At 42.3% G+C, this 251,679-nt stretch overlaps 5 protein-coding genes across 9 annotated transcripts; 2 read left to right on the forward strand and 3 right to left on the reverse strand.

Moving 5' to 3' along the window:
- Nucleotides 1-32,968: 32,968 nt before the first annotated feature.
- LOC139338747 (A-type potassium channel modulatory protein DPP6-like) lies at nt 32,969-94,202 on the forward strand. Of its 2 annotated transcripts, none has more exons than XM_070974000.1 (26): nt 32,969-33,280; nt 70,616-70,730; nt 73,031-73,129; nt 76,728-76,822; nt 76,935-77,009; nt 77,096-77,148; nt 77,575-77,656; nt 81,952-82,072; nt 86,344-86,498; nt 86,782-86,879; nt 87,189-87,315; nt 87,928-87,966; nt 88,117-88,224; nt 88,306-88,397; nt 88,490-88,537; nt 88,631-88,743; nt 89,456-89,503; nt 89,619-89,717; nt 89,799-89,868; nt 90,830-91,024; nt 91,105-91,159; nt 91,281-91,383; nt 91,476-91,531; nt 91,624-91,696; nt 91,806-91,879; nt 92,803-94,202. In XM_070974000.1, the coding sequence occupies exons 1-26, from the start codon at nt 33,089-33,091 to the stop codon at nt 92,947-92,949; spliced, it is 2,532 nt and encodes an 843-aa protein (XP_070830101.1). In that variant the 5' UTR covers nt 32,969-33,088; the 3' UTR covers nt 92,950-94,202. The 2 variants fall into 2 exon arrangements, with proteins under 2 accessions (XP_070830101.1, XP_070830103.1); XM_070974002.1 differs by lacking the exon at nt 32,969-33,280 and adding an exon at nt 59,136-59,259.
- A 1,209-nt stretch (nt 94,203-95,411) lies between these two features.
- arhgap21b (Rho GTPase activating protein 21b) lies at nt 95,412-129,895 on the reverse strand. 3 transcript variants are annotated; one of them, XM_070973997.1, is made up of 24 exons: nt 129,694-129,895; nt 128,504-128,697; nt 121,337-121,516; nt 121,137-121,158; nt 116,185-116,277; nt 115,641-115,719; nt 115,491-115,545; nt 109,735-111,295; nt 106,576-106,722; nt 106,123-106,225; nt 105,971-106,016; nt 105,249-105,374; nt 104,845-105,144; nt 103,878-103,939; nt 103,590-103,735; nt 103,355-103,497; nt 102,918-103,076; nt 102,710-102,788; nt 102,531-102,604; nt 102,339-102,428; nt 102,044-102,211; nt 101,308-101,413; nt 98,433-98,464; nt 95,412-98,308 (listed from the first exon to the last, which is right to left on the reverse strand). In XM_070973997.1, the coding sequence occupies exons 2-24, from the start codon at nt 128,567-128,569 to the stop codon at nt 96,740-96,742; spliced, it is 5,406 nt and encodes a 1,801-aa protein (XP_070830098.1). In that variant the 5' UTR covers nt 128,570-128,697; nt 129,694-129,895; the 3' UTR covers nt 95,412-96,739. The 3 variants fall into 3 exon arrangements, with proteins under 3 accessions (XP_070830098.1, XP_070830099.1, XP_070830100.1); XM_070973998.1 differs by lacking the exons at nt 121,337-121,516; nt 129,694-129,895 and having other exon boundaries at nt 128,504-128,673; XM_070973999.1 differs by lacking the exons at nt 115,491-115,545; nt 115,641-115,719; nt 116,185-116,277; ... (2 more) ...; nt 128,504-128,697; nt 129,694-129,895 and adding an exon at nt 112,678-112,824.
- A 1,594-nt stretch (nt 129,896-131,489) lies between these two features.
- On the reverse strand, nt 131,490-139,355 carry prtfdc1b (phosphoribosyl transferase domain containing 1b). The gene is made up of 9 exons (XM_070973933.1): nt 139,166-139,355; nt 138,798-138,904; nt 137,799-137,982; nt 137,223-137,288; nt 134,813-134,830; nt 133,035-133,117; nt 132,782-132,828; nt 132,561-132,637; nt 131,490-132,445 (listed from the first exon to the last, which is right to left on the reverse strand). Exons 1-9 carry the CDS (start codon nt 139,307-139,309, stop codon nt 132,398-132,400), a joined length of 774 nt encoding a protein of 257 aa, XP_070830034.1. The 5' UTR covers nt 139,310-139,355; the 3' UTR covers nt 131,490-132,397.
- Nucleotides 139,356-142,447: 3,092 nt separating this feature from the next.
- On the reverse strand, nt 142,448-189,226 carry pbx1a (pre-B-cell leukemia homeobox 1a). Of its 2 annotated transcripts, XM_070974003.1 has the most exons (9): nt 188,880-189,226; nt 188,041-188,114; nt 152,841-153,085; nt 151,275-151,465; nt 150,984-151,119; nt 150,510-150,669; nt 149,460-149,572; nt 148,149-148,238; nt 142,448-145,051 (listed from the first exon to the last, which is right to left on the reverse strand). In XM_070974003.1, the coding sequence occupies exons 1-9, from the start codon at nt 189,062-189,064 to the stop codon at nt 144,959-144,961; spliced, it is 1,287 nt and encodes a 428-aa protein (XP_070830104.1). In that variant the 5' UTR covers nt 189,065-189,226; the 3' UTR covers nt 142,448-144,958. The 2 variants fall into 2 exon arrangements, with proteins under 2 accessions (XP_070830104.1, XP_070830105.1); XM_070974004.1 differs by lacking the exon at nt 149,460-149,572 and having other exon boundaries at nt 143,712-145,051; nt 188,880-189,203.
- Nucleotides 189,227-218,869: 29,643 nt separating this feature from the next.
- Nucleotides 218,870-222,886, forward strand: LOC139338499 (glutamine synthetase). Its single transcript, XM_070973546.1, has 7 exons — nt 218,870-219,165; nt 219,824-220,012; nt 220,103-220,264; nt 221,097-221,243; nt 221,335-221,462; nt 221,555-221,754; nt 221,858-222,886. Exons 2-7 carry the CDS (start codon nt 219,847-219,849, stop codon nt 222,168-222,170), a joined length of 1,116 nt encoding a protein of 371 aa, XP_070829647.1. The 5' UTR covers nt 218,870-219,165; nt 219,824-219,846; the 3' UTR covers nt 222,171-222,886.
- Nucleotides 222,887-251,679: the final 28,793 nt, after the last annotated feature.

A 251,679-nucleotide genomic window follows, 5' to 3' on the forward strand; every position in this document is an offset into this window, starting at 1 on the left:
GTTAAGTGTTAAGTGGATTGTTATTCATCACAGATGTCTACAGTAACTCTTCAGACTTCATAGATGTGTCTAAGTCAGCTGTGTTACCTGATGTCAGCAAAGTGTGAGGCACAGTACGTACAGGTGTCACTTTCTAAATTATGACCTTTGAGCTGGTGTACGCTTACACCACTAACCACCATTGACCTAATTACCCTGAACCAAGGCAATGCTGCTGTTTAGTGTTGTGTGTGTGTGTGTGTGTGTGATACTCTTGCGGGTCAAATTCCTTTATGTGCAAAGGTGATACAGACCTAGTGGCCTTGACTCAAGGCTGCAATGACTGTCAAAGACTCTGTTCTGAATATTGAGTTAAATGGACTTAATATTTACTGTGTGCAATAAATTCATTTCATATTGCTATATTCTGGGACTTAATTGAGATCTATTCATATAGATTTTGTTCAATTTGACATATTTGTTTCACTTTCTGTTGAAAATTGTCGTGGAACATGGAAAGGAAGGGTAAACCAGAAGTTTCTTCTGGAATAATAATATAAATGTTCATTTGTGTCAGGTAGAGGTGCGAGGGCACAGCAACAGTTTCTTTTCACAGACCATCACCGTAATGAGCAGTGAAATCAATTGTATAGTGTCAGTAACCCTGAAACACTAAAACATCCACTTAGCTTCTCGTAAATCGTACACACTTTCTAACATGCTGTATATACTGAATGTAGACCAGTACACATACATACACTGTATAAAACCACCCAATCCATGTACATCCATCATTTCATCTGTATAGTTTACAAAAACTTAGCTTTTATATAGACTTGTATGTTGTTGGTCATTGTTGATTGTTATATATGTTTACATATGTACCTATTTCCCACCTACTTGTATGTATATAATACTTTTATGTGTATGTTTACCTATTGTTCAGCTTTGCTTTCCTTGTTTTTAGCTGTATGTCTGTTTCTGTCTTACCTGACAGTGACTTTAAACTGGAGTCAAATCCCTTGTCTGTGTCCACATACTTTACCACTGAAGCTGATTCTGATTGTGGAGAAGAACAATGTTGGTATATTACAGACAGAGGGCAGCATGGCTCTATTTTACACAACACTGGGAATAGTCAGATCAAATTGGCCATTACGATTCAACATTAAAAATGCAGTCTGGCTCTTTCCTTGCTTCCAGCACCCCTCCTCTCTATCTGTTTTGCCATCGTTCATCAAAGTGTTCAAGGGCTAAACAGCCTGTGGTGTTTTTTCACGCTTTAGAGACATCCTGTCCATGAGTAAAATATTCTCTACTGTGGGAGACTTCATTAGTAGACCTGAGATGAGCCGACATGTGAAGACAACTCAGGGTTGTGATGGGTTAAAAATGCAAAACGCTTTATGATCTGTCTCTGCTGAGCTGCGTGATTACTCACCACTTTTCACACAGTGTTGCATTTGTTGACTGTTGTTCAGGCATCTAGTGGACGGTAAAGCTGTCTCGTAAAATGTACGAGACTCACCCCACGTTTTCATGCTCATCTACATCTTTGTATGATGTAAATTTATGATGTGGGTTTCTCTAATTATTAGCAGACAAATGTGTTTTAATACAATAAGTCATTTCTGCAAAATAAAACACAATTACATGCTGAGTGGATAAATGCTCAAGGAGCTCTTTTCTGGTTGTTGAGTTTAATTGATGCCCTTTGGCTATCAGCATTAAGGACTAGTTTTCAAGAGAATACTGAAGCACTGTGACTGGGAGATAAAATAGGCTTTTTCAAGGCTAATGACCTACACTGAGCTAGCCATGCAGGCCATCATGTGGGCGTTAAGTCTTGAAATGCAGTGGATTCCTACAAAATAATTGCCCTCTGTTTGTGTTGATGCTTGTTTTCCTTATGGTAATTTGAATACACGCCACACATGCAGTTAACTGATCATTATATGCAAACTCTAACAGTGTTATGTGATGCATTCACAGACAGTCAGGATTTGTGAAAAATGTACTGTATAAAAGTCACTCTTACTGAAATGGGATTTAAATCACATAGTCAGACTCAAAGTTGTCTGAAGAAACATCACATCATTATGTTGTTCCTGCAACAAGAATAAAACTGCTGATAACAGAGTTCCAGGCTGACAGTGACCTTACCTTTCAGTTTCCTTTTCAATCTGTGATACAGTAGGAGGCTTTTACAGACAAAGCACTGCTGCTGCTCAGGGTAGGGCAAAAGGCAGCTGCAAAGACAGTTGCAGAATAACAGGACAGACAACTGCCAGGTGAGCAGACCTTATTAATATAATAGAGGAGACAAGAAACACGAAACCAGATGCTGGCTGGACTCTTTGTCTGCAGAAGAACAGGTATTATAGAATTCAGCTCTTATTAATTCACTGCGCAGCCAGATAATTCTCCGTAGTTTCATGCAGAATGCGTTTCAGAATTTGAGTATGTTGTAAAAATTAGGCTCAGTGTGAGCACTGAAAACCACAGAGAGTACACAAACTTCAAAAGGCTCCAGGATAGGGAATCTGTTTTAATCTTTAATTTCAAAGAGATAAAATGTTTAAATATTTCAGGGACAAATTTGCATCATAATTTCTTCTGACAACTGGGAGTTTAAAGTCAGTGTGGGATGACTGTTACCTTTAAATAGAGAGGGGGGTTTTCATCACAGTCTAATTAAAGAACAAAAATGCGAACTTTTAAGAACAAAACTTCCAGAAGGACTTTGTTTGATTGGGGCACATTAAACAGGCACAAATGGAAAAGTGAATATGAGACAGAGAGAGAGAGAGAGAGAGAGAGAGAGAGAGAGAGAGAATGGGTCTGTCTCTTATTCATATCTCAGAAATCAAGTCTTTGGTCTTGACAAGCTTTCAGTAAAGTGGAAAGTTTTGGCTTTTTAAGGTTTTAGGTCTCAGTGAAATTAGAAAGTGTACCAAATGTGCTTAGATGTTATCAAACTGTACAGACGTTGGTAAGATATATATATATATATATATATATATATATATATATATATATATATATATATATATATATATATATATATATATATATATATATATATATATATATATATATATATATATATATATATATATATATATATATATAAAGGAGTCTCTTGATTAAAAATCTATGAATTATCAGCTGACTGATGAAGAGGCACAGGGCGGTCTGGGGGTGTAAGTGTTGACCATTTCGGTTGGGTAAGACAACTCTAAAATCTTAATACTGTATATGTTTTAATAGTTGGCTGCCTATATTTTAAAAGCTGTGTTTCATTAATGTCCTCTAATTTCGTGTGACTTTCAGTCAAGGTTAGATTCACCTTTCTCAGTCCTTTCGACCCATGACGGAAATTGATTGCACTGCAGAATCGTTATTGAACTGATATAGGAAAATGAATCCCTGCTTTACAGAAAAAAAAATTTAAATTGAGGCAGAGGAGGGATTTGCTCACTTCTTCTGACTTTTGCACAAGCTTTAATGTATAAAGGCCTCCGAGTGCAGTCCCCACTTGATGAACAATTCTATTGCCCATGGCTGGAGGAGCTAATTAGAATCTATTTATAATCATGGGGGAATATATCCAAAGAGCTAAGAGAGTGAGGAGGATAGAGAAAGAGAGAGGGGGCTAAAGGAGAGGGGGTGTCATAAAATCAGTCGGCATGCTGTGATAGCTGAAGCCAAGACGTTCACATCCAAGGAGCCAGACAAAACCAAATTAACAGGTTCGCACAGACAAGACAGAGTTTCCTTCTTTTCTTCAGGGTGAAGAGGGAAAGGAGTGGAGCAGCAGTTTACGCCATGCTCTTGAGTGACACGAGGGCATACGCTGTTTTGAAGAGGAATCACTTGATCTTAAAGTTACAAGTTTCAGAAACTTCTCGTAAGAGCTTTCAAGTTATAAGAGCTAGTCAAGTCTTATGTAAAGCTCTCAGGGGCCAGTACTGAGAGACCCTCCCCACCGGATGAGGAGAAGAAGAGAAGGCAAAGAAGTGGAATGTGTTAACCCCATAATCAAACTGTCACACCTCTTTTGTCAGAATAATGTGAGGATGCTTCCACATATTAAACGGGACAGATTGTAATTCTGCTCTCTGGCTAACCTTCAGCAGTCGTATCATCACAGATTCCAACCAGGAGCAGCCTGTGCTTCACTACTCTGTGCAAAAAACATGACCATGCTGTCAGCTCTCTGCAGCCAGCCACTTATGTTTATGCAATGATACGACCCACAGCAGACACAAAGCAGTGAGTTCAATGTGGACCACCCATCATCCACTTACATGGAGGTATTAATAGTGTGTCTGACTGGACTTGTGAATCGCTAAAGCACCCAGTCGAATACACGTTGACAAAATGGGACACAAGCATGAGCGACAGGTCGATACGCTCTGCTTTAGTTGCTATCATACGAGCGTTTTATGTCACATTAGCGGAGATGAAAAAAACATTGGCCCTTTTATCAGCCAGTGTTTATTTAAAGGCAAGGATACAGAAATAGTACAAACTGAACCAGCCTCTGATCCACTTATAATAACCTGATCTGCTCCACACTGATGGATGTGACAGGATGAAAACATCTGACCAGCTTATAAAATGTGACATTTTTATTTAATACACATTGGCCCCTCATTGTGCCTCCTTGTCACATCATCTCCATGTTGTCATCTTTCCCTTCCCTTACTTGAGCTGTCCCTTTCTCGCCTGTTATGTTCCACTGAGGCGAGACTCTCCACCTTCTCTTTTGGAAAAGCAAAGAGCTGCTAGACAGTGGGCTCCCTTACAGGCACACCCAAGAGGCCTTATTAAAGCCAAGGTTAAATCCCACTCTGCTCTGTCTTACACTTCATACTAGTATCCACTCTGAGAGTTCTCTAATATCCAGGATTCTCTGCTGCACTTAAACTCCTCAGAGACACCCAGAGCACTATACAGGAAGGCATGGTGATCCTGGTGGCGTTACAGTGAGCCAAGGAGAGATGTTTTTGCTCTGAATACCCAGAGGAAAGAAGAACAAAAGACCATCTAAGGCTTGTCTGGCTTGGGTTAGAGATTATTTCACCTCATTATGTGTTATTAGAAGCTGTTTTTTCTTTCCATTTCACGCGGCTGTTTTCGATAGGAGGAGGCAAACAATGTTTCAGTCCCATGTGAGCCTTCAAGCATTGCCAGCTTTTCCTGCAGTGATGTGCGCACTTGTGAAAAACTGCAACAGAAAACCTTCCATGTGAGATGCTTTTGTTGTAGTATTAACTCCTGTATCTCTTTGCTGCATAAATCAGTTGTCTGACTCAGATAATGCCTTGTGGAATTTCTCAAGCTTGCTGCAGCAATAGAGGAGATGAATTCATTGGGCTCAAGTTCCCATATAAACCCGGGTGAAAGGGTAGTGGGCCATAACAGAGACACCAGGACTGATGCTCTGTCCTCAAGCCACATCGGGGAGTGAAGTGAATGTGACAGAGAAGATTGAGATGGGTTTTGTCTCACAGATTCCAGGCCTGTTGACACACAGGGATCTCAGTCTTTCCTCGAAGGGGGGGGGGGGGGGGTGGGCCACCACATCCTCTTATTCACCAAGAATTCCCTTTGAAGCTGGGGATTTTTATGCTTTGGCATATTGTCATCATTTTCTGTGTAACAAAATCATTACAATGAACGGTTTTCTGAATGAATTCCATTCCATGAGCATAAAGACGTGAAACGAGCTCGACTGGCTCTTTCCAAAAGTGTCTTATTTTAATCCAGCTCATAACTTGATGGTTTTACATTTATGTTTGTGTAATTACATCTCGTTAAAGAAATGAGATGAAATGTGTTAATGAGCGAGCTTCAGAGGCGCTGGTAGTTTCCTCCTGCCTCCATTCTTAATGCTAAGCTAGGCTAATAGCTTCCTGGTTTTCATGCTGTATTGAATGCATAGGTGTGACAGTGGTATCAATCTTCTCATTTCTCTCGGCAAGAGAGTGAATGAGCATGTTTCCTAAACTGTTGAACTACTCCTTCAAGGGTGAAGAGAGGAACATAGCAGACTAATAAATCAGGAGGCGATCAGTGTAGATCAATAACAACTTATCTGATCATTAGAATGATCAATTAGGACTTGAAGTGTAATTTTGCCATTCTTGGAGTCATTTCTTGATGGGTGAATTTACTTATTGTGCTTAAGAAGAAGAGATATTGATCCCCACTCTGGTAAACATATGTTACAAAAAAAAAAAAAAAAAAATCAGACAAACATAAAGGGGGTCCCTGTACATTTTATTAATCTTCTCATTTGACAAGTGGCAATGTTTACAGACTCTTGAACGATGAACCCCAATATTGTAGATTGTTGATGTATATGAATCCTAACAATGTCCTCTGCTGAAGCGTTGCTGTTGTGTGAGTCACTGCAGGTTTATCTGGCAAAGTAATAAAAACTCAAAGCTCTGTGTACGACTACTTCATACTCACTGCTTTCTTTTTGTCCTATTATTCTTTTAACCGTTGAATGCTGTTTATTTTATTTTGCACTTTCCCCAAGGTTAAGAATGAACTACCAGCCAAAACTGCAGGTTTATGAGATAAAGTTTATTTAAAGTTGACAAAAAAAAACATCCCTGCCTGCAGGAATTTGAAATAATTTCACTCGGTTTAGCATATTACTGTATGACAGCTGCCTGACAAATTTTATTAATGGATCCGACAAGGCATCAAAGGAAAATGGGTCATATTTGTGTTTACAGTGTCTGTTTTCCTGTTTTCCATGACAATGAGAATCCTAATGCATTGCAAATTCACTGCATGGATGCTTGTCAGTGCTGTTGGAACAAGGCTACAACATTACAGCACTTTTCCAGTGTCGTCCCCCCCCCCCCCCCCCCCCCCCCCCCCCCAAAAAAAAAAAAAGAAATATGAATCCTGGTAATAAGCTCATGCTTGAATCTATGACAGTTTGTTGCAAGTGTGATACTGAATGACAAGACATACAGCTACTCCTGCTTTGTGTTACCAAGCTGTCATGTTGTTTGTTTTTGGTGTTTTGCAAGTGATTTACAGGCATCATATTTCTCCTCATTGCTGTCCTGCACTGGACATCAGAAGCCATAGAAAAGATTCACAACTGGTAATAAATTAGGGAAAGAGGGAGAAAAATTAAGGTGTTTAAAAGTGACCCTGCTGTGAGCTCATACCTAATTCAGCAGTCAATAGTACGCATGCTGCTTGGATATAACTGTCAGGACTTTTATCTAATACATTTTCTCGACAAGTGCAGGATAAAAATGTCCTGTAAGGCCATCCTTATGTTGAAACTTTAAATTCTTTAGGTTTCACTTTTCAATTTAATGTTGTGACAACACTGTGGTTAAGGTCCGGTTAGGTTAAGGCACAAAAACCAGTTGGCCAGATTTAGGGAAAGACCGTGTTTTGGCTTAAAATATCCAGTTCTGTTGCCACAAACACAGCTTGGACAGTGGTCTACTGTTTGCCAGTCATTTCCCTCACACAACCACTATCCCCTCCTCCTCCCAGTGAGAAACTCAGTGCATATTGTACATGTACAGCAAATGTGAACTATGTTTTATTGATTTAACATTTCTGTGGTTTCCAGAAAAGTACGATGCCAACATTTGATTGTGACTGGCTGCACTTTCCATGTTCTGATTTAGGTAATGTGTAGAGAACATGGAAATGCTGTTGGTCAGTATTTTGTGGGAAGGACAAGCTGTCAAGCAGGAAGATCTGAGTATCCATCCACCCATCTTTTGGAATCACTCCCAGCACACGTTGGGTGAGAGATGGGGTACATTCTGGGCAGACTGCCAGTCTACCACAGGGATAACACAGACCTCAGTAGAGCCAATTAAATTCTGTGTGTTTCAGTGGTTCACCAAGCCTCTGCTGAGAGCTGTAGCCACATTTGTAAAGATGGCCTTTTACATTTGAATAATCTGCAATTGTCCACACAGCTTTGGTTTCCTTCTGTTATTTGATTAAGTGTTTTTTCTTTTGTGCCTTTGAAAGAACATTCAGATATAAGATTGTAATGAACTATGTGAATGTTCCAAGTAATAAAAAATAAGACCCCAACTGATTAACTAAATGCATTCAGCCAAATTGCAGTCTGTAGCCAGTGAAACTGTTAATATTGCAGTCAGATTAACGAAAGCAGTAATAAAATGGCTTGAAAGCAATGCAAAGTCTTGTATGTTAGCATAGATGCTCACTATGTAGCAACACCTTTGGAGGTCAGGGATGGCAAACAACATGGCATGGCAAGCAGAGGAAATCCAGGTTTGTATTCATTCAGGGATGGTAGTGTCTGTCTGTCTGTCTGTCTGTCTGTCTGTCTGTCTGTCTGTCTGTCTGTCTGTCACCACTTTGATCTAAACTGAAATATCTCAAAAACTATTGGACAGATTCCTGATTTTGTTCAGACATTCCTGATACCCAAAGGAGGAATCCTGCTGACTTTGGTGACCCCTGACTTTTCATCCATGCAGCCATGGAAATTTAGTACAGACATTCATGTGCCTCTCTTTAATGTGTTGAATACTTTGGTTTCTGACCAAGTACCTGCAAACTAAAGACATTCTAGTCAGTGCTAATTAGGAAAAGATAGCATGCTTTCGTGCTAAACTAAGGCAATCAATAGTGTAAACATACCAACTGAGTATCAGCATGCTAGCATTGTTTTTGTGAGCATGTTAGCATGCTGAAATTAGCATTTAGTTAACACCACTGTGCCCTTGATTATAGCCTTGCAGATTTATTAATTGTATTTTGAAACACTGCAGCAAGTTTAATGATCATCTTATTATTGACGGTGTGCCAATCAGGAAACACACACAGACCCTCAGCCATCCTTGATGTTACTCCCTGTCCTTCCTGCAGGTTGTTGAAATGTTTCTGTTTGTGAGGTAGGAAAATGAAGTAAGGCAGACATTTTGAGGGTATTTGGTTAAGTTTTGATATGATTGCTGTTGGTCAGAGCACTAGAGATGCCCTGGTAGCTCACCTAGATAAGGCTGAGTCTGTACTGCATTGCTGGGTTTGAATCTGACCCAGGCCCTTTGCAGCATGTCATCATCTCACTTTCCTCTGCCTTTCCTGTCGCTCTCAAAATCACATAAGGCAACACGCCCACATCACTGACAGTTGTATGACCATCACAAGTATTAGATTCCATCAGTCTACATCGTGTTAACTTAGCCCCTCCTTAACAGTCTGGTGTAAGGGTCCAGATGGATTATTTCCAGGGGGAACAAGGCCACGTTTCAAAATAGGCCAGTTTCTTGATACACCCAATGGATGCATCTGTCCTGAATCTCTCAGCTGGGCAAGAGAGTGAGGCATCCATATGTCAAAAATTAAGTTTGTACTCACAGTAAATCAAATTTGCGGGTAGTATTTAGATTACTCAAGCACTGAAAAAGTCTGTTTTATATCACAACATTCCTCAAAATCACATGCCATTAAATTCATGCAAAAGTGTCAAAAATAAACTTGGCCAGTTTAGTGAATTCCCAGCCAACTATTCTGCAACAGGACTATATGTCACTGTTGTTTTAGTGTTGTTTGTGCTACACAAAGCTACTTTTCAAGGTTTGTCAGGAGGAAAGTGCTGAGGTCAGCAGACCAACTCAGAAATCCTTATGAAAAGGAATAGATGCTGTTTTACCATTCCTGCAGGCTATACCAAATATAAATCATAAATCAGCATCCGTCTTACATTGAAAGATTAAAAGCTCTACGCATCTGTGAAAGTAACTGGAATTATGAAACACTAATTAGGATAATACATAAGCTGCCTAAATGAAATCACTTTTGGCATTTGCAAAACTCTTCCAAAAATTCAGCCAGAGGACCACAAAGCAGACCTTCATGTTATCATGAATTTTAGAACAGGGTCTTTGACAGTCCAGGGAAAGATGCAGTGAACCAACATAAAATAAGTGAAAACTATCCCAAATTCAGATGCTGGGCTGAATGTGAGGCTGCTGAATAAGTCATGGCGTCCAAGTCCATTAGGGAATTGACAGAATTCTCTTCGCAGGCTACCAAGGGATCACTTCAAAGTTTGATGAGGTAGACGATGAGACCACAGGCGTCACACACCTGACGAAGGTTTTTCCAGCTGTTGTGAACTTATTTATCTGAGAACACAATTAAAAAAGTATATTAACTATTTTATGCTCTGTTTTGTTAACTTCTTTACCCCTTTGTGTTGAATGACATAGCTAAAACTAGATGTAATAAACAAAGCTGGTTTGGTACCTGTGTGGACAGCTGTACATCACAGGCAGAGAGGCAGGAAGAAACACAGATTCTCAAATTCTCCTGCTAAGGTTCTGAATTTTGTCTGGAAGCAAAAGGGGGAAAAAAGCCCTGTAGTTTGGCAGATATGGGCTCTTTGAAATGTTAAATATAGGCTCAGACAAAAAACAATAAAGGTCCTCTCTAATCCTCAGTCAAACAGAGCAGTTATCAGGCCAAAAATAGTGCATGAGGAGTGTCAGGGGTAAACAGTGTGTGATTCAGGCAGATGCAAAACATCCTCCAGCTGCTTCAGGTGAAACATCTTTGTTCAGCCAGCGATGATTTTACATTTGAATAATATACATCAGAGCAGCGACTCCAAACTTTTTGACTCATGAACCCTAGCCCTTTGTCACATCAGTCTACCAGTTGAGACGAGCTCAATGAGTGATTATTTTCATTGTTTTATTTCTAATTAGAAGAAATTAGATTTGTACAGTTTGTTCAATTTGTTCAATTATACTTGTTCTCAAAAAACACATATTTTGTGAGAGTAACTGTGAACAAAGTTACGGTCAGCTGTAGACTGACTTGTTGACTGACTGATATTGTTGAAGAATATCCATTAATATTGAGATATCTTTTTTTTTTTTTTTTTTTTTAATTTTAATCAATGGATTAAAATGACAGATTGTAAATCTGTTAGAGAATATTCTGAAAAGACGGTGGTAATATTACATTTTGTACTTGTGGTCATTTATGTTTCTCATGTAATTTTTTGTATCCACAAAGAGGGTGGCGATAATCTTTGGTGTATGCGTTATCTGTGGTGAAATATAGGTCACATGACTGATCAATGGACAGTATATAGGGAAAGCGGAAACTGCCTAAGCGCCTCCCCCAGTGAAGATCAGATGGTGAAAAACCTTCAGTGAAAAATGCATAGTGTACTGGAGAGGACTTGTGTGAAACTTTGATGGACTTGCACTGCTCACAGTGGTCTGCCACTCACTGTGTGTGTGTTTGTGGCCATGTATTATCTTAAAATGTAGGTCCCCATAATGTAAATCATTGAATTTCAGGATGAAGAATTAAGGGTTAGGGTTAGACAAGTAATGGTTATGGTTATGGTTTGGGTAAGTTTCCAGGAAATGAATGTAAGTCTATGTAATGTCCCCAAAAGTGATGAAAACCTAACGCGGGCGTGTGTGTGTGTGTGTGTGTGTGTGTGTGTGTGTGTGTGTGTGTGTGTGTGTGTGTGTGTGTGTTTGATTCAAACACTGTGGACTCCTGAAGAGTGAAAAATTTCAGATTTATCTTGCAACTCCTTGTGGGAGGTCCAGACCACCAGGTTGAGAACCACAGCATTCATGCACCCCCTCAGACTTCTTCACTGACACAAAATGACTGACTTATGAGTCTGTTTTATGTATTCTAAAAGGAGTAAAATGTGGTGCACGGCTTCTTAAGTATCTAACAAACTCAGTGAACAGTGTTACAGAGCAACAACTTTTTTTCCACTGAGAAATATTTACACATGCAGGATAAGTTTGTTTTCCAAGACCAGAGAATCATAAATCATAAACCACAAATCACCTCCGTCTCAACGCCAAAGATCCAGCAGCCCTGACTGTGGCTGAATATGCTGAGGCACCGTACAGTGAAAATTCTCGGTGTCTCCCTCCATTCATAGTGATGAATGGTCCCCCTCTCTTTGTCAAAACAACAAAGCATGCACAGACAAAAGGTTTTGATGATGAGTAATTGTTTTTGAGCTGGAATATGTAGACCTTTGTGTGCGCACAGTATTTCTGTCAATGTGAGATATTTGGCTCACTTTTCCCTTTGTAATCCCTCTTCATAAAGCACATAAAGCTTAATGTGCTGCCAAGGTGATGCATTAAGGTGGGTGTCCCCAGAATAATGTGACGGAGCAACTGTGTCTGAGTGGCCGTTTCCTTTCTGCTTGGATTTGATTGGAGTGTGGATAGAACAACTTGACCTCTTCACGTCTATAATTGAGAGCATTTCAGAGGCATCGTAGTAATGGAAAAGTGCTGGGAATACAGCTTGGATGAGAAAATTGAGATTTATCCGTGTTGCATGTACCTCTCATGACAGCCACTTACTCAGAGTGCATGCAGGTAATGCTGTTTGCTTAGCTCTTCAGAACAAAACACAATGTTGTGAGCCCACTCAAATCTGTCCAAATTGAATCTCTTGCAGGCTTACTTTGTCTACTGTCTGCCTCCTCTCATCCTTGTGTTGACAAATTCTATAATAAAATATGACAGTTTGCACACAGTCTGTGGAGGTTATTGAATTGTTGGCTCATTTTGAAGATTAATCTGGGTCAACATATTCCTTGTGGCGTTGTGAAAGAGCATAGCCACTAATGGCATGATTTATCCCTGTAATACAGCCACAACATTGACTCCGAGTTAAGAATTATTCGCAAAGATGTATGATTGTCATATTGCATACCCTGTGATGAATGTTCACCATGTAGGACACCCGTGAAAGCTCTGACAAAATCACATGAACAAATCCAATCATTCCTCACAACCATCACTAAATCAGTTTTTGTAGTCAGTAGCCTCCTACTCTATATTAGCTTAAATACAGTATATTGATTTAGAGATTTTCATGTCAATTATTCATGCTATTGTGGGCATTGAAGATGACATTTATTCACTCCTGCACTGCTGACACATTTCTTGAAAAAGAGCTAAATCTTGTCCACTTCATCCAAAATTTTCATTATCATTTTTAACATGTTGTTGTGAGAATTATTATAAAGGGTATTCAATTATCTTAACCTACATCATACAGATCAGCAACTTTAACTGCCAGATCATCATCATCATCATCATCATCATCATCATCATCATCATCCATAGATTGGTCTGATATGGTCAGATGAAAAATAAACAAATCTTATTAATTATGTCTACATGCATTTCCACAAAGGAAAAACAGCCTATCATGACAAACCTGGACATATCAAATTGTATTCAGTGTTTTGCTAACTCTAACCTTATCGCTCACTGCTGTACAATTCTCACAGCTCTCCTTTACCAATATTAAAAAGGATGCTATGCTGTCAAAATCCATAACTAGCTAGCTAAGCAACTAGATTCAGGGATAGCTACTAACTTTAGCTGGTACTAGCCAACCTTGCAATGCAAAGTATCCCTTTATTTCTCAGTTGATGCTGTTGTAGCCTTCATTTCCCCCTGGATAGATCTGGCAACTTTTGGAAGAAACCAATATCATAAAGAAAGGGGCGTAAATAATAGTAATAAAAACAATGTATGAAATAAAATTAAAATCTAAACAATCCAGAATATCTGGTCAGTTATGTGCCCCCCCACAACAGCTTGCATGCAGTCTGTACTCACTCTTTCTATGTAAATTCTGAGGATGTAGACCAGTTGGGGTCAGATGTAATTACTGCATGGATGTCAGTGGATTTGTAAATAGGAGCCGTGTAGACCTACATGACTGAAAGGCAATCCGACAGGAAGTCGCTCTTCACCACAACCTGAGATGAAGTGGCTGGAAGTCCGAGACCTGGCCCTGAAAGCTGATGCAGCGCTGTGGGTCTTTGTAAGTGTATGTGTGCTCTTGTATATCTATCTTTGTGAGGACCAAGTTTTCTGACCTTGTGAGTGAGGACCATGTTGCAAAGTGGGGACATTTCGCCTGGTGCATTTAGTACTTCTATGGGCTGTTTCAGGGTTAAGACTTCAAAGGTTAAGGTCAGAATCAGGTTTAGGGTATGGGTCGGGGCTATGGAATGCATTGTATCAATGATTCATTTTTGTTGTGATTAAAGGAATAGTCCAACATTTTGGAAAACATACCCATGTGCTTTCTTGACACTTGTCAACACAGTGCCACAGTTTGGCACATAATCACCAGTAAAACTTAAGCTTGTTTTGTACAAACAAGCTGTAATGTTTTATTGGCATATTTTTCAACCTTTCCATTTTTTTCTGGGATTCTCACATATTTTACCCTTCTTTCCTCTTGTCCTCATGTTTAAATATTTCCCCATGAATCTCACTTACTTTGTGCAATTGTCTCACCAAATGGGAGGAGGCTTATGCACACTTACTGAAGATCAATGTCTGTCAAAGTCAGGCTTTTTGTAAACTATGCCACACGTATTTTAATGTATCAAATGGAGGGAAAAGCAACAAATCAGTGAAGCATAAATTCACCCAAGAGGCACAGAAACGCACTCCACCAATGACTGTATTCATATTATCTCTCCCATCTATCTTCATAATCTTACACTACTATCAATTGTCTCTCTTGCCGGTAACCTCTCTCAAAATTACAAGTGAAGCATAATGTGTAAGTGATGTGTAGATAACCTTCAAGTAATACATAAATACTGTAATAGCTGAATTTATATGGCTTAATGTAGGAACTAGCTAACCCAGTCCTTGTTGCTCTGATATTATAAAGCAAGTGGTTGCCTAGTGGTGATTTTAGGATTCACTGTGCACAGCCTTGTCTATATACAGTATACAGGGTACAGTATAAGCACTATGTGGACAGTGGTAAGGGTTGTGGGACAACCCAGGGTGGGGTGCTGGAAAATTTCCACTTTTTCAAATCCCAATGTTGAAAGGCATATTAATTAGGAAGCTTTAGAGGTGCTGGTAGGGGGATTTTCTTCATTGTTCAGATCATAGACAGATCCACTGAACAGACATGAGAGTCAGATCAATCATCTCAGTCAGTAAGAAAGTAAATAAGCATAGTTGTACAAAATGTGGAACTATTCCTTGAAACCAACAAGGAACTGGTTTTACTAACAAGTATTGTCTTTGTATCGTTTCACAGCTGCACTGGGTGGCATGTTCCTTCATCAGTTTGATCATATTGAGTCAGTCCCTCATACACAGTCCTGTTGCTGCTGTAAATACTCACTTGCTCCAAATCTGCAGACTTAAATAATCCCCAACAAATGCACAGTTTACTCCTGTTTGGGTAGAGTTTGCAGAAAAGTACAATGCCTTGCTGTTTAAGGTATTTTTCGTTGCCCTTTTTGTAAAATAAAACTAATATTCATGAACAATTTTTCTAGATTTGTGTCTTAAACAGAAAAATGGCCTGGTGGCTGAGATGACAGGAGAGATTTGGTGACTTTAACAAAAATATAGAATATCCTCAGCGTCATCTTTTGATGTACTTAATGTTTGTTCTTGTGGTCGGTTTTTTGGGTTTTTTCTCTCTCAAGTAACGCAGATTCAAACTTGAACTGTTCGAACTACAGCTTTTACAGCAATACAGCTCTTTTGGCTTTTGTAACTTTTCTCTGTTACAAATAGGCTTTTGGAAAGTGGCTCGCCCTCTAAAGTGCTCCTCACCAAGTCAGGCACTACAAATGTATTTTAGAGGCATCATATGACCCATGTTCCTGCAGGCGACTGTGTTAAGTAATTCCAAGCAAAGTGGAGGAGTGGAAATGAATGTCAAAGGCTGGGATATTGCCGCTGCTGTCTGTGTTCAGTCTTATGTCACTCCAACCTCATGTCAGCCCCTCAGCAGCCCACACGTCATTAAGTGAAGGAGTTTTTAAGCTGATGGTGCTGCTTCCCCTGGTCATTCAGGTCATTATCACTACAGGCCTTGGCTTTCCACATGCTGCCAGTATTGCCCAAAACGAACACTTCCAACCCCTGAGATCCTCAGGTCCATTAAATCAGTGGTGCTCAGAACAGAGATTTATTTATCGCTCCACAGCCCATGTGGTCAACTTTGTGAAATCCTAATGTGGAAAGGGGAAGGCCAACTGGGAGAAAAATTGGATTTCCAGCAAGAAGTCTATGATTTATTCTGCATCTAGATTGCTGTTTGAGAGGTGGTGATGGAATAAATAAGTCATATGCAAATCTATGAAGCCCATTTTGAAATAAACTCGCTTTTGGTTTCATGCCATGTCAGTATTAAAACTGTAGCAACATTAGAAGCTTCCTCCAACAGCCCAAATCCCAAAAATCAACTTAAAGATTTTGAACTTATTTTTTGAGCAGACATAAAAAGCAATTGCCGCCACACATTTGACTAAAAAGTTAAGCCTGACCTATATCCTGCCATGCTCTATGCCTATTTTTGAATGCCCCAAGCATATTTAGTGTCATCTAAATAAAGTGCTTATGGACCTGAGGGACTGAAACAAAATCTGAAAATGCAGCTCAAGATTCGCACTCTCAAACCATCTGACAGGAAATGCTGTATCGATAACATGATCATGGGAACGCTGATGCTTTGTAATGCTCAACAGAGTTCTTGCTATGAAGATGTAATTCAGTACAGATGATAATTCATCAGACATTGCAGCACAGAGAGCACACAGCACAGCATTTATAACCTAAGTTTTCTTTTCACCATTATTGTCACGACAGTTCTGCCCTGTATTTGTTGCTCTTTTCCAGACACAGTATGTAAATTAAGCAATACCGGAAGACTGATTGAATTTCATCTTGTCAAGCAGAGTGAGAGAGAAAAAACTCGCTTCAAACTTGGATCATAAGTCTGGTTTTTGAACATTTTATTTACCACAAGCGCAGATTACTGAGGTGATACCTAGCTTTGGTGAAGGTCCATTGAAAGCTGCCTTTTGTGTTTCACAGGTTGCCTGTCTGTTGTGACGAAACTACAAAGCTGGGTCATAAACACAGACAGAGAAAGACAAAAAGAGAGGAGCATCACAAAGCGTATTTGGTATGCAGATTTCCCTCATCCATCCTTCCCTACTCTAATTTCAACTAGACGATTTCCAGTCTGTCCTGGTCTAAAACCTCCACTCCACTTGAGCATTCCCACAACAGTATAACAACTGTAATTGGTCTCCTGTGGCTTAAGGGCCCCTTGCCTGTTCTTCCATTAACACCACCACAGAGCTGCCTGGCTGCTGTCCATGGTGCTGATCTGTAAATGATGGCTTTGTGATGGAGGATGCCTCCATGCTGCTCAGCCCTCTGTCACACACACACACACACACACACACACACACACACACACACACACACACACACACACACAATACTTCATACTTTCTCCTGTCGCATGCATGATTGCCTTTCTGGAGTGTACAAAAACATGTTACAAAACCATCACGAAATGTCCGTTTTGAAGTTAGAAAATGGGAGAAAGCAAGCTTCGCCTGAAGGTGAAGCACCACCAATAAGAATGGCTGTGGCACAGTTTTCACATTGGAAAAAAAACAAACAAACCCAAACACTGATATACAGGACATTTTGAATTCATGTAAAATGTGCATTTTAATGAATTTTGCAGGTAGGATTTGAACTTGTCCTCTGTCTCTGCACTATAAATGCCCAACAAAGAACACACATTTTACCTGGCTTTGTTGTTTCTTCATTATCCGTCTTAAAGGAGTGCAGATATGAGTATGTTTTGTGTTGCCTTGTTACTGTTTCGCCAACGCAGCTCACTGGGGAATTGTCATAGCTAAACTGCGTGTCTTTGGTTATTATATACTACATTTCTACCTCTCAATTATTTATGGTCTCGCCCCAGTGCAATGCGGCAAAAAAACAACAGCAGGAAGAAGTTGGGGGTTACAGCACAGACTTTATTTTCCCCCCCTCAACACCTCCAGGAATTCTCCACAGAGAGCAGTATCAGGGTTGTCTTTACTGGCCCCCGACCGTCATCAGTCATGTACCTCGATGTTATTTCTTATTTGTGATCGCAACATCACAGAAGTCAACAGAAGAAAAGAGGGCAGAAGTTATATATATATAAAAAAGTTCTTTGCCGCGTAGCATTTGCACGGATATCCTTAACTAAATATCAATCATATTGTTAGTGTTAGCAGAAGAAAAGCCTGTCCTTTGTTCCGTCTAATTAGCTGCAGTTGAAGTTAAGAAAACGCCCCAGCCTGGGATCATTAGTATTTGCCAAGTGCGCCGCCACTTTGCTCCCTGTGGTTTCACTAAATTCACACTTTACTCTCTGTAATGAACTATTTTGCATCCCTACCTCATTAGGACTATGGAAAAATATTAACCGCTAAGGGGCCATAGGGTGACATAGCTTCGCCTTTGATCACTACCCACTGCTAAAAGCGTCTAATTGCTGGCTCGCTGTGAAAGTTTCTGGCCTGAAACAGCGGCGCAGGGCAAAAGACGCACAGGGTTATGCGCACTTGTCCAGCTTGCAACGGAATCAAAGAATCAAACGATTCATAAACAAGCAGAGTCAGATGTCTAAACCTCTCCAGACAGCAGAAGCTATGTACCCGAGGTCTGAACTGCTTCTGTTTGCCCCTGCCAACCACAAAGGCGCCCGTAACTTGTTACAACCCATCCTAAATATGTACTGACACACTGGATGGGGCGTGAACAATTCAAAAAGGCGCAGATGAGGCGGCCGGTACAGACTCCTATTCAAGTAAGTGGATTCCAACTGCACAGTTAAACGGGGACACTTATAGGATTGCAGTGGCTGCTCACTCCCAGGAACGGAGTCGCATATGCAATTTGCTGATAAAGCGGCAGCTTCGCTTCTCCTTTTTCACTTTTTCTTTGTAAGTGCATATTCTAATTAGCAACACCAAACTGGCCGTGGATCAGCTCATTTTAAGCAACACCTCTGCACAAAACCATAAAAGAAACTTCACTTGCTGACTGGAAATCGTATTGACTGGAAACTTTCTGCACATCATCTGTCGGCGCGCGAGCACAAAGCGCACACTGTACAGCCCGTATACGGAGAGGCTGCGCCTATAGCGCTTTGATTGACCGGACTACACGTTTAAATAGCATTAAAACAGGTGGGTGTCGTTTCATCTCGCTCGTTGCTGGAATAGTTGGAGCTCAGCCGCGTGCAATTATCAGTGCGAAGAACCCTATGAGGCTTTTCACCTTGAAGGTTTCGAGAAAAAAAGCGCATATACTCTCGTTTTTATTGGATGTGTTCGTGCGTGTATGAGAGAGAGAGAGAGAGAGAGAGAGAGAGAGAGAGAGAGAGAGAGAGAGAGAGAGAGAGAGAGAGAGAGAGAGAGAGAGAGATAGATCAAAGTTGATTATTCACTCTGCTTCAGGTGAATATTTTTGTATTGCAGACTCTTGCTATATGGGACCATGAACTCATCAGCAGGTGCAGGAAACTACCGCAAGGGATCCACCAAGGGAGATAAGGTAATTTATATTTAAAGCCTCCTCTTTCCATTGCTTGCTCACATGCATGTTTTTCCTAACCATTAGTCTTCCACCTTCGCGGATTGGCACAGCCTTGTTGAAGTACTTCTGAAGGCGCACTGATGCGCGAGGAGGCGATTTTATTTGTTTTGCCGTGGACTGAAAAAGAAGACGATCAGAGTCGTGTTACGTGCTGTTGAGCTGTCGCTGTCTTCTGGGTCCTCTGTCACGATTTTAAACTTTGGGTACTTTTTCTGAGTTTTCTTCTGCGCAAAATGTTTCAAATGTTTTAAATGTCACTTTAGTATCATGTTCAGTTTTTCAGTGCAGGTCACTCATATCAGGGATTTTATGGATGCAGTAAGTGCCACTGTTTTCCAGCAAATCCCTCTCCTGGTATCAAGGAAAAGTCTAACCGTATAATATCTTCCCAGTGCTTGCGTTTAGAGGACAGAGCAGCAATAGACCAGCTAGTTGGATAAGATGTTTGTTTGCAAAGTTCATGCCCTAAATTGAATGTCTGTCTTCAGCTTGTGCAGTCAAGCCAATTAGGGTCTCCTGATAAGAGCCTGGTTATCATTTTCTATTCCCTTACAGCTCCTGTCTGATGTTTTTACCAACTTTTACTCTGTATGTCTGCCAGACTGTGTGTTATCTTCTCAGGTTAGCTGAATGGATTACTCCTTTTCTATGTTCTCACAAGCAAAACATCACAAATCATCCCATAGGGTTAAAAAAAAAAAAAAAAAAAGCAACCAAACATCTCGTCTGCCAAGCAATGCCCCCACAATAGCACTCCCATAATGCCATTTCCGAGCAGCCCTCACATAAAGGATCCAAAGTTAACTTGAATTACACAGGCAGCCGCATTGATTGCGGTTTCAATAAAGGACAAAAATAAGTTGACGCATGAATCAGTTTTTCCTGCATGTGTTGCTCTGAGGAGGAGCTGTGAAATATTTAAATTGTGACAAGTCTGCCTCTAGGGGGCATGTCATCCCTAAAAATGCTTCCAGATCACAGGCTAATGGCTATTTATAGGTGTTTCTGTAGTTCACTGAGGCCCTTAGTGCCACATGCAGAGTTCACCCTCCTTTTTAGATGTGCTCTTTTTTTGTTCTGAATTGAAGAAAAATGCCTCGCTTGTCACTAATGTACTGAGAACAAGAAGATAGGATGTGGAAAACTCAGTGTTTTGCCCCATCAATTCACTGAATCCATTTAATCGCATTTAGATCTCACAGTTCAGCATGTGTCATTAGATACAGCGGTGTGTAATTCAGTCTTGTCAAATGCGGATGTGGGGCTGCTTTCTGCCAGGATGCATTCATTTGTCAGTGCGACTGGACTGTCAGATAAGACCTTGACTCACTCTTGATATCATCCCACGCTGGAGCTAGTTTGCCCTCTGCTGGAGGCACAAAGTCACACACTGACTTGAGATCAAGCTTCCTTGACAATCTTTTCCTATTTGTCAGCAACTTGACAGATTTTTCTCTTTATACTTTGACTTTACAAGCTTCCAGTCAGTTTCTTATACCTCTGTACTCTTCACATTTCTGCTGACACCACTTTCAGCTCGATGCTATGAAAGGCAAAAATCTTGAACACTCAAGTTTCTATGACCAAAGTTTGACTCCTAAAGGACTTGCAGGCACAGCCTATTAAATTCTACCATAATCTGTGGTCAATTTGCATAGAAAAGAAATCATTAAGTCTGGCTGTGGATATCCGAGCTGCCCTCCTTTCTTAGTGGATAGGGCAAATTTGGAGAAAATGCAGACATGTCTTCACTAAAACCCATTATGCCTGATTTGGTTATTATGATCCTTCCCTGAAAATGAGAGAGCTCTGACTTACTGAGACTGACAAGCTGAATCTTCATAGACACATTCATGATCACCAATTCCTTTTTTGTTCTTTTCTTCTGGCCTTTTTCCTCCTCTTTTCTTTGATAAATGTATCTAGTGATCGCACCAATCGTCAGCGTTACACTTAATTAAGATACTGACTTTGAACGAGGCACAGCTGAGAATAAACAATTCAAATTCAAAGTATCACAAATCAAAACTCCCCAAGAAATCCTTGGAAAAAGAGACATAGAAAAAGAACAAATAGACTATTAAAAAGGATACAAAATCAAATGAGCTATATATGTTCAAAGAGTCAAATCTTTAGTCAAGACACCACATATCACTTATAATCACACTGTTTCTGTCTTTCTTTGGGAGCTGATACAAAGTTTTGGCAGTATTTAAAAGGGAAAGAAAATGTAGCTTTTGATGTGAAATGTACTTTGCATGTACAACTAGAACTTACCATGAAAGGGTTGAGGCCTTTGAAAGCTCATAGACCGTCACCACATTACGGTGTTGACCACCGTTAGGCTGCATTAAGCTTGTTGTCAGATGCTGAAGCGGCTTTTGATGTTTTCTGTGAAAGATTATGTTCACGACTGCTTTCATTATGAAATGTCACCCAAGAGGATTCACATCTAAATGTGTGCTGTAGAAACTAGGCTGTTACACAGACCTATGTGTTTCCTGTTTCTAGTATCCAGTGGTGGAATGTAACTAAGTACATGTATTCAAATACTCTTCCTAAGTACAAATTCAAGGTATTTGAGTATTTCCATTTGTGCAATTTTATACTTCTACTGCGCTACATCTCAGAGGCAAATATTGTGGTTTTTACTCCACTATATTTGTCTGACAGCTTTAGTTACTAGTTACTTTTCAGATTACATTTTGCTGATAAACTGAAGGATTAAGTGTTCCTTTATTGGTTGAAAAAATAAATCAGTCTTCTTAAGCTAAATAAACTATTTTAAACCCTCTTCGATTAGCTGGAAAATGCATCGTCACAAAGCTGAAGACAGACTGAGTTCATGAACAGTTTACTTAAGTTGAGATAAGTGGTTCTCACAGGTTCTCACAAATGATGGTCTTATAGAATATGATGCGTTGCTGCAGATTAAAGTACCCAGCAGTACGCAAAGTTGTTAAAATGAGCTAAACCTTAAACTTCCACAGCAGTAAAATGCAACACCCACATGAATGCAGCAGTAATATTAATCCAAAAACATCAAATATAATAGTAAAACACTGACAGAGAGCATTTTACTGCACAGTGAACTTTATTTGTTACTTGAATTACATTTTGCTAATAATGCTCACAGCTTTTGCTTAATTAAGGTTTTGAATGCAGGACTTTTACTGGCGTATTTTCATTGTGGGCTCTTACTTCTTTTACTTTACTAAAGGATCTGAGTACTTCTTCCACCACAGCTAGTGTCTTGCAGTGTTTTAGGACATATTGTATTCATTCAGAATTCGTCTTACATGCAAAATATTTTAACTGCATTTGAATCAGATGGAAATGTTAGCATCAGAGTCATGGCCCATATGGAGTCAGTGGCATCCATTTGTACCTCCTACACCACGGAGCAGAAAATACACATCATATTTTGCCTTCCAGTGACTTGTCTCATCTGTTGTGGTGGTTGCCTCTGGTGTTGCCCGGTGTCTGACGTTTTCGAGGCCAGTGCATTTCTCCTGAGTCTAGACTTCCATCATTTGCATTTACTGAGCTTGCTGACAGCACTCTCTGTTTCCAAGATACGAATGGTATTGTTTCTCTCACTGCAGAAATATCCACGCTGCAGTTACTGTTTCAAATGTTCAGACACACAGTTTTTCATAAATGTGTCTATGGGGTCATGTTGGTTGTTATTGTGCAGTTATGATTTGTGTGTTGTCAGGGAAGACGATCATAACCTTAATCTGTTTGATCAGGTTAGCTTTGAGTGAACCTGTATCAGAGCTATTTGAAAGTATGTGTCAAAGACTCATACTGGTGCCCTGAGCTGAATGATAAGGTTCCCTTGAGAAGAACTGTACAGACAAACTCTCACAGAAACGATTTGTATGCAGCAGGAATATGTACGGATGAAATGCCTTTCAAAAGCCTCTGTATTCATCTAGTGAGCCTCTGTGTTTCTGCATTGAACCATTGCACTTTGAATCGCCTGCTTAAAATGTTTGTATTGCTGCCCACAGCCACTATTAGCCGTTAGAAAATGACTTTCATTCTCTTGATGTGCACATACACGCACATACTGTGCGAACATCTCGATACCATCTGTTTATTTTATCCAATGACCGTATTGAGAGTGATAATGCAGTGGCAAACAATAGCACTTTGTTCAATGAAATGAAATTTGGAGACAGAGAAACAACCGGGAACGCACAGCAGCAAGAGACAACACCATTCAACAGCAGTCATTTGTCACCACTAACTGCTGTGCCAGGGGTTCAGCTCTCCAGGGAAGGTTTGCTGTAGATGAGAACCATGTTTATGAAAGCTGCCCGGGTGTTTGTGGCCACCCTGGAGCACCTAAAGTTCTTCATCCTGGACACAATCATGCTCTTGCGTTTCTCCCTGGGGGTGCAGGTTTCATCTGTACCTGTCACCTGTAACAGATGACCTGATAGAGCTCTGTCTGGAGTGAAGCCGCTTGCATCTTGCTGATAAAGACACATCATAGCCCAATATGCATGCATTCCTGGACTCATTCCTATTCTGACAAACAGCGTTGTGTTCTCTATTCATATCTTTGCACCACTGCCCTTCCCTGAGCTCAAAGAGGGGCTGTTCTGAGAAGCATACCAAGTACAGGGAGGAGCGCTGGTGGAGGATGCTTGGGGCCTTTGAGTCGATTAGCCCAGGGATAGGTGCTGTGGTCTGGCTGAAGGTCAAGATCAGAGCTGGGCTGAGGACATAAAGGTTTGACAGCGTCATGGGACATAAAGTTGTGAATTGAGTTCAGATTATGATTTCATGCTGCACAGTAGCACTCAGAGAGAAAGGCACATTTCTACCCATAAATCATTTGAATGTCCATCTGGGTTTGAGCCTTAGTCCTCTTAAATTTACCTAATCTTTGTGGCAGTGTAGAAAACGTTGCTGCTTGCAGAAAAAAAAAGCAATAGGAACATGCCATTATGGAGGATTCGCTTCCTGCAGCCCTTATAGAGCTGTTTGATATCTACCAGCCTTATTTATTGATCAGTTTATGATTTAGCAATTTAATTTAGCAGCTGTATACACGAGTTAGGCATACTCTTAGATAAGCCAAAACCTAAACTGATGATTTCATTATCCCCATGGTATCTGGCAATAAATCCAGCTTTCTCTCTGGATCTCGAGAAGCATATGCGCTTTTCCCTTGACCATACTTGATTTAAGAAGACCAAAATGCACACTGTCACTGGGATATAAACTAATATATCTCCTTCACTTCTGTCCGTGCAATTGATCATATACTTTATTAATGACGCTGTTTTGACATAAGCTCTTAAAGCGCTTTAATGGCAGCTCACGTTCTGCAAAATCAGCAGGAGGTGACAGATGGAAGAAATTAGTAAATGAGTGTAAGCGGTGCAGCGTGGCAAAAGTAAACAAGTAAAGAAATTCAAGCCGTGCATTGTTAATCTTCTGTCAGCAAGATGAAACACCACATCACCTCCATGCTTTACAGCAATAACGGCGCTGACCTTTTGCGCTAATTGCAATTACACTGACTTACTGTGAGCCAGCAATGTTGATAATCATAGGAGTGTATGTCATGGCTGTAAAAGTGACAAAAATGAAGGCAGAAGATGACCAATCAGGGTCATGTTTAAAGGATGTTGGCAAAATGTCATGGCACAAAATCAGCTTGTTAACAGCGTTGGCTGTAACTACAGCCGCCATGTCTTATATTAACTCAAAGGACTTTATTATTCCCCGGTAACATCACCAGAGCAATTATTCTCCCAGATGAAACCTCATCTCCTGTGGTGTGCATGCAAATATGAACTTTAGCTTATCTCTGTCCTCTATGTAGAATACAGCTTCACATATTGGCCTGATTAACATTAAAAAAGCTCCAAATGTGCAGCTCTTTGCTTTTGTTCTTGCGTTTTTAATTTGAACTTACAGCTTCTCGTGTCATGTGATTATGCTGCCTACCTTTAACTAAGTGCAGCTCTTTATCAACTGCTGCTGCCATCTCGGGTTTGTCGTCAGTGTGCAAATCAAACATGCAAAATATGAGCACGGGGCTCATGCTGGTGATAAACCGCTGCAGCTGCAGGGGAAGACTTGCTTTAAATGGGTCCATGAGTCACGGTCAAAAAGAAATTCAGCTGACTTTAAATATAAGTATTTATGAAGCACCGTGAAACCTCAAACCAGTTCTTGCCACAGGGTATAAAACATACGGCTGTCTGTGAAATAAGAACTTAGACATTTCAACTTTATTTTATTCACACTTCCAATGAATAATTGGCAAGGTCATATTAAGATGCACATTTTGCTCATGAATGTGAAATTAGTACCAGCTTCCATGGCTGTGAAGTGTAAAACTTGAGGCACAGTTCTGCAATGTGATGGCGCTTTAATGACCTTGCACCACAATGTTCACACTGCCTCAGCATCTTGATTTCACACACAAGCAAAACACTGGACAGCAGCATCAATACAAGCTGTGATTCAGCACGAGTCCATACCTGACCCGGGACTGAGTGTGGGTAGCCTTGAGATTCGCTGCTCTTGGAACCCTTCGTGCACCATTTTAGTGAGCGAGTCATGAATGTTCTGCTGTGCAAGCTGTGAGTGCTGGTCTTCTCAGGGTTCTTTTGTCATATTTACTGCATTAGATGAAGAAAGGAGAGGATGTTTGGATTTTCATTGAGAAATAAGGATTACTTCTAGTTTTATAAAGGCCATTTCATTCCCTCTTTCACTTGGCTCCCATGCTGTGGGTTGGTTGTATAAACTGGTTACTCAAGCTCAGCCCTGCGATTCAGTACACAAGGCACAAACGCGACATAAATAAAGCAGCAGTGTGGCTTGTGCCAGGCTTCTGTCCTGTTAGCATGGCTTGATGGGTGTGTGTGTGTGTGTGTGTGTGTGTGTGTGTGTGTGTGTGTGCGTGTGTGTGTGTGTGTGTGAGTGTGCATAGAGTTGTACTTTATGATGTGGAAGACAGGTGGCATAAATATTACTTGTGCTTAATCACAACCCAGCAGCAAATTGATCCATTTCTTGGTAATATGTGCACATGTTCAGATTGGAAAAATACACGCCTACTCCACACAACACACACACACACACACACACACACACACACACACACACACACACACACACACACACACACACACACACACACAGAGGAAAATGCCTATCAGGCAATATTGGCACTGATGTGCTGAGAAACAAGTTGTGTTTATTGTTTGTATATACAGTGTGTGTGTGTGTGTGTGTGTGTGTGTGTGTGTGTGTGTCTCTAATTCTCTAATTTACCTTCAGTATTGAACTCTCCACCTTCGCTGAGAAAAGTCTTCTTGAGAGAGTTTAAGTGTGTGTGTGAGAGAAGGAGTGAGCCACGGAGGGAGGGAGTAAGGACAGGAGAGATAAGTAGCGTTTGGAGCAGTCTGAGCGCAGGAGATTTACACCCCCCCCCCCCCCCAACCCACCCACCCTCTTGCACCCCCTGTGGAGGCGATGCCAGTGTCTGTGTGATTGATTCACCCTGGGAGTAGAGATGGAGGCGTTCTGGTCTTGCTCCTGGACCCCCGGGTCATCCTCTCCCTTTCCCTTAGCTGTAGGGGAGGGAGGGAGGGAAAGGAGGAGGAGGAGGAGTATCTATGTGTGTGTGGGGAGGACTTCTCAGACACCTCCAGCAGCTCCAACTTCACAGCACAAAGGTGTGAGCACAGCGAGGGGGGAAGACTAGTGTCACTTTTCACCATGTCTGTCCTCATAGCCACCCAGCTGAAGATAGACACCAGCACTGCTTCCAGAAGGGTAAGGGGCCCGTTTAGCATGCATGGCACGCTGTGGGGGAATGTCTGTGTTTATGGGTGAGTCTCCTGCTCCTGACAGAAAATGCTGCCGGCTGGTTTTGATAACAACTGGACAGGCGAGAAGGGAGCGGCGGGTCCTGATGTCCCTTCTGAGGATCTTGATGGACAAACGTTTTCCGTTTTAATTCCTAGCGCCGACTTCTAATGAATGGTTGGTTACATATGCTGCAGAGAATGCTCAGTGCCTCATTGTTATTCTTTGTGATGTGTTGCCAGTTAATGACTTCAGTGGGAACTGGCCACCGTGGGGGAAAGTTGAATAGAAGTATGTATTGTTGTGTGAAATATTCGGATTTTCAGATGATCGCTTTGCATCCCTCGTTGGCATGTTCTGCATGCAAACATTTTGTTTACTCTTTGTTTATGTGGAAATGATTCAGATGGCTTTGAGGTCAGCTAATTGCTCAGCTTTGGCTAAATGCTGCCTTAATGCTGCTCTCATGCTTGCATGCAAATGGGCTGCATGGGAGATTAACGAAGAGTTAGAAGTTGAGGGTAACTTTTGTTGTTCTTGAGCAAATGAAGTAATGTGAGATGTAAGAATGGACACAATCTGAAGATAATTATTAGAGGTTTCCTGTTGTTATTGTTACTGTTACTGTTTGGAAGGTCTTGCATCTATGGCTCCAAATGTATCTCCAGCAGAGAAACACTTAAATATGCTCTAAAATACAAATACTTTGGCATTTCTCAGTGGTTAAGATGGTTCAAGAATGCATATACAGATGCAGAGCCATATGGAATATTAAATGACCAAAGGGGTGTTACGATATATTTTGTAGCACCAGAAAAATCATGCAACCAATAACTGGAATGAAAATGAATAAAAAAAGAGCAGGAGAGGCAGAGTGGTTTAGATTATGTCTCACACTCCTCATGCCATAAGATCCTTCATTCCATTCACAGCGATCTGCTTTCAGTCCCCGTTTTGCTACACTTTTACTTTTTACTACAAATGTGACAATATATTCCTAGTGACACGCTCTCTTGTTCAGTTCCTCCGCTCCCCTTGTTCCCCTTCCTTCCTCCTTTTCCTCCTCTTCATCTGCTGTTGCCACAATCCACAACTATACTCTGCTGCTCCCCTCAAACGTAGCCACAGTCTATTCTACCACATCAGCCACCATTAAACTCCATTTCCTCAGTGACTTATCTGCTACCGCTTCAATTTGGGCTCAGTGCCCTTCAACTGTAATGCACTGGAAGGTTCGGCACTTATTATCTGTACAGGACAATAACTTGCCACTTCCAACAGGCAACATGCTCAGCTGGTCTCAGTCCTGCAAAGCAGTCGACAAAGTTGAGTTTTACACTTGGCTTGGTGGAAAATGAGTTTAGAGCCAGTTAGAAATGAGCACTTACCAGAATGCTTTCCATGAGATGAATTTGTGGTGGGATTTTCATAAAAATGATGCCTGAAATGTGTAATCTGCAGTGTGTGCTTATGCTAGTCGTAATAGCGTATTATCAGGTACCTGAACTGAATTCAACGACTGCCTCAGTGATTTGTGGAGGCTTTCTGCTTTTGTGCAACAGGCCACGATTGTGGTGAATAAAGTGCCATGACATGCAGCGCGCAGTAATTGAATTCGCCATCATTACGTGGCCCGAAATGAGCTAAGTGCTGTAATGTAGGGTTGGGGAGTAATTCAGTGATAAGGAACGTATTCCTCTGCACAGTCCTATTGACTCTTCAGGGAAGCATAATTCAATTTTGATAAACACAAAATAAACTCTATCTATCTATCTATCTATCTATCTATCTATCTATCTATCTATCTATCTATCTATCTATCTATCTATCTATCTATCTATCTATCTATCTATCTATCTATCTATCTATGATAATAACTAACTTTCAGTTGTTTCTAGAAGTCTATAGCGTGCACCTGCTCCTTCCACCTCATGCAGTGTCTTTGCCTTACGCCTCTTTCCCTTCACAACTTGAAAACCTCTGATCTATAGGGATTAATTTATTGTGTGCATTTCTATTTGAAGTCTGGTTCTGATAATTGGACAAATTTGATGTATACAACTCGGTTTACATGAATTTATGACTATTTCTAATCTATGTGAGAGCAGACTATTTACTGCCCTGTAATGGACTGTGTTGAAGCTTTCAGATAAAATATGTGTCCAGCCCACATCAAAGCAGGGGCACGTAATCCGACACAGGAAGCAAGATGATTTGGAAAAAACTTGTTGCCTCAGTTGGCTCAGCTCAGCATCAAGGGAAATCATTAGTGTCCAGCTAATACCAAATGGAAAATGGCGGAAAATTATATGATTATGGTGGTGTAACTAAATCCATACATGCATGTAGAGAGGCGCAGTAATTTCCTTTTTTTCAGCTGAGTGATGTTCAGAGGAAATTAGATATTACTGCACTTCCACCAGACATTGACCGATTGATCTGTTTGCTCTTCCATCCAATTAATTTGCATGTCATTTTGTTGTGGTGTGGCGCATGCTGATGGAAACAAGTTACCCTGTGGCGGCATTTCACTTAATGCAAACACATTAATGTGTGCATTACATTCTATATGATACCATGGATCATGAAGTATGATTGTGTTGTGACACTGAACTGCGCTTCAAGCCATTTACCTCACTTTGCATATTTTTGAACAAGGAAATACTACGAATGAGATTAGACATGCTCCAGGGAATTTTCTTAAGGTGTGACAGCAACTCTTAAGCTAGAAAAGCAAAGATAGTTAGCCTAAAATATACCACTCTTAGTATTTAGCTTCTCAGACATCTCAGTTCCCCTTCTGTCTTTCTTACTAACAAAACTAAAGTGACTGTATCTTTTACACAGTGGTGGGATTTGACCTGCAGGCCGCCTCAGAGTATTCCAGCTCTGTGTGGAGCATGTGAGCACTGGTGTTTTGAGATAATTGCATTTCAGCATTGAAAGGAAAACAAATGACTTCCTTCTGGCCCTTATACTGTATAATAAGATAACATCTGTTCATTTTCAGTTAAATTCTTTAATAACTTTTGGGTATAAATCTGGAATCACAAGTAAACTCACCCAGGGGAGTTTATTGCACAGCAGAGCCTCATAAAACCATCACTCACAGCATCATAAAGCACATTATATCATGCAGAAGAAAATACATCCGTTATAAGCTTGAAATATAATTGCAATGTCCTGTATATGTCTTTGCTTGTCCTGGCTCCTATAACACCATTAGCTACCTGCAGAGGTACTAGGTTTGCTGCAGCTATCATCATCATTATAGCTGTTATTACATGCCTCTCCAATTTTTTTTGCTTCTTACAACACAGAGCTTGACTGCAGTGATGTTTGTGAGAGTTGGGGGAAGGCGTAGCTCCAGTCAGCTGCTGTATCTGCGAGGAGGCGATAGGGGAGTCAAGCTGAGCCCAGGCTCCCCGGCACGGTCCTGAGGGGAGCATTAAAGCAGCCAGGCGGTTCACAATGGCTCACCAACAAGGTGAGGGAGATTGGAAGACATCTATCAGAGAGGCTGGGATGGATGTCAAGTGACTTGGACCTATTTCCCCGGGGGTGCGCAGACCCAGGGAAGGCATTTATGAACTAGGGAAACAAATGATGACAGGGACCAAGGCGAGCCAGCGTGTAAGAGGAGGCTGCTGGAAGCCTGCACGCTCTGCCCACAACATAAATCTGCAGCTGCAATTAAAAAGCATGCAAAAGCACCAAGCTAAGTTGTGGTTCAATTAATTTATGAACCATACTCAAAGTCAAAGGGGAATTGATTCAAACCAAAGAGGATGGGAGGGATAGGGACTAACTTTAATTAGGCAAAGGCAGTACTGTCCTATGTCCTTGTTTTTGAATGAATGTCCAAACCTTTTGAAATCAATATTCTGTATTCCAGATGCATATCCTATTATAGAGGTTACATTCATAATTCAAGCCATGAATCAATGAGCCTCCAGCAATTCTGTCAGAGCTAGAGATGACTCACCATTTGTAAAAAAAAAAAAAAAAAATACAAAAAAAAATTAATTGAAGCTAACTCTCTGTTCAGTGTCCAATGTCCAATATAGAATATTTTTCATTTCTGCTGTTGTAGTCAGTCAGCCTTGAGTACTCCTCGCGAACGATTACAAAATAAACTTGATTTGACTTAATGGGAGATGCAGAACAGTTTTATACAACAGTATGCATGCGGGGCTGTTTGGAGCCATGCTTTAGTGCTGCTTTTGAAGTTGCACCCCTGTGAAGATGACCTATTTCCCAGAAATGCAGCTCGCCCTGGTGGAGTGATAGTTTGAGCTGTCACAGTGAGAGGCTGAGGGGTGTTCGCCTGTGGCATTCATGACAGGGATGGCAGAGATTTTAACACTTTAACTCAAGAGCCTCTCCCCCTTCCCCTCCACCACATATAAGCCAATATTCTGCATTTACCAGAGAGCTGCATTGCTTTGGCCTCTCTGGGCATTTCAAGCATGAAATCACTTGCAATGTAGTGTATGAGATGAATAACACTTGTGGATGTGGACTGAATGAAATATATTGTAGCAGGAGGGAAACTGCATAAATTACCAGGAGGACGAGACACTTTCATGGTTTGAGTTATTAGTGTAAGATGGATACAGAGGAAAGTATTTGTGAGACTAGAAGGCGCTGCAGGAGAGAGGTTCATGTAAGTTAGTTTGTATGAACACCAAAGATAAATTCTTTACATTTTATTCGGATTTTGCTGCATATGGATGCGTTTTCTAGTGATTTCAGGAAAAAGGAAATGGAATATGAAGGTAGGTTTATTGATCTCGGCTTATACTTGACAAGATTTGCAAGAGCTGTTTCTTCTCAGCAAAAAGCATGAGCAAAAACAAGAATATTTGCTGCTTTACACCTGAAGCTGACCTCTTTAGAGGTGTGCGGTTAGCCTGCCCTAATCCGGTGCGCCACAGAGAGGCACTCGAGCGCCGCCATGGGACCATATGCAATCATTTGGGAGAAAATGTTTATGATTCCGTGCATGAAATCATAAATGAGCGCGACTTGTTCATTAGAGGTTTAAAATGAAGGTGAAACAGGTTGCTCTTGTGCACTGCTGGTGCATGTTTGTGCGTAAAACAGCAGCCGGAGAAGCGCGGTGACAGTAGCGCTGCTCTCTCAGTGCTGGTCACTTCTCATGCAGAGCGCGTCTGCGGAGAGTACCGCCGGGCTGTCTGCGTCCTTCTCACGCTTCATGCGTGAGGACAGTCCGCCAAAAACAGAGCCGAAAGTGACGGAACATTATCTTTTGCTGTTTAATTTTGTGGACAATCGCCCGCAGTCTGGCGGGGAATCGAATGTCTGATCGGAAAGTCGGCGCACCCGCCTGCTATCTCGCTATAAGGAGGCATCAGGGAACTGAAGAGGGGAGACAACGTGTTGTGAATACAGATGAGAGCAACTATTGACACCTTCAGCCCACCAGTCTGCTGTGCGCCTGGACAAAGCTAAAAGGACATCGCTGCGAAGGATTCGGCTTTATATCGGTCCATCAATTCACGCTGTGAGTTAGCCACTATCCATAGATGCTTATTTATTAGCTCAGTATCTTCACCTGATCTGTTTTTGCTCCATCCCGGAGGTGGAAAACTGGCTGCCTGCCATCGGTTCTCCTCGAAGCGCACAGAAAACCAATAGATCAACCCCCCCACCCCCCACCCTCACCCCAAAAAACCCGAATCAGGCAAGAGCCGTCTGGGGCTTTGACATGCTGTAAGTTGTTTTATCTGGACTGGACCTTTATTATGGCTTCGCTCTATCAGAGATTCACCGGGAAGATCAACACGACCAATTCCTTCCCGCACCCACCTGAGGCCAGCCACCTTCTCGGTGGACAGGTTGCAGACGAGGAAAACGCGGCGAAGACCCCTCAGCAGGTCGTCGACGGCAGACTTCACGTCCAGTACCGCAAGAAATGCTTGCAGGAGGATCAGGATGTAAGAGACTTCTACTTTATTTGCCGACATAATCCCCCCTTATGAAAACTCTCCAGATGTGTATATTAGATAATTCCCATTCAAAGAGACGCACACTCTCTATAATGTATATAGACACACAGTCACAGGCCTATAGAGAATATCCCAGCCGATATGAAAGCTCTCTTATTGGTTTCACTTTTACAGGGTGGTGACAAAGTTTTAAAAGGTTGCTTTCTATTCCATTTCAGCTGCACTTTTGCTTGAAATGTATGTTTTTTATTGGTTAAGTTGTCTTCAGAGTCAGCCTGTGGAAGCTGATCTGGCCGCTGTTTTTTATTTTTTATTTTTTTAGAGCGACCACATCATTGCAGGTGTCTAACAGACTTAAGATGATGATGAAGAAGAAGAAGATGATGATGATGATGTGAAAATCTGCCTGATGTCATTCTGTGTGTATTCCTCTGGCGCTGTGTGTGGCATCACAAAGATCATGTTTTCTGAAAGATCATTTTAAAGCTTTGATTTTTTTTTTTTTTCCTTTGGTCCTGGATGTTGGTCACCATCTTGGCAGTTACTGTTCGAGAGCCAGAAAATCTAAATTTAGTCAAAGGGGAAGACTTCTATGGGAACGTTAGGCCTTTTGGATGAGCTGTGAAACTGTCTCCAGCAACCTTTGACCCACTGCTGCTCGTTACACATCTTGCATTCAGAGAGATAAGTAAAATCTATCCAGTTTGACATTTTTGAAGATCTGCGGTTCACTTCTCAGCCACGGCGGCTTTCGTTTGGCTCGGCCCATGATGTTTGGCCACGTTGTTGCTGAATTAACTTTCCTCACCTGAGCCAGTATATGTACCTTAGTATTTGTAGAGCTTTGTGCCACTTTGGGTTGACGTTGTCCAGCTTGTCTTTACTTTATCTCTGTGAGAATGCGAACAGAGCAAAATGCGGAACATTCACTTCAGTAGTTACAAGTTCATCAAAATGAATCACACTGCACTCTTCTCCAACATGCAGTGTTGTACTCTCCAAACCTTTTTGGCTTTCTTGCCTCCATCATTATGATACCTGAGGTTGTTTCTGATGTTTTTTTTCTTTTTTCAACCACAGACCTCAGAAGCAAATAGTCCTGATTAGTCCTCCATGAGCCAAAGAGAAGAGCAAGCAACCACAGCTGCTTCAGTCTTCAGTTCGCTTGACAACATGTAAACTCCGCCTCTATGAATGCCCCATGAAGTGATTGTTAGTACGTGTGTCGCCTGTTTGCAGATGACACCGGTTCAAACCTCCAGCAAACACTTGACCGGCCTTTTATCTTTAAATAGCTGCCAACACTGTGATGTACCTCTGAATTATTGATGTCTGTCACATCAAGAATCAAGTGATAAGGTTGGCAACAGGCTGAACGCTGACACTGCTTGCGCTGTCAACAACAGCACCTTGGCTGGACACAGTGCTCCCCATAATCCTTGCACTTCATTTAAGAGCTTCTATGGGCATTTTATGAGGTACCTCATTGCTGGAAAATTAGAAATCATGTTTTTTTGTGTGTGGCAATTAAATGACTGGATTGCATTTTAGGAGTGTAACCAGGAGCTGTTATTATACTGCTTGCTTTCCAACATATTTATTAGGTTTGCACTGTTAACCTTGAGGTCACCTTTAGTCCTGATGTCCCCATGAGTCGTGCTGGAGCATGAAATTGCCTTTAGCCTCAGGAGATGGGGAGACCATTTCAAGGAGTGCTTTTTCCAACTCCTTCCCCCTCAGTTAAAGTTTGAACGTGCTATTGTTGTTTCCATTTATTTTGCAACGAGAAAGGGCAAAAACTGAATCCCAAATGTCTTGAATTTCATTAAATTATGCAGATATTTACCTGCATGCTTGCTCAGCTCGTTTCTAATATCCCTCAGTTCCAAGATGCAGGTTGAGCTGCTTTTTTTAAACCAAAAAAAAAAATGTTTTCTGTAAACAACTGTTTAATTTGTTCACCGCAGCATTCCTCTGAGCTCTTATACTCACAGAATGCAGGCGCTGCGTCTTTGTTTGTAGGAGAGATGTGTGTGTAAGTGTGTGTGTGGAATTGATTAATTGTTGCTTTGCTCAGTGTGTAAGCATCAGTATTTTGAAGTGGAGTTTGAGTCACCCAAGGAGACATCAGCAGTAGTTCTTTCTCCTCCTCACTACCCTTTACTGCTAATAGAAATCCGTGAGTGTCCTTAATTGATTGTTGTTGTATGTGAAGGTGAAATACGCTGACATTTCACCTTGAGACCGGAGCCCAGGGACACTCTCATAGCCTGCAGTGTCTTCTTTATGCACAGCAGAGAAAACATTTCTCTCTGCTGGTGAGATAATGAAAGACGACATGTGACTCTGCATTGGTCACAGTCTAATAATGTGTACGGAGTGACAACGTGATTATTCATGCAGGTTCTCACTCAAATAGTTTGACTTCATTTTGTCCGTCTGTTTTTTTGTGAACTTTTCCAACACATAAAGGCCATGATGCAACATGAGGCACAAATAACTTCCGGGAAATCATCTAATAGCAGATAAATGAACAAATCTGTGCACATAATACCTGCAAAGACCATTACATTGACAAAGCAATAAGCATAAAAATACAAATGAAATGCAACAAGTACAATAAATATGAGGCAGTACATTTTCACAGTAAAATTAATGGGAATGTTTACTTTCTTTTAAGTTTCCTTATTTATATTATAAATTAAGATATGAGACCAAACTTGAAGGAAATTCCCTTGAAAATTGTTAGACATTATTAGAGGCATTTTAAGGAACAGTTATCCTTAAAGTGCCAATGAAAATAGTTAACTCTAAGCCTTGTTTGTGATTTGGCGATCTGAACTTTCTCTGCTTAACAAAACTATGTGGTTTTACAGTTTTTGGATTCATTACCTGCCAGACTCCTAAATGACTTTGACATTTTACTGATTATAATTAAGGCACATGGGTTCCTGCCTCAGGCTAGATCTCAGAGCTTTCAACATGGACTGTAGTATAATCAGTGATTTCAGGCTTGTGTCTTAATTACATTAATGAGTTTATACATAATCATTTAATCTTTTTTTAAATGCTTTTCCTCATCACAGAAATGTATGTTTTATAAGCAAACAAAACATTTTTTGCTCCAAATCTGTAAACCTCGCTGTTTGCTTATTGTGATTTTGTGACAGCCACCGTGAATTCCTTTTTAACTCGAAGCACTAGTCAGTAGTGGAAAGCTCATTTCCTACAGGGCTCCTTTAATCTGAGACTGGCATGCTGCTCTATAATGCATCAGTCATGTTTTCCTTCACCTCGGCTACAGATTTTTGATTGAAAGTACACTAAAAATGTGTTTTAATATTACTTTTAATGGCCTGTTTCAGCTTGAAATCAGAAAGAAAAGAGAGTGCGATATTGTCCCTGAGGAGACTGAAGGCAAAGATGGTGGTTTTGGAAAATCAAGGTTGCACAGGCTACGTCTCTGGGGGTGAACACAAAGAGCGATGAGTGTTCTGATTTCTCTTTAGAGATTACTGGAGTGCTTTTAGAGCGTATTATATTTCAAGATGTATTCTTGGCTATATGTTGTAGTCCTTCATCCTGTAAGGCGTTATTACACCTGCATGGCAGTCATCTTTAAAATGATTTACTGAAGTTTCACGTAGGTGAAATTGTACTTTATCAAAGGTAAATTCCTTGTCCTCATAATTGTGTTGCCCTGTTTTGGATCGGAGGAAACTGCAGCTCAAAAAGAGTGAATCATAAATCACAGACAGCGTGATTTAATTCACATTGGATACTACTGCCCAGGGCTCACACACACACACACACACACACACACACACACACACACACACACACACACACACACACACACACACACACACACACACACACACACACACACACACACACACACACACACATCCTGCCTGTCCTCATATGCACTTAACTGTGCCTTCTACTTAGAGATACTCCAGATCTGAGTTAGACAGTTTGGCCTGGTTCCCAAGTCTTAGTTTAGCTCTGTGCTTCCTTTGAGGTCCGGAGCTCAGATAAATCAGCCAGACGGAGCTCAACGAGAACGGCCAGATAAAAGAAAGAGAGAGCAGCGAGATGTGATGAGCTGTCCTCATTATCTCTGCGGCCGGACTAACTGCATATTTCAGGTGCTTACTGATGGCTGCCACTGACTTTGTTACTGCTGCACTCATCCAAAATGATGGTGTGTCCTGAGGTGACCCCCGACCCTCAACGTACAGTCCAGTGCAAAAAGCCAGATGTCAAAGCACATGTTTGGGGATACTTTTGTGGATTTAACAGCATCAACAGTTGAGAGATGAGAGGAGAGATAGGTAGGGAATGACATGCAACAACCATCCCTGGCTGGGACTTTGGTTTCCATGGTCAGCACTTTAAACATCACCAGTCAACTTGTTTGCATTATAGTTTGTTGTCGTGGTCACATTTTACCTGCTGTTTCACTTGTGGCAATTTACTATAATGGCACATGCAAAGAAATAGTACACAGATAAAAATCTAACTTGATCCTGGGAACTTTTGCATGATCTCATAATATGTTTGTTAAAACGATGAAATTCTTAAACCTACAAATCTATTATATATATAACAGGTTTATTAACATATATATATATATGAACCAATTAACTGATTTTTTTAGTGAAAATAAGCTCTAAACACAACAATGACACATCATCGCCTAATCATTGTTTCCAGCAATCTTGTTACCAAACAGTGGCTCATGTATGCATCCAGCAGTCACGGAGCAACATTAGCATTCGTCTGGAGTCGTGTTTCAGTCCACCTGACAAAATTAAGCCCGGTGTTAACACTCTTTTAGCTCCGTTTTGCTCTCCAGCCAACTCCCAGGGGAAATTTTAGCTGCTAAATGCGCCACCATGTTCACCAGATAGTCGGGTACTTTGTCTGTCTGCTTGTTTGGTGCTGTGCAGGTTTGGGGTTTTAGAGCTTTATTTGCTAAAGATAAGGCTATGAATGTGGCGAGAGTGACGCAAAACAGTTAAGATGCATTCCCGAAAGAAAAAAAGAGCAAACTGAGGAATGTTGAGGAGAACTGCAGAGTTTGTGCTGCAGTATAAGCAGGAGCCCTTTCACATCACATAAAGTCATGCGACCCATTGTCAATACAAACATATTGATTAGAACAGCTTTAAGGCCTTGGCTGGACCATAAAGCAAATCTCAAAACTTTATAACAAATTTGAGCTAAAATGCAAGATGTATTTGTTTTTAGAGCACAAGGCAACAAATCAAAGCCCAAACATAAAACTCTATTTCCAGGTAACAAAAGACAAACTGAATGCAATGGCATCATCAGAAATAAGCTGAAACTAATCTGAAAGGTTGTTGGCCCTTCAAACCTACACAAGACAGATTCACAGTCACCCAGTGCAGCTCCTCCCCTCAGGACAGCACAGCACCCTCAGCAGGACCTCTTGCTCGCCGTTGCCATGGTTGCAAAGGTGGAGAGGGTGAGGCTGTAAGCTCTGGGAACACACACACACACACACACACACACTGATGCTTGCTGGTGGATCTGACTGCCATCTGGAGATGACGCAGCTCTCACATTGCACTCTGAGGGTCCTGCGCTCACGTCATGCAACATGCTACGTCCACCTTAACGAGCATGAGGTGTTTTTTTCGCCCTCCGCTCTAAAAATTTTCCATTGTCTCCTAATGAATATCACCCTCGACTCCTGTTTCATTGGCTTGGTTGCTGCTGACAGACTTATTCACTATCGACCTGTTTTTCTATTGTTTTTTTTTTTTTTGCTCCTCTGCTCTCAGAGGGCGTCTCAACAGGTCATCCATCCCCCCACGCAGCACCTCAACGCTCTGTTGACACGCCATCGATCATCCCCTGCCACTCTGCCGTCCCCCCACCACCTCCATGGACCTGTCAACAGCGCGTCAGCAGGCCGCTGCCTCGCCGGGAGACCATCCCTCTTTCTTTGATGATTTACTGTATTATTACACACACTGACAGTGGGTATTAGTCAGTGTTTAAATACAGAGCAGCCTTATTACTCCCTGATGAGACCAGGATCTTGCAGAATGGCTGACGCTGAGCGTGAGTCTCTTATGGTAGACTTTCTGCTCCGAAGATCATGTGAAGTAACAAACACATCATCGGCTGTCGTCAAGGCTCCATGTAGGCATTTTGAGTTTTATTCATATCACATTTTCACTCCCCTTCACTTCTCACACAGAGTTTCATTTTAACAGTAGCTGTGTGGTTGAAATTTACCTGATTAAATATTCACACAGTAAGAGGAAAAAAAAAAAATCACTCCTTTTGTCAGCCTTCGTTTTTTGATCTTCTGCTTCCTGATGACAGTCACAGCTCCTCTCTGCTTTTCACAGGAGATTAGCTCACTCCGCAGATGTAACTTCACGGTGGATCTTAAAGATTTCTGCAGCTTATTTGAACTTTATGTGAGTGTGTTGCTAAATTTAACTGTCTTCTAACCCAGCTCGTTCCCATTTCCTTTTCTCCCTGTGTTCGTGTCTCTATCCTTTATTTATAAGTTGAGGCTCTTCGAGGCATCTTTTCTGTGTTTCTCTTTTGAGGATTAGCTTTATTGGTTGCGTGGTTGATGATCAGCCGTGCGGCTCTTTTAGAGGGAGGAAAGTTCAACTATTGTAGATCAAGCTTTAGTTTACTCCTCCTGCCATTTGTGAATATAACAGTTTTTATCTTGTGGACTGCGTCAGCTCATTGATGTTTAAAATACCAAGCACACGCAGGAAAAACATTTCTTGCAGCTTTTCCGTGCACTGTGTCTGTTTTGCCACTAGAGACTGTTGTGTTCCAATCAATGCAGCAACTCTACACTGTACTGTACACGTCGGCATACAGTACAGTAGGTGAGCTCAGGCTTTGCTTCTGGCGAATGCAGGCTCAGGCGAGATATTTACCCCTGCTGTAGCATCAGGACCAATAAAGCCAGAAAAACTGAAAAAGGAAGTTGCTTTTTCTACACAGCCTCTGTAACGAAAACCATCCAGCTGCCACAGATAAAAGTGTCTCATCCAGATCAAAGGAGAGGAACATAATGTCACGTCTCACTAGGATTGGAAAGGTTATGCCAGCCACGCTGAGGGATTTCTCACCTGCAGACAGTGCCATCATCAGTGGCATCACTTAACATTTAAACGAAGATGGAGAATAGGCTCAAGTGATTGCATCAGTTGCAGATATTGTGTAATGAAAACAGAGGGTGCGTTTCAGCTTCTGTATCCCACAGCAGCAGTGTGTTGTGCTGAAGTGTCTTTGAGCAAAGTGCTGGACCGTCCCCTCTCTGCTGTCTCATCTTCTGCTACTGTGCAGCAACGTTCATGTTTACAAAATGTTCGCTCTCCGATTCGAAAGAGAATTAGATCCGAAGTAGATCATTAATAATGAAGACAGAACTTTAAAGCAAGTGAAGGAAATTTCTCCTATAACATTTCTGTCTGCTAGAATTAGAGCAGCGGTGCGGAGCTGCCATTTCTCCAGAGTCCTCTCACAGTCTTTTTCTGGGCTGAGACCAGGCAGCAGTAATCAGTTGTGTCACACAAGCAGATTCCCTTATCGACCACGCCATGATACAGCAGCGACACACCCCTGGGAGACACACGCACACACACACACACACAACATCATTTAAATGGTACATGAACACAAGGCAAAAGGAAAGCCGCACTGCAAAGTCAACAGGGTCATGTTGCAGAACGGTGCTGTAAATCCTTGAAGGAAACAACAGGAGAAGCAACAAGTGGCTGTCGCTTTTGTGCATTTGCAGCAGCAGGGTCACTGCAGATGAAAAGGATACTCTGATAGCTTGTGTTTAGATGCATTTAGATCTCTGTCCTGATGCTTAAATATCAAATCATTCTTGAGGCTGAGAATGAGCTGCATGAGAATGCGGGCAGTGAGACGAGAAGATTGATGCCACCCTCATGTCTGTCCATTAAAGGTGAAGCTAGCCAGAAGCGGGTTAGCTTAGCTTAGCACAAAGACTGCTAGGGAAAAGGGAGAAGCAGCTAGCCTCGCTCTGTCCAGAGGTAACAAAAACAGCCTGCTAGCAGCTCCTAAACTCCCTCATTAACATGTTATATTTCATTTGTGTGTGTGTGTGTGTGTGTGTGTGTGTGTGTGTGTGTGTGTGTGTGTGTGTGTGTGTGTGTGTGTGTGTGTTGTATGGATTAAACAAATGAGATATATAAAGTGTTAATTAGTTAGCTTTAGAGGCCCTGGTAGGCTCATTTTTTAATTTACCTTTGGAGCCAAGCTGGCTGAATCCCCCTTGTCCACTCTTTGCCCTAAGCTAAACACACCATCAAGCGTCTGCTGGTGGTATCTCATCTTCATATTTACCTTACAGACATGTGAGTGATGTTGATCTTCTTATCTAACTCTCGGCAAGAAAGGGAATATTTGTATTTCTCAAAATGTCAAACTGTTCCTCTAAGGACAGCTCTCTGAACGGCTGAACTGCCCATATTACAGCAGCCAAGTTACAGAAACAGAAAACATCTTTAATTAGGAAGTGAGCTAAAACCAGGACCAGTCTGTAGCTCTAAACATATTGAGCGATCCTGCCCGGTCAAACACTGTACACTTGTGGTGCAGCTTCAGTAACTTTGTGGCATTGGTGGAAGAAGTAAATGTACTAACACCACAAGTATTATCATTATTAAGTACTATTCTGCAGTCAGATGCTCCCTGTCAGTGTTTCACTATTATATCTGATGTTTGTGGTTTAACAGTACTGCTGCATTCATGTGTACGGTGGATTTTACTGCTCTGGATGTTTGTGGTTGATCTCATTTGAACTATATACAGTTGTGTCGTTTAATCTGCAGCAATGCATCATACTCTATAAGATCGGCATATGCCTGTAGCATCGCTGTCCTGTGAGAACCACGCGTCTCTAAAAAGTCAACCTTTCATGAGCTCAGGGCACAGCCCTCCTGTCACCTTCATGACAGTGTATTTTCCAGCTAACGCAAGAGGGGTGTAAAACAGTTTATTTTAAGGTACATTCTAGCAGTGCTGTATGATGATATCTTGAAATGGTCTTTTCACATCTGATGCTCTGACTTGTCACTGCAGGTGTAACTAACAACATTGATGACGGCTGTGTTCCATTTATGTGTCAATATACCTTGTCATTAAACTAACGCTACTACAATTACGCCCAGGAAACAGAGGCAGCCATTATGAGTGCCGCTGTTAGGCTTGTGTTTGACAGGTCAAAAAGTCTGCTGTGACACAAGTCCATTTGTGTTGGTTCACTCACAGAATGATGCCACGGCGGACCTTGTCCTGCCTCCAGGCTCTAGTCTTCTGATGAATAACACATGGGATTGCTTTTCATGTTGCACCCTCACCAGACTTTTCTGTGCCTTCTAGTCTTGTGAGGAGCGACAGGAGAGAGATGTTTGTCCCTCCAGCCATGATGGTGGGTTTGTATCCATTTCTGTTAGAAAGCTCAGCATGAAGATGACCGGTCAGCCTCAGCATGGAGTAACAAGTTGTTTGCTCTAAACTGGGCATGTGTTGTGTGTGCTGGTGTGTATATCCACTAACTTACCTCTTGTGTAGAGGCACGTGTGTGTCATTGTCATTGCAGAGGCACATATTGTGGTGCTTCTGCTGCGTCTACATTGTCATTTCCAGTCAACATTTCTCTCCTGTTCCTCAAAGCCAGGAGTCAGGGGTCTGTATGAGTCCCAGAGCTCTGGGGAGGTGGGAAGAAGATTGCTTTCCACTGAGCTGGGAGCCGAGTGCTCACTTCTGTGATGATGTTCGGTGTGGTGCTCACATGGAGCAGAACAGCGATGGGGGAGATAATGATTGTTTGGTATAGCAGAGGTGGAGAGAATGGGGAGCGCTATTGAGCGATTCGCTATTCTGGATCTGGCAGTCTGTCAAATTGTACCCCTGCAAAGACAGGAAAGCCGAACCATGATGATTGATGGTCCTCCCCTCACCAGTCTGGCTGTTGCATCATGGGAATACAGAGACTTTGTTGCTGAATGTGTTTAGGGGGACATCTTGCTGTGCTGACACTGCAGTGTATATGTTGAGACAAATATTAGCTTCACAAGGAAAATTATGTCTGTCCTTCCATCAGTCTGCCTGTCAGCTCGATAGCTTATAACATGATGTTTTCTTGTTGGATGGACCTCTGCCTGAACAGCAGTTGCATGACATGCATCTGAACATTTTAAATTTTGCGCAAACATCCAACTTCTACAGGTATATTTTAGGTTAAAGAGAATGTTTGCATGAATTGTTTTGGCCTCTTGGGGGCAGCACAATAAGCTGTGAACTCAACGTTGACGTATCATTAATTCGTAAAGTCGATATGGTGAACGTGTAAGCAAACAGTAACCTATGCTAATGAAGCAGACATGGAATGACATGACAGTGATGGATGAAAGTCCAATATTCACTGCTGAGGGTCACTGCAGAATCGGGTGACAATTACAGGAAAACTACAGGCAGCAGTGTGTCTGCGATCCTCAGCTCTGCCATGGCTACATGTTGCTTCTTGTCACTTTGATCATGAAGGTGACACTTTCCTATTGAGTATATATATATATCCAAGATGAAACTGAGAGAAGAGTGGGACTGAGAGAAAAAGGAGCAGCTACAAATCCATCTGCAACTTCAGCACCACAGACAGCAACATGGATTTATCAATACGCAGCACAGTGAGGCTGCTGATATTTTAGAGCCGTGGTCGGAGCCACGGATTCTCACTTCCGCAAGTCAGATGAAAGATCAATGAGTCAGGCAGACTAGACTAACATATTCAACTAAACAACACCTCGGCTCCTGCACTCTCTCTGTTACTAGGGGATGAGATGGGAGATGGTGGACTAACAACTGGGATGCATTTTGATCATTTTGCAGGTGATCAAACAGGCTGGATGACGTGCCCCCTCATCCCCCTCTAATTGCCAACTGCACATATTCATTTCGTGTTAATATAGAGGTATATACTAGTGTGTCTTTAAGTTATATTAATATCACAACTTTGTGCTTCCTGAGTATTTTTAGTTTCTAGTAATGATCATTTTCTACCTTTTTTAATCATTCGCAAGCAAAAGAAGCTCAAAAGGGAGAGACTCCAGCAGTAGCCACATTTAACACTGCATCTGGCATTCGTGCAAAGCCTTGAGGCCACAGAGAATATGTGACGCCTTGCAGGTATTAGTTTTACTAGGCCTTCTTTTCTTTGACCTCTCAAGCTTTCCTGAAATTCTAGCCTGCATCAGCCTGCAGCTGCACAAGCAGCGCTTTTATCAATCCAGAAAGGTGGTATTGTGGGTAAATTGCTCCTGGGAGAAAAGTAGACGGGAGACAGGATAAACAACCCTGAGTGAAAAGTGCCATAAAGTGGCCCAGCTCTGCGTGTGGTGTGTAATGCTGATCTGTGCTCAACAGCAAGATGCAGCTAATGGCCCAGGTAAGTGGTTCAGTGCTGATTGTTGTGAAGGGCCCGAGCGCTTTGGCCTTATCACTCCTCGCTCTTTTTCTGGGGTTGTGTTTCAGAGATGAGTGCGGCCGTTAGCGGCTGCCAGACACCCCGCTCTGTCTGACTCTCCCTCGGGGCTCTGATGTGACCTCCTCCGGCGTGAGGTGTCGAGTTCTCGTTAGCATGCTAGGGGTCTCCTTGATGACGTAGCCTTCACTTGAGGATGCAGGGCCGCGTTTCAGCGAGAAGAAGTCCGGCGCAAGCATCCACAGCCACACACGCACCCACGTGGGTGCTCTCTTCGACTTGATGTCTGGAACTTAGTGCTGAGATGCTGACTATGGGATTTTTCTCACTGAGAGCTGAGGTGTGTCTCCTTTATGACCAGGTCATTATTCATCGTCTCTCCCTGCATCTACATCACTCCTCGCTCCTGCCCCTTTCTAACGCTGGCAGTCCATATGCAGACACTCCATCACAATGAAAACACGCAAGTTGTCCCGGGTGGAGAGACTGTGGAAGGTGAGTGTGTAAAATCTCTTCGGGGACACATATGACCCGTGATTGCAATTTGTTAAATGTGCGCCTGTGAAGCTTTTAAGCATCTCCTTTCTAATTATGCTTTTAATCAATCTGCTATTGAGCACTTGAAAGACATTTTCAAAAGAAATTACAAGCTGTTCCTACGCTTGAGGAAATGTCAGAGCTGTTTATTTATTTATTAAGCTTTCAAACTGTCTGATGATATAATGAGCACTTCAGATGACAGCCCGTGTTATAAGTTATTGTTTTATTTAAAATTTGCTGCAAAATCATAGCCATTAGATCTAAAAATTTGTCAGCTGGTTAATTTAAACACCAGGCTATCTCTGGGGACGTGCTGAAGGGCAATTTAGTGTTATAAACATATGCGAAATGGTACTACAAAGCGGCTTATGTGCAGTACAATGGAATGAAATGGATTTTTGGTGGATTCAGAATCGTTGTCACTGCACTGTCTTCGCATCTGCGTCTCTATGTGCGTGTAAATGGAATTGAAGACCTTAAGTTTTTCCTGAATCTGACTTGACGGTGAGATGTAAAGACTAAAACCAGACCAACAGGATCCAGCACAGAAATATGTTAATGCACTTTCCTTATAGGCATTAATTGTGGTTAAGCAGAGGCTGCACTGTGATGCTCAGAGTGCTTCCCCAGTCCCATCATGCATTATCAGCTTTTTTGCCGTGATACATATTTAATATACACCCCAATAGACAACGTCGGACCTCAACAGCACAAACATTTACTATGAAACAGTTGTCGATGGGACAAGGTTTTCCGACTTTGTAGCTGATATTTGTGATAAAAATAAACTTTTCTCACAAATTTAATTTTAAAGCAACAGTTTATTTAAACTTGCTGCAAATTTTACTTTGGTTCAAGATGTACTGAATCTAGTTTCCAAATACACTTGGGGCATCCTGATCGCCAAGGGCTCTAAGAAACTGACAGCCTTCCTAATTTGAGCTCTGATGCACTTCCATCTCTTTGGATTCGACATCGTCGTGGTGTGGTGCTCTGTGAGAGAAGCAGAAATCACTTTGAAATCCGATTTGAGCGAGCAGAGTGTCCAGACTGAGACGCGTCTGTGCAAATCAGATTGGAGTCACATTTCAAGCCGCCTCCAAGCGTGGCTCCGCAGCTTTGTATCATGCAGCACTATATTTGGTAAGCTGCGCCAGCCTTTGTCATTTAACTCAGAAAACTATCACTTTAAGGAAGCTAAAGATGCCCTAACTGCTGTTCCACTGTGACTACAATCAAAGTCAACTATAAAACCAACATCAACTTACTTTTGGCTACAGATGAAAAGGATTCTCCCTGTGCAGATGTGTGTCTGTGGTGCGTTTAGCCATGATGTCTCATTAAAGAGAAAGTAATACGTATATCTCAGTGTTGACAGACACCTTGGAGCTCAGCAGGGCGAGATGTTTCACTTGATGCTATCAGCGTCACACAGGGAGCGTGAGGCAACCGTGAGACACTGTCTGGCTTTGATAGACTCAGTTTACGGCTTAGCAGCTCACACTGATCTAGCTGTGCATCCTGGGGTTTTGTCCTTGTGGCTGCCTTGATGCCTGAAATATGAATTCATTTTGACATGATATGAGTTTGACATGAGCGTTTCAAAACTGCATCCAAGTCCCCTGAGACGCTGAGCTCTGGCAGAGAGCTGACGGTGTACAAGCTGTCACAATATTTTCATAGTTTCAGTGTTTCAGGGATGCTACTTCTAATACTACAACAACTACTACTATTCTAATACTATATGGCGGCGGCATTGCTCCAGGGAATACTGGTCAGCCAGTCTCTCTGCATGACTGAAATATCTCGAATATTAGATGGATTGCCAGGAAATATATATCAGCCCCATCACTTTGGGAATCCACTGACGTTTTCTTCAGCGCTTCAGCAGCAGTTGACATTCATGATTTGGAGTGAAATTTTTAAATAGTCATCATCATTGTAAGCATGTTAGCATGCTGACACTAGCATCTCAAAGCACCCTGTCCTCACATACAGCCTCACTGCTAAGAGCTGCTAAGATTTAAGAGTTGAGATTTAAGATATTACTTTACAACACACACAGGGGGGAGACTGCACACACGCCATGCTTCGTGAAATCATTTCCTCTGCATTTGACGCATCCTCTGACCTTATAGCTGTGAGGCGACAGTGTTACCACTGTACCACCGTGCCACATGCTAGTGTGGTTATAACCTAATGTTACACCATTTTAAAGGATTAAGTAAAAGGGTTGTTTCTCTTAAAATACAGAATATTGCCATCAAGCTATGAAGATAGTTTTGGTTTTATTTGTCCAGGTTTTGAAGTCTCTGTCTCTAATGTCTGCATTCACCCCAAAACAATGAGGTGAAAGTATTTTTTTTTTAATTTTGTTTTTCATTAATCTTGAAAATGTAACTTAAAACTTTTTTAAAAAATCGAATGCATCTTGTATTTTTCAAAGCTGTAAGCCCCATTAACAAGATTCATTTACCTCCATTTAACTGTGGAGCGAGCGGGCAGCTTTTCTGGCTTTATCTGCTGGTGTGTGTGTGTGTGTGTGTGTGTGTGTGTGTGTGTGTGTGTGTGTGTGTGTGTGTGTGTGTGTGTGTGTGTGTGTGTGTGTGTGTGCGTGCGTGCGTGTGTGCGTGTGTGTAAAAGTCCTCTTTTGGGTCTGAAGTACTACTAAAGAAAGACAGAAAGAATAATTAAACATAAAGCAGAGCAGAATTTTAGTGTTAGATGGTGGGGGTCCTTTGAGACGTGCAGTTGTGTGTGATGAAAACCTTTTCAAAGCCACAGCGAATGGCTAATGATGAAGCACTATTCATTCAGATGCTTCTAATTTGCTTTTAATCACTCCCCTCGGTATCTGTACTACTCCATTTTTTAAGAAGAATAGAACAACACTGATATATTAATTATCCTATCATTGTATGTGATTCATTATAATTCCTTTTGGCCCCACTGAATTACATTTTTTACACCTGTTACTTTTGTTTATTTGATGATTTGTAGCTCCCTGATCTGAATGTACAGCACATGTTGCTGTTAATTCCTTGTTTATTACCCTTGTGGCTGTACTTCATCTCTAACTAATTTCCATAACAACTTGCCAGAGTGCAGTGTTATCTTTAAACTTTGTTCGTCTTCTCATTTTATGAGCCTCTTGTAAGCTACTGATGGGCACACATAAAGTTCACGAGGCTCGTAAGTCTGTTTTACGAGAACTGGATCAGCAGATGGGTTAATGCTCTGTAAATGCATGCTGACTCACCCTGCTCGTCTCTTTTTGTATATATGCCAGCTGCCCATGTGCTATACTTAATGAGCAACTTTACGGTTTCCTTGTTGACATGATTTTCTCGCTTTTGTTTTTTATTGGTCGTATCCACTCAGTAGAGCTGCACTCAGCTTCTGTTTGCTTAATTTCTTTTTGACCGGAATTTCATAAAGTCGCCTTTTGGGTGTTTTTATAAATTACTGCAATCTTCAAAAGACACTTTGATGGAATGAACTCAGGAGGGAGACTGAAATGATCTTTTAGGGTCGCTGTAACTTTCATAGAATTACTTGTCATTATCATTGATGTTTATTACACGCATCGTGACCGGCTCACTCGGCCCCAGCGAGCCACCCTCTGCTCGCTCGCTAGTTGTTACTTCGACGTTTGACCTTCACTGTGGAGAGTCATGTTCAGCACTGAACACGCTGTAACATTACAGATAGTTTGAAAGCCAGTCTTAGAGGATAATTATAAAGAAGCAAAATATGATGTGTGAAATCAGTGATGAGGTGTGAGTGCTATGAAAACTGTATGTGAGTGCAGCCTGAACAAAGGATAAACCAAATGCAGTCAAACTCAATGAAACCAGGCTGCTTGCAGACAGTTATTCAGGTGAACTATGGGGGAGGAAACCTGTTAGTTACTGTCGTGGCTGCAGGTCCTCTCACTGGAGATCTCTTTCTCTCATCTGAGCCCTCACAATATCATCTTCATTGCTCCACAGCGTTCCATGAAGCTGTAAGCATCGAGACCCTTTTAGATGTTGTATTGTCTATGTTTGATCTTTCTCAGCAGGCTGCATTTTCTGGGAAATGTTGCACTCTGCAGTGTCAGAGTCCTAAATTCAAGGAAATTTAGGTCCCAGCAGCCTTGAGGGGAAGTTAAACTGTATGTTCATGGGAACCTAATATGACACAAGCAGTAAATGAAGGATTGAGGGTTTGGAGATCCTGTAAATGGACTTCTGAGATCTACTGTGGAGGCCAAACAGGGGCCACATTGTCAGCCTCCATTGCTGGCAACCTGTATTACTATTTCCCTCACAGTTATTTTCTCCAGTGGTGCAGTTTTCCCCTGGAAGAATCCCATTTTGGTCCCTGAGGCTGTCACAATGATCTCTATGGATCTTTTATTACGGTTTGAGTTTGGAGGCATTCACAGAAAAGCCTGTTCCACGCTGCTCTGTGGGGCGTTGTGCAGTCAAGATAATCTTTTTCCTCAGGAAAGAGTCTTGATTTGAAAAGATGTGAGTGCAGGTAGTGGAGAGATGTTGTTGTTCGGGCCCCACAGGAGAAAATATTTTGGATTTCAGCACATAAACGTATTTTTATGGGACATACAGCACCACAGTCGACTTAAGAGCATAAAAAGCTACACTCATGAGTCAGTCAACAAGGTAATTTGAAACTGATATAATGCAAGCTGCATAATGAAACTGGAAAAACGCAACACATAAAATAAACCAATTTCATCTCATATCGCTACAGACATTTTACAATGCTGATTACATAATAAAGAATATCATGTGCATAGGGTCCTTTAAAATGAACTCAAATACTGCATTAAAACAGTGAATGCATTTCATTTATCAACTATAATAGCAGATTATGTGCAAACAGACAAGAAATTATACTTAATGCAGCAGTGCAGAATGTATGTCTCTCCCCTCTGGCAGTGAGACTAATTACACAAACACTGCTGATGTCGTAGGCTCTGCCATACTCCAAGACGCTGTGGACTACTCCATAGCTATGGCTGCCCCTCGCCTCTTTAGCTCTGACAAACCAATTGCTGTTGGTTGAGATAAAATGCATCACCACCGGTGTTCCAGCACGGAAATGTTGCCATTAACACCAGATTGAAAAACTCTGATACACTGCCAAATACTGAGAGATTAACCTGGAGATGATAAGCCGAATCAGTACTGTGTGAGCATGTTAATGTAACAGATATGTATTTATATGGAAAAGTCCTGCAGTCCAGCTTTAAACTGGAAAAAAGAGACATTTTCCGAAACATGACTTTCTTTGCAGAAACGCTTCTTTGCAGTATTTGAAACTTGACTTTTTTTTTATCATCAGATGGGAATCGGGTGGGTGGCGGGAAGATGTAACCGCCTCCTTTGTGTACTGTAAATGTCACAAACCAGTTGGAGGAAAAGAATATGCCAGCACATGCAGGTAATTTAAAGCTGGAGGCAATAAAATACAAAGAAAAGTAGCTCTAATAACACAATCGCAGCCCTTCATGTAATAAATATGACAAGTTCAGCTTCAAATACTATGCAGCAACTGGCTACATGGTAAAAAAAAATGAAACTATAAAGCAGTATTGATCAGATGCTTATGAACTTGGAATTTAAATGTGCAGTATGTAATACAGACGCCCCCACAGGCTTCGTGATGTGGAAGAATGGGAAACAAGCGGTTCTGTGGTTATAACAGCAGGGTTGCCCTCCCTCAGAAAACACTTAAATGTTGATGAGGGTCAAAGGCTAAGGAACGATACAAAGTACATTTTTTTATAATGTGTGTGTGTCCAAACAATTCAAGACAAGACAATGGTAGATTAATTGTTTCCCCCCGAAAGTCCTCTCTTGGTAGAAGACCAATAATGAGTGTGATTAAAGACTTGTGGACTTGTTAATTACCCCTCTGTAATATCCAGACAGTGAAAAACTGCCTCTACCTGCAGTCTGAAAACTTCCTTTCATCACTCAGAGACTACTAGCGTGGGCGTGTATTCTCAGGGCCCAATTCACGACCTTTAAGTACAGTAATGATCTGTGATGAACCATGAAGCACTACCCACATGCCGGCTCTATCCTTAACCTGTGATTTACGACCGCGGCACGGCGGGCGGGAGTGGAGATGCAAACAGCAGTATTTACACTCGCAGAGGCAGGTGTGCTGTCCGTTGGACAGCTGAAGGAGTCACGGCAGGCCAGAGGGCGAAGGCGACGTGACTGATGATTGAGTTGGCCGGGCTGACAGCTGGCACCGCGGCTGAATGGAAACAGCTTGTTCCTAAATCAACAGCCATCACTGATTGATAGGATTTTATTGGCGTTGTGCATGAGGATAATTTAAAATTACAGTCATGCTGTTTTATTTATTCTATTTGGATGTTAATTCATATTTAAGATGGCTGCAGCCTACACATACCGTACAGCCTCACCCCTCAGAAAACTGTGAGCAGATAGTAGAAATAGTCTCAGCACTGTTTTACTTCAAATCCTAATCCCCCCAAAAGTTGGGATGCTGCGTAAAACGTAATTAAAAACAGTGCAATCATTTGCAAACAAACTGTGTTTACAGATAACAGTTTTATGAAGTGTTCCTGAGTCCACGCAGTTATCTCCTTTATACATCCATCCATCCTCACCTGACTGAGCCTTTCCAGGATTCATGCCCAATCATGGTACTATACCTGTTACCAATGAACTGTTTACCTGTGGAATGTTCCAAACAGGTGTTTTTGGAGCATCTTTTGCTGCTCCTGTCCCAACTTGTTTGAAACATGTTGCTGCAACAGATTCAGAATAAGCAGACATTTACAAAAATCAATGACGCTGATGAGGTAAAACATGAAATATATTGTCTTTGTACTGTTTTCAATTGAGTATATGTCAAAAAGGATCAGCGCATTAGCACACCCTGCTTTATTTATTTACTTACTATTTTAATCTGGGTTGTATTCGTCAGTCCTGGATGATTTGGCGACATCACTAGACATTACAATTGTAACAGCAAATGCAGTTTATTGCCACAGCAAATAGTCACTGGACAGCTGCTTTGTCAGAAATTCAACAGAAGAGAAACTAAAAATCTTTTAATGCAACCAAACAAGCTCACGCTGTTCTAATAAAGAAATCAGTCAAATATAATTGCAGCTGCTGATTTTGTGCTGTGAGTTTTCCACAGGGCAGCAGTGCACAGCGATGGTTGAACCCCTTGCTGGGCAGTTGGAGGTGTGCAGCCTGTTCCATCACTCAAAAAAAAAAAAAAAATGGATCAAAAAATTAAAAATGATCCGCTCTCAAGAACTGACCATGTCTAGTTTGGAGGCACGTGGAGGCATTTTTGATGAACCATTCCAGTCATCAAAGTAACAAATACATTGCGTTTAGCTGTGGCTCCTTCACAATAAAAGCCACCCCATGTTTAATGTGAAGCAACAGTAAGATGTTTTCTTCGCGTTAGCAGATATTCAGTGCAGCTCTGCTACGGCTGCAAGGAGAGTGACATGCATGCATTGTTTTCTTATCAATCCTTTGGTAATCTGAATCAAGTGAGGGAATGGTGGACTACACCACTATCGATGGAGACTACTCTATACTGAAATATTTACTGAATGGAAATATCTTGACTCTAAAATTGCCCCTAGGTGTGAGTGTGAGCGTGAATGGTTGTTTGTGTATATATGTTGCCCTGCGATCGACTGGCGACCGGTCCAGGGTGTACCCCGCATCTCGCCCGTTGACAGCTGGGATAGGCTCCAGCCCCCCCGCAACCCCAAAAGGGATAGGCGGTATAGAAAATGGATGGATGGATGGAAATATCTTGCATGTAAAATTCATCAGTTAAAAGGGTTAAAATACTGTAATCAACCACACGTGTGATTGTCCTCAGCTGCTAAAATGCCCAAATTCTGAGCAGAAATGCTGTGGAGCTGACCTCACTGTCCTCAGTGACAACTAGTGCTCTGCCGAGAGAGTGCCAAGTATAAAATACATTCAATTCTCTGTGTGAAAAGGTCAGATTTTAACATGCTGGCAGTCAGTACAAGATGTTGACTATTGGAAGTCAAATCCAATGGGTTATTGATCAAAGGTTCTACATATAAGATTTTGAACAGTAATATAGCAGCAAACAACTATGAGTCCCTCCCTGTGAAACTGAAATTGAAAGGGGGGCAATTTTTCGTGACTTGGACCGCAGGATCATTTGTGTTTATCTGCCCCGGGCAGAATACTTTATTGTACATTAGCCGTAAGCTAGCAAGCAACAGCACAGAAGGTGCGTGTGTGTCTGCGTGTCTCTGCGTTCAGCCTCTGACTGAATTCACCAGAGTTCTTTCTGTTGTTTCCTTCTCTGCCTTTTCCCCTCTCCTCACTGTACATTCATGAGGTCAAGTATATTTCCCCTCCAGTCAGTAGTCAGTATGGACGAACAGAGGCTAAGTAAAGATAAATCCACTTTTTAATCCCAAAGCTTTCAAAAGTAAATTGTGAGCTGTCCTCCTGCTGGTAAACAGCTCTGGATCAGGGCAGAATCTGGCATTACTCCTTGTGTTTATGAAGCTCCGGCTCTGTGCTGGCTCTCTCCTCCAGAGCTCCCCAGATGCTCAGCAGCTGTTTGGCGGTGAGCTGTCTCTACCTGGTCGCCCCCATACAAAACTTCGCAAAACCCCAGAAGATTTTCACATCTAAGTTGCTGAATTAAGAGTTTATTTCAACCAAAGCAGAGTTGGTAAGTGATGAAAAGACAAACCAAGAATCCAAGTTGGTTTGATGGTAAAATTACTGATTTTGTGAATGCAGTGGCTAGTTAGGGGGGAAGCATGGCCAACCCACCCATTTGTTTTGGTGTGAGATGCTGGTGCTCTAGTACCACATCTAGTGCCAGTGAATGTCGTACATAGAGAAATTAAACATTAAACACACCCCTTCAGAAGCAAAAAGCACCAAACAGCTGTCTCTCTGATGCAGTTTAGGTCTTGACCATATCTATATGGACACTTTTAAACGTTTTCTCTGCATTTGCACCTCTTGTTCACGCACAAACAACTTTTTAGGTCATAATAATGCTGATTTATTTATTTATTTATTTTTTTTAAATGTGCAGATTTTTCACTTCGGCACAATTGGGTAATGATGACGTTTGCACTGCTTGGATGTGTGCCAGAAAAGCATGAATAAGGTTCTTCTGTGGTATTTGAGATATCACTGATGTAACCATATCGCCACATACTGGCCTCCTTTCTTGTTTGAGCATTTAAAATCATTTTTGCATTCCCACATGTATGAAGATATTTGATAAAATGAAGGTCATGGAAATAACCATTTTTAAAAATTTGTATATGGGCCTTCTAGGCCTTAATGTGGAAATTAAAAGCTTTGCAGGATTATTTAATGCAAAGCTGATGTTTTGCTTTGCATTAGAGTGCACAGGTGTTCATGGCATTATTTTCATCCCCTGTAGCGTTATTGTGCTGCCTGCACACTGGAAAAAGCCCTCAGAGATGCATTTATTCAAAAACATGGTTGATAATGGTGTGCTGCCTGGCATTGTTGGTTTTAAGTGGCTGTGTGAGGCTTTCTGCTCTGCTGTTTGGACGGTGGACAGAGAGCAGCTGATAATGATCGGTTATCAAACAAAACTGTCCCGGCCTTTGTTAGGTGTCTCTCTCTCTCTCTCTCTCTCTCTCTCTCTCTCTCTCTCTCTCTCTCTCTCTCTCTCTCTCTCCTCTCTCTCTCTCTCTCTCTCTCTCTCTCTCTCTCTCTCTCTCTCCTTCACTTCCTTTTCAGTGTTCAGGAACACGACTGATGGCCATGACTGTCGACTGAGCGAGTCAGGGATTCAGACTTTTATATTCTCTATCCGCAATCTCCTTCATAAGAAAAACATTTTCTGCTATTTTTAAAGGAAATTATTTGCCTTTTTAATAACTGCATGGCAGCGCCAACCTACGAGTTCATTATAAAGCCTAATTTGTGTCTTTTTCTAATAAAGTAAACACAAGGCCTGGAGTAAAAGCTATTAAAAGAGCAATTGCCCTGTGAGAAATTTGCTGAATGTTTATTTATGTTTCTCCAACATAAAGATGTCAGACACCCAGTGATCACTGGGGGGAGCTAGCATGCAGTTGAAAACTTTCACACTGTTTATTGACAGTTAAATAAATGACTATTTATCGGTCCCCAAGAAAGAAATATATTAAAAAAAAGACATCTTCAATAACACTGTACGTTCATTACTTGGGCCTTGGAAGGTAGGATTTATTTGACAGGTGCTGCCCAGAGATGCTGTCTCTGGCAGCACATAAACCGCTAAATGATAAAACGGAATATAAATGAAAATGTTGTCAATTAGCTCATAAAAATGTTGCTCAAAGGAGAGTGTGTGCTGTAAAAACAAAGGCTCTGCTGGCACGCTCTGACCCCTCATGGCTGCACTTTCTTTTGCTTCTCCAATTAAGCCTGATTGTCTGCTGTTTCTGTGGAGGGTAATTGTTGCTAGAAACCTACGTGCATCGTGTTGCGATGATCAATCATTGTACCCCTCGCTGCTTTTAGGTTTCTTCTCGTGTTTATTGGAGCCTGGCTGGTCTCTGCAGCTCTCTCCATGTTCCCTTTCTGTTGAATGCAGTGTTTATCTTGTAAACGCTTGCCTTGCTGCCTTTCGCTTCTCGTGAAACTTTGTTCACATGTTTGTGCAGCAAATTGTCAGGAGTGAGGTGAGTTTAATCTGCTACTGTGGAAAGCACATTAGCACGAGTGAAAACAGATAATGGGGAGAGGAGAGAGACTGTCACACATTTGAGGATTAAACTGTAATCTTAAACTGTGAAATTTGTTTAATTCAGCGCTGTTTTCCTATTTAATGCACTATCTATGCAAAACAGACCCAATTACACATGTTTTTTGTCTGAATTCGATTATTTGAATGTAGTCTGGTGAAAGGTAAACAGTCTCTCAGCTCATGTGTCAGTGGAGCTGTCCACAGCAGTGGTGCTGAAATGAGTCTTGGCAGTGAGTTGGTCTCGCAGCTCCCTCAGGCCATGTGTGGAGCCGCACAGTGACAGCAGTGCCAAATGTTGTGTTTGGTGCGGCGTATGGCCTTTTAAAGTCGACTCATCCCGCCACCCATATTTGGGAGTTTCATCTGCAACATTAGGAAATGTTCGCTTTCCATCCAGTTTCCTCTTAATGATTTTGGCTGTATTTATTCTCTCTGTGTGTTTGTTGAATTTCTTTCTGTTCTTTTTTAATTTATTTTTTTTTTTTTATTACATGTACTGATCCTGCAAGGCACCAGTGATGAAGGCCAGAATTAGGCTGACTAGAGTCTGGTGGTGATGTAACATGCTGCCCAGTTATCTGTATTATTATTAATTATCTATTATTGCAACTGTGCTCAGTCATGGACTTAAACAGTATTTTGCTGTTGCTTGCATTAATGTGCTTTTTCTCTCTGGTACCAGTTCGATACCGCTACCCCGAATTTGAAATTGTATACCTCGCTGCAGAGAAGATGTGTGAGAAGACACAACTTCATGTATCCCGAGGGAAATTATTGTGCAGCAGTTGCAGTGCAAAGTAGGAAACAGTGCTAATATCAAGAGTGCAAAATCCAAAATATACACATTGCCAAAAATATCAACAAGGTTAACAAGGATTGCAAGTGGGAACTGATTTGGATGAGGATTTTTTTTGTAAGTCACCATGAGAACAGGAATTGCTGTGACAATACAATCTGAGGCAGCATCCCATAATAACTGAACGAAAATACAGTGACTGATGGTGGAAACTCTTAATAAGGTCTTGAATTGGAGGGCTTCTGTGGCTAAGTTATATCTGTATGCCACTACTTTTAAATTTAATTCAAATGGTGAGAAACATATTTCTTTAAATTAAGGCAACCTGCAATAGTTCATTCATGGAGGATGATAAAACTACACTGCTCACATACACTGTATGACAACATAACAAGCAGCTCCTGAAGAAATCAAAAACAGAGAACAAAATCCCCCAAAATGTAATTAGAATCTTTTTTTTTTTTTTTTCCTCTAGTGTCACTGGGAGTGATAACATAACAGCTACTGTTTTCCTGATCTGGCAGCACTTCATGTCTTCATATTCACAATTTCCAAGTAAATAATGAACGGAGGCGTAATCTGAGAACGAGATAAGTTTAATTTCCTGGAGCAATCAATAATGATTTACTGCATCATTTATTATGATCATGATACGCTCTTATAATTTTAAGATAAATGGACAATTTTGCCGTGAAGTTTAGAGTTTGCTGTTTACTCCTGTTAATTTATAGATCCACAAATTGCTGAGAGTGAATGCACCATCACCGTAACAATAATTACCCCTTAATATGATAATAGAGGCACTGCTACGCACTACACTGAAGACATTACTGTAACAAGGGAATCTTTCTGTCATGCTGATCCCAAACACATCCTCCTCTCCGCCGGTGACTCATATCACGGGCTTTCTTTTCTTTCTTTCTCATCTGAGGCTGTTCGGTTCCTTTTCCTCCAACAGATGACTGGTTCAAAAGGGCAGGAGCTCTGCAGAGACTGTGCATGACTTCTGAAGAAACACTCTCTCCAGAACCACAGCGCTGTGTGTGTGTGTGTATATGTGTGTGTCTGTGCAGCACAAATAGGCAGACAAGCTGTGCTAACAAGAGTGTGGATTGTGTGTGCACAGAGATGTGACACACGGTGAGAGAGTTACAGCTCAAACAATGTTTTGGTAGGAAATGGAACTATTTCTGCTGTATGTGGGAGGACGGTAGCACTGCTTCTCAAGAGCCAGGCCAGCAGCAACCCTTTGTTTTATTGGCAGACATTGCAGCAGCACTGGCATACAATGTAGAGGAGTAAATATGATTTTTATGGGTACAGACACACTATGCACTCCTCAAGTTGCAACACAGAACACTGATGGTCATGAATGTACTTTATTTTAAGCAAGATATGACTAAAAAAATCCCCCGTGAAAAGAGCTGCATTGATACCTGAAAGTATTTTGGTTTTACTTGCATTGATTCCTGTTTCCATTTCCTGTGTAATGGACTTGCCAGTAATGAGTGCCCACGGTGATCTGATCCAAACTGACAGGTCTCCATATTATCAGTTGCTGCAAGCTCTGAGCTGAGCAGTGGGAAGTGGAGCCTGGTAGGACTAAATATAGGTCCAGGTGGAAGGACAAAACCTTGAGCTCTCCTTTATATGGGGGTAGATGGGGGGGTGGAGAGGCAGCTGAAGCGGAAATGGTAAAGCTTTGCAGTTTTAGAGAAGTCTGAGAAGACTTTTGCACCACTTGGAGCATCTATGTTTTGCTTCATTCTCCATTCAGGTCCGTCATTTTGAAGATAACGTTGCAAAGAAAACAACTCGTCAGCCGCCTGATGTGCTGTTAAATCTGACATTTGTTTTCACGGCTGATTGCATATCTAATCCTCCAGTGCGTGCGTCTTAAATGGCGCAAATTGGTGTCTAAAAATCCGTTAAGCTTCGAGTTTTGGGAGCCCATGGAGCTGTGGGTGATGCCACTCTGAGAGGCAAACTGAACCTCCCACATCGCAGCGGTCCACAGTTTCCTGCACATTAGCTGGAAACTGCCTGCGCTGTCTGCACCCACGGTCTCTCCATTGTTTCAGCAAATTACTGGATATCCTTGAACACATTGCGCGCCTCTCTCTCTCTCTCTCTCTCTCTCTCTCTCTCTCTCTCTCTCCCTCCCTTTCTCTCGGGCTGCGTCTCTCTCCGCTTCATTATTCCGCACCTGTCAGCAGCGGTGCGCGCTCCTCTTCCTCTGCTTCCTCTTTATTCACCGTCATGACTTCTGCTAAAGATGCGAACGGGCCGGTGAAAGCGGCTCAGCAACAGGATCAGGTAGGACTTCAGACGAGCTGTTCCCGTCTGTCTTCACGGTACGTTTGTGCGGTGTCTCTGGTAAACGAGCGGTGGGAGCCGCGGCAGAAACAGCTGATTTTAACAAGATAATGTTGGATACAGCTCGATTTCCATTTGAGCACGTTCAGCCGCGTAACTTTTAGTAGTTCTCGTTTAGAAATGACGAGTGCTGCTGTGTGAATGTATGCAACAACTTCCAAACTTCTGCCTAAATATTTAATGAACCATTGTAACCTCAGCCCACAGGTGTGAGCATCTATACCGTAACAAGTGGTGTCCTATTTGCATGAGTGTTTGGCTTTGTGGAAACTCTTGTCCTCTGTGGGTTGTTTGTTTTTCACGGACAAAATCTCATTTTTGGGGGGTTCTGAACCAAAAATAAAACTTTGCACAGCCAAACGAAAAAAGAGGGGAGGAGAGAGAAAGCCAAGAGAGTGGGTGTTAATTGCTCCTGTATTGTTCTGTCAACTCATTGAGTTTAAATTGTGCTCTGTATGAGGCCACAGGGAACACTGCGAAGTGATGTAATGGCAGTGTAGACACAGGATCCACTTCTGGCTTTACATAACTGAGCTCCTGGCAGTGATATCATAATTTAGGCTGAAAGGTGCTTCACAGAAATAAACTCATGTTTGCTCATGTGAAGTGAGAACATCTTGACAGTAAATCTGGTTGTGTAACAGTTGTTGATTGTTGAGAGTTTGGCTGTCATGGTGCACTTTGTAAGGCCACGCTGGATATGTAAGATTTTCTTTTTTTTATTAGTTGAGGTGAAGGCTCTTCACTATGCTTGACTGTTGCATGGGCAGGATATCATTAAGTTTGTCAAAGTAGGAAAGGTTTTGCCAATTTAAAAACCTCCCTTGACGGCCTTGTTTCATAGTGCACTTTCTCCACTGCATGCACATCTGTCTCCTGTGTCTTGAATGCAGTCTGCACTTTTGAATATTTTAAGTGCAAAGTGTTTATTTTTTGCGTCCTATTCATACATTTATGAAACCGGGAGTGCACAGTCGACAGCAGAACAGCAGATCCATAGCCGTGTACAGATCAGAAAAAGAAAGGGGGAGCATGAGCTCTTTTGAAGGTGAGAGGAAATCGGATGTCAGACTTGAAAAGGAAGCTCAGAGAGACTGAATGCACATATGCTCATCTGCACATTAGCGCAACAACATAACGCACAATTATCAGTATGCATATGCAGCGGTTATTTCACTGTTGCCCGTGAAAAGGAAAAATGCATCTTTATCCGCTCAGAGTGATTTCCATATGGCCTCGACTTCTTTTCTTTCCTCAGTATGCACAGTTTATACAAACACACCAATTCCTGCTGGATGGGGAGCTTGGAAAATATACTCCCCCATCACAACCTCTGCAATGACCTTGCTTGTTGGTAATATCAGTTTCAAATACAAGCCTGTGCATCTGCTTCTTAAACGATGTGGAGAGACAGGCAGAGAGACGAAGATATCACAGCACAGGAAGCAACTAAAGAAGCACGTCTGAGAACTGAACTCCAGCCTTCTGGACTGCAACATTACTGCTGCTGACAGTGGAGGTTTTAATGGAGTTAGGCAATGTGTTGTACTCGGCTCTTTATCCAGCTTGAATCTGAAGATTTAAGTGAATAAATTGAAGCTATCTCATCTTCTTCTCCATTAAGAAACGCTGCTGTCTTCATTATAGGGGAGTCATTACAGGTTCTGGAAACGCACCATGTTCTTTATCTGATACACCATCACTGTCAGTTTCTTTTGTTGAGCTGCCACTTCTTTCAGCCCGCGCATTGCTGCTGTTTGTGATGCTCTAAAGGCACACAGAAGGTGCCACCACACAATGCTTTGTTACTCTTATCCTATTGGTTTGCTCATGATCATTATCGTACTTGCTTCTTTTGAACTTTGTGCCTACGTCTTGTTCAAGGGAGCAATAAGGTAACAGCAGGGAGGTCATATTGTCATTTAAAAAGTAAAGCACTTGCCCAAAGGTGACTCATGCAGTTATAAAACGGATGAGATTTGTGGACCTGCAGCACATCCAACGTTGAGCAAAATCCCACTGTGATTAAATTCAATTTGAATGTTTTTGTGATTTCCCCCCCTAACATTTTCATCATGCTGTATTTGGTCCACACATAATTATTCTGGAAGGATGATAGGTCTGTTATCTTTCCTCCAACTGAAAATTGATTGAATTTTCCAGGACATTTTCGGGGGGAAACATTCAAGTTAGAGGAGAAAAAAGTAGAGAGGGTTACTTCCAGCTGATCCATTCTTGAATGATTTCGACTTCAGTCATGTTGTTGTGCGCCACACTTCTTCTGGTGATTAAAAGATACTGTGTCAGTTTTGTCCAGAGGCAGGTGGTAATTCATTTCCTCTGAGAAAACACTTATTTCGCTCTGTCTTGCCTTTTTCCTGTTGACAGAGTCAGCAGGAGTTAACGCTGCCTGATTTTTACTTTCCTCATCTATCTCCCAGTTTTATAGCGTGGCATATTATTAATTCTTACAAAGACCAATGAAAAGCTGCACAAAGCCCACAACATATCTACTGATAGCTACATGTTTTTTCTTCTTGTTTGTCACGACTCACATTCCCGCTTTTATGAATCTCCTCCTGCAGATCTCTGAAGGATGCACTCAAGTGTTTATTTACACAGATTGAGATGAAGTCCCTCTACACAGGGCCGAAGCCCCGGAGTTTCATGCCTCAGACCGGCCCACTTTCGATCACGACCGGCCCACTTTAGATCACCTTACATTTAAAGTCTACAATAGCTCACTGTTATGTAAAGCCTTGTAATTCAGTGTATTTTTCTAAAATATTTCCAATTCAGTGCAAGTAAAGGTTGCTTCACAATGTAGATTTATATCAACATGAGTGCACAACCTCAACATTATTCTTTACAACACATCCTTTTCAACAATTTCTGAATCTATATTCTGTTCAAATAAGTGTTCGTTTGGCCATAGAAAGTGGTTATATTGGAACTAACGCTTGCTTGTTCACACACTGTTACAACAGCTCACCTATTCCTCCCATACTGACAGGAGCAATCCCCTCATCACTACTGGCTCCTGGCTCTGCTTCCAACAATAAATCACATTTTAAAAATGGTCATAATTCTCAGCACAAATCTCCCCTTTTTACAAAGCCTTCTGATCAATTCTGGTCAGTTTCATTAATGTAGTGCTTAATCATCTAGCATCTCAGCTAGCTCATGGCTGGTGCTTGGGGCTGGATCTTGCTTCTGAGGGGCTACAAGACAAAGTTTCCCAGTTATGTGGCGTTGCATCATACTATAATTTAAATAGCGTTGTGTTATATGCCACAACGCTACACAATTCATTGACATGATAATTAATTAACTTAAATGGTGGTTTGCAGGCAAAGTTCAACATCTTGCCGTGCCCGTTTCATCATCCTCATTTATCGTTTCCAACCGCGAGCTCGTTTTACTGAAAAAGTTGCCAATTTTAGTACATTCGGCTGCTTCTGTTTCCAGAGCTTTCCTCTTTTTAATTCTTGCCTTCTCCGCGCCACCTTTGCTCTTCCTATTTTCCATCTTTCAAACACCGCTGACCGAGTGCACGGACGTGTTACGTCAGGGTGCATCTGCAAAAAAAAAAAAAAAAAAGCGCTGCCAGTGGAGGCGAAGGCGGCCCAGGGACAGCGGTAGCAGAATACATGATCAACCCAGTGCCATGACTGAACACCGGCCAAAATAAAAAGTGAACACCGGCCCTCGCGGCCCAAACATCGGACCGGCCCACCGGGAATTGTCCCAGTCCTCCCAATTAGCCACTCCGGGCCTGCCTCCACATATATTTTGTGGATTATTAACTTCAGGAGGGGTCACCCAGGAAATCAACACACATTCAAATATGGCAACAAACTACAGGAAATACACTAAGCCACTTGCAATGGCTTCCTTTGTTTGTATAACATTATAGATGAAACTTTGGAGTTGACCGATCACAGGCTCGTGAATGTGTGTTAAATGCCAGCATCAGCATGCTAACATGCTCACAGTGACGATGCTAACATGTTGATGTTAAGCGGGTATAATGTTTACCCTGCTCAACATTTTAGCCCCAGTGTTTGCATGCTAACATTTGATAATTAGCACTAAACCTAATCTGATGGGAATGTCATTAAGTTTGCAGGTTTTTGTAACAAAACAATGTATAGGACAAATTAAAATTTGGACTTGAAAATGGGACTAGCTGAAAAGTTAGGGGATCACCAAAGTCATTGTAATTCATCCTGTGTGTGCCAAGTGTTGTGGAAATTCTCTGCTGCTGGTGAAGAATGAAATAGAGACTTCTGCCGACCGACGAGGTTTTTATTTTCTTTGCAAAGAAAAGGTCAATCATCACACGAGCGGTAGAATGAAGAAAGACCCCAAGCATGGGGAGAGCTAAACATTTATACCTGAGGAACGCCCCTACCCTTTTGGTCTGCTGTAGCTCCCTAGACATCCTGCAGGATTTTGTATGTAGATGTCAAGAGGTCTAGACATCAGAATTTAAAACACAAAATGACCTGATATCCTGGTGAGGAAATGGTAGGTGGGGTGTTTCAAGTAGATGAAGTACAAGGAACTGAAATTGCCATTACACATGTCAGGGGCATATCGATGTCAGGCGTGAGGCTGAAAACATACACAAACACACACAGACTGTGCATGTAAGAACTTACAGTACAACACAAATAAAGATGCAAACAAAGCACGATCCTCTGTTAACCTGTAATGTTCAGCAATTACAGCAGTGACAACAAAACAATTTGATACGTGATCAGAAAGCACAACGCACAATAACAAAAAAACACTGCTCTGTTATTTTCCATCTTGGCATGAGAACTAAATGTTTTCCAAAGCCAGTTCCTTATTTGTGCAGCACTTCTGTCATCCAACATTCAGCAGCAGGTGGGAGTGAAGACTTTATCTTATCCAAAACAGGAGCAAGTTTGAAAAGCTTGAAATCTCACGTCTCGTGACGAGACCATTGAGTCACTGGCATCAACATTAACCCCATGAGACTGAATCGAACATTCTTGCGCTATTCTATCAAATGCCAAATAACTGTTAAAGCGAATATTGTATTTAACATATGCAGCCTTGGCAGGCACACACACGCATGCACGCGCGCACACACACACTTTGAAGAAATAGAATAGATCCTTGAGAGTGCCCCCCACTCCAGTCTGGTATGCATCTGTTCTGACAATAAGACGAGTGCAGCCCTTTATATTTTAATTTTTAAATGAGACGCACTAACCGGGTGTAATTTAATTTAGGATTGTCAGCATGCAGGATGCTGTGGCCGACTGGAAGAATTTAAGTGTCTGAGCCATGGAAGAAAAAAATCATCTCATCGGATATTGAATAATTTATTCCCAGGTGAAATCAGATAATAGCATAAAAGGCAACAGCCTAAATCATTTAATACGGCTTTGACTTGTTGTGAAAGAACAGCACAATGCACTTGTCAACTTACCATACTAATATATCAATATGTCGGTGGTGCCAAAGTAATACTACTGCAACCACCACTGCTACCACCACCTCTTTTAGTACTATTACTTGTACTACTACAATTAATTCTAGTACATGGTTAAAGCTGCAGTCAGTCAGATCAGTCAGTGTGAGAGGAAGTGCCAGTTTTAGCATCTTTCAGCTCATTGTTTTGGTTTTCCACTGTTCTCATTATACTTTCTTGCCGCAGCAGCAGGCAGCTGTTTTCAGTGAAGAATAGTTTGATAAACCCTAATGCTAATTCACCACCAAACAGCAGACAGATAAGGTTTGCGGTTAGCTGGAAAACATAGTGGAGCATTAAGCAGATGAGAAGAGTTTGATATTTCCCTCAGGAGTTGGTGGAGACCAAAAACAGCTACAAAAACTCTGCAGAGGCTTTTTTGCTAGTGTTGATGCTGTAATTTTGCTGTAATCCTTGCAGTTGACGTTCATGTTCCTTCGCTCTTTCAGTCCTCTTCTGTTCTGTTCTGTCTAACGTTGTTCTCAACTTACACATTACGTGAGCAACAGGAGCTAAACCGTCTGTCTCGTCTTTTCTTCTGTGTCTTTTCCCTTTCCTTCAATTCTTCCCCTACAGCAAACGACTTTACAGAGAGTAAATGCCACAATGTGACATCCCATTTACCATCTTACAGATTTTTCCTCATTGTTTTCAGTCAAACAAGTTGATCTGTATGATTTAGTTGACGCTAACACAAAGTCTGCAGACGTGGCATGATTCATGCATGTCCTCAACTCTCAATTTTGTCCTTTCTTCTACTTAGCAGAGGTGATGTTTTAGCAACAAGAATGCCTTCGGGTTACAACAGCTCATCTAAACAACATGTAGTTTTCTTTGTCTGACCTCTGTTTAGTGTAACCCACACACTCCACATTTTCCAAAGCAGACAGGCTGGACAGACAAAGACAGGTTCTTGCCCTACTATCCATGAACCAAAAGCCAGCTGGCATGAATTCTTAATCTCACCCATGAATGCCCATAATTTATTGATGCTGTTCCAGAGGAAAAGTTTACCCCCATGTCTAAAGGCCCCCCTGCTCCACTTCTTGAGTTTGACTGTTGTCAGACAGCGACTACATTACAGTGGATTGACGTATCACGTGTCAAGTGTCCTATGTCTTTAGACTGCTGCAGTTTGCTTTCGTTTCAAATGTCTACATTCCCTCGTGTCACGTTTGTCTTGTTTTCTGACTACAGAGTTCATTTCATGAGCCCCCAGGCACATTTCCCACATGACACTCAGCAGTAACATTAGTCCCCGCTGTACTGTACAGCAGCCAGCACGTCTTCTCTGCAAATCTGACTCAAATGACTCTCTTGGTTCCCTTGGAAACCAGGTGCTCAGAGATCAGGAAAGATCCATTTCACACTTCAGCAGCGAGACAAAGAGATGGTTAGACAAAGGGAAAGTGGGAGGGAGAGAGGATTTAAGAGAGAGAGAGAGAGAGAGAGAGAGAGAGAGAGAGAGAGAGAGAGAGAGAGAGAGAGAGAGAGAGAGTGGGGGGGGATAAAAGAAGCTTGACCTTAAAAGATGCTTCATTCATATAGCCCCTTTGTCTTGAAATAGAATGAAAATAGAAGCAAATGGAATCGGAAAAATGCGAAATGCGTCGCTTCCTCTCATGGGATTTTCTACCCTTTAGAGATGTCGAGTACTGAAATGCAAAGGGTTTGTTTAGATGTGGTGTCTGTAGAGAAAAGGGTGAAAATGGCTCCGGTTCTCATTTATTAATGCAGCTTTTATTGTTATCAGCTGTAAGGCATGCATGCCTGCTCTTCTCACAAGAGGAAATGGCTTAATGCAGACAGCCAGTAATATTTCACCATGTCTGAAAACGCTGCCAAAGGTCAAGATTTCCTTTCGCACACAGATGCTCTTTCGCCTCGTTAAGAGCTCTTCGGAAAAGTCAGCATCAAGGGAACACTTAGGTTTACAGCTGCACAGTTTTTTATAAACTATAACATGCTTAACATCACGGAACTCAAATGATCCATCTGATAGTGGATTCTGTGTGTCTCTTTAGGATTTTAATTTGCTGGAAACAGTGGAGGTGTTGTTGACTTTTATATATTTTATGTGAGTGAATTCAGTCTGAGCTTGGAGCTCCCTGCACATTTGTGGTTGAGTAGGTGGGTGAAAATGTTGCACAATTTACACCAGAATAAAGCAGTCTGCAGGGATAAAGCAAACCGAGCAAAGACACTGCAATAACAATCAATTGTCAGCGCTGCTTTTTAAAAATGTGATGCTACTTTTGAGTCTAGGTTTTAAATACGTGGATCCAGCGTGGGATTAGGTTGTTGTGTCTTCAACAAGAAAGACAATATATTTACCAATCAATAAAAAAACAAAAACAAAATCTGGGTACATAAAAAAGTTTAGCCAGTGGAGCTTTCTAAAGAATTTACTGACATTGATTTCATCATAAAAATCTGAGTGTTAACATACTAGCTTCACCCTCAAACTCAATACTTAAGTCTTTTACAGACAATTAAGCATAATAGTTGCCTCAAATGGCTTTTATTATTAGAAAGTTAGATCTTCACTACTTTAACATGACCAGCAAAATCACTGCAAAAGCTTGAAAATGGTCTTAAATGATGGACTTGTAGGATTTAACACCTTGGTAAAGGCAAGAAATACATACATATACCTCACAACCTTGTTCATCTATCCATATGAGGACCATCATTTACATACATTACATTTACATGCATTCCCTGTAGCCCCTTACCCTAACCTTTTAACCCTTACTCTAACCTTAACCCAAACCTAATGTAAACTTTAAAGTTCAAACAGCCCTCTGAAGTTGTGAGATAGAGAGAGTTCCAAATGTATAATACAAAATGTAATCCACTAATGAATGTTGATGTATTACTATAGATTCAGATAGTCAGCAGTATATAAAGTTGTTAGCCATTAGACGTTAAGGTGAGGCTTACAAATCAATGCATCAATAATCCTTTCCTTCAGGTCAGATTTGGCCTTTCAAGCTGCCGGTATGCTGCATCAGAACTGCTTGATTTGTGGTCGAAAAGCTCCAGAAACTCCCCTCATATGTCCAATTGGGGAGTCTGACCATTTCTGTAACTTTCTTAAACCAATGATGCAACAACCACATCCCCTTTGCCCTGTGATTGGCCAGTTGATTGGAGGCGAGAAAGGTGCCAGGGTTTGAACTTCTCTCTCGAGCTCTCTTTTCTCTTTTTAACTATTTCTGTCACTTTTAATGTGAACAACATTATGAACGTCTTCCTGAAGGAGGCTGAAAATGTGTTACATCGGTAATGTCTCAAAATGAAGTTCCCTCCTCTCTTTTCTTTTTGCCAGTGAAGCCTTTTGGAACAACTTTAAACACTTTTCATTTCAGACAGCAACACAACGGACAAACTAGTTCTTTTCAACTCTAAACTTCACACAGTTCAACCATCTCTGCCTGCTGCTAACGTGGGTCTGATTCAGCGGTGAAATGAAGAAATGTAAACTGCAGCCTTTTTTGCTTGTGGAAACTATTCTCAAAACTCTCTGAAATAGCTTTTGTTAATTGAGTCGATGGTTCGAATAGCAGCGACAGTCGTCCTGACGACTCTGTTGACCACCACTTAGCTTGTCACAGAAAGCATGATAAACATTGATCACGTCTTTCTCAAGTTGCTGTTATGTACCCAGGAATATTGACAGTGAAGGCTAATGGTCGTATCCATTTCAACCAAATGCTGTTTTATTGAGGATTTCACAGTGAAAAAGCCAAATGTCCAACAGTATTTGATTGCGTATTGATTTGAATGGTGGAAAAGCTCCCTGACCTCTGATTGAATAATTGGGTGTCTGTTTACGGAAATGTCAAGCACCGGAGGGAAGCCACTCCTGCTCGTCAAGTCGTCTGCATTCTACATTTCCACAGCCTGAATTCACCCACGGGGCCTGTGGGAGATGTATTCAAGATTTTGAAAAGTAGGCTGTCTGAAATAATTTTACCTTGCGCCACTTGTGCTGCAGTACAATGAGCGTGCTGAAATTGTCACGGGTGGAAAAAAAATGACTGGAACTAAATATTTACTCACATGCCTCCCAGGCTGGCATCAAAGTGTCGGGAAATATTCTACTGAGAGACACTTTTCCTCTGTTATGTTGCGTTGTTCCAGCTGTCACATTTACCGATCTGTGCTTCTCCGTCACATAGAGGCTGCGCTGAACTGGATACCGGACCGGGCTGCACTAAATAGTTTGCCAATTTCAGTGCACATATACAGAAAAAAAAGTAAGCAGATGCAGAAACATGGTTGTTATCTGCATGCCTGTCAAGGAATCTCATTGTTTTATCTCGGGCTCGGTCAGAGGTCTGAAGTGATTGCTGATATCGAAGAACTTTAACAGTATGTCTTCCCTATTAGAGTATGATAACACACGGACATTAATATCTTATGAATCCAGTATACAAGTCCATATACCTTATCGCGAAAATTCTTGCCTCTGCAGCGATAAATCAGCTTATTGATGTGCCTGCTGTTTTTCTGTGTACTCACTGCCTTCAGTATTGATTCGCTTCGCTGTGAGACAAACTGCGCAGAGACAGTCGGTGCAAAGGCACTGGAAATGCACACGCACAGATAAACACACGGGTATACTTTAAAAATTTACATGGAAAGTAACTAGCAACATAGAAATTTGAAAGTCTTTAAAAATAGAAAGGGGATCATCTCAGCTGAAGAGTTGAGCCGTCTCGCATGCTCACACACCCCTCATTAACTCATGGATGGTTCACTGAGCTCCTGCATACTGTTTGACTGCTGACTGCAGACAGACAGAGACCAGGTCTAATTGCTAACAAGGATATCAACAGCTGGGCTGATATGGGTGGTTGGAGCTGCTAACGTTCCTTTCTGAATGTGACCTGAGAAATGAATGTGCATGTATGTGTGTGCCTGTAATTAGAGAGGAATTACACCTGACGGAAACCTTGATTTCTGACCTTAACCCTTCAAGCCAGCGATAAAGGGAGTGAGAGACAGCCGGGGGTTCATGAGGCTAATCTACATCTACAGTTATTCCAGAAAACTGTCTCTTTCTGTTCTTTTGTAATGGACACAGTGTGACAAGAATGGGATAATGCTGTGTGTTTGTGCAAGGCCCAGTAGCTAAATCACACAGTAAAGCACACATGCACACTAGATTGAAACTGTTTAAGATCTGTGTTGGAGTGTTGGAGAGTCTTCAGGGGCCACCTGATTGCTGCCCCCCCATGCCTCTGCAGTTAAAATGTTTTGTATGTCCTATGGATTTCTGCAGTATATGTATTTTCAATAGCGCTGATTAGCCATCTACCATCTGCTGGGCCGTATGAGGAGAGCAGCTCATTATTCTGCCTGTTGTGTCTGCGTTGAAGCTGTAGCTCCAGTCCAGCTATCAGGGAAAGCTGCAGGGACTCATCCTGTGCAAGCAGCAGGGAGCAGCTGGAAGATCCAGTGTTATCGCACACAAGTGGCTGAGTTGGCGGCATCTGTCTGACAGAGAATGAGCTGTCCTCTGGCCAATCCCTGGTTCCAGCTGTGACAGTACAAAATACATCTGTCTTATGTATGATGAGATCAAATGCTGTGTTTCCATTTTGAAATAAAAGTCAGCACCTGAAGGTCATTACTCTTCTCTAAATCAGCCTGTTGCAACAAATCATATTATCAGTACATCAGTGCTTAAGAGGGGATATTTTTAACCCCTTTATGTGTGTTTGTGTTTATGTGTGAGCGCGTGTGCATCAGTGTAAGTTAATATGTGGGGTTGTTTTTCAGGACCTGGTGGGCAGTGCTCCGCCACAGAGGAACTGGAAAGGAATAGCCATCGCCCTGCTGGTCATCCTCATCATCTGTTCCCTGATTGTCACCTCCGTCATCCTGCTGACCCCTCGTATGTACAGAACATACACACCTAACACCCACACACCCACGCGTGTGCTATCTTTATCAAGCGTTAGAAAATGCTGAGAAAACTCTGTGCTCTTTCTATAGCAAGGCAAAAAGTAAGGGTGTGCGCGGTCTGGGTGGTGCATGGACATGTAGTACGTCCCACTTTCATGCACAAACCTGCAAAAACATTTGCTGATTGTCACTGTGATCTTTCCCTACCTTTAGTGTTTTTGTTGCATGACTCTCACTAAGCCATAACCACAATGACCTTGTACCTTGACACCTATTGTGAAAAGCAAGAATTTTAAAAAAAGTAGGCATTAAACATAATTGTAGAAAACACGTAGTCATAGACAATCATGGCATACAGAGTGCCAAATGTACCATTTCAGATTCATGGGGGAAAAAAGCTAAAATGCTCCAAAATGGTTATTTTGCAACCTTGCACAGAAATAAAATCCTGGATCTTCACCAAGAACCAAATACTAATCATTGTTTCATGGGACATGACCAAATGTCACTGAAATCTGTTTTTGAGACATTGTAGTAGAAAAACAAATGAGATATAAATCATTATTTCCTTGTCAAAGATAAGACACTCAATAGTCACTTGCTCACACTGGTATACACACCTGTTTACCTGTTTTCTGCCTCAGTACACTTGTATTCTACACATAGCCTTGACTTTACATGGGGAACGGCATATTGTTCTACACACCTCAGATGATGGACCGCACACCTCTGCCAAGGCTGCACAATCATATTAACGGATTATTTTAAGAGCTTTTTATTTAGATCCAACTAGAACTGGATCTACAACAAAGCACAAGTAGTGCCAGACAATCATGGGATACAATGTGACAAATGCTGTTGTTTTAGGAAACAGACAAAACTTTTGCAATGTAAAGAAATCAATTAAAAACTGCATCCTCATCAAAACAAATCCGCGGACCGCGGCTTAGTGTTGCGTCCTTGGCAGACAAATCAGCACACGTGTACTCACACATACACTAAACAGGCACAACATTGTTCCTTACAGGTGTAATGTTACACCAAATTCCACTGAAATCTGGGAAAATTTAATAAACAAAGGCAAACAACCTACAGTACAGGGAGTATGCACACACACACACACACACACACACACACACACACACACACACACACACACACACACACACACACACACACACACACACACACACGCACACACACACACACACCTGAGTGATTACACGTATTCTACACACAGCCTGGGCTTTGAATTGAATTGAAACCTCTTTCTTCCTCCTCTTCTGCTTTTCCTCACAGCACAGACAGCTATTTTAATTTGACAACCTTGTTTCAGGGGGGCAAGGTTTTACAGATGACATGCTTTCTCCAGTTGGTGATTGTGTACAGGTTTTACACAAATGCGGGGTCACTATCTCACTAGGTAATGGTCCTTTTTATGTGTAATGCCATTCAGGCCTGTTTAATGGAGATGATTATGCAGTAATAACTCCAGCCATTTGTCAGATTGGCGCAGCATCAGAGATACCATTTGCCTCATGTTGGAAATTAGTTTTCTCCCCAACTCTGCAGTTTCTTGCCAGACAAGAGAATTTCTCCGAAGTCGATAAACACTTTACAATGTCTGACATGGTATTTACACACTCAGATCTCGTCGCTCAGTCGCAACATGAAGCCTGCTGAAGAATCTGTCAAGGCACAGTTTTGTACAGTAACACTGGGCTGTCAGCCATCTTGACAACTTGTGTCTAACTGTTGTTTCCTGCGAAAATGTGTGATAGAAGTTCCTCTCGGTGTCTGCTCCACCTGCAGTTCAGCTGTCAGCTTCAGATCTCATTTTGAATTTTGGGGATGGAAGGAGTGGTCCCCCCCTGCTGCTGAAAACGAGGCAGGCAGACGTGAACTGATGCTCTCAGATCAATAGTGCAATACTTGGGGACTCTTTCTTGTTTGTACCTTGCTCTAAATTGCTCTACCTACAGCAGTGAATAGTAGTTGGAGGTGCTATCTCCAGAGATAGAAGAAAAGTATAATATAGTGAGCTGGTGGCAGTCTCTGGTATGAGGCTGCAGTCCCCTGAGCAAAGCAACATGCTGATGGAAAAAGCCATAAGACTCTCCTCATCTTCTGTTGCAGCACTAGCACTTGAAATGCTAATAACTCACAAGAGTCAAGAACGACTTCCTGAAGTTTTCATCAAGAATCACTTGTAGATATTCATGTGAGCTGCTGCTGTACCCATATGCAATTTATGCATGTTGATTTATCTTTTGGTGATGCGCTTGGCAGGTGAAGATGACAGCCTCGCCCTGAAGAAGAAGGTGACAGTGGAGGATGTTTTCGGTCCAGACCTTCACATCCATGACCCAGACACCAAATGGCTCAGTGGTGAGTGAACAGTTTAGCATTCAGCGCCTTTCTCTCATGTAGAACATGTCCAGACACAGCTGAGGGTGATGCAAATGAATGCGACTGTGAAACCAGTTCACTTTTCCCGTCAGTTTCTACATAAAAAACTTTCCAGCTGGGTAGCTCACTGGTAGAGTGCGTCACATGTATCAAGGCTGAATCCTCACCGCAGCAGCTCAGACCCTTTGGTGCATGTCGTCCCCACTCTCCCTCCCCTGTGTCTCTCCAGCTGTCATTATCTAATAATAAAACAGAAATGCTCCCAAAATGACTGTTATTAAAAATCACAGCTCTGTTGGGATTATTTTTACGATAACTGTAATTATCTTTTCTCAAAAACGACACAGATCACTCTAGCTGTGATTTTTTTTCTGTCTCCATTGCAAACAAATGCACCGGCTTTCCAGCTCATCTTGTATGCACTACAGACTCAGCATGCCGTGTACTCGGTGTTCAGTAAGATGGTCTTAATTGAACAGATGCGCAATAGAACAGGTTTGCTGTGGCCTCCCTAACCTTGACAATGTAGCAAGTAGGAAGCTGCCACCTGAGCTCATAAATGTTGGATCAGCTGACTCGGTGCCCCCTGGTGTTCGACAGGAAAAGTACTTGAAATACTCTCCAGCTTCTGCATGAAAAGCTGTGTCAGTGAAACTTTGTTGAATATGGTTAATTGGATTTTATTGTGCACTGTGCACATCAGTGGCATTCAGTTTTGTGACAAGTACAACTACTCATTGCAACTGCTACTGCTATTAAATAGCTCAATTTTTCTGCGATGCACGAGGAACTTTCATTCATGCAAGGGTGAAATATTTACTTTCGTTTAAAAATTAAAAAGACTTGGCAAAAAAAAAAAAGGACTTTGTTCCAACTGTGTGCAAAGGTATTTTAGCAGCTGGATTTTCATATAGAGGTAGGTTTGGTGTTCTTAGCGACAGAACAAACATTGTCAACAAAGCCTAAAGTTTTCAATGTCGTGAATGTGGCTGATTGTAACCTGGCTGGATTGTCATGGTAACTTGTGCTGCACATTGAACCTGCTCTGGAGGAGGTTATGTTCAGAGTTTCTATAAACCGTGCCATCCTTTCATTTATTCTTTTCCTGATGTTGTTCTCTGATAGCTTCTCTATATACAGATTCTCAGCCGAGGGAATACATTACAGTATATAGCCTATGCAAACGTGCTGAGCCATACAATAATAATGTAATTATAGCAGTGCAAACTGTTTGCATAGCGCTGTGGATTTTTTCACATGAACCTATTTCTATTTAGGTGGTGATAGAGCAAATATGTTTTTGCTTTAGGTAATATTAACACTGTATCATCCATCGACTGAGAAGGGCGATGAAGGCACAGGCACATTGCAGATAATAGAGAACTGATCAGAAAATGTATTAACGTATTGGTATTTATCATAGGTAATATTCAGTCAATTGAATTCATTTCATTCAGTAAATTTCACTAATCTGGCCCAAAACTAAAGTGATTTCCACATTTCCTTCATTAGAGGATGGTATCAAACCTAAATGTAATTCTTGTGCATCACCTTTAAATAGTTTTATCTGTGAGATGGGGCTTTCAACCACATTTCACTGTCTTCCTCTGTGAATGGACTGTGCTCAGGGCCAACTGACAGACTGAAACAACCTGTTATTATTTCAGACTATCCAGTTCTTGTGTTTTTTCTTTAAGTACATACTTAGTTGAAGTTTAATGCACAAGATACACAGCCGGTCTTTTGAAATCTGACGAGACAAATAGAAAATATATTAAAGACTGTAATTGAAACGTTGAATATGTCAACACTCTGTCTGCTCTCAGTCAAAAGAGTCTAAAAGGTTGTTCAGTGTTCAACTGTAAAGCTCTTTGTGTGGTTTTATTGATTTTAAACATTTTAAACCCAGTCCATACTGTACAAAACAGCTTTTAAATGAGATGGTAAATTGACATAGTACATAGTTATTATGAGCATCAAAATTAGCAACATTTATAAAAGGTTTTTGCTGTGTTTAAAGACATACAGTGCAGGCAAACTCCCGTCTTCTTGTGTCTTGGTGTCTACTTACAGATACGGTACGACCTTACATCTGTCCTTGTGTTCCACTGTGTGGTCTGCTCCCCTGATTACTTACATTACCGGCTTATTAACATATAATTAGTTAAGTTCCCGTGTTTCTCTGCCCTTCATTCACACCTGTGATGAAAACGTCCTCAGCACCTGATGAAACCCCAGCAATCAATTGTGTGACATTGCATCTTGTCAGTTAAGTTAATGCAATCAACTCCCATTTGGTGCTAATGACCTTCTGATAAGAAACCCAACGGGACAACCTCACACTTCAGTAGTCCTCATCAATATTTTGTGGGCTTCATTCACAGCAGTGCGTAATTGATCCCCATTGCTCTTTGATCACTGCTTGCCTCAGTAGTCTTTGGACTCACCCCTTAGTTTCTCCCACAGACTCAGATCCAAAGACAAAGGATTTGACCTTCAGACTGTGCTCTAAAACAAAGAACTGCTGCTATCTGCCTGACGCATTCATGTTTTTGAGAAGTAAAAGAAAAGAATATTGTTCAACAGTGAAAATGAGATATGAACAAGAAACGTCTATGGCTAAATCTGCTCACGAGAATCTACTCTGACTATAGAGGGAACAAAAGCATCATCTTTGGTAACAGAGTCACCATCACTTCTCTTTATGACTCCCAGCTCAGAACTTCTCATGAAATTGTGAAATTACAGCTTTTCATCCTGGACTTAGCATTCACTGACATTCTCAGCTCTTGTTAGCCTCCCTCCTCACTGAAAAACAGCAATAAAGTGAACTGAACAAACTGTTCACTGTCGCTAACAAAATTCATTTGGCTAGTGCGTCATGGCCTGAGCCAGGCAATCACGTTTATTGAGCATTTCTTTTGCCATTTTTAAAAAAATGCTCACATTTAAACACGACAGAGCAGACCTGAGATACTTCTGAGGGCGGTTTGAGTTTGAGTAAAATTTGATCTGATCTCTAAACAGAGACTGTTTGTGTTCCAGACAGTTTCAAACCACATGAGGACGCTCTCCAGATGCTAGCACAACATGCACAAGAGTGATAAATCTTTTACCTTGGCTTTCAAAACACTGTTTCTGTTATTGTTAAGGAAATCAGAGAAAGCAAATCTGACATTTAAGAGAATCTTCTGATAAAAGATGAGACTTTTGTTGTGTACAACAACAAGGACAACAGCATTATAGCAGACAGAATGTGCTCAGTGCCAGCCTGGACATAATATACACTCACAGCATTTTTTAAGCTGTCTTCCAATGGGAAATGTTTGGAATAAGGAAGTCCTTAAGTAAAAGCAGTTAGCAAATTAGCCAGTATTAAAAAGGACAACAAGAGGAACAACTGCTTGAATTTAGCAGGAATGCTCCAAATATCAACTGTGCAAATGGCAGACAAGTTTGTGACTAGCTGGCGAACATATTGTAGTGGATTCAATGAGGCAGATTTTCCTATTTGCTGACCAAACAGAGCTAAAAGAGAGTGAATATTGGACTGATGGTTATTTTTTGTCATATACAGACAATGAGCTGCTGTATCGTACAAGGGACGGGGACGTCGTCAAGCTTAATGTCGACTCCAAAGAGAGAACTGTTATCGTGTCCAACCAGTTGTTTGTGAGTATCATCTTACTCCAGCACTGCTTACCTCAAAAGGCAGTAAGAACACTGTCTGCCACTGCTGTACTGGGTGTGTTACGACTGCCAGTTTGTTTTTGATCCCATCCAGGACAGATCCAGAGCCGCCAAGTACCAAGTGTCTCCAGACATGCAACACGTGTTGTTTGCCTTTGAAGTGAAACCGGTGAGAAACCCTCCTAGTGCTTCCTCACACTGTCATTTTTTGCAGAAGCTTGCCTTCCTTAACTGTGATGCTGTTTGTCTCTGCAGATCTACCAACACTCCTATGTGGCCAAGTACATTATTTACAGCCTTGTGACACAGTAAGACCCATCTTTCATTGTCTCACTGTCTGCCTTATTCTTGTCACCTGCCCTCGGCCTGACCTGATGTAGACAGTCCACTGACATCAGCCCCGTTTACCTGTTTTCTCTGCTCCTTTGTTGCAATGCATTTACGTTCAGTTTAGCTCTATGTGCTGCATTCAGCGTGGCCTGCTTTTACCTTTCATCCATCTTTGTCTGCTTATTTCCCTACTGCTCTGTTTTTGTAGCGAGCCAAGCAAAGTCAGCCTGTGCTAAATAAAGAATGTGGATGATTGATGAAGCCTATAGTGAGGGAACAAGCCAAAAACACATGACTTCCTTGCTCTGACTGTGCATTTATATTCATATGCACACTGTGCACTGTACATGTAGTGCACATACAGACAAATACTGCATTGATTCTTTCATGTGTTGTCTCCACAGGGAAACGTGGCCTCTGAATCCCCCTGAAGTGCATGATGCTGTCCTGCAGTTTGCAGGATGGGGACCCCGAGGCCAGCAGCTGGTAAGGAGGCCATACCCTGGAGATCACACTCACTGAATACTGGCACACTGGTGGAGGTCTGTCAGGATCAGCCTGGCATTGCAGACGAGGCACGGTTGTGATTTATGGTTCGTCACAGTGGGACAGATAAATGTTGCAGCGATAAGAGGTTTATTTGCACTGTAATGACCACTTTAAGGGTTCCAGGGCCAACTCTCCTTTATTTGACATCCATCAATGTCGCTGTGAAGCCACATAATTTTTACTTTCACAACTTCGTGACAACACATGAGCTGATGAGAGCCGCAGTGGCAGATGGCATCTCAGTGGCACAACCTGGGGCTTGGACAGTCTGGGGTTGCTGGGTGGAGAAAACACATGGCACTGACTGAAGTGTCTGTGTGTGTGTGTGTGTGTGTGTGTGTGTGTGTGTGTGTGTGTGTGTGTGTGTGTGTGTGTGTGTGTGTGTGTGTGTGTGTGTGTGTGTGTGTGTGTGTGTGTGTGTGTGTGTGTGTGTGTGTGTGTGTGTGCATGTGTTGTGGGGACATAAATCTGTTTACATAGTCACATTGTGGGGAGTTGCCTGTCTTATAGGGACAAAACACATGTCCCCATAACATTAAATTTTAGGGTTAAGTTTGGGGTACGGGTTAGGGTTAGGCAAGTGGTGGTTATTGTTAGGATCAAACTCTAAGGAATGAATGCATGTCTATGTAATGTCCCCAGAAGTGATGGAAACACAACTGTGTGTCACCTACAACATTTGTGGACATATTTTGTAAAACCCACCAGCTGATTGGAGACAGTTTGTCCATTCTGGCAAACAAAATAGTTTCAATTTGGTTTCATTGCAATTCTATTAGGCATTACTATTCATTCATTTTTTTCTCCTTTGTTCATTGGTAATATTGCCTCTATAACATGAGAAATAAGCCTTTAAAAAAAAAATAGAAAAGAAAGGTTTTTGAAGCTCTGAAAGGCTAAAACCTGCTAAGCTGCTGTCTGAAGTCCTTGGTTCTTCTGTCTATTCAAAACGTGACATTTTCAAACCGTTTTCAAAGCTATGTTCAGCAACAGTAATAAAGTGAGCTATTTTTGGTGAATTCAATAAAACGTAATTTCTTGTTTGAAATGAACTTCCCTGCTGGTCAGCCACACGATGGAGCCCAATCTGTGATTCTTTGATCAAGGAAATTCCAGGTGCTGCATGTTCACATGAGATAGATGAAAAGGTGTGTAGAAAAGCATTATAGGTGAACATCTATCAGAAGATATCAACAACTAAGATTTGTTGTCTGCTGTTCATCTCATGAATTACAGGACGTGCCAATCAATGTGGGAGTGGGAGCAGGTTTCAGTTCTGAAAGACATATTTCATTTGAGAGCTCCTTCCCAAATGCCCATTACTGACAAGTGATAAGGACCTTTAGCGAGCAAAAAGCATTCTGACACTTATCCATCAGGAGCGATGAAGTAAGCAGTGTTACGTTGTTGGGGAGTCAAGAAGATTTCATGATAAATATGATGAATTCATGCTGTGTCACTAAAGCTTGATACAGCGTGTTCCTCTCTGCCACTGACCTCCACCGTAGTTGAAAACACATCACCCAGCCGCACGTTGCACTGGGTGACTTGTTCCTTCATTATGCTGAACATGTTCACTGTACTTTGTTTTGAGTTGATCCCACTCATTCCTTTCCTGCTGCTGTAAATACATGCTGATGCACCACACGTGGATTAATCTGCAGCTGAAAATAGTCCAGAAACAAATTTACTACTTTCTGCTGTTTGAGTAATGTTGGGCAAAAACTACAGTGCTTTGCTGTTTTTAAAGTAGAAACCAAAGAAGCCGAGTTCCACAGACAGAGACATCAGAGAGCATAAAGAGACGACTAAGACTCTCAGTTTTGTTTTTTTCATGCAATTTGTTGACAATAAGAATAATGGCAGCCTTATTCTTTAATAAGCTTTAAAGTGCCATTGACCCAGGCTCTGATAATCTTTTGTTTTATCCTGCCTAATGCAATACTCCACTTTTTTTTTACCTTGTTGACTTTAAATTAGTTTTTATTTGGATTTTGGTGCTTAGACAGACAGCCTCATGCTTCATCACCTCTTACTTCAAAGCTTTGTCTTCCTCTGTAATTGCTCTTATTGTATCATTTGCTCAAATTACACATTGCTGTGAGAAAATATTAACATTTCAAGTGCGCAATGAGACTTTGTCTGCCAAGGGAAGAAAGCAGATTAATTTGCATATGGTAATAGTGTACCTGATTGTTCCTTTTGCGATGCTGGTACTGTAGCTCTGCATATGATTTAATGAACAGCAGGGGTTATGGGAGAAAAATGAGATGAGCTCTTGCTTTTAGTCCCTGTCTGACCCGGCAATGGGGGACGTGTTTTATTTTTTTTTCCCTCTTCATGGCTTCTGAGTATAACGATTTTCCAAGTTGATCAGAATTGTGGCCATTAATCATCAAGTACTTCATCAGCGCATCAAGATGGGAGGTGTGTGTGAGTGTTTGTGGCAGCGTGACGGTGTGCAGCCAAGCATCAGATGTACAGTGAGTGGAGACGGGAGATGAATCCAGCGACACTCCCCTCATTAAACAGCAAGCAATTACTCTACCGTGACAGAGCAATCAGTGAGTCTGGGTCAACACACACACGCATGCACACACCTGAGAAAGAGGTGATATTGACACAGAAGAGGAGGGGGGAGAGGAAGAGGGGGGAAAAATATAATAATATTATATGAAACCATATAATATCATGTGACAAAACTGGGTCATATAACACAACTAAAAACACACATACACACATGCACACACTGATAAGAAACCCTGCTTTTCAGGCCATCTTTGATGCTGTCACTTTCATCTCTCCACCCTTTTGAAATGACTATTTTCCAGCTTTTTGCTTACTCTCCGCTTTATCCCATCTGAATCCCTTGAAGACTGAAAAGTCATTGAAACAGTGAGTTTAAGTCAACAGATTGCCACCTGCTTTATAAATGACTCGAGTTTTCAGAAGCCATTCACCACTAAAAATGCTATAATGGGTTTTCTGCTGACAGTGAGTCCCTTGAACTTGAAGACTCAAGACTCTCTTTTAATCAGCTGGTGCTAATATTGTAAAGATGAATCAAGGTTTTGAGGCAAAGTTAAGAGGCGGCTTTGGCCAAGGTGTAAATCATAATAATTAAAATCCTCAGTATTAAATTTTCATCTAACTTTTTGAAAGCCGTCTATGATTTCTGCTGTGTCCCCTGGCAGTTTCGCAACATTCGCCAACCACCAGCTTCCTTTGCTTTCCACAGCCCTGCATTGATCTGTTTTCCTCAGATGTTGATCCCACAATATAAACCTTTGATTTTCTCAACAGTTGCCATAGATCAGAGCGAAAGGAGCCATATCTTTCTCTTTTTTGGATTCTAGAGCTGCCGATTTGAGGCTTAGATTTAAGTGAAGGGGTTTCAGCTGACAGTCCAGTCGCACCAACGCGACCTGAGCTTCAGATCAATCCCGCATTCGTCTCCCCCATGCTGGCACTAGGCAAAGCAGCGAAAACACTGGAGTGGATTGACAGAGGGTTTTAAGTGTCACACATTCATCTGCCAGCGGTGTGTCCTAACTCCCTCAGGCGATGCCATTGTTGGTGCTGAGGGCTTCAATCAGCAGTCTAACCTGCAGTTTAGCTCAGCCATTGCACAACCCCAGCAGACAGCATAATGTCTCAATAAACAGAGGAGGGAAAATGGTGTGCCTGTGCTTGATTTCAAGGGTGTGTTGTGTGTGTGTGTGTGTGTGTGTGTGTGTGTGTGTGTGTGTGTGTGTGTGTGTGTGTGTGTGTGTGTGTGTGTGTGTGTGTGTGTGTGTGTGTGTGTGTGTGTGTGCCTGCCTGCAGGGCCTCAGCCAACTCCTGCGCCTTGATTAGCAACAGAAAGGGTTTCAAACTGCTTTGGAGAAGAATCCAAACTGTAATTAGGGAAATATCTATTAATACAGTGCTTAAGGCTGCTGTTGACTGAGTCTGTTAGCTTAGAAGTGTCATCGAGTGGGTAGCTGTGTTTCTGTCTGGATTAAGATAAAGACATGTTGTGATAAGGAGCCACAGGTGGGCTTAGAGTAAAGGATTGTACTGTAAATAGATATCAGATGCAGACGCTGAATAAAGTAGTCGCAGCTTTGCACTGCGGAAATATGAAATTCAGGTGTGAGCCGAGCACTACAGCAATACACACAATGATTCTAGGCTCTGTGCAGTGATGTAGACACTAATGGTGCTTCTCCTTTCTGCATTTCTCTGTCCAGATCTTCGTATTTGAAAACAACATCTACTACAGAACAACAGTAGAGAGCCGAGCGATCCGACTGGTTTCCACTGGTAAAGAGGGAGTCATCTTCAATGGGTTGGCTGACTGGCTGTATGAAGGTAAGACAAGTACGAACACCGCCCACGATGATTTCGATCCATCATTTCCATGTTGCAAATAGTGGACTTAAGAACTGACAGAACTGAAGGAGTGAGTGAAAATGGACCAAATACTGACGTCATCACCTGGCCAAAAGAATGCGGGCACCTTTGCATCACACTATATTTGATTATTGAACATCCCTTTTCAAAACCAAGGGCATTAACACGCTATTGTAACGCCCTTTCACTGTGCTTTCCACAAGATTTTGGAGCCTGGCAGGGATTTGCTACCACTCAGCCACAAGAGCACCAGTTTAGAGGTTGAATAGAGATGATGGGTGATAAGGTCTGGCTCGTAGTCGGCGTTCCAGTTCATCTTAAAGGTGTTAGACGGGCTTGAGGTCAGTGTTCTGTGCAGGCCAGTCGAGTTCTTCCAAACTCAGAAAACCATTCAGACCACACTTTGTGCTCAGGGGCCATTGTGATGCTGAAAAAGTACGGTAAGTAACGGCCTTCTCCAAACTGCTGCGTTACTGTTTAAAATAGTGCTAGGATTTCAGCCAAACCCGCTATAACTAATATCTGGAAACACATCATTCATAGATGATCACCTTTTAAGTCGATATTGCAAATGTGTTAGTGAGCAGTTGATAATTTACACATCCAGCGCAGCTTTCAATGTATGTGTTTAAACTGTCCACCTTTTGAATATAAGTCAAATATTTACTCTCTTTGCTCTGTTTTTGCTTTCTTGTGGGAAATGGTTGTTTATCTGTTTAATGCTCCACCGTGTTTACCAGCTCATCACTAACTTTCTCTGTCTGCTGTTTGGTGCTAAGCAGCTAGCATACAGTTTGATAACAGTGAGACTGAAGCGAAAGAGTAAAGTTTAGGGCCTGAAAAACGAAAACAGTAAGCTGAGAGATGTTAAACTGCTCTGTAGATGTGATGGGAAATGCAGAATAGGGTAATAATTCTCTGTGGGTTTGTCACTACCAGTAACTCCTTTCATCTACAAGTTGCCATGTGATCCATTGCTGCAATAAAAATATTGATTACAGCCTCTTTAATTGGATCTACAGCGCCCAGGCCAGAGCATGAACAACACGCCCAGTGCACAGACGGACCGTTTTGATCCAATCTTATGACACCTGCCTCCACCTGGAGGCATGGTGGGTGTTTGTGTGTGTGATTCCATTTGAAAGGGCACAGCTGGCTACGTTTCAGTGCCCCTCCTTCTCTTGACTTCCCATAGCTCATCTCTGTGTTCAGGCAATTTTAATTAATTCATGTCTGCAGCGCTGCAGTCTCACTCAGCAGATGTTCAAAAGCCGGCATACTTGTAATTTAATACGAGACATTTTCTGATTACTGCATTCCGGTATGTGAGAGAGACATCCCATTTACATACCACTTGGATATGGCTTTGTTTACAGATGCGCTGTCATGTTTGAGACTAGTTCCTCCACTGTGCATTCATTTATAATAAGGTTTATAGGTTTGATAAGTGATGACTTCTGTTTCCAGCATTGTTGTGATTATTCATTTGGCATTTATTCAGAGGGTGGTTGTGGATAATAATTGCAGTGTAATTGAATAATGTAATTGCAAAATGTCAGTTATTATGAGAGAAATTCTGTTACAGCGCATGAACTGCTTCAGGGTCGGCTCTAATCGGTTTTTCATTAATGGGATTATTTCTTTGTTGTAGACACAGAACATGACATGAAAGAAGTAATCCATTTTCAGTGCTGGAGAAAGATCTGTCTTGCTGTTATGTTTCATGGATTTATCAGCGGATAACAGACTCATACAAACAGAGATCGTGGAGTGTACGGTATGTCTTTTACAGGCTTACTGTGAACAGTGTGCACGGCATTGTTCAGGTAAAAATGGTTTGAATGTTTCAAGGTGAGGTTGCCTCATCTCTCTCAGGTATTTAGTGGTCTGCAGTCAAACACCCTCAACCTTAAGAGACAGAAGTACAGCTTTATTGTGAGTAGCAAATGTTTCCATCGTGGTTTTGTTTGCGGTCTGTTTTCAAGAGGTAGAACAGGTGATTTCAGGTGACCTGTAGTATCTGGATCCACACGTTCAATTTAAAACAGCTTTTGTTTCCCAGAGAGGCAATTTATAGCCCGCAGAGCCTCTAAAAGCCAAACATTTCCTTTAAATTCTCACTCACATAGCTTTTTGGGGGGGGGGGCTTTTCCGCATGTGTGAGACTGTAATTTATAAATTCAGAATCTCCTCATTGCACGGCTCATTTAAGTAACAGTATATCATGCAGACTTTGCTAAATAATTCAAATGAAAAAAGCTGCACCATGACATCAAATGGAATATTTTAAACGATAGACTAAAAACTTGTGTATCAAATAATTCACATTTCTCTGAAACACTTAGAGCCTGCCGAACATTTGAAACGCAGTCCTGTGGGTTCGAACAATACTTGGCCAAAAAAGAATAATTATCTGTGAGGCTTTGATGTTGATCAGAGCCAATAATTATTCCTCACTTGTCATAATACCGCATCACCAAACATGCGAGGTCTAACTTTGATCAAGAGATTAAAGATAGTGAAGTCGTGGGATTGAAGTCGCGATGAATGTAGAGAGGTGCGTTTGGGAGATGGAAGGGATGAAAGAAATTGATTTTACCAGAATGCGACATGTGAGTTTGTGTGTCTCTATCTATACTTACCTGCACGTGTGGGTTTCTGTGGCCTTTCCACAGCTTGATGGAAGTTTAGTCCGCTGTATGTTTGCCTCTGAGAGCATGATAGTCAATGCACAGAAGTCCAGCTCATGACCGATCCACTGCACTCCGACACTGATTTGCCAAAGTGGACGTGCAAGGGCAAGAAGCACTGCACCGTCTTTTCATACTGCTGTTACAGGAAACATGTAGCTTTTTATCTTGTATGAATTGCAGATACACCGGGTATTCTGCAGGCTTAGCAGCAACATGACTGGAGCCTTATCAAATGCTTCAACCTTCAACCGTCAGAATAACGGACAAAGTAAATTTGATGTTGTGCCTTCCCTCAGTGAAGAAATTGTGTCGACTGACATTCTGCGGGCACAGACCTTGAAAATCCTGCTGCACTGCAATAAACTGGTGGGCCTTACAGCAAGAACTCGATTAAATGTTTTGGAATTCAACAATGAATAACCTCCTTTGCCCGCTCTCATACTGTTTCGACAGGCAGTATAAGGTTCCTTTATTTCTCCTTTCACAGCACAGGCTTAATGATGAAATGATTGCTGTCTCTTTGTGCTGCTCACGAAAACAGAATCTCTTCAGCCTGTGCTTTAACAGTAATATGAAAAAAACACAGCCTGACAAATTGTCTCATCAAGTCCACATCAAGGTTGAGCTGATCATTTTTGTCAGGAAAAGGCTGTTGTTTGGTTCTCTAAGTGTAGGTACAGTAGAGGGATAGTGTGTGCTGTTCATGGAGCTCTTCTGCCCCCTGCTGGAAGGAAGTCAGTGCTGAAAAACAAAAAGAAAAGTAAAAAAAAAAAAATACTATTTTCCTCATGAGGGGGTATTTCTGCACTTTTTACCTTAATTTCATCCATATTGTGCCCCTTCAGTTCTCAACCCAAGTCTACTTTTAACTTTCACCACCACCAACAAAACTTTAAGCAATGGAACAAGGCAAGGATAGAAAATATATTTATGATTAATATTAATTGTCTTTCTGTTACTCACAGGCATCGAATCTACATCAACACGGCGTATTCACTGCAATGCCAAGCTTCTGGTTTCATACTTTTGGATTTCAAACAGTCAAACTTGAATATGAGTAATTAATTTACTCTTCCTCAGTGACAGTGCAGGGAATGGGCTTCATAAATCACACATGCTATTAATATTATAACTAGTGGCTGTTCAAATGGTGATGTATTGGAAAAGTGTTTATCAGTGTCAGAATATGAAGAACATAAACACCAACTAATGAGACAGATGCAGATATCGCTTTCCAAACGTTTTATGTATTGTATTTTAGGGACTTGGTGGTGCTGTAAAATACTTTACGTGTCAGGAGCCAAACATTACACTTTTAAATGATTGACTCTGGGGCGGTACGGTGGTGCAGCAGGTAGGGATAGTCTGTATAGAAGATGAATGAATGAATGACTCTGACTATTGTTTTCCTGAATAACTTTATGATAAATCCCTAAAGTCAGTCTGGTTTTTGGAAGACATTGGGTCAAGGTCAAAGTCAATTCAGTTCGTGCTTTCTTCACAGTGTGAGTAATATCTGATTATTTTGTGTTACAGAGGAGATCCTGCAGAGCCACATAGCCCACTGGTGGTCTCCTGACGGGCTGCGTCTGGCCTACATGACCATCAATGACACGCTGGTGCCAAAGATGGAAGTTCCCTTTTTCACAGGGACGCCGTACCCCGCCAGCTTGGAGTATCACTACCCAAAGGCGAGTATCCCCCACACCTCACACCTATTCCTGCGCTGGGCAAATTTACAGCTGCTACAATCAATAATTTTCTAATAGCAATGTCACAAAGGGGGTCTCTAAAAACCCACCGTAGACGATCTGTCCCACTCCAAACAGCAGACAGACACAGTTGGGATTAGCTGGTGAACATAGTGGAGAAATTAGCAGCCAGATATTTAGTTCAGGAGTTAGTAGAGACCAAAATGCATCATAGCTGTCTTAAACTGAAATTCAGTCTGACCTATCTACTTTCCTGTTGCAGGCTGGGGAGGAAAACCCTGTAGTACACCTGTCAGTGGTAAGCCTCAACGGTCCCCTGCACACCGTGGTGATGAAGAAACCTGATGACCCCAGAATTGGGTGAGTGACAGCCCAGCAGTGCCTAACAAGCACCAAAAACAGTAAGGCCCTGTGATTTCCGCAATGCAGAAAACACAGATGGAAGTTGGAAAAAAGGAATAGACTAATGCACTCATTCTGATGACATGATGTACTTAAGTTGTAAAGCACACAATCCAGGAACATTTAATAGGAAGATGTGGAATTTGGGAAAAAAATAAAACCAAATACTTATTTCATACGGCCCTAAAATATCCCTGAAGCATTTTGTCAAGGTAGCCAAGACAGAGGTTGTCAGTGATGATGTTCTCTCATCTCGTGGTTTTCCAGGAGGGAGTATTACATCACCATGGTGAAATGGGCCACCAGCACCAAACTGGCCATCAACTGGCTGAACAGAGCCCAGAACAACTCCATCCTGACTCTGTGTGAGGCTACCACAGGAGTCTGCATTAAGGTGAAACGTCCTGCAGATTTGACTTGGCAGAGTATGAAATCTGCTGTCACTGGGTATTTTGTGTTAAACGCAGCCGTTTAAGGAAATGATTCTCTTCTATTTTTTTTTTTTTTTTTTTTAAGTAGATTTTCATGACCTCAAAACTTCTGGACATACACACATTTGCCTTCTGGTGGAGACTAGAAGGAGAATCAATACCCCTCTCACTCTGTATGTTAAATAGTCCGGCACATGACCCCCAGGAAAAAGGCAAGTTGCGGCTTTTCCACTTCCTCTTTTGCATGGATTGAACAAACAAGATCGCCTGTTAAACAGTGAGATTTAGAGGTGTTGGAAGGTGGATTTTGTTGCCTTTGGATGGAGCTTGCCTCGCTGTCCCCCCTGTTTCCAGTGTTTGTACTATAAGCTAACCAGCTTCTGGCTGCAGCCTCACATTTAACAGAGTCTGAGAGTGGTATCAATTCTGTCATCTCACTCTCCATCACAAAGCAAATAAGGGTTTTTCTCAAAATGTCAAACTTCCACTTTAAGATTTCCATCTTTCATACCAACAAATGGTCTTCGGGCTGAGTGCCAACATTTTTTAAACTCGTACTCTCTTGTTCTTTTCAGAAACATGAAGATGAGAGTGAGAGCTGGTTGCACAGACAGGTACGTGATGAAAACACCGTACTTAGTAAAAAACTTTTGCTCCATGCGTCTCAGCTTCAACAAGCAGATAAGAGGAGATCAAAAATCCCCGCAGGCACGTTTCAGGCCAGTTCATATGCACATGCTGATGTTTTTCTCTCCTCTCTGCAGAACGAAGCCCCGCTCTTCTCCCAAGATGGACATAAGTTCTTCTTCACCAGAGCAATCCCTCAGGGTGGCAGAGGAAAGTTTTTCCACATCTCAATGTCCACATCTATGGTGAGCAGCTGCAGAGTTCTCCATATGATGCTTTGTGTTGACAGCTTGGTGCAGTGCGTTGAACCTTTAATTTCCCTCTAGCCTAACACGAGCACTGACATACTTCAGTCCCTGACCTCTGGAGACTGGGACGTCACCAGCATCTTGGCCTACAATCATGAAAAGAACCTCATGTAAGACAATTTGATGCTTTTGCATGCACAGTTTTTAACAGCCAGAGCTGCAAAATCTTGTTATTTAACACAAATGCTTGGGTGTTTTCCAGATACTTCCTGAGCACAGAGGACGACCCCAAACGACGGCATTTGTACAGGTAGGATTTTAGTAGAAGTTCTGAGTACTTCTGTGTTTACTGCAAGTGCTGTTTCATGCATACAATGATACTTAACTCAATGCCTTCCCATAGTGCTGACACAATCCCTCCATTCAACCGCTGCTGCCTTTCTTGTGAGTTCAACTGTGGCTATGTGGACGTGTCATTCAGCCACAACATGCAGTACTTCATACTCTACTGTAAAGGTGAGCATCCTCAGCCTTGAAGCTCTTGAGTAAAAGCTCTTTTTGTAACAGTGTGTAATCGAATTAGTGCTGCACATCAGGTTGAGATCTTATATCCAACTGGACATTAGCAGGTAACCTTAAACTGCTGCTGGACCCCTCTGATCAGCCACAGAAATAAAGATCTCACCTGACTGCATGCCAACAGTCACGTGAGCGCTGCTGAGCTGCGTGTGTGGCTTTCTGCTTTTAGTATTTGTCACCTGACAAAGAGTTGTTGTTCACTATATTCCCTGTGCTCCTCAGAGACACTCTGTCATTGTTTCTTTCGCCCTTGTGCCTTCAGAACAGGGCCACAACATCGCGGTAGCTGTGGACGTTGATTTGTTTAGAGGGCTCACTCCAGAGAGGAGAATTGCCACTGGCTTTCTTCATTAATTGGATCTTTGGAGAGTAGCTCCATTGTGAAATAATAAGCTGCTTCCTCTTGGGACAGAGGTAGATTATTAACTGTAGTGCTGGCTGCGAGCGTTGTTTCTGAAGTCTCTTAAAGATGAGACGGGGAGATGCTTCTTTGCAGAGAAGGACTGGGTTTAAGAGGCTTGATTATTGGTATGGTGGAGGTTTTTCAGCCTCTCGTCAGTGCCTTGTTACTTGCAATTTAAAGTGCCAACTTCTATTATTGCATTCCTGTTAAGTGATTTTTTTTTTTCTTCTGAATTGTTCTGTGCAGGTCCACATGTACCCAGCGTGGCTGTCTACAGCACCGAGGACAAACAGAGTGAGTGTCGTCTCGGTGCATCACCATGTCCACCACGGAAACTGTACGTTTTCACTGATGAATAGATTTGTCATTGAGAGGCTGTAACAAACCTGTTTACTCTCCTTTACTGCAGAGGTGTTTGATGTGGAGACCAATGAAAGGGTAAACAACACGTACAACAACATGCAGATGCCCAAAGTGGAGAACAAGACCATCATCATAGACGACTACAGTACGTGCCCCGTCCTAATGACAGCACAGCCGGTCGTCTCGTATTATAAGATTCCCACTGATCTTGTCCTATCTGTTGTAGCTCTGACAATGCAGATTCTGAAGCCAGCTGGATTCATAGATACGGCCCATTACCCTTTACTGCTGCTAGTGTAAGTATGAATACATCTGGTTTAATTCCAAAAAAACCCCCCAAAATATTGCAGTATTATAAACATTCAGTGTTGCACCTCCCTATATTTGGGTGAGTCACAGGAGTTGTATTAAAAACAGAAAAGTCAGAAAAGGTTGGCATATCCTGACTTTTAGAACCCAGAGTGGGTCGAGAACCAAAAAAATCCTGCATTTCCTATAATTCAACTCAAAAGTGCCTTGCATGCCTGCTCAAAGCCTGTCTTTCAAACTACAGCAAAGATAAGCCTGATGACATCACTTAATTTGAATTTCGCTTTCACTTTGTTCGATCAATAAAGTCCTATCTTATCTTATCACCTAGAATAACGAGCAAACCGATATTAATGTGTGCAATCGGCGGGGTGACCCTTTAATCTGTCTCTTATGTTTCAATTCATTGATTGGTCGCCCTATGAAATCTTAAGAAAATAAAAAGTGCCTGTCACAATATGGAAGAGCTCAGAGTGAAAAACTGGCTTACAGGATGTTACAAAATGATTTTTGTAAATGACAGAGAAGAAAGTCGGAGAAAAAAGTCTCATTTCTGCAGCTGCAAACAGCAAATGTTTAAAATGTCTGCTTGATAAACGACTTACACGACTAATAAGTCATGAAAGTTAATGTAATCACAAATTGCTTCAGAGCTACAACACACTGTAAGGCCAGAATATGATAAAATATAAACTAGAATATCCTGCAGTGGATGCAGCATTTGTAAAAATTGTATTATTTATATGATAAGAGTCTGTGAAAGGTTGGAAAAGCCTTTGTTTGGATTTGCTGGACTGGATAGCATAACGCTGCTCCTCGGAGGTGACATTTTTTATCATTTATACTTAAAACATACTGAAATCAAACACTTTGCATCTAAAATTGATCTCTCAGAAAGCTTTCCAACATGGCCGTGGTTTGTTCTTGTCCCGTCTGTATTCTCCGCAGGGATGGTACGCCCGGCGGACAGATGGTGTCGGAGCAGTTCCGGGTGGACTGGGCCACAGTTCTGGTCAGCAGCTTCAGCACCATCGTCATCCGCTTTGACGGCCACGGCAGCGGCTTCCAGGGCACCAACTTCCTCCACAAGGTCAGGAGGAAACTGGGAATACTGGAGGAGAGGGACCAGCTGGAGGCGCTCAGGTAAGACTTCAATTTTAGCATGACGGCAGCCAAACCCCAAAAGTTAAACTGAGGTTTAACCACCCTCCTTTCATTTTTAGGTTCATATCTAAAGAGCCTTACATCGATAAGACTCGGATGGGAGTTTATGGAAAGGTAAGGAGAACTCATGCAGAAAGAGGCTCTGAGATAGACTGTGATTTGGATTTAGAGACACAGAAGTTCTTATCATGAAGTTTAATTAATTCAGACACTGTTTCTGTGTGCCTTTGTTCAGGCCTATGGAGGATATTTAGCCACCATGCTTCTGAGCTCTGAGGAGTTCACCCAACTTAAATGTGGAACGGCCGTCTCCCCCATCACAGATTTTGAGCTATATGGTACAAATTTCCAGACATTTTTCGCCTAAAGATGTCACGCCTTCATCTAAAGATGCCCGATCTCGCTAACTCTGTTTTTCCTCTTTTTACAGCATCAGCATTTTCAGAGCGGTACCTCGGCGCAAAGACGGATTCCCGAGTATATACGGTAAAGTTTGAACACCTCATGGAGTTAATGGTCATTATTCAGAGGATGCAGAGGAGATACATGTTGGATTTTGCTCTTTCTTTTTCCTTCAGGTGGCAAATTTAGCACACAGAGCGGGTCAGCTCCTGCAGAAGCAGTACTTGATTATTCATCCAACGGCAGATGGTAACAGACATGTGTTTTATGTATTATCCCTCAATACTGCAGTGAGTGAAACTAACTGTTTAACTGTGATCTGACCCTCTCTCCAATCGTATCTTCTCCACTTCTACAGAAAAGGTTCACTTCCAGCACACGGCCAAATTTATCAATCATTTAATCAGCGAGAAGGCCAATTACACTCTACAGGTGAGCTGAAATCACCGCCGCACCTGACAAATGCACCTTGAACTGTGACGTTTGTCAATGTGTGACGATATCGTGACAAAAGCTCTCCTTTCTCAGAAGGAGATGAGTCTAGTTGCTTAATCCATTATAACATTTTGATGTATGATTGTTCACATTTTTTCAAGTTTAATGTAGGGAACATGAGTTTAATGTAAGTGACGATGTCATTTCCTGCTTCTTTTTTGCAGGGAAAGGGGGGAATTTCTTACTAAAAACGACTGTAAATTTGGAAGATAGTCACTGGATTTATGTAAATCAGACTGCTGAAGCCTCAAATTTGCTGTGGCTGAATGGAAGATTGCATTGTTGCACAGAACAATGAGTGTGGACAATTTTGACAGACCAATTTCCCAGAGTCAGAGTTCAGCTTACTATAATGTAAATTGGCACAATGGAGAAGCTTGAACCATCTTTCTTGTATTTTTGGTTAAAAATGAAATGAAAATAACTTGCATTAGTAATCAATTATCAGAATAGCTGCAGATTATTATTACGGTGAACATCTAATTGATTATCTAGATAATCGTTTCGACTCCAGCCTCAGTGTTTTAATGCACATGTGTATGGGCATGTGAGTAATGTTTTAAGATAAAATAATGTGCTGTAATCTGGTTTCAGCTTTAAAAATATGAGGATATACTGCATTTTATGTTTGTTATCATTGTAAATTGGGTATTTGAGGTGTTGATTGTTGGTTGGACAAACAGAGCAATCTGAAGGTGCCGCCTTGGGCTTTGGAAAATGAAAAATATTGATGTGCATTTTCTCTCATTTTATAAACTAAATAGGTAGTCAATGAGCAATAAGTAAAAGATGAATCGACATTGAAAAATATTGTTTGGTGCAGCTCTGTAAAAAATCCATTCCTGGGTATTTGTCTGCAGATCTACCCAGATGAGGGACACTTCCTCCACAGTGATGGGACACAGCAGCACCTGAGCCAATCCCTGGTCAACTTCTTCGAGGAGTGTTTCCGGGTGCCGGAGATTCTGACGGACGACCAGCAGGACGAGGACGAGGACGACAGTTAAGCCCGCCCCTCTGAGCAGCCCATGGCCAGCTACGACAGCACAATATGCAAGAGATCTTTCTTACCCACACCACCTGCTGTCCAATCAGATTTTAGCTCCACTCTGAAGTGCAGCACCTGCATGTGCAAAGTGGCCTCGGCCCACATCCTCTCTCCTCACCTCGTGCTGGCTGCTGGCAAGGAAACCAGCCAGAAAGACAAAATAAATCTCAGACATGGACGGTCCATCTCTCTCTCTCTCTCTCTCTCTCTCTCTCTCTCTCTCTCTCTCTCTCTCTCTCTCTCTCTGTCTGTCTTTTTCTCTCTGCTATTGGAACATGTGGACTAGCACTCCCTCTGGTGGACAAATAGAGGATCAACATTGAGCAATGCGTCTCCTCCTCTCCAAACCAGGCACCTTGATCGAGCGCTTTGCAGCACAAAATATCCCCTGTGAAGACCAGTTCATTATGTTGAGGTTTAACTTTTGAAAGGCTGACAGTTTCTGATAAACTTCCTGACCAACTTACCGATTATTGTGTTCATGAGTATGATTACTGCTACTTGTTTCTCAGAATTTCTCTGTTCAGTGTTGTGTCTATGAGTGGACGTCTGGCTGCAGCAGTTCTTAGTTGCTTCACAAAAACGAGGGCACAATGTTTAACTTGTGTTGTAGTCCAAAAAACAAAGTGTGTCTAAAAAATGGTACGATATCATATTTTCCCTCATATTTCCGAATTGAACTCTTGTTCTGTTAGTCACCGTGCCTTACTGTGGATGAAACTGTCATGTTAGGAGCCCACATGACACTGAAGATGAGTAAATATGGATAGGTGCTTGTCTGAACTGCGTGCTGAACTCAAAACCAGATCATGATTTCACTTTCCTCAAAGGAGAGTCAGTTACTAGTGAGGGAAGTTAAATTCACAAGGTATGGCACATTTTATCTCAAAACATGGAAAGAACTTAAGATAAAATACTTGTATGTCTGTTTGAAAGATGGTATTATACTGAGAAAAAAGTAAGGTATTTAGTTTGCAAACACAGTTCTTGATATTTACCTTCAAAACTGGCATACTGGTGAGTTAACTATGCCGAATTTTCATTATTTTGTGAATTACTTTGTGTGTTAAATGGCTTGACTCTCTCCCCATGTCACTTCTGTTAGTATTGTCAGTGGTTACTAGTCATCTGATGTACAAAGTGTATAAATCTTATATTGTTTAAGTCTTTATGTTGTATGTGCAACTTGTATATAAAGCATTTTGAAATGTACCTTTAGTTAGCTTTGTCACTTTTGCTGTGGAAACCAAGTATGTGACTGCCCTCTAGTGTGCAGTAGGAGTATTGCAGTGCCATTGAGCACTAATATCTAAAACAGACATTTTGACATTTGACTTCATCCATCGTTAATTTCATTATTTACACCTGTCCATATGTCAAGTGAAACAGGACACTTTTAAGTGGTGCAAATTTAGAAACATGCAAAAGTATGATGTCAAATTTTAAAAAATTTTTAGAATTTCCCTTTTTTTCCCCCAGTAAAATTTGGATTTGATTAGTCAACTTGAAACAGATCTATCAGGTTATGTCATATGATGCAAGAGAGAAGAAGGCCAAGCAACTGGAAACTTCATTAAGTGTATTTCTATATTTAAACTTCTGAAATTCCAAAAAAGTTCTAATATTTTTTGCAGTGAAAAATATTTTATAGAAATAATATTTCTGAATTCATGTTCTTAACTTTTTTTTTTTTTTCAATTTCTCAGCCATACAAAGCTGACTGTGAGCTCTTATTAAGGATTAAAACACACAGAAACTTTCTGAAATATGTTCAGTTGCTCTTTTTGAGATCCACACATACGAGTTTGCCCAAATTTGATGGGTGAAATCCAGACACCAACATTCAGACTCAGATGTCAACCGTGGATGGGATCTATTAGACATGGGTTCAATCAGGTTAAAGCGCCTGAAAAACTATTAAACCCACCCAAAGTTTTCACATTTTCTGGCCGACAGAAAAGAACCCTTGAATATCAAAGTGGAAACAGATCAACAAAACTAAATACAGTTAAAAAAAGCCACTTTATATCAAATTTGATTCAGTAATGCAAGATAATAAAACTTTCAAGGAGAATTAATAGTTTCAATAGGCACCAAACTTAAATTTCAACAGCAGCAATTCAATTAAATCATAATTGTAAATGACGGCCTTCCTCTTCTTAGACACACTGCTGAGATGCTTTTCTACAGTGCAGTAAAAAATAAACATAGACGAGTGTTTGCCATTGACAAAATTTATTTCCAGTGTTTCAGGAGTCTGTGCACACCCCTCTAACAATCAGAGGAACACAGCATTGGTACAAACGCTCCAGCTCAATGAAGTGTTTCCTCATGCAGGGTCCTCTCTCCACAGAGAAGTACCAAACTGCCCACACAGGCCACATGAGCATCATCATCACCATCATCATCATCATCATCGTCATCATCGTCTCACAATACTGTATTTTTTATCCTGCGATCTGATGGAAATGAAAAGTAAAGCAGCTAAAACATGGCATTTATATGTACATTTAAGTTACTTATTTTACAAGGAATATTTAAAATTCAAGTTCTGTTAAAATCAAAAAATAAAAATAAAAATGGAAAAACAGGAGAAAAAAAAAAAAGCGTATAAAACATGTTAAGACCAGAGTGGAACGCCTAAGGAATGGAAGCTCGGCATTTCGTTACATAACCTGTAGAATGACTGAGAGTCGACGGTAAAAAAAAGTCATTCACAGTAACATCTTCGCGTCTCAACAAAGACAATATGGCACCCTTAACATTTCATTGTGAGGCACTTCCTATTGTGAAGAAACATGATTTTCTGATTTGATTACCCATTTTCTTTTTTTTCTTCCAACTTTTTCTTCCTCTTTGCAGTCGACTGACCAATGTGTGAGCCACGAACACTAAAACACAGCGTAACACTTTGCATCAGAGGGATGTTGTTCACTGCTCTTTAAACCACATAACTGGGATGAATAAGAACTCTGTTTCCATTTTGCATAAGTCCAGTGTCTCCTAGTCACCTCTGTACCTTTGGAAAGGCCCCTTTGACAGCAGAGAGCTTGTAGGCAGTCCACACACAGGCTGTACCAAAAACACAATTCAAGTACACCGAAAAATAGGGATATGTACACTTTAGAGTGAAACACAAGCATCTAAAGCTTTTAGTCAGTAATACAGCAAGCATGTCTGTACATTCTTCATTTGGTTACTGAGAGACTCGCTGACTTTGAACATCGTAACTTTCTTTACACAAAAATAGTTCCTCTGCAATACTAAAAATCTGAACTTTTACTACTTCCTACTCACCTAAAAGTCAGTTCATCCTTAAAGCCACTTCGCTAAAACATTAACTCGAGCGCCACTGTTCACACTTCCTTGCGCACACTTCACAGGCTCATTCTTTCATGAGCAGCAGGTCCTCTCAGTTTTCAGCATTGCAGGGATTTGTTTTAGGAGGGAACGTGTCCTCCTGCTCAGCCATCCCGCAGTCATTAAAAAAAAAAAAAAGAAAATAGAAAGGTATAAACAACATTTTGTTTCATGCCTTCTACACGAGCGAGCTCAACTATCCCTGTGTGCAGTAATTCTCTTTTCACAAGCGCACACACACCAGTTACAGCCACACACTCAGACAATTTTTGTACAACATGCTCATTCACTAACATTGGTCACACAACGGACAATACACTGACAGACTCCCAGATACGTACACATCTCACAGACGGGGAACATACACAGTCACACGCGTCCAACACTTCTCACAGGTACTGATAGAAGCGTGAATGGACCACCTGGGAACTCGTGAGTTTATGCGGGTGAGCGGTGGCCGAGAGGCTCAGATTTTTACTCTGGGGGACGTCCCCGTTCAACACCTCAGCTGGATGATGTGGGAGGTCAGAGGAGGACGAGGCTCCGAGGTTCTGGGAGCTCGCTCTGCACAGCCCGCCCTGCTGTTCAGTGAGGTCCAGGCTGACCTCTGGATTGCTGGTGCGGTGGCGCTCGCGGGCAATCCAGTCGCCGATGGAGAAGTCTTGAGAGCTGCACTTCGGCTTCAGCTGGTCCACAGCTGACAGCTCAGACCGAGAGCCTGATCCGATGCCGACTTGCCAGTCTCCCAAAACGGACAGCTCTGCAAAGTCCCTCTGACCGCCCATGGTGTGCCTGCGTCTGATGTTCCTCTTCTTACTGCGGCCCTCCGGGGACCGGCTCCTCTGGCTGCCCACGCCAAACATGTCATCCACAGACATTCGCAGACGCACCTTCAGCCTGTCGGTGATCTTCAGCTTCCACGTGGGCTCGGCCTTATCTAACTCGCTACGAGACGAGGAGCTGAGGCTGCCCGTGGAGCGCCCTTTGACCGATCCCAACACTCGCGACAGCCTGTTGGAATCCTTATCGCTCCAAGCTCCATCCAATGAAGACTCGCTGTTGGTTTTCTGTTGAGCAGCTTTCTTTCGAGAGAGCGTATCGCACTCGATGAGTCTGTGGGAAGGGAGGGGTCGATGAGTCTCCTGCAGTTCTCGCTGATCAGTTTTTGCCACTGTAAACACCGACAGGTCGCTCTCACTGTCCGTCTCCATTGGCCTCCCCTCGCTGATGAGCTCGCTTCTCTCGTCGTCGGCATCATCTCCTCCCCTGCTTTCTGCCACAGACTGCACTTCAGGACTGAGGGTGCTGAGCTCAGCTCCCGTCAGGAATGTCATGGAGGAGGTGGTGGAGTAATCGGAGGTGATGGAGCAAACCTCTGCTCCCAGCCCGCTGGGGCCTGCCTCTGGACCCAGAGCCGCCGTCTTGCCTCGCCTCACTCTGGGCACCGACGCCTGAGAGCTGGTGCTGTTCATCGTACCGAGGTCGGACACTGTGTCGTCATAGTTGGAAGGCGGGTCTGACAGAGAGGACTGGTGAGCCATCGGCATGCGGTAGCTGAGGTTTGGGGAATGGGAGGGTGAGGCGTAAGGGGAGCCGGCTTGAAGACGTGGGGAAATGTGTTCTGGAGGCAGGGAGGGAGAGGGCTGTGATATCAGGCTGCACGACAGAACCTCTTTCCTGCTGGGCTTGTCGAGCTGCTCCTCTGAGCTGTTCCTGTGTTTCTCTTTCTCGCTGGTTTCATCCGTCTCCCCCTCCTCCTCGGTCCGGCTGCCCGGGGACCACAGAGGCTGCTGCTGGCTCTCCTCCGGGAGCTCCTTCTTGGGGAACACAGAGTCCAGGTCGTCGTCTGAACTGCTGGGATGAGCTTTGTCCTTGGGCTTCTTACGTTTACGGCTGGCGAAGAAGGAGGAGCGCAGCATCTCTTTGCTACACTGATCCTTCCCTGACCCCCACAAGCCCTGCTGACACACAACCAAAACAGCATTAAGGACTCGAAAGACAGGATGTAAGAATATCAAAACAGCAAAGCCAAAGGAACGAAGGATTTATGTGAAACACGAGTGAATGACAGGAGGACATTACCTTTGATTTGTAGGAGTCACTACATGCTGAATCTGTATTAAAGAGAAGAGAGACATTAGTAAAAGTCTGGCAACCCTGTGACTGGCTAAAAACAATCAACAAGATAAAGAAAGGCAGAGAAAAGTTTGTTCAGAGTGAGACTGGCAAACATGATGAGTATAATGAGAGCAGCTGAATGACGATGACACATTTTCGGCTGAGATAGAGAATGGGAGAGTGAGAGAGAGCGAGACGAGTAACCACACTAAGCAGTATATGGAAAAGTGTAGGAAGCGTCAGAAGAGGCCTGAGATGAAGGATGAGAGGACAGGAAGTGAAAACCCAGCAGTAAACCAAGACACAAAAAGCGGCTCATGCTCATGTATCGATGGAACGACGGCACATCACGGACAAACACGTCAGTCACAGAGCATCACATGTAGCCACCAACCAGCTGTAGGCATTCTTTCCCAACTCAAAGACATCACAGAGGAGAGGGAGTGATGAGTTTTGCTCTGACTCAGAGACTTGAGGGGCCTGAGCTGAACAGATCAGTGAGTGTGTGTCGTGGTTGATACAGCTGGCGCAGGCAAGCCGTAGTGTAACGGAAAGATTGCTCTTACTCCAAGCTAGATTAACTCCTGTGGGGGCCCTTTAACGTGTAGCCTGTCGTTCTAAACAACATGAACAAGAAAATGTTCACAAAACTTTTCTCTCACTTTGCAAAAGAAGAAAACACATGCAAACTGCAGCTCACAAAGATGAGCAGACTAATAGCCCATTTCGACCAAATAGCTGACGGAACCACGAGAATTCGACTCAGGAACTGAGCGTGCTCTGTAATGCATGTCCACCACACGTAAAAAAGCCTGAAGATCCGTCCTTTAATGTGTTGAAGACCAAACAACGCTTGAGATACAATTCATTATGTTGTATTGACTCTGGCGTTGGTAATCAAATGGATGCAAAGGAGACCTGCAGAAGTGAAAAGGGGAGACTGAAAGCTGCAGAGCACCTGTTCTGAAAGTAAACCATCGGCTGAGAGTTTAATGGTCAAATATTTCTGTTTTGCATTCAGAAAAGTGTCACTTTAGACACGTCAGACCACAAATATCCAACCCTTGGGGTGGAGAGATAAAGCTGCAGGTAAGTGGCACCTATCAGCCACATTCTGCACTGCAAACTCGCCCTGACAGTTAAAGGGCCACCGTGGCATCAAGAACTATGGCAAAGAAACTCAATTCAGTGACTGGATTCACTGGCTGAAACACATGCAAAACTCCTGAGTTCCTGAAATGGTTCCTGGGCCCCTGAAAGAGTTCCTGCGGTGGAAACGGGCTATTAATGAATTTAAGTTCAAAATGTGTGTGTCGGTGGATAGCGCAGGGTTGGGTAGGGAGACAACGTGAGGGACAAGTTCGTGACTGATGCAAGTGTTCTACATATGTAACTGTAGGAGATGTGGAAGTATGTGATGTTTTTAATGTTGAATGAGGACAAAGATTCTGAAATAAGGACATCACAGACATCAAACAAAAAGACACAAGAGGAGGCACCTGAAAGAAAACGCCGCCTGTCGCAGCAAATACCGCTACATTTACATGCTGGGGGTCCCGTCCACCGCTATTTGACTGCACGTCTGCCTCAACAGCTCCCTATGTATCTATCGATCTGGCACGTGGTGGTATGTGTGGGTTTGTTTTGAGTGTAAACGCATGTGTGCTGGGGGAACATCCAGCTCAGTCCCACCACTACGACCCCACCCCTCAGACATCATGACAGATTATACCACATGACCGGGAGAGAACCTGAGGTTGACCGTACCATGCTACTTGTCCTTGCGATCAGCTTTAGAGACAACAAGAGACAGCAGAAGGGCTTTCAGAGAAAGTACAGCAGCATTGCTCTGTATCCCCTCAATTTTAGGGTATTGGTTTAAATATGAGACGTGCACACCACAGGAAAAATGACAAACATCGACTTCTCTTTCTTTCTTTTTTATCTTTTTTCCTCCTTTCGCCCAAATTTAAAAGAGCTGCGGGTTTCTGCAGACTAGGCAGCTACACTGGGCACAACACTCGTCCTTCTTCCTACAGTCCCAGCTGTCCATCACTGACAAAACAGAGTCCATCAGTGACATCATCGAGTGATAGACGCCGCCCACTTGGCCTGTGTCAAGATTGGGTAATGTGTGAGTGCTGGACAGGGATAAGGGAGAAAAACAACACACTACACACAGAAGGGCAGAGGTCAGAAGGGTTAAAACTTCCATCGTTTCTTTTTGTCTGTTAGGTTTTCTTTGGGAAAGAACATGCCGGGATTGTGTGAGAGACGAGGAGGAGGGGAAGAAAAGAACTGAAAGAAAAGGAGTCGTCGTCTCAACACAGGTAAAGCACAGGGAGAAAAAATGACTTGAGCAAGAGGAAATAAAGAATAAAGCAAACAAATGAACGAAAGTAAAACTTGAGGACAATTTGATCTCTTTGGGCAAAAAAAAATAAATGTCAACATTGAAACCAAACAGACTTCTATCCAAAATAAACAAATAAATTTTAAAAAAGGCTTAACATACTGCAAGAATTTTTCAACAGTTTTCCAATGGTTAAACCATAGAACATATTGATTGAAAAATTACTGAAAAAGCTTGCTTTAACAGAAACACAAAGAAAATTTGGCTTGTTTTTGCTCAAACAGAATTTAAGATAATGGAAAATAGGCATGATGTTCATTGTCTTAGCATTAAAAACTGACACATTTGATCTTAAAATAGCACAAATATTCAACACGTTAATCTACAGTAACAATATCAATGAAATCTATTATTGCTGTCATGGTAATAACTTTGCTTTGGTGATGCTGGAGTGCTGCTCCTAAGAGAAAACTCCATCAGATTTACCTGAGACTTCGCCCGGTGAAGGTGCCGTTCGTCCAATGTTGGACAGCAGGTGGTCGATATTGGGCACAGGCTGAGACTGCACTGTGCTTTCCTGCTCGGCTGTGGTCTGGAGCAGCACACGGAGGAAATAACACAGATAAGAATAGAAGAGAAAGCAGAGGCAAGATAAGTGACTGAACGGGACACATAATTGGGAAAAAAAAAGATAACCACAAAAAAAATAAAGATTTTATTTAAAGCTGGATTAACTGGAGAGACTAATAAATTGAATCAGCTCTGTCCTGGTCTCCACCCAGTCCTGAGGAAAATATCCTTGGCTGCTAAATGCTTTTTGTTCACAAGCTACTTGCTAACACTGTCTGTCTGCTGGTGCTGGGCAGTAGTGTACAGCTTGTTAATCTGAGCTTTTTTTCCTTCTTCTTAAAACAGCTGCCTCCTGCAGCTGGAGGCAGTGAGGCTGAACTAAAACAATAAACCTGTGGGCCTTAAAACCAAAACAGTGGGCTGCATGATTCTAAATGGCTCTGGGACACTGCAGACAGAATAATCTTCTGTGAGTTCATCAATATGAGCGAGTTATTGGAGCCACTGCTCATACAAAAATATGGATAAAAGCAGCTTTAAATAGCCATATGTATAAACTTAACAGCAAAAAATTAGGTTTGTCTATAATATGAGGTGTTTATCTTTCATATTCGTAACAAAGGAAGAAGAAAAGGAATGAATTGCCACATACAACAGGGTCCTCATCACAGTCGTCAGTGAAGAACCAGTCATATTGCTGGATTAGGTTCTCAACTATCTTGCACTGGTCCGGCATGTGATTAACCATGTTGGCCATGTTGTCCTCAGAGGTTCTGACGAGCGTAGGACCAAACACGATCGCCAAGTTACGAGGCTCCATCTAAACAGATGAGGTTAGGACAAATCGGGTTTGATGGAATGATCTCCAGAGCGACAATGGATTAACGAGGGATTGAAGGGTATTGCCTAATGACATTAACACTGACAGATCCTGTTAGTGGCCATACCTTGTTCTTTTCACAGTTGTCAGAAACCTTCTTCAGGTGAGCACAGAGAAATTTCAGAGTTTCAAAGTGATGATCCGGTAATTCATAGATCTGAAAGAATTGACAGAAAAAGGATCGAGTTTCAGGATTAATCGTATGCTTTAATGGAATGCTATTTGATTAAACACTACTCAAATAAGATTTTCCACTCACCAGCCTCTTGAGCTCCTTTAATCTCTCCACAGAGTCTTCTGTTCTGTTGGCTTCAATAAAATCAGCATACTTTTCTGTGAACAGACCAGGAAAAGCTTCACTTAGAATCAAACAGGAAGAGCGACACAAAAATCCAAAGCCACTCCAGTTTTTTTGTCAGGGTTTTTATAAGATCTCACCATTTGTAAACAGAGGTTCTGGAAGTTTTCGGAAAAAGGACTTCAGTAAACTACTGATGACACTGAGGTCCCACCATTTCTGCAGAGAAGTGAAAGGTCGGGAGAGCATTATGTTAAAGCAGTCCTTACAGTACAAATCTGTCATTGCTAACGATGCTGTCAGCGAAGGGGTGCGGTGTACTGTGCAACCCAGCTGTCAGTCACTCACGTCTTCCTGGATGTCGATGTCAGTCATGCCTTTGCTGTTGAGCTCCTCCTGCATGCTGGAGATGGCAGCGTTTTTCCCGGGGACCCTGTAGATTCCAGTGAACTCCAAACCTCTCTCCTCCACCACCTTACAGCACACCTCCACGATCAGAGGAACAAACTGCACAACACACAACAGGAAGACATTATAGATGTCAAATCACTGATTATTTTGAATGGGATCATTTCACAAAAGCCTACAAACTCTTTGGACGAGCATAGACGTGATGTGCATGCAGTTCGTACACATCAGTGTCTCCTAAGTGATGCTTTGGCTGACAAGCTGATGCAAAATCAATATTTTATGTGTAAGGACACTTCATGCTACTCACGTCATCCGAATGCTAAATCGCACCACGTTTTCTCTCAAACACATGCAGATTGGGGATTGAGACTCACCCTGTTAGTCTGTGCCGGCGGACAGTCGTCCAGCCGCACCCCGAACGTGACCCCAGCTGGAGTCTTTCTTTCAAAGGGCTTCCTCATGATCCCTGCAATGCCAATTTTCCAAGCAGCTCGGTCCCGTGGTGGACTGGAGTCATCTGACAGAGTAAACACACATATGCACAAAAAAGTTGACCATCTGCTGTTACGAATGCCCTGTGGCCACACTTAATAGAGCGGTTGTCTTTACCTTTCATTGCCCTCCGCTCCTCTCCCGTTTTGGGCGAATGAGGGCTGTGGACCCTGCCGTCTGCTTTACCTCCCAGGAAGGCTTGTTTGATGCTGAGGGACTGACGGGAGGTTTTGGGCGAGGGTTCAGACCTGCTGCTGGGCGCACTGATCCAGACAAATGGCAAAGAAAAAAAAAAACAGACATATACACAAATGTCAGCATTAGGTTGGCATACAATTGAAATGGGTAGACATTTGTTGAAGTGCTATGGTTGAGGCCCAGGGGGCAATGTGGAGTCCTGCTAACCTCATCATGTTGTATTCTTTGATCTTCCGACTGATCAAGTCCTGGCTAGTTACAGAAGGATTCTGTAATGACAGCAGAAACACATTAAAGGCAGTCATTAAATAGAGTTAAAACTAAGTTTCTTCTATATTACATAGAGGTTAGTTTAGATTGCAAACAATATCAAGTAACTGAGACAGCCTTCACTCTCAGTAATATATAAAAAGATTCAGTTATAAACATGTGAAAATCTAAAACTATAGTACTTGTTCATTTGCCAGACTGATTAACTGACAGGTCCAAAGATAAAAAAAATGAACGTAAACTGCAGTCAGGCCAACTGTGCAAATGACAGAAGTAAACAAGTTTGCCGTCGGAGCCAGCTCTCCTCTAAACACAAGAGAGACTGTAAATGAGCAAGCATCTCAATATGTACACTCTTCCAAAACATTTCCAATCCCACCTAATCGTGTGCTGCCAGAACTCTGTATCAGATATCTGGATGAACTGTTGCCAAAAGGTGTCATTTGACAAGGTCTAGTAAAAAGGCAGCTTACTGATTGGCTTTCACTCTGAAATTTTGTTTTCCTTCACACTCCAAGAAGAGCCACCTGTGGTCTTTTTGTTCTGCCCAGGTAGAACAAGTTTTCAATGACACCTTATTTTAGCTCTTGTTAGGCATTTTATAAATACAGGCTGTAACCCTCTCCATCTCACTGACGCCTTCAAAGACAGGCTTTACTCCACTTTGTTGTTAACCTGACAGGTGGGCCTCTTATCTCTTCCAAAACTGTAGTGAACTCTGATCTAAACTTGTTTGTTTTCTCTTTAAACAACTGACAAGTGCTGCATGCTGCCCTGATCGCATTTTACTGGATGGAGTGATGATGTCTTCTTGGGACTTATGGACCTCTGACAGACATATATAAAATTTCTCCAGACCTCCATCATCTTAGGTGGAGGTGAGGGATCATCACATGGAACTCACCTCTTCATCTGGGTTACTGTTATCCTGAATAACTCGGATCCAAGTCAGCATGTCCTCCCTCCCTTCTGCCTGGAACAAATACTCGCAGTCTGAGGTGGTGAGTCGCAGCACATTCTTGCGTCTTGTGTCGCTGTACGAGATGTCAATCAGACAGGCCTTGACGCTGATTCGCAGCGGGTCCTCCTCAGATTGTGTGGAAGCATGAGACACTGCATCCTTCCTGTCTTTATAGAGAGTGAGGGTGTGACCTTGCAAAACAGCATACATCTGCTTCCACGATCTCATTCCTCCTCCAACGCGCTACAGAGACAAGGGAGACAGAGAAAGACAAATGCTTATACACCACAACACTGGTGATATATTGTATATAACTGTTAAATGAAGACATGACTGTACAGGCATACCTTGTTTTTATCTGTAGTAAGTTGCCTAAAATTGAGAAAACCTTCTTTGGAAGAATCAGCAAAGATATCCGATGAAGAATCCCTTCGAGACCCTGAATCCCCAGATGATTTATGTCCATCCAGAGCCTGCAAGTGTGAATTCATGACATGTTTTTTAGCTCACACTAGAGTGTGACATGAGGGAAATGTGGAGACATGGGGAGAGCGAGAGAGGAGGACGACATGCAACAAAAATCTCTGAGGAGAATCGGGCTGGGTATCTCACAGTTACATGGTCACCAGGACATCCCAATATCTAAAACATCTGTGCCTCAACACACTTCCCCTGGAAGCCAGTGCAGGTAAACCGAGAGAGCATCAAAGCCTGTCTGACTATAACCATAAAATCAACACTGTCAAGACACATATCACACACCATGTCAGGGAGATTGGAGGACTACTTTAAATTCATGTTCATAAAGTATGAACAAATATTTCAAATTACAATTGGTCATCTTTCGGTTTCTAATTTACCATCTGCTCAGGTTGTCAAAGCCTTCAAATTTCAAAAACGTGGATTTTTTATTTGCACACATGTTTATAGATTGTTGCCTGGTCATTCCAGATGCATTTCAACAGCAGGTTAGAAAGCACAGCACTAATATAACAGGGTACTAGCAATCAAAAGTTGTATAATGATCTAAGTCTAAGTACACATTTTGAGTGATTCTACAGTTCCTCACCTTTCTCAGGCCCCTGAAACTGGGCATATGCTTACTGGAAGATCTCCTGAAGAAGGTGAAGACAAACAGAGAATGGCAGATTTCAAGTAAGAAACAGTGTGAGCTCCATGAGAAGAAACTAGAATAATGACCTAATCCTAGTAAGCACTCACCCCCTGCCCTCCTCCTGGTAGTTATCCAGACCCTCATCGTAGGATTTGGACCGCTCTGTTTTGCTGGCCGTGTCAGACTCCAGCAGAGCACTTCTCAGGGACTCTATACAATGATAGGAAAAATGTACCAAATCATGTTGGGTTATGTATGACTGTTACTGGGTGTCACTTTAAGCTCTCAGAGGTGGCTTAGCTCTCTTAGCATGTAAATAAATGGATTTAAAGAGTAACTAAACACCAAAATTTCAGAAGGTGGAGCTACAACAAACAGTTATTAGTTGACTGAAAGAAAACCAATCAATGAGATAAGTGTGTTATCATTTAGATTATTTCATGGAAAAAACAAAATAACCGAACATTTCAGCTATTTGTACTTTGTCCTTGCCAAAGGAATTCTTTAGAGCCAAGCCTGATTGAGATATCCATCACCTGATCAAACCCAGTGCTGTTTACCTTGGTCATGTGACAGCTGACGGCGAATGGGAGGGCACGGTGAGCCGGGGCTGGAGGGACCGGTAGTTATGGATGGTGCAACAGATATCACAGCTGAGGGCGGAATAGGAGCGGCATCCCGGTCGACACTGGGGCTGATTGGCTCATCTATGGCAAAAATACAAGTCTGAGTGAAATACAACTTTAGTTCTATATTTCTACAATATGTCTCTGACTGGAAGAATGCAGGCCTGCTGAATGATTTTTAAACATGTGTACATCATGGACAACTTCATTAACTATCATCTGTGGGATTTGGGAAAAATAGGAAGCAGTCTGTGACTCACATGGCTCAACAGGCCGCATCATACCTGAAAGTGCAGAACACCTCATCTACTGACATGGTTTCTGAGAGAGAAGGAAGTTCTTAACTCTCTAATACTGCCCACTCCTGGCACTTCAAGCCTGAAACTGCTCAGAGTACAAAGCTGCTCTCTGCAGCCGAGGGGCTTTTGGAGCTAAATTTAAAAGCAACTGTCCCAGTTCCAGTCTGCACCCAACTTTGAAACGGGGCAAAGGAAAAAGGATGTCACCATCACCCTAATACGGGCCGTTTGTCTACCTCTCTAAGGTCCTGTCCATCACTGATAAACAGTATTTAGTGGAAACAACTTTTAAGTCTTCCATCTTTATCTACTCTCTTCAAAACATAAGATGACCAATCTCTTCTGTGAAACTCTGCATATATTCAAGTGCATAACAAACCCAAACTCAAATGCATGCAACACTCACACAACTGACAGGCCATATAACAGGCAGCTTGCAGTAGCAACACCCGAGGGGCTCTGCCCAAGGTCCTGTTCAGCAGCAACATCATGAGACAATGAAGACATGCACATACATCATATATGATCATTGTCACTACAATATTAGATATTTATCCAAAAGCCTTGCATACACTGCCACTAAAAGAGGTTTCCAACAGTGTATCCAAAGTTAGACTGCACATCTATAAAAATCAATTCCACTTCAGAAACAAGGGCCAAATTCCAGGTTCTTTGAAAAATATAGTGAGAAATACCAGCCACGGCCATCTAAAGAGGATAGAAAACATATATGACTTGCCTGTAGATTAGCCAAATAAAACGATGGATTGGACTAAGGCCTGGATCAGTGGGGTTTCAAACAGGCCATTGATGGAGCTGAGAAGCTTACACAATCAGGGCACTGTTCTCCTGTGCAGGGGCACCAGTGCCAGAATGGTGGCATTGCAGCATCATCACTGTCACTGGCCACTTTGTTTGCACCTGGCCTGTCTTAACAACCAGCATTACATGGACCACTGAAGGAACGGTGGAAACATTGTTGGGAAGCCAAGTGTAGTGACCTCACTGATAATCTGTACACCCAATCTGAAATCATCACATCCCCTAGATTCAAGACCATTAAATTTAATGCCGGGTCACAGGACTTCAATTAACTCTGACAAACTTTACACAAAAACACCTGCACTAGCTCACAACTGAAGGCATTCTTCCTGCCCACCCCATCTATAAAAACAGGGTGAACATAATACTAATAAAAGAAAACACTAATTATAATGTAGAGTACCACAACAGCACCACAAACTTCAGGGAGGTAAATGCAGCACTGTTGTACTACACTGCATTACTTTTACCTGGTGTACCTAATAAATTGGCAACTGAGTGCGGATTATCAAACGATGTAAAATTAACAGAAGTACGGTTTACCCATGAGATTTGTGAATTAGGAACCACTTTCAAGTGAAATTTACTTTGCAACATATGTTAGATTTATCTCACATCTGAACTGCTTCAAAAGACCCAAATTTAACTAACTCTTCTCCCATGAGTCAAACTAAAACCTTCCAGTACTGTCTGTGCCTATGACCTAATTCCTTCATGCAGGCTACCTGCAAAGTACAAAATGTTTCCTGTATGTCCTTCCAAAACTTAAGTAGATCAGAAGTTAACGCCACCAATATTGCGCTGACTTAGGTCTTTCAATGTAAAAATAAAACTGTCTCCAGCCTAATCATACACAAGTGATGCTAAGATCTAAGAGAAATTAGAGAAAATTAAGTGTAAATAAAAGGATATCCACTGATACAGAGTCCTTACATTACCATTTGCACCACAGAAAGACCAGCAGACAGACAGATGGATAGACAGATTCTCCAACATACATAATATATATATGAAGACACAGATGGAGAGAGAAAGACCAACAATGCAGAGAGATATCTGAATGCAACACATTTGACACATTTTCAATCTGAAACTAGATTAGAAATAGCATTTAAAAAAAATCTAAAAGGTCCTCCATCTGCATATTCAGTCCTCCAGTAACGTTACTGTAGCTACTGTATGTTCACTTCATGCCACACCAAGAAATATGCTGAGAGGTCCTATCAATTATGAACACTGTCTCACTGCTGAAGTGATTACAACACATTCTCTAAAACAAGCTGAATACACTGAAGATCTTTTCTGAAAAATTCAGACTAGGTTTAAAAATGTGTTTGGTGCCATTTCCAAAACCTGAAGCAAAGCAGTGACAAGAATTCTGATAACCTCTAAAAGAAAATGAACACAACATTTTTGGAAACTGTCGTTCAAAGAACTGCCAGCACTTGTTATGTGCATGGTAAGACAGTTGTTTTTGAGATGACACCTATTTAATCACCAGGAAATGCATTATGGGACTACTGAGCCATAATGCAATCCGTCCCGAAGAGAGACCATCCAAGAAAACAATGTCTTAAACGAAGAAATTCAATATATTCCAAAAGGCTTAAGCCATTCTTCACTCCACCCCAGTTAAGCCGAATATCCCACAAAACCTCTCTGAATGCCACAAAACCTGATTAATAACATCGTCCTAGGAAGATTAATTTGTTCTTGAACACCTCCTCAGTACTGTATACATACACACCAGTAATGTGCTGAATCAGATTAGCAATGAAACTATAGAGGTCTGCAGGCTCCACGGATGGCTTTGCATCCATCTATTTTGAACTGACTTCTATTAACAAATATGGTGGAAGCCCTTCAACTGGCTACAGTATCAGCACTGGTAGTCTGCCTCGTGTTACTCCTGCCTGCTGTTGTTGCCATGACAACATGGGGCGGCAAAGCTTACAGCTGATCATTCTCTTACCGATGAATGGAATGGAGTCCAGAGACTCATCCAGGTTGCTGGAGCACGAGGTGTGACGTTGTTCTCCGAGGCGGCGTATATGTATCTCTCGACGTGCGTCATTGGGAAGCCAGCATGCCGCCACATCTGCTGTGGAATCTGCTCCATCATCAGTTACAGCCAAGATGTAAGAGGGGTGCCGCAGAGGGCTGGGGTTCTTTCCAGAGGGGGGCTTCTCTCTTAGAACGACCCCTGTCTCTGTTGGGCTTCGCCCGTTTACCTGACTCTGAGAGTCAGGGTGAGGTGGTTTGAGGATGCTAGGCCTCTGAGGCATCTGTTTTGTGGTAGAGCATGAAGAAGACCTGTGTCCTACCAGTGCTGCATCTCTGCCTGCCTCCAAAGGCTGCATGGTTTCAGCCCGCATCCTGCTCAGGCCTTGTTTGGTATTGTGGGCTGCATGGTTTCCTTTGACTGCAACTCTTTGGTCAGCAAGAGAATGTTCAGCACTTGTGCTCTTTCCGAAATGCAAGGTTCTGTCTGAAAGCATAGGTGAGGAGCGGGTCTGAAGAGGCTCTGGTCCTTTAGAGTAGAGGGCGGGGCTGGGTGCCCCCCTCATGCCACCACTGTATGCAACAGAGGGCCTGTAGAGCATGGCGTGCCTGGGGACAGACTGTCTGCTGGGCCTTGTACCTTGGTCCGCCCTTCCATACCCTCCTCTCCTCTCACTGGGACGAGCCAGCTCTGCGGGGTCAACATAGTCCGTGGAGTGTGCCCGGGCTTTGTGAATAAGGCCATCTTGGGAAATGCTTCGAGGCGGCCAGTTCCTTGTTTTGCTCATGCTCATGCGGTCCTGCGAAGCACTGCGTGGGGCAATCTGAAAGTGGGGTGGAGGTCCTTGGTATGACCGTTCATGGGAGGTACTCCTCCGCCTCATCCCCTTTGGTCCCCAGTCTCCCCGGGGAATGTGATGAGCAGCGCCAAAGGCGGTCTGACTGGTAGCTCGCAAATTGTCAAGCCTCTCCTGGATAGTCCGACTACCGTGGGAATGGATTCCTTTGTTGTCAATGTACTCCCTGTATGTTTGGTAAGTGCGCCAATCAATGTTTTGATGATTGGCTGGGTAGTGAGGTGCCTGACCTCCATATGGAAGCATTCCTGGACCACCGGGGTAGACATCAGCTTTTCGAGGGTGAGGATACTGAGCCAGAGACCCAGGCCTGCCCCTGACAAACACAGGGTCCATAAAATCTATCCTTTGTGCGGGACCCATGCGGCCCATATGGGCTGTATCAGGAGGAACCACCACAGTCCTCACGCTGTCGTTGCGCATGCACACCGCCATCTGGCTTTTTGGATATGATTGAGGAGGAGGAGACGGTGGCACGGTGATCTCCTTGCGGTACCCATGGTCAGGGGGTGCAGTTGGCCCTCGGCAGACCTGCTCTGCTGAGTCTGTCGCCTGGGCCATGCCCGTAGGCTTACAGTCTACTCTGGGGTAGCATACTGGGGGTGGCTCAGGAATGTGACGGGCATTTCCACTGTAGCTGCTGTGGCCGCGGAGGTAGGCATCCTGGGAGTAGGCCTAGAGACAGAGCAACAAGCAATGTTACAGCAGATGTAGCACAAGTTGCATTTCCAAGTGTGTGTAATATTCAACAGTGTGCTACTAGACACTTAGAGAGAAGTCAAGCGTGATATTACAAATGCTACCGGATGCATGTGTGTGGGCAGTGCATGTTGCAGTATGAGTGAGCGGAGGCGTTAGCAGTTCAGGGGTGTCAGTGGTCTTCATCTGCTCCTTATTTAGAGTTCTCATGGTACTGTTCAGTGTTCCATGACTGATAATAGTACACTATGTGAGGCAACAGTGGATGGTGCTCCCAACAAGATTTTCATGGTATGGCAGTCTTTTTCCAATATTCCCACCGGTGTTCTCCACAACAGAGGTTTGGTGCTATCCAACAAATGTGACTTTCATTATAAAGAAAATAAAAACCCTTTGGTCTATGGAATAAATGAGCATTTACTATAACTGCAATTGTCACAAGATAAATGTGGAATGGTGTTTATTTGTATGGAGCTCAATATTTAGCCCTCACTGTGACATTTTCAGCAAAGATTGTGTAACAATCAATACACAAGTTAGATAAGGAAATCGAGTAGCTAACACTTAACATATTTGAGCAAACATGGTAACATAACAATGTGCAGTAAAGACTGACATAGACATTGACAGGTAACCAGTATCTTCATTTTCCCACCTCAGACTGACAGACTCTAACCTCGGACAGACAGGAGGCTGCCCATCCCTTGTAGAAAAAGCGCTATATTTAGCCTGCCTGATTATCCTCCAAGGATTGGAAGCCTACACTATTACAATTCAGATACTAATAAAATCATTTCCAATTAATAAAAAATTAAAGTTAGAGGTTGCTTTAAGCTTGTGAGTCTCACTGCATATATTCGCTTTACACATAACATACTGAACATGCAGAGAGCAAAAAACCGTGTGAAGGTATGAAGACTTTGATCCTGCTACCTGGTGTCAAATTACAATCTTACATAAAGCTGTGTGAGTGCCACGGCAATCAGTGCCAGGCTCCTCCCTTTGTAAGCATGCGCGTGCAGGAGAGTTCAGAGGTCACTGGCCTTTATCACACTAATGACATCTGGCAGGGAGGATGAAGAAGGGGCGAGGTTTCGCTGAGATGCCAGCTGGACGCCAATTCAAGTGCTCAATCTAACAGGTACTGCAGGCGCAGTCCATCGGCCATTTCTACACATTTGAATCCCCAACACAGAGCTGACTATTAAACAGTCAACCACAAAAGCTAAACAGCAATAAGGGAATAGCTGAAGAGTACATCCTGTAATAACGGTGCTGACATGCATGACATATGCAAAATGAGACAGCAAGCACAACATGTCAACGTCAAGTGGCTACCCAGTCTGCTGTTTGCTTACCAGATTAGTAGTTTCCAGAGAAAAAGGCTGCCGTTACAGCATGTGAAATGGAGAGTGTTGAGAAATCAAGGGAGAGAGGGTGGTAGAGCAAAATGCACACATTGTTAAAAAAAAAAAAAAAAAAAAAATCAGCCACAGCAATGCTTGGGCTTGACATGCTAAAAATATACTAGAGCTGCAGCAGCAGTACAGAAGGATGAAGAAGCAGAGATGTGGCAAGGGTTGCCATGTTACGACCTGCCTGTGCCAGTCTGTCCTGGGCGAGGTGGCAGGAGCAGAAGCTTGCCTCTCATGCTGCTGTTAAGTCTCCATGGTTCTATCTATCTTCAGCCAGAATATTACGCTAACTGAACAAGGTGCCTCCAGTCTATGGCTCTCCCTCCCTCCCTCTGCTATTGCTCACATGACAGAAGCAGCAGCTGCTGATTATACATTCAGCTCTGATGGTACAGCTCCCCCTCCCACTCCTTCCTCCTCTCTCCTTTTCCCTTAGCATCAACCTGTTCAAAACACAGGGCAGTCAGCTGATTCTATCTACTGGTCGCAGCTCATCATTCATGCTGCTCCCTCTTTTTTTCCCTGCTCTGTATTTCCTCTGCTTTCCTAGCGTACAGGTCCCTCCCTTATTTTGCTTTCCGAATGTACACTCTCTCATCTCTTTGCTAAGCAACTGCTGCCTGTCTCCTAGCAGTCGGTGTGTGCTGCCTCCTACAGTGTAATGTCATCCTAATAGTGTCTCTGATAATCCTCTTGTTCTTGTGGACAGCCCTCATCAGTTTGCCTGCTTACATTAATAGATATTTTTGGGTGGCTGCTGGTCATTTACCATGCAATACTGTGGCTGTAGTTATCACAACACACGTGTAAGATACAGTGGACTTAAATAGGTACAGAGGAAAAATGACAAGAGAGGGGGAGGATTTAACATGCAAGAGGGGTGGAGTATCAGTCCATTGGTTACAAGAAGGAAGAAAATTCACTGCTAATAAAGAAGTGGGTTAAGCAGATGTGAAAAATATTTTATTTTTCTGTGAAATTAGGTTAATTTTGACTCAAAATAATAAAGAGGAATGATACCACATTTTAAATGTTTTAGATAAATGGCTATTTGCATAGATTTGGCAGGGTGTGGTGCTTAGACAGATTACTGATTGCAACAATAATATTGATATTGCAACTCTGGAAGCAATACTCTTAAATGATTCATTGCTTCACCTATGAAGTTAACTGTGAGGATTCAATCTGGACATAAAGCAACCACAAGGGAAAATTTCAGGTAAAGCAAACAGCCAAGCTCTTCAATTATGTAATTCATAAACAGAACGATAACAATAAGCCTTTGGGAGAAGATTCATGCGCATCCTGACGAAGCACTTAATGTGACCTGCTATAGATATGGAACAGATGAGTGCACATTCGCTTTGCCCTGAATGTGCAGAATGCACAGTAGTTCCAAACAGCTGCCTGCAGCACGCATAAAAGGTTAATGAGGAGATCTAACATGCTCACAGGTATGAGTTCTTATCTCACCACTGGAAATAGTATCTGGGGACAGGCAACCTGCATTTGAAATGAACATTTTCACATTTTCTTTGGTAGAGCAGTTATAATGAAGACATTATATGAAGGCCAATTGGATTAGGGATGGATTATACAAGAGAGACATTTGAATATTCCTTTTCAGGGATGAACACAGCCTTTTTAATAGGACAATTAACGTAATATAGCATTAATATCTAACCCTAATCAAAAAGCCTGCATATGGCTCCAACAAGCTGAAATTTTATTGACTAAAAAATATAAGAGTAGCCAAACTAGAAAGACAACATGTGGTTCTCACCACACAAAGATTTTTACTGCTGAAAATATGCAGCTAATATGTATGACGTAAACATTTGAAGTTATTTTTAAACTGCCATGAAGTTAAGTGCCATTGCCACTTCTCTAAAACCAACTACTCTGGTGTCTTACAAACAGCAACGATGTTAGCAAACTGCTTCTTTAAAAGCTGTCACAGATACCACAGTCACTATGGAAAGAACGCGTCACTACAGAGTCACCTGATGATGATGACACAAACATTAGTTCAAGAAAAAGAAAGAAAAAGAACTTCTTTTAATTATTGTGCTTGTAGGGTTTCCATTTAACTAGCTATGGTAAAGGGGGTCCATTCAGGGTCTGATGGTCTACATCAATCAGACTTACTGCACATCTGAAAACCATGCAAAATGAATCTCCCTTCAAATATTTTGGGTTCTTTTGAATTAGTAGTAGTCAAGTAGTCACAAACCACTGAGGCTGTCATGTGTAGTGCAGCATGTGAGGCAGTGATCTATATTACATAAGTATGGTTAGAAGACATAGCCTGAGTAATGAGCACAACAACTTTTCTACAAGTCAGCTCTTCAATGTAGGTCTATTCCACATAGACCTAAGTTGGAGGCATTTTTTTAGCAAAATACACTCACCTTTGTGTATTTTGCAAATCACAACATATAATTTACACAGAGAGATGTGTCCATGATAATATGTATGCATTTTAGATAATTCTTGCTCTACCGATGCGATTAGGTCATTTTGGCAGTAGTGTCAGCAGCAGGTTGAGGACAGAAATGCTGCTTTGGCCTGATTAGGAGGCCTAGATAGAGAGCTCTGATGGGATAAGCAGGCTGCCTGCATCTCATGACTCAAGTCCCAACATGAACACCTTAAACTAGAGCAGCTCTGTGAGATCAGATGTTATGAAAATGACTTTCTTTCTGTTTTAAAAAGAGTGGTAACGTGAATTTAGACAACAGGAATGAGAAACTTACCAGTTGCAGTATATCCTCATCTTTTGGCATCACACAAAGTTCAAGAAATTCGCCACTGTTGGGGAACAAAAAGAAATTTAAAACAGGGAAAAAACAGCAACTGGCAAGAATTATCCATAAAAGTTTAGAAAAGAATATATTAAACGTCACCTGTCTTGAATCAAGGATATAACCTCACAATAGGCTTTCCCAATGATGCTTGCTCCATTCACCTTCACTAGTCGATCACCTAATAGGTGTTAAAAAACAGTGATAGTGCCATCAGTAACAGAGAGTGGTAGTAAAAGACTGTCTTAAGAAAGCATCAAGTCATCCGATGTTGAAGTTTACAACAGTGCTAATGGTTTCCTGCATCCACTGAAATATGAAACACAGAGGTATCTACCCAATAAAGGAGCACTAAAAGAGCACTTTCCTACAACTGCGTGGCCTGGCTAATGTTTTGCTTCACAGCAGGAATACTTTCAGACAACGACTAAAAACTGCACTCCTTGCACTTTTTTTTTCCTTTTTGCTTGCAACACTCAACAACATCAGTGCACAAACTCTGAGGAAGTTTTCTGCTCTGCATGACATCATTTACTGGATTAAGCCTGGGATGCTGTAATGTCAGAACTTCCTGATACTTACAGACTCAGTCAACATGTAGTAAGTTTTGATTAATAAAGGAGACTAACTGATGATTGGTTAGTACCTGTGCAAAGCCCAGCTCCGTGCGCAGGGCCACCTTCCTTCACTTGCTTCACAAAAATGGTGTCCATTGGTTCTAGCCTATTCCGTTGTCTCCCTAATGAAAAGAAACAGATCAATATACATTACATAAAAAAACAAACAATGCAAACACATAAAAGCAGAAAACGTAACGTCAATCTGTTTGTTTTACCTTTTCTTTCTGAAAAGAGGCATTTGGTTTGCTTCTTTTTACTCAAAATGAAGCAAGGAAATTAAAACCCCAGAAAACAGCTTATTTAGATAAAAGAAGTGCTACACTGAAGGTTCATTTACAACCCCTGACTTGCACCAAGGCTGAACCTGAAATGTGAAAAACAACTACACAAAACCCTACCAATGAGTACCAGACTGAGCAGTAAATTGTTCCATGACATTTAGGTGAGAAGAGAGAATGGCTGTTTGAGAATGAGAGAGAAACTGGGAGGTTTGTCACAAGACTTGGAGGCATGTGAATCAACATTATGACAGACCGAGGTTTGGCCAGAGCTTGCCCACACTACACCAGTTTTGAATAGACATGATCATTAATTGGTTCAGAGGGAAAAAAAATCTCAATAGGGGGAAATGGTGTGGTTTTAGGGAGGTGGATAAAAGCAGCTAAAGAGAGAAAACCTGTTTGCTCATGCTGCTCCTGTCTCCTAGCAGCTGCATGGCTGCAGGAAAAAAAAAGAAAGAAAAGAAAGGGGGAGGGGGGTGATAGAAAGACAGACTGAGAGAAGGTAGAGTGACAGTGTGTTCAGCTGCACAACTCCCACTCTTTCCTTATAAACTGAGAAATAGCTCTGGGCACAGCCAAAGAGTGGCTAGAATCCTTCCCCAGTAGTTAACATTCTGGTAGTGAGTCAGCGCACGGTGGCTCACAAACTACAGAGGCTGGGGGGGCCGGCGTGATAACAAGTGCCCGTTGAAGAAAATGTACTAAAAGTTCCTGACAGGATCAATGAAGGAGGTTAAACATTTGTGAGTCAGTCAAAACATACATTAATGAGGAACATGACTTTGGGCCCTGTGAAAGACACAATATCACCAACTATATCTGAATATTTTGTGTTTTGGGCACTAGAAAAAGAGACACAAGTCAATGGTTAATTAATCAATACAAATCAATAGTAATCTCTAAACCTGTGAAAACCTCACAAACACAGACACACTTGTGCCACCATTTTTCTTTCTTTTTCCACACATGAGATTACTCATGCAGAATCACATCCCTGGGATCCAAATTATGTAATACTGCAACAGGAGTTCCATGTAACTACAGCAGCATGACATGCCCCCTCTGGTGGTGTGCAATAAAACTGCATTACTATCTCCACAACGGTGCTGTTCATTCATGAGCTACTCTGAACATTTAAGTGTACAGTGAAGGAACTCACTGTTTATGCCTCTGCCACCTTGAGATACACGAGATAATGTACAGAGAAGACACTAACATTTATGTATTAATATGCTGTATTCTTCAACGTACACCTAAAAAACATTAACTGTACATTGTGTACAATGGCGCTTTCTTCTTATGGTACTCTAAAACAGTCTGACTAGATTTATATTTTCTCTAGAAGAACTTGTCTACACATTAAAAATGTCTTTATTTCTTCATACTCTGCAGCACCACCCAGCCAAAGACATCATACATTATGTCACCACCGAACTAGTGCTGTCGCCACATTTTTAAAGAAACACTCGACATTTTGGGAAATGCTTTGTGTTGGCTAGATCAGTATCAATTTTATCTCTGTGTGTTCAGTACAGACATGCAAAAAGGTGCTCCTTTAAAACCAGAGAAAATCCCGCACAAGCAAATGAAAACATTGGCAGGTTTCATTTGCCTATTTTAATCACTTGGCGAACACAGGGAGATAAAGAGCACGATGTGCCTCAAGTGCCTACAGTTGGCTCATGAAGGCTATTTTAAAAAACACTGCAGAATGATTTGAGAGTAAAAACTGAACTTGAATCAACAAACGCTCAGGGAAGCCTTCATAAAATTATCTTGTTCCAGAACAAACACTGACAACAATGTCTGTACACAATGAGCACTCAGAGCAAAGACAGGCTAAATGGCAGCTGTGATTGAGGTAAAGCACAGTCCCTCTCCGTGTGAAAGATGGTAGAGTTGACAAGAAAATATTAGATCACAAGTGCACCCAAACTTGACCCCAGAGTTGTGACAGAAGAGCTTTGTCTTGGGAAGCAGCAGACTAATACAATAAGAGAATTGACGGTGGTAGACGGTGGTTGAGCGCTGTGGACGGATGAGAGTGCAACACTCTCAACTCTCATGCAATGTTTTTAGTCATAAATCCACATTTTGGCACAAATTGCCTTCTTTACAATAAAATGACACTTTATCTGAACCATCAGTTGTATCAAATGGTGATCAACACAAAGACCTCATTAATTTCTTTAGCAGGTACTACTGTTATAATAATACCCTCCAATTCTACAGTTTAATTCTCGTCTTTTCTATGAAGTCAATTTGACTCTTAAAAAATATTTCTATCCGCAAAAATATGGTGCGTTGATGGATTAAATATAGCTCTTTGACACGGCTGCATCTATGCATGCTACTTTAAATTCTAAGTCTTGAATCTTGCAAATAATCAATGGTACCATTGTGCTTTTTCACAGTACAGAGGATCTAGATGCTAACTAAAGTAAAGCAGGGACACACTGGAGACAAATGCAACTTGTCCCGTCGACCAAATGTATCAGATAAAGGGAATCTTTATCCTGAAGAGAGTGCCAAAAAATCAATGAATAAAAAAAGGCAGCAAGGTATGCGCGTGCAGCTCTCGCCTTCTTCCTTTTGATGTCTGCCTATTGTTAGCCAGCATTTCTACTTCTTTGGTGTGGTATTGTGACATGGCGAGCTCAGTCTGGACTTAAAATGATCCCAGGTCGTCTTTTTTTCTTTCTTCAAATCTGGCTCGCTGCCTATGAGCCCCTGTGTCCCGCATTATGCAACGGTCAGGATTCTTTAATATTCTCTGGCTTACTCAGTCCGAAGCAAAAAAGCTCCAGACTAAAGGGTCTGTGTCTTCAGTTTTAGTTTCTGTGTGACAAAAACCATAAATACTTTAATGATAGCTGGCTCTCTTGTCCTGTTACATGAAGTTTAAATTTGGATGATGAGCAAACTCTGTGTGCGAGCTCTTTCCATTATTTCCCTGCTGTCACGGAAATCAATTCAAAATTGGAACGGAGACACAACAATACCATTTCATCATGTGGTTATGGACAGATGCTGTAGAAAACCCAAGTCATTTACTATTTAGAGCAGCCTCTTTAGATAAAAGGCTATGTTGTGACTTTTAACAGCCTGTCTGTGCCTTACTGGATATGTGTGTCTGTACATATCAACACAATTCACTGTGTACACACAACCACTTACATTCCATCCAGGATTTAACTGGAGGAAAGCAACAATTATCATTATCAATGTGTCAGCAAGTATGCGCAGATGACCATGTGATCCATGATGTCTGCTTTCTAATGAGTGGTGTCTTCATATCATACTGCGCAACAGCCCACATGATCTGTTGCACCACACAGTTAATCAACCCACATCTACAGCTGGATGATTAAGAGTTAGAACATCAACACCGTGATATGACATAAGATATCATCTTGGTTTTTGTTCACTGTAATAATGCTGAGTGTTTCTGACTTAAAAAGGCTGCTTTACAGTCATGTGACTTAAATATGTGAGCTTGAGTGACTGTAGTGTTGTGTGTGAGTCATGAATTATGAAGGCCTCCACCTGTGTGTGTCACCATATCACATTACGAATGTTTTTCCTTTATCAATTTTCATGTGAAAATTTCTTCTCAAAACCACCAATAATCCTACAAATCCATTCTGTCGATACATATTGTGGTATTAGATGACAAGCAGTGAGGAAGCTTAAAAGAGATTTATGGGGTTTCCCAGTGTGTAATGATAATACAGAGGCTACTTATGCAAATAACAATTCACTTGCACAACATATGTTAAATGTATTTTCCTGTACAACTTCTCTCACCAAGGAAAATAACTGGCTTATTGAATTACTGACGTCCGTCTGGATGAACTCCACTGACAGCAACCTCCTCATGGTCAACAAAGAGCAAAGGACTAAACAAAGAGCCCTCCAATAAGCTAATGGGATATCACCTCACAGTGATCACACTAACTCCTGTCAAGAAAATCTTAAGTACATTTTTTCCACCTTTCATGAAGAATCATTTCAAAGTTTAACCTTTAAGGGCCACACTTTTTATGTTATTTTAAGGGCCTGGAAGATCACTTTACAGAATTTGTGGGAAATGGCTGCTGTCCACTACCTTTGCTTGGGTTCTTGTGAAAAATGACAAAGAGTCACAACCAAAACATTTGTTTTATGAATGTAGGGTTGATACCAATCGTGCTAAAATGGTGACTTGGTTTAGGATTTGGTAAATATCTTTAGTTAGTTATGCTGCAAGGTATTTAAGGTGCAACTCTGTATTCAAACAAATCAATAACTTCTGCCAGTGGTCTGATGTGAGGTTTGTCTCTTATGAAGAGAGAAAAAACACATGGTATGAAAATAACAAGGGGAAAGAGGGTCAAACACACACAGCCCAGTAAAACTGAGGCCGTCTCTTTCTGACAGCCTTTTTATGGTGAGGGAGAAAAGCAGCAAGAACAACAAAGTGAAACAATATGAAGAGGTGGGTCAGTGCAGGACAGAAACAGGTGGTGCTGACCAAACCTTTCATGCCTCCACAAAGGTCAGTGACACACAGGAGTTACATTGTTCTCATCGCATAAGGAAGCAAAAAGAGCTAAAGAGCGGATGGATTAAGAGTCATCAGAAGTCAGGGGCATTGCTCTGACTCAGCAGTGCTGAAGGGCAGGCATGAAGAGGAACGGCTGAGTTTTTCTGCTTACCTCTGCGGCCATGATCTTCCTCCTGTATAAACACAGAAATGCTCGAATGACTTTGTTGTTCATGGTCACATAATCTAGGTGTCAGGCTTTTTGTTGACTCAGTGTTATTGTACATGATAAGCAAGTAGTGCTCAAGTAGTGTATGAAACTCAGGAAAGCTAATGACAGGTGTTAACAATAAATACAATGCTGAACTGTACCGGGAAGCAGTGCATGGTCGACTCCGGGGGGTACACGATGAAGTGGCGCAGCGTGAAGCCGAACCCTTGGGAAGTTCGACGCAAAAGCACAGTTTTAGGTCTTGGCCATGAGAACTCCTCTTCTGTTGGGTATTGCCCTGCCGCAGAATCAGCCATGCCTCTCCACTCTGGAGATTCATTCTACACCAAGAGAAAGGAAATGAAATGAAGGATTTGTACTTTCACTTTTACAGATTTGACAGATATCTGCTAAAACATGCAGCAGTGAAATCTTGAAATTGAAAGCGCAAATGCTGGAAAACCCCAATTCTGAAATCCAAAAACAATGTTCCTTAAGCTACACAAAAAATAGAGCCACATATCAACAAATCAGCTTTTCAGTGAAGTTGGTGTGAATTAACACCATCAGTCATTCATTACGGTTGGACATGGTTTAGAGGACACTGGGCTTTTGAAAAACATAACCGGCTGTACAGTGTTTACAGTCAAGTCATGATATCCTATTTTCACAGCTGGAGAGCAGAGCATGTCAGGCTTCAAGGCATTAGACACCCACCCCTGTGTTTACTGGCTATTTATAGCCTTGCACCTTTGTAGTATCATGTGTGCAGCAACCCCCTTTACTCAGATCTCCCCATATCATATTCCTTGTTCCAGAAGGACTTTCAGGAACACCTCTTTTCAAACAGTCTTGTATTTCCACACTGAAAAAGTATTTTCCTCACCCTGTCTCAAACAAACCCTCCCCCTCCCCCGTGAACCATAGACTATCCCCCACAATGTGAGGAATTTGATGAGCTTGCATTCACGCCATCTCTGCCTGGGCAGATATATTGAGTAAAATGTCAGAAAATCAGAGTGAATTACCTGCATGTCGACATAAACGGTGCTAAAATAAGATAAATAAAAACTCTGCAACAGGTTTGTCTCGTGATAAATGCTGTTGCAAAACTAAACAAAAATTCCACAAATCTGACTTGAATGTTTTGATCAAAAGAGAAATAAATAAATCTAAGCAGCTCTCCCACGTGATGCAGCTGATGCAGGGAGCAAATGAATGAGCCAAACCACATTTCAATGAACAAACAAACGACTAAAAGTTTGATCACACCAACTTAAAACCACCAATATCCTGTCCAACTGCTCTGAATACATCACAGGATGAACTTTCAGCCTCGCACTCAATGGTTCATCGGAAATATATTGTGTGCCTGGAGGTCTGTACCAAGTTAAAGCATGTTACTCTTTGCAAAATGTTTTACTGCTTCTCAGTAACTAACAAACTGCTTTTCAACCATATATTCCTGAAAGAGGCAGTAAAATTAACTACTTGGATCAAAGTGCATTTTAAGTGGCAACTGGAGCTACTGGAACACATATAAGGCATTAAAATGTGAATACGGTACAGAGTACAGTACTCGTGTGCCTGGCTGGGAAACAGAGCTGCAGGTACAGCTGACACCCATTTATTTGGATGAAACTAGCGAAACAGGTTTTACAGTCTAACCAAGCCGGAGCTGTGCTGTGATACCGCCACCTCCATGTTGTAGTCTGTGTCTGTACGATCCCTGGGCGCTTTAGCACCACTAGAACACATTCAAATCCAGGGAGAAATGGAGAGGCACTTCTGGTGATATGACAATAGATCAACTGGATGTTTGAAATGCCTGCATTGCTCCCCTCATGTCTCCAGCTTGAGCCAATCCCATCTACTGGAGTTGATTTAGCAGCCAGTGCACGGGGCAATTTCCAACCCTCTGATCTTTAGATGTGGAGGGGTGTGGGCCTCCTGACAGACGCATGCCAAGCAGTGTTATCATTGCATAGTTAATACTGCTGTGACTTTCCAGGTCAATAAATTCCAGACCAACATTTCCCTCATGGTTTCCCTTTCCTCTTATTTAATAAAAAAATCTTTAAAAAGCTACTATTTGGGATGGAGATCAAAGCAAGGCCAGTATACCAGTAGACCAGTATAAACCTGACAGACCACATTAATAATGCTTTCAAATAACTGTAACAAGAGGTTAAAAGGGAATCAATCAGAGAAAGGAGGAGAAAATTATGAGATTACTTGTGAAAAAAGGGGCTACAAAGAAAAGCACACCCATGTCAAAATATGCACCTATCGTCAGCTGCCCACAAATGAATGCCTCTCAGCCATTTATGAATCACTAGAATGCTAGACTGATATTTGCACTGGGTGAGGCAGCTGGGAGAGAGTTTTCAGAAGGCATTTGCTCTTCTGCTGGATTGCTGTTGGATTCAAACTGGGACCAGTCCTGTGCCTCAGAGTGGGAAAACTAATTCCAACCACCAGATCTCAGTTTAGCCTGATGATATCCCATATATTTTTTGCCAACGGATCCCCCAGGAAACAACTAAACCAACAATTAACTGATCCTTCAAACAAATAATGCCTGTGTAGCCAATGCATGATATACTCCTCTGTGCCACAGATGTCTATTATCCTGCAGAAACAAATAAAAATACATTGACTGGTTGAGATGTTCCTTCCTTATGATGAACACGATCACTGCTGTTTATTGGAGTAATCCTCTTACACCAAGCTGCTGCCATAAATATTCACAAGAACACCAAATGTGAATTAATCCGCTGCTGAAAACAGTCCCTCAAAAATGCACTATTTACTCCTGTTTCAGCGATACTTGCTTAAAACTAGAGTGCACAGTTGTTCATGGACAAAACTGTACCCCTTTTAAAAGTCTTCAGTATGAATCCTGTAAACACATCCCCCAAATAATGAACGAACACATAACGGCAGCAATACAACATGATCTATGGCTGCCATTTTTAGTAGTTTTCTGCTCTTCTACATGCATGGCTATCACATAATTGCACTGAGATGCCTGTAATGGAGAGCTACAGTCAACTTTGTAAGACATTTTCGTGCATGCTTTTCACAATGTAGCAATGTTGATTGAGCTGCGGCTACAAACTTGGACCTTTGATTGAAGCTCTTCAAAATCTATTCTTGTTTGACAAATGGTACACTGTTTATACCACCATATTAAGTGACATGTTAAGTCCAGAGTACATGTGGTCATTTTCTGGGAGACTATAAGGTGACAACATCTGTGGTTCCCCCACCGCAGAGATTAGAGGGTAAGCAAACCAGTACCTCCCACCAACATCAGACATTTTAGGGGAAACACCGTACGTGCACAGCTGTACACGCACCACAAATGTTGATATCTAGAGGCTAAGTGCATACCGAAAAAGAAACTGGAATTTCCACCTCGTTCATTCTTAACAAATATTATGGTACCAGACTGCATGGCCTGAATGTTTAAAAAAACCTCTGCTGATGTCACTAAATGACACACTACAAGCGCCACATGACATCAGCTCTAAAAACATCACATATGTACACAGCCTTAAAATGTGAAGAAACCTAGTTCTCTGTGGGCTGCTACATTCTACACCACATCCCGTCCAAACCAAGCACTTAACTGTGAAAAGCCTAAGATAATGATACAGGGGGCCGTTGGTGAGCCCTGGGCGTTCCAGCCTTGTAGTGCTAGACAAGGTTAGGAGCATCATTACTCAGCCTTCATAGATACATGGTGTGCGTGCCACACTTCTAGCTGAAACATATAAACAAGACACTGAATAGTCCTGTGGCTTCTGTTCATGCAGGACGTCTTTCTAAAATGCTTTTTCATTAAAATTCTTCAAGCATCATTGTCTGAAATGTGAAACCATGACTTCACTTCCATGGTAGCTCTGTAACAGTGCTGTATTTTACTGTAGAGTCAGGCAATGATGTATTTCTTACTAAAACTGATATGTACATTCATACATGTTGGTTCAGGCAGTAGCGCTCATTTACTAAAGTGAGCGGACACAGTAGTATGAACACCTGCCCAGTATGGTGAAATCGAAAACATTAGGCTAGAAATATTATGTTTGTGATGCTCATAATGTACCTGTATAATACATCAAACAAACACTGATTGAACTCTATGACCATTTCTTTTTCTGGGACCACTTTCTGGTGGTCTTGTGTTGGACAAAGAAACAGCCCACCCAAAAAGGTCTATCTTAGACATGTACTGAAACCAAAATTGTGGTCCAGCATATGAAGAGTTAATTCAATTATCCTTAATGCGAATACACACACAAAAACATATGCATACATATGGATGCCAAACTACACCTGCTGGAAACAGTAACACTGAATGAATTAACATCAGTGCATCATCAACCATGCCTTCTCAGAGAGAGTTAGTGCTGTAGTGACAAGTCAACTGTCCACAGCAGCATTTAGCAATCAGACTACACTGCAAACATCCCACTCTCATCTGTGGGATGAAATTACTGATGCCACTGGTTCTCTGAAGGGAGCAATTTCAGAAACACAGCTGTTTAGTTATTTCTCTAACAAAGCTTTACCAAAGCTGTGCATTGAGCACTTCGACCGGCCGGAATGGATTCAAGATTACATGGATTTACTGCAGAGAGACGGTGCAATGAGGAAAAAGTGACTCACATAGCCCATCTCTTTTATTTTCCCCTGAGACATCACAGACACAACCAAAAGGCCACAGGAAGTAACAGACTTCTTCTATCCAATTGAAGGTCAATTTTCCCTTCCGATTGCCATCAGTTAGCCATGCGATGCCTGTGCAGGGGGTTCTGTAAAAGGCAGCCAGCCTAAATGAGATAAACGCTGAGCTTTAATGAGGCCAAGATTATGGGGACAGGGGGGTCTGTTTGTCAATAGCCCCGTACAGTGCTAAATAAGGACCATGCTACATCATCCAAAACAGTGATTAATTTCTCTCCACTCTCATTTCTGTCATTGCACTGGAGGATAACAAGCTGGTATTCAGGTATTATGAATCCTAGAAAAACCTACAAATCTAATCATCATGAAGGAAACACAAAGGTGCCACATGATATAGTTTGATACCAGACGGCTCCTTGGATGATGCAGAAAGTGCTGCCACACACATATCACACAATAGCAGATACAACAAATCTCTGTAATGATAACTCAATATCTGACCAGAGGACTCAAGCAGAGGAAGCAGACATTAAGCCAACTCTGTCTGCTATTTGGATTCAGCTATTATGTTTGAACACCATGTACTATTTGGTCGACACTGCTAACAAACACTCCAGTATAGAGGGGGGAAAAAGTTAAAACCACCAACAAAAGCCAAAGAAAAAAATCTTAATTTAAACAATACATCATTTCTCTATCAAGTTGTTACCGGCACAATACAGTAAATACAAGACTTTATGAACCAGGCCAATGGTTGTGAAAAGGTCAACAGAGAACAAACTGTGTGACTAGTACTGTATTATCAGAGAAGGATGAATGAAGTGTTGTCTTCCAAGCATGAAAGCAGCGACCATTGGGAGACAACAGGGACAAGCTAACAGACAGCCAAAGTCAAATGTGTTCCTCAGAAAAATACAGACACATTTTCTAAATATCACTAAATACTATTTTCTGTGATGCAACATGGCAAAATTGTATGTTATTTTGTTGAAGGTCTCTGTCTGTGCTTCACTACATTTAAGACAGCAACCAATCCTCTTCCTGCAACAATGCCATGCTTCTCTGAATAAAAACAAAAGGCAGACCCATCTATCATCAACATCTTTGATGATCATACGCTGTCAACTGAGGTTGTTTTTATGCAAAAATACATTTGGAAAGTGAAAAAAAACATCCATTTAGGGAACTTCTTAAGTCATTAAATCCTCAGTGTCATGATTTCCAGAAAATCCCAGGACCAGAGTCTCCAGGGGGTTTCCGGCTCAAAATTAGCACATGAATTGGTTTGTGTGGTAGCCTTATTAGAGGGACTGCTAAAAGAAAGAAGGGTTTCCACTGGCTGCACTATGCTGAGGTTTGTCCTCACACTGCACTAACAGTTAAAAAAAGAATATCCAAAACAGGTTACTTATGTTTTATGCAAAAGATTTTTAAAATGCAACAAGGGAATACTTTCTGCTATGTCTTTTAACAACATGTTTCATAATACTGACAACTGCATATTGCCTTTTGGGTATAAGAGCACATTTTCTGCATCAGAATAGTTGGATGCTGTTAGATTCATTCACTAACTCATTTAGAAGCTAAGGCGCTGCATCCAGATGGTTGTGATAACAAAGGTAAGCTCATCATCTGAGTTTGTTTTTTTTTAGTTGTGACTGAAAAAGGCAAGGATGCAACACAAGCTGTCTCTGCAGTATGACTTCTAAATGAGCTCGAGCTGTGTTTAAATACCAAATACCAAATATTTTCGGGGCTCTGGAAACAAAATAATCATGAATATAAATGAATTAAAAACAAACTCAGAATGACTGAGTCTATTACTTGTTACTAATTTAATATCTTGTGGAGTACCAAGCTATCATTAGCTCCCCTGAGCTCTGTTCAGTGATCTAAAATCAAATTCAGTACTGGTCTGTTAGAAGTGACAACACAAGGAGCTTTACATCCCTCATTAACAGGTTATTTACATAAAAGCAGGGAGGCTTCAATTGAGAACTGAATATTAGATTAAAGGCAATAGAGCGAATGAAAGAAAACTATGGATTCTATAAATAGGTACCCTTTCATTTCAGAGAGTACTACCTAGTTTACCACGAAGGTCTTCATTCAGACAGCAAGCTTTCAGAGGAGCAGATGGCGTCCCGTCTGGTATTACAGGGGTCACAGCTTAAAAATCTGAAAGAACAGCTCTTGAATAAACTGCTTCAATGCCATTGTCTCCTCCCGCTTCCTAAAGTGATGAGTCTGATTAAAATTTCAAATCTAATTAGACGCTGTTCTGCGGCTGGAACCTGTCTTTTGATCTCTTCATCTGCAGTGACCAACCTAAGAAAACAAAAAACTAATTGGAGGCATGGACAAACCTCTGACATAAGTCTGATGCCTATGATTGCCAAAAGAACTGAAATATTGAAGCACTGGTGAGACAAACAGCAAAACAATCCAACAGTTGTTACAAGCATAAACAGCTGGGCCAAAATGTCAAACACATTACTCCCCCTACCAACACCAAACTGAGGGAGGGAGCACTCAGAGTCAGTTGCTCCAAAAATCACTTTCATGATCGCCATTTAAAAAAACCCACAATGAATCATTCTTCAGCTTGTGGTTTGAGTTGTTGCTGCCGTGCTTACCTCACAGAAAGAAGACCTTGCTTGTTGTCTCTCATCATCTTCATGAACCCAACGTGATGCCATCATTCAACCTGACTTAAAATCCTGTTATCCGCGAACGCCCACATCGAAAAGGTAGCTCCAGCACAATGCAAGAAAGTATGCTCCACTGTGTCCGATTTACACCTCCATCCTTGCTTCATGTCTTACTCCATCTGTCACAGATAGAGAAGGGAAAGAGATGTGTCATGGCTGCATTTTGTTTTGTTGAATTACAGGCAGATTTCTTTAAAACTGACTGCTCTGATGTGGCCTCTGACACTGTTCAGGGGTCTGTAAAACAACATGAGTGAATACCTCAGTTGTTCATAATAGTAGACCATCCGTGCTTAATTCTGGACAATCAACATTATGCAACAGGTCCTAACACAACGCTGTTTTCGACTTGATGTTTGTGTGTCTGGTTTTAACCAACCTTAGATGATGGGAAACAGCCTGACGTGGAGCGATAACATCTAACGCTGTATGATTAAATGCGAGCGCAAGTTCGTTAACAGAGCCACTAAAGGCAGTCACAGCTGAATGTGAACTTAACAGAAGTATCACCTTGAGTTTTTGTTGTTGAAGGCAGCTATGTGACAAAGCACGTCATCACCGCATTATTCACGCATCAACAATTTAGGCTTGTTGTCATCAGCTCGAAGCACAACAACGTGGAGAGTCAACACTGCATAATGAATGGCCAGCAACAAGTGGACCACAGGCAGGAGGCAGGGCGAGATGGAGGTCCGTCATGTTTGAAATTAAGTTACAACGCACCTATAAAAGCGACAGTATAAAATACAAGTGACTTAAGTTCGTTATGTTCGTTGTTTTTCGATAGGAAAACCGCCGCTCAAGTGATTTAGAGATGGCGAATTTGAATTTCTCTTGTTTGAGATCGATGGTCAACTGAACACAGCGTGTTGAGCTGTTGTTCTCGAGCGACCTACAAAAGTAGCTTTTCCTTTGTTAACTTTTAATAAAATAGCGATAAAAAATGCTGAAAGGGCGACAGGAGACGCTGTAACCACTTTCCACGTGAAGTACTTTGTGAAGGCGACCTGTAAAGCGTGTAAATTGGGCAACCAGCAAGCAAACCAACCGCGGCAGCAGGGTGCTAACGCTGCGGTTAGCATCCATGCTAACGGCTGGACTTAAAACAAAGTTACCTGTGTAGTTGTGAAGAGTCACGACAGGCGGGCAACAGCGGCGACGGCTGTCCGTAAAAGCGAGTAGACACAGCAAAATCATAGCGTGGGAACTTCAAGATGGTCAGACGTTATCATAATTTAATATAGTTTGAGTACAAACAGCTTCCCGGTGATTACTCCAAACCCACTCAGGGGAGGCGCATGGTGTAGTTTTGTAGCTGGAATTTTTTGCTTCCAGCGTTCCCGACTCTCTGGGAGTCCACCTTCGGTCAACAGGACACTCTCAGCCAATCACAGGTTGCGTTGTATTTGAGCGGACCAATCGGGCGCGAGCTTACAAAATGTCACCACTGCACTGTTAAAAAGGTCGTGTTTAACCGTTCAAACAGAGTTCAACGAGTCGAGGGTGCACAGATAGGAAGTAGAAGCAGATACTGTGTCCACATGTCGCATTTCAGCCCTACACGCTTTCGTTTAATTTAAACAACAAGGCAGAACGAGAAGTCACATGTCCTGGTTCAGAGTGAGGTCGAGCAGGGCTGGCATGTGGATGGCAGTGCATGAGGAATGTGAGTTCACACATACCACACGGCATATAATCTTTGCTCTCATCGTGCTGCCATTGTGTACTCCCCGAGCAGATTATTCAAATGAAATACTTCACACTGACAGTCCTTAACTGCACACACTTAAACTCTTTAACAGATTGTAGCTGCAGACTAAAAGAAATGCTGAGATTCTCAGGGCCCTGACAAATGTCCCTTTTATTCCTGTCCAACAGAAGGGACCACCTGTTCTTGGATTGGCAGCTTTTGTTGCAGAGGTCAGTTGAGGGAGGGGACTTTCACAAAGCTGTCCTGTCCAGCCAGTTCGACTTCCAGTGGGTCTCCTGAGGATATAAGCCTTGGAAAATAACTTGTAACGAATGTAAATGTTACCAACAGAACATCTCAGTGAACCATCTACCAAAAAAGTGGGAAATGGGAAACATGTAACCAAGGACCATTTTTTACATACCTGTACTTTTGTTGAGTTCAGCTACTTAATATTGAACCACATTTCAGAGGAAAATATTATTTCTTCTCTGCTACATTTATTTGGCAGCTATGCTATTTTCTTTGTAGGTTCAGAGTTCACATACAAAACATAGGTAAGATTTGCTTTATTAAAAATGAGGTATTGCTGAAACAGTGTGTAGTTTAAATAAGCTCAATATATCCAACCAAACTACTCTACTGTACACTACTACAAATATATAATAATATTCACAGGGTCCAATTTTCTTCATTCTTAGTTTTGAACATTTCCATACTTTTACTCAAGATGTTAAATTGAAGACTTTTACTTACTGTATAATGGAATGTTTTTTTGTTGTTACTAAAAAGTACTACATTTTCTTAAGTAAAAAAGTTCAAGTAAAAGTTGAAAACTTTGTCCACTCCTGGTAAAAAGTACTGACTTAACTTAGGATGATAATAATAATGTCATTTTACAGGAGAACTTCATCAAGTCATTCATTGTTCCAGCTAAATTCGGTTAAAAGGTCAGAGAGTCAATTCACTGTAATCCCCAGCATCCCTCAGTCCCCCCCCAAAAAACGGTTTTGTCATTATGGCACTTTGTGTCCTGTTTAAAGACGGAGTCATGTGTCAGGTGTATGCAAAGAGCACAGCAGCTCAGCACAACAGACTTTCTTTTGTTGCTTTTACGAGTCCACTTGCAGTTCCACTTTTTTTTAAACCAAATACTGGTGACCTGATGTTTCAGGATGTGGCTTTGCTTAAAAAAAAACAGAAAGATACAATCATACAGTCCTTGAAGGAGCCAGTTTTATTTTCTCCAGTATGTACAACACCCCAGCAGCTTAACACCAGAAAACACTTAAGTACTGTATAAAAAGAAATGATTAAAACACGTCATTCAACATGATGGTGCGATGACTCAGAGCTCTCCTTTGTATGTCATTAGTCTAAGAAATACACGTGAGGCACACAAGGTTTTTCTATCTTATGAGCTCAACCAAGATGCCCCTTAACACATTTTATCAGCATCTGAAAATAATGTTTCCTAAGTCGACAGAGAATGTGAGAACACAGAACACGGAAATGTTAAAAAAAAAAATAGTGATGTGTTCGTTTAGAAAAGGAAAAACAGTAATGGCAAGTGTCCCAATACACCTCAAATACTGAAAAAACAAAAAGAGGTAGTTAGTGTTTACAGAACTACTTTGTTTGCCCCTGAGCATTAAAGGCGACAGCAGGAGAAGTACCTAATGCGAAGCGTTAAAACAGCAATAGATAGGTGAAGACGACGCAGATCTCTATCTCTAATTTACTTGTAAAAAAAACTCCCTTTTCTTTGTAACCTCATCACACAGACTTAAAAAAAATCACATTCACGCAGGTCAAGATTATGAAGTTCGTTAAAACTGAGATGATGTTTGTGTGAGTAGCATTAAACATTTTCCATGTGAGTCAGCCCTGTAACCTCACACACTCAGGCTGCAACCTTAAAACGCCGTAAACCCTGTGCTAGCTTGGCTAAAAGTTTCATGTCAGTCTTCTGTTCAAACAGATAAAAGTTTCACAGGAGGAATGTCATAACAAAACAGGGACGCTTGAGATCAGATGTCACGAGAGCAGCTGGAAGTGAACGGCATCTCCGGGAAAATGCTCAGGCTTGCTGTTGGATGACATCTGTGTGACAGTCGCCTTGTTTTTTTTTAAATCTTGTATTTCATCTTCCCACTTTCGCTGATCACACAGATATGCTTAAAAAAAAGGAGAAAAGATGTGTTTTCACTACGTTCAATACAAAAATGTGTCTTTGTTTGTCATGATGGGCTCTTGCTAGACAGAGTTGCTGTTGTCTAACATAAAACTTACATTTAGGTCTCTAAAGTACTCATTGTAGTCCAAGGCGTATCCAACCACAAACCGATTGGGTATCTCAAAGCCGACATCTGAAAAGTAAACACAAAGAGGAACATTAATTGCAAATGTTTCCATAGGCCACTGACTCACTGGGTAACAAGCTGCAACAATTGTTTTAACAGTGAATGAGCCACTGACTCATGAACAGATAAAAGGGTTGGTCAGGTACATACAGTCAGGAAGACATGCAGCGTTGTGTGGCACTCTCTTCACCAGCAATCTGGGGAAAATAAGCGCAGACATTATCATATGATATCTCTTCCTACAGCAAGTCAAGGGGCAGTATTCATTTTAAAACAGCCACTTATTCTTTCTTTGTCTCGCTCTCTCTTTCTCGGTCTAGACTAGAAGGCGGAAATTGAGTGATTCACAAGGCAGGTCAACCGGGCTGGTTTTTCTTTTGAGGTCTTTACAGCCGTAACTTACCCTGCGACTTTGATCATTTTGGGCCTGAAGGCTTCCACGTGCTTCAGGAGAGTTTTCATTGTCTTTCCGGTGCCTACAATGGCCTGTGAAGAGAAACGCAGAAGAAGTGGATTAAAGGGAGAGACTGACAGAACGTGAATGCAAACCAACAACAGACTGAACTCACACTGGAGCACAGGTGAAAAGGAAGAAGTCGGTCACACTGTGCTTCCATTACATATCTGTCTATGAGCCTTCTCTAAAAATCACTGAAAAAGGGGATTTAAAACCAGCGTTTGTTTTTTTTCACACGCTCTGACCTCTTGCATGAGGAAGAGGTAAAAGTAGTGGTGGAATGAAGCCACAGACGTTTGCTTTGTCATCTTCCTGAGGTAGATGTAGGTCAACACACCCTTCGTATAGAATGGTTTGTCCTCACACATACACTCGCGTGTGAGAACAAGTAGGAGAATGAAAATATTAATCAAATTAAAGGTACAAATTCAGCAATTTTTTGGCCTTTCACTTGGCTTCAAGTGTTGTTCCAAAGCGTGTCTTTGCCGTGCAGCATGTAAAGCATTTTAAGCCGCCTGTGTTTGAAAGCTATTACACAAACGAACTTGCCATGACTCACATGTGGACACCATTCAAGAGCCAGTTAGTCATTATGATTGTAACGATTTCAGTAAAAATACACTCCCTGTGCCCCTCTGAAACACACTGATGACTGCCAGTTTATCATGAACAGTCCTATGGAGGAAAATAAGCTTAAAAAAAAAATCCAAAAGGCTCATCATTGTGCCGTGTAGTTCCTGCTCATCCAACTGTAGTTTAGTTTAATACTTCCATCAAAAGTTTTAAAAAAGCCAAAGCAGTATCTGAAGTACTTAAATCTGCATGATTTGATTTAGTTGGCCATTTAGAAGCAGTGCAACGCTGACATGTTATCAACTTATTTGGCTATTTAGCAAACAGTGCAGCAACTTTAGCATTTCTTCAGAGTCGTGTCTCCGTCATCTGATGAATGCAAGTCCAGCTGGTGGATGTGTAGCTGCCAAATGCTCCAAGCAGCTCGTCGCTAACTGTCTGTCTGTTGTTTGGTGTTCAGCAGGTCGCATACACCAGTCAGCTTTTTTAGCTCTTAACGGCAGCCTTCTGTAGCCAAAAACAATGCGGATACGAGCGTTGAGGTCGAACCCAAAAAGTAAATCTGTGCACCGTAAAACCAAAACCAAAAGCCAAAAGACCTCATAATCACATTGTACACGGCCATTGAATCCATTGTTAATTGAATAACGACCGGAGCAGCTTTAAACTAGTTTATTTCCAATCATTGTCTCTACAGTAAAGAGTTTTCCATTTCTTACTACAATAGCAGCCATAGTCAATGAATGCCTGCAAAGGCATATTCCCAGATGTTTGAGCACTGACTAATGACTGCTGTTTCAAAATGTTTAATCATACAGCGTCTACATAGAGTAAATAACCATCGCTGTCCGACATCACGACCGTATTGATTTCCCTCCTGTAAATGTCATTTCTTTCCTCGTGCACCTACTCCCGATACGGGACTCAATTATTGTGCTAACGAGAGAAACTTTATGATCAGGTTGGAAAAAAAAAAGCTCAGATTTCCCCAAATATAGGTCGGCCAATTAAAAAGTTTCCTCACAAAGAACTGAAGAGAGAGAAAACTTTAAGTGGGTCCTCTTGACCTGGATAGCTGACCACGGCAAGAAATACAATAGGCCCATTTGGCGAAGAGGAAAAACAGAGAATCAAAAACATGGCCGACTCACCTCCACGATCAGTACGTTCTTATGGGAGCAGGTTGGGGGGAGAGGAGAGGGAGGGAAGCAAACAGTTATTCTTGGTCGAGAACAGATAATATCGTCTGATCAGCCACACACACATTCCAACAGTCATGCAGAGAAATTAATAATAATGAAAAACAAAGGCCTTATGAGTACAGGCGAACCTGTACGGCAAGTTCTTTTGTTGTACAGCAGCAGAGAACTACAAGGAAAATACATTTAAGGAGCAGATGATCATCCATGAGCCCCTGAGTGAGCAGGAAAAATGTCATCCTCATTCAGATCTCTTTGAATGCCACACTGAAATAGCTAAGATTCTGCAAATGTTTGTCTAATCAACTGGAGACAACTGGGCACTATAAAGAGTCACAATCTAAGCTTCGGTTCAACTCCGCTAGGTCAACATAGGAAAAACTTTAACTGGCGTGTAACTGTATGCCGTCTACTCTACTTTTCAAATAAAGGGTTCAGCCGAGCATGCGGCCTTGCTTTGTTTAGGCCTCATTATTCACACAGCTTTATTTAGAGCGCAGAAAACCCTGGAGAAATAGAAAAGGAATGAGCTAAAGTCCATGCAGAAAGGGGGAAGCTACCGTCTGTCAGACGCACTGCGGGGAGGCGCAGGCGTAGCATGTTCGCTGTCACACAATTAGCTCACTTCTTCCAGCAAAACATCACAGCGTCGTGCTACAAACAGGCGAGTGAATTCAGTGGTACATCACAGGGAGTTCAGGGATTTCACAAGCACACTGAAAATACTGAGGAAAGCAGCCGGTGACTCAAGCTTACTACAGTACCTCATATCCTATTCATGTTTCAAGCATTTATGCCACGCCTGGCTACAGGGCATGTTAGCATGTGCATGTGCGCGTGAGCGTGCTTGACTAAAGGGTGTGTGTGTTCATATCAGCTGATTTACAATACCTAGAAATACTTTTGCTGACTTATGACTCCTGTAGTAGCAGCTGAGTCATTCATCGCCGTGCGCGCGCACACGCACAGATGTGTGGAGAGAAAAGCACGAGGGTGCGTGCAGACATCCGCAGACTGTTTACAGTTTCTGTCTAGATCAGCTGAAGAAACACCTGAACCACAGCCTCAAATTAGATCTCATGTCCAAGTGCGAACACCAGGTGCGTGACAGATGCGTTCACGAGAGGTGAGACGATTCATCGATTAACTCAGGGGAGGGATGTTGGTGTAAATGAGCGATGTGCAAATACGAAAACTATTTTGATGCCTGATTCATCGTTTGAGTCGTTTTTAAAGCCAAAGGGCCAAACAGACTCTGGATCCACACTCTTACATGTAGGCACTTGCTGATCTCTCGGTTTATGTGACACTAAAATGAATGTCTTTGGGGTTTTGGACTGTTTGCTGCACAAAGTAGTAATTTTAAGACGTCTCATTGGGTCCCCAGGATATTGTATGACAGACATGTACAGAACAAACAAATTCATCTTTAATATAATAAGCAGAGTAATGGACAATAAAAATATTCTTTAGTTGCTGGCCCAGAGCAAAAGCAGTGCTATTTCCAGTGTTTTTCATTTTCAGACTCGTCTTAACCCGTTTTGCTTGTGACTCTTGAGACTTTTAAGAAGTTCAACTGAAGGCTTTAAGTAGCATTAGTAGTAGTATTTCAGCAGAAAAAAGCAAAGGTTAGAGAGAGGTAAAGCAGTCTAGATCATTTTGTGTAACAGAATTATTGCTAGATTTTCATTTGGAACCTTCAGTTCATCTTGTCACCACTCCCAGATTTGGAATCAGGTTGGAAATTGGAAAAATATAATAAAAATTATCCACACTGTCAGATCCTGTTACAGTCAGCACACACACACACACACACACACACACACACACACACACACACACACACACACACACACACACACACACACACACACACACACACACACACACACACACACACACACACACACAGACAAACAGTGGTTGTACTGGTTTTGATTACATAACCAGACAAGCAGATGAAGAGCGAGTAACAACCGGACCGCTGTCATCCTCCTGATCTGCTTTGATAGCAAGTATGTCCTCCCATCTACACAGATTTTCTCCACTGAGACAAAGTGGAAGAGGCCTTTAGACAATTACATTACAGCAGTTGGTATCTGATCACGGCTGGGTTTGTCACAAACTGCCATCTTTGATCTCCTTTACGGAAGCATTGAGCCATTTCCTCAGGATGGAGCAGAAGATAGCAGAACAGAGGGAAGGCTGCCCTCTTGAGGCTGCCGCCTATCAGTACCGTCCATCTCCATGTCAGGGTTTTATTTATTGTAACAGAGCTTATAATAATCTTCCGCTGGACTCAGATGCTGCTCCTTATTAAAGGTCAGGTTGTTTTCAATGGTGTAGATAAGAGGAATATTACCTTTCCAGCTAAAAAAGACAAATCCTCTGCTCCGAGTATGTGAAGGTCCTCCGTCGACTGGTCATTCTGAGGAAATAAAAAGGTTTTTCTTTTTATGTTTGGATGTCTCACATACTATAAGGGAAAAAACAGGGAAAAACATGTCATCCTGAAAAATGTGGGTATATTCCCAATGTAAAAGAGGTGAAATAATGCGCATTATTCTTCCTTTCCGTCTTATTTTTCATGAAGTTTGCCACATTTATGGACATGAATCACCTCTGAACTTGAAACAAATGATGAATGTGCAGTCAAAGTGTGAAGCACAGTCACAAAATATCACTACGCTCATTTCAAAGTCTGCTGCATTTGTCCCTTTTGCCTGTTCTTCACAGAAACGGCACGTTCGAGGCAAACTTACACAAAGACACCACTGTCGCAACGTTGTGTAAAGCACAACTCGCATATCTTTTAAGTCATGGGACACATCACGACCGATCTGAAGCTTGGCGAGCGCCTCTCCATTCCCACACACGGCACTTAAGTCACACTGTCAGCGTCTGAGTGCTGTTGCTGCGGCAGTGGGCAGAGACTCACCAGGTAGCTCTTGAGACGGATGAAGTGGACCCTCATGGGGATTGTGCGGTTGGAGTTGCGGCTAAGAGCCTTGATCCTGTCCACCAGGTCGGCACAGAACTGGTAGCCTCCTTTCAGCACGCACAGCACCACGATGTCATGGTCCCCCAGGTCGTCCATGATGTTCCGAGCCAGACGCTCTGTCCTGTAAACAGCAGGAAACCATCTCCTTTAACCCTCTGAAGAAAAGCTGAGCGTCTTATCTCACAGGAGATAAGCTCACAGCTGTGGGTGATTGTGTTGGTAGGCCGACATCCCCTGCGGGGGTTTACATCTGCCATGTGGCCCCTGATGATTTGGTGGAAGGTTAGGCCACAAGCTAAAGGGCAAGTGATGAGGTTTTGGTGCATCTAAGAACTTTAAACAATTTCTAAAGCAACATTTTTGGTCAGTTTGTTCAGAACGACTTCACTACAGCTGGGAAATTTTCACCTCTCAATGGAATAATATTGCTAGAATATGAATGTTGTTGTTTTCATACCTACGTAGGCCTAATGAATGATTCTGAGAAAACTAAAAAGTTAGCAACTATTGATAATCAGATGATTTCTAAAGCAAAAATCTAAATGTGCTTTTCTTTTCCATCCATAATAGAAAATTATAAACAGCATATTTTTCTAAGGCTCTACTGACAAAGCAATTAATCAGCTGGTGGAGAAAATAAATGGCTGCTTGACAGTGAAAATACCTGCAGCAGCTGCAGTATAGTAGTTGCAATTGTAATATACAATATTAATAGTTGCAGGCCTAATTCTGTGCATTACTGACTAAGAAATCTGCCGTTCTTGAGTTTTGTCTCATGGAATGCAGAACAGCAGAACACAGTTCATTCCTTTGGACATCGATTGATTATATTCTATTGGATTTGGCAAACATGGCCACGTTGTGATACATCACAGACGGCTGTGACTATTTTGGAAACTCAAAAATTAGCAGGGTTGGAGTGAGTCGGAGTTGTACCTGTCCATAATCACCCCATGTGGAATGATGACACAGTCTAAATCTCCGGAGTAGTGAGCTGGATAGCTGAAGAGGTCTAAACTGTACCCAGGCCATTCATCGTTGATCTGGGAGGGAAAACACAGACGCAAACATTATGTTGCAGTATCACTGCTGATCGCACTGCAAGTAGTAAAACACCAAAGCTTTAACAGTACTTTGAACCAAAATCAGCCTGAAGTAAGAAAAATCTGAAAGTGCGCAAAGTGTTCTCAATGCGCCGCAGCCGAGTGTGCGCATCCGTGAGGGACTAAACTTTTCCCTGCGCGCCTGGACGCCATGCAGCACTTGCCCTGCGTTCCCTGTCGTGCTCTCTGTCATTTCATTACCACAATCCCGCCGCTTGTCCCCTCGGATTGGACGGCGGCGTCTGCCATGTTGCTCTCCGCCGACACAGAACGAGGCTGTTCCCAGAGGGGAGTGCTGTTGAGGGCCTCCAGGAGGGTTTGCACCGGAGGAGAAAGGAGGAGCATCGGGGGGAAGAAATGTTCCCTGTTACCACATAACACCGTTTGCACGCTCTCTGCGCTGTGCTCTGCAACGCCGCTGCCACGAGGGGCGCCCTAACGTGTTATTCAGCACTGAGCTGCCTGCGCGGGGGCCAGCGGGGGCCAGTGGGGGCAGACGGGCCAGGACTTTGGTTTAACACGTAGTAGGCAGTGATGGAGGAAGTACACACATCTTCTATTTATCACAGTGTAAATATGCTGTATTACTCAAGTTTGTACTTAAGTATTATAATCAAAATATACATTCAGTGCCAAAGATGTGTATATTACCAGACAGTAATTGCTGATGTATTAATCACATTAATGTTGAGGCTGGTAAAGGTGGGGTGTATTTGAACTACTTTATAAATGTGTTTACTTTTACTAAAAGCTACTTTAAATAGTTCGCATGCTAGGTAGTTTGTGAATCTGCCTTCTGGGATGACTAAAAGTTTTATCTGAATCTTTAATATTACATCAGAATTTATTGAGTATATTTAGTACTATTCATCTGAATCTGCAAAGTAGTGGGTACCTGAAGCTATCAAATACATGCAGAGGAGAAAAAAGTGCAGCACTTGCCTCTGAAATGCATTAGTGTAGAAATATTTAGAGTAACTGAAAATGTAAATACTCAAGTAAAGTACCCTACTTGAGTGAATGTACTTGGCTACTTTCCACCACTGGCTATGATATAAGAACGCCTAATTACATGAAATAGTCCTGTATTCAAAATTTAAAGAGTAATAAAAGTACAATGGTGCACATTCAGCAGAATGGACAGCAGTATTAACATTACAAGTGGTCATTATGCAGAATGGCCCCTTTCATAATTACATTACTTAATGTATTAACGGACTGCAGTATTTCAATATCATAGCCAGTCAAGGTGGAGCTAATTAGTTAAATCCATAACAATGCATCCTATTTTAGAAGCTGCTACATTTCAGATGCAAAATCTTACTCTGTAGCTACTGTGAAATCAGTTCAGTTGGGTAAAAAGCACAGTTTCCCTCTCATCCATCCATCGCTGTTTCTGAAAGGCAGGAACGTGCACCAAGAAGAGAGAAAAAGAGAGACATCAGCAGGAAAGTCGAGTAGAAAACACGCTATCACCCCAAAGACATAATGGATGTTTGTAGAGCTCTGTGAGTAATTTCAACTCAGTGCCAATAAGCAACACTTAAACCCACAACTCCCTCTTTAATTTCTTCACCATGTGGATGACATGAAAGCTTCTGAACAAACGTGATAACATCGCCATCTGGTGGAGAGGGACACACACTTCTGGCCAAGGCTGCTTTTGTTCTGATCCAATCAGTTTGTTTGCACCCAGATTTCATATTCCCATAGTTTCTGAGTCACGCACCCTCCCAAACGTCTCATCCTATCTGCAAACCTGGCAGCCTGTAATTTAAGAGATCCAGATGCCACACCCAGTCTCCTATGCACAATATAATCTGTGTGTGTGTGTGTGTGTGTGTGTGTGTGTGTGTGTGTGTGTGTGTGTGTGTGTGTGTGTGTGTGTGTGTGTGTGACACAGTGTGTTAAATGAGTGAATTTTAGATGAACCACCCATGTGGTCAGTTACTTCAGCACCAGCAGGATCTGGGCTGTTGTGTCACTGCACATTAAAATAGTGTGCTGGGCTCTGTTGAGGGGGGACAAGGTGTCTGGGCAACCCACCCATTCTCTTCCTCAACAGCTGTAATTATAAACAGTGGTACAATGACAGCTGGGGAGGCAGATGTCAACAGCAACATTAGATTTCAATCAGCCTGCGCAGTGTCAACACTCCTGAGGAATGAGGAGGTGTAAAAACTACGCCGTGTGACTAAACCTCTCAAAAATGTCAGAGAACAGTTATTATTCTCTGCACAACTTATTTCACAAGACGCTTTCGCTTCAAAGCGGACTCTGATGTTGTGATAATCACGAGCGGCCTGCACTGAGCGTCTTGTCACATTGTTTTTGATGCCCTCCCTGTTGGTGAGTGCAGGCCGGCTCCTTCGCTGCCCTCCAGGCGCAGGGGAGCAGTCTGGCTTTGGCATTTCACACTCGCTCAGCAGTCAAGGCCTGTGACCGTCCACAGACTCTACAGCCAACTGCTCCCTTACACCCTCGCCCCTGTTGTTTGGCCAATTATGAATATTCAGCTGCTATGAAAGTAATTCTGTCAGACATGCAGCTGTCCAGCCAGATAGTGTCAGCGGTGCTGTTTGTAGTGCAGAGGGGAGAATCTCACAAGGACGTGACCGTTCTCCTCCTTTACTAGCAGATTTTCACATGTAAAAATTGAGTGTGAGATGACCTAAATACAACGTATTGGATGTTTCTTTCATTTGATTTAGATTATTCCTCTGTTGTTGTCAATAAACAATCACAATGATCATCATCTTGGAGTAAATTTTAAATCAATCCCATTTGCAAAGTCCAGCTGCCAGCACCAAATGTGTATCAATCCGCTGCTGAAAATAGTCCCTAACAAATGCAATATTTAGGCTTGTTTGAGTGATTTTTGCAAAAACTTATTGTGACCAACTTTTTAAGAAAAAAGGTGCAGCTATATATTTGTGACCTCTTTTCATAGATTTACATTTTCAGAAGGAACAAATAAGCTTGAAGCTGAGTACTGAGACAGACTTATTGGTCTTTTCATGGGATTTGTTGACCATAAATATACACTTATCCTTTAATTAACATGAATAATATAATGTATGGTCGGGCGTTGCTGCATGTGTTGCTTTGTAAATGTGTACAATGTAGAAAATGGCCTCATTTTTCAGAGAGGAACTGTAAATATGAAAGCTTCTCCAACTCCAAAAACACTAAAAACCTCCTTTCCTTTTCTGTTGGCGACACTGGCCTATAAACTTGATTTTGGTACATTGTGCATTTCTTTGTCCGTCTGAGTGCATGTACACTAACATGTTGGATAGGAGCCATAATAGAAGGAGGGGACACGCAGAGCCATAAAAGGGTTGATGTCTACTGGCAGTCACTAACCTTGGTTGACTTTCAGTTATCACAACAGCCACTGATGCCTTCGCGTGACGGCGAGCAAAACCATGAGTCTCCGCTCTCTCGCAAACTCCACAATAAAAGATGCTGATGTATAATCCAGCTGTATTACATATCATTTTTTAATGCGTTGAAAACCCTTTCCAACAAAGCAAGTCAAGCACAATGGTGCACATAAACACATGTTGAGAGTTCATGAGCTAATTCACGAGAGTAGGAAAGCAAAAAAAAAAAAAAAAAAAAAGTAATAGCCTACATTAAGCATACCATAAAAAAAACATAACAAAATACAAAAAAACAAATAGGCCACACAACATAAAAAGTGTCTATAAACAAGGTTAGACTGCTCAGAAAACACATTATTTGACATAATGACTTGTCCCTTCTTTAGTGCTTCATGATTAACATTTACAATGCTCATAAATGTTGGTTACTGAAAAAAAAAAAAAAAAAAAAAATCAGTTTGATAGTGCTGAGACAAGCATGAATCCAAATGTCTACATTTGTTTTGGTGTCAATTCTACAGTCACTAAAGCAGCACCAGCAGAATAATATACGGACTTAAATGATTTCTATGCAAATAAGCGCCCAGAAGAGGACACAGTTTTTCAAAATGTGGAACGCAACATCATCTTTACATCAAAGTGCTCTCGTTGGAGCCGAGCAGCAGCAGTTCAGGTGCATCCGGATGCTTCTTTCATGGCGATGATCAGTGGCTCCATGCTAAAGCATCTCTGGACCTGTGCTGTAGACTCAGGAGCAAGGATCCACTGTGTGAGCATGTAAAACTCTATTAACATAATGACTTCCCTGTTTAAGTGGATTGTGGTTCATGTATTGAAAAACAAACTCAGTTACAGGCGTTCTTGACAAAGTTTCTTTTCTGCAGAAAGTGATATATCCTCGTGTAATCCTCTCACTGGGACAACACTGTTCACTCTATTGTAGCACCAGAGCTAAATGATGGATTTAAATGAGGAGAAAGAGACATAATGTTGTATATATTTGATAACATCATATATTCTACCTGACTTCACGATGGCACGCTGTTTCCTGTCACTTTTGTCTTGGTTACATCAGCATTTTGGCATCATCAGAAACTTTTCCTCTGCAGTGGAGGCGGTGAAAAACAATACAGACATCATGAAGGATTCAAACAAATTTTTTTAAAAAGAAGAAAAAGAAATAAATTGCTCCTTGTCCAGCATAGGCTACGGAAGCCCTGAGAGGCAAGTGAGGAAAAAAGTTTGATCTAAAATTATTTTCACTTCTGTGTGAAAGGTGAAGAAATGTTTTTGCCAGGATCATTTTTCTAAAATTTTCTTTATATTTTTAACTGTGAAACTGAGGAAACTATTTTTTTTTTGTCAGGATAATTTTTATGTTGTTGTAATTCTCATTTCGACCACAAGAGGCTGAATTGCACCACTGCCCCATGTTTTAAATAGGACTGAAAGCGCTCATGTTTTCCTCTAAGTGAGTTTTCTAAACACATGTGTGTTAGCATGTTATGTAGCATTACTGTGATTCTTTAATTGGCACTAACCTGCAGTTAGCATTAGCTATACTAACATTAGTCATGCTAACAGGGACACTTCACTCCTTATCAGAACATGTGGCCGAAATCAACAACAAACAGCCAAAACCTTCACTTGCCAAAGATAAGAAACTTAGAAAGACTATCCTCACAAAAACCTTTTTTTTTTCTCAATAAAATAATTTAAGTCAAGTTTTTTGGTCTCTCATTTTCCTCTCAGGGCTTCTACAACAGATCAACAGAAGAAGACAAAATCCCTTTTTTTGTCATTGTGTCAGTGAATCGTGTGACTCTGTGACTGTCTACCAATGCGCTGCAGAACCAAAACCAACAGAGTGAAAATAATTTGCTTTTAAGTCGATATCCTCCATCTTAATGAATGATGTCAAGCTTGTCTGATTTGATGACAAGTATTTATTTATTGTTTTACAGATAACATACTTCACAGGGTTACCTTAGAGGTAAGATCTCCTGACAGAACTCTGTTTTGACTTGTCGGAGACAGAGGGGGAAGATGAACATACTTTTATCAAGCACACATTGTAAACAACTGAGCAATATTTAAGTCTAAATGGCGTACCATAGAATAGGTGAGAGACAACAAAATGTAAGTAAGAAGATGTGCCTCTTGCTTGCAAAGACAAAAGTTTCATTTTTACAAAACAAATAATGGTCACTGACATATTTTTTCTACTTTTTTAGTGGCTGAGAGGTAGAATGAAGTATTTTCAGTTAAAACCAATGATTTGATTTATTTATTTTATCATATCATTTCATCATTATGAGTGAAAACATTATGAGTGAATAAGTAACCCCAGCCCTCTGAATATAATGTGAAATCTGTACAAAGCCCCAGTCTCCATCGACTGCGGTATTGTTTGGATTTTTATTGTGAAACTTTTTGTTTGTATCCCAAATGTCCAACGTTACGAGCAGAGGAAATATAATTTCTTTTTTTCTGGTTAGGATTTCACAGCACCTCTCCAAACTGTGGGACAGAGAATTCCTTTGTTTAATACTGTGAATAGCAAGGTCAGTCCATGTTTTTTGTAGATGAGCCGCAGAGATGGATATATTCAGTTGGAAGTATCCGAATGAACGCTCCCGGGTCCTTCTGTGGGCGATGTCACTGACGAAGGAGTCGGAGCATCTTGCCAGCCACCATTTGTCTGTGTAGATAAGATGGGGAATAGTTTAGCTTCAATGCAAAACATTATGATACCGTTTTGGCGCAGATGTGTCTTCAAGGAATAAGCTGGCACAGTTCAATATTTTTCTTATCGGTAGCAAATCCCATGAAAAGACCGAAGCAAACACCGAATTGATCAGAATAACTAGTATCGCTGAAGCTTGATAATTCGAATTCCTCTGTGCCACAGAGCTCCACTGTTGTCCAAAAACTATTAAAAACACATGAGCGAGCCACACTTTTGCCCAAAATCCCCTCATTACACTGCACACACTGTAGTTCATTTTGAATCAATCCCTCATTCAGTACACTGTCCTGCTGCTGTTAATACTCACAAGAACACCAAATGTGTATTCATCCACAGATGAAAATAGTCCCCATTTGACCTGCATGAACTCCAGGACATATTTATACCTCTTCAGTCGGAACATTTGGGCTTGGGGATGATTGCCACAGGCAGAATGGACTTAGAGATGCATTGTTTGCTGACAAAAACATAAATATAGAAAATCACCACGATGTTAATCCTTTAACTAACATAAATGAAACAGGACATGCTGCATCACTCTGGTCATGCTGCTGCGTGTATTGCTGTTTTAAAAGCAATCAGAAAATGGCTCCTCTTTCAGGTAGATAGCAGGATTATTTGGACCTTAAAGTAAAGAAATACTACATTAACCCGACTTCAACAGCAGTGACAGTGAGTCTGTCCAACTGATATTTCACATTCGAAAAACTGACAAACACTCTTTTTAAGAGACTCTCCATTAAAAGTATTATTGTGCCACTTCCCCCATCTTTCCCTCCGAGCCGCTGACATAATGAGAGATAAACAGAAGAGCTGAAACACAGAATGTGCAGACCTTTCATATATCTCAGAATATAGCCCTGAGATGGTTGATAAAAGAATAAATTATCACAATAAAAAAAATGGCTCTTTAAAATGGAGGGCTTCTCAAATCATGATAAAAGGTTGACTAAAGACCATTAAGGACATTAATTGCAATTTCCACGCTATTAGTGAGAGCTGGGAACGTGCTTTGGCAGCCTCTTATTTCCAAACCCTGTTATTTCGCGTAAAGACTGTCTGTCATCTTATTCAGAGGCGAGAGGGGAAAAAATAAAGAAAAAAAAAAAAAAAACATTTCCAGCCTCTGAGAGAGGCAACACCCACCAGCAATTTGAGGGGTGTAATTGCTGCTCAAGGATAAAGATGGAGAGGTGAACCACGAGAATTCAGTCAGTAGATCTTTTTTTTCTTTATCTGGACCAAATGAATACGAGCACCAACACTTCATTCACAAGCTGCGCTGAAACACTGCAATTTGTATTTTTAGTGTATTTATTACAAAAGAGCTAGAACAGACTCATCATCATCACCAGAATGCACTAAAATAGTTCTTATTCTTTTCTGAATCTGTGTATTTCTTCCAGAGCTGAGTGATGTAGCCTAAAATCCCAATAATCTGTCACACTTTTGAAGATTGGTTAAACTTCTGGTTATACGCGACATTCATACATTCAGACAATTCACTGAAACCTTTACAGTAAATACGTGTTGGTTTGACATTCATTAACCTCCGTTTACCGCTTCCAATCGCGTCGCAGAGCTAAACATCTGTTTCTCTGAAAATTACTGTACATATCCAACCATCTCTGAAGAACACATGCAGCTGTAAGTATTTTCAGATTCCTCAAAGAGACTGTCGAGCATCTGGATGGAAAAATACTACCGAACGGAAAAAAATTTTTTAACCAACTTCTCAAGCTGCGACTGAATTTCCCGATCCAGGTAGATCCTGGAACTCACAACTTATGTAAGAAAACATAAAACATTGGGGAGATACATTAATATACATCACTATAACTATTACTTTCCTTATTAGAAGTATAATGTATTATTATTATGATTATTATTAGAAAAACTACTTTAAAACTTTTCATTTTGGCTCCCGATGTACAAATTGAGCAAGAAGTTGGCTAATTTCTGGCTGCTGTCTTTGTTTGGAATAGTACATTTTTATATGGTGCAGCAAACAGGATGTTTTTTCATCCAGATGGTTGTAAGAGTCTTTAAGGATTCTGGAAATACCTTCACAACAGTTTTGTTAAACTACAAAACTGTTCTTTTTTTTTTTAAAGATCATTGGGTATTTATTTTGTGCTTCGCTCTGTAATGGTTATACCTGACAGGCACAAATTGTGGCTAGAGATTCATAATATCAGTAAGTCAATAAATTTGGTTTATTGCCAACACACACTTAGTTTGCAGGTTAGTTTGGATATTTGCACTTTTCGTTAAAGGTCTTTTGTCTTTCTGACAGTGTACTGAACACCTCTTTCCAGTTGAGCCTGTTGTATGTTGCAACTGGCCTGACGCATCCACGTTCTTATTTTAGCACGAGGGGTGTTGCAGGCTTGGCTGTCAGTGCTGCTGTTCCTGTGGATGAATGATCTGACCAATGTGCTTGGACTGTTAGCCCAGAGCCCCTCTCTTTCTGTCCCTGTGACTGTCGTATTGATTCTGTTCAACCCCGTGCGGCCTGTCGCTATGGATCTACATGCTAACGCACTGCCTCCAGTGTTAGCTGTCCCGCCCTGCCCAGCCCAGCAAGGAGAACTGGAAAACTGGCCCAGCCTTTGACAGGTTAGTTAGAGAGTTATTTTAAGAATTAGCAACTGGGAACTTTTTTTTTTGTGAAGCCAGTCTTGGAAGGGGTATGACTTGTCCTATGGTGCCAGTGTGAGAGCAGTGTTGGGAGGGAGGATGACACCTGTGTCCTTGTTCCTGTCGTCTGCAGGTGTCTCGCTAACGCTAATATCTTCCGACAGACTAGGAGCGTGTCCAGCTACTCAGCCTGGTAGCTGCCTCATTGCCTGCCACCTAGGGCATGACTGGAGCAGGGGGGCAACTGGCTGGACAACAGCCCAACCCTGGCTAACTCTGCTAAGTGGCATCCCAGCGTGCACACAAAATTACACAATAATATACACATCCTGCAACTGTGGAGTCATTGCACAGCAAGACAGCAGAGAAACGTCGAGAAGGACAGAAGGAGATTGTTTACAGGTCTTACGTTGATGCCCTGTGGACTGTACATCTGGCTGGCTGCGAGGCTGTCACTGTATCCTCCGGTCTGGCTGATAACATGGCGAAGGGTATCCACCTGGAACAGCGGGGACACACAGACAAAAGGCCTGGTCAGACAAAAGCTCTGGATAACAAAGACAGCCATGCACAAGGAAAGGTCAGTCTGATAGTAAAAGGGTACCATAAACAGGAAAAGGTTACAAACAGTGAATCAGAATGATTTGGCCGCTATTACAAGCTTGATAACAGACGTTGCAAAAGGACGAAAATACAAGAAAAAGTACAAGAAATAGCTAATTATGGATGCATTTGTGGTTGTGGCTGAATAATACATCACAATCCAACATTAAAAACACTACTTTGCAGCTCATACTGACAGTGCTGATTCCCGTCTTTCACCACACGAGACTAAAGCGAATGCTCCGATGAATCTTCACATCGTAAACGTGTTGACACAACGTGGCCGCCAATACAGACGTGGCGTAACTGAGGTCGCGTCATGCAATCTTTTGCTCTAAAAGTTTTTTTGGAGTGAGGCCATTTCTGTGTTCTTCTAGGATTCACTGGAAGCTACTGTGTAGCTTTTGGCAGAGCAGCCCATCAGGTTACGCATGAAAACGCACCCGCTGTATGGATTTCACAACAAATGAAACCGATCTGGACGAGGCCCACTCAGTCAAACTGCACTTTCTCTTTTCTTTTTCGTCTTCTTTTGATTGTAAAGCCCTGAGAGCCACTCTGACACATTCCGAAAATATAACCTTTTAAAGGAACATGAGCTTCACTAATTAAAGGTGACCCTAAAGACCTCTTTACCTCCTATAAGGTTTGTCCATTTTGCATATTCATGAATGACCTAAAGCGTGTGGAGAGCTGATCTGAACAGAAAAGGAGGCGCACAGAGGGAGACAGAAATGATGCCAAAAGCACTGAAACCAAATGAGAATATCACCTCGGGTGGTGATTCCTTAATCTATGGCGAGAGTTGTAACACTCAGAAGCACTGTGTTGGTCATCACTGTCCACTGGGGCAAGGTCAGGCTACAGTGCACCAGTGGCTATGTGAACTCTTGTCAGGAGCGCTGATGAGTGTTGCACCATTTCCAAAACTGTCTGCAGTCGTCTACTCAACTGCCGGTTGACAATGGCTTCTACATTAACGTAACGCTTCGGGCAAAGTGTAACCTCTGTTTCACTGTGTAGGTCAAGCTGTTGTGGGCCTCTGCTCTCCCAGACTGGACAGTGGTTGAACAATGTTACAAGTGATGTGGGACACTAAGCTTGAAGAGGCGCCTACCTGGGATTGTATGTTGGCCCCAACCTGCCCCCCTTGGTACGAGTCCCCATTGAGGGACTGCACACTCATGAACAAGTCTCCGGAGTTTGACATGTTAAAAGAGCCAGCAGAACCTGAGAATACACAGAGGCAGAGGAGAAGAAAAAGAGCAAGGAGAGCAGGACAAAGATAAGAGAGAAGGGAAGAGGAGAGGAGAGGAACAGAAAAAGGAGTTAAAATGATCATGCATAAGCAAAAGTGCACTGAGTGGGTTAGTTTGGGAGGGCAGCTGGCATCATGAAAAAGGCTTTTTCTGCAAACCTGCACGCTACAGATGCAGTACATGCACAATAAAACATCAGTGAAGCATAATTTAAAAGGAAAAATCAGCCAACAAGAACCACGAGACAGATAATCATCATAAAACTGTTTAAGTCCAGTTTAAACAAGCCTTATGGATTATATTATAGTTAAACGTCCGTGCTGCTAGTGTTTCATTAAGGAAGTAATAATTGATCTGCAGGAAGACCCAAAGAATCGTCGTCGTCCTTTAATGGACCCCAGCTCCCCAGATGTAAAGAGACCATCGCGTAACTTGATTTCAACACCCGGTCCTAATCCAATACAGTTGCGAAGTCTCTATATGACAAAAGACTCCGCTTGCCCTCTGAGCAGCTTAATGGCATGCACAAGGTCAACCGGACAAGAGGCAGGAAAAATTAACGTCCACGAGACCAAGAGGTCAATAACAGAGACAGAGAGAGAGAAAGACAACGAGTGGGAGAGACGGACGGCAAAAAGGCAGAGAAGAAGAAGAAAAAATGGAGCAAGAAGAGCAAGACGGCAACTCCATATTACTGGGTTAGTTAAGAAGAAGAAGGGTGTCCTGTTAGTCTAAATCAAACAGCACCAGAGACTGAATTCTTGAGTCGGGGCTCGGGTATGAGAACATTATTGTGCTCTGTCTTGTGCATCTGTCTGTGTCTCCTCTGGTATAAAAAGAATCTTCTATCCATAGAGCTTCGTTCACTTTAACCCAGTGGTCTGTGATCGGCTGGAGATTGAGCTCACCTGCTGAATTGGGAGTGGATGGGGAGTTCGCCTGGCTGCCGTGAGCAGACACGCTGGTTGCATTGACTGCGGTCCTCGCCGCATACATGTTGGCCTCTTCTTGGAACTTGCCGATGTTTTTCTTGTATCGGATTCTCTTGTTCCCAAACCAGTTTGATACCTGTCAAAGCAGCAAGGATAAGAGTTACAACGATTTTAAGATGTCACAGATCTGTGCAAACAAACCAATGAAAGTCAGACGATGAACATTAATACTCAACACCAAAGCCTGGATTATGCTTCCTGCACCAGTTAGCACACCATCTTTTAGCACCAGCCTTTGCGGGTGCTATGACATAATTGGTTTCCACATGGACTACACCTGGTTGTTATTGGTTTTTGGGATGCTAGACTGAGTATTTTTGATTGTCATGGATCAGACCGATGAGGAAATATTATTCCTATAGTGCTGACAGCTTTGCTCCTTCTGGGTACCTGTGACACTGTGATGCTGCACTTCTTGGCCAGCTCTTCTTTGGCCTCCTCGCTGGGATAGGGGTTACTGAGATGGGAGTAAAAGTACTCGTTTAGGATCTCTGTCGCCTGTTTGTTGAAGTTCCTCCTCTTTCGTCTGGACAGACAGCAGAAAGGAGACAGACAGAATTGAAATTTATAAGAAATACACGGTCAACAAATACATGAATTCTTCTCTGACACCGACAGCGCTGAAACATTAAAGGTACATTTTTCCTAGTTTCTGTCGCCCACATGGACGCACACACAGACCTGGCATCGAGAAAGCGCGAGCGCAGGATCATGACGGCCTCGCAGGTGCTCTGTTTCAGCTGCATCTGGATGGAGCTGAACTTGCGGTGGATGATGCCAACCATGCGCTCGATCTCTTTGGGCGAGATGGGTCGTGTTCGAGACTGCTCCCTCAGCAGGTTCATCACATGGGTGGTGAACTCATTGCACGCCTGGATGCACAGACAGACAGGATTCATAAAAAGAATAACCATTGCAGAGGCTCGGTAGCTTCAGACGGAACAAAAAGAATGAAATTGGATTTTGGAGAGGCCGTACTTTCTCCGGTAGGCCTTGGCCTCGTAGAGGCAGTGTGTAACGGCAGCAGCGTTAGAGGTAATAAGAGCAGTCTAAATTAAAGCAGCAGACAGTGCAATGTTTCACGGCAAAACAAATGTGGCGGTGGAGTCGTACAGTGGAGGCAGCGCGACTTGCGGTGCTCTCTGAATATTAAAAAGGCTTCTCTTCAATGGAAGAGAAAATGTGACAAGTGAAGAGAAATCTAAAATGACAGCAGGCTTTCAGTCCCGTTAACGTTCAAGAGGTTTAAACTGTCTCTCTCTCTCTTTTCACTCCATCTTTCAGTCTACCTCGTTCTCCCTCTGTCTGAATCAGTCACTGGATATGACTGCATTCAGAGTCAAGGTGTCTGCTGCTTGTCAACACCAGGGTTACGTCAGTCAAAGTGATGCACCGAGCCGCCGTTCTGCTTGCACACACACGCCAGACACTACTCACTCATACGCACGCCAAGGTGTACGTAGAGTGGTGACACAAAAATGCTCAGGTGTGTATTGACTGTGACAGTTCGCGATGACTAGCCTTCCTCGGAGAAGATGACAAACCCAGAACGCTTTGACTTTCCGAGGGAATGACAAGATGTTACAGTCTTTGGAAAAGAGCCGGTGTGTGACTGATATAATGGCTGCTTGCCTGTCGAAGATAACATCTCTGAAAGCTTGGCTTGTCATGAATTGGCCTGTGAGAGCTGATTTCAAGAGTGTTATACGTAGTTAAAAAAAATAAAAAATCCATAATTTATACCAACTTATTCCTCTTAAGGCTCAAAGACGAGGCCTTATCCAACATGCATTGGACAAAGGGCAAGAAAAAAGCCTTGGATACAATGCCAAGCAGTAATGGTGCTGAAGGATAATATGCACTCTTAAGCTATTCAAAGTCTCCAGTTCACCTCAGCGAGATGTTTTTTCACCATATAAGTACACACAGGAACTTGAGGGAGAACCTGTAAACTTAATATATATAGAATCCCTCTTAATTTTCCTGCTTTTCTTCATCTTATTTTTGTCATCCTACAACAGAAAAATCTCCTTTCGCTTGCTTCGCTTTGCAGGCACAGGTCAGAGGTCAGGGTCAGAACATGGACACATTAGCAGGGCAGATCAGATAATCCTGTAATTAGTGAATCCATGTTCAAACTGTGATATATTGGAATCCTACTGATGAACTTTTGTATTTACTGATAAAATACTTAAAGGAGAGGAACTAAGATGAATAACTGAGGTAAGCAACAATCGTCCTGCCCACCTGCTCATACTTCTCCAGCTCCGTGTGGTAAATTTGTCGGATCTGAGTCAGCTTGGCCCGGTAATCGGAGTGTTCTGCTGAGTTGTCGGCGCCGATGCCACCGGTGGCTGCGGCGGCGGCTGCGGCGGCTGCTGACCCACCGCCTTTCTCTGGCCCGGCCACGCCCTCCGCCAGCAGCATGTTGTCCAGTCGCATCAGCTGAGGATCTGGAGGCTCCTCCTCCTGGGCGCCACGGATACTGAGCACTGAGGACAGCAGAAGAAAATGACGTGAAAGCAGCGGCAGACACTCCCATTCACACGGATGTTCAAAATGACCGAAAAGCAAGAATTTAACTACGACTAAGTCTTAACTATTTCTCCCGCTCCAGCCTCCCAAGTGAACTCCCTGAAATATGGCCGTCGTTTTAATAGTTCAAGTCTGAGCCATAAAAACCTGCAGCCTCACAGTGGCTGGCAGCTAGGCAGGACCATAAAACTATAATTTTATCGATTCTGGCTATCATTTCATGTAAAAAAAAAATTAACACAGCCTTCCACCAGAGTTCATCTTTCATTGCTCTCCTTATGCTCAGACTATGTTTAGTTTCTGGCCGGTGGCTTTATTATCTTGTCAGACGCCATTTAAACAGGAAAACAAACAACACAAATTAATAAAAAAAATAAAGGTAAAAGGTTCAATGATCACTTGATTTGAGATCACTGAGATTAATCAGCAACAGCACCACACCTGGAACAGCAGGACTGCATTCACAGAGCGAAGGGTGAAGGCTGCTTTCACAGCTGACACTGAGGTCTGTCTACATGCTTGTTTGGGGGTCTGAACCTGCACACATTCACACACCTACAGCTCTCAACTGACACTCAGCTCCCATGGTGTGGAGACTCAAGTGGAAGCACAACAAAGACAGGCCTGCTGAGACAAACAACACAAAAATCCGCCTCACGTCCACATAAACAAATGCGGTCTTGCGCACGGCCAGATATTCTGAGAGCACATTCGAGAAACCTGCTGACCGTGCGAATAATGCTTTTTTAGAGCGTGAAACACACAGGTGTTTCTCCATGAATTTTCATTTAAAAATCACTTGTACTGCCCTGCCTCTTTCAGCCACCAGAAGGCTCCCTCGGTAAAGCAGCAGAGCGTCCTGCTTCCCTCAGAGGTGCTGAAAACAGGCGACCAGGTGCAGCCCTTCCTTCCATCCACTGTCTTCAAGGACAAAGACAAAGCTTGCACTGCCACACGGTTTTTCATACACACTTTAACCCACGCATCTATCAAAATGTTTCAGGAGGGCGATCTAATACTACACCCTGCATGTCTCTTCCATGATGACTGTAGACAGTGAGGGTAAATGACAGGTTGTGTGACGGAGCAGTAAAGCCATATTGTAGCCAACAGTCTCCGCTCACAGCGACGGCTCTTTTGTAATGAGGATGTAAGGTTGAGTCGCCCTGTGACCTTTGCTGGTGAGCAGGGGGGTCCAGATGGATTCCCGGGGCCGCATGGGGAGCTTGTCTACCCTAGTCCTCCTCTTTTCAACCCCCCCTCGCTCTCCTGTTTCCTTCTCTCTCTTTTTCTCCTCCAGCAATAACATCATCCATTCCCATCAGCTCCAACACGTGAGCAAGCTCAGCTCAAGAGGCAAATGTCAATGGCTATCAGACGGCTGGAAAAGGTCAGGAGTTCAGATTGGGAGCAGACGCATATGTGTGTGTGTGTGTGTGTGTGTATGTGTGTGTGTGTGTGTGTGTGTATGTGGGTGGGTGGGCGCATGTACACATGTGCTGGTGGATGGATACATGGATATTTTTCATGTGAATCACACCAGCGGGAAATTATAACACTCGCCAATTTCACTCTGACAAAATAGTGGCACATCCCAACCAGAGGGGGAATCTAATGAGCCTAAGAGTGATTTATTCATTCCCTCCAAGTCCCCGAGTGCACAACTAAAAGCATGAAATGGATTAAATAAATACAATTAATAAGGAAAATCAAACAATTCACTGTGCTGTGGCATAATCACCCTAACCACAGCCATCAGCTTTATTTATTTCTGTTCAGTAATAGCAATGAAATCGATTAGCCCTCAATGCCAGTCAGAGTGCTCGTTGTGAACTCTGCAACCATGGACTATACATTAACATAATCACCTGACAGAGGGAAGTGCCCTCTATTACAATACATCACATGCCCCCAGCACCAAAAACCTTTTATACACAGTTTGTAGTCTACTGTAGCAACAAAGGCATGGCGGCCATACTGCTGCGATTCCCTTATTCCACAGATAGTCACAGATTAGTATCTATAAAAGGAAGATGGCCATCATCTAATCTTGATCATTACCGACAGACTTAATTGAACAATGAGAGGACACAATTCCCCTCTCTGTCGCTTCCTCCCTCCCTTCCTCCCCCCCTCCCTCCCTCCTTCTTCTCTCCTCCCCTTTGTGCACGCTCTTGTATAATTCTTCCCTGAGATGTGGGGCACTAAACCCAAAAAGGCAACGCATAAAAAATGAATATGCATCATAAACAATTCTCCAGCCACTTCCTGAATAATGAATGGGATTCTAAGAATAAGCCTTTGTTTTGCTTATTGACAAAATTAATTTCTGCTGTTTTACTTCCTTAAGAGCTGGCTCATACCCATCGCCACACTGCCTGCTGTTTGCAGACAACAGGAGTGTAAATAAACATGACGATTAAGCCACCCACTCATACAGGGAGAATCAAGGTGCATGCACACACACACAATGCAAACATACACTTTGTGCATGAGCGTAAGCACTCAAATAGGCACACACACACAAGAAAAATACACAGCTATGCATATTGGCAGACTACCCTGAGCACCCAGCCTGGCGCCCTGCGAGTGCTTTTAAATGAAAACATGTTTAATTAATGATGTTGAAGTATTCTGTCACAATTAGGAAGATTTACGGTCAAACAAGGCAGCAGTGATGTCCCTGACAGCCATGATGAAAGTTCACCCTTCTTGCCTCTGACTGGCAGCTAGCAGCCAACACTGGACTGGATCCATTTCCCATCAATACAGTAATGCAATACACTCCGCAGCACTGTAGCGTATATATGTGTGTGTGTGTGTGTGTGTGTGTGTGTGTGTGTGTGCGTGCGTGCCTGCGTGTGTGTGTGTGTGTGTGTGTGTGCGTCCTTCCTTGCCTAGCTCTTGTCCACATCACATGACCCCAGAGAGGGCCAGGCAGTGGCTGTGCTCTCTATTGATTGTGTGGGCACACGTCATCTAGGGTTTCAGCAGTTAATAAATCAGGCCTGCTCCTGACACAACCGTGTGTGTGTGTGTGTGTGTGTGTGTGTGTGTGTGTGTGTGTGTGTGTGTGTGTGTGTGTGTGTGTGTGTGTGTGGGCCTGTCACAGACCAGTCAGCAGAAGTGAAAGCGACAGCCACATGATAATGTAACATCACCACCATTCATCCCTGCCACACAGCATTCTGAGACAAAACAACAACAACCTAGGAACCTGAAAAAAGCAGCGTGATTTACAGCCGACATGACAAGTATCACTAATACAAACCCTCCCCTCCCCGCTCCTTGAAGGAGTTCAGCATCCTGCTCTCATCTGCATTTGATACAAGCCCAATAAAGCAGTCTTCATAAGACGCAGCACTGTTACATATTTTCATACTGACCCGCACACCAGAGGTAAACTACAGTGCGGAGCAATGCAATTATGATAACTGGGAACACTAAATGAATATTATGTTACATTACATCCAATTTACTGTACATGTGGTCATTTCTACTACGCTGAATCTTGGCTTTGATAAAGAAAGGACAATCACTGTGGAATTACTAATCATACCTCACAATATAGCCTATGCCATGAAAACAATTGCTGTATTTTAAATATTGTGTTATTTAAATGGCCTTAAAGCTGGAGCGCGGGACTTTTCCATATAAATGTTACATTCAATACAACAAGTTCACACAATGCTGATTAAGCTTATCACCGCCACATAAATCTCTCTGTATTTTGCAGTAGACCAGAGTCTTTAGATCTGGTGTCTGTGGCGGCGTTCCCGCACCGGAGCACCGGTGTGATGTAACATCAACCAGCAATGACTGTAGACTGTAGCGACGGAGCAGGCAGAGCAACTAATAGTATGGTGGAGCCTGAGGTGCCATAAGCACCTCGACAGTGTTTGTATAATTACTCTGCCAAACGGGGGAAGACAAAAGTCCCACACTGGAAGTTTAAAATGTCCTAAACTTTGTTTGAACTTAATCTGGGACACTTTCTCAGGCCCAAAATGTTCTTTCCAGCACCAGATAACGGGATGCTGTGCACCAGTGAGCGCACCACCAACTTAGCACTGCACTCCTACGACACTGTCCGACACTTATCTTTAATTATTCTCCTTCATGGGCACCTACATTACCCATAATGCAATGTGACTGCCCATAGTTTGGTCAAGAGATTTGGGTGCGTTATGTTAGTAGCGGCTAATGTAGCTTTGAGCAGCTAGCCTCAAGCAGAGATAGGAGTGTGCTTCAGAGGTCTGGTCAGGTCACACCTTTCTAACTACAAACCTTCACATGTTTTCAACCCAACCAGCAGAATAAAACTTGGCTTTTTCTGCAAATTTCAATTTCATATTGTCAAGGGTTAAGGTCTGGTGTAGGCATAAAAAACACTTGATTACAGTTAGAAAAAGATATTTTGGCTCTTAATACCCAGTTTCAAACAGCAGTCTGTCCTCTCGCCTTGCTGCCACGCCGCCACCATCCCATCCTCCTCCTGATGGCTCAGCTCCTGAAGGCCCACATGTCATGCTATGTATCTGACATGTTGCCTCTGAAGCCACAAAAGGTTTTACACAACTATATTCACATGTGCAGCAGTCCTCTTCAAGAATGTTGTCCAAACACAAGCAGCCACACAAAAGCTTTACCTCAACAAAAAGGCGTCAAAATTAAGATTGAACAATTTCTCACTTTGAGAGCGCACACACGGTGAGACGAAGACTGGTGTGACCTTCAGGTCCATCAGAATTAAAACACATTGCACAATTCTCCTCCTGCACACCATGTTTCAGTAACCAAGCATTTTTAACTTCAGGTTTAAACCAAAAACTGCCTGTTCAAAGAAAATCAATCAGTCATTTGGTAGAAAAAATGTCAGAAAATGGTGGAAAATGTCCATCACCTTTACCCGAAGGTCTTTAAATTGTTTGTTTTGTCCAAGAGAAGTAGCAAAATAGAAGCTCGAACTTGGTAATGTCAATTAATTAACTAACCATTTCAGCCTTACAGTAGAGCATGAATCATACGATGACAGTTCTCCATATTAAGTGCTAAGGAAAAACTTAAGTTGGTACCAGAAAAATGTGAATGTTCAAAACCCAGCACTACCAATGAAGCAATCACCATAAAATGCTGCATTGTGCCATATTTCTCTTCCTGCCACACACAGTAGAGGTAAACCACAGTGCTAAGCAATGTTATTGTCATTACTGCGAACACTTAATGAATATTAGGTTCCATTACATCCAATTTAATGTATATGTGGTCATTTCTACTGAACTGGATGTGGGCTGTAATAAAGAAACACACAATCATTCTGAAATCACTAATTGTAGTTTAAGTCTGCGCCACAATTGAAAACAATTCCTAAATATCGTGTTGCTTAAATAGTCTTGTGTTCTGTTAGCTGAAAGCTAGATTTGTGGTCTTTCCATGAACTCATGGGAAACTTTCTCAGGCCCAAAATGTTCTCTCCATCACCAGATAATGGGAAGCTGTACAGCCTCCAGTACACAAGGGCATAGTCATAAAGTACCTCTAAAACAGCTTTGTGTTTTATCAGCTATCTCGAGTATCATGTGCAGAGAGGGGGCAGAGCCGGGGTGTTGTATCTGACACTGGATGGGGGGATGGGGGATACCAAGGACAAGGAAAAACACCAAAGAAATACTGGAGGGACAGGCACAGACAAGGAGATGTGGACGGTTCGGGCAAGGAGGGAAGAGAGTGATGGAGGGAAAATGAAAGGCGAAAAATAGAAATGGAATAGGAAAGCGAGGTGTCAATTAAAAAAATGAACCCCAGTGCATTTGGGAGGTGACAGCTGGTGGGAGACGAGCTGACAGGCGTCACATTAGGCGGATTTGGTGGCCGCTCCCCTCATCCCCTCCTTTTTTTTTCTCCCTCCTCTCCCTCTGTCTCTCTTGCTCTCTGGCTTTCTCCACTGGCGATCGGTACTTTCTCATGCGGCAGCGGCGGCGGCAGCAAGCGAGGCAAGAACTCAGCTTGGTGTTTTTCAGAACAAGTTCCCCCTGCAGCTACTCCTAATAACGGTAATTATCGTCATCATCTGAGGCTTAAGCAGGCCAGTTTGAGGCCTGAGGGGCTGTCCTGATAATGAGGCAGCCAGCGCCAGAGGAGAAGACCATTCAGAACACCGCCCTGCCACCAACACAGAGCACTCCCATTTAAAAGCCTTCATTAAAATAATTCATTATTCAAAATAGGCAATACATTAGCCCCCTGGCTGTCAGTCTTTCTTAAGGTGTCTTAAAATATATATCTTCTTGATTGAATCAAACTCATGCTCAGCCCGTGCAGTTTTAACAGCTCCAGGCTGCACTGGAAACTCGAGTGGCTGAGGAGCTGAGGAGAAGTCACGAGCTTGTGGAGCAGCGGGCTGCACAGTCGGCCTGCTCGCAGAGAGACAAAGACATCTCTATGGAGAGAGGACGGTGCAACCGGAAACACGAAGTACACAGATGACAGGTCACACTAACCTTTGGATATGTCAAGTCTTTTTGTAAGTGTTTTTTGCCTTTATTTCACAGAAGACGGGTGACAGAAAATGAGCGGAGGAAGAGGTGGGATGACACGCAATGAAGCTCCCCACGATTCAAACCTGGGACGGTTCAACTCCAGATTGTCCTCCCAAGAAGAATGCATCGTGTGTGTCAACGAGTGCGCCAAAAGGGATGTTTACATTCAAACGGCAAAGCCCTCGCATGGCAGCAGAAATTATGACGAGAGCAAAGGAGGACTGCTGTTTGTTTCCTGTTTCCAGCCACAAGCTTTTTCTAAGCACGACCACGACCATACCCTAACCTTATCCACATGTTTATTATTGCCACCATGACAACAACTACCCCACTAACCTTAGCAGACCTCTGGGTTTTAGTAACCATCAATCTAACCAAGTTGTCACAAACGCTTTTATGTGTTGTCCTAGAGGGCATGGACAAACAGGACCTGCGCAGCTACATGGTGATTGTCTTAGAGGGCTAGTACGCTACATGCTATGCTACATACAAATAAACTGGCCTTGCCTTCTACAGCACTGCTTTTCCTTTGGTCAAAAAGCTCTGGAAACTCCCTCCACACCTTTCTGACATCAGAATTGGAGGCCTGCATCCAACAATCCTTTCCGAAACGACAATTTGGCAGTCACACACACAGACTTCATGCAGCCATTGGCCGGGTGTGTGTATGTGAACTTAAGCCCTCCTTTACACTACTATTTCTGTCCCTTATCGTGTGTATGAAGGTCATCTTTTCACTCCATCTTTAAGTGTGGCCCTTCAGAGCAGCTGTAGACACTGTTGTCTTCCACCATGACAAGGCAAAACCTCACATGAACTTCTACAGCCACCAAATCTTTCAATATCTTGAGGAACATAAACATGTTTTTCGGTCACCACAACTGGTGTACTGTTTCAAAAAATATGGTATAAATTTAAGAAAGCTATGATTTGGATCGGGTGATATTTGACGAAAGAATAAGTGAAGAAGGTGCAGAATCTGAACAAACATTTCATGGAAATTTTCAGCTCTTGGCAGCTTTCTGAACCAGATTCAACAGTTTGATACCTGGTTCAAAGCTGACGAGGTTTGTATAAGTTGTATTTTGTTTATAGGCTATAAACACACTTAACACTGTCAGAAACATCTGCAGACAATCTTACACAATTTCTTCAATGAATCAAATTTGCCATCTACTCTTCACCAAATAAATGCCAGCCTCTAATCAAATGACAGCCAGCGTAGGGATACTGTCCCGGGCAACAGTTGGTGAGGAGGTGACGTGTGAAGCACTCAGAGCCAGGAGGAGATGGTCCATGACAGTTAGCCTCCTGCCCGAACTGTTGCCCTACAAGTGCTCCCTACGCTCCAGGACAAGTCATGAAACAAGAGGTCCGGTAACACAATCCTCCTCAAGTCCCCGTGGTGTGTGTGTTCCTGTGCATGGCACATTTCATAAGGCTCCGCTCTTTGACTGGTGATGAGTTTATGCGAAGGTAATTAACAGTAATTAATCCTTAATTACAGCAATTAGCAGAGTCGCAGTAAATTAAGCCACATCTGGAGGCATCGAGCAGGGCTAGACAAGTAGGGGTGGGCTTTTTGACAAGGGGGAGACGGCGTGACAGGGAATGTTTAGGTCTACCTGGGATGTCCGGGTTGATGCTCCTGCTCCTGGCTGTCTTCGGGGACCAGTGATACACTGTGTGATCTCAGAGGTGGGCGATGGGGCAGGGTCTGATGAACACGGAGGGCTGAGAGAGGAGGTTCATTTCTGAACAAAATTGCTTCATCTCAGGGAGAAAGGCTCCCTTAAGCTACCATGCAAGGACACCCACCATATGGCCGCTCATAGACAATAGCGCTGCCGGTTCTGCTTCGCTGTGCTCGGCTTCACTCGACAACATGTGAACACGCATTTTACACAACATCGCTAGATCGCAAACCCAGCTCGCAGTTTGCCTCTGTGGAAGAACCAAATTACACCCACCCTGCAGGGGATGAAATTCAGAGGACAGAAACACTCAAGATGCTGCTGGTTCATTCAGAGTCACATGGTTCAGCCTGTACTCTACTATTAAAAAAGATTCTGAGTGGTTACTTAGATTATCCCATGATACATTGCGTCTCCACCGGGAGCAATATCTTCCATGATGACAACGCTCCTCTCCATAAAGCACAAGTGGTCACTGAGTGCTTTGAATGGCATGATAATAATGTTAGCCATATGCCAATGCCTCATCTGTAAATAGATATGATCCTATTGTCTTTTCTATATATAGATATGATCCAAACTGAGCATCTACCTATAAGTAGATGTAAGTAAATATCCTTCCACCTGAACAATATGAATTGACAGGTAATGTCAGCTGTGATAAATGTTAATCTTGCGTTCTTCTCAGCTGCTCGGGAGTTGGTTGGTTGAGCAGTGATATTCCTGTACCACGATGCTTTTGGCTTTGCCCCGCTTATTTTAAAGAGTAATCTCTGGTGAGACAACTGGCACACTCTTTAGCTTCCCTCATGGCTGTCATACTGCAGAAGCCCTGCAGCCTTCCACAAGTTCAGATCACACTCCCATAAAACTACAAAGGGCACTTTTGTTGTCCCATGACAAACCATGGAAAGGCTAAAAATACCAGAACCCCGTCAGTGTGGTGGGTCTTGCAGAATGACATTCCAGGACTGAAAGTTCATCTGAAAATGTTTACTGCTTTGTAAACAATCTCACAATATTTTCTCTTTAATCAAGTTGCTGTAAAAGTCCCATATAAATACATATTAAATTTACTCATAATAAATGACAAAGTATCAAATCCTCATGTTTGAGCTGCTGCAACCAGCAACTGTTTCCTGAAAAATGATTAATGGTTTATTAAAATAGTTGCAGGTTAATTTGCTTTTGATCACCTTATAGATTAATTGGCTAATCACTTCAGCTCTACTTTCAGACTGTCAGAAAATAGAACCGCCGCATGCTCATATGTTATAGAAGCTGCAGTTTACATCCATGTCTGTCAGACTTTGAAGGAGTTTAATAAGTGTAATTTTAAGGTGAAATGGAAGTTTTCAATATATTGACATGTATGAGAATAAATTCCAGTGAGTGTCTTCAAACTGATTTTACAGAGGAGGACAGAGGACTGATGTGAGCTTCATCACATGGTGCAATGACAATCACCTGAAGCTCAATAGCAGCAGAACCAGAGTTATGGTCAATAACATGTTTTTTTGAGGTCCGGGTGACCTTGATGTTTGACCTTTGACCACCAAAGTCTAATCACTTCATCTTCGAATCCAAGTGAACATTTACGCTAAATTTGAAGAATGGGACGTGCACAAAAACCCGACAACATGATGCATCAGGCCACAGCTGTCTCCTCGGGGAGGCATGAAAATATGGCCACCACTTCCTGTTGCTCTTCTCCAACAATCAAAGATATTCTGGTTGTAATGACACTAGCTAGAGAAAAGCCACAAATCCTCACATTTCAGAAGCTGGAAACGAGTGTTTTTACTTCATCATTAAGTTAAACGATGAATCAATTAACCAACTGTGTTTGCACACAGTGGAAATATTCCAGGTTTGTATACACTTCATCAAAACACGAGTCAGAAGTGGCCCCAAAGTTGCGTCGTAGAATCTGGCAGGTGGACCGATGCCATCTAAATGCTTGATAGGCTTTGAGGGCCCATTAATATTGTAACACTTGAGAGATTTGCTCCGGCAGGAAATAAAGTCTCTCCCTGCATTTATCAGGGAGCTTCCCATCAAGGCACACTAAGTCAAATCGGCTTTGTTTCACTGCGTGTGCAGTGTGTTCGGACGCTGTCACAACTACGGAAATCCCTGCGAGGTTTACTGTTTTTCCGAAGCCTGGTGCTCAAAAGACTACTGATGCTTAGTCTGCCCCTAGCTGTCAGGAGAGAAAAACAGTGTGAGGGATCACTGTCCATTAGCGAGCCCAGCTCCAATTCACACACTGCTACAGAGATATGTCTCGGTCAAATATCTTTGTTAACATCTGCTTTTCAAACTACACCGTGTACCAGACAGATGACGGTTTGTTATGGATTCAAAAAAGAAAAACAAATCTGTGCCAGAAATCTTACATAAACAAAACAGAGCCCATCTTTATGCACGATGCCTCACACAGCACTACGGAGCCGGTCCTAACGCACAAATGATGCAAATAACAGTTTAATATAGTTTGCTATGAGAAGCTGCAGCATCATGACGGCATGAGTTCATGGCGATGCTGTACGAATGCATGTGTGTGTGTTGGAGGGAGTCAACTTAGGACAAAGGTTTAGAGCTGTAGCAATGAATATGACAATGCATTGCCTGTAGGCAGAATATAGAGCGACACAGAGAAACACAGAGGCAAAGAGAGAGAGAGTGTTTACAGCAGAGGTAGTGGTCCAGGCAGTCTAAGTGGCCTGGCTGGCAGGCCTACCACACCACTAGTGGATAAAGCCTAGTCATTAATCACAGGCCTGTGGAATCGTCTCACTGTAGCAGAATACTGGGTCAGTTGGAGCTCCTGCTGTCAATCAGCGCTGAAATGTGTGTCTGTGTGTCTGACTGGAGTGGGACTGTAAGCGGGGGAGTGTGTGTTTTGATGAGGATGTGTCATTCTTGCCTCTAGCTAAAAAAAGCATATAGTACTGAGGACTTAATGCATTAATGCAAACACCAGTGTGCGAGTGCTAGACGTCGTTTACATGAAAAGCATATCGAGTCATCCATTGGGAATGAAAGCAGCGTTTTCTGCCCTAAAAGCAGAAGCTTGATCTTAAAAAATAAAGACAACGCTGCTCTCTGTAATGCAGAATGCTACTATGCTATGCAGACAGCCCTGTGGCATCAGCAGCACACGCCAGAAACGCTAATAACCCGCTCAAATAAGAGAAACGTGTATGAGGAGGGACTACTGAGCGAGCGCATGTTCAACCAATCAATCAAGCGACCCTTTTTTTTTTATGCTTCTGTCACAGGTTAACACACTCAGCACTGTTCACTAACACATCAGTCAGCAGCTGTAGTTCTATAGATTCCACTTCACAAAAGCACAAGCTGACCCACTCAGGTCAGAAATCGACAGAGGTTTAAGCCGGGTCACGGCGACTTTTAAAAACACAAAAACCGAAGCTGCTGAAACAGCCCAAACTAAACCCCGGAACACGTATACGCTCTTCGCTGCAGGTGGTAGACCTGCAGAAGAGCACCTGTCACCTTTTTTTTCATCCAACACCAAAGCCTGAGCTCACTTCTACCAATCACAAGACACGCTGCACTCGCATCGATGCTGTGGTCAGCTCTGTCAATATAGTGAATAATGCAGAGTTAAGGATGTGCCTGTCCTACTGTGCTGAAAGATCAATAAAATATATACTGTGTTCATAAAAATAAAAACCATGAAACGCAAAACCTCAAATGAGATCAAACTGCAACACGACCTGTTTGAACAGCTGCTTTGCTTTCATTAGTGTTGTCACGATGACCCGCATCCTCCACTGCACACTGATGGAAATCAGGAGATAGATTTTTAACAAAACACCCCATTTTATAAGCTCTTCTTATGTTTTGTCTGCAATAATGTTGAATTTAAAGTAATTAAAGCTGTCAGATAAATGTCTGGATTAAAAAGTACAAGTACCTCAAATTTCTACTTCAGTACAGCGCTTGAGTAAATTTTCAATACATTTATTTCAATTTAATACACTGTTAAAAATGTTGAATATTTTCATTCAATTTGTTCTGTGAGCTGTTGAAGAAGAAGAAGAAGAAGAAGAAGAAGAAGAAGAAGAAGAAGAAGAAGAAGAAGAAGTGTCACAGACTGAGTCGCAGTCAGCAGCAGAACATTCAACAGTCAGACGGCTGTAACCATGGAAACAGTGTCAAAAGTTCCACCAGGATTCAATTCGGTTCATTTAAAAAAAAAAAAAAAAAATTGAGAAAAATACAGAAATAAGGACTGAAGGACGCTGATTATGTTTCTGTATATTCTATATATTCTTCTGTTATTACTGTTGTTTTTATTTTATTTCTGCTTCAGTACATTAGGACAAAGCTACAACTCCAAGGCAAACTCATTTAAACAGTATATCTCTACTGGAGCGGCATCACAGACGCGTTTTCCAAATAAAAAAATCTCATTTAAAGTCCTGAACTGGAGAGTAGCTTTCACATTCGGACTTGGCAGAAGGGCTTCCGTCGCTGTGCTTTAAACATAAAGCTAACTTTACGTTACGTTGAAGGTCTGGATGGAGCTATCCTCCCTCCCCCGGCCCCCTGGGTGAGACAGCAGTCGTATTCTGTTGGTCAGCCTCTACACACCTGCATCCCCAGCTGGACCTCTAATCCTCCCCCACTCCTCCCTCACCTCCCCCTATCTACAGTGCTCCACTCCCAGCTGCCTGGGCTATTTATAGGCCCTGTTTCATTTCCACACCTGCAGGGAGGCAGAGTTGTCACAGTGGGCCCACAGAGCCTCTCTGGAGTACTGCATGGGAATGAAAATGCACCTTGCTGATGCAGGAACTTATTCTTGTCACTCTCTCCCGGCGGACTCGCGCGATACTATTTTGTTGTGGATGTGCAGTGCAGTATGCGGTGCACAGATAATGCGTAAAAAGGAATCCGCGAAAATAAGATTCCCCTGTGAGGAGTGTGAGGTATATTGACATGGATTACACTTTTGAATAATCACGTGTGTGCAGTCATACACACACATGGACGTGCAGCAGCTGGATTTGTTATCTGTACGTGTCCTCAATAGGCTGCATGGACGCTACTCCTTTATGAACTTGATTAGCCAGCGAGCTAACGCTAAGGAAGTGCAACAACATATGAAAGTTGCTATTTTCCTCCTACATTTTGTTTTTTTTTCCTGTCATGCTTTTCTCTCTGGATGTAGTGGGCTGTAGGATCCAGTCAGCGGATTACATTATCAGTCTGACCTAGTTGCCAGCTATCTCCTGAGACCTGAGGAGCCAGGCTTTCTGCACAGCCTTCCGCTGCTACAACACGCACACTGTGTAACTTTAATTTATCAGGGGGAAGAGGAGGGAGAAATGTGACAGGTTGACAGTTCTCTTTGCCTGCCACTCCGAGCACTCCCTCTCCCCACAGCGTGCCGGGTAAGGGTCCTCGCTATGGAACACTGCATTACCGAGAGTGACTTTTATTCAGCGTGCTGGAAACTCATCAGCAAGGTTGGAACCTTCTGATTAACATGGACATTTAAGGAGAGACTCGCAGAGAATTATGCGATTCAGGATGTGGTTTCAGTATTTTTTCCTGGAGCGAAACACCTCAAAAACAAGCAAATACACTGTTGATCATATTCATATAGTCAACTCCCGCGGTGGGAGAGGCATTCAGGTCGTTCGTTGAAATGAAAGCAGCAACGCAACAGTGTAAAGATACTCATTTGCAAGTAAAAGTACTGGAGTATTATCAATAAAATGTACCAAATTAACCCAAATTAAAAGTGATTGTGCAGAATGCCGCTGTTGCAGTTTTATTTAGCTGATTTAATGGTCTGTTTTCACATCTTAAACTTAAATTAAAAAGCTAAGAAACGTAGCTTGTGGGTGGGGCACACACATGCACACACACACACACACACACACACATGCACACACACCCCTGCGTGAATATATCTGCAATCACCAGTTGATGGTCTGACAGAGGCTGGTTGGACAACGTGAACATATCACCCAGCCCTACTGTCACTGTCATATCACTGTATTATTGGATGATTATTATCAGTGTATTATCACGTGTGAGGTACAGATCATTTTAACTGCTTCTTAATACTGTTGAGTACTTAAATCTATGACAGTCCATCAGCTTTTATTAGCTGATTATGTTTTTTTTATGTGAAATGTACATCAGTATATGCAAAATAAGGTAAAATGTTCCAGTACCAAGTACCTTAAAATTGTACATGAGTGCAAAATACTACCAAATACTTGAGTGAATGTATTTAGTTGCTTTCCACCACTAGTTATATTAGTAGAATTATATTCAAGTGTTTGACAGTATAACACTGATCCAGCATGTCAGTAGGATTTTCTTCATATTTTCTTAAGAATACAGCCTCCGTACTGGGCAACAAGTGCTCAATGAATTTCATGAAATCAATCATGTAGCAATTAGTCCAGGGAATGAATAATTTAGGCCTTCAAAAGAAACAATTTGGAGCTGTTATTCAAAAAGCACAAAAGCCTTAAAATCACAAAGCGGTTTGCAATGGCAGAATTAAAATCATGACACTCTCAGTCGTATGAAAGGCAGTGCGATGGCAATATACTGCAAGAACAAAAGGCTGAACTAATCAGCCTGCAGATTTCAAAAATGAGAGCGGAGTTTTTGCAACAAAGGGAACACTGACGTCTGGAAAAGGTGAGCGCGGAGGTGATTCTGCACGACGTGACAAAATGAAACCTTGAAAGTGGAAAGAAGAACATGTTCAGCGGAAGAAAAACTACAGCACCGCTGCTCCGCGCTGGGTATACGGTGATGGATGATCATCCAAAATAGCAAAACAAGCCGGACTAATTTTACACCTGTTAACATTCACAATCTGAATTATCCCAATATCGTAGCTCACATCCAATTTGCCAGTTTAACATCAGCCGTACATGCAAAGGAGAGATATAGGTGAACCACTTGAGTCTTTTTGGGTCATGACTGTTTCCCCCCGTTTGAGAAAAAAATAGCCAATATGGTTTTTCTGTGAAAATTTGAGATGGGGGGGTGGGGGTGGGGGGTGGAGGTGGGGAGAGATGTGCTGCTGGCAGATTAGGCTGCAGCCTGTGCCAAGGTTATAAACAGGCTGTTATCAGGCCTCCAAACAGAATAATCCTCCCTGTATCAGCGCCCAAACATATGGGGCCACACAAAGCAGCAGCAGCCCCTGACAGACACCCCCTTTTAATTACACAGAGGAGGGGGGCAGGACCTTTCTCCCTGTGCCTTTGCCTTCCCTGCTTTAGTTTCTCTGTCTGGCTGTCGAGGAAATACATTTGATTTTAAAGGAGGAACGCTCGCATGTCGTGTTACATAAAGCTTGAAGCTAAACAGCAGCGACCTTGTAGCAGGTTAACATTTCAGATACTGTGATAAGAGACGAAACAATCGGTCCAGTAATCGACTCGATCTTCCGGGGAAAAAACAGGCCTTGTTTAGATAATCAGTTAATTGTTTAAGCAAATTTTTAAGCAAAAAGTACCTTTCAGGCTTTTTAAATGATGAGATTCACTGGCTTCCTTTGTCTTTTGTGACAGTAAACTGAATATCTTGGGGTTTGGGACTATTTTTCCAGGCAGACATCAAATTGGGTTTTGAGATATTTTATGGATCAAAAGATGAAAATAAACAGCAGATTTTTCAATAAAGACAATTACCGAGCCCTATATTTGGGTTTTGAACTGCCAGGAAGACAAGACAAGTGATCTGAAGACGTCACTGTGGGAAACTGCTGAAATTTAAACAATGAACTGATTAACTGATCACAAGTTTGGTCAATAATGATTTGCTTCATCCATAGCTTCAAGCGCGGGGTCTCATTCCGCAAGACACTGACAGTGCGTCTGTGATGTTTTAGGATATGTTAACGGAACTTTAATTGAGCTAGGAAATAAATGGCTGATTAATTGATAATGACAATAATAGTTAGCTGCAGCCCTATTATAAAGAAAAAAATAAGTATATAAAGAATGCACTCTAAGCTCTCTTTTCCAAATTATATGATCAAACAAAACCACGTCAATCTGCTCCGCTCACGTCTCAACTGTTGGGGGAGTCTCCTCCCATCTGAAAGAAATAAATTCCCCCATCTTTTATATACTGCCTACAGATTTTAAAGTCTTGTTCAATAAAGTTTAAATGTCACAGAGGTGTAATAACAGGGATCATATAAACGCAGGGCTTGGAAAAGCTATGCAAAAATGACGGCATCCCTTTCTGCTCGTGCAATAAAGTTTTATTTGGCTGAATCGGCCAATAAAAGTGGGTTTTGAAGGTTGTCAATGGGGAGTAATTGGTCCGTTTTACAGGAGCGATCATATTTCTCCGAGGCTTTTTTTCATACGGTTAAAATGAATCTTGACAGCGACACGAGGAGGATCTTCTTGTTAGAGATGTGTCGCCAACCTTCGGCTATAACAGAAGGGCATATAAAAAAAAAAGAAGAAGAAGAAAAACAACATCTGGAAAAGCAGTACAGTGCAGGTAAATGACACCACAAGATGAATATGCAGCTCTGGTCGTATGTGCTGCGAGCCCTTCTTTGAGATTCCACATGCGAGATGGAGATACACAATAACAGGCCATGCTGTTGGCAGCAGCAGAGCCCATTTCACACACCCCCAGACAACAGAAAGAGTGTAGACCTTAATGACGTCCAATCTTCTCTGTCACGCCGGGCTGGAGGCTCACCAGGGCAAAAATCGACCGACAGCTCAAAGTGCTGTTAACCGGTTTTGAGGACTCCTCGCCGATGCACAGAGCACACCTTTATTTCTAACATGGGTTGCAAAAAGCCGCACCGTCACCTGTCTTCCCCCACAATTAAAGTTCAGGCATGCATGCTGCATGTAGGAGAACAAATAAAGATTCCCAAACGCTCAACGGCACAAGCTTTTGTTTGGTCTGGACGTAATTCACGTTGCTGATAAATACCTGCAGTTATAACGTGTTTCACAGCACCTACTGTAGTGAAATATAAATGTCAACCACTGTAATGGTTTGTGAACCAAACAAACACAGACCAAAGCCGACGATAACCTCTGAGAAAATAAAAGGAGGTGTCTTTATTTTGCCATAGACATTCGTTTTGAGATCTGAGGGCTCTTCGACAGCGTGCGTTTCAAAGTATCTCTGTCTGAAGTCAATTCCTCTTTTGATTAAGACTCGAGTTTTGAACTATAAAGATATGTGTTATGTTGCAGCTTGTAACATAAAACGTATGACTGCTGCTGTGATTGTTTTAATTAATCAAAGTCAAAACTGCCCCTGATGAAGCAGCGCGGCTCTGACTTTTCACCTCAACATCTCAACCGTCTTTATTCTTTAAACACTTCTGCGCCCAACGACTGAATTAATGCCCGATTAAAGAACAGCAAAGGGGAAGTCGAGGAGTTTTGTTTTTGTCATCGGGGCTGGCCTCGCTCTTTGATTTGATTTCACAGCTGGAGAAGCATTTGGTAAGGAAATATCCAAGTGCAGCTGTAAGCCAAAGTGTCAGCGTCTATCCATCCCGGTAAGAAAGGCCCAAAATGATAATCAAACACTCTCGCCGCTTTGGAGCAATGCTGCCAGCGCCACAGAAAACAGACAGACAAACACAATGAGTGTCTCCACATCCCTGCTCTGACAGGAGACGCTGGCAGAGTCGGGGTAAACGGACGGCACGGTGCGGCACGGCGGCCCCTAATGATCTCCCCTCTGTTTCAGCGGACTGAGAAAAGCCATTACCTCCCGCCACATTACCCTGCCATCCCTCACATGGTGGATGGCTCCTCTCTCCCATGAGCACCTTGCTCCAGTTATGGCTGGCAGTGCTCACCTCCTTACCGCCTCCTCCTCAACCCCCGTCCACCCCCCTCCCTCTGAAACCCCCAGCTCTATACATCACATTTAACACTTTGACACTAACAGTCTATAATGTTTCTATTCTACAAAATCACTCTGCCAACTCCAGGATAGCAGAGCAGAGTCTGAGGAAAATAAATACCACTCTCAGCCGCTGGCATTAAATTCGAAAGGAAAAAAGAAAAGTACAAAAAGAGCCTCTTATACAGTCTGCCTCCTCGCCCGGCACCTGAGAGGTCCTCTGGCTGCGGTGGAAGTGAGGGATAATTTCAATCGATACATATTACAGCTCCTCCTGACAGCAACAGCTCACACTTTACATGGAGGATTGTCCGCGCTGTATAAAGAAGCCATATAACCACATTTTCTGAGATGTCAACAGTCCTTTACGAGCGCTTTATAGCTGTATGAAAGAAACATTTCACGGCATTAAATTATTAAAATCAAAAAGTGGCATGAATAAATAAAACCCGCCTGAATAAGTGATGTGACAAGACAGACTTGAGGCATGACCTTTGAAAGTGTCTCAATGTGTCAGCGGACGAAAACGAGAGGCATAAAAAAAAAAGCAAACAAACGGCGGAAAGAGAGAAAAGGCCAGAAAATTAAAACCAATGAGTGAAACGTGTCAGGATATACGAGCCTGCTCCGAAACAAAGAGGAAACAGTAAACACAGAGAGCGCCCACACCTCATTGCATTACAATCGTTTCTTCTGCCTCTCTCTTTAATATAAGTGTTTGCTTGGGCGAAATACAATCATTTCATTCTCTCCGAGCGTATTTCATGTATATAAACAAACATTTGCTCGACCTCACTGGAGTATTAGCTTTAATGTATCGTCAGCAAGCCTGGCTTTGAGAGGGCATTAATTTCAATTCGCTGATTTAAACACTCCAGTTTGTCGCAATCCTTCATCGCAGTACGCCACCAAGTCAACACACACAATGGGCCTATTTTTCAATCTAATGGCAGAGCTTACTTGCCATGAGTGGAAAAAAAAAAAAAAAAAGCTGCTGTTGCCTTTGAACAAGCCACTCAAAATGTAACCCCACATTTCAAAATGAATTTGAATAATTAATTGCGAACTATAGCAGACGTGAACCCCAAGAAACGGGCCGGGGAAGGGGAGCTGGAAATATATTTTTTTGCCCCGGGGCCAGAAGATCTCTCATCTTAGAAAGCTGGAAAATCTAGTCTTTGAGGGTAGAGTGCGTAATCTCCAGTGAATCTAATGAAACAAAGTAAAAGATAACGCCACATTTCATCACGTCGGAGACAGAGTGCTTCCTCTGGCTTGCCCTTGAGGTGGCAGGAATCCATAATCTGAGGAAATCATTCTTTTTATGTAGTTGAGGCATTGCGAGCCCCTGTTTGACCTGACTCTCAAGACAATTGATTTACGAGCAGACTTGATGCCAAAAGTCTACACCTCTCCTCAAATTATTTTTTTTCTTTCTAAAAAAAGGGAAAAACACTATTTAGATGGAACATGGCTTCTTCTTTTCCTATAGAAAACTCCTCATTTGACAATTCATAGAAATATTAACCGTTAATGTTTATTTGGTGATGGATACAGCATTTTTATGTCAGCGACAGTTATCGCAATATTTCACATTTACAGCGCTGCATCCTCATATGTGTCAACAACAGACATTTAGAGAAGCCACTTCCCCTTTCTGACTTGTCCTTGGCCCATTCCTTCGCAGTGAGCTTGTCTTTATTATTTAATTAAGCCACTACGGCCGTTACATTAATAATTGAGTGTGAGAGGAGACCCAGGGCAGCCGCAGGCTCTGGCGCATTGGGCTTCCTGGTGAGGAGTGTATTAAAAATGTGTGTGTTTATGTCCCCAGGGCGTCTGTCCTGGCTGCATAAAATTGAATTGGTTATATCTAATATATCATCCCCTAAGGGTGGCTGGGTGGGTAGGGGGGAGTGTGGTGGGGGAGCAGGGGAGAGCTGAGATGGTCGCATCCTGCCAGCAGGGAATGAGTCCGGTCTCAGAGATTCAGAGAGACGCATGAGGCCGTGACGTTAATGTCCCTCAGAATCAAATCGATGGCTGTCCGAATCCTCAATGTGCATGGCCTTAAGCTAGGAGCACAAGACAAGCCCAGAACCAGATTAAACCCACTCGTTACCGCAGTCTTTGTTCACTTCTGGTGCCTGCTGATGCATTCAGTGCATCAGTGAGAATGGGTGGAGGATTTCTTATGAAAACGGATTACATTACCAGATACCAAATACAGGCAAGAGAGGAAAAAAAAAAAAGAAAAGCTTATGGCATTCATATAGATACTAAGAGGATAAATGTTGGTGACAATGTGAGAGTCTGAATGTAGAAGCAGGAAAAACATCGCTCATGATCCCTCCTTTCACACACTGAGGGGCTGACTGCAAATACACTCTCCCCTCTCTGTCTTTCTCCACCTCTCCTCTTATCTGCTTCTCCCACCATCCCCCACACTTCCCACCGCCACATCCGAGCCAGCTCCGTGGCTTTATCCAACTCTGCACCTTTAAGGCCTCCAGACTCTGGAGGAATGAGCGTTTTAACACCACCATTAAGGTCAGGGCCTAAATTATTGATCTGCCACCTCTATCAGCATAACGGTCACGTAGCCAGTATCACAATCTAACCCTGCCGCCCTCGGCCAGCTCGCTGCAGCTCCCTCAATTAGGGAGAGATTCTCATTACAAAGAGAGACAGCGAGAGCGAGAGTGAAAGAGAGCAAGGTGGAGGAGAAGGGAAAAAAAACAGAGCGCGGTCCATTTCAGATGGGGGAGAAAAAAAGGGGGACAGCAGGCATTCTTTACACCCTCCCCTCCCATCCACCTCCTCCCACCCCTTGAAGTCTCCCATCATCTCCCCAGACAAGACCCAAAGATGACAGGTCTTATCCTCACCAAAATGCGGGCGATAAGGCAGCTGTAAAAGAATAATAAAAGAATAATGCATGGAGGATGAAAGAGGAAGGCAGACAGGGAGCGAGGCAGAGAGAGAGAGAGAGACAGAGAGAGAGAGGCAGGCCAGGGAGGGGGCAGCAACATAAATAAAGATGCAGCACAGTTGTGCTGGATCTCCTAATGAATTCGGAAGGTCCTGGATCAATAACATCAGCGCGCTGACGACACATCACAAATGCCAAAGGAGCTCTCCGCTTTGAGGCCAGCCCGAAGAAAAACAGACATTTACTGCATCCCTCCACTGCACGGAGAGGACTGAAAAATAACCAAACGCATCAAAAATCGTCTTTTGCAGATTGAGTAAAAAGGGAACGAGCGTGTCTGTGTGTGTGAAGCTGCTGTGGGGAGCATCAGGAAGCAGGAAGCAGCCTTGATGCTTGGTAATGGGGATGATTTCCACCTAGGAGATGCCGTGATAGTGGCCGTGCTATCAGTGCTATTAGTGATGCTGATGACAGATGGTTTCTTTGTCTCTATTCAGATTTATTTTCACCGCCGTCAGAGAAAAAAAAAGAAAAAAACACACACTGAGTACATCATTACCCAGTACAAATAGCCTGAAATGAAGCAACCCCTGACATGACGGTCAAACTGAAGATCTATCAGTTAAAAACTACAGAATATTTTGGGAAAGAGTCTCCTAGAGGAGGATCAAAGCAGACACTGACTTGGGTCTGTGAAAACATGCCCTCTCTCCCCATTCGCTCATACACAATCATGGCCTAATGGCATTCCATTAACATAATTGCCAACATAACTAGTGTTCCGTGTCTGAGAGCCATTCCCCAACTACAAGGGGGAAAAAAAACAAAAAAAAAAACACAGAAAGATGAGAGGAGATGAAATCGAGCCAAACTGGGACCGTCCCCAAAAAACATATTGTGGGTGTTCAAGCCGGATCCCCCTCCCCCCCTCCCTCATCCTCCTCGCCCGCTTTTCAAAGCCACGGCGCTTTGTGAAGACCCCCTGGGAGGGCTCTGGCATCTCAAGGAATGTGATGCCAGCGTGTGTGTTCGAGGGCACACGCGCGCATGTTTGTATGCAGCACAGATAGCAGGTGGAAGAGCAGAGCTTCCTTCACATGTCGGTAGCTGCCTCGGCGTTCAAAGATTGGGCCCCGGCGCACGCTTCACACCAAACACAACCTGCCAGGCGAAATGAAATTCCCATTATTTTTAATTAATCCCTAATTAAAATATATTACTCCACAGATTCCACAAATCTCTCTTAATATGCAAATGTGGCCAATTCAAGGATATTTACATATCATTAATTAAGGCAGGCACATTCTCTTAGTCTAATGAGCTGTGGCCTGGGTCTGCCAAGGAAAACTAAACGCTGGGCTCAGGAGTGAGTAAGCACAGCCACGGGGGGATGCCGGCTCTCTGTTGAGTCAGGACTATCAACCGTTAACGCCGGGGTGAAGTAGGCAACAACAAGTCTGCGAGGCTCACAGGAAAAATCCACCCTGAAACACTTTAATATTGTTCAAAACTGTTAGCGTCGCTCGTGTCACCGCGCCTGCTGGGCTGGGCGCTGCGCTTCTCTCACTCCCGAGGATCAGCAGCCAAACGGAGAGGATGTGACATCATGCCGAGCCGTTTCCTGCAGAGGGTCTGATATGTTATCACTGTCACTACCACTATTACTCCGCGGCGAAGGCAACAAGTTCACGGCCTCCTCTCTGGAGACTGTCGAAACGACTTCTGTGGACAGAAGTCAGGAGCTGAATCAAGTGCAGGCGAGGTAAGCTGAGGTTAAGCCCTTTAACATCCGCTTCTCCCCTCTCGTTTCCCCTCAAGCGCCTTTAATTCAAGACAAATCATCTTATCCCACATTCTCTGACAGCATCACATATATTCTGCATCAGCTTGTTCCAAAACTTGAGATGAACCCATCCTTTTTATAGCAGCACTGTTTTGTCAAATTGAGATATTCTTGATGTCTTGTGCTTCATTTTATATACGTTTCTCCAAATCCAGCCTGACATATGCGTTATCTTTGGAAACTCAGCTAGAACTGAAAATAAAGTTTTGTGAGTTTGAAGCAAGACTGCACCACAAAATGCACTGAAAATCACCGATCGATAGTGTAGGACAGTAATTAGTGTCTGAGCCTCTACAGCACTGCATTTCAATATCGTGTTTATTCCACTACATTTACTAGCAACTTTGCAGGTTCTGATTTTAAAAAGCTCTGACTTGCATATAAAATATAACGTATTGTTGATCATGAGATCAGTGTTCCCAATCTGGGGGGGTCATGAGATGATAGGTGGGACACTAGAGCTGCATACATTTATGTTGTTGTTTTTTTCTTTCTCTGAGATATCACTCTTTAGTGGAAGTGCGTATACAACGTGCGTCAAAGAGAAGAAGAAGTCACATTCTTCATTTTAAAGGTTACAAGCCATGAAAGACTGGGAACAAATGCACTGCATTAAACTGCACAGCAGTACATAAAGTAAATAAATTTACCTCCAACTCAACCAGCTGCAACATTAAAATGCTGCTTACATAATCCTTCAGTAACAATAATCCAATAAATAATGCATTATAAAACTAACACAGGGGTTTATTTACTTTTAATTCTTTAAATGCACTGTGCTTATAATAATAATTTAAAAGACTTTTACTTGTAATTGAGCACTTTTACATTGTAGTATTGTTACTTTTGCTGGAGTAAAGGATGCTGTACTCTGCTGTATGTGTGGAGTGGAGGTACCTGATGGTGAACCCTTCCTTTAACTGGATTTTCAGTGCACATCACTGCACGAGTAAAAATTTATTATGTGCAGTAACAGCTTCTTAATCATTAAAGTGAATACGTGGAGTGCATCCAACCATCTTTGCATAGTTGTTACATGGATACTATTCATGAATCTCATGTTATATTAGGTGCTTGGAAGGAGAGTGAGGAAATGAGGTGGGGTGAGATGTACCTTGTCCATCTCCTTGTTCTCCCCTTTTCCAGCTGCTCTAATTTGACACCTTGAGCACTGGAGGGGGGTAGGGTTAACTAGGTGGGGGAGTGCAAAGACACAGCGGAATTCATTAAGAATAGCGACCCCTCTCTCCCTTCAACCTCCCTCCAACGCTAATGACATCAGAGGTTAGCAGAGAGCAGACTAGCCGAGAGATGGGAGGGGGAGGGACAGAGGGACCGGGGGGGGGGGGGGGGGGCATGCGTGGAATTTGTAATATTTAAAATAAGTATTTTTTCAATGGAGGCAAGTGAATGGCTCGTAGGTGCTTTGACTGAACGGTCTCAGTTTGCCTGGTTTGATCTGAGTGTGTTTCTGCATCCTTTTAACATTCACATGAAAAAAAAAGGTTTCAAAAACTGCCATTTTGCCTCTGACAGTCCTAATGCACTATGATGACACACCAACAACCGACTACAGACCTTCGAAAAACCCATTTAAGCCACACTTTGTAGGTTGGATGGAGTGCAATCAGACCTTTTTCAACATTGTGATTACCATGTACTGCCACAGTAATCTGTGGCTGAGGAATTGGCTGGCTAATGGCAGTTTCACATCAGCCATCTATAGGGACCTTGCAGACAGGCAAAGTGGCAGTTCCAAGATATTGAAATGGCCAGTGCCACCTGGGATGAAAGGCCTTTAAAAAAACTATTAAGAACTTCTTCTTTTTTTTCTCTCCAGAAGCAGCAGCACTGCGTGTAAGATGAGCACCTTTATCTTTGCAGTCACTTAAAACATCAAACACCTTGCTTTGCCCTCACCGCCGCTCTGAAGCTGCTGCTTGATTTTAAACCTGGAGGGAAAATGATTGAGGGGCGAGATAAAAAAAAATTAAAAATATTCTAAGCTGAGCTGAAATCCTTGCTGAAACAGTGTCCCGAGACCTTTCAAATGCTCATTTCCATTTATCTACCAGTGACATTTTTCATGACGTACTCTCTGGCAAACTATCTGACTCATAAATCCAATTCAAGCCTATTACTGAAGAACTTTTAAAGCTATCCTTCATTAATGTTAATGGGGTTTTTTAGTGGAGGCCAGTGGTGGTTAGGACTACATGGCTGCTTTCCCAAGCTTGTTTAACAGGCTCCAGACAGAGATGGATGCTTCTCGCAGTCTGATAGGCTCTCTGAGCCATCTATCACCCGGAGGACCCACCCACAGAGCTGGCGTTCCATAACAAAGGGCAGCCAGGAAAGCTCCTGATTGACAGCTTTATGTGTGTGGTGGCGAGTCAGACAGCAGAGAGGAGACGTGGTATCTGTTTCTGGCCTCAGTGCTGGCCCCCTCTCTGAAAATGAGTTGTGAGGAGCAGAACAAAATAATGAGTGAGCAGGGGAATCAATCAATATGCCGACACATGAGATAAATGAGAGAATCAAATACATGCAAAAAAAAAACATCCCTAATGCTGCTGAGTAGGTACAAAACTAATCAGGCAAATGAAGCTGCCCAAGCAATGTAAACTGTGAATGGAGAGCAGTGTAAAGGCATAAACAGTTATTATCATAAAGATTATTACCCTCACACCTCCAGACTCACTAATTAGCACAATAAACAGCCATATTCTAAAATGTATGGCTGGAACGAGCAATAAAACCGGCTGCAACATGTAAATACCGATGCTGCGAACACAAAGACACAAATAAAGGGATAACACACTGTCCTGCAGTCACTAAATTCCAGCTCAAAAACATTAAAACCTGCGCAAACACAAGTGCGAGCATAAAGTGCTTCGCTGCTGCCACAGCTGTAATCATTTTACGAGAGGCCACAGTTCCTCTCAGGGCTGTATATATTCTTGAAATGCAGACAAAAAGGAAGAGGGGGGAAGGATGTTTCAGAAGAGACACACTAAATTTGGACAGTAAGTAGTATCACCCCGTCGGCGCGGTACACCGCACATTCGCAACGCCCCATTTAACCGCACACGGCGCTTCCCTCTACTGCCTTCATTTGCATACTTCAGCGGGGCCCTGACGGATGAAGACGGATGGGGCAAAATCAGCCTCACTGAAACAACTGTTTTATCAAGGTTAAACTATCCAAGAAGCTCTTAACCCCTGCGCCTTTATCACACTACAGCTCTCCCAATATCAATCTATCAATATGATCTTATCAGCAGGGAGGGGGCTGAAGACGCTCTTCATAAACCCAAGTAATAGGAACATAAAGGAATTTTATGCGTTTAGGGGAGGAGACTGCTAAACATGGTGCTGAAGGACATGTCCAATAAAACAGGCTACAAGGTGGTGCCAGCAAGCCAAATAAAATATAATAGAAGAAGAAGCTCGCCTGGAGGCGCGGGAGGCATGTGCGGAGTCACGGGGTCGTCGCTTCAAATCTTATGAACGGCTGGTGAAAGAGCGGATAAGAAAGCATAATTTTAAAGGCTCTTGGGCGAGGTGCCGACACACGCGTGCACACACACACATTGATGCTCCATTGAAGGTGCCTTTTATCCAAATGCAAGAAACTTTGCTGGACACCTGCCACTTTTATAACAAGTGTCTGTAGCAGAGTGCTGCACGGGTGCTCAGTCAGTCTTAATAAATAAAAGACAATAAAAGGATACGACCAGATAGAAACAAAGGGAAAATACAAAATCAATTTCTTATTACTACAAAACCCAGAAATAGTCCAAGGATGCTCACTTATTACTACATATTGAATTTCCTCTGCATTTCCCTGCTGAGAAATAGATGCATGTAAAATGTGTTTAAAGGACCAGTTTGTAGGATTTAAGGTGATCTGTTGGCAGAGATGCAATATAATATTCATCAGTATGTTTCACTAGTGTTTAATCGCCTGAAAAGAAGAACTGTTGTGTTTTCGTTACCTTAGAATGAGCTCTTTATATCTGCAGAGGGAACAGGTCTTCTTCCATGGAGTCGGCCATGTTGCACCACCATGTTTCTACAGTAGCCCAGAACGGACAAACCAAACACTGATTCTGAAGCTGCCTCCGGTGAAGGTGAGACTGAAACCCGCACTGGACCTTGAATGACTCGTCATCATGCCGTGTGGCGTCGCTTAATGTAAAATGTGTACTTGTACCTCGCAGTGCAGACAAAGCGCATCTTATGTTTGTACGAGTATTTGTTGTATGTGCTTGGCGGTCAGCAGCTGAGATAATACAGAGCCCCTTACACGCCATGGTCATGCATATTTCAACATTAAATTGTGCTACGTCACACCTCTCGCTTGTTGTTTGTCAGTGAGCTACTGCCTAGTAACACACACACAAACACATACACACACATACCAAGTGATTAGAGGGGATTTCCATAAACAACAGCGGATTCACAAAACAGCATAAAATCAGAGATAAAAGTGACAGCAATGAAGAGAATGAAAAATTGGGCCATGCTTTGGAGAGGATTCCGGCATTTTCTGTAATGTTGAAATAAGGTGCTTTTGTCAATTTGTCCGTAATAATTCTGTAAGGACCCAAAATCTCAGAAAAATAAAGAAATACGAGCCTCCTTCGAACACGATGCCACAAAAATGGCCTTGAAAGACCTCTGACTCAACGGCAGCAACAACTTGGGAGCCTTTTTTGTATTGCTTGCAAATACTATAGTGTATAGTATTCTTTATGGTATACAGTATTAATACACAAATTACAATAGTTAGCTGCACTTGACATTATATATGCAAAACAGAACATTTCAGAGACACTTCATGACATAGTACTGCTCGTAACTATTACACAAAATGCTCATAACACACACTTGTGCGCAGACACCCACATGTTTACACAAATCATAAGAGCAAAGTACCTCCTAACTTTTGATCTTTGAAGGGTAAAAACTCTGTTAGAAGTGGCTTGGTAATAAATGAACAGAAGTATATAATTTGCTGATTATGCTCAAGTACAAAAAAGAAAATGACAGCAATTAACATAATTTCAGTTGGAGTTAACTGTCCAGAACTAACACCGCCAAAGGCAAGCTGGCAGACAGACGGCAGAGAGGAAACCCACAGCTTTCACTCTTCGGGCTGGGATAGGGATAGCTACAGTACAGGAAACCAGCAAGGAGGCCTCACTGTAATATCAATCCTCATTGCTGTTACTGTCAGGAATAGTTGACGCATTTTACCTTGTTAGACGCCAGAATTGAGAGGCTAAATTTCAAAGTTTAATTCATTTTCACACTGAAAAACATAACAGTCTGGTAATGAGGCATTTGATATATACATAAAGTAGATTTTCCATAATAACAAGTTGTCTAATAACGAGTCAGACCAGCTGCTGGTTGAGAAAATCTACAGTTTCTGGTGTAATTTCAGTTTAATGAGAATTTTCATGCCGCACGTTCTAATAACGTAAACTGACAGATTTTTCTCAAAATGTATTGCTTTGCATTGAAACATTGTTTACAGAACATCAGTGCATCACTGCAGACAAAGCAAACAAGATGCGCATTAAAGTGAGTTCTGTGGTTATTTTCTGGATTCATACAAGCTGAGGGTTCCCTTTTTTGCCTGAATGAGCCAACACCACTTCAGAAGCACATTCAGGGCCCTTATCTGCCTCTCTGAGATGGTCTTTCCGCTGCCAGGCAGCCAGGCCAAGTGCTGACCTCTGCTAACGCTCGTGCTCTCGCCCCACTGTGCTAAATGCTACCTGTGGTGTCACATCTGCCCCGGGAAGTGATCCAAAACTGCAGCACCCCGTGTCTCTATAGAGATTCCCCATGGAATTAGCAGCACCAATCCCGAGAGACTGCCTGCCTGCCTGCCTGCCTATTTCTGCCCCTTCAACACACACTCTGACACACATGCAGAGACGGCAGATACCACACACCACACTGAAGACTGCCAGCATGAGGCTGTTTGATTCTGCAGCCACAAAAACAACTCTTTGTGTGGCTAAATTTATCATCGCTCTCCGCCACAATGTTTGTGTCTTTCTCTACAGTTCAATATCTCTTCTCTCTCTGAGTAAGTGTGTGCGTGTGTGTGTGCGCGCATTGTTCTTTGTCTGCGCCTTTGCTTCCAGTGAAGGTGCCGAGGTTACCAAGGCTCATCTGTGGCCCCTTTGTCTCTCACGGCAACAGCGAGGTTTATTAACATAAATTAGAATAGCTCGCCGAGAGAGTACCTTGTCGCTATGCGTTACCCACGGCAACCTCTCCTCCACCTGAGCATGTGTGTGTGTGTGTGTGTGTGTGTGTCTGTGCATGTGCATGTGTGTGTTTGTGTGTGAAATAAAGAAAGAGAGAGAGAGACTCCTCTGCATCTAAATGTGAAACTACTCTGAAACGAGGGAGACACATCCACACCCATCTCTCCCCTGTCCTGATTAAAATAAATGGTGCTATCTGCACTGCATGACTCACTACACCATGGCATTACTATCAGTAATTGAAACATCCAATCACGACTGAGCCATCGGCCTCACTGCTCTTCCCCATCTGACTTTGTGGCACCTGATTGAACACCCCACTGTATGGGAGGTAATGCAGGATGTGCCTATGAGTTCATGTACAGAAATGCTGAGGAGAGGAGTAAAAATACTGCATCGACAAAGGTGCAATTCATGTTTTCTTTTGTTTTTTTTCTGCATGATGCATGTGACTGTGTCTGTGTGGACAGGATATATTTAAATGTGTGTGTGCAGATACCCAGGGAGAGCGGAGTAGCCTCATTGATTGGTGTTGATTCCATCTGGGCAGCGAGCAGCGACTGACAGTGGATCTAAGCCGCCGCGAAAGGCAACCATTAATCTTGGTCCTGTTTAAGCAGCATGTATTAATTTATGTCATTTTTACTAAGTCAGCCAGGGAAGAGCGCTTGCCATTTTACGTTTGACTGTTCATCGAAGTCAGGGGGGTTCCTTTGTACAAACCCAGCACGCTGCCAACACGCCACTTACATCGTAGTGGCAGGGTGCCAGGGAAATGAGATCCCACACCTCGAATTAAAGGTTATCAGCTGCCAGGGCAACCACCTCCATCAAAGTGCCCAAGAAAATCTGGATGTGCAAGTTACATTTTTGATATAAGAAAGGATATGTTAGGGGGGCAGGTAACCAGAGAGATGTAATGTTATGAAAAATGAAAGACTAAACAGTGCAATTCAGAGGTAGCTGGAGCACACAGTTGGAGCCCCATGAACATATCAGTAATAAAATCTGCAGGTGTTTCAATGCCAACAATATGAGGATATACGCGTCCAATGGTCCTACTGCGTGAGGCAATTCCACGGGACCGTGGAAAATCCAATCAAATCCAAACAGCACCAATAAGAAAAACAATGGCTGAGGCAATTGCAACTGCAATAATGTCACCAGAGCTGTTTTGTAGACACTAAAAGCTGCTCCAGAGACAAACATCTGATAAAAAAGAAACTCCACTCCGCCATAGAGCAAATTTCCTCTCTAAAGCAATTTTATATTCGATAAGTGGGAAGGCATTCTTAGTGTAATGGATCTGAATATGATCTCTGTCAGAAAACTAAGAACACAGCCTTGTATAAAAGCCCGGTTGGCAGAATGGCCAGTACTGCTGCATCAGATAACCAGATTGAGGAGTGCGGGAAACTATAGACTATAAACTATAGATAGAGATGCAAAGCATTCATACTCCTCGTGAACAGGTGAGCTGATAGATCTCCTCTGTCCTTCTTGCCGCTCCCATGAAGGTGAAATGTGAAAAAGTCTATGCGGATGGAAAAATAGTCCTCTGAGCCATTAAACAGACGTGGACGCACACTTACCGGCATGCATGTGAAGACATCAACTCAAATGAAATGCAAACTTTTCATTTGCTTAAAGGCTGAAAGAGAAAGAGGAAAGCCGCCACAGCTGCCAAAAAACAAGCAAAAACAAACACAAGACACACCTAACGACTACCTATGCTCCCACAAACACACACCTTCGCCATGCGTCGACACACAGAATATGACCATTCTACAGCCAGATCTGTTATCACGGCTAATTACTACTCCCACCTCAGATATACAGGGCTGTAATTAGCCTCTTAAAACATGATTAACATGTCTCAATTAAGCCAGTCAACATTTGCATAATATATTAGCTGTCCTAATTGCGAGTGAGTTTATATCAGAGGACAGGGAACATGCAAAAATACGCGCCGCTGCTTCTGAGTGCACTGATGATGCAGTGAATATAAATATGAGTATAGAGGAAATGTCAGTGCGTAAATTCACTTTAAGAGCAAAGATAAACTTACAATCACCACATCCCTGCTCAGACTCCTTACAAAAATATACTGCATGTTTGTTATTATTCACTTAGGGGAACGTTTCTGGTAAGTGGAGGAAGAGTTTCCTATAAACTCGCAAATCAAAGCCCAGTAACATTTTCTCAGGAAAACTTCTCACTCGTTTTGAAGTTATTTATTTGAAGTCATTTATGGGAGAACAGACAGAGTCCTGTTCGGCCTTATTTCCGTGGAAACTAAAACATGGGGGGATAAACTGCTGCTTCTGCACTTCCAAGCCGGGGACAGATATACAGTCTCCCGGCTAGCGCGGGGAAACCAAGGACATAGCCATTAGTTTCAGGACAGCGCCACATTGGAGACTAATGCCTCCATCTGTCACCGGAGATGAGAGGAGAGTAACAAAGAGAGGCAACACTAACCCCTGAACTCATCATGGACAGCCATGTCAATTAAATACTGAAAAACAGCAGCACAGGGAGCCATAGTGACCAGTCTATCCACGGCTTCACGGGGGCTCGACTAGTACCTCCGTCAACGTTTAATGTTAATGATGCACAAAATACCATAAATTGCAATTTGACATTTTATCACCTTCACTTTTTTTCATGCCTGAGAGCCGAAAAGATCAGTTGATCGTCAATTCTTTGAGCCAAACACCTTACGTTTGTTGTTTCCATTCTCTCCGGTGTGAGGATTCTCTGCTTTTCTCTGTTTTATGTAAGTGCAAATTCGATACCTATATTTTGAACTGCTGATCAGATAAAACAAGACATGCGAAGACGCCACTTTTTTCAAGATAAAGGACTAATTTAAACAAGAAGCAGACTAATCAATGTTGAAAATAATTGTAAATGTTGTTGTGCTGATGATGTAAACTGCATGAAAGTGTCCAGATCGACACCGCTGTGGATATCTAAAAGGTGTGTACATGTCTAATTAGCAGTGCAAGCTTTGGTGGAGGGGGCTGCAGTTAGCGGGACCGACTGATTCAGCAGGTCTCCAGCTTTGATAAGTTCAAGCGGTGTAATGCATTATCCGTCTGATCACATTAGTCATGCAGGAGCTCTCCATCTGACCCGAGCCTGCGAGGGGGTAATGTGAGGCTGCTGACACACACTGGCCTGACGAAACAGTCCCAGGCCCACAGATAGAGAGACGCAGGGCGGCAGAGGGAGAGAGAGGGAGAGAGTAGGCCTGAAATCTGACACCAAGAAACACTGACTTGGTGTCTGGCTTCTCTTACTTAGTCAACCTGTACGTGCCAGCTTCCATCGGCGTAATGGTTCCACACAAACAAAGACTCTCTCCAAACTCTCTTCGCAGGATGTGAAGCAAACACAGGAAAGCTAATTCTGAGTGCTCTCAGGAACTGTAGAAACAATGATGATAGTTGGGGGGGAAAAAAAAAAAAAAAGCAGAGAGGGGCCGGTTGTCAGGGTAAACATTTTTGTGAAACACAACACTGGCGGCCAAAAGGAGCGTCTGTAAGAGGTAACACAAGCCTCCGCCGTTGGTTTTCCATCAGCCAGCATGCGAACCTGAGCTTGTTTAAGCTTGCTAAATACTCTCCCGCCGTGACACGGGCCCGACCCCGGCACAAATATACAGGGAGAGGGGTGGGGTGGGGTCATCAGTTAAGGCCTGCTCTGTCCGCCATTGGCATGCACTCCCGCCTTGTTTGTCAGCTGCTTGCCAATGGACACCTCGCTGCTGCAATGTCCCATACTGCTGCTGTCAACACTCACACGCCACTGATATACCATGAGGAGGAGGTACGTGCAGCACACATGTGAATAACTACATGCAACACATGATATACGATCTAAAGAAATGTTTCCTCCCTTCAGCAAAAGGTCGAGGAGAAGGGCTGCTTCAAGTCTGAGCTGCTGCACTCATCCCCCCCCCCCCCCCCCCGCTCGCACCACTTCTAAAAGACACTCTGACTGCAACAATGTAAAAAGCGAGGAGAAGCTGACTCTTTATAAAGAATATAAAAAAGACCTGACAAATTACAGGCTGTACTCCGCTCGCATACACTGCACTCAGCACATTTGGCTGTAAATGCCATGGTGAAGGTTTGAGTCATTTTCTCTGTCACTGCAGTGAAAGGATTTTCAGTTTCGTCTGCACAAACCTCCTATGGGCGAAGATGAGCCGCAGCTCAGCTCTTCAAACGCAGACAGGGAGGACACAGCGAGGCAGCCATTAAGCCTTGAATCTCTCACAGATTGTTTTGGGCTAGTCTTAACTTTTAAATGCTTTTCTGTCTCCATGAAAACAATGCAGTTATTTAGAGCTTGCTGATTTGTGGTTTGGAGCATGTTTTTCCACCACACTTAAAAATAACTGAATCAATACATTTAAAAAAAAAAAAAACACAGAGAAAATATAAACTATGTTGAATTATGTTCATTTCCAAACTTGGTCCTGAACCGGAGGGAAGGAGGATTTGCAGGCCGAGGGGGAGCCTCTCTCGTCACAAGCTCTGTGAAATCCCGGTTGCCAAGAACGGTGGGAAGAGAGGAGAGGCAGGGGGAAAAGCCAGGAAAAGGTCCAAGTCACTTTGTTCTTCTTTTTGGAAACGAACTCTGGTTGAACCCAGGGAGACGCCAGACAGTTTACAAAGAGCCAGGCATTACTCTCTCACTTTTCCAAGCCTTGCAATTTAGAAACAGGGCCCCAACCTACTATAGCTTCCTCCTCAGAGGCTGCACTCTTTAAGCCTTTGTAAATCTGGTGAAAATCCCAAAGTGTCTGCTGCCTCCTTCTACGTTCTTTTTCGGAAAAACCTGCGCCAAACTCTGACTCATGCGAGCGAAATGTCGGTGAATGACAGTTCATGTAAAATTGAGGAACATGGCGATGCCTCCACGCCAGCCCTCTGTTTATTTTCACCTGTCACGGCCGCGAATGCAACAGCGACAGACAAAGTGACAAGGCTCTCTCAATAATCTCAAAGACAGCTTCAAAGTTGTGTTCGCAGATAAGGCTATATTGGATATTTTGTCTTATTTCCTCCGTCGAACAAGCCGCCTCTTAAACAGCACACTGCCACCGCCCTCACAGAACATTCACAGGCTTCCATCATGTGAGCTGCTCTTCTTTTAATCTGCTGTTAAGAGAGCAATAATTCACACATTCCTTTTCATGACTTTGACCCTCGTTGCAAACGTAAACAGAAAATCCCTCTGACCTGCCTCTGCATTTCAAACAGCTCACTTCAGCCAAAGAAAACAGACAGAGAGGGGTGAGAAAGCCCAGCCTCAGAAAGGCCCTAATGTCGGTATGAAAACACTCCAGTCCAATGACAGCGCCTCATCTGGGGCCAGTGCTGCTCACATGCATGGTGTGTGACGTTTGTCAGTGAAAACATGGCATAAAGAGAAGGAAAATGTTATGCCAAATGAACGTACAGCGGTTTAAGAGCGGAGTATCGCAGATGATCTGTGCTTTGTACATTTCAATCCCTATTCTTAAAAAAGAAACTTCAACAATAAAAGAAAGAATTTGTAGTATAAAAAATGAAGTGATGCTAAGATACTAAGAAATACGTTATCAGACCATAAAAGGGATAATATTCTGATCCGTATCGAGGAAGCAAAAATCCAGCAAAGCAAAGAAATCATAAAACAGAACTTACCTGTTTTCTCCTTTATTTCACACAAGACGTTGAAGAGGGCAGGTTTCATTCTGTGGCAGTTCAGTGCATGCTTCCTAAAAAGAGGACAGGACACCACTTTCCACATCAATATTCAAACAAGTGGCCACAGTAACAAAGCCACATAAAAGAGCCTCAAATCACAGAATTTCATGGTGAAGATGCAGATTTACAGATTGAGACAAAGACGGATTTCTCTTCTGTTTCTACTATAAGACACAGGCTCATTTATACAGCGAGCTGGAGCCAATTGTAAATGCCATTTAGCCTGATTTTTACATTTCTAAATTTGTGTCACATAAATACACAAGGAGACACTTAGACAGTTACACTACAACTGACACGTGCCCCCACTGCATTTTGCACTACGTTTTTGACAGTTATTGAAAGCGCAATAGGTGAAAACTACAGGAGAGGATCTGCAACATGTTTTCATAGCACAGGATTACAATGTAAGCTCCTTTGTAACAAGGTAGAAGTGTCTGAGAAACTGAGAGTGCCAACTGCTCCACAGTGATAAACCCTCCCAGCAGATCGGCCAAATCGGCAGCAATAATGCGATAATTCACAGTTTCGATCACAATATTCACTCCAAAGTTATTGCAAATAATCAAACGTGAAGTTTGTGACGGGCTTTTGTCGCTTTCGTGCAGTCACGGCACTTCAGTGGGCGTAATTGCTTTCATTTAGAGGCAGTCTTGATACAAACCCGTGTTATTATCTCCCCCCTCCATCACCAGTAACACTGCCTAATATCTCCGCTCTCCGATTAATAGTAGTAATAATAATAATAATAGTGGGGGTTTTTTTCTTATCCTCACCTCGCCTGTGCTTCGTCTAAGCTTTGGTCTGTGATGGTCATTATTTGCTGTAATATGTCTCCGATGTCCTGCTTTCTTCCCTCTCCGTCCGTCCCCGCCGTGCCATCCTGCATATGCTGCGCCAGGCCGGGGTGTCCGGCCATGCCTACCCCGTGGGAGTGCATCAACCGCGGCTGCTCGTCCATCCTTGACCACGGTCCCCGCTGCCTCGCCTCCAACTTTTAAATTTCAATATGAGGAGAGGGCTGGGGAGTGAAGAAGGGGAAAATATCCTCGGAAATTCCTCTGGATTCCTCTGCGTCTCTCTCACCCCCGACACTCCTCCTTTTTCCTTGGTAAGATTTTCTGGATTTGGGAGGAGGGAGACTGACAAACCCTCTCTCTCTCTCTCCCTCTCTCTCTCTTTCTCTCTCTCTCTCTCTCTCTCTCTCTCTCTCTCTGTCGGTGTCTCTCCCAGCTGGTTTAGGTGAAATCTGATCTGAATCGCTGCTTTTGGCTTTGGCCACTCCTGCACCGCTACTGTAGGGAAGAAGAAGAAGAAGAGGGGAAAAAAACAGGATTGAACATTAAAGGCTCCTAATCTGATTAAAAGTGGAGCGCGTTGAGCTCCTCTTATGACACCTCCGATACACTCGTGAGCTCGATGCGCTAAAACGCGCTAAACACCCAACTTGCCTGTGAGGGTTTTGGATAGAAAGTCACCACCAACTGTTATTGTTTCGCTTATGTCTGGTAACTGACTCATAATCAGAGTATGGATGGAAAGCCTCCGCCCCTCGAGCCACGATTGGAGAAGAAGGCGCGCGCAAGTCCCACCTCGGTCCTCTCCGAAAACGTCAATCATCCTCCTCGGGAAGGTGGGACACTGTAATAAACATAAAGAGATGTGACCGGACCGGGTGGCCATACAGTGATGGATAGAGAGTGAATATGTAGCCTAATAAATAATTGTGAGTGGCAGTGAAGCTCTGACCTCATAGGACAGCATGGCGGTGCTTGGAAAAGACACTCTGTCACCATGACTATATATTTTACCGCTGAATATTTACATCCGTGTAATCAGTCAAAGGAATAATAAATCAAGATGAATTTATTAGAACGTGCAGCAGTTTGTGGGGGGCACTTTTACAAGCCTAATGTTGTAACACAGGACCACAACAGTTGTTATAGCATATTTACCGATTCCCCAGGCTTGTATTTAAACACCCCGACGCTCCCTGGATCAAACATCACGTGTTTGTCACTAGTCAGCAACTATTTTGATAATTGACTAATGGGGAACTCCTCCAGGTTCACACATCACAAATTCTGTTACAGGTGCTGGGGAGGGCGAATGCATATGTGGAAAAGTCATATAAAGCCTTTTGTGGCTTTAAAGGGAGCTGCACAAAATCTGAGCCGTTGCCTCAAGTGATGTCACTCGAGTCAACAAGGGGCTGAAGACTACGAGTTCGAAGACGAACAAAGATCTGGGGGTGTAGAGTTAGAGAGGAGTGAGCTGTAGCCCGTTCCTTATTTCTGCTTGAGGCTAACAGCTCGAGGCTACATTGGCAACTGCTAATTATGTGTTGCATTGTGGGTAATGTAGGCATTTTTTGACAAAAAAGACTGCGTGGAATAAAAAAAGATGATGCCTGTGGTTTTGCTGCCCTGATTTAGACCCATTGTGAGTAATGTGATAAACTGGTGGAGTGCTCTTTTAATCGTAAAAATGCCAAAAATTCTCGTTCCAGCTGATCAATATGGCATTAAAAAGAATCATTTGTTAGTTTTTTACTATTGGTTGGTCAGAACAGCGTTTGAACATGTCAGCTCAGGCGTTGGGAAATTGTTTTTGATTTTTTTTCCTTTGACATTTTATAGACCAAACAATTAGTCAATTAATTGCGAAAATAGCTGGCGGATAAATCAATAATGAAAATAATTGCTAGTTGCACACCTGAACCAGACATGTATTAGAATACCTTACCACTCTCAGCGTCAAACATGTAATATGTGTTACTGCATGCCAGTCATCCCCCATTAACACCTAAAACATATAAATCACAATATGTATATGCTGCGGTTGTGCGCCTCAGTGTCCGGGCTGTGCTATATCCAAATGCCTCCTTCCCTTCTTTTACTGGCCGGACAGAAATCGATCAGTCAGTTTTCTCATTACGTGCTGAATAGGGAGGTAGGGCAGTAATTGTCACAAGGGGCAGGGTGAGGTTGAGGGTAGTGGAGGTGATAATGTCTGACACTCAGGAGCTGCAAGACTGCACAGCACAGCCCTGAAATGGAAGTCTGCAGTCCAACAGCCATTCTGCTTGATTTTATTCCCTATTTAACAGGGTCATAATGACAGAGGATTATCTTTGTGTTGTGGACCTTACAGAGGTGATAGTGGTTCAGCTGTAAACATGCAGAGTCTTAAGTGTGAAAAAATATTAATCACACATGAGAAATATCAAGTTTTTCTTAGATTTTTGATCATTTGCCTACAAAACAGTGACTGTTAAACCATGCTGTGATGTCAGGTTGGTCCTCCTGGTCCATAGCTCCCACAAATCAGTCTTCTTCGGTCTGATTTCAAAATCAAAGGCTGCATCGATCAGTGCAAAAAATGATCTAAAGACCTCATTATTCTTGCTCTAAATTCAAATGTATTCCACTGTAAGTCAATACACAGACGTGACCTTATTGCTTGTGGATGCTTTTGGGAAAGCAAACTCTGAATAAAATAAATAAGACCTTGTTTGTGGCTCTGATTGCTGTATTTCACAACAAGCGGCATTTGCAGCCTTAATGAAAGAGGGGGGAAAAATCATCTGACATCGCATATTTTCCCTCCATTAAAGCCAAATGTGTTGTTGCAGCATTAATAATCCCGCAAAAATGAGTAAGTGGGATTTGATTATAATTGCAAATGAATTCTGATGTATAATATTCTTATAAATAGTAGATGTTTTTTCTCCAGAAGTTGCAGAGTTGTTTTTCAGAGACTGAAAATGTTAATACCAAGCATGTTGGTATTCCCATAAGAAATGAACTAGTTGAATTTGTTGAGTTGTGTTGTGTTCACACTCATCCAGCGAGGCTGCTCTGATAAATATGGAACGAGGCAGAATGTCATAGATTAGAATACATTTGTGATCGGAAAATGGCAGATTTTGTCTTAAGTTTGCGACACCTAAAGCTAAAATAATGTAAGATCTCATGTAAAAATTATAAATGGTTTATAGCACACTTTAATGGGGTTAATCCAAACATATGGACATTTTTAATTCAGATTATTTTGTTAGATTTATTTTTATATAAACTACTACTGCTTGATTACAATTTACAATGCAGCTGTATAACACATTTATTAACTCCAGCTGAAATGTCATTGTATCTGTTAACAACATTGCAGTGTGTTATAACCCAATTATTGTGTGTTCATGAGCTTACAAATGCTAACATAAAGCATGACCAGATATCTTAAACTCAAACCAGGTAAACTAAACCTCAGTAGTTCAAGCTTCATAACAAACCAATGCTGACTCTAGAGCACATGTTCTTGTATCTGGACCAGGGTCAAACAACTCCTCCCAGAGAGAGCTGCAGGTCAGAGCAGGGTAAGTTATGTATGAGCTAGAAACACACCAAGGGAGAAAGCAGCTACTGCATGGCACATCTCTCCAGGAAGTAACCTTGATGAAAAATTCAGTTGTTTGCAGCTCCTGGTGTCCCTCAGGCATGAATAAAGTGAGGCCCAGACAGAGAGAAAAGACCTGGTCTCAGCTTGAAACTACTCACCAACCCACTGCTGGGGAGCACACACATCGGCTAGCATTAGGAGATGGGCACGAATTAAACTTTAATCGCGCCTCAAATAGATTAAACGACAGGAGCCGAGTCAGCATTTCCGAGCCCTTGCTCTGCCTCTGTTGACCAATCTCCTTTGAACTCCTGCTACATTAAATACCCACAGGTTTCAGTTTCTTTGCACCTCAGATTAGCTATCAAGCAAAAGAGATACTTGAAACAAACGTGAGGCAGAAAGCAAAAGCTGCACAGCCGCCCAGTCATTAATGTGATGTTATATAGAAGTTATCTCATTAAAGCCTGGGGCAGATCCGAGAGACGCATTCATTGATGGAAGTGATACAGCAGAGGCTGAGATACTCTTTTACTCCTACATGCTTTATTCTTTTATTCCTCGGTGTAGGTCAAGGTCCAAAAATAAGTTGGATCCTACTTTAATAAGCCTTTTTCACTGGAGACACGTCAAGGTATGAATAAGAACACGATGATAAGAAATGATGGCTGAGTTTCATTTACTGCTTCAGTTTCAGGGTCCTGGCACTGTGTATGCTGGCCATGGATGCATTTAGAAAACTGGAATCCCTGCTCCAAGATGTCATTCCTCTGAAAGTTGTTCTTTAGGTGCATACATCTAAAAGTCTTCCATGTCCTTCTGAACTTTTAGTCCTTCTCCAATCAAGCCAATTGAGCACGTGCACATTCAAGGCTTCCTGTGCCCCAGCCGACCGAGGCCCTCTTGGCCCACATGAATGGCATATGATGATTTTATTTTATTTTACTGAACTGAATGATTCAAGTTGTAATAACAGAGAGAGTCAGTTCGGGATGCTTGTGACGCTCAGAAAAACAAATTCATTGTTTTAACAAATTCATTGTTTTACAGTTGTTCCTTTTGTGCAAGTCACAAGAACCTGAAATACCAAATGTGGCCACTGGGTCAAACAGTCCCTTGATGGTGGCTCACCGTCACACCTTACTGGGATACTTGAATAGAACCGAGCCATTATAACTATGATGTAAACTCCTATGCTTTTGCCTCTATGACAAGTTAGAAAGTCTGCTGTGAAAAAGGCTTGTTTCCATAATGAAACTCAAAAGCATCGTTTATTAGATCTTCCCAGCCTGGTCCTCAATTATTATTGCAGGCTTTTTGCTAATAATGTGTAGTTTCCATGCTGTTGACATTATACAACTGTTTCACACGCTGAGGAGTACTCCTTGTGATGACTAAATAATAACTGAATCTATCTATGTAAAATTGTTGTAGTGCACCTTTAATGTAGCTCTGGCCATCAGCATGAAGCTTATTGTCGTATCTCGTCTGAAACTTTGAGATATTTTCAGGTGTTTTTCTGCCTTCATTAAAGGAAATTACATTTGAGGACTCAAGAGTAGCCTGGTTAAGATGTAGATTTTATGCAGCGTTTCCTTGTTAGTTTGAGTAAACAGACTTGTGCCTTTAACCCAGCAGGATTCGCCTGTATCCTGTAGCTAATGATCATTTTTAGTGTGGAGGCGCTGGATGTGTCTTTGTGCAGCTGAGGCTGGGTCAGGGTGAAGGATGACTGATATGAAGGGGTTGACCTGTCACATAGCATTTGACTTACTATCCTTGGAACAGGATAAAAGGGAAGCCAAATGTCAAGTGATACAAGTGACGCATCCTCACACACACACACGTATACACACACTCACACACACACAGAGCGAGAGAGGGTTTGAGGAGATGAATGTTTCATAATAAAACCTAAAACCCACCAGCCATTCTGTGCATGCCATGTAAAAACAGTAAGCTTATCATTTTCATGAAAATAATAGTCACCAGTGGCACTCGCAGTGTGTGTCAGCCACAGGATTTCCATGCCCTTTTCTATGAGTGTGTCTGTTCTTGCTGTAGGGCCCCTGTAAGCCCTTAGACCTCTTGGCAAAGCGTGGGTTGTGCCTGGCGGGGGGAGATGTGACGGATGCCGGAGCCTCGGAGCCCGCTAGCTGCTCTGTGAATTTTCCCAGACTCATTTGCATTCATAAAGAGCCTACCCCTTGTCACAGAGTGTTTTCTTTTTTAGTCTGCCTCCAAAAATCCTGTGCGACTCCTGGTGGGAGTGCGCCGGGAAAATCCGACTGTCAAAGACGACAAGACGAATGAATCCCTGTGTCAGACAAGTGTGGCTTCAACGATGACAGATGGAGGAGCGCTGTCCCTCCGTCGATCCGCAGGCTTCATTTTGGAATAAATAAATCTGAATTTCACCCCCTCCCATAATTACAAGTGTTGCTTTATTTGACAGCTCTCTGTGTTTGTTGATGGGAGTGTGTCTGTTGATGTGAGTGTGTGTGCGGTGGGTGGTGGCACTGACCAGGTGACAGCTTGATTCAATTCCACATGGGAGTGAGCGCGGCGTGGTGCGGCGGCTTTCAGTTCTGACTTTTTATTCTAGCTTTTTAATCAAGCGCTGATGTACACCTGGAACAGCAGGTGAATGTAAGCATGCAATGAAATGCAGTTAATGTCCTCGCTCCCCACGCATCTGCCCTGCTGAAGCGTCCTGAAGCAAAATGCTGCGTCGCTTCCAACATTAGGGAAGTTATTCTGCATGTGACCCTGCACTCAACCTTTTGTGGAAGGAGGGCAGGGACATCTCAAGGAAATTTGGGGCCCGTCCTCTCAGCGGGTTCATAGCATTGTTTTTAGACATAGCGGGCAGCTGTTTTCAGAAATAAAGCACTAAACGGCACACACAGTTAGCAACTAGCTACTCAATATAGGGAAGCATTTAGCAGCTAAAGAGTCAGATGTTTCCCCCAAGAGTTGGTAGAGACCAAAAATTAAGATAAAAGAGAGTGAATATTGGACAGATATTCGCAAGGTGGACTCAAACATGACTGGTGTTGCCTATTTAACTGCTGGATGTGTAAAATGTGCTAACAGGTTTGCCGTATTAGCTTCAAAGGTGATGATATGTCAATGGTGTGTGGTCAAAATCATCAGTTATTGCAGGTTTAAAGGCACAATGAAATAAAAATACATTTTCCAAGCTCTGATCCTATGTGCTCTGTTGTCAGTGTTTCTTGACATGTGTTAAGAAGAACAGTTTCACCTCTCTTTGGTCTTCCTGTTAAATATTCAGATATTTTTTGATGTCTCATCTTGAACTTGGGCCAACTGCATTAATATATCCAATCAAATGTGATTTTGGGGCGACGCACTTGACTGTTAGCAAAGCGATGTCGTGTGTGTTTGGATCTCAGTCGACAAACTCTGTTTATATTTTCAGGAGAGTGTGGCTGTGGTCTAATTTATTCATTTCTCTCACCTCTTTCTCCGCCAACAGTTTGTATTTGCATTCGTTGGGACTGTTGTAGCCTCAGCCACGTTTGAGCAGACCAATCGAATCTGAAGGATAGAATTTAAATCACTCTCATATATTCTGTTTCACCCTGAAATAATATGACATCAGTGTGACTTTTAACATATTATCTGATGTTCTGTTTAATGTTGCATTTATGTAATTTCTTTGAGTTTGGTATGACGATTTTGCTTAACTAGGCGAAAATTAGCATTATTAACTGTATTATACTGAATACTGCATTTAGTGCAGTTTGTTGATTTTCAGGGTAATTAGTGATGGGTATCCAAGTAAACAATAAATACGATTAGTTACATCCACGTACAATACATTAAACGAATGAATGAATTACCTGAAATTGATACCTTATGATTTTATTCTAAAAACAAACTACTAGACAATGAACTGCTGCTACTTGAGGATCCAAAACATTAATTCCACAGACCTTGTTTTTGAAAAATAAAAGGAAGAAGCGACACAGGGCTTTGAAGAGCGTGTCGTTTTTCCACAGAACAGCAGAAAACAACAGAGCAAGTTGAATGTGAGCGACACAGATTCCCTAAACCTCACAGTGCAAGTGGAGGATGATAAAAAAGGAGAACATCTGGTGAGCCGAGCACAGTGCCAGGACAAGACAAAGCCATGTGTCTGGCAAACACATACCTACTACACACATATCTAAACACACACGTGCGCACACACACTCAAACATTTATTCATGCATGCACACTCAAACCCTCCTGCCCCCGAACTTGCAAACAAGCAAAAAAAAATCCCCCCTACACACACACTCAGAATCACACACATGCATGTTGCAGTCATTGTGCCGGCACTCACGCACAGCAGGATGCAGTTAGAGGGAAAGAAAAAAGGAAAAGCAAAAGTAGGATGTGATTGGAGGGTCCACTGTTCAGACAAGACTAATCTGCATACTCAGAGGCTTAGAAGTGAATATGCATGAGGGAATAAAACGATATGCCTTCAAGCAGACCACCCGCTCTCTTTGGATTACTGTACCCACCTCCGAGCCTTTTATCTTCTTGTTGGCATGCAATCAAGCTGATTTAGTGTGCACTGGCTGATGGTTTCGCACAATGGATTGGACTTTAAGAGATGTTAACCTGTTGAGAAAGAAAACACTGCCACCAAAGCAAAAGGAAAATTGGGAAAAGGATTTATGCTTAAATTTCCGCCAAAATACGCACCAGAATTATCCTAGAAGGTGTTGTTTTGTGCATATTTTTCAGGCCTGATTTGGAGAACTGTGAGAAGAATCAACTGAGGACAGAGAAGCAAAACAGAGAGAGAATGAACATTTGGAAGAACTGTGCAGTATTAGACACAGAGCTCTGATGACCCATCAAATATTGAAGAAATGTCTGCTGGAACCATGAATTCATATTTCAGACAGACTTCCTCTAAGACTGTCCTCGCCAATGAATGAATATTTCATTTCAGAAAATAGAGTGGCTCTGAAAGGCACCATTACCAAATCCTAATGTCAGGGGGAAAACATTCTCCACATTTAGTTGAAAGTTAGGGTGAAATGATAAGAGCCGTCCAAGCGTAACACAATCTGATGGGGTAATGCATTGGCATCACATTAGCAGGACTGTGTTTGACTGCATGGCAGCGTGTGTGTGCCTGTGTGTGTGCGTGTGTAGGTTTTCCAAATGACTGAAATGAAAAACTGGGGAACTCGGAGCACAAGGGTTTTCAATTTATCATCTCGTTCATCTGGTGAGAAGGAACAAATGTCAAAAATGTTTAAAAACTCAAGTACACACAGTCAGTGCATTTACCTAAAGAGCGATGATATGACACATTGGGCCAGTGATCTAATTTTAGGCAGTAAAGGCAGGTAGTTCCTTCCTTTTTCAGAGTAAGAATATCCCAGTTAGCATAGCTTGAGTCCTGCAGGAGAACTTTGATGAATTGGTAGAATATGCGTATAGATAATATACAAGTTTTTTTTTTTTTTGCAGGACTTTTAAGTGTAAGGACAAAGGCTTAGGGGCTGCACGGTGGAACAGCAGGTAGTGCGCGTGCCTCACAGCAAGAAGGTCGCAGGTTCGATTCCCGGGTCGGGCCTTTCTGTGTGAAGTTTGCATGTTCTTCCCGTGCATGCGTGGGTTCTCTCCGGGTACTCCGGCTTCCTCCCACAGACCAAAAACATGCTTATTAGGTTGATTGGTGACTCTAAATTGCCCCTAGGTGTGAGTGTGAGTGTGAATGGTTGTGTGTATGTGCCCTGCGATCGGCTGGCGACCGGTCCAGGGCGTACCCCGCCTCCCGCCCGTTGACATCCGAGATAGGCTCCGGCCCCCCCGCGACCCCGAAAGGGATAAGCGGCATTGAAAATGGATGGATGGATGGATGGATGGATGGATGGATGGATGGATGGATGGACAAAGGCTTAGTTTCAGGGACACAAGGGCAGGTAGTGGTGGAAATTACTGTGTTTCAGTACATTTTTGGGGGTACTTGTGCTTTTCTTGAGTATTTCCAGTTGATGCTACTTTATAGTACTTACACTACTTTATACTACTACAATGTATTTATTTGACAGCTATAGTTCCTTGACTGAGGTTTACATATAAAACACATAATCATTAACTAATTCAAATTAGCTGCACCTGCAGCTGGTACAACATTAAAATGCTGCTAACACAATAATGTGTCAGTGATAATAATCCATAATATAGTAGGGGATTGCATAACAGTAACAGGAGCCATACGGCTGCATAGTAAATCTAAAGCTAACAATGACAATGCATATGAATAAGAGCATATACATACAACATGTCAGCATCATATGACTAATGAATAATGTGACATGAGTGCACAATTGCTGATAAAGCAAAAGGAAAGACACAAGTGTGAATTTGCCCTAAAGTAGAAGGCAGGAATTGAGGCGAAGACATGCGATGTGCAAATGGAAAACTTTTGAACTTGAGTGATAAATTTGTGCTAGCCACCGAGCTAAGATCTGACCAGTTCTGATCCCATCATTCATTAGTTAGATATGCTCGTTAAGTAGCTATGTAGAATAGAAACTGACAACAGGGACGAGTGTTACTGAGTGATGTATGTCAAAGCAAAGATAAAATGTTAGTAAAGTAATTAGTCGTTTTTGAGGGTATTGGAGGAGATAAACTGGGGTTTTAGAATATTGGACGAATGCAGCACATTCAAACAGATATGACACTATATACAGAGAGGAGGAGGAGAGCTGGTCCCTGAGCTACAGCACCTGCAATGTCTCCGCTTCTCTTCCCCTCTTGAATTTGCCCAGTTCAGAAAGAAAGACAGCGAGAGGGCGAGAGCTACAGACAGAGATGTCCGTGGTGTGGAAATAGTTAAAGCCATAAAGACGTACAGTACCTCAGCCCTGACCCCGTGCCCTCCTAGGTATCCCCCTGCGCAGAATTCTTATTCCCTACCAAACTGACAAAGTGTTTTTAATCTTTTCTTTCCCTCTCTCCTGGAGATTGGGGAAACAAAAATCAATAGCTCCTGGCAGGCGATCTAGCAGGCTGGTGAATTACAGGGTCTGCACTGCAACCGGAGCGCTGCATCACAGGGGCCTTGGAATGAGAGACCTTGGGAGAGGCATCAGAGACACAGAGGTTGCAGGGTCACTCTGGGTCCACAGTCTGAGGAGCGGGGTATTTACTGCCTCGGCCAGCTCGCCGCGATGAAAAATAACTGCCACACGGCAGAGAGAGAGGGATGGCTGGGGTGAGAAAGATGGCGAGAGAGACAGATAAGACAGACAGAAAGGAGGAGAGTGAGGCAGAGAGGTTGGTGGCGCATATACGAGCAGATGAAGCCTTGTGAGAGTTTGCTGTGATTTGTGTGTGCTCCCTTCATGGGCTATGCGCAGTACAGGTATGATGTCAAGCAGAAGACTAATGCTTTTTTTTCTCCTTTCACTCTCCCAAATGGGAAATGATTCATTAGCGTTTGGTTATTTAGAACGTGGCAGTGCTGGCCGATCAATATGCATGGGCCCATCTGTCAATACGTGATTTCTGCTGGTAATTAGCTGATGTGGGCCAGTGGTTGTGAATATTGCCTGGCAACTGACAGCCTGGTTGTTTCTGTCATCACTGGGGGGTGCACAGGTGGTAGTAGCTCACTGCCGATCGATAAAATACTGTGCTTCAAGGCCCAAACCAGGTTCATAAAGACATCCCGCATGATAAAATATGGAGTAAAGAGGCATGTCTAAATTTTCATTCATTTCGGTGCGAAGGAGGGTTTGGATTTATGCTCAAAAACTAAAGTCATTCGATCATAATATCATAAGTTCTAACCATGAAAGTCAAGTTTTACATAAACTTTGAACAGCCGCGTCTATAAACATACATTTGCTCCAGAGGTGGAGGCTGCATCTCAGGCGCTGTTGAGAGAATGTGCCAGATCACTCAATTATAACAACTGGAGACAGCTGGCAGCGAGACAATTAGGAGTGTGAAAATGATAATGATAATTATGATGAACAAAATTTATAATTGCTTTGTTTTCAAAGCGAGCAGATATCTACAGGCTAGTGTGCAACTTGTCTGTCTGCGGCTAACATGAATTTCGCCTTTGGTTCAGTTGTCGACCATCAACTGGAGTAAGTTAATCAATGATCCAATCATCCCTGTCCGTTGAAAAACTGTGTTTGATAGTTGTGATTTTTCAGATAAACTGAAAGAAAAAAAAAATTCCCACTTCTTTAGCAAGCAAACCATCTAAAAGCCCACTGATGTCTCTGAAAAGTGTATCGTCACAATGGATGGATTACTAAGTGGGCCTACCGGAAATTGGCCCAGGTGTCCAAGGGGACAGGGGGCCTCTGGGCCAGAGCCTCTGTCTGAAATGACAATTAACATTTCTGGTTAAAAAGTCAATCAGATGAAAACAAAGAGACCCAAAAGGACCACGGAGAGACACAAAATGACCCCATAAAGATTCAAAACGACCACGAAACGATCATTAGGAGATGCCAAACGACCACAGAGACACAAAGCGACGGTGTGACCAAAACAAATCAAAGACCACCGAAAAAACCCCACATGTTTTTATTTCTGTGTAGAGACACCATCACTATTATCCAGTCATTCCAGAAACCTTTTGAGCTCTTTGCATTTAATCAATTAAACCCAGATTCTACATTAGACGTATTGACTTTCTTTGGCTTCTATTTGCTTTCTTGTAGCAGCACTATAAATACTTGATTGAACTGCACAATCCTCTGTCAATAAACGATGCCATCCATCGAACTAAACGCTAAAGCTGGTGAAATTCGCCTTTCACTTCAGTGCCGCACCTGAGCTGCTACATGTGTCATATTCCTCAATTTTATCCTCACAATATGTGTCTAAGTTCATAAGAGAAAAGCCAACAAGCAGAGGTGCTGTAAGCCCCTGCAGAAGGATGCCTCTCTGTCTCTCATTGGCATTTGCATATTAGAGTGTTTTCTGGGGAAAATGAGCTGTAGAAATTAATTCAGGATTAATTGGTGCCTTTATCTCGTTAGGACAATCTAATTTAGGGGATGATGGAATTGTTTAGACTCCCTTTTGCATAATTGGATTGCAGTGAATGGCTGTCATTACCGTCTTTTTAGCATCGTCTGTGGGCCCCCTCTCTCTCTTGCAGGCCCCAGCCTCATAAAGAGTGATGATGTGTTACGCCAGTGTTTTGCTAACCCCTCAAACACACCAACCATGCTGCAAGAGCCAAGCATGTGGCTAACCACGCAGCAGTGATTAACTCTCTTTTCAGAGCCATTAGCATTACAGCGAGCAGCACGCTGTTGTGGAGATTTCTTATGAACACATAAGCATGTGGCTAACAACACGGCGATCATCGACTGTTAGAGACAGCGATTAGTTTTTCGTTTCAGCCGCCGTCACGCTCTGCGGTTTGTGGTTCTGACAGCATTACCTGACCCCGGAGGAGCTGGACATGACATCTCACAATCTCTCAATGCTGCTTGAGAGGCTTTTATTTTCTTTTCTCTTCTTGTCCAGCACATTTCCGACACATTTCGCCCTTTCATTACTTCCACAATATCTCTGAGACAGTTTGCAGTGGGCTGGGGGTTTTTTTTCAACGTGGGATGAAAATCAATAGGAGCAAAGCTCATGTAAAGGATCACTCACTGGAATACCTGATCTTCTCACTTCAACAACATTGATGTAACTATGGAAACAAGTTCCCAAGATGAGCAGGGATATGCCTATCTCCTGACAAAAAGCTCTCTTATATCTCTCCCAGCCAGTTACGCTATACCACGATACAGGAGAAGCTTATATCTGCCGCTCCCCGCTGTGATACCATCATCATTTTTCTGTATGCACAAATTGTATAGATATTATTCTGCGGGCTCTCTGGTAAACAACGCAGAGTGAAATCTAATCTATGGTGCTGATACTCAGGGTGTGCCAGGCTAATTGAGTTGATGCAGTCTGTCCCTGGAGGAGCTGGACATACAGTAAAGACAGACTCCATCGAGTCATATAGCTCATGCACTGTATTTACTGGAAGTGAGTGCGTTGATATTGTCACAGTTGTCAAAGGTCGGTGTGCACGGAGGGTTCTGCAGGTTTCTGCTGATTACTTGCATGCTGTTATGAGGAATGAACTGCAGAAAAGATGCAACACACTACTGTGTCCTTTCATATGTCTGCCGTTGTTATCCGCGCTCTCCCTACCCGCGTTCATGATGCATACTGTGTCATGCTCTTGATGCATTTTGGCCCCCCTCTCCTCGTCTAGTGCCATTTCCATTCTTTGCATAAATGCAGTCTAACAGTATTAAGTATTCATGCGTGTTGGGGAAGGTGGTGCCTGTCCTTCAGGGTAAGTGTCAGGCCTGCGTGCGGCACAAGAAAAGCCCCGGGGAGAGGAGAACATTAGGATCCATCAGCCTGACAGACAAATCATTCTCTCATGTAAACATAAATATGAGGGTATGTTTCCACCGCCATCCCACTATCTGTTGCTAGGCTACCTTGCATTAAGCAGTGTAGCTGTCCCTGTTCATTTTGCTCCAGGGATTCCAGCAATACCATCATATAACCTGCTGAGTCTTAATGAGAAGGCCTGCTCATATGAGTGGATATGAACATGGTGAGATGTGAAATTTATTCAAAACACAGGAATTCAGCTGTCTGTCAGCGCAGAGTAGCGGCATGGAAATGTTTATGAATCTGAAGTGTTTTGGAAAAGAAGCTTTGAGGGAAATATTTCTCTGCCTCTGTACAAACACACCTGACACAAGAAAAGGTCACAATGGATCAACACACGCACGCACACAAACACACAAACGCATGCATGCATGCATGCATGCACTGATGCAACACACACAGGCTTACACACTTGCTTGGGGACACACACGTGCACACACAATAAATAATATGTGACGCCGAGCTCCATAAAGGTCATTTGTTGTTGAGAAATCACTGATCCCCAAATGCATTAACAAAGTCAATTAACTATTCTCCGACAAAGAAGAAAGAAACCCATCTCCAATAAAAATAGAGCGCAGAGCGTCATCCAAGCACCCTCACAATTACAACAACTGCGCGTCCCCAGATAATTATGTGAGGCATAAATGGGGAGAGAAAGACAGTAGAAGGCAATGGTCACTGAGAAGAAAGAGCAGGGAGATGAGGGAAAGGAGCGCCAACAGCTGGTTTGAATAGATTGTGTGTGGGATGAATTAAAAAGTTGAACCTTTCCCTGGCCGTATTCAGATGTCTGCCTCCGGGTGATTAATCATGGCCGTCAGGACCTGTAATCCTTTTCAGTTGGAAACAAATGCAGCCACTGTCCTCTCTTCTCCAAAGCGCCCAGGGCCCAGGGCCACCAGTCCGCCTGCCTGGTCACAATACCTGAAGCACAGAGAAGGCACCCTGGGGAGCGAGGATGTGTGGACACACTGTAATCTGCTCCAAACATGATGGGACGAACAAAAACGCCAGATTTCAACAAAATTGTATGGCACCTTTTATTGGTTTTGTACATCCTTTTTGTATCTCGCAGTCAATAGTTGAGGCAGGTGGCACAACTGCAGGTCCAACTGGTGAAACGTAAGTGAGAGCAGCTATAAAAAAAAAAAGAAAGAAAGAAAGAAAAACACCTTTTGAGTGCAGGATCTTTTAAAGAAGGAGCGATAGAAAGGAGCCCGTGGATGGATGTCAGATGACAGAGGACTTTTCTCTCTGCCTGATATCAGACCTTTTCTGCTTGCAGCTGTTGTAGTCAGTGAACTCCATGTCACGTTCCTACATGGTCGTAAACAGCTGATCTAGTTCAGAAAAGACAGCGAGAAAGTCAAGAGCCAGCAACACTGAGAGCCCGGGAGAAGAAAGTGTGTCATCAGCATAAAAATAGAAGCCCGCTAACGAATTCCTAATCATATCCCCCATTTCCTCGAGGGGCTATGCTAAAGCGGTTAAAACACCAGCCGGTGGATGAGAATATGTGGCACATTAGCTCTAGAGATTATTCCTTGGCATTCCAAAGGTTTTCACTGTTATTGATGGCTAAATTCCCCATTATCTCCCCGAGAACTACAAAACACGACTATTCTCTGAGCAGCCATGTATCCTTTCTGCAAATGTTAAAAGCCCAATAATGGGGAGTAATTTTTCCTCAGCTTCTAACACTGGTGAGGATATCAGGGCTGCTTTGCGCCTACTTTGTCAATCAATCAAGTGAAAATAATATCTTAAAAGCAGAATGCACCACTTACACATCAAAGGCAGTGGAAAAGCATCAATCTTGACTTAAGCTCGAGTGAATCAAGTAATGCCTGTGTGGCTTTTACGAGTGAATAAATTGAATGCCCTTCAAAAGAGTGCCCCCATACTGATTCTAATGGTGTATATGGCCTCAGAGTAATCACCTAAAAAAAACTTAGTATTAAAAAATCCTTTGTATCCAACAAAAAGCAAATGTCAGTGTTCCCACTGGGTGAAAGAGTGCTTTTATATGTGTGAAAGGTTGTGAGGGTAGTAATTCAGCGCGGTTGCAGAAGGTGGTGCATGTTGGCAGCATGGCAGACTGTGGAGAATGGGCCACGGCCAGCCATTTCCAGAGCTTTTGTGTGTCTCTGTTTGACCAGGCGTCTCCTGGTCCACAGGAGCACAGCTTCAACACATCTAGCAAAGGAACAAAGCAGCCATTATCAGCCCTATCTCATCCCCACCCTGCCTCGACTCACTGACACCCAGGGACAAACAGTGGCAGGGCTCAGCCGCTCGGCTTTGCTGGGGGACTCCGAAGCGGACACTGAAGCGGACTGGGAGGTCCATTAAACACACAGGCGACACCTTAGCTGTGGACAAACATCAACACAATAGCATGCGGAGCAGGTTGCCACGGAGATGGGAGAAAACAGAGTACAGCGCCAGCGGTGACAAAGAAAGGGAGGGGTCAGGCATCATGGGCCACTGGCAACTGAAAAGCCTCTGCAAACTGCCCTGTGAAACACAACACCCTTTTTATTCTGTGTCACAAACACCGAATACTCAAAGCATTTAGTTTCATGTAAAGAATGTCATTACCAACAAGCTGGCCGCACACAGGACCTCTGCAAAGAAATCATTCTGCCATAACGCAAACTGTTTGCTGATAGGAGTAGTAAAGAAAGCTGAAGTATATGTGCAGTTTCAAGCATGAAGCAACTCCACTCTTATACGATATGCTTTTATATCAATAGAGCTCTTGTTAGCTAAACAACACTGCATGTTCCTCCAGTGAGTTAAAACACGCCGTACTTTGCTGTAAACCTGATAGACCAGGCTCTTCAAACATTTCACATTTTCGCACTGAACTAAACGTTAAACCGATCCCCGTATTTATATTACATTTATATCACATTGTTTGTACATTTTTAGCTAAGTTGAAGGGTTAAAAATGCTCTTATGGCTTTACAAAAGTACCAAACACCACCACAGGACAAACAGGAAGCATGAAAAGCTGACAGTCTGGAAACACGTGGCTTTTAAAGTCAATTAAAGGCTCTTCATTGTCTATTTAGTTTCAAAACACTGTGTCGTGCTTGATACCATAAAGTTTACAACTGACCAGTTATTAGTTTGGTTCTTGCACTGTTTGTAGATTTCTTGCTCATTAAATTATTATATTTTCTTGCTGGGGTGCTGCATTCAAGTGTTCTCTCCTTAAGTCTAAATCATGATTTCCATAAAACACAAAGAATTTAGAAACGAATGGAGTTGAGATTTTGCCTTAAATGATGACTCCAAGTGTAAATCTAGTTCAAAAGCTGTGTGGTTCAAAGTAAACAGGGACTTGTCAGCCGAGGAGGCAAATATGCTGGAATGTCTGTGAAAGTTGGCCACGTATTCAACAACATTTTCTGCCGTGATTCAGTTTTCATCCAGAGCAAACTGCATGTGGTGATTTATGGTGCTTTTCCACATCGCAAGCTTTTGCTGTTCGAGCCCGCTTTCCTTCTCTTTTTCACTTGTGACCTGCGAATAAAACCCGTCGATACAATCATCCCCTCTGACCTCTGAATCTGACAGCACGTCTGCTAAACACTTCAAGTGTACGACTCTGAGAGGCAAGTCTTTCTCTGTTTCTTTGCCTCTCCTCTCCTCCTGCACTGCTTGCAGACACATCTCTTCCTTCTCTCCACCTGCCTGAGCTGCTGTGGCCTTGTCTGAATCCTCTGAATTCCCAGTCCACTGCAGTGTATCCGCCTGGAAACACCACAGATGCCAGCACTTGGTTAAGTTGCAGAAAAACAAGGAAAGCAATGGGATGAAGATGTCAGTTATGGCAAATAGAACTCTGTCACACTCCTATAACATCTCTGTCACTGATTATCAGACCGGAGACACGAACACACACACTCATACACACACAAACAATGTCGGCGCTGATAAACAGACGCACGAGAGGAGCACTAATAACACTGAAGGAGCTGGATGACACGGATTTGGAAATTAAATAGGCTGTTTTGGTGAGGAGATGAACACAATAAAGACCACTATAAGAGCATAGACATTGAGAAAACTAAAAGAATCAAGCAGCCAGCTGCAAAATCTAGGGCCAGCTAGTTGTGTTAGGACACAGTCGGACTCATGATAGACAGTTTTTAGAAAAGCATCAGAATTGATGCTGCAACGCAACTCTTGACTGTTCCAGAGATTCGGGTACGCCATGCTAGCAGCAGCTAATGCACCTCGAGCTGCTAGCCTCAATCAGAGACAATGAGTGGAGTAGAGGTGTAGTAAGCTCACTTCTTTCTAACTCCACACGCCCGGACAAAGAGTTCCCCTTTAAATTTCCTATTGTGCTTCTGGGCTAGCACCTCACAGTGAAAGCGTCACATGGTAATGACTGTATGTTGAGAGAAGAGGGCTGAAATATGCTGTGACTTTCTTGAATTACTCTTACAACCAATACAATTTACTTGTTGATTCAGTTATTTGCACAGATATAATGGATAGATTAACAGGAGAAGGGCTGAGGCTGCATTTGTATGGGGCCCAGACTTTGTGAGGAGCAGAGTGCTCTGAAAAAACAACAACCTGAGGACCCAGCATTGATTTCATATCTAATTTATTTCAGTCCAGACAGGGGTTTGAGTGAAGGGAGGGTCTTAAGCACTTGGGTTGTTTTTCTTGAGTCCTTTGGGGTGGGAGGGAAGGATCACGGGGTGAGGAGTCAAGGGGAGGACAAGGTGACTGATTGAGCTGAGGCATTAGGTCAGCGTCGGGCAGCTGAATCAAACCAAACCAAGACCCTCCTCACAACTAACTATGATCAAATACATCATGCAGCTCTGTCAACACATGTGTCCAGCTGGACGCTATATCACTTCCACATGTGGGCTGAGCTACACGGCAACACACATTAGCAGGCTTATCAGCATGCAGCTCAAAGCAGAGCACTGACAAAGGCAGCGTTTCGGCGGAATAATGGATGCATGAAATCAATCTATGAGTTTCAAAAGGTCATCATGTGCAAAGAAACCACATCATCTCTAAAAGGGTCCACAAAAAGAAATCCAACAAGAGGACATTAATTGGAAACGGGTGAACACGAGTTGTTTTAAAATTCAAAACGTGTGTGCTTTATACATTAGGCAGATAATTAATGTGCTGCAATCATCACTACTCACTATAGGGATGAGAATTAATCTACACCAATAGCTCCATTTCAAAGAAAATGTATCACAAAGTGCGTGATTCTTTTCAGCATTCTTCCAACATTCACCCACAGTATTTTCAATACAGAATTCAATTATGCGGAACACCTGAGCAAACAATATCTCACAGCCAATTATTCAGCACCTTGGAAACCATTGGCAAACAAATTAGCAATGTTAATGCGAGAGAGTGTCTTGATATTTTTGGCTGTGTGTTTACAAAGGCAGCAGTAAGCTGCCCCCCCCCACACACACACACACACTCCCTAGTTTTTTTAGGCTATTGCTGACTGATGAATTAAACAGATTGGACTTGATTTGAGAATAAAAAAGGAGATTTCAGGTGTCAGTATGCCCCCTCTTCCTCAGATGAGAGTCATCTTCCGACTGCAATCGCCGATTTCCGCGTTCATTATTGTCAGGAGCTTGTAGATCATAAAAAATGATGTTTTTGACTACAGACAGCCATATTTCAGCTTCAGTTTGAGCAGCGCTATTGTGGTTGACATTTCAGCTTCCAGACAGAACAATGAAAAGCTACCATGAGATATCTTGGCAAGGCTATTGCCCTGTGTATTGATTGGGCAGAGGCCCAACATCCTCTCACTAAAAAGAGATTAAAATATCAGACTTGTCTAAGACATTTATGGAGTCTGTGACCTCAGCCAATGCTAAAGTGGAGTACATACATCATAGTCCATCTCTGTGAGCTACACTTGAGTCTTGAGTAGCAGTGACAGAGAGAGGAAAGAGGCTGAACATTCAACTGCACCTTCATGGGCTGATGCAGAGGGGACTTAGCGTCAAGTCGTGGGTGTAAATCAACTTAGCTGCTGTTTCATTAAAAATTCACACCACGTCGTTGCATGTAAATGTTTGACACTGTGAGCTGTTCTCTGGGATGCTTCTCTTACACCTTCTTTTTTAGGATGAAATGGATGAGATAGATTCTGTGGGAAAGGCAGGGAGACAAAAGCGTGAAAGATGTGTGTATCCATTCACAGCTCCAGAGGACCTTCATTACAGAGCAAGCAGGTCCTGTCAACGTCTTTTCATTACATGGTCCCATATATCCACCCCTGGTGTCCAAACGGTCCGCTCTGTCGCCTGTCAAGAAAAGGCACTCTCGGGGAAAGTCCTCCTATCTCCCCGATCCCCCTCACCACGCCTGATTCCAGACTGCGAGGCGGGAGAGGCCAGGCAGAAAGGGAGGAATCGTGTTTGCCATCAACAGCTCAAGAGAGTAGCATGGCAGCAAGATTGATGACACCCTCCCTGAAAGTAACAAAAGAACTCCTGTGCACGAGGGCCCGCTTATGGGGCTTGATAGAGTTGTCATCCTCTTAATAAACAGCTCTGATATGTCAGCGGCAGTGGCAGCAGGGACTACACCATGCTCACCCACCAAGCCATGGGCAGGACCACCTACTGGCATCACAGCACACACATCTGTGGGCAATCTCTCCATATGGATGCCCCTTAGCAGAGCTATTACCAGAAGAGAATAAATAAATGACAGAGACATTCCTGTCTTTTCAATGTTGCACAAGAGATACTGAAGGGAAATTATGCAATAATAAATAATAAGTATTCAGATCTGTTACCTACGTAAAAGTACAAATATGGCATAGTAAAAATACCTGCATGGAAAATCCTGCTTACGTAAAGGTACATTCATATTAGCAGCAAAATGTAGTTCAAGTAAAAGTCCTGGTCAATTGAACATTTATTGAAACCATGTGAGAAGATGACAGGTAAAAAAAATTACTATTTGGAGGAACTGTTTACGCCTCATACTGACATCTGAAAGTGACCCCAATTACACACTGCTTTCTGCAAGATGTGAGAAGCCAAAAAGGTTAGAAACCACTAGTTTAGTCTTTAATAATCTGTTGCATTTTTAAAGCTTTTATATTATCCATTGTGTAAAATTTTCATCTTAAAGGTAACCAATGACTAAAGTTGTCAAATAAATGTGTCCAATAAAGTCCAATATTTTCACCCTGAAATGTAGTGAAGTGGAAACATAAAGTAGCACAAAATGAAAAAAGTAGTACAGTACAAGTATCTCAAAATTGTGCTAAAGTACAGTACTTTAGTAAATGTAATTAGTTACTTTCCATCACCTGCAATAGCAAAACATTAGAATTCATCTGGTTTTGTTGTGGTCGAGTTTATCTGTGTGACACTAATAAGAACAGAATCAGTTCCAGAACAAATTAAACAGGTAGACAATAAACAGGCGTTCATTGAGGGGCTGATGTGTGCCCACAATATAAATAAAATCCATGATATTCTCCATTTACAGCAGCCACACGCAAGAGTGCTGTACTTTGAAAATGACAAGAACAAACTGGACATTAGCCAACATAATACACATAACGGTCTATTGTCCATTGCAACTGACACGCCAGTAAAAAGCCCAGAAAACCAATGACAAAAATTTGCTGAAGAAATCGACATTTTAGGAATTACACTTACTTCCTGCCTTGCAAAGAGTGAGATGAGAAGATTGACACCACTCTCATAGCTCTTCCTATAATCTGGGAAAAACATGGCCAAAAACCACATAGCATCCTGCTATCTTACTGGTATGGCTAATGTTAGCTAGCATTATTTTTCAGCTAAGATTCTCTCTTTAAATGAAATATCAAAATAAAAGGCATACTTGTGGAGCTGTTTCTGCATTGCTATACTAAAACTGCTTGGTCACTCACAAATTATTCATAATACATCAATGTTACGGCTTGAAATCTTATGGTTAAAGAAGTTTAACTAATTGGCTAACTAACAGTTAGCCTTAACATGCATTTAACTGACATCTGTCGTAACTGACTCTTCAGAGCATGATGTGAATCACACACACGTTTTGTTGAAATGCCCATTTATAAAAATACTTTCTTGCCTTATGTAAAACAAAAGAGTTATACCACTCTTGTGCCTTTGTTCAATATGAAGCTGGACGCAGTATACAGTTAGCTTAGCTTAGCATAAAGGCTGCAAACAATACAAAAAAAATATCCCAGAAGTTAGAGCTTCACAGATGAAACAAGCAAGATGTACTGTAACATGGTGAGCTTCACTGGTGCTGCTAGGCAGAGCCAGGCTAGCTCTTTCCACCTGTTTAAATAAAATAATAAAACTAACCATATTAACGCATTATATCATCCATTATAATAAAGCATAATACTACCATTTCCATTCATAAATGAGGTTCACAGGAGCATGAATTCTGTGTTCACTTTCATCTTTTTTATATACTAATCTTAATTTAAAAACCAAAACTAAAATAAGGGCAGCAAATTTTATCAGCTGTAAATATCCAATGTGAATTTGAGAGGCCGACATGACAAAGACACAAATTCATGCCAAGAAAATGGAGCAAAAAAAATCATTTCATATAGTCTGCCACTTACAATATTCACTTATTTTTCACCAGAAACGCTGTTGTCTCTGTCACGATTCAATCTGCAGCACACTCCCCACACGCTGTATAATACCTAGTTAAAGCCAGCAGGGTGTGAAATGGTATTTGGAAGTAAATGAAACTGACTATGAAACAGTGGAGTTGGGAGATATTGCCATGTCAAGATGACAGACAAGTCCTGGAATGGAGCAAAAAAGTTATTATCCCAAAGAAGAGCGAGGCTGGATTAAATATAACCCATGATGCCTCACGCTGCTCTGCCTTCATCCTCGCTGATACCGGAGAGAGAATACAGACAAAAATCACGCAAAGGCAACAATCCGAACAGCGGCTGTAATGCTCCTGCTGATTTTCATTTGAACAATCGATAGTATTTCATGCTGCCGTGCCAATAATTGTTATTGCAAAGTGTTTGGTTATTGATGTTCCATATAAAGTGTTTTGAAGGAGCTTTAGAGGAACACAATCCCTCGAGGCTCCTCCTGGCCTGATTTACAGCTGAACCGATGAGTCACAGAGGACATGCTGGGCATTGAAATAGTGACAAGTATGTTGTCAGCCTTATTAATTTTTAAGGTAGAGTGTTGTCCTGTGGTTTGTAGAGGACATGGTGATATATGAAGGCCGAGGAATTGCAGGGGTTAGTGCCTAATTGTTAAAGGGCTGAATGGGGTGAAGGTGTAAAATGTGTGCAGGGTTGTTCATCAACCTCTGTGCTGCAACCACGAGGTGAGATCAAATGTCTGGAGAGAAAGTTTGTAGTGTACTTTACTCAAAATCCTTCTCTGAGAATATGCAATCATAAAATACAGCTCCACTGGAAGGATCACATGGTCAAAACAATCCCTCATTTGTATCTCTGACTATTCAAAAATCTCCCCTCAACACATTATATTGATATCATTGCTAAAAATAGCACCACTGTGCCCTGGTCTGTCACTTCAGTTTCCTCTATAGAAGCCCTCAATTATGTTTTGACAAGTGAATAATGAATAAGTATAATCTTTAAAATCACAGATTACTATAGATTGGATTTGTACAAGGTTCTTTAGTTTTAATATTTCCGTGTTAAATGCACGTTGAATCTAATAAAAGAAAAATCTACATGTTTAAAGGAGAAAATGTCACTTTAGTTGCCGCACAGTTGAAAATAGAAAGCACGGGCCTTATTCTGCCGGATGAAATCCTATGATTAGTAGCTGCTGCCCTCTGCTGGAATATCAAGTGATTCTCCAAAACAAGGAAATCTGTGTTTTATCACAACACCCAGCATTCCTGTGCAGATACATATTTCAATCTTTGTCATGAGTTTGTCGGGTATGTTTAATTATGAGACAGAAGCTAAAGAACTCTGAAGCTGTACGTTGCACTTTGTGCTGCAGGAGAGGGAAATTCAGAGAAGAGCTGCTTGCTTGAGGGAGGAAGGAAGTTGGTGAACTAGCTAGCTTGCCACTCTGTTGTTTGCTTTTGTTTGTACTGCCTATTTGTGATGCAGGATGATTATTCATTTTCATGGGCAATGATGGCTGTTCAACAATGAAGGCAACATCTCCCATGATCCCAAGCTACTTCACAACATCATCAAACTACATCTTTTACTACACACATTTTAGTGATTAGCACACCAGCCAACAAATGCACCTGCTAAAACTGCTCTAACAACAAGATACTACTCAGATTAAACTATTCTCTCAATACAGATTTGGGTTTCTGCCAATCTAATTCTCTTTATTCCCCAATGTAAAAACTGTATGGCTCACTACATGAGGCTGAATCAAGATCCCACCCGCAGAGATGTGGCAGGAGCTTTTCCCTGTCCGGTCCTCCTTATAAAGATCCCTTCCAATGAAAATCAAGTTTGTAACCTTGTTAATGTGTCCATGTGGTGTCTTTTATATACTACAGACACATCATGGGCAAAACAAGCAGTTAAAACCGTGACTTTCACCTTGGAACTGCCAGCGTCTCCTACGTCACTCATGCAAGGAACCAATCCCGTCAACTTTCAGGGTGGAGCCACATTGAAATGAGGGGTTTCAGAGGGGAGGCCACGTGGAGCCATGTATCAGTATTTTGTAAGCTACAGTTTCCCCATTTTCATAACAATGACGTTTGCAGTTGCAAAGTGAGGGAAAAATGGTGCGCTGACATGTATTACCAAAGGATCTGAAAATCCAAGAGCCAAACTTCCCGAAGGAAAATTTTGAGTTTTCTCTGGTAAAACTTCAAAGCCCGACGCTGTTCCATCCATCTAGCCTGCGGACACAGGGAGGACGAGCCAATATGTTGGTAAGTTTAGTTTTCTGGTGTTTCATCTGTTGAAACAAACCTGCAGCGTGCAGGATAATGTTAGCCAACGTCAGCCTGCCGTGTCACATGATGACTCATCAAATGCTGACAGGACATTTTATAGGACTTGTGGATGTCGATGAAGAGAGTTATGGCAAACATTCCTCCGAAAGGTTTGTGATATAGCTAAAAATTAGATGACGGCTATATTCAATATGATAATAATATGACACAAAACTTCACAGAGATGAGTTTTTAGGGTTTAATCAATGCCAGGAAAGGGACTACAAATGCCGATGAAACTGACAAATACTGCATCATCCTTGGCATCACAGAGTCCTCAGCGCTCTTCAGATAATCACTGAGGTGAGACTGGGACAAACAGACGTAAGATGTAAACTCCTTCAAGTCACTTCAGTTGTATTATGGAATGAGTGTCATCCTGATAAGACTTGTGCCGGCAGTCACATCAGATTCCCACAGTATCAGCAGCTCTCACACTCTGCGCTGACGTATTCTGGTTGAAACGTCCACAGCAGAGCACAGCGTTTTACCCTGAGTCTGAGAGGTCCATCATAACACCAGACTGAAAATATCTCAGCTTTATGATGAAGAATGGCCCAGTTACATGCACAACAAATTAACTTGTTGATGTAATTTTTATGCCAATAGCCACTCACACCACCACACATCAAACTGAGAAACAATGAGTTAAATTAGTCACAAGAAACAATACAATATAATACAATATACCCCTCCTCATATCATAACAGTCCCTTTGTTTCTGATGCTTTTTGTCTTCCAGGGACAATGATGGCTTTTTTATCAAATAAAGAATATATTCATTCTTTATTCAGATCCACATTAACTACCTGGGGTCCGAGCAGTGTATGCTACCTTATCACTAAAACAAGTGTGGTGTACCATTCCACATGCCAGCCCGCATGAACAACAGAACATAAATTTAGCTCCCACAGTCAGCCAAGGCAGTCTCTTGTGCATATCACACACGCTAATAAAGGAAGAACAATGAAGAGCTGATGTGTTTGGTACAATTTGAAGTACTTGAGTTATTTTTCAGCAGCAATGGACCAGATGACTCGGCAGGACTCCAGGTGTGACGGAACAAGTGTCCTAACAACATCAGTCAGAACAGAACATGGCACACACGCAGAAGAACACACATGCATGTTTTTGTATGTAAGATGGAGAGCGACGTCCCTTCGGTTGCTTCCTCTATGTTAGTCCACAATTCACAAAAAAACTCATGACAGACTGGTGGAGCAGCTTGCGTGGTGCCTTCAGGCAAATGTGACAAAGATTAAGCTGTGAAAACTCAACATGTTTTGACTGAGAACGACAAGTCGCTTAACATGAGCTGTGATTTCATCATCCGTCGGGAACACGGCTTGCGACTTTAGACTTGTTTGTATGCATTTGACTCTGTGTGCTTTAGTTTCAAATGGAAGGTTATATGAAGTTAAAACAATATTATGACGAGTGGGAGCCAGCTATAATGTGAGAATGATAATAGGAAGAAGAATAATGTGAATTTTTCTACTTTTTCTGAAATTGTATGGTGATGGTATGATTGTGTTTTTGCAATGAATGTTTTTGAAGAGATTGTATCTAAAAATGATGTAAATTTTTACTTTTGTTTTATATGTTTATAGAGGTTTGTCTGATGGAATGCAATCCAATGTAAGACAATTTACCACATTAAATACTGACTTAATTTTAACATAATCTTGACTGAAAGTGTACTTAATAGTGCATTCCACCTAAGTATGAAACCCTGGTCACATGTTAGCTGCTGCTCTTAGTGAAGTTAAGATTATTTTGTGAAAGTACTATTCCCAAGGTTGAGAATAAACACTCATGTTAATTAAATTTGTTCATTTTAAATGTGTCTTTGCATTAATTTGTTTCGCTGTGATATTTACGGTTAGCAGAAAAACATTCTTATCATTATCATTATGTTGATTTTATGTTGATTTTTCGACCAGCTTTATGAAAAAAAAATATCTTTAAAAAAGGAATATGAATATGACTGAAACTTTGTTTTTTGGGCTTACTTGTATTTATAAAGAGCAGGTAGAGGGAACTTTTCTTTCCAGAGGTAATACATGTTGGGTCTCCAGTGTTAGCTCTGCCTCAGAGAGCCTGAAACAAAGCCTTCCTCCTCATCTTCATCTGCCATCTGGTGCTCTGGAGTTCTGAGTCCATCAGGTGGTGCTGAACATCCACTGAACTGCAAAACAAAACGATAACAGAAGGTTGCTCAGGAGGATCCTTTTACGATGTGCTATAATGTTTTTAGTGGCTCACCGATGCAGGTTTAATTTCAGCGAAAGTACAGCTTTTATATACGTGTGTGTATATATACACATATATATATACATATATATACACATACACACACACCCACACATATACATGTATATATACACACACACACACACATAAATATATACATACACACACACACACACACACACACACACACACACACACACACACACACACACACAGATACATATACATACATACATATGTTAATATATGTGTATATATATATATATATATAAAGGGGGAGCCAGAACCAACCAAAATCAAAGTTTTTCACATGTGGGAGACTGTGAATATTAATATTTGTTCAACTGAATTCAGTCCGATGGCATATTTCCTGCCCATCACTGAATCCAGGGCCCAACATTGCCTGAGGGTTTCATGCTGATAAGATACATGTTTACTGTTGTGGATCATATCTGCCTCTAATGATTCACAACAACACCAAGATGCACTGCAACAACAGTCTAGGTCAGAGCCTGCTGCAGAGCTTTGGTGGGGACATCTTCTGTCTTTAGAGACAAGTTCAAAGACATGTCTAGCTCCTGCCACCATCCCAGTAGGTGCATCATGGTATTTTAGCCCGGAGCCCTGAAAAGGCCGTCATATGAACCCCAGTCTGTGAATCAGTAGACGATCCAGAGGACAATGTCTGATATTGGAAGAAAAGGAAAAAGGGAGTGGCAGTGATGGAGAAAGGATGAGACAACAGTGTCTGCATGTAAACATAAGAAGGATTTTTGGATATAAAAGTGTGTGGGAGGGATGCCCCCAGGTGACATTCAACACCTCTGTAAGAGAAGTATGTTTACATTAGTGTGCTGCATTGATTTCCTAACATCACTGACCAATATCTGTCAGACTGTCCTCCCATCCTCAACGAATCTACTCCTGGTGTGTGCTTTGTCTCCAAACTGTCCTCCCATCCTAGTCTAGGGTAACCACAACAACAGACCTGTTCGTTCATGCCTCCCTGCATCACCACCCTTTCTTAAAGTTACCTAAAAGTTCAAAGCAAGCTTAATGCCACAAGGCTGGTGGGTCTCTTGAGGAATATAGCCTGAGGTGACGTCTTCAGGTTCTTTTGGCAGTGAGGTCTTTTCAGGTTGCTATGCAGCCACAGTCTTGGAGTTTCAGACATCAACTACATCTGTCTCCTTACCAGATGATACCATCAAATTCATGGAAAAATGATCTATGCATATTGGCACAATTATAAAATGATCCAGTACTAGAATATTTTCTGTGCATGTTGCACACAATTCTTTCAGTGACCCTGAAATACTGATATATATCAAAATATTGTGGATTATATTAAGGCCTATACTAAGGCCTCCACAGTCACCAGATCTCAACCCACCTGAACACCTAAGAAGACTATGAGCCCTCGTGTTATGCAAAACTCTCAAAGCACCAAATGAGGGACTGTCATCTGAAAAAGTGCTGTTCTTCCTTCCAGCTGAGTTCATAGACTTGGAGGATCATTGCCAAGGAGCACTGAAGCTGTTATGGAGGCCTGTGATGTCCCAACACCTCATTCAGACACTTTCCCTTTCGACACCTTGATGTAGGCTACTTCTCTACAAAGCTAAGCAGCAGTAGTGTTATGTACATATTCAGTCAAAATTAAGACCGAAAAAGCAGTCAAGATAAGCTAACTGGCTGGCTAGCTAGCTAGCTTTCGCTATAGTTCGCTGTAGTTTGTTTTCCTGTAGGCCTTAACAGAAAAATCTATTGTTAGTCCAACATTTTCATAATTCAATTTTGTGATCCTGTATGAATGAGGTAGTGGTTAAATCCAACCATCACAAAAAGTAACTACAGCTAATCTACCGAGCGGTTGTCAGAGTAAAAGATTACTGGCCTAGCTTTAGCAGAGCCGCTAGCTATAGCCACCATCTTTGCCCCTCATGGTTTTAAGGTTTTTACCAACATCCTAAAGATTGTCTAGAGGCTAAAGGCTTTAACTTTCCAATTTATCTACACATTTTTGACTGTTTCACATCTTTGGTTCTCCTTTCTTTTGTTACAGTGCTGCCCTCAGTCCCTCTAGGGCAGTGTAAGCCTAAACAAACACTGGACACACTAAGCAATTATATCAGACCATAAAGTGTGGTGATTATGCTATTAATAAACCAAAACATATTTATCTTTTGTGCTCCAAATTTATCAATCAATAAATCACTCTAATTAATGGCAGAGAAGTCAAAGAGATGCAATAAAACATCTCTGCATTGTTACTTATTCATTAAATGATAATTACTATGGACACATATTGCTCACATGGCCATTCAGGGCAACACCAACACCAGAAGATGTTCTTAGTGGGATTGCATAATCTCTCCCACTAAAACCAGTTTACTCTGGCAATGACTAATTCATACCACATGGTGGCGTCTTGGACTCTTGAACTACCTGGTCATTTTGATATGAGTCCCTCTCCTTCAACAATGCAGCGTGTTTGGGAAAAATGAGTAGCCATAACCGCAGCCGCGATGACACTTTGTTTAGTTTGACATGTAATTCCCCAGGTCGCGTTTACATGTGAAGATGAGGATGCACACACGCGCAAACACACACACACACGCACACACAGCGCACACGCAGAAGCAGCAAGTCACGCACAGTAACACGCGGCCGAGCTGCTGTATCGCGTTGAAACGCCCTTTTACAGACCGTCCAATGACAGATCTGCATGTGCCGTCAATCAACTTGGAATAAACACGCTGCCGTCTTTTTGACCAATCAATGATGCGATACCCGAGTTCCTGCTCTTATAAATGCGCCCTGATTCGGAGTATCGGTACCGGAGAATGAGAAAGACACTAGCAAGACAACCAACGACAAGACACTGGACCTGTCCGTCCTTTAGTTTTTATTTCAATTTCCTCGTCTCTCCGGGTAATTATTTTGCTCTTTTTCTCCATTTTCGTTCCGTGTGTTTAACTTGGCAGAGCCGGCGCTCAGTTTGTACTCAGTGTACCAGACTTTTCATTGTTTCAGACTTTAGGCAGTGACATTTGACTTGACGCGGGGTTTAATCTCGCTTCACTGGCTTCAGCTCGTGACGTTCGGCGTGTGTTTGTGTGAGTGTCATGTTTAAAGAAGCCGTCTAGTTGTTGGTAGTAGGTGATGGATTGCAGCGAGGGAAGCCTATGATGTAACGTTGCCTCACTCTGGTAGTGTAACCATGACTACAACAGCAGACGGAACGGTAACAGGATGTACAGTAGTGACGCGTCTTCTCGGCGCTGTTTGTAGGATTGCGGTTTTCCACGAGGCATTTATTGTGGGCGTCAAATTGAATCTTAATAGTCACGCACAGGCGGTGGCAAGTTTTTCCCCTTTGTTTCCAACGCGGAGAGATGGAAAAGACTGGAAATGTGCCTTCTTTTACATTCCTCCGCGCGTTCACCCCTTCTCCTTTCTGGAAGAAGAGACAATGGTGCTGTTTTTGTGTTGGTGCTTATTTGCGCCCCCAACCCTCTGTTACGCAACATGTTATTCACAGCGCATCGTGGTCTCATACCTGCATCTCCTCTCCTCTTCTTCTCCTCAGGTGTTTTGTAGTAGGAAATAAAGATGGCGACGTCTGCCAGTGCCACGCTGAGTAAAACTATCAAGCAGCAGTACATGGATCTCCCTCAGGGGGATAAAGTCCAAGCCATGTACATTTGGATTGATGGAACCGGAGAGGGGCTCCGGTGCAAAACCAGGACACTGGATTTTGAGCCCAAAAGCATTGAAGGTAAGCAGCCTCCTGAATCTTCCAGAAACGTTTCCTAATGATGCCCCGAGTCCTGCCGTGTCACATATATATGCCCTCCTTTTCTTATAGATCTGCCTGAGTGGAACTTTGATGGCTCCAGTACCTACCAGTCTGAGGGCTCCAACAGTGACATGTACCTGATTCCTGCTGCCATGTTCCGCGATCCTTTCCGCAAAGACCCCAACAAACTGGTCCTGTGTGAAGTGCTGAAGTACAACGGCAAACCTGCAGGTAAGAAAAGCAGCTCGGACTCAGTAGTTTTTAGGTGTAATGAATGGAATAATTTGTAAGAATGGAAGAGAAATGGTTGTTATAGTAAACTCTGTTGCCCTCCTATAAAATTAAGTAATATGACAACAAAACAGACTAATTTTAGGGACTGTGTAATTGTAGTAACGGAGTTGGACTAAATATGAAGCAGACTTGATCAACCTGACAGTGCAGTGTGGGTGGGCCATTTCTTTATAGGGAGAGTGGTGAGGGAAAAAAAGCCTTGGATCTAGAAATGTGTAATGCTCAAGAAACACACATGATTTTTGAGTATCTTTAGTCCCCATATTTTGTTTATCTGGATGTCTGACCTGAAATGAACCACCCTCAAACTAGTCAGATATTGAAAGATTACATCTCTGGCTGTGTTACTGTTGCATCCTCGCACGCAGGTGTGCACACATACACTTGCTCTGACAGAAATGTGCTCATTTGCACATGCATGCACTCATTCATTCTCATGTGCATGCACATTCATGCAGGCATTTAGATGTAGAGGCATGTGCATGTAGAAGTGGATGCGTCGATAAAGCCTTAAATCTAGCAAATTTATTGCAGATTATAACAGAATTATTCTTTTAGCTTCACTGGCCCATCTTGCATAATTTGTCTTTGGGGGACATCTCAGACTCCCATAGCTCAAGCAATTCTTAAGTTGTTGCATAACCTTCATGATGGAAAACAAAGCGAATTTTTGGGAAGTTTTGCATAATTTGCCTTCCCAAAACTGTCCAAGATAACTGGATTTGGCTGTCCTGGTGTAAATTTTCTAATCCGAGTTTTATTTGTGCAGAAACCAACCTTCGCATCACGTGTAAAAAGGTGATGGAGATGGTAGAAGACCAACATCCCTGGTTTGGCATGGAGCAGGAGTACACTATCCTGGGTACAGACGGACACCCTTTTGGCTGGCCATCTAATGGGTTTCCTGGACCACAAGGTAAACAGCCAGGATAAAATGTAAATGTGTTTTCCTGCATGGAATCATGGCTTGATGTCCAGATGGTTTAACAGTTAAGGTATTCATACAGGTCCATACTACTGTGGCGTGGGAGCTGACAAGGCCTATGGCAGAGATATCGTGGAGGCCCACTACAGAGCTTGTTTGTATGCGGGAGTCCAGATTTGTGGCACAAATGCAGAAGTGATGCCTGCTCAGGTATGAACACTAAAAACCTTATGTGTTTGGATTTTGCACCTTTTTTATGGTTTTAACAGCCAGTTAAAGATGTTGAATTTCTGTGTTTTCAGTGGGAGTTTCAGATTGGACCTAGCGAAGGGATTAACATGGGTGATCATCTCTGGGTGGCACGCTTCCTCCTGCACCGCGTGTGTGAAGATTTTGGCGTCGTCGCCTCATTTGACCCCAAACCCATCCCTGGTAACTGGAACGGTGCTGGCTGCCATACAAACTTTAGCACAAAGGAGATGAGGGAAGATGGTGGATTAAAGTGAGTGTCCAAAGCATCACAGGGTCGACTTGACAGCCCTGCTAATGTCGTGTTTTGTATGAATGATTTTACATTTCTGATGGGGGAATCTTTCTGCTTTCAGAGCCATTGAAGATTCCATTGAGAAGCTTGGGAAGAGGCACCGCTATCACATCCGTGCCTATGACCCCAAAGGGGGGCTCGACAACGCCCGCCGCCTCACTGGCCACCATGAAACCTCCAACATCAACGAATTCTCCGCCGGTGTGGCCAACCGTGGCGCCAGCATCCGCATTCCTCGCAACGTTGGCCAGGAGAAGAAGGGATACTTCGAGGATCGCCGCCCGTCTGCCAACTGCGACCCGTACGCTGTGACCGAGGCCCTGATCCGCACCTGTTTGCTGAACGAGGAGGGGGATGAACCTGCGGATTACTAAATCCACAACTCATAGACTGACTTTCACTGCCCTCCTGACTTTATCTTTTCTTTAAACTAGTACTGTATTTTTATTTTTTTTTTCCCCTCCCACTCAGATGATTTTAACCTGCATTTTATTAAAGTTGGCTGGTCAACTTAAAACATGACAAGGTAATGAAACGATATCCTTGATAGTTATGAACTGGTAATGGCAGGGTACGTCTTTCCCCTCGTGTTTAGAAGGGATCGGCTTTTGTAACACTGTTTTGTAGCCCATGTCATATCTTTCCCTTTGTCTGTTGGTGACTAAAATGAACTAAAGCACAAGGACACTGAAGAGTAGAGCTGCTAAGGCTGGGCAGCATGTGTAACTTAATAAATCTGACTAGTACATGTACTGTTAATATATGTTGACCCGCCTTTTCAACTATCCAGTCTTCAATGTTACTAATTCTTTGATCTTATGAAGTGTCTATTTTTTAAATGGCAATGTTTGATGTCTTCAGATTTTGACACACAGGGTCAACTTGTATGGTACACTTCGTAGATGTCTGTACCCAGACGTTTGTTGTTCAAATGTGGTTGATCTGTCCATAATGCCATTTGTAGATTTCCTCAAGGAGTTTTATCCTTTTGTTAACTGCGCTATTGTAATGCACCTGATTTGGTAAAACATGACGTTTACTGAACCTGGTGGTTTTTATTGAGACATTTAAAACTTTTATTTTTATCACATCATGGCTGTTTGTCTCTTGACTTTCAGGACTTATAAAGAATAGTTTGACATGTTGGGAAATATGTTTGCTCTCTTTATTGCAGAGGGTTTGAGGAGAAAATCAATACCAGTCTGTCTGGAAAATATAAGGCAGTTGTTGTTAGCATAGCTTAGCATAAAGACTGCAAACAGCTAGTCTGGCCCTGTCTGCTGGTATCTCTAAGCTTACTGATTAACACGTTGGTAGACAAATTGGTCCCTTCAGACTGAGCTAGACAAGCTTTTTCCACTTTTAATGCCAAGCTAACCAGCTGCTGGCTGTAGCTTTATATTTGCAGGACAGATGAGCGTGGTAATGCCCTTAGCTAACTGCAAGAAGGCAAATAGGTGAATTTCTGAAAATGTCTCTCTATTGCTTTAACACGGTTATAGGATGGGACTGCTTTGCTTTTCCAGCTGCTGAGTGAAAGCATCATCTTGTCGTTGGTGTAGCCATGAGGAGACTGGATGACTCATAAGATTTGAGATCAGCACTCAGGGGTCTGGAGCTCAGAGCCTTTTTGACACATGATTTGATAATGATGGAGCAAAAAACCCCATAAAACTGGTGCTAATTCCTCACATCTTGGTCTGAATACTCGGTCATCTTGTGAACTACATAATTAAGTCATAAACAGATATTAGCACTTTGTAGTTGGCTGCTGGGGTTGCGGCTGGTCTCCAGTCTGAAACAAAAACGCTCATATTTGTAAAAGCTGTTCAAACAGCTGGTGAAACAGCAGTTTGCTGTAAGCAGTAAACACTAAAAATTTCCATGCAATAAATTGAGGTGCACTAAGAGGTAACTCTAGTAAAAGCTCTCTAGCTGTGCTTTCTCATGCCAAATGTTCTGATGTTTCAGACATTTTGGCACAAGCTCAACGGCAGCTTTGTTCTGGCTGGTCTTTGGGACGCTGTGGGAAGTAACTGGAAACTGGTGTACTCACGAGACAGTTATTATGCTCCTTCACTGCCGCAGCCTGAGGCCAACAGTCTCGGTAGTGCTGTGTCATAAACGACACAGCACCTGTGATTGGTGTGGCTGAGAACCAGACTTACCTTGTCTGAATCCTGTTATTAACTGAAAACAGAGCAGACATGCAGGTGACACAACAGAAACATTACTTTTTGGAGTACAGTTAAGTTACACGTGCATGAACGTTCTGGATTTACAATCACTTTATCCCAAAATGAGCCTAGTTTTATTTCTGACCTTTATCATCTAAAGACAGGCAAAATATAACTGTAAAATGCTAATGTAAATATTTCCTAAATACCTCTGCCTTTTTTTGTGCCCACACATGATGAAGTTGTAACCAAACTTTGCCGCTTGTTCAGAGCGCATGTGCCAACTCAGCAGTAGGAAAGAGATGTGAGTCAGAACCTCACCAGTATAACCATCTTTAAGGAACTGGTTTCTCCACTGACAGAACAAGGAGACATTTCATTCTCACTTCACAAGAAGCACAAAACATCCCCATTACAGAGGACACAAACATTTACTGGTGTATTCTCCCCACACAGGGGGGAAGGGCAAGAAAGCTTTCTTTGAGACCTTTCCCCTACATCCCAACTTCCCTCACAACAGAATATTAGCCAGCTCACTGATTGGCTTTGACAGGAACAAGTTAACCAATCAAAAAGTTGAGGGCAGGTTCAGTTCTGCTTCAGAGGAAGCTGACTGGCCTAAAGCCAACAGATGTACTCTAACTTTGTTTTGGTCATTTTCTCTGTCTAAATCTGCAACTCTCTGCCCTTTAAACTTTGCTTTGTGCATGCTTTTGTCACGTTCCTAGAGCTTGTGTTAGATTATCCAGTGGAAATTTGTTGTGCACAATGTCAAGTTTGAAAAACAGCTTAAATTAGCATCATGAAAACAACAATGGGGCTAATCTGGCACAAAACATATTTGTATCCATAGTAAAAAATTCTTCCCTCAGAACCAAAACTGAGATCTTAACAGGAAACTTCATCCACTAACCGCTACACACAATTACATGGGAATTAAACTGGACCACATGCACTGCATTACAGTCCATTATTCCCAGTAAGACCTCCTACATTCCCAGAGGAAAACAGGGACATGCTGTTCCTTCCCCCAGCCCACTCACTCATTCCACCTGTGTCAGTGCTTTGTGATATTCCTTTGGACGTGTGGATAGCCAAAACATTTCCAGAAGGCAAGCTTTTAATGGAAGTTCATGCCATTTACCACAGTTACTCCCTCTAACTGTGTTCCAGTTTATATGTTTCACAGAAAATGTAAAGATCTGTTGTATGCAACTCTTGATATGGCGTTCTCTTCCTCTTACTCAACAGAGTGTTTTGATGCCACAGCAAGATGCGGGGAGTTAACCACCTCCCTACGAGCTGTGAAAAGCACCTAATGACATTCAGTCACCATTTCAAATCCCTTCCACTTCCTCGCTTCAAGGCTCAATTAGGGGGTTTCGATTTGCATGCAGAATCCAAACCACCTTCCGCCTGGGAAGCTCAAACGAAGGGGAGACACTGGACAAAGGATGGAGAGGGATGCTGCCCTGTTGCTATGACAACCACCGGAATGTACAGGCTGGATCATGGTGGTTCTTGTGTGGAGTGTGAGAAAAAAAAAAAAAAACACATGTTATGTAAGGAGGGGGGAAAAAAAAACATCAAATGGGGTCTCATAAATGGAACTGCACAATAGCCCCCCAGCCAAACGCAATGTTAAGATGCTAGTCAGTTAGCATGCACTCACACTGTAGCATCAGGCAGCTCAAATGCCCTCCAACTCTGTGCAATTTTTACATATCATTAAACTTAATGACAGACAGACATTTTGGTAATCCAACATAAAACAGCATGCGGAGCTGCAAGAAAAACAACACATGCACCGAGCATCGATCATTTTACAGGTTATGACTTTGCTGTCAGTGATCGTACAGCATGATCCTCCGCACTTGTGCTGTGTTGTTGTGTAACACATCATACTAGTTCAAACCAGTGCTGCCTCCTCTTTCTCCAATGCACACCAAGAGAACTCTGCATTAAAGCCACGTCTTAGGAAGAATGAAGGGATGATGAAATTTGCGAAACAGCTTATAAAGGAAGCTGCAGCTTGGTCTTTTATGCAGAATGCTGCTTAAAACAACTGTAAGAGATGGACTGGAAATGTCACTTGAGGACAAAGTTGTCTCATTTCTAGGGCAAGAAGCATGTATAATCCTATTAAAGAGAAAAAGAGACAACAGAATGAGTTTGTGTCGACCTGAAGCGGTTTTGAATTTCCTGTGTATTACTAGAGACAAATATGCTGCTCTTTGTGCAAATGTGGTTTTATCACTAACCAAACCTTGTTCTCTGAGAACAACTTCATGCAGCGCTCTCTCCCCACACATGCACAAAATGTGGAGTCTCACATGCATGTACCCACGTGCTCAGGTTAGCGCTCGGGAGCACGTGCCAACACAGCCGCGTCTGCAGGGGCTGAGAATAACAAGCCGCTGCATGTTTACGTCCACGCTCTCACATTCAGACAGTTTGGTATGTTCACACAAACAGATGTGGTGCCCAGAGCAGACACATCTTGATTGGCTGAGCACTCTGGTATGATTGGACTAATGCTCGACCCCCCCCTGCAGTCACTCATGCTTACCTGCGCTGTGATTGGTCATGCCATTACACATGACACAGTGACACAGTTTTGCCTGTGCTGCTGCAGCTCACGAAGAATGATCTGTCTGTCTTTTGGACAGCAGATATATAGTCAGAATAGTTGAAAGTATGTTGTTTTTTTTTCAGCGCAGCAGGGTGTCTAAAGGTGGAATGAACAAAAAAGGACAAAAAGGGGAAGGGAAGTTTCATAGAAAACATGGATTCAGCAAGCATGTTTACAGGCTGCTTGTGCAAGGAACACCTCTGTCAATGTGGATTAAAGCGCAGACATCTGCTCTGCTCAGATATTTATAAACCAAAGTAATTTCCACATTAAAGCATTAAGGATTATAACCACCAGACGGAAAAAGGTGGACCCACACATGTTCTTCAGCAGTCATACTTGACCTACTTGGATTTCTGAGCAGAATCTGTGTTAAAGTTCTCTGTACTTCAATGAATATTTCTTTTTTTAGCAAGCATCCAGCAACGCCAAACAGTTTCTTTAAGGTAAATCATTAATCAAAGGATTGTTCATACTCTCTTGTATGAAACAAGTGGTGAATTTATAATTAACGAAGTGTAGCTTCTACGTCTGCGTCACAGAGTGTTCCGGTCACAAACAGTCCTCCTCAGTTTCACCAAAGTTCAAACAGTCCACACTTCTATGAGTTGAATAGTTGGCAGGGCGGATGGCCAGATGCCAGTTCTCTTTCAACTCCAAATTCACAAGAAGTGCTTCCCTCCCCCGAAAGCATCCTGCTGATTTATCTGCAGGGGTCGCCCCTTCTTTAACACACGGAACAATGGTTGACCCACACACCCCCCAAGTCTGCTTTCTGTGTAATTTTCCACAAGAAGTGCAGAAAAGAAAAAACATCCATGGAACAGAACTTTTAGGATGGTGACAAGAGCTTTTGCTTTTACGCTTTGTCCTGATGTTTGTGTCGTGAAGCTGTGGCAGGTCAAATTAAAAAACTGCATCAAAGTATGAAAGAACGGGAAGTGGGAAGCTTAGAATACTAAAACGTGCAAAATATGAAAATGCACTGAGCAATTATCAATTACATAAAGACAAAAGCAAATATATCACTTATTCCTTTAGAAATAGATACACGGCGAAATCATTAGTGTTAATTACTCACAGAGTGTCAAAATTAACTTTTCACTGGTTCTGAGTTAAAGTTACACTTCTGATAGTGTTAGTTATTCACCTTTTTAATGGTGTTTCACTCACAGTGTTACTTTATAGCACATTAAAGTGTATTTTTAACTCTAAACTGTGTTATTCCTTTACACCAGGAGAGCTACTACCAAACACTCAGGATGTTATTTTATGACACATTAAAGTGTATTTTTAACTCCAAATTGAACTATTACTTTTCACCAAGAGAGTTACAGCCAAACACTCACACAGCATCTGAAAGTGTATTTTTTATTCTACATTGAGCAATCATCTTCCAATAGTGTCATTTAAGACATTGTAAAATTTCAACACATTAGTAGTGCTTACTTTCACTTTAATGCATCAGCATGAATGTTTTCATCAAATCTGAAAACGCCTCTAAACTTATTAAGGCTACAGAAAACTAACATCACTATAAAACAAACTATAATTTAGTTTAATAGATATTTTGAATGAAGTTACTGATTGACTGAGGAATTGAGTGAAACCTGGTCACGTGATCAAAAAGGTGTAATTTCTAATGATATACAACAAATTCAAAATCACCCTGCTAAACTTTGTAAAATCAAACTTCCTTTAATTTGTTTCCTACAAAAAAGAAAAGGTGTATATATGAATAAAGCAGGCTATATAGATAATGCTAGAGCGTTCATGTGTGAGCATTAGATGACCTGCGTGTTGGTGTTTTCACAAGGGTAAAGAAGTCATGTTTATACTGCGTGATGACAGCAGCTGCCTCTCACATGGCAGCCATTATACTGTCCCCGTTATGTAAAAGATTGACCCACTAACAGGTCAACATTTTGGGTCAACTTCAGCAATGAATGCACACTCCTGCCGAAGAGCAACACCGCTGTCACACGAGTCAGCCATAAATTCCTTTACATAAGAAGCACCTTCCCTCACACCCATACTCAGCATTACTCACCACTGTACACACCTCTTTCTCAAAAGATGAATGACGTCCACTGCAACAGTTACGGATCACTTCTTGAAAAGCACTCGGCGCTTTGTGAGTCATGTCTCCTAACCCTTACACCCAGCAACAACCAGTGAAGAGGACTAACTGGAGGATAACGGGGAATCTGGTTCTGATCAGGGAAGGGCAGAGGTGGAGGAGGTGCTCATCTGCGGTTTACTGGAGTAGAAGTACCATATGAATATAGAAATATGACACATAAAAATCATGACAAGTAAAAGCATTCAGAATCCTACTTAAGTAAAAGAACTGAAGTACTGTCACCTAAATGCACCAGAAGTATGAAAAGTTGAAGTACTTCTTTCAGCCCTGACTGACTGATTTACTATAATATACTATTTAATTGTTAATGCATAAGGGGAATTTTACAGCTGTAACTGGATGGAATGAATTACCCACTAAAACTACTGCACTGCATAGAGGCAAGTTGTCTTCTTCATGTACAGTTTGATCATTTGGTCAATTGGTTCTCATCTCAGGAGTAAAAATCAATCCATACCTGGGTGGGGCGACACTTTAACAACAGCAAATGTTAAGTCAGCTGGCCGTGCTGCCTGTGCAGAGAGCAGCTGCGCACATGGCTGCTGAATCAGGTTGTAACTTGCCAGGCTGCGATGACAGATGAGTTGAAATTGTATGAAGTTCTTCGATTGTGTTTCATACACGACCTGGTATCTTGGGTGGACAATCATACAAATCTTATAGATCTTTGTATGGAGATTATTCATAATAAAGTTTGAAGGCTGTGCAAATTATGGGAATGTCATGAGAGGAACGACAAAACAGCAGGGTGCTGGGAAATGGCCTTGAAATACGTGAGAAACCTGGGAAAAACAGAGTGTTGGCAGGTGTGTAAATCTGAGGGGCTGTGATGAGGTTGGAAAGAAGAAAAAATAAAGCTCTGTAACACAAATTTGTTGTTTTTTTTTGTTTTTACTTTTCTCAAATGGTTATTTAAAGGGGAAACATCTCTTTGGTGTAACAGCTCATTCACATCTGAACTGTGAGAAGGAGCCCAACCACACGCTGCTTTTTTGTGAGGAGCTACTGGCTAAAAATGTTGAGAACCACTAGTTTAATCTCCAACCATGCGCTGTATTTCAAGCTCGTTATATTTTTCATTTCAAGTCTTTATCTGAAAATGAAGCAGTAAGTGTAGCTGTCAGATAGATGTAGTGGAGTGAAAAGTACAATACTTCCCTCTGAAATGTAGCATAGAATGGAGGTACTGAAGGAAGTAAGTAAGAGTACAACAAAACTGTACTTAAATATAGTACTTGAGTAAATGTACCCAGTTACTTTCCACAACTAATCACTGGTGGTGAGGAAATGCACTTGCACTATAGTATGACTTATACTGGCTGGGTGAGACAGTGAGAGAGATGAGGTGACTTTAGATTAAAAATAGAGTAAATCTAAAAGAAACGCCTTTATTTGTCATGATTTCCACACTTTGGACTGTGTCAAGCAGCCTCTGGATTGTGTTAATCTGAATTGGATTCAGTTTTGACCTCTTTGCACACAGCTGTCTGCCCTCAGCTGACACCGGAGTTCTATCTCATTTTAGTACACATAACACACAAATGCTTATTATCTGCATGCACTTTTTATGTGACCCTGCCATTTGCTTCGGCTGTCTTGTTTGGTCTTTGCTGGCTAGCACATCCTGGCTGTCAGTATGTGCAAATATCAAGTGATAACAATTAGGTCCTGACTATATACTAAAAAAGAACATGCATACATGCACCGTATGTCTCTAAACAGAGCTGGTGGTCTAAGGGCTAATAGTTAATCGTTGATTACACAGGAATGGGACACTTGAGCAAACAAAAGGTATTGTAAGTGGTGACAAATTTGACAGAAAAAAGCATGGTTTGTGTTTTAAACCCTGTCCAGAAAAGCGTAAGCTGGTTGTGTGTGTCGCTAAAAATCAATCCAGCAAGAGGTCTTTCCTGTCTTCTCTCACGTCATGTTTGAAGCTCGGCCTTGCTTCTATACAAGTGTGCTCCTGCTTTCTAATAGTTCACATTTATCAACAGAGACATCAGCTGTTCTACATGCACATGTTGGTGGAGGTAATGTGTAATAATCTACTCATGGTCTCCTCATTTAGCATTTAGAGTGAACATCTCAAAAAATGTGTTTAAAGCTCCACAGTCACTCCCTCATTAACTACTTAGCTTCACCCAGACGGTTAATTGTTCACTCTGTAGGGAGTGGTGCTCTGCGTTTGTTAGCAGGAAGCACTATGCATGGCATGGGCACTCCTTTTTTTCCATTTCATTGTGGAAATTCATTGTGGGGCAGTCTAACTGTTGTTAGAGTGGATAACTTTCACACCCACTGACATAAAACAACACAGTAAATATAGAGCATTACGTATGAAATAGGGAGGGATGTAGTGTTTGTGTTCGCTTTAAAAGTTAGACATATGGAACAACTTTGGTTCCAAACAAGCTGGATTCCAAAAAACAAACAACAAAGTGTTCCTGAGCCTAGGTAGTAACTTCCTTTATACAATCATGTGTTCACAAAGTGGTGAACCTCGCTCCGTCCTGGCTTGTGAACGACTGAGCCTTTCATACCCAATCATGACACTATCCCCTGTTACCAGTGAACCTGCCTACCTGTTCACAGACTTTTGTTGCTCCTGTCCCAACTTGTTTGAAATGTGTTCAAATTTAGAATAAGCATATATTCATAAAAATTAATGAAGCTGATCAGGTAAATGGCTCATACTTGTGTTACTTCATCAGTACTTCTGCATTTCTGCTGACGTGTGTCAAAGCTTTATGAGGAAATAAAACCAGGAAACCAGGGAACCAATAATATTTATGACTAAAAAAAAACTTCTTAAGAATTTGAGTGTCCATCAACAGTTGAACCTGATGGGCCAGTCAGTGAATTCAAAATGGGTTGCTTTCTTGCATGAAAATGGTCAAGAGCATCATTTCTTTCATGCTGCGTGCTGGCACTGCGCCACACAAACAACACGCTGCATGTTCTGAGGATATTAAGGTAGGGCAGCCTAAGGCAAACAACCTGGGTAAAGTCCATTGGTGATTGTGGTGAGCAGGCACAGAGAATGGCATTGGACACAGAGTTAAAACACAGCTGCTTTGTCTTTCTTTGTTCATCCATCCATGTGCTTCTAGTCCTGACCAGCTAAGACAGGAGAAGCCCGGCTGTCATTTTCCTATTGAACACCTCTCACTGTTGTTTATCGGTCCAACAAAGGGAATGCTTATTCTTCCAGGATTCGTGTCAACTGCATTTTCACCTCCCTTTAAGCACACACACACACACACGGATGCGACAATGCACACACATCTCTGGCAACTTGAAGCCGTTTGGGGAGCGTTTATAAAATAAGCTCAAAATTGAAGGGACAAACCGCAATGTCAAAGTGTGTCTTCATCATTAAACAACATAATACAGTGTACCCAACCTGAGACCTTGATGAGATATGTAACAGATGGATAACAAGAGCAATATTATATTAATCTTATCTTGATTCTGGCACAAAGGCGCAGATATGGCATGTCAATGTTACATAAGATTACTGGGTGAGGAAGAGAGGTAGAGATCAGACTTTGGATTAAATGTTCAGCAAAGTAGCTGCCCCTTTGCAGAAAGGAGCCAATGAACACATGCATCTAGCTTTTCACAATGAATTTTTTATTTTCAGAAACATACACAGCACATCGTGAAAGCAACATATTAATGCTGCAGCTGGTCAAACTGGAGTCTGGAGTTTGATATTTGTTTGTCCACCACTTTGGCCCAGATTGAAACAACTACTGGGTGGATTATCATGACATTTAGTACACACATTTACCGTCCCCAGAGGATGAAGCTGATGAATTTGTCATCCCCTGACTTTTTATCTAAAGCCACTAGTCAATTTCATTCAAGTCAGGTTTTTTATAGATAGCCCAAAATCACAAATTTGCCTCAAAGGGCTTTGCGTTCTGTACAGCACACATCATCTTCAGCGCTACATTTAGATGAGCAAACAACCTCCGTCCAAAAGACTACCTGCAAAACTAATGATACTCCCATCAGCTGATTTTGTGTTTGTGCTTAGTAGATGTTAACACACTGACATGCTAGAGGGTGAACATGTTGACACTACAACTTGATAAGCATGCTGACATGAGCATGTAGCATACAGCACTGGTGTGTAGCCTCACAGAGCTGCTAGCATTGCTGACTCTTGATTTACAATGATAAATGTTCTGTATAAAATATGAGAGTCTAAGAGTGTTAAGTCTTAGAAAAATGTACTTAAATGAGTGTACTTGTGCTCCACCACTGCTTATTCAGAGACGCATGACACAAGGCTTGCTCTGTGTGACAGAATAGCTAATATGGGGACAAATTTCCTTTAAGTTCCCCATTTTTTCTTTCATAATCATAGACCGCAGCAGTGAAGCAGTAGAGAAATAAAAGCCTTGACAGAGGACTTACAGGGCGCCTCCTCAGCTAGTCATACTCGCCTGAGGGCGGATGTTTCAGACCAAGACGCCAATCCTGAGAGTCAAGCAGCTCAACACGGCTGACAAACACGGCCGAACAGCCCACAGTGTGAACAGCTGAAAGGCTGAGTGTCTAAACCTCAGATAACCCTGTGGTGTAAACAGGTGATAAGACAAAGTCTGTAATGGTTAGATTAGTAATGATTACGAAAATAAACATATTTTGAATCATGTTCTGCGTTTAGTCATTGCCTTCCACGGGTGATGCTGACCCACACCGGGATTATGTAATGTCCAGGATGTATGGCCTCTGTGTGTCTGTGAAATGAGCAGATTTTGCTCACACAAGGCATGTAAAACACACTGAAACCGTGTGCAAAGTTGCTGGATTTTGTACCCATTCACATAATTAGCATGTCCCCCGCCATTCATGTTTACGTAAGGCAAAGAACTGTTCTGTAATTACTCATGTGTGAGACGGCATGAAAAGGCAAAGCTCACACAGTGGTTATAATTTGATGATTACATAATGATTACATTGTGAAGCAGGCATACTGTAGCAATTAGTTCCTCATTTACTGTCAGTGCATATATCTCATCTTGTCTGTGCTTCGGCGTCTGTCTACATACGTTGTCTATAAGTTAAATTCAACCCAGTGTTTTTCTATGTACATCTTCAAATTTAAAGGGACACGCCATCAATTTTACACATGAAAGGTCAGTTTGCTTGTCATCGGGAGGGTTACTCAGCCTGTGAAAACAGTTGTGTCATATTCTCTGTGGCTTGAGAAGGAGAGTCTGAGAAAAGAACATTCAGGCTCTGAGACGGCACATTTTTAGCCACGCTCTTGGAAAGGCTATGTCAGCCAGTCTGGTGATCATTTTGTCAGCCTGCCGCTTTGGTCCAGACTGAATTGTCTCATCAACTATTGCATTTCCCTGAAATTTTGCCATTCATAGTTCCAGAAAAAAAAAGCTAATGACTCTGGAGATCCTCTGATTTTCAATGCAGCTCCATCATCAGGCCAACATGTTAATTTGTCCAATACTTTGGTTTATGACCAAGTTCCTGTAAAACCAACATTTCCATCAGCCTCAGGTGTAGTTTCTATTTAGTGCTTATTAACAAATGTTAGCATGCTAACACTAAACTACGGCAAACATAGTAAATGTTATTTCCTGTCACTATGTCATTGTGAGTCAAAGCATGGCCATGCCTAGCCTTGGAAAGCTGCTAGCATGACAGAATCTGTCTCTTGTGAGTACACCAGCACCGTGGAATCACTGCACTAAACTGCTGGAACAACGTCTGAACAAATTTAAACAAGAGGTCCTCATTTTAATCAAAGGCTTTAAATGATAGTTGCCTCAAACTTCATTGTGATAGTTGTGTAAGTGCATGTAAAGTGGTGGCATGGTGGGACAGGTGGTAACACTGTCACCTCACAGCTAGAAGGTCCCGGTTTGATTCCCGCTGTGGGCGCTGGTGGCGTGTCCTCCGCCATGCCTTCAGTGCCTGCTGCTCAAGGAAAAAGGGCCTTTTTGTGTGGAGTTTGCATGTTCTCCCCGTGTTCACCTGGTGTATCCTCCATAAAAATACCCCCCACTAAAAACATGCAAGATCACCACCTGACCAATGGTGACAACGAAGGAACTGGTCCCCGGGCGCCGGTCGACTGGCAGCCCACCGCTCCTGGTCTGCTGCAGAGGAAGGACGACCAAGATGGGTTAAAAGTGGAGAAAGAATTTCACAAATGCATGGCGTGTGCAGTTTCCCCCCCTAACTCTGCATGTTGTGTATGTAATTGTGACTAATAAAGGATTTCTTCTTCCTCTTCTAAAGAGTTGCAGCACGATGGCTGCAGGTGTCTTCTGCTCTGTGCATTTGCATACACAGCCAAATTTGAGTATTTGTATGTGTATTTGCTGCTAACATGGTTTTCACTTCTCATTTTTATTCGAACAGCAGGATAATTTGCATTGTCTTGAAAATAAACCAGGCTCAGTCTCTAATCTGTGTTCCCATCAAGTGCTGATTCAGATCACAGAAACAGACTGGTTGCTGTTGTTGCATAATTGCCAACAGTGTGTTAGGGTAAGCAAACCATCTCAGACAGACAAAAGCTGTGTCCACACACACACACACACACACACACACACACACACACACACACGCGCGCGCGCACGCACACACGTTGGCATGCCAGTGCAGTCATGCAACTTACTCCATCTTTTGTGAGATTCTTGCAATCTGCCTGCACAACAACGGTTGGATAAATTGCTTGCTGAACACTTGAGGCCTCCGTCTAACCCAGAGATTTAAAAATGATTACACGAAAGCAGTGGCCTTTCCAACCCCCCACACCCCCTTGAGCTCCTGTAAGATTAAGGGCTGATCATGTATCTGATGGTGCCACAGCAAGTTTCCTTCTGCCTTTAGTCTGTTGCAAGGGCCTAATCCCAGCAAATCCTTTATTTGCCTCAGTACATCCAACACACACACACTGCTGCCAGCCTTAACTGAGGCACAACAAGTAGGGTAAATGAGCGAAGTAGTAGCATAGAATGAAAACTGCTGTGTCGCTACTCAAAGGATTGTCATCTTGGTGAATCAGTCTTCGTCTAATCCACGGCCAGTAATCAAAATACAATGATGCACAGCAGACGGGAATGACGCATTTTCCCATAAGGCTGTGTTCTTGATGTCCGTCTGCAACCTGTTCAGTGTAATAGGATCACTGCAGTGAAGGGCAGAGGTTTTAGGGAGGTCAGGAAGCAGTGGGGGTGCAGCAGGCTGTGATTGGACAGATGCATGTCTAGTCCTCTTTGAAGCTGAAAAACATGCGTCAAAACGTGCGGAGAGTAGAAGCAATCATAATGTATACTTCACTTATGTAAGTGTTATTGACAGCGTCACAAATTACTTTAGAGTAAAATACAATTAACACAGACATACAGTACACAAACAACATAAGCACTGACACCACATGCAATGAACACAACAGATAAGTGAATAAAGAAACCTGTTCACTCCTTTGTCAAAATATATGCAGCATTCAGAAAGAAAATGCAGCAAATATGTAAAATAAAAGCAAATTTGACATCACATATGCGGCCTAAGAAAACATATTTGCACACTTGCAGTGTGTTGAGGTCTTTTGACTTTTGTACAATTGGGTAAAACTATTTGACACAAGTTTTCATTTGGAAAATATTTGGTAATACCTGTGGTATCTGTTTGGCTAAATGTTATATAAACAACAGGAAGAATCATCTTTGTCATCTTTCCTGCCCTCTTCCTCATCATTATCACATAAGAGGAGACTCCAGCCCTTTAAAAACAATGGCCTGCCCTCACACCACTCACTGTGCGTTGAGTAAGGCACTAACCTTGAGGGCTTCTCTGAACGTACTGTACTGATGCAGGCTTAGAAAGTAAATAGAGCGCATATCACGCTGATAATCATTCTTGAAAACTAGGCAGAGCACCTGTCTCTGCAAGTCAAACTACGTCAGCAGCAAGGTGAAAATACTGAGATTACAGAGGGGATAGACGGACCATAATCGTTCCCACATGTTTGACTTTTAGCCGCTCAAACAGTGTGCTAAAAAGACGGGGGCATGCAACTCAGCCGTGAAGATAAAGACATGTTATCAGATTCTTAATGCAAACGGTATGTTTTCATGCCTGATACCATTTGTAGTTTTTACTACATCTTATTTGCAATCACACATTCACACATACTGAACTTGTTTCACCGGACCAGAAACTTCCCTCACTCTGAGATCTCTTCACTGATCAGGAGGAAGAGTCAGGGCCTTGATGACTCATGTATTTCCTCCTCAGAGGCGCTTGTGTTTTTGCACCTGTTAATTGTTGATCTGTCACCAGGACACCTCAAAAAATTTCCATAGCATTTGCTGGAGGTGATTGGCATTCGGGGCATCCTTTTTATCTCCGTCAGGCGTTCGTGTGGAGGGGATCATGCATTGGTCATGTGTGTGCGTGTTTCCCTTTGTGTGTGTGTCTGTCCGCAGATAATCTCAGGCTCTACTGGACCCATCAACCTAATATTGTTTGTGCACATTTATGACTGTATGCTCTCAGACCTCTTGTGGTTGCAGTGATTCACACTTGAAAAAACTATTTCATTGACAATCGACTGCTGATTCGTCACTCCTCTTAAAGAGCAGCAAGTGATCAACAACTGCTCCAGTTTGCCTCAGGACCTGGCAGAGATCTGCAGTCTTCTGCCACTCTTCTACTTTTGATTTTTTTTTCCATGAATTGCACTGCGGTGGTTGAAATTACACAAACAAAACAACAAATTAGTGTTGGCAGAGGATTTTACCTTATGATATCAGATCAGAATGTATAGTTCTTTTCAGTCATTACTAAAAACCGTGGTACCAGAGACAATCCAGCATCGCAGCATTGCTGTCATTGGGGTTTGTGTCTCAGATTGGTCCTTGAGGGCTTTGTGTGATCAAAATGTCTGTGCTCAGTCACCCCAGATGGTGGAGGATTTTGTCTCCATGCCACTCCATTTGCTGGAGAAGCCAGTACTCCATGAGGTCCGCCTGGCTCATGCTCACAACATCTACCTTGGACTGCGATTGCGATTATCAATGGAAATGAGATTCAGCTCTCCAGTGCTTTAGTTGGTGAGCAACTGGAGCTGGCTGGCATAATGGTACTGGGGTATCTTCGACTCAGTGTTGAAGAAAGAGTCCATTACAGCGAGTGGAGAGGTGAATTCAGACACACTTGCGAGCAGGGTACTGTAAATGGGAATCCGTCTGTGGTTTGGAGAGTTGCTTGTCCTTGCACAAGTAGAACATCTGTGCAGGTTTCACTGGGGATCAGTGTACTGGGACATTTCTGAGCATTATCGTAACATAGTGGCCTGTCTCTGTGATGCCAGATATTACATCATCGTTCGATAAAGGCTAAGGAGAAATGGTTACTAGTGTTTACAATCCACCAGCAGCCATCTGAGAGCCATGCCACCCAAAGCACAAGATCAGCCAATTATGTACTCGTGCTTGAGCCTCTGTAAATTTGTGCATTAAAATCGTTCTCCTAAATATTAGAAAGGTAGGTTGAAATACGAGTGCAACCCCTAAATTCCAGCGGGCGTGTAACGTCTGCATTCCCTCTGCGTCTGATGGAGTTAATCACAGCCATTCTAGACACCGGGCACATTCAATCTCTATTTCAGAGGAGTCCCAAAAGCGACTCTGCTCCGCCGAGAATACCCCTCAAGTATGTTTCTGCACAGAGCAGACACAGGAACAGTGTCGAGACTGCTGTAAATTTTCAAAATAAAACTCTCTGTACAGACGCCTGATTGTACATCGACAAAAATGCAAGCAGAAAAAACAGACAAAAAGTAACCATTTAACTATGAAGCATACTTAAGAAACACAAATATCAAGGAAAAATGACCAAATCAGCCATATCCAAGCAAGTCAACAAAATCAGGCAGGCAAAACACTCTGAAACACACCTGGTGGGCTTTGCAGCCACATGGAAGACAAAAGTGATGTCGCAGAGATGCACCCAGTGTAATCTCAGGGTTACAGTTAATATGAGTGGGATAACTTACCAAAAAGAAGAAGAAGAAGAATCTATGTCAGCAACATGAATGATATACTCACTAAAATGCTAAATTTCCTAAAATCCTATTTCCTAAAATCCTAAAAAAGGTGGATTTTCTTGGTGTGTTTTGTAAACATTCAGTGTACTCACAGGCTCAATATGGTTGCCCGAGGACTGAAGCAGAGTATTTCTGCATCCTTTAAGCACAGGCAAGAATTATTATCATTATGAGAAATGTGAAAATCTAGCTTGTGGAATTAATATAAATGACTATTGCATTACTCTGATAGACTGTTGTTTTCACTTAACTAAGTGTGTTGTAGTTTACTAAGAGGGGCCAATCAATATGCACACTGAGATGTTTGGAAAATACAAATTAAGTTTGAAATTTCAAGCTTCCCAAGAAGGACAGGTAGCAGAACATCCCTCACTCCAAGCCTCAAACTATTCATCCTGCTCGACACTTTCCTCTGAGGTGCACAGTTTGAAATCTCAAGACACAAAACCCGTGAAACCGGTGAGAACTCTGAAGCTAGGGATTGCCCTCCAGTGGTCAGAGGAGAGGGGGGTTTACAGAGGGAGGAGATAACCTCAAGGAAGCCTCAGTAATATTACACATGTGTAACGTTCCTGGGTAGTACTGTACAATGGGCCCAACAGCATTTGATGGAACATCAGAGCAGAAGTCATTATATAAAGGTTGCAAAGGTTTATATGTAACCAAAATCTGGTGAAATTATGGTCACAGTTTATTTATCTATCAGTTTTCTTGATGAACTATTTAACATGTTCATCACTGCATTTAAACACCAGACATCTACAGTAGCTGAACTATAAAAAAAATCCACATTTAGCTAAAGGCTGAAAAGCTTCAACAGCTTTCTTGCCTCTTCAGCTTTCATGTAACTTCAATGGAAACGGAACATTTATGGTCACGCATGTGCAAATGCAGGTGAATGACCACAGGCTGCTGAGGCAAATTTCGTGTCAAAGTTCACCAAAGTTGAACCAAAGTTCAATTTGCTCATGTGTCCCTTTAATTTCACCCATGTGACCGTAACATCAATCAAATTTCATGCATTCACAACTTTCTCAACTCTTGACAGAGTGAAATGTGATCATGTTTGCCCTCACGTAAACTTGAAGGGAGAGAATACCTCAAAGGATTTGCAAATCCTGCCAATGGAAAGTTGCCTCAAGGGGAATTGTCCAAAATCCAAACAGCCTTGAAGCACACGTGTGGAAAAACACACCTTGACCTAGATGCACTTTTTCTCTCTTTTTCCATGTCTGGGCCAACTTCCTCTGCAGTATTTTCACATCTTCTTTGTCAAAAGAAGGTTTTCACAACAGCACGCCAAAGGATCATTCATGTCTACGGATAAAAGCTTCACCCGCCCTTCGAACTCTCACAGTGGCATTTCCAAAAAGATGTTATTGTCTTCTTTTCTTAAAGTTTCCTCATTCCTGTTCTCTGGCCGTCATTTAATCCGTCCCCTTGCATACTAGGCCGCTGTACACACACTCAGGTAAGAACACACTGGTGCTCTCTTACACCATTAACCCCACAGTGTGTCCCAGGTTGCCCAACGTACCGTGGGAAATGCATCTGTGGAGAGAAGTGCATTGTGGCACAGGAGCTGTCAAGAGGGACAGTGGGATAAAACAGGAATTGTCCTTCAGCATGGACCCGATTCATTTAGCTGGCACACAGCAGCCTGTTCGTGTAACATCACCCGACTCGACCCGAACCGAGTCAATCTGGAGGCATCTGATTGTTCCTCTCTGGGGTGCAACATTGAGTCCACACTGAAGGCACTATTATTCCACTTTTCCCTGCTACAGTGCAGCACATGCACACACTGACAGGGACATTTAGCTGAGCCATCTTAATTAAAACTCAAAGACAAAGACAACAAATGGCCTCTTTCTTTTTCCAGAGCCGTGAGTGGATATCTGTTGAACCGGAGCCACCATCATGTCAAAGTATTCTGTGGCCTTTCCCAGTGTTTAAAAAAAACAAACAAAAAAAAAACAACACAGATTAAACATTTTCCACAGAATAAAACATTTTGTCATGAGTTGAAAACCAGCCTTTTTTCAGTTTCTCTGTCATCATCACATCACCATTCTGAGCACGTTGTGACGATGATGATTAACTTTATGGAATATGACTTTGAACTTTTAACCTGTGCGGTGAGTTACAAAATGTTGCTTTGTAGGCTTTTTATAGGGGAGGTATATTTGTATCAGTGATTACAGATCATATGGAGTGATAACAGCACTGGTCATAACATACAAATAGAGCTGAATCAAGCAGTCAAATAATGGATTCATTAATGAATTAAGTGCATGATTTACTCTTCCTGTTGTTTAATCAGGCAAACGCTCTCTCATTCAGGCTTCTCCAATGTGGCTGTTTGCTGCTTTTCTTGGTTTTTATTTCACTTTCAATTAAATATTTTTGGCTTTAGCGCTGTTGGTTGGACGAAATGAAACACACAAAGATTTCACCACGGGCATTTTTCAGGATCTCTTTTCAAAATTGTCGCAGATTAATTTTCAGTATTTTTTTGTGTAAAGTAAGACAATCTTTTGCTGTAATCACATTGTGGAGCTCCCTTTGTTTTCGGCTGACTGTGTGCACCCTTGTTGACTTGTCAAGAGGTCAAGGAGAGGTGAACAACATGAAAAAAAGGAAACCTAATCAATAACTCTGCTCTTGGACTAAGTATTACCTACAAGATGAATAACAACCATGTGGTGGTTTTACTCTCCAAAGCGTGCAGAGAGGTTCACGTACGCGCCTCAAAATCCCTTGAAATCGGAAATGCTTTGAAATCAGATTAAGACTTTTTAACCACATTGCTGTTTTTTAACAACAGTAAAGCATACATATTTCCTCGCAGAGACGTATCATTTGCAGCTTTGGTTTCATGACTATGTCACGCTGCGTTCAAAGGCAGGGCGATGTCACTAAATGTCCAAACCCATCATAAGGGGAAGTCTAAACCAATTCTGACAGCATAAAATTCAACTCGGAAACCCATTGTTTGTGGCTGTATGATAATTAGAGTTGGCCTCGCGAGCTGTTTATGTAAGAGGGGCTTGTTTATTCATAGTGAGTTCAGTTTGTGCGAAAGCCCCATCGGACCTCAATGGCTCCTTTATTAAGCGTGTGGTTAAAGCCTCTTTCAAACTTCAAACATAAGAAGCCTCCTACTCAGGCACACTGGCCTGGTGATCTGCAACAACTGAAATGTAATCACTCTGCATATGCAGCAATGCAATGAGAAAATCTGAATACATGGTGCCTGTTCTCTGCCATCGTGTCCCCAAATGTTACGCAAGTTCTTTACCTCTGATGAACGGTCTGGGCAACAGCTGAGTCCGCTGCGTTCCTGATGCAGCCTGCGCAATAAATAACATGCGGCCGTGTTTCATCTGTGGCCATTACACCACAGAAATGCACAGACGAGCAGCTGAGGGCTTGTTAGATTTCCACTGACCTGCTAACAGAGCGTTCCATATGTTCAATGATACCAGAGAGAAAAGGGCCGCACACAGCTGGGTCATTGTTCTTGACGGGGGTCCTGGAGTGTGCAAAGCCTCATTAAGAGCGGATGGCCATAAGCCTCTTTGACTGTGCTCTCTGCACCGGCAGACACTGAACCAGGTAGAGCACAGTAAAACCTGAAAATTGCGTGTTCAAATCCTGGTTTAAGGAAGAAATAGAAACGGATATAACCGAAATCTTTTGCACTAAACATTCCAGCACCAGATCAATATATTAGCTTTAGGGGAGGGCAATACCTGCCTCCATTCATCATAGCGAAAGCTGGTGGAGGATTAGCTCATTGAGGAAACTCGATAATAGAACAAGTCTTCTAGCAAAACTCCTTGTGCACGCTTCTCATCTCCACTGCACAGTATTTTTTAATGCACAGAGAGCACTGGTCAACTAAAAACAGTGATCTGCTCAAGAAAATGTATGTTCCAACAGCCTGATTTCCTTTGCAATGAGAGAGAGGATAATGCTCTGATATAACACACCCTTATGAATCTCTTTCTCATCATTGCTGGTACATTGTATCAAATCAGATTTTATTGTGTCACCCAGCTGTTTGACTTGTTATGTGGTATTAGTTGCCAGAGGAGCCCCAGATCTGAAGATGAAATGACAGGAGCCATTCATCGCCTGGTTGTGTGAAACCATTGTCTCTTTATGGCCTCTTGATTACGCTGATCTCACCATCATGCTGGCCGTGTCACATGGCTTGCCATATGTCAGTCACTGGGTAAGCGACACTGACACCGGGTACACTTCTCCTGGCATATCTCACAAAGCCTTTGGACTCAGCTGATGGGGAAATGGCTCTAAACTAAAAGAAACACTGCGCAATTAGGCTTGCACAAGTTTTTGTTTTTGTGTGCATATTCAATTTGCACATTAGAAAACCTGAGTGGAAACGCCTCAGAGTAGGGAAAAAAAAAAAAGTTGAAAATACTGCAAAAATGTGTTTACACATGGCTGAAGTGGGAAAGTTGGTGCATCAGTACAAAATGTGAAAGTACAATGTAAACAGACTTAGTGGAATAAACATGACGTATGTGAAGAATCTGATGTAAACACTTGTGATGAGCTCTACAAATGATCTTGCACTCTCTTCTTCTACAATGTTTCAATGGCACAGGACTGGAGAATTACCTCCACCAGCTGTTAATCTAACATTTTTCAACCAGTTTTCTTGCAATTGCTTTAAATTTGCACTACATTCGCTCATCAAAACGTAACTAAAAGTTGCACACTTATATGTAAACCAGGCAGCTGGGAGTGAGTTTGAAGCCTTGAAATGTTCATGTTTGGCCAGATTTCTACACCTAAATATAGTTTTATACATTTGTCCCCAGGTCCCAGACTGTAAGCAGCATGCATCCAAGAGGAATCTGCAAAAATGGCGTAGACGAGAAGCAAATACGGTGAGGTGAAACGGCAGGAGGACAAAGCTTGTTTCAAAATGAGAAAGAATTTGGGGTTGGCTTTTACAATTTTCCCTTCCAATTTCTCTGAAAACATAAAATCTTTCAACACACAAAGTGTCACAAATCCTCCCTTCCCCTTTCTGAAGTCTACTCCTGTACAGTAATGACATCTACAAGCTTGTAAAAGAGACAACCACCACCTCCAGTGTCTTCACACTGTCAGACTTCTAAGTATGCAGTGTGTGAGCATGATGCAAGGGAGGCGACTTTGTTCTTCATGAGTCAGCCGTGGCAACGCCATGAGTCAGGGAAAGTCAAGGAAACACCTGCTTCCTTGCGTTGTCTGACTTTTATTTCCACTGTGAACCAGTAACCCCGTCAGGCTTTTAGAGGGGTTGTAAAGCTATATATTTGTAAATGCTCAAAACGCTCCAACACTTAGGAACATGGCCACCGACTCAGATCAAATGCATCATACTGTGTCTTTTTTCAAGGCGAACAAATCCCGCAAAAAGAAAAAAGTATTTGGTTTGACCTCTCTTTAACACTCTCCAGGTGCGACGACAATAGTCTATCTAGATTTTCTATCTGAACTTTGACTCGTTTTCTTTTGCCATCTCGGTTACACATCCTAATGTACGGTTTCCAGTTTCATGCAGTTCTTTCTTTCCTTCTTTCTCTCAGTCTTCCTTCTGCTTGGACACCAAAAGGTGAATCCATGTAACCAGATCAGAGAGGAGGAGCTGAGTTTTTTTTTTCAGCCTATTCAAAACAGATTTCATCAGGAACAGCGCAGTGACTGGTCCGGACGGGGCCTTGATTTTGCAGCCTGTTCTTCAGATATGAACTTATCAACTCTCTTGGCGATTTCTGCTTTTGTTCCCCAGTGTTTGTGCTCCAGGTGGTGAGAACGCGATAGCTGCGACTGTCTTATTGAAAATAACTTTGATCAAACTTCCGGCAATTAATGAAATCCAAATATTTGTGCTTTTAACACATCGTGCTCGGGGCTCTGCGAGGCTGTACTGAGGCACAGCAGTGCTTTCAGCTAAATGCTAACATCAGCATGCTAATGTGCCCGCAATGACAATGCAAACAAGCAGATGTTTAGCTGGTAGCTATAATGTTTACCATATTCACTATTTTACTTTAGAGTGTTAGCATGCTAATATTTGCTGATTACAGCTAAACACAACCTACAGAAAAACTGGAGATTAAATTGACATTTTGACTTGGTGATGTTGCTAGAGGAAGGGTTCGAGGGTTAGTTCAGATCCTTTGAAGTGGGTTTGTGCAGGGCACTTATCTGTAGTATTACCTGCAGTAGATGGCAGTCAGCATGCCCCCAATTTGGAGAAGCAGACAGGAGTACCAGCACGCAAGCCAAGCAATATGCCACTGTGGACAAGGGGCAACAGCAAAATGCATTTCAGCCACCTAAAAAAAAAGGTTTGTATGCATGTTACATTTAGAGTATTTTCACCACTTAACCTTGCTTTCAGGCAGCCCTTTCCAACAAGGAACTGAAGCTGTTCATATCACAAAGTCACCAGACTTTGAAAAGACAGAAACAGTCATTTCAGCTTGCAGAACACAGGAAATGCAGCAGTGAACCAACTTAACGCTCATGTTGTGTGAGGTAAAATTATGGTGTCATTCCTCCTTCTTCGGGGTGAAAACAGACAGGAGTACAAGCACAGAAACTAAGCAAAATCCTGCCGTGGACACGGGCTGCAGCAAAATTTTATTATTTTAGCCAAGTAAAATAAGGCCCATCTAAAAAAAACAACGTGACTTTGAATATTGTCATTCAATCTTACTTCTATTGCTTCTTAATCAAGGCATTTCCCAGCATGCATTAGGCAGATAACAGGGCAATGTCCTGGACAGGTCACTTGTCCATCACACAGGTTTTTAGATAACAGATTTAGAACAACATCAAAGATTAAATGACCTTTGTATTTTGTACAACGGCAGTGTATTAATGGAAAGGTCAGACAGAATACATGCATATCCACATGACTGGTCATATACACAGATACTCACACTCACACTCAGTGAGGATTTACAACTAGCAGACATTATATTTTATTGCACATCATCACTGACTGGCTGTAATCCACTTTACAGCATTTTGTTTGCTGACTTCTTGCAGAAAGAATCTGCAAATGAAAGTGAGAATTATTCACTCAGACATGTCTGAAATTAGCGTTGTTAACTTATAAAACTTTGACCCGATCGTCACTTACGACGACACATCCATGTGCATGTGGATTTTGATGCTGACTCAACACCTGTGCAGCTGTCATGTGTCAAACCAGGAGTCGATCAAGGCTGTCGTGTTCCTGACTGTGGTGGAACTGCTTTTTGTTTTTTTTCTATTCAGAAGTTATTGCCTCCAGTAACAATTCAGAATAAGTAAACATCTTTATACACTTACACTTCACTTTTATGCACTTATGAGTCAATTAATAGTATTAAATATGGAAGTATTTCTGGCCCTTGCTAACCCAGTGCAACATAATGCTTTGCATAGTTTAAAGGAAACATGAAACATTTTAATAAATCTAAGAGCAAATACAGGCCCCAGAATCTAAAAATAACTACTCATGGGAACAACGTGGTAATCTATTTTCGTAAAGTTCCAGAAGATTAAAGTTGGAGACAGACACCATCTCTACTTCATGCATGGCAGTGGTTACATAACTGGCTTTGAAATCTATGGCATCTATCTTGTGCAGCTGAATTGTGTATACTGTGTTTAATGTTAGGTTTAGAGTAACTTCTGTTAACATTGCTCTCCTGTCTCCATTTAGCAGAAATGTGTATATAAGTCCATGTGCACCGTTACACTGGCGGTCTCACACTTAAGGAATCATCCATTTATTCTTTTTGTCAACAGTCAACTCCAACAAAACAGATAAACCTTTGCAAAAGATTTTTTGGAAGGAGACAGTGGCCATGTGATCATAGTAAGCCAGTTAAGTCACAGCTCTGCAGATTTACTTTTATAAACCTGCCAACAGGAATTCTAAACAAGAACAAGTATCTGGAAAAAGGTTGTTGTTAATTGACATGCGAGACAGCACATGGCCTCATCTGTTTGCTTTAAACTGGATGTCTACTGGCTGATGGGTCAGGGTTTGTTGGGGGAAGTGGATGCGCAAACCCTGGTTTGGGATGTGGAGGTTTCGCAACGTGACCATGTGTTGGATCCAGAGGAACAATCAAACCAGGGTAAGGGAGGGTGCTGTGGGGACAATACCGAGGCTGTCCCCTGTAGGCCCCATGCCACATAAAGACCTGATTATTCCCCCCCTGTTGGCTGGCCTTGCAGAGTGGACAGACAGTGGACTCAGTATTTCCCCTCCTCTGTTGAGCGGTGGGGACTCTCCTCTCGTCTCAGCCAGGGCACAGCAATTTAAGGGGTGCTGTTGTTTTGGAGAGCCGCTGTGGGAAAGTCATTAAAGTGTAAAGCATCTCTCTTTTATTTATTTCTAAAGGACTCCTGGAAGAGGCAACCACTAAGGCGGTGGATGGTAATGAGTGCTGACACAGACCGGCCACCCCCACAGTGCCGTGTGTGCCGATAGTCGCTACCATGGCAAAACGATTCTCTGCTATAAAACCGGCATGACGCACGGCAAGAAGGGTTTCCTCTCTTCCACAGGTGGCCAGTGTCTACCAGCAAACTACTAAATCAGACCTTTTCTTCCAAAGCGCAAAAGGACTTCTAGGCCGTTGGTAGAGTTGTGTGGTGGGTATTCCGTCATGTGCCCCAAAGATCAGCCTGTGATTATTCATTTAAAGAAGACTTAGTGAATACCTGACACGCAACACGTGGCTCTCGAGGATACTGAGATGAGGCCTTTAATTTAATTAAGGGTCACTCCCCGACCGTCTCCTCCTACTGATCATATCATTATTATTTTGTGCAATATATACTTAAGTGGTGAACTGGACACTGCACAGGTAAGTACAAAACTACCTATCACCCTTTCACCTGTGAGATGATCCACATGGCAGGCTATTATCAAAGCATTACGAAACCACAAAAGGAGACGTAAGAGCATGTTGGGACAAAGGTACAATAAGTAAGTATCACACCATTGTAATGACAGAATATTGCCTTTGCAGCAAAAGCACCCGATGGGAGTTCCCTTCATGCAAGTTCAATTGCTGCATATAAAGCAATAAGACGTGATTCGCTTGCCAACTGATAGATGATCAGTCAGTGCAGTAAAACAATGGCACAGAATCCTGACAGCTGAGCCTATTGTGGAATTTCAGAGTATGACATCTTCTCTTAAATGTGGAGCACAGAAACCGGTCTGAAGCAGTCTGCTAAGGAGAAGTGTTATTCATTCACTGACCCTGTATTTCTATGAAAAATGGGGGCCTCTGCTGGAACTGAGTGGTACCACATGTTGTTTACCAGCCCTTTCGCACCGCAGGACATCCTTATACAGTATTCAGTTGGCTCGTTTTGTTCTGTGACCATGGAGCTGTCTCATCGTACGGAAATGAATAAGTTGTAAAAACACTGGGCAGTATACACAATCCTGACCGAACACCAGGGATGTAATACTCACAGTGCTTTAGAAATCATGTGCAGCTCTTCTCATTCAGGTCTGCTGCACAGCCCACTCAAAACAAAATGTTATCTTGGCTTGTTGGACTCACGAGTTGAATATTTGTCCAGTCGTCATTCTTAAATATTGGCACACTAGTGTTCTATTTTTGGAGCGTCTATTGATTTGCTTGCTTAAACAGAGGGCCACATGCAAAAGGTTAGCATTCACGGAACAGGTCAAAGATACCCAGTCGAGGTGAAGAGAAACAGGCCTAACTGTCCACACAGTGTGCACAGCAGCCGAGCATTACTGAAGCAGCATTGATCGGCTTTGTTAATGGCTGCATATAGGAAACAGTGATTGATTTTACCGTCCTTGTATTAATTCTGTTCACATCAAGCCATGTCCTGGTGGTCACACTTATTTTTTTACTTGTGCTTTTATGTTTTCCCAGAACTGCACTGGGATCCTCTGTCTGTACACTACTGTGTATGTTTCCTCCTCCCAGGGCCCACATATAGACTTTTGAAAAGGGAGGTTATGCAACAGCCCAGCCACTTGAATAAACTGCCGTTTACTGGGGGTGAATGGAGGAGTTAAGAATGGCAAGGGACCATTGTCAGATGTCATTAGCATGCAGAGCACTGCAGCAATACTATTAGGACCCTCAATGGTTCTGATCAAAATCTGCTGCATCTTTACCCCCGAACTGTGGGGAGCTTTCTTCTCCATGTCGCCTTTGAACTGATCCTGTCATGGAGATCAACAGAACAGCCCAGTCACAAGGCCTGAGGCCTGCCCACGCATGGCACATGGAGGACCAAAACATCCTCACCGACACTTAAAATGAAGCCAACTGGGATATGTTTTCTGATCAAATCATGTGATCAAAGGTACTAAGAGACCAATCTTGAGCAAACACTTGCAGGGCCGCTGGGATAAATATGATGTTGTGCTCACCAGTGTGATGAAGCAATAACCAAGGGTGGACACAAAGTCAATAACAACAAAATCATTAGCATTTTCCTGAAATAAATACATCAATGCTTTTCTCCTGACAAAGCGATATGTAACATCTTTGTTGACCCAGAGAAACAGAGTAAGAATTTGACACCCATTGTCACCTGAAATGATAACACATGCAGATAACCAAGTGTCCTGGTTCATTTTAGTCTCAACATAAGGATTCACCCCAGTTCAGTACACCCTCCTTGTCTTCCCTCCCAGCCTGTCTTTGGAAGCGGAGTGAACTGGGTTAGGGTTATATAACCAGTGTCTGCTCTCATAGATCCTCAGCAGCTCGTCTTCCCCTAATCTTTTCAGCTTGATTACACCCTCCATCCCCCTCCTCTGCCGACTCATTCAACTGGGAATGTTCTCACACACAAGCAGGAGCGCATGAACAGAGCGTCGGGATCCGCCACGCTCCGGTTTAGAGCGGATGAGATGCTTGAGTTTGCAGGTGTGTGTGTGTGGCTGCAGCAGCGTTGCATCCGTGTGCAGCATCCCGTCATGACAAATGAGAAGACACGCGTCTGCTGCAGTGAAGACTCTCAGTCATCCAAGTCATGGTTATCCAAGGATGGTTGAATCTAGGGAAACTGGACTTGTGAGCTGAAATGTTTTCAGGTATCTGCAACCAACCAACCAGCTGCCCCAGATTCAAACGTCCTTGGTTTGCTGTGCATGTTCGTCACCCTTAGTCCTCTAATTTCCAGACCTTTCCCATTGTTTACACTGTATCTTAGCATCACGAACAATCTGTCTCAATCATTACAGCAGCTTGATATGAGTGTGAGCGATGTTACAATCAAAGATGTCAACAAAGAGAGACTTTACACTGATAATATTTGATTCACCAACAGCCGTGTCAAGCAGTTTTGTAGCACAGTGATGCTGAAAGAAGAAGGCTGATGATACAGAAAGTGCTCCTACAATTAATATGGATGCAACATGCAAATATAACAGAGACAAACATAGTGTCAGCAGTTGCTACTGCTTGTTTTCAGCATGTTTTTGCTTCAATTTTCTCAGAAATTAAACATATTGCTGTGCTCTCTCTATTTACTGAACAGCAAAAGTCAACATTTGGCAGTCACCGGGTACATTTGATAGCTGCTGTGATAAGATGGAAATCCAGGTCAAATGCTTTGATATGTCGACTTTCATCATCGTCATATCATTTGGCATGAATCAATTCTGCCAAATCAGTTGCCCAAGACTTACGACTTAATTTTAGCAATAAAGAAGTCTGCATTCTTGCACTATGGAACTGCAATGCAGCCACTACTGTGGAGGATGGACAATCCAGGGGAAAGTGATCTTTCGACAGGGGAAGCACTTGTAAAATAGATTGTAAAAGAAGTCTGACGACAGAGGGAGACATGGAGGTTCAAAGGGCGAAAGTGGTTCCATTCAGTCCCTTTTTTTGTGACGAGTAAGCTAAGCTGCGACGGGAGACCATGACCTGACCTTTGCTCACCAAGAGCATGCACATGTAAATATTCTCCTCAGGCCAGAGCTCACCGACTAACCTGTGCACCTCCAGAAGGCAGTAAATCTTCCAGCCTCCAGCTGGCTAAACATTTAATATGTTTTATGAGCCCTTCAGTGAAGGCCAACAAGCAGAAGATGCAGGAAGTAGGCATGCTTGACACTGGCCCCATGGGAAATGTTCTGTGTAAGGCAACATAAACCTGGAAGGTGGAGGGGTTTGAGTGGAAAAGCGGTTCAGTAGTTTTCATGTTTTCCCAAAATATGAACTGTTCTGGTGCAGGCTTAATCACAGAAAACCCCATTATATGCTGCCGATATGTGACAGCCTCAGTGTCTTGGCTGAGTTCCCCACCTGGCTCTTACAGTACCCAGTCTCAGCCCACCATCTGCTGCTTCAAACTCTTACTGACAGCATTTTTACCTCATCGTTACTGTAAACTTATGTAAAAATGCATCAGGCAGCATTAGCAGCAGAATAAAGAAATGGGTCACACAACACAATCTTAATTTTATGTGGATTATAAAACCAAAGTAAACCAGATTTCTCTATCATCCCAACACCCTCTTATGAATCAGCGTCCCTAAATCCCTGCAGCCTTTCATTTTTGTGCTGTCGACCAAGATTCAACTCACATACTGCAACTGTAAAATTAAACTTTCATCAAAAATTCAGCTGTGAAATTCAGCATCAGTTTTTGGAGCCTCTCTGCTAGAAAAAAATCCTGATTCCATTTTGTCATTTGTGAGCTGCCTTGGAAAGTAGGGCAGCCCAGATCTGTGCCTTCACCATCTCATGAGCACAAGGGAGCTCGATCAGCACTGTGTACATTCAAAATGCAA

Source organism: Chaetodon trifascialis, chromosome 11 (genome assembly GCF_039877785.1).
Source record: "Chaetodon trifascialis isolate fChaTrf1 chromosome 11, fChaTrf1.hap1, whole genome shotgun sequence".
NCBI lineage: Eukaryota > Metazoa > Chordata > Actinopteri > Chaetodontiformes > Chaetodontidae > Chaetodon > Chaetodon trifascialis.

Coding starts and splice junctions, on each gene's coding strand:
- LOC139338747 (XM_070974000.1), top strand. CDS start 33,089: ATGGCTTCGCTCTATCAGAGATTCACCGGGAAGATCAACACGACCAAT. Junction 86,499..86,781: donor TGGAGTATCACTACCCAAAG/GCGAGTATCCCC, acceptor TTCCTGTTGCAG/GCTGGGGAGGAAAACCCTGT. Junction 89,869..90,829: donor TACCCTTTACTGCTGCTAGT/GTAAGTATGAAT, acceptor TATTCTCCGCAG/GGATGGTACGCCCGGCGGAC.
- arhgap21b (XM_070973997.1), bottom strand. CDS start 128,569: ATGATGGCATCACGTTGGGTTCATGAAGATGATGAGAGACAACAAGCA. Junction 121,159..121,336: donor CGACCATGCACTGCTTCCCG/GTACAGTTCAGC, acceptor GTGTTTATACAG/GAGGAAGATCATGGCCGCAG. Junction 103,940..104,844: donor ACAGTAACCCAGATGAAGAG/GTGAGTTCCATG, acceptor CTGTCATTACAG/AATCCTTCTGTAACTAGCCA.
- prtfdc1b (XM_070973933.1), bottom strand. CDS start 139,309: ATGCTCCTCCTTTCTCCTCCGGTGCAAACCCTCCTGGAGGCCCTCAAC. Junction 138,905..139,165: donor GGACAAGCGGCGGGATTGTG/GTAATGAAATGA, acceptor TTTCCCTCCCAG/ATCAACGATGAATGGCCTGG. Junction 137,289..137,798: donor TCCGTCTCAAGAGCTACCTG/GTGAGTCTCTGC, acceptor TTATTTCCTCAG/AATGACCAGTCGACGGAGGA.
- pbx1a (XM_070974003.1), bottom strand. CDS start 189,064: ATGGACGAGCAGCCGCGGTTGATGCACTCCCACGGGGTAGGCATGGCC. Junction 153,086..188,040: donor TGAAATAAAGGAGAAAACAG/GTAAGTTCTGTT, acceptor TGCTGTCCTCAG/TGCTCAGTATCCGTGGCGCC. Junction 148,239..149,459: donor GGGCCAACATACAATCCCAG/GTAGGCGCCTCT, acceptor CCGCTGTTCCAG/GTGGATACCCTTCGCCATGT.
- LOC139338499 (XM_070973546.1), top strand. CDS start 219,847: ATGGCGACGTCTGCCAGTGCCACGCTGAGTAAAACTATCAAGCAGCAG. Junction 220,013..220,102: donor TGAGCCCAAAAGCATTGAAG/GTAAGCAGCCTC, acceptor CTTTTCTTATAG/ATCTGCCTGAGTGGAACTTT. Junction 220,265..221,096: donor GTACAACGGCAAACCTGCAG/GTAAGAAAAGCA, acceptor TTATTTGTGCAG/AAACCAACCTTCGCATCACG.